The following is a 288,358-nucleotide window of genomic DNA, read 5'->3' as shown; positions in this document are numbered from 1 at the left end:
CCTCCGCCGCACGTCCGTGAGCAGGTACCGAACGGGCTCCAGACTCCCCACGCCCCCTCCACAGGTGCCGTGTCCTGCTCTTTGACGATGCACACGCCGTGTTTGCAGTGCTGTAGTGTGAGAGTGAAGGGGGGGACAGACAGACAGACAGACAGACAGACAGAGAGAGAGACAGACAGAGAGACAGACAGACATTAGAGAGAGAGAAAAAACGTATGAAATCTCATCCATAAAACTGGCAACACATCTATCTGCTCTCACAACGCTTTGATGCTAATCTGGGATACATTATGCAGTGGAAAGAAAAAGAAAAAAAAGCAGAGTAACTGAAAAAGACGTTTCATAGCTGCGTCTGGCTGGACACGAGACAGGAAAACGTCACCGACACGCTCAATAAATACATCTGGGCTCATAGCGGCGGATAATCTTACACTGTTCGACAAACAGACTCCAGATTAGGAGGCCTGAACATCAACATGTGTGTTTGCGTGGAATATGTGGCTGTTTTTAGCGGCAGGACGCGCGGGGGTTTGCGGGCGAGAACGTCGCAATTAAAGGCAGCTCCGAGACGGCGGCGCTTTCATTAAAGCTGACAACTGTCAGTGGGGATTTGATTGATGGGAAACTCTTCTTTTTTGTCACTGTGTCATTTTTGTGCCTTCCAATAAAAAAAAGGCCTGAGTCAAAAACAGAGCGAAGGACGACGGTCAGATCACACGACGAGAAACATTTGTGTATCGCACTGTGATTTTAATGCATAAAATGTGACGTGTGTCCTGTGAAGTGTTAAGAAGCCGACACAATTCTCTTTTATTAGTCCTAGAGCTAAAAAAACAGGATTTTTCAACCCTGTGAGTGAATGAATTCTTAACCCTCACAGGTGCACCCATGGTCATTTGCCGTGGCAATAATACACAACTCCTTATATGGACATCCTGGGGGTGTGTGTGTTTATAGGTCACATATCAGGCTTCTTACGTGTTGTTGAGTCAAAGTGATGATTCATTTTTAAAGTAGCAATAATTGTGCAGAAATAGATGCGTTTTTCTTTTCTCTTTTTGTTCATAAAAACGAAAAAACTGTGACGGATTTTAAACATTGATGTAGTTGAAAGGACATAATATAATTCTTCTAGCCTCTGTGTAAACTGTATGTTTTAACGTAGTAAACAAAAACATTCACTACAAAGTAATCAGTAATCTGGACCGTCTATATTCAATTATTCTATCCATAATCTGCTCATATGGAGTACTTTTGATTTGGTTTGTTTATCTTGTTATATTCGACACTTTATTCACGATGCCAATAATATCGCACTACATCGATTCTGTACAGCGATACGTCGCGATATCTGTCAAAGTGAAGAAAACTAAAAAACATCAACGTGAAAAGTGCGGGATTTTCTCTGTTTATTCACAACATAGAGGTCAAAGGTCATAAAGTGGATGGAGCGTCTCTTAAAGTAGCTTTTCTCCACCGTTATCCCTCTTCTTCAGGTCAGGTCACTAGTTTACCACAAGTTTAAACCTCATTCATTTGAGCAGCGCCACCATGAGGAGACATGAAGTAGTGACGCCCGGCGAGTGAAACTACTTTAGAGCGCGTTCATATGTCGTAAGAAAGGATGACGATATATCACCAAATCAATCATTTTAATATGTATACTTTGTTTTTATCACCATATTTTCCTAATCCTCATATTTAGAGAACAAAGACTTTTAGTGGAAATACGAACATCGTTAACGGCTCTGTCGCAATTTCCCGGCTGCCGGTCCAGACCGATGTGCTGGACCAACGTTTAAAGTTACAGTAAGTGCTATTCACTTACAAACATATCAACCCAGGGTGGAAAAATCCTTTAAAGTTCCCTTTAATGGGAGAATGAGGCACTAAAGTCTGTGATATCTTACCAATATTTTTTACCACTTTATCTCACCATTAAAGAGCTTTTTATGGCTGGAAAATTGAGGTCGTAAAATGCCTACTACTCTCCCAGAACCAAAGAAAAAAACAGAAAAATCTGCTTTTCCTGAAACACTTGTGTTTTAGCATCTTGAGCATTTCCACGCGACACTCACCCTTCCAGGAGCGCAGTCTGTGCCGTCTGCCCACGGCATGTGTTGGGTCCTGCATCCCTGCTGGGCGCCTTCTGGACTGGTGCACCACAGTCTGCGACACTGAGTCTACAACAAACACACACACACACACACACACACACACACACACACAGTGTTAACTCTGAAATTCCAGATAAAAAATAAAAAAAAATAAAAATCAGAATCATAGACTCAAATTGGCAGACAATCAATATATCACACCTTATCAAAATATGACGTGACGTGAAGTCCTACGTGACCAGGCTTATATAACAATATTTTAAGCAGATGTTCACAAATCTACGTGAAAGAAAATGGACATTTACTCGTGTTTCCAATTTCCATCCAATATTGTTAAGTGAGGGCTGTCATGGTAACTGCAAAAACACCACCACACATGTGTCACCTCCGGTTTTTTTCCTCCTTACCTTTGATTTTCATCGGCGTACGTTTGACCTTCTGTTAGTTTTTAGACACATCAAACTCAATTTTGTTGTTCCCATTCAAGTTTGGTAAGAATCTAACCCACTGATGATGTCACAAAAACTGTAAAAAAGCATCCGTTTATGTAGAGTCAGACACTTTCCCCCTGCAATTTAAATTTAACGTAATACGCAATATCGTAACACATCGGGATTCTTTTTTCATGCTTTTGTCAACGCCCCCTGAACAACCTCACAAATCCTGAGCTCAGGATTCCAAGATGGCTGCCACCAAACAAACACTGCTACTGTTACCGTTAATCCACACCCGACAAAATAATTGTAAAATTCTAACGTACATAATCTGATAATAACGGTCATAATCTGTACAATAATAATCTGTACATAATCTGTACAATTATTTTGTCGGATGTCGACGGGGAAAACTTGGGGAACGAATCGAGTGCAAAGAACAAATCAGGGAGCGCTAAGATCAAGTGTATTTTCAAACAATAAAATACAGTATTTTTGAATGATTAAATCCATATTTTATTTGCTTCTTAATATTAATATTAATATTAATATTAAAGGTTCTGCTAATAAATGTCAGACTGGACCTTTAAATGTAGCTGCAGGCACATAAGACCACAGACCCCGCCCCTCCCTCACAGACCCCGCCCCTCCCTCACAGACCCCGCCCCTCCCTCACAGACCCACACGAGCAACACGGCAGTTGATCTTAGCACGAAACGACTGCACTCACCATATAAGGGCACACCTGCGTCCCCGGCCCAAATATCAATTCACACTGTTTATTGACACTGTATATCCGTCCGGGCAGCTGCTGCGGGAGACTGTACGGCCTAGAGACGGGCTCGTCGAGCAAGCACTCGCCATATCCTGTGCTATTAAGAAATCAAAATCAAAACCACTTAAATAAAAAAAGGGGAGGGGAGAGGAGAAAACAGAAGAGACACAGACAGAAAAAAAACACACTCAGTTGAGCCGGAGAGGTGATTTGTCTCCACATATCTACTGTACGCACACTGCTCTCTGTGTTTCTCTGTGTTTCTCTGTGTCTGTTTATGGTCACAGTGATACAAGTGTTTTCTGTGTGTGTGTGTGTGTGTGTGTGTGCGTCGAAGACGAGGTTGCGTACGCTCGGGTGATAAAGGAATGAGACGTCGTTTCCTGCGTTTTCTTCATTGATAAATGAACTTCTGAGAGAAAACAGACTTAGGCTTCATCCACATAAACTCATTTTCCTGAGTACAAGCCATCAGGCTACATCCACACGACTCTGTTTTCATTTTAAAAAACAAAAGAAGAAACACTAATTCAGCTCAGGTTTCACCCGCAGTCCACATTACTAAGTTTAAAATAACTTCTGGTTCAGAGTTTGTCTGAAAACTCCACGGCTGTGTTTTAGTCTGGATTGAAAAAAATGATTCACATTGACTTCCTGACTGTTTCTTATCAGCTATAATTTCACTATGTGAAGGAAAAACTGCATTTAAACACTGACTAATAGTTTCAGCTTGTAGCCTGTGTCACAGAAAATACATCCACAACAACTGTAATGAAACATCGTTGTGTGGATGAAGCCCCGAGAAGGTTTATTTACATTTAAAGACAGATAGCATGACCTCCACTCTGTGTGTTTGTGTCTGTGTGATACCATGTCATGTTCACTGTGCTGATTAAGTAGGAGACTTAGGGCCTTAATGTGGAAAATATCTTTAAGATTAAAGTCTTATTTTCTCAAAAAAAAGGCACATTTAATCTCAGAATTGTGAGAAAAAGTGTTTTTTTTTGTTTTTTTGTTCTCACAATTCTGAGATTAAAGTCAAAATTCTGACTGAAAACAACGGATAATAATCCTCTACGTTATGTCTTCACCGTGCGTGTTTACAACAACAACAGTGGAAAGAAGAAGAGGAGGAGGAGGAGGACGAGGAGACTGTGACATACTCGAGGAACTCTGTGATGTACTTCCTGCTACACTTGGACCACATCCAAGGGTTTGTGTTGTAGTTGAGCGTGGGAGCCATCACGTGTTGCTGAATCTTAACTCCGTCCTCCCTACACTTGTTACTGTCGTCATGAGGCATGTTGAACCTAGCAGGGAAAGCAAACAAAAAGAAAACATGCTTCAGGTTTTAAGAGATACCAGAGACACCAGTGCACAGACTTTAGCCACTTTAAATCACTTTAAATCTATACCCACAATAGCATTAGAATATTGCGCCTTTATCTAAACATTATACAGCCCTTAACGTCTGAAAAAATGAAGTATATATCGATTTGTAAAGTGCAAACTCTCCCACACCAAAGCCCATAGAGAAAATCAGCGATTTTACACCACACCACAGCACACAGGATTTTTTGATCCACTCCTGCCTCCATTATTCACTTCTACTGTGTTATTTTGTCATCCTTTATTTTAAATGACCTCAATGACATTAACTGACCAAACAAGGCAACAGTAGACCAGCAGCTCCTGTGACGCAGTGAGCTAAAATCGCTGATTTTCTCAATGGACTTTGGTGCAGCAACTGAACACTTTACAAATGTAAGTTTCCAGACAGAAAAAAAGCAAACAAATGATGAAATAAAGAAGATTTTATTAAGTCGGCCTTTTGTTAAGCGTTTCAAGCTGGTTCCTGACAAGGTCAACGGTCAACAACAAGTGGTTTTAGATGTATTTTGGGAAGTCTCCAAAGGAATGATAGGAGAGACGTGTGGTCAAACGTGTGCTAACAATAATATGAAGTCTTTTTTCCTCCAAATATGAAAGATTCTTTGATCTTTACTGTAGTGAAAGTGTTGCCGAGTCCGTGGAAACACTTACACATGACCGAGTTCATGGGCGATGGTGAACGCGGTGCTGAGTCCGTTGTCCTCGCTGATGCTGCAGCTTCTGTACGGATCACACACTGTGCCCAACTCTGCAAGACCTGAAACCAAAAAAAACACTCCCTCAAGTTTTTTCCCTCAATAACATCAACGCTGTTTTCTACAGAATTATCACTTATTATCACTTTAATGAAAAATAAATCCACTTACCTAAGGTGTCACATTTGTCTCGCGCTCTGCAGATGTCCTGTCTGTGATGAAAACACAGATCATTAAAGATGAGCCAACCCAGTTCAAAAAACAAGAATTTCTACAAATAAAATAGTTTTAAATGAAGTACTGTACTGTACGGTACGTTCAATACGCGAGCCACGGTTCGGTTTTAGGGCGCAAACCGCAATATTTGGGTACATTAAATGTCTGCATGGATTGGATTGTGAGCGCAACTGTGTTTATACGGGTCAGGGTCCGTCTCTACCTCATCTCTCTCTTGTCCTTTCTGTCCCCCACCTCTCTGTCCCCCACTTTCCCTTTCACCCCAACCTGTCTAGGCAGATGGTCAAAAATGTTGTATTTTATCGTTTGAAAATACACTTGTTCTTTGTACTCCCTCACTTGTTCTTTGTTTGTTTGTGGGTGGGCCTTAAGAAGCTGCCTGCTGATTGGCTACTGAGTTTTGGAGCGACAGCTCAATGGAACGGAAATCGTCATGGGCTTGTAGTCGCTGTCCGTCTGGAATTCGTTCCCCGTATTCCACGTCGACATCCGACAAAATAATAATAATTGTAAAAAATAATAAATAATAAAAAAAAAATTAAAAAACAAAATTTGTAAATATCTAACGTTTATAATCTGACAAACCACGGAGCAAAGAACAAGCGTATTTTTAAACAATAAAATACAATATTTCTGAATGAATCTGGTACCTGGTGATGAGGATGGCCGTGTCGTGGTGGGAGTGGTGGTTGTCGTCCACAGTGTTCTGACTCTGCTGCCAAATGCAGAAGTTCTTTAAAGTGGTCTGTGCATTAAATGAAATGGCTGGACCGTCCTAAAACAAACAAATGAAAGATGAAAAGAGAAACACACACACTTGGGACACAAAGTCATAAGAGGAGTCATTGTGAGTGATAAGTTTCTCGTTCTCTTACCAGCTCGTCGTTTATTATGACTAACTTCACGATCACAATGTTAATCAGGTTTCCAATGCTGGGGTCCTTGTAGATGGAAGAGACCTGGATAAAAGAAACATGCAGTCAATGTCATTTATGGTCATTTTTGGTTATACGTCAATGTTTACGTTTGGACGTTTGAAGCTCTACAGTTTGATTTTGGATTTATTTGTTCTACATCTGTCAAGGTCGTTTTACTTTGTAGATTCTGTCCTTCGTTGTGTCTTGTCTGGTGTTTCTTCCTGTTTTATTTTGTACTTATATATATATTAGGGATGCACGATATATCGGCATTAATATTGGTATCGGCCGATGTTCGTCATTTTTTAACATATCGGCATCGGTGCAATGAGTAAAACTGCGCCGATTTTAACAACCGATGTTTATACCCGTCTAATTGCTGTTTGTGTATGTGTGTCGGGAAGGGGACAGCGTCAGTGGTGCAAGCGCAGCACAAGGTGTGTGTGTGTGTGTGTGTGTGTGTGGAGGAGAGAGAATGTCAGCGGTGTGGGCGATTTTTCAGGGTGTCAATAGAAGATACGCGAAAAGCATTATGCAACACTTGCAAAGTCGAGGTAATGCGAGGAGGGTTCCGCGTCAAGTCATTCAATACCACAAATTTGATCATGTCATTTGAAAAACCGCCACCCAGAAGTACACAAACAACGGCAGGAAGCTAACGCTAGTAACATTAGGCAGCAGACAAAAAGAAAGCAGCGCAGCTGGGACTCGACCAAAGGAAGACAGTGGCCAGGGCAATAACGATCAAGGTAATGGAAATGATTGCTCTTGACGACCAGCCGAGGGTTCCGACGGCTGATAGCGCATATTGAACCCCGCAACAACCTGCCAAGTCGGCGCTACTTTTCCGATGTTTTGCAATTGAATAAATATCTGGTTGCCATGAATACTGGCAAGTTTGATAAAGTATTTTAACATGTTTTTTTTAATTATGGCAGCTCTTAGTAGAGCTTGTCAGGTATTGTTTCTCATATCTGTTGTGTAGTTTTATTGTGAAGGGAAGTGGCGCGGTTGTTGTTGCCGGGAGGAAGGGTTGTTGACTTTATTTACGTACCCAGTATAGACGCCCTTATCTCGGTTACAGTAACTTTGGCAGGGTATTATTTTTATTTATGTTCATGTTTGTAATTTATGATCCAAACTTTCTCACAGGAGTTTAGTGAGTTGAGGGAGTTAAACTGTACTTTAATTTAGTTACACACTTGCTACAAGTGGTAAAGGTTTCTAAAAACCTTTACTTGTAGTTGGTTACTTGTGTCTTATGTGACCTTGTTATTTGGAGGTAAAACATGTTTTGAAAATAAAGAAAGACATTCAAAAATTCAGCTTGCATGATTTTCATTCTGTACAAACTTTTATCATCTCAGAAACTTTTTTTTAAAAACATATATCGATATCGGTAAATATCGGTTATCGGCCATAGCAGCAATATTAATATCGGATATCGGTATCGGTGGAAATAGTCATATCGGTGCATCCCTAATATATATATATATATATAATATCAACTTCGCTTCTTTCCTGCACAAGTCAAGCACTTTCGTTGACCCATGTCTATTTAGGGTGATTTTCAAAATGTTTCAAATCCACAAACTTTCAAGGATTTCAAGGACCCGTGGGAACCCCGTGCAGAGTCGGTGATCAAAGTTCAACATGAGTTTCCTTCACGTAAAAACTTGTTTTTCCCGAACCCTTGGGTGAGACTTGAACATAATGCTACTTTTATGATGTAACACACACACACACACACATAAGAAGAACTTAATCCAGATGAAATATGACACACAGGATGTGTGTGGTTTTTTTTTTTTCTAATCATGAATGACTTCCCTGCAGTTTTAAAGCGAGTGCTGGGAAAAATGTGCTTGATTGGAGAGAGTGAAGCTGATAACGGCCCCCAGGTCCCTGCGGAGAAGGCAGCCTCTGCCAGGAGCAGAATATAGGTCACCTCGGCCTCCCCTCTGAGGACTGTTTGCCCCAGAAGGCTGAGGAAAGCCTTTATTTGAAGTGGCGGCGAGTATGTGGTCTATGTGACATACCTGAGCTTATTTTTTTGTTTTAAACATTCATCATGCTGTCAGACAGGCTCTCCCTCCAGCTGCCCTCTCTTGTCTCTCCCCCTCCTCTGACCGTTTGAAAGTGGTGTTTACCTCTGCCCTAGGGTGACCCCTTTCCCCTCCGAGAGGCTGCATAGCTAAATTACAACGCGAGCCGCCGTGCAGAACAGGTACATACATTATGTATGTGCAGGGACACCGGCGCAGACAAAACACTCAGACGCCAACAACCTGGACTCTTACATGCGTCTCAATCTCTGAGCAATCAGGAAAAATCAATGATTCTTATTTATACAGGTCATTTCTTTTTTTTTTTTTTTAATCAGTCGCAGATGGACGTTTGTAACTGTGTTTACTGGAGCTGATGTCATGGAAACGTCTCAGATTTAATTACACGCTAATTAAGAGATACATGTTGATTAAAAGAGCGAGCAGAACCGCAAATATTGTTTCAATACTTTCAGCTGGAGGACTCGCAGGATCGCTCAGAAGACTCAAACTCAGGCTAAAGTCCTGTCATCGTGGGTGTTTCAGGCTGATGAGACTGTAGTGCTGGAGTTAACGGACGCATCAGAGTCTTCCTGATTTCAAATCATAGCATGTTTAATACCAAACCCGTACCGAGTTGACTGTACTTCAGTTTAGAATTGTAACTTGTACATGCCAAGTTGATTCTGTGTCCTCAGCCATGATTTCATCAAACATCGCACGCACAACTGACGATGCCGGCATTTCACCTCCATGTCTGTTTATATTCTTGAATCATGAGAGTTTCTGTGAGATCCCAAATCCCTGGAATCTCGTCCCTGAAATCGTAGTAAACGACAACATTATCACTCATTTTCTAAACCCATTCACACGCTGCCCAAGGTACGTAAACTAGCAGACCTGGGAATCAACCCCACAACCTTTAAGTTGAAAGATGACTCACTCAACCATCACCCCAAAAGGTCTACGCGTCCAGCGTGGGGCTCGAACCCACGACCCTGAGATAAAGAGTCCAATGCTCTACTAACCGAGATGAGCCAGGCTACATTTTCCAAAAAAATCAATAGAAAATTTCAAGAAACTCTCTCTCAAGTTCCCAACATTCAATTTGAAAAATTCCAGTTTTATTACAGTACATTATAATATTACCATTATTACATTTAGCATTACTTACAATAAGTGCATTTCAACGTTTGGGTACAAACAAGAGCTAGAAGTGCGTAAATGCTTCAAGTAAGCCAAGTGTTTAGCTAACAGGTGAGGTCAGTGTTGGCTGAATTTCTGTCTAATTTAGTACAACGTCAGACAACTGTGTACTACCTTACTGTTCTTTGTTATGCAGAATAACACTGCACTCCCCGTCGGGGAATCGAACCCCGGTCTTCCGCGTGACAGGCGGAGATACTGTCCACTATACTAACGAGGACTTTGTTTCCTGGATGCTTAAATATTCAGCGATTCACTCATACACTCACCCTGTCATAGACTAGCAGACATGGGAATCAGACCCAAAACTTTAAGTTGGAAGACTACTCCCTCTACCATCACCCCAAAAACTGTAGTCGCCCAGTGTGGGGCTCAACCCACGACAATCAAAAAGGGAAACTTTCCGCAAACTTTCCATGGGGATTAGGGGAATTAATGAGCATTTACTGGAAAAGTTGTCTTAGATTGTTGTTTTTTGTCATAGATATTTGCATCAACTCTAGAGGTTTTAGCCAAAGATTACGCTAGAACAGAACCTTCCAATTTTGAAAGATATGGTGCAGGTTCTCAGTCAGCCAGGTCATAATCTTCTTTAGTAGTTAGCCGAGGGACAACTGGACTAACACTACACTCATCCTGTCATACAGCGCATGTGCAACACATTCCTCCATCACTCATCCACTAAACCCATTCACACGCTGCCGGCACAGTCGTCAGGAGTAAGGACTTCAGTTTTTTGCCCAAGGTATGTAGACTAGCAGACCTGGGAAACAAACCCACAACCTTTATGTTGAAAGACTCTACAATTGAACTACCATCGCCCCAAAAACTGTACTCGCCCAACGTGGGCGTCTGCATTTTTTCCCGCTATTTTCCGATTTCTGATAGTTCCCAGATATTGGCAACCCTAGCGGGGGAGAGTTCCGGCGACACCTAGTGACGACAGCTGGCGACACCTGTTTTCTTCAGCTACTTTCCATTGAAAGTAATGGATAAAAGAGCAGAACTTACTATGGACATCAGTGTGAGGATGTAGTGCTGCAGGTTGCCTCCGTGATGCTCCACCATTTTGTTGTCGGCCACCAGCATGACCTCCACAAAGCGTGGGTAGGAGAGGAAGCGTTTTGATCTCCTGTGAGGTCCCGAGTCGCCACTGCTGCCGTTTGAAGGTCGAGCGCTGGCATCGCCGCCACTGCCGCCGCTGCCGCCGCCGCCGCCGCCGCCACCACTGCTCTGTGATCCCAGTAAATCACCGCTGGCCAGACGGGAACTCAGCGACTCCACGTCGCCGAACATACCGGCACTGACCACAGGGGCAGCAGTGGACCTGGTGGTCACGGCGGCTGCGGGCCTTCTCTTCAGCGTGTGCCTCTTCTGTCTGTGTTTGTGTCCTGCAGCAACAGAGAGACAGAGACACAGAGACACAGAGAGACAGAGACGTCAGAGGGACGGGAGTACGTGTAAATATACAACAATGCACGGCTGACGGGGAATACGTTCACAAACGCGATACGATCCTGTGATTGTCGCGAGGAAGTGTTTACAGGCAAACTAATCATGTGGTTTATGTCTTCAAAAAGACGGGAGGATGCATGAAGTGACTTGTCTTCCAGCCAGTTCTGTTAATATAACGCTGTTGCCTCCTTTTATCTTTTGTTTATTGTTGCTCAAAGAGAGGGTTGACAAATGAACACAGAGGCTTTTTATTTTCCCCCTCCCTCCCTTCTCTCTCTCTCTCTCTCTCTCTCTTTCTTTTTTTCCCCTCCTCATTGAGAAGAAAAGGGGGCAAAGAGTTCAGACTAGGTAAACCTGGCGCTTAGCCACAAAAATAAAACAAATGGAGCAAACATACCAAAAGAAGGCAGTGCAACAACTGGGCAGCAGAACTCCTCGACACTGAAGGAAATTAAGTCTGATTTTAATCCTAAAATGCTTAACGCCACTCTTTTTTCCCTTTTCTTTCTTTTTTTTTTAATTTCAAGAACTGTAGAAAGCATTGTGAGGACCACCAGCGATGCTCTAAAAACTATTTAACAGTTTCAAATTTACGCTGTCACGTTCACGGCTGTGGGTCTGCCTTAAACGTCCTTATCGCTGAAGGCAGAGGAAGAGTCAACAGGAAGTTCAGCCCGTAAACTCAGATGTGACGATACGAGGCCGAACAGCGTCCAGGATGAGGTTTTTTTGTTGTTTCTTTCCCTGCGCGAGAGTTCGGAAAACGACCGTCTAATCTAAGCTAATCTAAGACAGATTCAGTTTCTGTTGATATACCTGTTTTGCCTTTTCATATTCCAGTTATTTTTATTGTTTTTTGTTTTAGGCCAATAAAAACATTTAAAACCACAAATCGATTTGGTTTCTTTAACTTAATCGTTTGTCACTTTTCATGATCATTCCTTATATTTACATTACATACATTCATTATTCTTTTTGATCATTTTCTAACATTTTATGCAACAATCAACTCATAAACTTATCAAAAAAACTATATTATATATTTTTTTTCATGGTTAATGATATTTTACTATTCAATAAACATAATTGAGTTTTTTGTCCAAATGTTTCTATGATTTACGGTAAATAACTCCTTATTTTCCCCTCAGAATCCTCAGAACCCTGACCCGTGCAAAAGCACCAGATAAGCTACAAACTGTTCTGTACAGTAGCAGGACACAATTACTTTAATAGCTCAATAAGCCCAGCTGCTATTACATAATCTGTTCCTGTTCAAACTGATAGCGGAGACTCTGGAGTGATGCAACGATGACGTCTGCCTACGTCTGTGGGAACTCATTTAAAGGGTCACTTCAAGAGGCACAAGCACACAACAGACGCACAACTCAGCGCATGACAACACTCCACTGACACTCACAAATATGACGTCTTTACCCTGTAATATAAACTCTCAGTACAGTCTGTTTGTGTTCTAAAATCAGCAGCCACTTTATTAGGTACACCTGTGAAACTGCTCGCCAGCCAATCACGTTGCAGCAACTCAAACCATTTGGGATCCTCGGCATTTGGACGCAGGATGGTTGTTGGTGTAAGAGAAGCAGGTCTGGGGAATTCCAAATGTGCTGAAAGACTGGGATTATCACACAAACGCTGCCAATCATTTTGAAAACAGACTAATCTGTTTGAGGTTTTTTTATCAAACAAACACACGTTCTCCTAATTTCTTACTTCCTAAATGTGAATATTCTCTATGTTGCCCGTCAGTGGAGAATGACCAGACTGGTTTGAAATGGCAAAAGTAACTTAAATAGCCATCAAACACAGAAGCAGATGAGTTACAGCAGCAGAAGACCGAATCCGCCACTTTATTAGGTACATATCAGACGACGACCTTCTATTCTTTTAACCTAGTAATTGGTTCAAATTGAATAGCGGGGAGGATGGATGAATATTTTACAACCAGTCACTAACAACCATTGGCTTTGATGCCTGACTATAGCACGCGTTAGGGGTCATTGGCTATATTTGCTCATCAAAATGTGTGTAAACCAAAACAACAGTCTCAGGCAAATTCCTAATCCAAGAAAACGCACCAATGAGAGCTAGTGACAGCAATGCAGGGTCCACAGTGTGTTGAGCTTAAAGGAGCAGCTATGAGGTGCATTCAATGACCCTCAGAAACGTCATAACTTCCACAAACACACAAGCAGCCCACTAAACCAATTGTTGCCAATTAATGTAGCGACTTATTTACAGACATATCTATAACACTGGATATCATTTTGTAAGAAATGTTTGGTTAATTATTTAAAACGTATACACATATAAAACATAACTAAAGGTTTGGGGAAATTCTGCTTATTTCTTAAGGGACCCAATAAAACTCTCCCGTGACCCATGTGTGGTTCCTGACCCAGTCTTTGGGAATCACTGCACTGGAGAAATGCTTGCTACTGCTGCCACCTTGTGGAAAAAGATGCTTGTCTAACACTAACGACAATGTATTAGTGTTAGACAAGCATCCATTTTTTAATTTCTGATGTTTTTTGTCCTTTGGGAATGGGGGCATTAAGGAAATATCTGCTAAATAATCATTTCTGCCTTTCTAAATCCACTATAGATCGACCCGCTCTACACATAACACCAAATAATGTAAGCAGAGAGTGTATATACTGTACGTGTATACATGATGTTATAATAATCCATACCTGAAGTGTCACAAGCAGAGATCTCCTCCTCGGGGGTTTGTTTCTTGGGTGCACTCTTCTTGTAAACAACATGAGGTTTTGTGTGTTCCTCTTCATAGTGTTCTCCTTGATAAGTTTGCAGGGGCTCCACAAAAAACTCCCCCTCTGGAGACCTGAAAGTGCCAAGCTGCAGAGCAAGGGGGTGGAAAAAAAGAAAAAGAAGAAACCACAAAGCACTTATTATTAGTCTTCATTCATTCATCCATCCATTTTCTGTAAATACTTTTTAGGACTTAACATAAACAACCACATAGAGAACTACAGAGGCCGGGGCCCGGGGCCCGGGGGGAATGTATAATGTTCCCAATCCAAGAAAAATGTATGTTTTACATCAGAAAAAAAAAAAAAAACAAGAACAAGCCACGGTGGAATGTGGCTCATGTACAACTCATTAGAGAAAATAAGCAACGCCGACACCTTTACAAAAATAGAGGTGAAATGGGTGAATTTGTATGCATGTAAGAACCAGGACCTGTGATGTCTATCAGGTAAAACACCGAGCCTGTAAAAGCTTCATGGTTTGGATTTCACACAGCGTATTCAGTGAGAATAGTTAAAAAAAAAGGAAGGTCCCTGATGTTCAAGATTAAAATGTATAAGTCAAAATCGAGCATATGTGAGAACACACGTGTACAATCATCATGGCTGAGTTTGGCTCACTGTGTTATATCTGACACAAGTTACATTTAAAATCCCTCATATTAACATATAAGTCAGACTAACACTTTTTTATTTAAACACTGTTTAAACCTGGGAGGAAAAGTTCAAACTTCAACATGTTCAACATAAAACAGCACAAGAGTGGATTAAACCAGCTGATGTAGCTACCGCTAACTGAAGTAGAAGCTAACTGTGAGTGACAAACATATTTCAGGCAAAACCACTCGTTAACAATGTTCGATAGCAACGATAGCAACATGTTCATGGATATAACAATAATACGCGTAGTAGAAAAATAAGACAAGTGTTTTACTGTTGACGTGAGTCGCAGCAAGTGGTGGCCATTTTGTGAAGTCGCTCCAACATTCCGAGTTAGAAATCTGATCTCAAGTTGAAACTTTCGACTACGACAGGAACACACCATAAGTCACCTCATCTTCAGCTAAATCATTTCTAGCGCTTCCTGTCTGCGATACTTCCTGTTTCCTCACTTTGGTGGAGCTAACAGCTAAGCTAAGAGGTGAGTGAGTCAGCTGATTTGCTTGCTCTTCAGATGCTTTGTGTTTTATTGTCCACACAGGAAGACAGTCGGGCTAAGAGGGCATTCAAAGTGGATCTAAAGCCGAGCTCCACTAACAGCTCCCTCTGCTGGATGATGTGAGAATTAGTTCATCACAATCTGATGCATTTCTAGACTATTTATTTCTTAAAGGGCCTTAATAAGGTTTAATTTCAAATGTATTATTCTTTTTTTCCTCTAAATGTAATTTATGGAAGAGTATTTAGTACTTTGAAAGAAAAAATTAATAAAAAAGCATGATTTCTGATATTAAAGCCGTAATTCTGAGGGGGAAAAAAATCAAGATTCTGAGATTAAAATCGTAATTCTGAGATTAAAGTCAGAATTCTGAGATCTGATTTACATCTGACTTTTTTTCTCAGAATTCTGACTTTAATCTGATTTCTTGCTCAGGATTCTGACTTTTATCTCAGAATTCTGACTTTAATCTCTGATAATGCGTAATGTTTTAACTGTGCTGTATTTATTTTGTCCTTCTACATGACTACATGATTACCTGCTGAGTGATATTTGATGTTTTACCTGTGTTGTATTTATCTTTAGGTAGGGACTGCAGATGTAAATTAGCCCAAGGCTAACTCTGGTGTAATGCATCAAATGGTGACATTTATGTTTTTAATTGCACATGGTCCCTTTCAAATAAAATCAAATCAAATCAAATCAAATTTTAAATCTGACATTTTTCTCAGAATTCTGACTTTAATGTGATTTTTCATTACTTTCTTTCAAAACATTTTTTACATGTGGCCCTAATACTCTTCTGTAGTAATTAAACTTTCACTTTTACCTCTTTTAACACTTCACAATCTTTACAAGCACAATTATTAGATTCTGTTGCTTTAAAATGTTTCTGTAAAACATCATAAATCAAGTGCTTTTGTTTTGCCTTGAAAAAGAAACAGTTCTTATTACTGAGGCAAAGAGTTGGATGAACAACTCTAACTGAGGCATGAGCACTTTTACTGTGTGTGTGTGTGTGTGTGTGTGTGTGGTGATAAATGTGCACATAAACGTCAGCCTCAGCTCCCCGAAGCAAACGCTTTAAAGCATTTTCATTTGTTTTTGTCATTTTGGTAATGAACTGTCACATCAGTGTGATTTCCATGAGTAAACTCGGTGCACTCTGGTTCCACTGTGAAAACAGCAGAGCTTCACTCTGATCCACGATGACGTCAGTTCTGCCGCACGCGCTACGTAAAAGACGTAGACGAGAGTTCAGAGTGTTTAAGCAGCTCAACCGCTGCATGTGACAAATATAAAGGTAGTGAAGATTGAAGTTTCTACGTCATCAAATATTCTGAGATTGGACTTTTCAGGGTTTCAGCCTAGTCCTTATTTGGTCAGTGATTGTATTTTATGTTATATTTCGTGGAAGTAATGCATGTCAATACATATATGAGTATGTGTATACCGTATACCATATACATGTATATATACTGTATATATCAAACAATTTGTGGGTTGGTTAGTGGGAAATCAAAGTTATTTGAGGACAAAAAAAAGAGCTCACAATGTAAACAATAAACGCAAAAACGCACAAGTTAATGATTACCTCGTCCTTAACCAGTCATTAGTAAATGGTTATCTAATGATAAGTCAAGGTTAATTAACCATTATTTAATGATAAACTGGTGCTTAGTTACGCATTTATTAATAACTAACTGATCAATGGTTAAACATTACCTAATGAAAAACTAATGTTATTTACACATTTATTAATACTAATCAATAGTCATTCATTAACAAATGGTTAGTTAATTAGGTAATTAGAATCAGTCATTACTTAATGGTATACTAATTGTTAGTTAATCATTTATTAATAACTAATTCATTATGGCTGATCATTCCTTAGTGATAAGTTGATCAAGTTATTTATCGAATGATTAGTTAAAGTTATTATTATTCACTTGTCTAGTCATTACTTAATCATGAGTTAATAATAATTAACAGATGAGTTAATATTTCCTTAGTTTACCTTATTTTAAAGCGTTATTAGCAGAATTTCTCCTCTAGATTAAAACAATCAGCATCAGTGTTAAAGTTGGTAAAGTGGTCATGTGACCAGCTGATCATCATGTGACCAGCGAATCAAACTCTGCGTTTGAAACAAAACAAACAAACAAACAGACAAACACTCACCAGTCCCGAGCACAAACTGATGACAGCGGCATGTTCTTCCTGTGCATTTACGTGTCCTTTATAGAAGCAGTGTCTTAACTCTGTGTCCTCCTCCTCCTCCTCCTCGTCCTCGTTCATCCCAACATCCATAGAATAATCCGTTAGGTTGCCCCCTGGTGGTAGTCCGAGTATTGTCACAGTGTATGAAGGTGCGATAAATCCCGAGTCCAGCGTGAGGTTGAGGTGAAAGTTCTGTCCAAAAGCAGAAATCCTGTAGTGGATATTTGGAGACGTCCAGTGATCCGCGGCGTCGCTCTCGTCCAGACTCCGTCTTTTCCTTCGGAAGTGGACGCTGGGTGGAAACGTGTCCCCGGCTTCGTCCACTCGCACCGGCGTTACAATCTCATACGAGCCAACTTCCTCTTTTACTGGGGAAATAAAGGCACGGTGAGGAAAAATGAAGCTGTGCGGAGGTAGAATGATGAATTTGCCATCGGCCAATTATTCACTCAGCATCACACAATGTCACTCTAAAATTTAGTTTTTTATCCAATGGTTGATCTGACAAAGTACGAAGGAAACGAGATGAACTAGCATTGCAAAAAAAAAACTACAGCTGTGTTACCAAAAACATTACAAAATATTGTTACTTATATAACATGGTGTATGTGTTGCGCTGTTGTGCACTGTTATTAGAGTACTATAGAGTACAAAATATTTAATTATTTCTTTTTTTTTTTAATCTTATTTGTCTATTCCCACTGCCCGTAGAATTGACGTGCGTTACGCAGGAGATGCCATGTTGTGTTCAATGTACGCTGTTAATTCTACAGGCTGTCGTGGTTACTGTGGTGGTGCTACGAATAATAAACGTCTCGTCACCATTAACGATCGACTTCTCTGCCTCCCGTGATTCTTTCGGGAGACACACTTCCCCTCGCCGGCAACATTAACACCTAAACACAACGCAGAGTATCGGCGGGCGGAGTGGCTGCGGCAGAGTGTGGGTTACACTTACATCACAAAAAAACACAACATCTGTTCACAAAAAGTTTAGCATCAATACAAAAAACTTTACTTAAAAAATGTAGAGATACTGTAACATTATCATGATTACGATAAAAGAAATTCACCAAGATCAATTAATGGTGAGCCCCTTTGATTGCAATGGGCGACATAATTGTCCTTATGGTCCCATGTGTCGTAAAAAAACATGGTGTAAAATAAAAATGTAATTGTTACAAATGTGTTTGTAATGTTGTGAAAACTTGTGGTAAGACTAATAAGTAAAAAAAAGTTTCATAAAATTCAGTACATTTCTAAACTATGCTCCTCTTGTAACAAAATAACTTTTCTGAAATCTAACGGAACCCATAGGCTACCAAAAAAATAAAAAAATAGTTTGTAAAATTACAAACACATATCAATAACATAAGTTTATCAGAGCAATATGTAAAATAAGTGTCTAAACCATGTTATGAAAGTTACAAAAAAACTGTCATTGAGCACAAAACATTAAAACGTTTGTCTTCATGTCTAAACTCTTACTTGTGTAACAAAAAAAACACATATTTGCACAAAAATAAGTCAGAAAGCATGAATTTGTCTCACGATCATAAAAACTCATCAAGCGATGCACGATAATACCGTTAATACCGATATAACACCGTGGCTCGTGCCACCTCTGTGATCACGTGCACAGCTGAAGCGAAAACTCATTCATTCTGCGCTACAAAGAAAAAAAGACAGAGGCAGTCCATGCAGAAGGACAGAGACACAGAGACACAGGGACAGACTGCAGACTGTTACCTGTGCTGGAATTCAAAAGTAATCTCCCCGTAGATGCGGCGACATTCATGAAATAATCCGGGAGAAGCAGGAAGCCCAGAGCCCAGAGGAGCACATGCATGATTGTCCACGTTCAGCCTGCGGTTCCTCTTCTTAATAAACTGTGTTGCTCTCCGCTCACTGCGGGCTCTCCGCCTGCGCTGCCTCTGCCACATCCAACTCTACTCACACCAGTATTATTATTATTATTCCAATATTCTTATTAATTGTATTATTAGACGTATTATCCTCGGGTCTTGAGTGGACTGCGGTCTCCGGGCGGTGAAGTTCTCTGCTGGGACATGAGCGCTCCGTGGAGATCCGGACCAGCAACAGGCATAACTGCTGCTGCTGCGACTGTCCGACGGTCCGACTGAACTGTCTGCTGCTCCACTCACTGACTGAACACCAGCTCTCACACACACACTCACAGAGAGAGACAGAGGGGCGGGGTCAGGGAGTGAGTGAGTGAGACAGACAAAGGTAGACTGACGCTACAGTGAAGCCGCTCCTCTTATATACACTGCTGCTGCTGCTGCTGCTGAGACAAGGGTGGTCCATGTCCATGTCAGGATGATTTATGCTGTCATGCTGTCATGATGTAACTCACTCACTCACTCACCCACTCACCGAGCCCAAATCTGATCACAATCTGACACACAGGCAGGCAGGATCCCACAGGTCCTTGAAATCCTTGAATTTGAATTTGAATAACTTTCAAGTGGTAAAGTAAAGTGCTTTTATGACACAGTTGAGATAAAGTTATGTTATTGACACGTTTTTGTAACTTTACAAACCATTTGTAAAAAAAAGTAATTTGTCTATATCCACTAAACCCATGGTTCTCAAACTGTGGTACGTGTGCCACCAGTGGTAGGCGAGCTTCCTCAGGTGGTACTTAACTGTTCTACTGTTATATACCAGGATGATCAGTGGAGCTGAGGACTGTGGTCTGTGTCACTTTCTAAACGTTCTCACTCTCCCGCACCAGAGTCCATAGAGAAAATAATCTTTTTACATTACAGCATATGGGAGTCGTTGTTGTTCCTCTGCTGCCTCCATGACATGAGTTCAAATGAGTGTTATGTTGTGACTTCAGGGTGTGAAATGATTCCTTAGTGACACAAACTTGTGTGGTTAGGGTTAGAACGGGAGTTCAAGTCGTTGGAAGACAACAAACGTCACATTACAAGCAGAATTTATCGTATTATAATTGGAGTTACAGACGTACGTATAAGTTCTTTAGTCGCTGCTGTAAACTGCACCGTGTGGAGGATACTGGTAATGGTTTCATGAGCTGCAGTATATTAGCTGTTTATGTGGAAGATCAAAGAGTGGGCTAGTGCAGTGGTTCCCAAAGACTGGGTTGGGGGGCCACAGACGGGTCGCAGGATGCTTGGTTTGCCGCTGAAGGCACGCGGTGAAGAATTTTGGTGGAGATGTTTCTGCAACTGTAACCTGAGAAAAAGCTTCAGTTTTGGAATTATGGCACAAAACACAATTATACCACATTTTCAAGTTTAGGATTTCACAACATTAAGGGGCCGTCCACATGGAAATCGTTTTTTTTTTTTTTTGCAAGGCATTCCGTCCACACGGAGACAGTGTTTTAGCACTAAATGGTAAATGGTATTTTTTGAAAACATCTCAAAACGCTGGCCTCGCATCTCTGTAACAGAGAATACGTTACTTTAGGAAAACGATGACATCATATTCCCTGCTCTCTTTCTCTTACGCTGTCATTCATTGTCTTGTGTTTGGAGATTGTTTCCCAGTTTTATCAACTACTGTCAATGAAAAGTCACTAAAGTCAGTCTCAAAAGACTAGAACACTTCCTGTCTTTAGAGACTTCACACACAGGGGTGAAAAAAGTGTTTGTAAATCCTAAAATGAAGAGAAAACAAACCTATTTTGTATGTCTTGTATGTCTTTTCATAGGTTTATGACAGAAAGTCGCGAGATTTGTTGCTAGTCGCTGGCACACGAAACGTAAACAAACGTTGTTTCCCTTTCTTTGCTCTGGCTCGGTTCTTTTATTTCTGTTGTTGTATCTAATGTTTACAATGTGTTTTCTGGTGTAACATGACAGCGCCACTTACAGTGCTGGCATATGAACTACAGCATTTTGAGTCGTTTCGGAGGGTTCTGTTTCCTGAAACAATGCCGTCTTTACAGGGATATTTTCTTCCGTGCAGATGTGGCCTTACACTTAAATGTATCATGATTTGCTATTTGTGTCTATTGTAAGGTTATTAAAAAGGAAATTGAAGTGTTTTTCCTCCTCGTTCAATTGTCTACAAATCCTTGAAGGAAAACCCGTGTGAAGTAAGAGTATTAAATGTTGTTTTTTTTGTGCCTTTATGTCGCCGCACGGCTGAGAGCCAACTCACTGCAGGTGTCTGTGGATGTTTCCTGCCCTGCAAGACCTAACGTGGTGATACTGTAAATGCTAACAGCTGGAACACGATCATTTTAAAAGCTTATTTGTTGGGGGTTCAAACAGCATGCACCGTCATTACAGAGGCCAACGTGCATTCGCAGGTGCACACGCCCAACTCAAAGCTCTCGTATGAAAAGACTCTGGTGTCTAAGACTTACAAGGAGGGGGATTTATACTGTATTTATATTAATAACGTGTATTTAAAAGAGAAGTGTTAATGAACTCCAGTGTACAAATATGCTGGAGGTAATTTAAAACTGTTTTTAGATCTTGTGTTGCCCAGTCTCATCACCGCCCTGCACACAGGAAGTGATTCGTTTTATGTGAAATCAGATGGAAGCAACCGCAACATTGCGCTAGTAAAGTGAGACGACTGCAAACAGGACGTAGGTCCTGTAGAGCCTAACCCTGCACGAAGGACGCAGCAAACAAATCTTGTCCACGAGTCCTTGTCATAACGGTCATTACATTCACAGACAAACACAGTCATCATCATTTTTCCAAGAATTTTCTTTTGTCACAAAACTATATTTCATGGCCAAACGTCGCAGCGGTTAGCACTTATTCCCCCGTATGATGGAACTAATTAGGTATGCTCCTGGGGGTCAGTGAAATGTGAGCGTTTGAGATCAGTGCTTGTAATGAATTACATACACATGAGGGAGTCACAGTGGACTTCACATACTCACTGACACTAAACACTAAAAGAAAAAACATCCTAATCTTATGCACAGGAGCTGGTTTTCTTTATTTTTTCCTGTTTAAAGAAAATAAATCTGCCAATGCAGTCAATTTTCTTGGCAATAATTCCTAAAACTAGCTTGTAAATCTAGACTCCTTCAGACCGAAATGAAAAAAAATGTAAGATTGTGTTCATCACAAACACTTTCTTCAAAATGCAAACTCTAAATTTTGTAAATTTGTCATAAATTAGACACCACATGCTTCTTATTTCAGCATCTTGTTCCTCAGTTTGGATTCCATGTCCATGCTCGTCACTCGTAATTAAAGCTTAATGTTAGCTGTCATGTCGTATTAAGACACAGTTGGTAAGTAAGACACATTTCTTTTCCTGAAAAGGAGATTATTTTTCTTGCTTGCCAAGATAAAAAAAAAACACATTTTCCCCCCTATGTCATCTTTAACCTACAACATAAACAAACCCTCTCATTTTAAATAACAACCTTTCCCAGAACTCTCCATAAAACCTCTTTTTATGGCAAAAATAAGTCACATGTGAGTAAAAACAGGGGAAGGAGAACTTGCTCCCGGGCTGTGTTTTCATGTGCAACCACGTTGACCGTTGCCTCTTTACTGTGTTGTCTCAGTCGCTGCAGAGCTTTGACGGTCACCCCTCATTTCAGACGCAGAATAACTCCTGTCAGAATTTCTCAATGGATGACCGTCGTTTGACTCGGTGAAGTTAAACATGACCACGCACCCTTTTCCTGGTTTCTCAATGGTAGCAGTGAGTGCAGCCCGGCGGTGGGTGTGTGTCTGCGTGTTCCCCATTGGACATGGATTGAGGTCAATGGAGTCACCCTTCCTGAGCCGCGCACAGGCAGCGTCGCTCAGAGCGGCAGCCGTCAGCACAGTAAACTTCACTTCCTCTCCAGATCAGATCAGAGGCCGATGGGAAGCGGAAAGCTTGAATGAAGCCAGGCCGAGCCTGAGCCTGAGCCTGAGCCTGAGCCTGGGATTTCAAAGACACACACTTTGATTGTGGTGCTTCCAAAGTCCAACATGTCTTAAATGTAGATTAAAATCATCCGGCAAAAAGATTTCTTTATCAGCTGCAAAACACTCCCCCTGTATAATAACTGTAATAATAATAAAAAAATATAATTCCTGTGGCTACAAACTTGCTACGTCTCTCAACACTCAGACTTACACACCAGTAATTGGGTAAACACCCGGAGATGCTTTGGCTCAGACCTGCGGGCAAACTGGTAACACAAGACACCAGCACAGATGGGCACACATGTTCAAGTATCACGCATTGTCACATGCTGTTACTCTCTTAATTGGCGAAGTAGACAGCAGGCGCTGGGTTTGTGATCCAATAAATGGGCTTTTCAGGACGGCCGGGCAAGTTTATGTTGGGTGAGAGCAGAGGGAAAACAAACGCTCGACATCTGAAGCGCAATTAGGGTTAGGTTAGGGCTTTTGGGGGAGCTTTCACAGACCACAAGATAGGAGTCTGGACTCTGCCCAATGAGTGCAGCAGCTGTCAGCGGCTCCCTCCAAAATTACAATGCTTCCCAGATTCTCTGGCTCTCAGTGGAATGGCAACAATAGACTCCATGCCAGAGTCCAAATGTATCAGAGACTTGATTGAGGGAAGGGGAGACGAGAAAGTCAACAGAGGTGAAGTGTTGATGCCAAAAGGTCAAAGAAGTGGTTTAAGCAGATTTTTGGAAAATGTGTTGAACTGGCTTTCCATCTAACGCAGGTATTTAAGTGGCTTAATTGGCATCTATCTATAAATCCAAGTACCGTCTGTCTGTTAATCACAAAACTGTTCAACAGTTCACTTGACATGTGTCCTACTAAAGGCACCAATGTGTTGGATAAGAAATGCAAGAGATATCGTTTAAATTTGATTTAAAAAAAATCTTATTTCTCACCCACCAATCTTACTTTTTACAACTGAGAACAGTGTCAACATTTTTATTTAATTGAAAGATTGATTGACAAAATAGTTACCATTGCAACATTCAGTAAATGTTTTCCATGTCTTTTGACGTCTTTTTGGACTACACTGTCCTTGTCCTAGTGTACAAGCTAGCGGGGAATTGATTTACTGAATGAAATGTTTCAGACTCTACTACAAACATAGGTTGACATTAGCATGACAAGCAATATTCCGTGTCTTTCTACCATCCATTAATCCACAAGTTCACTCAAAAGAAAATACACCACTCTGGATTCTACCATGTTTTCCTTGCCATTGTCTTCTTCAAGTACCAGATTCTTCTATTACTTCAGGGTCCCAGCTTGACCCCCAGTTGAACAAACAGATGCAATAATAAATAAATCAGCTCCCAACTACATTATCTTAGCCCGGCTATATCCCAATACTGCATCTCAATCTCATTTGAGATACGAGTATGAGTCTGGAAACGGTGTTTGTCACCTTCCACTTCGAAATTAACCTCTGTACGCAATAGGACAGACCTACAACCAATCAAACAGAAAAACACATCAACAAATGTGCTTGTTGTACTTTTTTTAGGAGCGTTGGGTGTCTAGTAATGGCATCTAACAACTCTGTATACAAAAGACACTAGATGTCTACATGTTTGTGATTGGCTCCACCTGTTTCTGGAGATTCTATCGTTGGCCAAAGCGAAGCAAAATCGCTGTCAGATTTGTCAGTTTGTCAGAATTCACACAGGGGTGAAAAAACTGTGAGGCCATACCCTGAGAAATTGTAACGGTTAATGTTAATCATCTTGTTTTTAGCCATTAATTAACCATTAACCAAAGAAAGAGACTGCAGTGATGAGACTCAAGACATGAGAGACCCAAACACTGTGGCTCTCTAGATTCCAAAAAGCTCTTAGTGATTCCACGAACTCCTTTGTTTACAGAAGAGTAAGCTAAGTGAGTCATTCTCACTCCTTCACTAAGCCTTTGTCGAAAGGCAGGCATTATTTCATAACATGAGTGCACTTGGTGGGCTTTAAGGGTGGAGGGTGCTGTTGGGGGGGCAAAGACTCGTAAGCTGTGGTGTGAAGGTAATGGTTTGATGTTCCTCTGTCACACAAACTTCACTGCGATAATGATGCCGTGTAGTAGCGATCTGGTTTCTCGGGGTCTTGACGTCAGGGGTTTGTCGTCTTAATCCAGCCCCAGCACGTCCCCCCATCCCCCCCCACCGGCAGCTCACACGGCATCACAGTCTAAGCAGAACCACTCTCAGCTGCAGGAGAAATTAAAACAAAAGAGGAAAATATCACAACCTCTTTTTTAACCACCTGACGTTTCTGTGTGGACACGACACAGCTGGAGCGATAACAAAAGAAAAGAAAGAAAGAAAGAAAGAAAGAAAGAGGGGAAGATAAGCAAGATAATCAGGTTTCCATTGAAAACATGCGTTTACTTAAAATCCCTCATTACATTAGACGCGGTCCTCAAGTTCTCGTCTCTCCAGGTGTTTCATGCTGCACAGCACAGACAGGGTGAGTACGAGCTGCGGACACACATGTTGATCTGAAACACATGTGCTGAGGAAGCACATGTTCATGCTTCTCCATGTGAAATTCTTCATGCACGTGAAAGTGACAGATATATACATATATACTGTACATATATATAAAACCGAGAACTAATGCCTGTATGTGTCAATGTGTGTGTGATGTCACACTGTGTGTGCTTTCATCAAGCCTTTGTTTTGGTAGTTGGTCTGACAGTTGCATTTGAGGAGCGTGGGAAATGCTCGTCCCTGCATACAAGTGAGGCTGTTTACTGTCTCTTCAAGACCTGTTGACACTTGCGTTCCTTTGAATATTCAATGTCCTGCATTCAATATATGTGTCATGATTACAAGTTCCCCCTTGAATGCAGTATAAGTACTGTAACAAGCCATTTGCTGTCATGGCAGAAAGTAGCTTAATAAAACCTCCGCCTGAAGGTGACTCTCTGGATTTACTCTCAAAGAAAGCTCAGTCTTTGGTTAAAAAAGGTTCAGACAAGGACAAGCCATTGTGACACATGAACACCGGTAATCCTGGTAGATTTGGGTCCAGACCTTCTCTAAGGGTTTTCTTCTGGGACGTTATAACAAAAGATGGTGCCTCGCTTGAGGAATCAGGACATATTCATTGATTCATAGTGGATTTGCTGGAGTTCATCCAGCACATGAGCTGGAGATTGTAGTAGGGAGCTCTCGGCACAATCTCTGGAGAATCTACAGACTTTAGTGCATGTTGTAAGACCATGGTTAACACTGGTCTGAAGAAAGGACTCCGCAATGACTTGGAACAGTGGACCATTCAAGCAAAGAACCACTCAATCGTAGCAGAAAGGTGAAACACCTCAGCCTGAAGAAGACTCTGAGGATTTACCTTCAAAGAAAACTTCAGACAAGGAGAGCTCATTTTCAGACATGAACTCTCAAGAATATCGTAGATTTACATCACATGTAATTTTAGCAGACGCTTTTATCCAAAAGTGACTTACAATGGAATTGAGTACAATCAGGTCAGGGGTGGAGTCGAACTTGCGACCATGATGTCTTTCACACACAGGGTACCGATCTTAACCACTGAGCCACTCCACCTCCGGATTCAGGTCCAGACATTCTACAGGATTTTCTGCTCACATATAATAAACATAGTGGGACATACAAAGGGTGGCACATGGCTTGAGGAAACAGGAAGCAGGACACTCAGCTCTTCACTCACTGTAGAATGCCCCGAAGTTTCTTCCGCTACCTTCTCACACACACACACACACACACACACACACACACACACACAGCCTCTACAGCCACAATCTGTGGAAATTAGCGCATGTGTTAAAGCAGCTACAGAAATTAGACCAAGGTTAATCTGGCGAAAGGACTCCAAAATGATGTGGAATGAGGGGACCGTTCAAGTAAAGAATCACTGATCTGTATCAGAAAGTAGTTCAAAGTGCCCGCTTGAAGGTGACTCTACAGACTGACCTCCAAAAAGGAAGCTCGCTCTTCAGACAAGGAAAGAGTTAAGACTAGGTTTAATATAAGTCTAGAATGCTTACGAAGGAGAGTTCTACGACCTGTGAAATGTGTCAAAAATGACTAACTTGATGCGCATGTTACGCCTCTTTAAATTGGTGATGGGTCTAATAGGTAGGTTAGCTTCTTGACATTAGCCGTCACTATCACTTGTGTTTTGGTGTGATATGCTTGTTCAGCTGCAATGACTATTTGGCGCTCCACAATTGTATATTTGACATTTCAAAAAGTGAAGCTATTCTATTCCTCCATGACCTGTTGCAGACAGATATACTGTAACTACTGAGCAGATTCAGTTACACGGCCTCGATTTCTGCATCCTACACGTCACTGTTCCCTTAGACCTGCTTCTCATCGGTTCCGTCTATTGCTTTTGTCATGTGGGGTAGGGGTTTTGTGTTCTGGGTCAAGGACTCTATTTTGTGGCTGTCAGGGCTCGTAGAACAGGTTGGCCCAGGTCCTGCTGGCAGAGACACTGTGTAAATGGGTCGCTGTGGGCCAAGTGGAGCCGGCGAGCTCATTGTAGCTGACAGGCACACAGCAGTGTTTCATCCAGTGGTGCATGGAGTTCTGACAGACCACACATCACGTCAGAGTCCAAGGACCTCACCAGAAAACCACTTGGGTCTGAAATAAAGTCACTTATTAGAAAACTATTTGAGTCTTTCAGTAGCTAGTATTTTAGTACAAGACATATAGATGTTTTTTATTATTATTGAAAGTAAAGTTAATGTGAGAATTTTGAGGAGTATGAACGTTATTGACTTTTTTTGTGTTTTCCGTCGTACTTTACTAGCACCATGTTGTTGTAGTAGTTTTGTTGATACTTTTAAACGAACGTGGGACACTTATTTAGCCTTAATTTGACATCATGTGCTATTGAAGATGAGCTGAAAATAGCCTTTGAGACTATTTATCTATCATGAAAATGTGACGCAAATCAAGTGGTTGGAGAAGGCTCATGTTCCCATGGACTTTCATTAAAACAGAGTTCGTTTTCGCAACCGGTGGAGTCTGTGATTACTTCCTGGTTAGCTTTCAACAGCTAAGCCTGAATACTACGTCCACTTTCTATAAATGTTTCAGGGGCTCAATCCCTAACTCGGTTACTCATTTGGATTAAATGTTTCAATTGGCTTAGTAACATCATGTGACGATTGCATTTAGAATGTTGTGAAGGTTAGAAAAACTGCCAGTAAAAATACAGTATACGGCAGCGTGTGGGAGATCTGGACCACAGTCTCTTTCACTACCCAGTTCCAGCATGGCGTGACTCGGCATACGTTCTAGTAACTTGCACCAGGTGTTTTCTTTAGTTCCGGCTCTGACGAGGTTCCAAGCGAGCTGAGCCGATTCTAAAATGTCAGACTGCCGGACACTAATTGGTGGTGCGACATCAGGACGACACAAGAATCAAAGCCAACAATGTCGAACTGTAGATCAGTTAAAAAGACTTAAAAATCCCTGGTGGATTTAGCAAAAGCCGGCAATTGTGAGCCCAATCACAACCCGTTCAGTGGTATTTCAGCTCAGTGACTGCGTCAGAGTCTGTGAACAAATCTTTTAAATCAACTGATTCTAATGATTCAGTTTCACCAAAAAACAACTACTTTACAAATCACTAGTTTGTGTGTTTGTCACGGCAGAGGACTGCACCCACGTTGAGTAGGAACTATAGTAATAGAAGAGTAGAATAGAAAAGAGCCAAGGCCAAGCCGTGCTGGTACCATATAGTGGAAAAGCGTCATTAGTGACCTCAGTGCTAGAGGTTCCTTCCTGTTTTCATTTGACCAGAGCATCTTTACGACCACTTCTTTAGCCCAGAGAACCAGGAACAGATGAACCAGGGACTTTGTTCTAAATCTCCAAACAAAATACTGTATATGGCGTATGTTGTTCTGTCATCAAGAAAGCAAACAGGATGCTTAAGAAAATGCAGTGAACTGAACATTTTGGTCTAAACAACAGTCGAGTAATGCAGCTGGGAAATTGCTGACAGTTGTTTAGACCTGAAGGGAAATAAAAGCTCAGCAATTTGCAAGTTTAGCTTTGTCTCTAATCGTTTTACTGCCTCCATTAGCAGATCCTCTACTGAGTCACCTCATCAAGCATCTGACTCTTTTCTGAACAGCTCCGTGTCTTTGCGCAGATGTTTAAAAACCTCCTGCACATAAATCACATCATTGTCACCACGCGGTCTTTCAACAGGTCGCGTAACAACCTCTCAAACTGCTTTTCCTCTCAAACACAACAGCAGTGCAGCGAAGTCACGGACGTGTGGTGATTCAGAGAAGAACACGGAGGTTCTGATGACTTTTGCTGCTGTTGGAAAGTCTATATTTCAGTCTTCTGTGACTTCTGCTGCGGTCGCTGTGTTGTCATCGACTCCGTCAACTCGTGTCAACATTGGCAGCTGCGCTTGAGTGGATATGGGGTTTGAAGAGCCGAGCGACTGCAGTGACAGGCCGACGGAGGAAAAAAAAGTGTTTGATCTACAGCTCCGGAACTCAGATGGTTGCAAAAAGAAAAATCAACAGCAATCATGAATGAATGATTGCTGTTGATTCATTCATTCATCTCCTCCATTCGAAGCACGGTGTAAGCCATTAAGAGGCAGGACTCACTCACAGACCATGCCTCCCTGCACTGGTCCCTTCCTCTCCCTCTCAGCCCACCTTCTTGGCATTCTTCAACACAAAGCATTGGGCGGAGTCAGCGTCAAAAGAGATGGTTCAGTTTTTATTGTACGACTTGTTTATTAGCGCCTGGAACACTTCATGCTAAATGACATGTAACATATTGTTCCTGTTGAGATTATTTTGTTTCTCCGACATTGCGCTCATTTTTGAGGGGGTTATCGCAAATAAAAACTATTGAAATTTGGCATGGAGGTCAGGTAGGCGAAAAATCCCCAGGGCTCTATAGCGCCCCCACAAGTCGGGTCACGGTCGGACAAAAGTCATCGTATCAGGACGAAATTTGGTGAGTGTGTTGGGCTTACTCTAAAGTTTCTTGGGGATTTTTCATGTGAGCGAAAACTGTGTTAAATGCTAAATTTTAGATTGTTTTCTTTTGTGCCTTAGTTGCACAAATCAGTTGTTGCTCTCATGATAACAAAAACATTTTTAATGTACTTACATTAGCTCCACTAACCCAGAAGTCGGCCATTTTGGAAAAAACTAAAATGGCTGGTCTATGCATTTGAACAAAGTAGCTCAAACAGCTCCGACGATGTTGGCGTTGAAATGGCAGGAAAACCTTTTGAAAGGTTTAACGTAAACAGAACTACACGAAACTCCCTACGAGCCGTCCCAGTTTGTATTGTTTTTAAACTTTCTACAGTATTGTGGTTTATTGTTTGTTTTAGGTCAGTTTTATTTTCTTTATTGATACTCTTGTCTTTGCCACAAAGTCGTCGCGATGTCATTTCACTGCTGTTCTACTAGAAGTCCTGAAACATTCATTTGTTGTTGTTCAACCTCTTTATCCTCCACATGAGGGTCGAAAGAGGAGGAGCTGGAGCCAATCCCAGTGTGGACACAGGGCAACAGGCAGAAGACACCGTCTATATATATATATATATATATATATATATATATAGAGAGAGAGAGAAACAACTATTCACTCTCGCTAATATTCACACAAATTAACCTCTGCATTTTTTAGGATTGTGGGAGGAAACCAGAGACGAGAGAGAGACGAGAGAGAGACGAGAGAGAGACGAGAGAGAGACAGCTCTGCTCACACTTGCTCTCATGTTTTTCACATTTACTCCCACTTGGCTTCACCCCCGAGGTTGAGTTTCAGTCCAGTTTGAGCAACAGCGTCCCACAGCTGAGGTCACATCGACTCGCATTAGTCCAGGATTTATATTCTTCACCCGGGGACTTTAATTCTCCGTCGCACCTTTACTCAGATGTTTGCTTGGTAATTTAACCTGAGTCATTCGTTTAAAGACTAAAGTTTAATGAAAAGCTGATGATGACCTGTGATCACAGCTGACCTCTGACTACTTATCCAGCTTATGCCTGCACTGCCACACTAGAGGGTTTTCAAACCTGACTTGATTTTAAAAAGGTGGGAGACCACAGAGACCGTGAACTTTGTCACCCATTTGAAATGTTTTAATCCCGGGGAAAGCACAGACTATAGACCATCCAGTCAAGACCACACACGTCAACCATTTCAGGGAGGGAAACCTGCGTGATTTCACGTGACTTCAGACCTCAGAAGTCATTCATGACAAAGAAAACGGACTCAGCTTTGACTTATACAAGTTACCATTCTAAACAAAAGAACGTCCAGTTCTACCAGAGGTGGAAAGAAATATTCGACTTTAGTAAAAGTACTGCTCTGAAATTGTACTCAAGTTAAAGTAAAGAAGTTTAAAAAGTGTTTCAAAGTTACTCAGTTACTTTAATAACAAGGTTCTTTCTTGTGTTGCAAAAAGGACAAGGGGAGAAAAATCTCACATGAATTGTTTTTTAATTAAAGGCAAAATTTTACAAATGAAAGTGCTGACAACATAAAATATGTCATTTAGGAACCTTAATCAGTGCCAATTCACCTGTCCTAATCATCCTGTCCTCATCATTCACCTGTCCCTTATCATCCTGTCATCATTCACCTGTCCCTTATCATCCTGTCCTCATCATTCACCTGTCCCTTATCATCCTGTCCTCGTCATTCACCTGTCCTCATCATCCTGTCCTCGTCATTCACCTGTTCCTTATCGTCCTGTCCTCATCATCCTGTCCTCATCATTCACCTGTCCCTTATCATCCTGTCATCATTCACCTGTTCCTTATCGTCCTGTCCTCGTCATTCGTGGATAAGTGCAGATAAGTTTTAATCTTAAGGAAACACTTAACTGCTAAAGGGCCTTTGTGTCAAGTCTGGATTCACCATGGTCGTCTTTCAAGCTCAAAGTGCTGTTAAAATGTAAAAGAAAATCCTAAAATAAATGCTATGCTATCACTAAAAATAAACACAATAGTAATCTGTAAGTGTTTGGAGTTAAAACACAACCTCATTGTTTTATTACATCCTCTCAGGTCAGAGCTGGATATCAAAATGTACACACACACACACACACACACACACACACAACGCCAAGAGTTTAAAAAACTGCATGCGATTCTACTCAGCGGGTCAGAGAAGCAGGAGGAGGAGGAGGAGGAGGAAGAAGAACGCTGCATTGTTGCCTGTGTGGGAGCAGGAGCAGCAGCAGGAGGAGGAGCAGGAGCACGACTCTGTTTTTGACATTAGTCAGAAAAAGAGGAACAATATTCATAACATGCCACAAAATCTGAAAATATCCACACAAAATAATGATAATGATGATAATAATAACAGGGTTTTTTGAGGCACACACCACAATCACTTAATCTCGCTGTCTTGGTCAGAGGAGAGCAGGCTTTTAATCAGTGTGGAATGGCCGGGGTGAAGTTTCACAGCTGGCTTTAAACAATATCTCACTATAAAGAAAGAGACAGAAACAACTGGAGCAAAACAAGAGCAGCAGAGTCGAAAACCTGCCAAGTCCACGGATTCTGGTCCATAGCAGAGTAGAGTACTGACACGAGTAAGATTAAATAATCCTCTCGCTCACCAAACCCCATAGAGAAAATCAATGTTTTTATCTTGCACAGAGACACGAGCTGCTCGTCTACTATCTGTGAGTTTGTGCCATTCAGGTAAAACCCAACGAAGGACGTCAAACCCCGAAATGACAAGATTTCTGTGTCAACGAATCATGCCGACTGGTGCAGACTCGGCCCAGCTGTGAATTGTGGGTAAAACTGAGCAAAATATCTTGTAGCGTGTCCCCAGTTTTAGGGACTGTTCACAAATGTCTGATGCTTGTTTTTGGGAGTGCGTCTGCAAATATCTCAACATTTTCAGCACGTCTTCTGACACTTGTAAAGTAGGTCAACCTGGTCTTCGTCCACTCTGAAATAAGTTTTGAATGAACTGGTGATCATTGTTTTTGTTTTTGATTATTTTTGACACTGCAGCGACTTCAATCGTGTCAGCAGCTCCCAGGTTTTGGCTGTTTGGTAACGATTAACGTGACACTTTGATAAAAAAACAACTCTGGCTTCTTTCAAGTTTATTTCCCACTTTTTTTAGGCGCTATACAACAGGGAACCATTTTCTTTTCCATAAAACACGGCGTCGTTTAAGGAAAAAATTTCTTCATCCGCACGAAAACCCCCTGCAAAACAACTCTAAACCACCTGTACGTGACACTGTAGCACCAAATCGTTAAATCATTGGAGAATTATGTCATTGAAATGGCACAAATGTTTGAACAGTTTTTTTTAGTTTGAAAGGTCTTAAAATGACTGATATTATCTTGGTAGATACTCGTGTTTGTGATATCGGTATCAAACTTGTACCGTGCCATCCCCTAATAAGTACATCACAACATGTACAGAAACAGACGGAACGAAGAAAGCCAGGGGCGACCGAAGAATGGAAAATAGAAATGATCGTAAAGCAGCGAAACATGACAACAAAGAGCAAATTCAAGCACAAGATGGACGTGGGACCACATATTGGTTGTGGGGATTTTCCCAAAACGTTAAAAAACTATAAAACACTGGATTACCTACACTTTGTGTCAATATTATCTTACAACACCGGAATTCGTTCCATCGCCGACGTCCAACAAGAAATAATTGTAAGTATCTAAAGTTTGTCAGATTATCTTTGAGATACTGTATTACGAGCGAGTTCCAGACGCACAGCGACTCCAAGCCCGTTGTCTACTTCCGCTCCATTGAGCTGTCGCTCCAAAACCGCAATAGCCAATCAGCAGGCAGTTTCTTAAGCCCCGCCCTAGGTCAGAACTGCCAACAAAAAACGCAAAAGAGTCGGAACAAGCAAAAGTCCGATCACTGCAAACAAAAAGAGTCTTTTCAAACAAATAAAATACAATCATTTTGAATGATTCTAATGTAACGTAATGTATTTGCAATTTGTGTATTTTGTGGTTTCATCTTTGTCTGACGCACTAACGTCGTAAAAAAAACACATTTCCATTCCTCACAGCAGCCATTTATGGTCATTTTTTTTAAAATCTAAAACAGCTCCAGCACATCCATCATCTGTGACAGTCGAACAATGTTGAATTATAAGAATAATGTTTGCCAATAATAACACACACACACACACACACACACACATTAATATTGACTTTTTCTCTTGCACTCTTAATGGACGACAGCGATGACGCCGCGCCGCGTTCCTTTGTCCTTCGCGTCGCGCTCGCTCTCAGTCTGCTGGACATCCTGCTGACATTATTTTAGCCCCTTTCACAAGGGTGTGCTGACCGCAGGCTGCCTTTGTAGTTTGTGCACTAAATGCACAGCAGAGAGGGGACGATGCCTTCTGGGCCCTGTGTGGTTTCCTGAAACAAGCATCTGCAACTGCTCGGCTTTTTGGGGGCAGGCACGGGATAGAGTGGATTCATATACTGTACGCACTTCATTTTGTCGTCCTGCTGTGGACGGATTTACTTTGACCCATAAAATTATTTTTTTATGATTTCCACTCGTGGTAATTCAAGTCTATCAAGGTCTATTTTTTGGGGGGGTTAAAAGCAAATGGATGGTGACGATCAAGACTCGGGTTTCTCTGGTCCATGTTCGTGTTTCCTTCTTAATCTTTAAAAAGCTCTAGTGCAGTGGTTTTCAAACTTTTTATATCAAGTAGCGCCTGAGGAAACACTGACCTCTCTCAGTAAAACCATCATCGCCAACGTTAAAATACTCCTGGCTATTGTTATCCTTCAGATTATTATTATATCCGTGGCTTTGTGGTTATTTTTGAGGACGTTAACGTTCAGAAAAACTCTTAAAACTTTGGCATTTGGGCTCTATAGCTCCCCCTTAAGGTGAAAACAGAGGCAAAATTGAGTTTCACTGAATCTCTCTACAAAACTTGGTGGGAAGATGTTATAGACCAAGACGAACAAAAGAGTCGTCAACAACCATGGCTTCAACTCAACAGGAAGTCAGCTATTTTGAATTTTGGCGTCCATTTTGACGATTTGCACCCTACATAAATGAGCTAGACGTATCAAAAGTGAAACCTTGTCGAATAGGTTTTGCGGATTCAAAAGTGAGGTCAGGGAACTGCTGCACTTGTGTGAGGACGTGATCATGACTGCGTGCAGACTCGTCATTATTATTTTCCTTTTCTACACACTCCGGTCACAAACCCTGGTTTACACAGTAGAACAGTATTTTTCTATTTTTCCTCCCAGGTACCACTAGAGGAAGCTTGTGTACTACTGGTGGTACACGCACCACAGTTTGAGAGAGCCATGAGGTCTAGTTTGTAAGACTCGATGCCACCTAATGGCATGTCAGGGAACAACAACTGGCCTCCGCAAACCACAGAGAAGGTCGTTCTTCTTATAAGCTTCCAATTTGGAATCAAAACTAAACAAAGTATTGTAAAAAAAGATGGCAGCCTCCGAAAAGCCTAATGTGAGTTCAGAGAAGATTTCAGTCAGAGTTGAGTATTTCTGGAACGTGTGGTGTTGAATTCATCTTGTAAAAATGGCTTTAGTTAATGACTTTAGTGGAAAATGAAAAAACTAACTCTAAGTCCAGTTGCCGCTGCCTCAATGTGTTATGGATAGTGGTTATGAATATATGATGCCAGGTCAGTTCCACATCTGTGAGATATTAGGACGACATAAGGAAGTGGCCTCATATACTGTATGAGAACGTATGAGAATAATTTTGATTATTTTGAGCTGCCTGAATAAAAGTAGGAAAAAATGACCCAGTTTTAATTACACAATTATATGAATTGGTAACTCAGACACTTATTTTCATCTCCTAAATGGACCTTCACTGCTTCCCATACATTTAACCTAATGACTCATCTTCAGCGCCAGTGATGGGCGTTGGTGCCAAGAGAATACGATGAGTGTTTCATCTCCAGGAAGCTTCAGGAACAACCCGATCTCTTCAGGTTTACCATCATCAAATGTCTCAGTAGCTGCTGCAGGACAATGGCCGACAAGGCTGTTTCTAATCTTCCCCTCAGATGTGTTGAGTTTGCTCGGGGGGGGGGTTGTTCAATCTGTGATGAGAAGGAAACAGGAAGCGACGACATTGGAAGGAAACAAGAGAGTAAGAAGAAGGAGAAGGAGGAGGAGGAGGACAAAAGAGTGGAAATCCTCTCTGGCAGGACGAGCGCTCTTACTCAACTGAGATTTCTAATGTCATTTGGAAATGTTTTGAGTCACAGAGCAATGGAAATTTTTGATTTAGCTTAAGCGGGAAATGTGGGGAGCAGATTATTGTTCAACAATAAGCAGCAAATTCAAAAGGTTGACCTCTGCAAACATGGATTCATTCTGCGAAATAGGAAACGGCTGTTTCATGCAGCTGTGTGAGTGAATGGAGTCAAAGCCTCGGCCAAGAGCTCATCAACGAGCATGTTCACTCAGAGCTGGTTTTACCCTGACGAGTCTGATCTGCTCGTTACAGTTTAAAAAGTGAGATGGATTTAATGTTCAGTGTTTTAAACCAGGCCTATCTTTATCCTGCTTTCTAAAGAAATCTGTAAATGTGGGATTGAAGAAAAGCTTCTCTGTGTTCTCTTTCACTAATCCCCAAATCTGCATGTCTTTGGACTGTGGGAGGAAACTGGAGAACCCGGAGAAGTAAACCCACGCATGAGAAGAAGCCCAGAACATGCAAACCCTTGTTTTCTGACCGATATCATACATTGAAAAACGAAAATGCCTCTTATCGTCTTGTCCAACCAGTCTCGCTTTCTGATCTGAGCGCCTAAATGCGTCGCCTGGGGCAGACACCAAAGGACCAGTTTGTGGCCATTTGTCCAGGCTTCCCACAGGCCCTTGAAATCCTTGAAAATTCACAAATCGAAAAAATCTTCTACCGCTCTATCCTGGCACCGGTGCCAATCCCAGCCGACATACAGTGAAATTCAGGGCACACACCCGTGACAGGTCGGCAGTCCATCACAGGACATCCTTGAAAATTTGGTAAGAAATAGACATGGGTCATTGAAAGTGCTTGAATGTTGTACAATAAAAGAAGTGAAGTTGATATTTAGCTAAATGTCTCCCTTGTTTGTTACGACGCCACCTACTGTTTCATGCCCTACGTTGCTTGATGTACATAGACTAGGCCTACGCAGGACAAACATGGAGTCATTATTACTTGCGGTGTTGTGGACACTGTCCACTGTCTCTCTCTCTCTCTTGTCGCAGTTTCTGATGTGATATCTGGGAAATGAAATGTCCATGACAAATTTAGAAAGGCTGACTTTGTCCAAGATCCCAAGAGACAGTCACTTGTCCAGATGCAATAAAGTTGGACGCCATGGACTAAGAACAAGTGGTCCTCCCATCTTAAGCAGTGTCAGTGCATTCGGTCCTTCAATTTTGAGGGAATTGGTCCTGGAAAGTCCTTGAATTTCATGTCAACCAAGGTGTGGGAACCCTGGTTTGTCCCAAGAAGACGTGAAGCTCTGTATGAGAGTAGACTGCGAGCGTTTGCTTGATGTTTTTCTGTCGCACAATTACTTACTCTGGTACCTCGAGGGAAAGTTGCCAATGAATGGAACTGTTGGAGCTGGTTATTTTGGTACTATATTCTTAATGGAAGCGCCAAAAAATATGTACGGTACTGAGCCAAACTGAAACACTGCCGTATTTAAAAGTTCTTCGTCTCTTGTAAAAGATGGACGACAGATGCTGACGAACAACAACAACGTCCCTCTTGTCTCTTTTCATTCATGTTTGGGCAGAAACACAACCATTTAAATGACTCTTTGAATCCACAAAAAATCTCAACAACCAAAATAAGAACCCACAGTGGCTTCACAAATGTCAAAGCAGCTCATTTTCTGATTTCAACTTCAAAGTCGTGTCAAAAACCCTCATGAAGAATGAAAAAAACTGAAATCAGGGTGCGTGGCTTTCAGTAAAGCCAGAGTGTAATTGTATCGCATTAAAAAATGGCAGATGCATAAACATGTCATCTCGTCTTCCATAGGGAGGCAGGAAGGAAGGATTTTTAGGATTTACAGAAAGCTCCATTCATAAAAGCGGCATGAACGTGTGATTGTTTGTGACGAGCTCGCCAAGTCGTGGAGGGTTTTTTAAAAAAGAAAGAAAGAAAGAAAGAATATGGAGAAGCTGCTGTTGTTGTTTTCATCAGCGCCAAAAGTGACGCCAAGCGACTGCAAAACATCCCATGAAGACATGTTCACATTTTCTCATGCCAAAATGTTTTCATATGACCCTGTCGCTCATTCTGTCACGACAAGTTTTTACGATTACAGTCGCTTTTAGATCAACACTGGCTTCATTAGTATACAGTTCCTTCTCTATGTATACACACATATGTATATTTTATAGTAGTGTGTACTGTAGGTACAATACATTTTTGATTTAACAACAATTTATTGTACCCTTTTCTTTTGTCTTTCAACTTGTTTTTGTGTCTCACTTTTAGCTTTTTTCAGTAGCATCATTTTATTATTTCTGAACATTATCTACAATATTAGTTCTATTTGTTTAATCAAATTTTCATTTTCAGTGCTTTTTTCTTAATATTTGTCTCCTTTTTCTTGTTATTCGTATCTTCTATTGTTCTACTTCTACTTACTTCTATTGGAAATGACGTCTTTAACCATATTTTTCATGGGTTACTCACGTTAGAGTATTTTCAGTAGCATCATTATTTTATCATTTCTGAATATTATTTACAATGTTAGTTATATTTGTTTATTCACTTGTTTGATTTTCTTAATATTTGTCTCTTTTTTTTCTTTTTTCTTTAGTACCTTTTTTACTTCTATTGTAAAATTGTGTTTCACCAAATTTCCTGAAACTTGTTGGGAAGATGAAGATGAAGACCAAGATGAACAAAAACGTCGACCGTAACCTTGGCCTCAACTCAACAGGAAATGGGCCATTTTGGCGATTTGCACCCTGCGTAAATGAGCGAACTCGTCCGTATGGGTCTGTTTTATCGACATGAAAGACATGCCACGTTGTACTCGTTATAATTATTATTATTCTTGAGTTGGAGCAAAGAAACTAGAAAATACTCACTTTTAAGAAGCTAATTAAAATCAGAGAAGTTGTTTTGATTTCACAAAAGCACTCGATTATCAAAATAGTTGACGATTAATAGGTAACTTGATTCATTCTTGCAGCCCAAATAATGTTTTTAAGAAATTTCCATGTGAAGATTGGATTATTTTTAAAATTAGAGGAGAAAAAAACCCATTTCAAGAAGAGATGGGTTAGTGTTATCATCATCATTATCACCTGGTCTATAATGACACGCTCTGCTGTTTTAAAATCCAATAAAAAAGGACCTTGAAATGAACAAATCCACAAAATATGAGCTCATATGGTCGAGCGCCACAGTGGCTGCACAAGGACCGGAGCCGTCCAGTCCACAACACATGAAGCAAATGAACTCATTTCCATGTCATTGGTTTAAAGCACTTTAGCCTGATGAGTCCTTCTGTACTCGCTGTGATCTGATAACACGGCGGCTCACTGGCCTGCAGGGTAAAGGGCAGTTATGAGGCAGAGAATGTCCGACCCGCCATGTTTCCCCTCGCTGGTAAAGAAACCATCAGCTGTGATAGATTTATTCTTTCATTTCTCAGGGTTAATTGTTGCCTCATTTGTTCAGCAAAAGTTGGCTGGAGGTTTTTGACGGAGCAACACTTGTGTGTATCGTGACAATGGCATTGCCACAGATATTGGTCTAATTACAGTTTCCCAATGTTTTTTCACAGATTTGTTTTTCACATTTCTGATGAGGGGGAGGGGAGGTGGGGGGAATTCCAACCATGTGTTTTTAACTGTGTCCCTGCCTGAAGTATTTCACTGTGGCTGCCAATGTGGAAACACTGACATAGATTTATTTATTTTAATAAATCACATTAATGTACACTTTTCTTGCCTGTAACCATGTTTTATTTCCAGTGATCGAACGTCACAAAACATGAAAGTCGACGACGGTGTTCAAAAACAAGGAGAGAATGAGATTATCCAGATGAAACCACACGTTTAATACGTGCGCTGTCGTGACCTGAAATGCCACGAGAGAAGCAGGCGTATTTTCCATACTGTACACGCTGCAGATACTGACTGATCCGATCAGTGTCCTTTTGTTTTTTAACTGCCTGGTTGCAATGAAAGAGCTGAAATGAAGTCAGCAATGCCTTCTGAATCTGTTTCAGATGCAGAGACGAGCTCTGTGTGGCTCTGAGGACTCTAGGAAGACGGTATATCATTTATGTTACTGCAACACGCTACTTCACCAAGCTAAAGCTTACAAACTGTTCCTCTAATAGCAAATAAATCTAAATCAAAGTCTCCCTCAAAAACTCTGTCATAGCTGTTTTATTTGTCATATTGTCTTATTGACCTGTAAAGCTAGCATTAGGCAAACCATTCCTGATAACAACCTCTGACTTAGCTCTGGCTAACAAGTCGCTCTAGCGACATTAGCTAACTAATACAGCTAACTAGTAAAGCTAATCATGTTTGTAACATTAACGCAGCCCTGACTGAGCTATGTCAGCTAATACAGTTTGCTGTAACACAAGATAAAACTAGAGTTCCTGATAACCAGCTAACTCTTAGCTCATACAGCCTGTAGATTAAGCTAATAATGTGATGGTAAAATGACCTAGTTCCCTAAACTAGTGCTGAGCTGGCAATGTTAGCTAATAAGGCTTGACTAGCTCGGACATAGTGTTTAAAGTTGGTCACGTGTTTGACATAAACCTACTTTCTGTCATTGTTTTTACTATTTTAACTCTTTTGTGCATCATATGATTTCAAATTAGAGCTGCAACTAACAGCTGATTTTCAAAACAAGTTAAATGAGTCTTTGTTTGGTCCATAAAATGTCAGAAGATGTTGAAACTTGTGTTTCCTAAACCTCAAAATGATGTTCTCAAATGTTTTGTTTTGTCCATAAACCAAAATGTTTCACTTTTGATGATCAATTAATTATTTCCCCTATTTCAAATACTGTATATTGTTCTGTTATTGTACCTTTTTTTGGTTCCGTGTATGTTTTTAAGGTGGACTCCATGAAGACTTGCTGCTCTTAAGGGCAAAGCCAGTGGAGATTCATTTAGTTCCACTTCATGCTTGTCAGCAGTATCCCTCCTTCCTGCTGCATCTCGTCAGCATGAGTTTTTTTTCATTCAGCCATTTCCAGTGTTTAAACCAGTGTTTATAAGAGGGTCCGCCTGACCCTGATATGGGTTTGGATGTGGTCGCCCAGGGGAGCAGCGAGTGGCACCCTCCCATCCTGCCTGCTGAATGAAAATCAAATGGGAGATTACATCTTCAAACACACGTCCGAGTATCATACTACGATGTACTGCAATCTGAAAGCCGGGGGGGGAAACGCTGTATACTCACCATATCCTTTCACAGGAATCATCACCCATTACCCCACCGCTCCCGGCCCCACACCGTCCCCACCCCCCACCGCTCTGCCTCTGCCTCTTGGCAGGAGTGACGGCACTGCTGGTGAACAAATCGTTTCCAGCTCAGGTCACATTTGGGATGTTTAATCTGAGGGAAGTCCAGATGTGCTGCGCTAAAAACCCCCCACAAGCGTCTCTCTTTTTTTTTTTTATGAGCATCGTGGTGTTCTGGAGGGGAATCTCTGAAATGAAACTTTTCCCCAGTGAACGCAACTGAAGTCCATTGCTTTGCTTATTATGATCCACCTTTTTGCTTCAGTAACAGAGAAAATCTGTACGTACAGTGGCCTCTGCATACAAGAAAACATGTTCTATTCACTTGTTCATCCAAAAGGATGAAACAGAGCGATGTAAATTCATGCAGTGCACGGTAAATGAGGGTTTTCTTCTTGTCTTTGAAGTTTGTAGACACTGTGCATGCTTTACGCACAGATTCCCCGTCTTATTCTCCTTTTTCTGGTGTCTCTGTGGCTAAATTACAGCGCCACATGCAGGCCTGGCATATAAACAACAGTGTGTAGAGCCATTTTGGGAGGTTTCGTCAGCTTCATGCTGCGTTGACACCGGAAACTTGTAAAATTTGCATTGGATCTGGTGTGAACACAGTATAACAACCATGACAACCTAAAACTGGGTCATGAGGTGAAAAAACCTGCACCGTTTCACATGAAGACTCTACACAGGTATCCAGACTACAGAGGATAAATACCTGCACTTAAGAAGCCTCTTGGATAAAATCTTCCAGGCTTTAAATTTGTTCAAACCCTTACTTACTTTTGCAGTCAGAGATCAGATTGCAAATTAGTCCAAGTATAAGGCGCCAAAAACTTAAAAGCTTCCACTCTGTGCTCTGTCCGAACTTTGCGGAAAAAAACAAGTCGCAAGATGTCCAGAGAACAAAGATCATGTTTTCCATTACAAAATGGACGATTAATAAATGAAAGCTGCGGCTCTGTCTCAATCGATTTTGAACTTTGCACGTGGGTTTGACTGAGGACACAATGAAACTTCTCTGCAGCTTTGTGGAATCATCTGTTGTATTTTGGAGAACAAGGATCGATTGAGGGCACCTCGAAACCGTTTATGAGCGATTGCTTCCTTGTCTTCCACGGTTTTGGATCTTAGAAGAAAAAAAAGATATATTTTGCCCTAGAGCTAAGACGACAGTTCATATGAAAATACAGTAAGTAAGAGTAGGAAAAAAGAAGGGAGGAAAAGGGACAGATACAATTAAAAACAGGAGGTCAGAGACCAGGGAAAAGAACTCGGCAATGAAATAATGCTGGATATGATCGCCTCAATGTCTTTGCTGCTTTTTCTCATCGTTTCACGTCGTCACTCTGTGAACCACTCACTCTCCCACACCAAAGTGCATAGAGAAAATCAGCAATTTTAAGCACACTGCTGCTTCAGTGATGAAATCCTTCATTTGGTTGAACCCAGGTATGAATGAGAACCACCTGCAGTGACAGCTGCGGAGCTGAAGTTTCCCCCTCCATTATGAGGCCTTTGGCAAGAAGGTGACTTCTGATTGTCCATGGTGCCATCACGTCAGCGCCATTCTTTGGCTAAGAGCAGCGACAGACGCGTATCCATCTATCGTGTCACTCGGCCCGGTCGAAAATCACTCCCGTGCATTGACTTTGTCTGTAAACTTGTTGCTTCAGGTGTGAAATTTTAAAAAAGAGACAGGGCTAGGCTAGTAAGTTACACAAAATAACTTAAAAAAAAAAAAAAGTAGTGGATCGCGTGGAATAGTAATAATTGTGGGAGTTGAACCTGTGCCAACCAAGTAAAGTACAATGCTTTAAGCAATCTGCCAGCCAGTGTAAACCTCATTAAAGCTACTTGATCACAACACAACCAAGCTACCAGATTGCTGTTATTTATACTAATGCTAAAAATATTCCTATGGGTCATAATTCCTGCATATTCCTTGGAGGACGGTGTCAAACATACCTACAGTATGTATTTCAGGCTGGTTCTGAGCACAGGTGTTGCACAAATTGAGCTTTTACACTTGTGAGCACCAGCATATATATATATATATGTACTGACTATCACAAACATTACATTACGGTCACTCTCGTGGTCAAAAACTGTTTGGTTTCCAGGCTGAAAACCTGAATTCCTGTATTTGTAGTATTTTCTGTGTGAATGCGCCCGCCGGGTTCAAATTTCCAGAATCACATCCATGTCGGAGCCGTGGCCGTTAGAATGCATCATTACCTCATAAGACCACACTCGGAAAACAATAAACAGACTTAAGGGGGTCCGAATGCATTCCAGGACAGCGCACGCGTCACACCACCGTTACCAGTCTGGACTGTTGATGCGAGGCAGGTGGCGTTTCAGTTCTCACAACTGCCGGGTTGTTGTTTTTTAATTTAATTTAATTTTTATTCTATTATACTTGATGTTTTTTAGTTAAGTTAAACTCTGGAGACTGTTGTGTGGGATCAGCAGTTCCAGCAAATACCCAGACCGGTCCATGTGACAGTCCTGCCAACAAACACGCCATCCGAGTAATGATTTCAATGCCGTGATCAGACCACACAATATTTTCTGCCTCTCCAGATGCTGCCTGTGCTCCAGCAGGCTTTCACAAACACACAATATCATCATGTCGTGTGGGACATACATACTGTGCAGGAGGTGATCTTCATTATCGCCTTCACTTTGAAGAATCTCAGAGGTCAAATCTGCCCAAGACAAAAAAAACAACAACAGCATTTCAGCGAAAAAGCTCAGTTCAGAGCAGAAATGTCTTTTTAAAAAGTTTGGGATTTCATTCAGGGAGAAAATGCAGACACAGAGGTTTCAAAGCCAGGATTTGGTCTAACAAAAGTACAAGTATTAAGATCGATAGGAGGAAGACAAAGCAACACTCGTTAGGATTAATCTGGAGTAATTTAACTTACGCTGGGAATTGAGCTGGAAAACGCTGCTGCACACAGAGGAGACACAGAGAGAGAGACCATAATGAGACAAAGGTGAGAGCAATAACACACAGGTGTTGGTAATCAGAGGAAACACAAGGGCAGACAGTGAAACTGAGGAGACGACAGAGACACGGGGGGGGACGAGACGAGACATTTGTCCACAGACATGCTGAGGACAAAGTAAAACACCTGAACTCAACAAGCCATGTGAAAAAATTGAATAAATAAATAACAGGTTTCCAGCAGATCCTTAAAAAGACTTAAAAGGCTTTGAATTCAGCCACGTAATAAACAAGGCCTTCATAAGTATTAAAATGTCCTTTTATAAATCCCTCTTTCAAAAGTCCGGGAAGTAGATATTGTAACTTTTGCACTTGACCAAAACGTTGTCATGTTCTATGTTGAAATAAACTTTTGGGCAAAGTTTTGAGCAGCTATGTTGTGTTTTTTTACTGTAAAGTTGGTCTTAAATTTCTCTTAAAAAGTCTTTTACTTAACTTCACTTAGAGCTGTCGGAACCCTGAGTAAATACAAATGCAAAGAAGAGTCTTTACCTGACAGTTGATAGTTGCCGGATTACCAAACTATAATATTTCAACACTTTTTATTCAAGTAACAAATTACAGTACAGTATTTATTTAGCACCTTTCACAGATTAAGTGCTTCACAAGGCAATATAAGTCAAATACATCAAATACCGGCAGGGTACATGTAAAATATAGGTTTGTTTGAACAGAATAAAAAGAATAAAACAAGAAATAAAAACCTCCTTTAACTATAGCACCCTTTTCCACCTATGGCACGACATGGTTCAGGTTTGTTTCCACTACAATATATTACCTTTGCGACGTGGGCGGAGTCATCGCTGACCGCACGGCTGCGTGAAACTGCCGTGACTTTGTTTTTATTACACGAAAAAAACACAAACGAGTGACGATAGTGACTCGATAGTGATAGTGAGCAGCAGAAGTACTGAACTATTTTTTCAGTACTTCCTCCATGACTCGGACGCAGTCACTGGACTGAAACCCAGCGGCAGGGTTTGTGATGTCACTGACGATCAGCAGTGCTGTCTCTAAATACACCAGCCTCCTCTGTTAAATATTGAGATTTTTAGACATTTCCCCTGGTAGTTGTTGGAGGTTAACCCACGTTTTTCAAGATTGTGAAGTGTTTTTAACTAATCTACAGTTCGGCATTGTTCGGCTTTGATTCGTGTGTCGGACGTCACGATCACGACTCGTCCAGTGACGACACTCTCTGACCAATCAGTGGCCGGCAGTCTGACGACGTCACACATAATATCACCTCAGCTCGCTTGGAACCTCCTGGTACCAGTTACCATCGCTAGTGGAAATTCAGAATAACTACACCGAGGCAAGTCGAGTCATGCTCATGGAAACACGCCATAAAAGCCTGTTTAGGAAGGGCAGTCTTAAACTGCACACCCATATTATCCAGTCTAGGGAATGGCACTAGGAGGACATTGGACGTGGACGTGGCCCCTCATCAGTTGAGAGAGTTATTTGAACCCAATCCATGGGGTAACGAGGGTTTGACCCCTCTGGATTTGGTCATTCAGCAATTGTCCATTTGCAAGCCAAGGTTCCCTTTTCCTCCAAACGATAAAAAGAAATACTGACCCAAAAAAAAATGCAGCTTCACTTGATTTTGTCAACAATATTTCACAGCGTTCCAACAGTCGAGTCTTGAGTCCGTCTCACAGGTCTCCTGAGGTCCTGATGTGAGCATGCACGTGTGTCTGACGATCACGTCTCAACTATTCTGTGATGCAACGAAGACGCAAACGTCGAGTTTACACCCGCTGATCACAAACACTCCAACACGCACAAGCAAGTGTGGACAACATTAACTTTCCAGCCCGTTTGCCAGTAACGCTGTGGTCTTTGTGCAGAAAATGTTATGGGATAGACTAAATAACATGCAGCTCTGTTTGTGATACACGCTCCTGTCTCCTTTTTTTCCATTTGATGTGTCTATAGTGAACGGGCTCACGGCCAGGAGGTTCATCAAAGCGGCACGTCCTAATATCGCATCTGCATCTGCATCTGCGCTCGTTTATCGAGCCGTTGACATTGTCCTCGCTGATGTCCTCTGTGAAATCTCTGGAGACGATTCATTAAGAGATCCATATTTGAGGAGAAATTTAAGACGCAGGAAAAAAAACACACGGCTCTGCGTTCTGGAAGGAGCTCAGTTGAAATCGTCCCACTAATTATTACTCTGACATGAGGATGAAAGGCCCAGTGTTGGAAACATGGCAGTCCAGTTTTGTTATCACCTGGTATCAATCAAGCGCTCCATGTTTCACATCCGTTCCATTTAGTTTTTTTTGGGGAGTTTGTTTGAGATACGCAGAAGTTTCCATAGAAGTCCGTGTGTTTACAGCCTCAAAATAAATGTTGTGTCTCCAACATCCTTCACAATTACGTTTAAAAATCTGAAAAAATGTATGGACTTTTTTTTCTAACAAAGAAATCGTTTTTGTCTTTGTCTTTGTGATGTTTGTCATCGTGACGCCGTTATTCAGTTACAAGGAACATTAATCCCGTCAAAGCAAAGGTCTCAAACTTGCGGCTCCAACATCACCGGTGTTTATAAAAGGGGGGAGGAGTCTGGGACAATGAGCCTTGTGGTGAGTGGACCACAAGAGGGCGTGCACCAGTGACAAAAGAAGACGGTGACGGAGGAAGCCAATGGCAAAATTTGAATGCAGTAGCTGGTGTTCACCAGAGAGGCAGTAAACGTAACGTATGAAAGAGGTGACGCCACCCCAAGATCCACCAATGTTTTTGTTTGCTTATTAACAATGAGCGAGAAGAACAAAACAAAACAAGAACCTCATTGAAAAACAAAAAGAAAACATAGCTTCCGGGTATAAATTGACACAATGACCAATCCATGTTGAGATTCTGCAGATTTATGATGCACTGGAACTCGAACGAGAGAGAAACAGAGGACGTGGCAAATGTTCAGCGAAGAAATCGATGATGATGTTGGCAGTTGAAAAATGCTTGGATCCCGCGTTGGCGAATAACGCTTGGTGTGAACGCAGTGCAAGGCCTTTAATCCATCCAGCCATGAGACGTCTGCTGTGTCCACAGCTCTGTCTGTCTGAGAGAGTCAGCGGCAACATGTGGCACCAGAGCTCCATTTGGACAGTGCAGTGTTTCAGCTAAATCACGTCAACATGCAGTGCCGGAGCTAGAGGCTAGGGAGGCAGGGGAGTTGGCAGATGTCACTGCACCACACATCTTGTCAAAAGGAGCCAGTTGCATTTTGACTCCTCCTCCTGTACAGTAGTTGGCGCTATGTACCACAAAGAGTTGTAATCCACCTTACTAGGAGAAGAAGAAGAATGAACAGAGACATCTTCGTAAGTTTTAAGGTGGTTGCCTAATGACCCTAACTTTAACCCCCTGAAATAGCATTGGCCACCCCAAAAGATGAAAGTCTAGCTCCGCCACTGTCGACATGATTTGACTGTAGAACATTTGCATAACGTGATTGTAATTTGCTTGGAACTTCTTCAACTTCTGGCGCGAGCGACGGATCCACGACGCAGTTTGGCAACAATTAACACCGCCCCATTTAAAGGGAACGAGCTGAAATCTTCCCTTTTTATCTTTTTACGAGAGTCAACAGCACAGTTGTCCTCATGGGACGGGTGAAAGACTTTGTGCTGAATCCCATTATTTTCTTCTCCTCCTCCTTCTTCTTCTCTTCTATCCCTACTTTAGCACGCCAGGATCTAGTTTTGTAATTAGGACGTTTTAATTAGGGCGATACTTTCATGTTGGCTGGGTGCACGACCGCAGCTGTGGGAGCGCAGAGGAGACACGGGATTTAATCTGTGCCAGAGGAGCTGCGGTCGCCGACCACAAACCGACGATGCATTTTATCTGTCTGCAGCACTCTGCGAGAACATCCATAACGAGGTCAAAAGACCGACGCCAAGCGACGACGACGCGGCTTCAACAACCTGTTCTCTGCTAAATCACAGTCATGACTTCATTTATTCTCGTTGGATTAAAGTGAGTGAGTGTGGAAAAGCACATGTGACACATTAACCAGGCGGCTCCAGTTGAATACACGGATGTGTTATTATGTGGAACGACGCGAGAACCTGGAGCGGGGAGCGTTGAGTTGTGGAGGATGTGTTGCTAATTCTTCCTTCCTGGCTTCACTCGAGGGCGCAGCATTGTGTTAGAGCAGTTTCTCATCAGGACAATCTGGCTTTCACTGCTGTAGGTGGAGGTGTGACACACACAAACACGCCTGAGCTAACGCCCAAGGTCAGTCATGGTGGGACTGGCCTCCCTGTGTGTGTGTGTGGGGGGGGGGGGGGGACAAGAAGGAAAAACACAAGGTTTGACCTTCACACAAACTACAGGTCACTCCCTTAAAATGAATGCACTCTCAGGCAAAAGCGTAGAAAATATCTGCCTTTTAAACCCTTTAACACTGAGTGTATCGCAGACCAACAAATGTTATTCTAAATATGTTTCAAATATATTTAAAGGTTCACATTTCAAGTTTAAGACACAAGATCTACAGCTAACTTGCTAGCATTTATAATAGCAGACTTTATAGCTAATGCGTTAGCATTTAAGCTAGCTGACTTTATCGCTAGCATTTAAGCTAGCAGACTTCATCACTAACGCGCTAGTATTTAAGCTAGCGGACTTAATCGTCGCAAACTTTCTCCAGAGTTTATGAACTACAAACGGATGGATTATTTAGCAGTAATTAGAAGTATTTAGCAGTATTTAGAAGTAACAGTAGTTACTTCTACGATGACGACATGATAAACGTGGCAGCAATAAAGCAGCATCTTCTGTACTCGCCGCAAGCTAAAAACGCTGATTTTCTCAATAGACTTTGGTTTGGACAGAGTGAAATCTTACAAACTTCTGTTTTCCCACTGGAAAACCTTGTTTAACAATGAGATGAAGTGGAACACACATTCATAAGATATCGCAGACTTGAGCTGGCTCTGATTTTTATTCAGCGAGTCTGTCGTTAAGTGGCTAAAAATCTGTTTTTCATGGTGTTTCTGTTGGCAGCCGTGTTTAAACGTCTAAAAAAAAAACTGTCATTTTAATTCCTAATGTTGAGTGTTTTGTGTGTCAGGCTAAAGAGAGGAGACTTGATATCTTTGACCTTGGTGACACCACGCAATAAATATTAAATCACGCTGACTTTTGGCTGAAAACGCTGGCGTTGGCATCGTTAACTTCAGCTCATGAGAGAAAAAAAGGGGGAAAAAAGTCAATGAAACTGCCACGGTTTGTTTCAAAACACCATAAATATGGTGTCGACCACAGAAATCCAAAGAGAAAAGAAAACCAAGTCTCCACTTAAGTGTAACATGAATCAACAGAGTGTAGATTGCTCAGTGCTGGGGGGGGGGGGGAGGAAGAGGAGGAGGAGCAGCTTCAGTTACTCACAGTGGAGAAACATCCATGTCAGAGATACTGTTCTGTCAGAGCCCATTTGTTTTACAGTTACAGAAGAATTAACAGTAAAAATGGGAGATAAACTGAAAGATAGACTGTAGAATATATCAGTCTTATACAAACATATATAATAAAATCTCTATTTATTATTATTAATAATAATAATAATAATAATAATAATAACAATACATCAAATTTATATAGCGCTTTTCTAGACACTCAAAGACGCTGTACAAACACAAAACAAAACAAAGGACAGGACTGAAATAAAACAATGGGAAATAGACAGTTAGGTGTAAGTAGTTTTGAACAGGTGGGTTTTGAGTAATGATTTAAATGTCTGTAGTGAGTCTGAGTTCCTGATGGGTTGTGGGAGTGAGTTCCAGAGAGTTTCCAGAGAGTGTCATTTTATTACATTGAGGCCAAATCCACACAGAAACCAACCTTTCCCGATTACGATCGTTTTCTTTTGTGTTCTCCGGAGTTCCCACACCTTGGTTGACTTCGAATTCAAGTACCTTTCAAGGACACAGACTTGGGAGTCACTGTATGCCTGGAACTAAATAATTGTAACGTGAGAATGTAACGTTTAGAATCTGTCCAACGTTCGATAATTACAATTATTTTGTTGGATGTCGACGGAGAAAACCTGTGAGGGAGCGCAAAGAACAAATGAGGGAGTATAATGAACAAGTGAGGGAGTGGAAAGAACAAGTGTATTCTGAAACAATAAAATAGAATATTTGATTTGCTTCTTAAAAGTTGAATTCCATACTAACTTTTGCTGCTTCTCCTCAGCTCAGAACTCTCTGGTTCCTCTGCCTGAGATCAAATGTGCGACTTATTGAAGAGCTCGATGACAACTCTTTTGCAACTTCAAAGGGAGACTAATTTGAGACTTTGTGCATCTTGTTGTTCTGAGAAACAAGAGGAACAAGTCACAAGTCTTGCTTTTGGTTTTGGAGAAACACATGAAATCTCATTTCTTCTCTGTGTGTGTGTTAAAGTGTGTGAAAGCTTCATTTTCAGGAGACTCGGAAGATGTTTTCCTGGAGGAAGAGCTGGACTGATAATAGCAGGGAGAGGAGAGAGGGAGAGAGAGAGAGAGAGACAGATGCGAGTAGTAAGATTTATTTACAGCTCACAGTGGAGGAGGGACGATGACCTCACGGAGCAGCTGCATCTTGTAAGGAGCTTCACTGTAGCAGGGAGGGGAGAGAGGAGAGAGGAGAGAGGAGACGAGTCCGTCCTTTCATTCCTCAGACTCGGCTTCAAAGTCCTGCGAGCGCAGCAGGGGGTAAAGCCGCGAACATGGCCTCCAAAACTCAGCCACACACGACAGGGACTCTGTGTGCATCTGCAGGAAGACGGAGACAAACAAACATGGTAAACATGCAGACGTGGTTTAGGATCAGAGAGATCTCAGTGAAATCTTTATGGCAGTTTCACTGTTGTTCTCATACTTTTGTTTTCTCCCTTTCTCTTATTTTATTTTACTTTTTTGATTCTTTTATTGTCTTTTATTGCGTCTCTTGTCCCCCACCTCACCTCTGTCTCCTAGTTTTTGTCCATTTGGCATTTTTCTCTTTTGGTTTTATTGTACAAAGCTCATTCGACGTAATTGTCTATTGTTTTTCCGCTTTTTGTTGTTTAATTCCTCTGTGTTCTTTTGTCCTGGCCAGAAAATGTTAACTTGTTTTCTCCCTGTCTCGCTCGACACTCAGCACGTTTACGTGCACAGTTTAATAGAGCTAAGGTCATAGTCTGACTAAGACAGGCAATCAGACAACTTTCCGAGTCCAGGTATACATGCGGAGGAGAAAATTTGATATCTTGGCCGTGTACATCTGACTCTGCCTCCATAGGTGGCGCTGTATCTCTCTAGAGACGGACGGTGCGATGGACGGTGCTGTGGTTCTGTATGTTCCGTACCTGCTACATGACATGAAGAAAACCAAATGATTGTCTTAGTCAGACTATAATCTGACTCCCCCGCTTTTCCCCCCGACTTCCCCACTGTCCTCTATTATCCTTTCACCACAATCGGTCTAGGCACATGTGTGTGCTGTGTCCCAATAGTCAAGGCTGCATCCTCCAAGTGTGCATTCATCGTACGGATGTAGTCAAAATGTGTCACAGCATCTCGACTTGGCTGTCCCACCTGTGACAAAGATTGCCGGCTCCTTCAAATGTGGCCGACGTCCATGAAGGCCGACCATATCCCAGAGTTCTTTGTGATCCAGTGTGGAGGCAATGCACCTTTGAGCTGCTTAAAAACACCTGAAGAAGAAGAAGAAGAAGAAGAAGAAGAAGAAGAAGAAGAAGCATTCAATTTGATATTCAGTCTGACAGTCACTGGCCTGAAAAACCACTGAATGTTGGGTTACGATTCGTGTTGTCGCTAAATACACCAGACTCCGCTGTTAAATATTGAGATTTAAGACATCTCCTTTGCTAAATGTTGGAGATGAACGTATGTTTTCAATTTTAAGTCTTTTTAATTTTTTTAATTTACAGTTGGACATTGTTCGCTTTGATGCTCACGACGCTTCCAGTGACGACACTCTCTGACCAATCACTGGCGATCGCATTTTAGTATGTCTCAGCTTGGAGCCTTGTCAGAGCAGGTACTGAGAAACACCAGGTACCAGGTACTATCGCAGAAAAACCCGCCGTGCTGGAGTATGAGACGCTCAGGTCTGCATGCGCTGCTTTTCACTGACGTCCTGTGGGACAGAAAGTGCTGACTGTTGTGTGACAAGTGTTTGCCTCGTTCACAGCACAGACCAACAAGCTGTCGACTGTGGGTGTGAACAGGACGTCTTATCAGGAGGACGAACGTGGAAAACAAAACCGTGACACATGCTGCTTTGAATTTCAGCGCACACTCAGCTTGAGGAGCAGCGGATGCCACCAATCTCCATGGCTCCCCTTTCATCACTGAAGCAGAAAGTAATAAAACTTCACCTCAGGTTTTCGACACTGGCAGGAAGCATATTCTGCACATTTCTAATGAACAGTCCTCCTTCTTCCTCTGCCCCGCTGTAATATTCCCACAGTACATTGTTGTTATTTCACATTCCACAAAGGTATTGTCCCATTTTTGTACCGAGGTTTCCACCAGAGGTTTCCCAGTAAGTGGTGTAATGAGCAGGGGTTGACAGGGGTTGACAGAGGAGAATTAATGCCCACAGAGTCTCTCAGTTGGGGACAGATGAGGGCCAAAACCCAGACCTTTTGTCTCCAGCAGCAGGTCCCTGTCGCCAGGTCCAAGCCCAAAGGGGAACTTCTAAAACCCAAAGCATCGTCTTGTAAACTGTGGATTGTGGTGCCAGTAGGGCAGTCCCTGCTGTCATAACCTTTCTATATTTGAACCCTCCCCTATTTCAGTATATGTGGTCTGACGTGACGTAACACTCACAAGTTTTCTACCACTTTATCCTCCAAACCAGGGGTCTCCAACCCAAAATGACCCTGGGGCCACTGAGTGTTTAGTTTGGTCAATAGTTAACAATATATACTGCACATATTTATATTTTTGAGAAGTATTTAGTATCAGTGACCTCGTGTGTTTGTGACCTCTGCTTCAATGCCGGCTGACAGAAAGCATGCCAGGTTTACACAGGGCAAACACACAGAGACAACTAGGGTCAATACAGAGTGTCCAATTGACCACTTGAAGCTGGAGGTACAAACATGCTAACTAATATTAGCATTGTGACAGTAATAGGTTGCTTGGACGCTGTTAGCTGTGCATCGCCGCCCAAGATGGACGTTTCTATGTATGTAAATGTAAATAAAGTATATTTTGAGGGGGAACCTGTCCAAGATGGCTGACCCTCTCCGCACATGTCCAGCGCAAATTGGGCAGCAATGTTTTTGTTTTTGTGGCATTTGTCCAAGTGGAGTTGGCTGTAAGTAGGATCAGTGGTGGGCTGTCAGGGCCAGCAGCGCCTTCTCTGCTTCTCTGCTTTACATACATGTTTCTCAATATCTTGACGTGTGACACATGAAAAAAGCAACACAAACAGACCCACAATGCAGTTCAGTGACGCTTCAGTGACACTGCTCCGTTCAAAATGAATTTGAGGCGGCGGCTAAGACGTAAGTCCCAAAGCAGCATCTCATACACTCTGGATTGCAGTGGCAGTACAACAGTCCTGCTGTCCTAGAGGTTTTTTTTCCTCCCATGTCCACCACACAAAGCCTCAGCTCAAATCCCTAGATTACCCCCAAAAAATCTGGATCTCATCACGACACACTTCCCTCTGAAACCCAATGTGGAGTGGGAGCAAAAACAGTTGAGCTAACCTCAGTCCTTTGCACAAACACCAATATAATGGTTACGACCACAAATATGCGGAAAGTTTACTCAAGTTATTTTGAAATCTTCAAATTATATGAAATGAGGGGGGCAGTTGCAAAAGAAGCACTGAGAAGTAAATAAACCAAAAAACCCCAAAACCATTCACCCCAAATATTCTGAGTTAACACTCCATAGCAGCAAATAATTACTGACCCGTACGTCAAACCCTCCACTGTCAGACGACGACGCTTCCACACAGAAATGCAAACGTCCACCCACAAAGATGAAAGATCACTCCTCTAAACAGCTTCACTCCCCGGGTGGGAGGCTAAACGAGAACCTGGTGGTGTGGCAGAGGACCAGCGAGGCGGATGAAAAGCTCCGTAGGCTGATAAGGAAGCCGGGCAGACTGGATGATGAGAAACCAGAAACCTGGCCTGTAATGGAGAATTGGCGATTTACTGGGTCGTCACTGTGAACTTCTGCTGCTGCCGTATCTGACTCGAGTGACAAGGCCACCTATTGAGAGAGAAAATCAGAGGGACTGAATCAGGGGAAGCTGGGGAATATCGGATCGACAGAGAATGATCTGACTTCACTGCGGTGCGTTATTTTACACAACAGGAGATTCGGTTTCTTAAAATTTGTTTATAAAATAATAATCTTGTGTTTTTTAAGTAAAAACAAAGGGGCTGATTGAATAAAATGTATGCCTGCTTAAGTTGGAGAGAGATTTCTGGCTGAAAAATGTCTTTTTTTTTTAAAGCTACACTTTGTCGCACCAGAGTCCATAGAGAAAATCAGCGTTTTTAGCTCGTGTGGACTCAGGAACTACTTGTGTACAGTTGCTTCGTTTTGGCCAGTTTGTGTCACTGAGGTCAATCTGAATATTGAGTTTCAAACACTGAAGTGACAAAATAACATATTTGTCACCGACTGCTGTATCCTGTGATATAAAGTCGTGGTTTTCTCTATGGACTTTGGTGTGGTTTGCAAAGTGACACAAACACCTCTCATAGATGTTGTATTAGTTCAACATGTGTTTTTTCAGGCTGCAGGGAAATGAGATTTCACCGTTGTTTGACTGTCACACGCTGTCATCCTGTCATTTGCAGTCAACAGTCAACTAGAGTTCAACTTTGATGATGACACAGGAATATTAAACCACTGTTAAACCACAGGACGAGCAGGAGGGGAGCGTCAGAGGCGGCAGGGAGAGTGGAAAAATAAAGAGAGAAGAAAACAAAAGTGCTGCAGCATCTTCACAGCAAATCCACCTGGTTTTCATTCCGATCACGCCTCTCTGACTCTCCTGTCTCCTCACGCCTGTAATCTCTTTCTCTCACACTGAAACACTCTCTAACCATCGAATTAAAGAGAAAATAGAGAAGTGGTTGCTGAGTCCGTGTCTTTGTCCCTCTGCACACGTCTCTCACCATGTCTCACAGAGACATAACTGTTGTGTGTTGGTGTGTATATATAAGGCATTTCATATTCTTACATGAAATATAAATATTATAGTGTAGTTGAAAGTAAATCAATGGATCTTTGGGATCCTCTCACGTCTCCTGCACCAAAGCCAATTCAAAAAACTAGTGTTTTTAGCTCACAGCGACACAGGAGCTGCTGGTCCACTGCTGCCCCGTGTGGTGAGTCCGTGTCACTGAGGTAAATCCAAACAAAGGATTTAAAACCTCCAAAGTCGCAAAAAGTATAGTAGTAGTATCTGAAGTGACGGACGGAGACTGGAGTGGATCAACAACTCCCGTGAGCCGCGATGTAAAATCGTTGATTTTCTCTGTGGGCTTTGGTTTGAGGCAGTGATGTGAGAATCTCATATAACCACGCTTCAAAAAAACCCTGAACTCTCCCTTTAACTCGAGGTCTTTTAACCAAACTTGACAACGAACCCTTTTTTTTCTTCTGATGAGCGTGTGTGTGTGTGTGTGTGTGTGTGTGTGGAGGTGGAAGCTGAGTCAGCGTGGAGCGGCTTATTTGACCGCGGTCAGTCTGACGTTCAAACGCTCAAGGCTCCCAAAAAAAACTGCTCTGATGGCTGATCCTGATAATCCCTGATGACCCCTGTGTCTGACATCATCACTGTCAGACACAGGTCACGCAGAGGCACAGGGGTCGCTGACCCGAGTTTACAAAGACAAGATGAATGTCTGTGTGTGTGTGTGGGTCAGACGTGTTAGTGCATGCGTGTTTTTTTGGGCAGTTGTGGTCTTTCTTTTTTTATCTCTTTTGTAAAGCAACACTATGAGAGTTTTGTGGGATCACATTCACCTGTACCTGCACGGTCCTTAAAGGACACACTTCTCATCGTGTTTCCACCCACAAAACACAGTCAAATCCAAATTTGGCCTGCATTAGTAACCGATACAACACTTTTGGCTCAAATGACCACAAGTGACGCATGTTTTTTAATGATTTTTTGCAGTAAAATTGTAAACATGACAGCCAGGTGAACTGTCACTGACAAATGTAAGTAACTGGTTAAAGAAACTCATGTGTTACCAAAAAATGACTGCGTCACAGCAGCGACGTGACAGCAGCGACGTCTGCTCCGCGGAGCGTTCACAGGCCCGTGACATCAGCAGAGACAAGAGCGAGCGGGAAACAGACGCACGAGCGCTCTGTGTCATCGCCCTGCACATGCTTTTAAACACAACGTCTACAACATAAACAAGCTTTGAGATGAGAATTCTGTGTGAGACGAGACAAATGCAAGACTGGGACTTTTTTTCTTTTGCGTCCTCTGGGGACAGATCACAGTCAGACTGTGGAGAGACAGGTCAGCAGGGGTCACGGAGCATGCTCAGTGTCATTTTCCCACAGAACTGGCACGGTGTGCGTCCCTGGTTGTGCTGTGTGACCAGAACTTACTCGTGCTGCTCAGGGAGCCCTCACTGCAAAAAACAGGATTTAGAGTGTGTTTGAGGTATTATTTCATTTTGTAAAGCGTTCATTCTCCCACACCAAAGTCCATGGTTTTTAGCGTGTGGGGGACAAAGGAGCTGCTGCTCTACTCCTGCCTCGTTTGCTTACTTTGTGACACTTAGGTGAATCCAAGTTAAGAATTTTAAACACGGAATTCACAAAATAACATTTTAATAAGTTACGAATGGAGGCAGCAGTGGATTAACTATGCCTGTGTGCCAGGGTCACTAGATCGCTAAAAATGGCTAGTTTTCTCTATGGAGTTAGGTGAGCGGTTTACGACGTTTTTTAATCCAAAATGGCCGTCTAACGACATTAAAGAGTGACAAACATATTCATTTGATATTATAAACTTAAGCAGACATAGATGTGTCTCAAACCCATGTGATAGATATAGAAATAACAATATCTCGTCGTTTCAAAATAAAAGTCTTTGTTCTGATGTGGATCAATAAATAGTTCATAATAGAAACGTATTTATGATGCAAAATCAAAAACATACAGAAAATAACTCATTTTGACTTGATATGAAGTGGCGGGCAGGATGAAATTGATACGGAGTTTTTAAATAAGGGTAATATCCCTTTAAAAAGTGCTGTCAAAACACATCATTTATTGTATATTCTTACTGCTGTGCGTCTATTTTAGCCGACTGGGGCTAAAAATGACTCCCACCCCGATTACGTGGCTCCCTGCTCTGTCCAGGATGTCCGGCCTGTGCAGGTATGAGAGACGCGCCGCGGCCCTGTCCTGGTAATCACTCCACCACAGCCCCTGCATTGTCCAGAGCAGGGCGGGGTGAGTGAAGGTGCACACACACACACACACACACACACACACACACACACACCCTTTCACAATCTTCATTCATTCATCCTTAAAGTGCTCAGACGTCACATCCCACACACACACACACACACACACACACACACACCCTTTCACAATCTTCATTCATTCATCCTTAAAGTGCTCAGACGTCACATCCCACACACACACACACACACAAGCGCGCTTACTCTCAGAGGATGCAGAGCAGCAAAGAATTCATGGAAGGAACACACACACACACACACACACACACAAACTTGTTTTTATATCTTAGTGAGGACACATCTTTGGAGGACACTGCGTCGTCCTCCAACTATTTGGACGCCGTAAACAAAGCCTTAACCAGAACCAGTTCAAGTCTAACCTTGATCTTTAACCTCAGTCCTAAACTTAACCAGCTCCTCAGAAATGAGGTTCTGCCTCACAAGGACCAGGTTTTGGTTTCCACAAGGACTCACTGGTGTTTGTGCCAGAAGAGGTCCTAAAAAGGCAGCAAATACAAGTACAGCACACACACACACACACACAGAATCTGGCCGAACACTTGACACACATTCAACTCTAGGACGGCGTCCGCGTCATCACTTACTGGACTGCACAGTACTGTACGAAAGTGTCTGTCTTTACGTCTCATGACACACTTCCTGTACATGTACTGTAGTTTTTAATATTTCCCAACTGAAGCGGATCAGTCAGGATTTAGACCCCCGCCCTCCTCCCGTCCTCCCGTCCTCCCGTCCCTCTCTTCTTTTCCAGTTATCCTCCTCTCTTTTAACACCGCTCAGTCTTCCTGTGGACGTCTTAACGTTCCCGCTCTGAAATGGATCCAGACTTATGTCCACATGCAGGATTTACTTCAGTGACTCGTCATATTTTAGCCCCTTAAGAGGACGAAAAAATATTGAATTTATGGCTTTCTGGCATCTGCGCGCCGCTTGCTTTATTACCGCGCCTCCACAACAACACCTCCAGGATTTAAGATGTAATATTAGACGTGAGTGGACGGCTGAGACTATTCTGCCCGAGTCTGCGGTGATAAAAACGCGCTCCTAATAGTGATGAACGTGGTGGTGAGTGTGCAGCAATGTGGACTGAGGGGATTCTCCCTGTGGATAAAAAAAGAAAAAGAAATGTACTTAAAACACAACTCCAGGAGACGCGGAGAGACCAAGTGTCTCTTTGTCCTGCGCTAATGGAGTTCAATGAATCACACAGAAGGAGACGCGTGCTCGACCAGAACATGTGAGTTTTCAGAGGCCGCAGAAAAAAACTAAGATTAACTCGGACTGTGGCTCACAGCAGTTCCCTGGCCTCAACTTTTCAACGTGCCTAGCTCATTTATGTAGGGTGCAAATCGCCAAAATGGACGCCGAGATTCCAAATAGCCAACTTCCTGTTGAGTTGAGGCCATGGTTACGGTCGACTTTCTTGTTCGTCTTGGTCGATAACGTATTACCACTAAGTTTCGGGAGATTTGGTGGAACTCAATTTTGCCTCTGTCTTCACCTTAGGGAGGGGCGTTATAGAGCCCTTGAGCAACGCACGAAGTCCGGGAACTATGCCAATGCCTATTCCTTTTACTGCCATTGTGTAACATTTACTTACTGTGTATGTGTCATTTTTCACGAGCTCTGAAGTTTCACTGATTAGACCACACAGTATTGTTTGTATGAAGGTATATTTCTACGTTTATTGTTCTCCGCTCTGGGTCAGCGGCGGAGTCCAACTGCACACGTGTGGTTTATGTGATTTGTGTTTTTCTTGGCCGACCGGAGGCTCATTAGCATGCTGTGTGTGTGTGTACACATTAGGTAATGTCAAATCTCTGTTCTGTGTGCTGAGCTCGTACAGTTGGGACTGAATTAATTCAGCTTTTGTTTTTCTTGACTGTGACACGACCTCAGGGTGTGTGATGATCTCTAATAGAGAGTAAATCTGTGGCGTTAAAGGTCCAATACACAGCGGACAAGAGACAAATATCGAACTCACATGTCACAAAATGTTGATCAGTGTTCCACAAACTTAGAAATAATAAGCTTAATGTGCCACGTCTTGTCCTCAGTTTCTGTTGTATTTCTGTCACAGCGCCTCATACAGGCCTGGCATATTTATGACAATGTTTAGAGGACCATTTTGAGAAAGTGAGGACATTTTGTCTGGTCCTCACAACTTTAAAGGGCTTTTTAAGGCCTGGTTTAAGGGTTAGGATCAGGTCTAGGATTGGTTTAGGCATTTAGTTGTGATGGTTAAGGTTAGTGTAAGGGACTAAGGGAATGCATTATGTCTCTGATGTGTCTTCATGAAGGACACAAAAGCAGTGTGTGTGTGTGTGTTTTGTATGTGCATTTTTATGAGGACATTTTGTCTGTTCCTCACCACTTTTTTGGGGGGAGGGGAGTTAAGGCAGGGTTTAAGTGTTAGAATTGAGTCTAGGTTTGGTTAAGGTTACCACTTATACATACATACATATATATATATATATATATATATATATATATATATGTATGTATGTATATATATGTATATATATATATACATCTAAATATTAAAAAACCTGCATCTCGTCAGCTTTGATGCAGCGTGTGCATCAGTCAAGGTGGTCACTTATGGATCAGGAGGGCGACACAGTATCTCACCACAGGAAGTGGTTTTGTTGCATCTGTGACTGGTCTGTTCAGGTCCGTCATGAAAACTCAAAAAGAGGGCGAGAGTGCAATGACTTCAACTCACCACAAGATGGCACCGTGGGGCACAAATGATCTTCCCACCATCACAGTGCTGCTGACACATAATGAAATCCTGCACTTAATTATGATCACTACTTCTTATATCATTTAGGTTTTATTTATATTTTTTAATAATATATTATATCACATTATATTATTCAGAAATAATTAATTACACATGTTAGTCATGTTCTGTGATTTTATACTTCTATGTCCTACTGTTTCCCAGAGGAATTATATTTATATTTAATTTTAAAGAACATTGTTTGTTTGGAGACTGAATGTACATCTCAGAAAAAATGCTATTAACAAAATACTTCTAGAACATACTATATCAACATCAAATACACAGTGAAACTATCTATTTACTACCAACTAGTCAATTTCTTTCTTTCATTTAGCTAGCTGGCTAGCTAATGCAAAGAATAAGTTATCAAACATTAACATTTTCCTGTTTCTTTCTACCTTCCTACATTTAACAAAAAATATGGAATGACTTGCTAACATTTTCCATTATTTATTTAGCTATCTAACATTAAAAATAAGGTGTCAAACACTAACCTTTCAGTTTCTTTCTTTCTTTGTATCCGAGTATCTCACACATCATAACCTCATGCAACTTCAACAATCACTTAGCATTTAACTGTCACTTAAATGCAGTCTTTTCTATAATATATATGTATATACCTTACTTTTTTGGTCTGTGCAGTTTGCTCCTGTTCTCTCTCTGTGTCTCTGTGTCTCTGTGTGTCTGTGTCTGTGTCTCTGTGTGTCCTCTGTGTCTCTGTCTCTCTGTGTCTCTGTGTGTCACTGTGTGTCTGTCTCCCTGTGTCTCTGTGTGTCACTGTGTGTCTTTGTCTCTGTGTGTCTCTGTGTGTTTCTGTGTCTTTGAGATGCAGCAGAAGTTCGGTCCTCGTCACTGAGAAACAGCACAGATACTCAGGACGATGATGATGATGATGATGATGAAGCCTCTCCAGCAGAATCCTCTGCATCAAACTTCAAAACTGTTTCACTAACTCATTCTCTCTTCTCTTTCAGCCAATCACAGTCACTCATTCATTCAAGGGCCCAATTACAGGAGCGGTGGTGAACAGAGTGAGTGCCTCTTCACTGTGCGAGCACTAAATCAAGGAGGTGGCCTCTTTTAACACCGATATCACACCAACGAGACACACGGAGGCCGTTTCACCACACTCCAGCATGGACTGAAGGGTTTTGTTCCGTCTCTGAGCGTTTGAGGAACAATGAGGAACCATGAGGAACAATGAGGAACCATGAGGAACAATGAGGAACCATGAGGAATGAGGAGGACCCATGAGCAGCCATGAGGAACCAGGAGGAACCATGAGCAGCCATGAGGAACCATGAGGAGCCATGAGGAACCATGAGGAACCAAGTGAAGAGATAAAGACGAGCAGTTTAGAGACAGCCGCACAACAGGAAGTGAAGCCTCGTGAACAAAGGTGATGTGATGAAAGGAAACCTATTACAAACATGTGCTGGAAATGTATCAATCTATGTCATTATAATTTAAAAAAATACAGGAGAAAAAAAGATTATTTAAGCGGCACAAATGTGGGTAAATAAATAAGTACGTAATTAATGATTAGCTTTGGGATAATAATGATTAACAGTCATTCGTAATTATTAATGGTTATGTGTGTTATGTGTGGTTGTGGACTCACCTCTGAGGCAAAGCAGTTAAACACGTGTACCTAATAAAATGGCCGTGAAGCAAGAATACGAAAATCAATTAAACACAGACCAAAAAATAATTCAAGACAGAATGAATCAAAAAAATAACTGCAAATGAACCATTATATATAAATGTGTGTGAATCCATAGCAGAGAAGAAAACACTCATGTTTTGTGTCGGTATATAAATAAATATATGTATGTAACGTTTAAACAGACATGTCAGCAGAGTTTATACGTGAAGGTTAAGGACACGCGCACACACACACACACACACACACACACTGCGTATGAAATTATACAACTGTCTGAACTCATCATAAATCAAAGTTAAAACTATTACTTGGCCACAAACGTATTTGGCTTCAGTTGTGAGTGAATAATAACTCAGAACAGGACGTCATGTAGGACACGGATAATTGGTTACACTTTCACAACAAAAGGAGGTTCCTGTTTTCTTTGGCGTGACTTTTATTCTTGTTTGTCACTTCCTGTCTGCAGTTTATGACAAATCAATCGGACTTATCTCTCTTATATCTCTGTCAAGACTCGCTGTATTTGAACAGAATTTGGAAGTGAATGGAAATTTGAATCTCCCCATTGAATCTTAAAAATTGGCACCCTAATCTGAACTGCGGAAACATTTTATAAAATAATGAAAATGTGAAAAACCAATGCAAAATGGCTCAGTAGCGCCCCCTCAGGTCAAACATCTATGGAGCGGGTCGAAATTTAGTTTCCCGAAATTTTGGTGGGAACTTGGTTTGGCCCAAGACGAACAAAAAATCGAACTGAGACCATGACCTCGACTCAACAGGAAGTCAGCCATTTTGTATTTGGTGTCCATCTTGGCGTTTTGCAAGTTTCGTAACTGTTACCATTTATCGTAGCAACACGAAAAACACACAGGTCAATTTGTACTAGACCCATCCAAGTTCAGAAGTTATTGAAATGTTTCGCAGATTGAAAAGGGGCGTGGCCATGGCAGTCATCGGAATTTTGCCAAGATTTGGCGATTCGACACAAACTGGAAGAGCGCTATTACTTGGCCATACATTGACCAATCGACACAAAACTTCATACTTGAACATGTCTACGAACGCAAACTTGATCCAAAAACAATGTTTTAATTCCGACGCCGTTTCGCTGCCAAACAGGAAGTGCCCTGTAACTCGCCCGTACATTGACCGATCGGCTCGTGAGACCAAGGGCAAAATGGGACCAACCTGGTTAATAAAGTTAAATAAAATAAAAATAAATTGTTTATGCAAGATCTTTTAATTATTCCCAAAGTTAGAAGTAAGAACTATCTTTGAAACACCTTTATAATTTATTTCTACTCTTTTTTTGAATTCATTTCAGGATCTGACACTAATCATTACTTCTTTGTACACTTTAGTTCCCTTTTACCAAATGTTTTATTTCTATTTTACTGCACCATGTTATCTTATCCTTCGTTGATTATTGTACATCTTTTATTTATCTACTTCTGACACACACACACAGCACCAGTGTTTCTAGACACGTGCAATGAACCTAAATGAAAATATCACACATTTTTGGAAACGCAGCAACTGAAATAAATGAAGCAGGTGTACCTAATAAAGTGACCACTGACTGTATGTCATGTTATGTAAAAGTGCAGCCGCTTCATTCACCACAGCAGTGGAAAGAACAGCGACTTCTTCCTGAGCCAAAAATACCTACACACTTGTTTTTCTCCTCACAGCCTTGTTTACAACTCTCTCTCTCTCTCTGATGGAGCTCATTGCCTTAATGCTTCGGTGTTTCCATGGCAACGAGGGAGCAGAGGGTCTGCGAGGTCACAAACAGGGAGAAAACCCACGTAATGCAGCAGCCTCCGTATGCTCGGCTGCTGCTGCTGCTGCTGCTGCTGCTGCTGGACGTTTCATTAATGCGCCGACGCTGACATGATGAATCGTCAGCAGACGCGGGCTGTTAATCATCTGTGGTGGTCGCACCGGCAATAAAACAAGGAGAGAGAGCCGCTCCTGCGTTTGATGGAGGGAAAGCAGTGGAGTGAGTCCTGATGGAGAGAGGAGAGGCCGAGGGTTTTTTCAAGAGAGCAAAGTGGATTACATCCATTATTTAGGTGCTGCTTCCTCTTCAGTGTGAGGAGAAGAGAAGAGATAGAAACATCAACCCTCTCTGACAACAGCCTTTAACTTATTCAAACATTAAAGAATATGTGACATTTCTACGGAAGACGAGAGCGGCCATGGTCGCGACATGTTTTCAGTCCGTTATCTCGAGATCACGGCGTAATTCATTTGTTACCGCAGGATAACGTGATACATTAATGTGTTATCTCGCGATAACAAGGCTCGTTTTCTCGCAAAGAGACAACAGTAATGAATGCGTTATCTCAGGATAACGGGATAAATGAATGCGTTTTCTCGTGATAATTGGGTAAACTAATGCATTATCTCAAGATAACAAGGCTCGTTTTATAGTGATAATTAACTTACCTTACCTAGATAACGAGTTGAATGAATGCGTTATCTCAGGATAACAACACCTTAATGTGTTATCTCGGGATAACAAGGCTAAATTTCTTGTGATAACAAGGTAAATTAGCACATTATCTCAGGATTACAAGGCATTTTCTAGTGATAATGAGGTAAATTAATGCTTTATCTCGGGAAAACAAAGCTTGTTTTCTAGTGATAATCAATTTACCTCAATAACGAGTTGAATTAATGCATTATTTTGGAATAACCAGGCAAAGTTTCTCATGCTTTTGAGGTAAAGTGTCGCGTTATCTCTGGATAACAAGGTCTTGTTATCCAGAGTTAACGCATTAATTTATCTCATTATCATGAGAAAACCAACGGTTATCCAGTGATAACGAATCAATTATAGCAGCAACCGTGGCCGCTCTCAGCTTCCGTACATTTGTGCATTAAAATTCATTGGAATGACTACATTTATAAAGCACTTTAAAAAAAAACAGCAAAGTTCAACAAAATAAATACAATAGTATACTTATATATATATATATGTGTACTGTAGATATTGTCTCGACTAATGAATGTATTCACCTCTTCTTGTGTGGGCTGTTAAAGATTATTTATAGAAGTGAACTCTTTCTTTGTGACAGAGTGTTCCTCGCTCTAATTTATGTAAAAAAAAAAAAAAATTCAGATCATTGCATCAAAAGAAAGCAGTGTTGTGCAGCGAGGCTCTTTTAAAATGTGGAGAAATTGGGGCAAAAGAGGAAGAGAAAAAAGAAAACCTAACTCTTGATATGTTCCTGTTTGATGGTGAAGCTTCTCCTTCGCTTCTGATTTCCTCTCGTGAGCGGCACAGATTGTGTCCTCGGGGTAATCGTCGATGCACACGTTTGAACATATGGCTCCGAGTTCGTTTGCATGCGCTGCAGCGTCGGCACCAAACTCCAGCCCGTCAGACACGTACAGTATAGATCCAGTGTCAAAGAGAGGGCATGTCGGAAGAAATACTCGGTTTATATGCGATAATTCAGCGTAAACGTGGAGATATTTAAGTGTGATTACATTAAAAGTGGACGTCCTTCAGTGTTTGGTCAAATTTGACCCATTTTATAAACGTAAACATCATATTTTTCTGTCTTTGCAGAAAGATCCCACTCTATCACATAAAAATCAAATCAAAAATGAAAGCGTTGTGTGGGACCTCGACCTTTCATGTTGCTACAAAAAACGCCAAGATGGACGCCAATTTCAAAATGGGCGACTTCCTGTTGAATCAAGGTCATGGTCCCGATGAGATTTTTTGTTCCCACCAAATTTCGTGAAATTGGGGTGCAACTGAGTTTGGGTTTGCTCCATCCACGTTTCGCCTTAGGGGGGCACTACTGAGCCATTTTTGCATGGGTTTTTTTGTATTTCCATTATTTTATAAAATTTTAACGCCAGTTCTGATTTGCGTGCCAATTTTCAAGGAAGACACAACGAGGTTGCGGGGTTGCTCCGATTTGGAATTTCCGACTACAAATGGAACGCACCGTTATATCTTGATGTAATAAATGTCCTACATATGTCACATTTAAGGGGATTAAAAAGCCCTTTTGGTGCATCTTAAGGTGAATTCAGTAATTCCTCAAAGCTCTATACAAGTGTGATTATATTAAAAGTGGGTGAAGAGTTAATCTTCATCCAGTATATGGTCAGATTTGACCCAGTTTACAATCATAAATACCATGTTTTGTCAGTCTTATTGCCGAAAGATCCAACAATATCACTTAAAAGTCTAAGAAAAATAGAAGAAACTCTGGTTTTCTGAAGAAAAAGAACTTTCCCGATACGATCGTTCCCTTTTTTGTTCTTAAAAGCTTCCGCGTAAAATGTCTTCATCTGTCCAGCAGAAATACTTTTCCTCTGCCGCGGCCTCTCTCCTCTTTAAAGTCGTGGAAACGACGTCCGTTCTCTGATTTACTTTTTCCTTCAAAGGTTTGACGAGGACACGTGTGGAATTCTGGGAAGCGTTTAGATGACAACGCTGTCACAGCCTCCTCGTGTTTTTGGCTTTCGTTTAGGTCAAAAGATGAGAACTCAGTGTTTCCACCAGGTTTGCACTTTAAGAGCAAGAGAGTGGAGCGATGATGTCATAGGTTTTCAAAGTTTCCTGTCGTTGTTGCAAGGATGGCAGGCCTGGCAGTCAAAGAGAGCTTCCAAAACTGTGGTTCTGTTTGGATTAAAAAGCCGATATAAAACAAAGCTTTTGGTGGATTCTACTAAACTCATTCTCATGCGTCCGGCCTCCAAATTCTGTCTGAATTCACATCACTCGCTCATGCTTAGGTGTTGATTGTTCACTTTCCAGTTAAAACTGCCACCAAACGTCTTCACTGAGCCGGATTTATACTCAAGCGCGGGACACTTTTTAAGGCCTCATCTAGACGGAAACAGAACGTTCGGTCTACGAAATCCAGGATCATTTTGATCGCCTAAAACCGGTTCAGTGTGGATTCCCCTAAACTCACTGCGACATGTCCAGACACCATATTTGAGATGTATCACAATCTTCTCCGAGCAGATCCTGTCGTCTTCTCAGTGAGGTCAAATTCTAAAATCTCTTTCTCTTTAATTATTTCAACAATGCAAATTTCCAATCCACGACCAAAAATTTGAAAAGAAGCTCTGCAGTGGCAACTCCACGAGCCCCCTGGTGGTCTGTGGTGGTACTGGAATAAATGGAAATTGTTTTACGACGATTTTTGTTGAACTACAGGGAAGATTTTACACGTGATTGTCGAAGAATCGGAACCAAAACAAACTCACAATTTGTTCATTTGTTGAATATATTATTTTATTTTAACATCATCATAGTTTAACTTTTAATTTCCCCTTCATTCATTAAAATGGTCACCTCTGAATGTACACGTACTGCAAACTGTCAAAAATATACAAACAAATGCAGGCTTGTGCTATAGTCTGGTCGAATGTCTAAAAAACAGTGGCACTGGAGAGAGAGGGGGAGGGGGGGGGGGGGGGTTTAGAGAGAGACATTGAAACCGGTAAAGACATGCACAGCGTCATTGTGAGCTCCGGTTCCAGTGGTCCAGGTGTGCGGAACTTCCATGGGATCCTCGTGGAAAAAGTACGTATGACATTTCTCTCACTTTTCTGACAGTGCGTCACAAATCGCCTGCCACTTTATCAAATCCCAAAAAACCCAGCAAAAAATAAAGAAAAATTCACTCGTTAATGGAACTGTTAGGCACATCATTGTTTTTTTATGGTTTTACATTTTTCTGGAAAAGTCTCTTGAGTTACTGTAAATGTAGAATGTTTTAACAAAAAAAACAAGGAAGGAAAATAAACGTACAATTAAAAAAACTGCCTTCAAAAATCACCGTGGAATCACCGTCTTGTTCGTAACTCAACATTGGTACATAATGTGTGTGTGTGTGTGTGTGTATTTCTGTGGTCATGTGAGTGAGTTCTTGAGGTGCATTGTGGGTCTAGCTGTGAATGGCTCATGTCGTCCCATCAGATGCTCAGGTCTTTGGGGTTCCCCTTGTAGGTCCTCTTGGGTTCGGGGAACGTGGGCTTGGACACGTGGCTGTCGTTGCTCCTCAGCGTGCTGTAGTACTCCCTCACTTTCTCCGCTACAAAGTTGTCGTCGTCCTCTTCGTCCTCCGAGTCGTCTCTGCGGAGGCTCCTGACCGGGGAGATGTCTCGTCCCACGCTGTGCGCTCGGTACCGTGGCTCTGGCGTGCTGCCTCGGCTGGCGTAGCCGCCCTCCCTCTCCTTCCTCTCGGGCGAGCGCCCCCTCAGCAGCGAGCTGTACCTCTTGTAGGCCGAATCCGATTCTGGGGTGCGCACTCTGGGCGGGGTGCGCACTCTGGGCAGGGTGTTGTCTTTGTAGTTGTCTCTCAGGCCCCGGGACGCCACTTCTCTCAGCAGGGTTTCCCCCCTGTAGGGTCTCTCTATGGAGGACGCTCTCTTCAACAGGCTGTCCTCCCCATACAGGCGTGACGGCAGTGTGGCGCTGTCGTTCAGGCGGTCCAGAGCCGGTGGCTCACGCAGGACGCTGTCCTCAAACGGGAAGCTGAGGTCAGGAGACTTGGGTGGCTCCTTCAACACGGCCTCCACCCCGTTGGGCTTCTCGTTGCCGCGGCTCTGTCTCTCGGGGGAGACATACCGGCGGTACGGGTCTGAGGAGTGGGCGTGGCGTCTTGTGGGAGAGTGATGGCGAGTGCGGTGGGGGGATCTGTGGCGGTACGGAGAGCGGCGAGGTGAGCGGTGAGGCGAGCGATAGGGTGAGCGGTAAGGGGAGCGGCGGCGGTTGTGCCCTTGGTGTCTGTCTGGAGAGCGACCACTCCGGTGTCCCTGTCCTGCGGGGCGGCTGTTGAGGGTGTTTTCTGCGCTGCGAGAGCGGCCATGCTTCCTGTCAGGCGAGCGGTGGCGACCACGGTGGTGTCCGCTGGAATGGTGGTGGTGGCGGCCGTCACTTCCCTTGTCCTTCTTTCGAAATACCGCAAACGGGTCCTTCCCCTTGGACTTCCTCTCCTTGTGTCTTCCTGTGCTGGTTTTCTTGTGCGGGGAGCTGTGGCGGTGGTTGGAATGGTGATGCTTGCCGGCGCGTGTGTGGCTCGACTCCTTCTTTCTGTGGGATGGTTGTTGGGGTTCTGGTGGGTAGCTTAACTCCGATGGCTCGTCGATTGGGGGCACGGTGCTCACTTCCGCAGCGTTTTGTAGCCCTGCGGCTGGGTTGGCTGCGCTGCCGTCGTTAGGGCTGCCGTCTGCAACAGAGTACGACAGATACAGTCGAGGGCAAAGAGGATGAGACAAACACACAGAGACTTGGTGAAGCCCTTTTCTGCTTCCACGTGAGGTCATGCTCAAACCACTCGGATATGAAAGCTGAGGACATTGTCAATGGAAGCCATTCGGATGTCAATGCCAGCAAAGATGGCCGATTGTTAGACGGCGGAGCGAAAGCCAGTGATCAAACATTAGTGTAGCTCACACATGAGAGAAAGAGACAGTCAGTACGTTTATGAAAATAAATGCATTTGTGTTTGTTTGAATAAAAATGGACTGAAAGTAGACCTGTTAGCCTGACTTAAGGTGCTTTTCCATTATACACTTCTAGCACTACTCAGCTTGGCTTCTTTGCTTTTCCATTAGTGATAGTACCTGGTACTGAACAACGCCGAAATTTTCCTCTGTCTTTCTTTCCTTCTTTCTTTCTTTCAGCTAGTTAGTTTGTGTGTGAGTTTCACGTGGCCGTTGCTATGGCGACCCTGCCCCTGCTGAGGAGGTTCTTTGAACCCATGAAAAATGACGTGACTGATACCAAACCGAGTAGAGTTGGAACTGTAGCATGGAAAAGCGGTAAAGTTGTTTTTGACATAACAGGTGAACTAGAAAACGGCCCAAAAATCTAAAGTGAACAGGGCATATCGCCACCTAGTGGATAAAATAGTCATAAACTTCTTTCAATTAAATGCTGTGGTAACATAACTGTGCATGCGTGGAAAACGTACTGACTGACAGAGTTGTGAAGCAGCGACTGTGTGAAGGAAGAGACGAGTTACCCACGACAAACCTCTACCCCAGGTTTAACTTGAGGTCAACTCGAGGTCGAAGCAGAATGGGACGTGGCCGGTCGAGTCAGTCATGGTGGTGATGAGCAGCCATGCTCTTTCATGCACTGACATGATGCTTTAGACACTTTCAGAAAATAAAAACAAAAACCGCTGACACTGTTTGGTTTAGGGCGGCGTTTTCACTCAATGAGTTGTGTGTTTTTACTTAGTGAGTTTCTTAAGGGATTTTTACTTCTAAACACGCACTCAATCACGTGCACAAGCAGCCACTACAGTGCTCTGTTAATTATTGGACTCTTTAAAGGATAGTTTGGGTGTTTTGAACCAGTCTGGGACACGGATGCTCTGCTGGGACACAAGGAAAAACAAATAATAGCCCCTTAACAAAAAGATTCAGCTAATGAAATATCTTTTTGCTGCTTTTTCTTATCATTAGACAATGTTTTCTGTCTGGAAAACTGAACTTTCTTGTGGATTGGTGAGCAGCAGCAGACCTGCAGCTACCTGTCATCCCATGAGCTAAAAACCATGATTTTCTCAATGGAGTTTGGTGCAGGAGAGTTAGCGGGTTACAAACTTTAGTTTCCTGGCAGAAAACACAGTCCAACAGTGATATTAAGACATTTTAGACTTAAGTAGGTGCTGATTTTTGTTAATTGGATATAATCCACGTGTCTCATGCTCGTCGTTGACATTTTAAAAACAGACACTAAGACATGAGAAAAAAAAAACGAACGGTAACAAAGCAGATTTTCTCCAGTGCCGAGACACAGTTAATGCGTGAAGAATCCCATCACAGTGGCTTCGGCGGAGGACGACACACTGGCAGTGCATTTATAGGGTGAATGGATTTATGCACATGGAGTCGAGCACAGGGACACGCCACACACACACGTCAGGATGGAGAGAGTCAGAGAGACGAGGGAGAGACTGATGACAGGGAGGGACAGCTACAAACCGTGGTCTGGTTTTGGAGGACAGAGGCCTCCCCCATCTTGTCATTTCTCATACATGCAGTGAGATGGGGAGCGACCATCCCTGAAGGAAGACAAGAAGCCCAGCGCAAAACAGGACGAGGAGAGATTCACAAAAACAGAGGAAAGAAAAAAGAACAGAGAGAGAGAGAGAGCACACAAGTTTAGATCACCTGGAACCAACGTGTCAGGGAAGAAAAAAAACAAACAAAAACAGAAAGAGAGTGAAGTTATCGTGTTGATTTTTCAATGAAAAAAAATTGTGTTTATTTGATCACTGAGTCATCGAGATTAAGAGACAGTCCAGGAATTTGACCCCAAACCCTTCAGCAGTGGAAAACACCAGTTACAGAGAAAGGTCCTGCACACTCACCCTCACGCACACACACACGTGCACGCACGCACACACGCACGCACGCACACACACACACACACACACACCTAAAGATGTGGACACAGAAGCAGCAGAAAACAGAAAATAAGAAAACAGTGAGACTCACACATTCACGACGACAGTTATATGAAGCAGTTTTTGTTTTCACATCGCTGACAGAAATAAAAAAATTCAATAAAAAAAAGCTGTTCATAAACTAAAAAAAACGTACAAACAATGAATTTTACAAGACGCTGACGTTACAGTTCACGGCTGACCCGAACGCCACGGCAACAGACAAGAGGGCTATGAGCTTTTTTTAAATGTCAGATTTTAAACCAATTTTCTGTCAGTTTTTTCAACCTAGAGGAAGAGACGAGAATTCAGGATTTTCAAAAGCGTATTGACACTGTGGCAGCATTCAGACCTGTAGATGGCGCTAAGTGCATCACACCTGCTGTAAAAAAAGGAATTTAACAGTATACTAGCAATATACAACATAAAGTTGGCAGCTATTTTTTTCCTAAAACGCACAACTTTAATCCAGCGATTCCCAAAGTGTGGGCCCCCCAGGGGGCTGGGCTGGTACCGCAGGTGAGTCGTGATGTACGCCGGATTTCGAGAAATAATTTGAAGGCATAAAACAAAGCCATGGCGTTTAGATTATGTGTCATTTCTTTGCTTCCTGTCCGGACTGGAGTGAACACAAGGTCTGTTTGGCAAGTTTGGAAAAATCCCCTGCTATCAAGTACGTAGCTTCTTAAGCTAATTTTGGACATGATCCGTTTTCCACGAGGAGGTGAAGGTAAAGTCATTTTCACCAGATCTTCTCAGTGATTTTAGTCACGTCGGAATCTACCACGTCTGCAATCATTACCGGATGATGTCAGTCAAGATTACGGAAAATTTTAGCTGAGGTAAAAAGGTCCGGAACACAGATTTTCAAGAATGGATCGAGGCGTCTTCATTTAGTGCACACGTGACGACAGGAGGTAACAGTGGTGTGGGGGTGCCGGGTTGCCCTGGGTTACTGGGTAGGATAACGGAACATGGGTCGACAAGGGTCGCGGGAGCGCACGGAACTGCTTGTAGCAGTGGTGCCTCTGGGACTGAGCCCAGGAAAGCGATTTAACACGATTTTCCTCCCAGTTGTGGTTCTTTTATTTTGGGCACTTTTCCACTCCACAGTTCCAGCAAGACTCTACTACACTGAGATTTCTTATCCCGTGTGAATTAGCCATTAATATTCCAGATGTCCTGTGGTACAACGACTTATTATTACTCCACCTCGTTGTGTAAAACTAATCCTGTCCGTATCGGGCTTTAGTTGTTGTCGCTAACTTAAACTAACTCTCCAATACAGATATCACTACGATATAGAGGTTTTACATTGTTTAAGTTCACGAAACAACGTTCACATGCACAGTTTAACACAGCTAAGGCCTTAGTCCGACTAAGACGGGCAATCGGACAGCTTGCAGAGTTTGATTAGATTTATAGGTGGCGCAGAATCTCTCTGTAATCTACTGCGTGTTGAATCAGTTTCAGGGGAGGACATTTTGGTGCACGTGCAGAACGCCAAGTCCGACTCTAGTCCGACTAAACGTATACATGCAGGAGTAATCAGACTATGAATCACATTATCCAGGTATGTTAGTCTGACTAAGGCTAGTTCCTGTTTAGTCTTTTCGACTAACGTTTACATGTTTACATTACATTAAGAAAACCAAATGACTGTCTTAGTCTGACTAAAATCAGACTTTTAACGTATATAACATCTTGTACTTAGCGTTGAAGCGTGAACTGTGAGTGAAAGCGGGGGATTCGGGTCAGCCCGGGCACTGGTGCAGGTACAGGGGGGGAAACATTCTTCTCCCAAAGAAAACAACAGAACTGATGAACAACAACTGTTTCAAGACAAGTCAATGCATCTCCACTGAAATCCAGTAAAAAAAAATAAAAAAACAATACACGTTAATAATGACTTACGGTAAAAAAACTAAAGAAAAAAGTTCCATAAATATTATGGAAAATAGACACTAGAAGGAGAAAAAAAGAGGAAAATCTGATTTACACTTTTTTGACAAGTTCATGCAGCAATAAACTTTTTTTATCCATTAATATGTGGCTTCACTTCATCATGGCTCTGTGCACGGAACAAAAATACTTGTAAAAATGCCTCTATTCTTTTCTCTTTTTCATCACTGTACAAAAACGTGGATCCACTCTCTCGCTCTGAACGTTCTCTAGAGTCACAGCTTTTCAACGACAGAACAGTGGGTGCAAAAAAGAAAAATTGTCCACGTGAGTGACGCGTCGTGACGTTTGTCTCTGACAATGGAAAAATAATAAAGAAATTCTTCAGGACACAGATCTCACTTTTAAACCCCGACAGAGTTCAGTAGCTTACATTCACCTTCAATAAATACTATAAATACGTGGCCACGTCCCCGTTTTACCACAGGACGCACGCGGAGGATCAGGGGGTTTTCTCTTGTGTGTGTGTGTGTGTGTGTGTAAACGGACAGAAAGAGAAAGAAACATTGATTTATTTTCAAACTCTGTAAACAGTTTCTATGTTGTGCTGAAGTCAGACACACCACCACCACCAACACCACCACCACCACCTTTTATTTCCTGGAAAGTCCCAGCGGAATGATTTCACTCGGTGGTCAGAATGGTGAGAAACTGAGAGCGGCGGCGGCGACAAACTCAAACAGAATTATAATTCAAATCCCAAAAAGCCCAGGAGTGAGTGACCTTCACCAGACAGAGAGCGGGCACCACGTTACACACCCGTCCACCCTCCCTGGTGGGTTTGTCCCAGCGGTGAGTGAAGGGTCCTGGGAGTCTTTCCCCTCTGACCCGCCACTGTCCCACTGGGCGTCCCCCCCGCCTCAGGGCGTGAACATGGGTGTGAAGGGAACGTTTTCGTAGATTGACCCACCATATTCAGGCACAGAGCCGTCACCCCTCTTGAGCACCAGGTGGACGCGGCGGCCTCCGCTCTTGATGAGCTCGATGGCGCGCGCGTGCTTCATGCCCTTCGTGCTCTCGCCGTTGATCTCCAGGATTTCGTCGCCGACCTGAGGAGGACGCGGTGGAGGAGAACACGATGACACGTTACACATCAAAAATCTTGTGGACACGGAAACGGCAACACTGCAGCATTTTTCTCCCCCCTTTAAGTTAAAGCTATAGTACGTAGGTGTTGTTGTCGTAGTTTACGCCGCGTCCGTCTGAAAGCAGGGATGCCTCAATGTCACGTGTCCAATACCGATATCACTCGGTTGTTTTAAATCTTTTAAATTAACGAAACACAATGTTTACATGCACAGTTTAATTAATCTAGGGCCTTAGTCTGACTAAGACTGACAATCGGACAATCAGTCCAAAGTGGATCTTATTCTCTGCAGCTTTCGCCATCGCGTCGTTTGTTCTTTTCCTGCAACAGTAACTGCACGTTATACGTCGTCTCCTTCTACTTCCGGGTCAAAGACTGGGGAGGAAAGGGATAGTCCGACTCCAGTCTGACTAAGCGTACAGTACATACATGCAGGAGTAATCGGACTATGAATCACATTATCCAGGTATGTTAGTCCGACTCAGACTAGCTGCATTTTGTTTACATGACATTAAGAAAACCAAATTACTGCCTAAGTCCGACTAAAATCAGACTTTTAACGTGTATATATAACAGCATGCTAATATTGATTTTATTTATATTTTTGTACTTTTGTACTAGCACTTCTGTGATATTTTTCGTTGTTGGATCCAGTGATTTTTACCGAAATTGGACCAATATCATATCATATCATATCATATCATATCATATCATATCATACTTAACATTACTGTCAACACATTTTGTCCATAACCAGAAACTTCAAAAACACGAATAAAACCACTAAAGGTTAAATAAACAGCTGTTGTTGCTTTTTAGTTTATATTCTTGGACAGTCGTTGCTTCGTGAAGTTTTTGTAGATTATTATGGGATGATTTGTTCAAATCAGATTTTTAATTTTTATTATTATTTTTTATAGACAACCAATCAAGGGATTCTGACCAAAATTGAGGCGAGTGGGCGGGGACTCTAGTCAAAGGATGTTTTTCTGGAGCAGAAACTTCTTTTTGAGTTTTTGCCACCTTGTCGCCGTGGTCTTGATACAAAACTAATCACTTCCTGTGTGCAGCTGAGGCAAAGTGAGCTCTCTAATCACTGCTAAACTACTAATTTGACAACGTTTTCCACGTAGCAGACGTTTGTTTGTTAAAGGTTACACACGACAGCTTCAACAGTTTCCTGTTGAAAAGCAAGTGACTGTGACACAGCGAGAGAAACACATTCAGCTTTTTCTGATTCTTTGCCTCGAGTTTTCTGTCGAGCGCCGTGAGCGAGCGCCGAGGGAATTCCACAGAACGTCTCTCTCTGCCTCACAGACCTGCTTCTGCTGCTATTAATATCTCTGCTAACAAGCGTACGTGTTAACGTGTTCACACCCAAACACTTCCTGACTGTAGCACGTCAACGTATAGATTTAGGGGGAAAAACACCTTCCTATCTGAGGGGAGAGAATCAGTTCAACTGCACTAAATATATTTAATCAAGCCGCTCAGAGTTAGGCAGAGCGACAACTTACTGCAATTCATCAAAAATGAAGGTTAAATATTACACTCTCCCCCAACATGAACATCGCTTCAAACGCACGCGGGGTTCATTAAAAACTGCGGCGCGTGTTTGTGTGAGGCTGCGTGTTTTCACTGAAGCATGACTTGGCAGTAATTGGGGAAGAACACGCTGTTCCGTCCGTGGTATAATGTCAGGATCAGTCAAGCGTGGATCAAAAACACGGCCCGGCGCTCCATCGCAAAGTCGTCACATGATAGAACAGAACGTAAGAAAAAAAATAAATCTCGTACCAGCGGGGAAACAGCGCTCGTTGCTATGTGTACGACTGATATCAATGGTAAAAAGAAGAAGCGGAGCTAAGGCCTTAGTCCGACTAAGACGGGCAATCGGACAACTTGCAGAGTCCGAGTGTGCACGCGGAGGAGAAAACCGATCTATAGGTGGAGCTGTATCGCCCTGTAATCTACCACGTATTGAATCAGTTTCCTGTTGACCTTTACGTGACAGTAAATGGCTAAATGGATAATCTTGTCTCTTCGTCTGCAGTTTAATCAAACTAGGGCCATAGTCAGACTAAGACGGACAATCAGTCCAAAAGTGGGTCTTATTTTCTCCGCAGCTTTCACTGTCGCCGACGCCATCTTGTGTGTATGAAGTCATTTTTGTTTACGCGGAAACTTTTTAACAGCGAAAAAGACCAAAAAGATCTTAAATGGGAGAGTTCTGTTTCCGTGTGGTTTTTTTACGTACCCTCATCTTTCCGTTGCGTACGGCCGCTCCTTCCTCGGCCAACCTCAGCACGTACAGGTCCATGTTGTATTCTCTTCCTCCTCGCAGGCTGAAACCGAAGCCCTTGTTGTCTCGCTCCAGGTCCACGGAGTAGAACTCGGCATCCTGAGACACACGCGCACACACCGACCACACACACACACACATTTATACCAAGGTCACTTTTGTGATTCACATTTGAAGTTTGTGTGTGTGTGTGTGTGTGTGTGTGTGTGTGTGTGTACTCATACTCTCAGGTGCAGGGAATTATCAATGCCGCAGGCTTTAGGTGGATAAAGAGAGAGGACACAGACAGAAAAGGGACAGTGTGTGTGTGTGTGTGTGTGTGTATGGGGGGGGGGGGGGTTACAAGGACACTCAGACGGCTCCTGTCTCCTCCACCTCCCCTCCTAATCTCCTCTGCTGGAGAATCAATGCTATCTGCTGGAGTGGTCTCGGCGGCGGCAGATGAATTCAGCAGTGAACACAGTTACTGCTCTTAAAGAAATAATAAAAACATGCTTTTAGACTCCGGTGATACGTCAAAGAGACGCAGATGACACACCGTGTTTGTCCTTGGGGAAGGTGGGTGGTGGCAGGATGAATGGATGAATGGACCTGTGGAGGCTGGAAACAGCTGGATGTGTGTGTGTGTGTGTGTGTGACACGCAGTGACAGGTGGACGTTCTGTCATGTCGTCGTTTCTCACCTGGGTTGAGACTTGTGTCGGGGGCTGTGGTGGAGGTCCCTGCGGGGGTTTGTAGTCAAACGTCTCTTGTTTTGGTTTGGTGTTGTTCCTGCGACAGGAGGAGATACAACATTATACACAACACATACAGTATACTGTATATGACGTATAGACGACGGTTAATACACATACTGTGTGTAGTACATCACGTAAAAAAGGGTGACGTGTGTGCTAATGAAGTACTGTGTTCAGGTTTGATGTAGAAATGAAAAGAATTAAACATTCAACATTGAAATAAAACCAAAAATACGCACACAAAAAACCCACAAAAAATATATATGTACTCTTTCCAGCCGTAAAAAGCGACAGAGTTATAAACGTAGAACGCGCGACGTAGAATTGTGTCGAAAAATAATGCCAGAATTTGCATGTCTGCCAAAAGTGTAGCACAAGAAGAAGAAGAGACTGAATCTGAAGCCCCGCCCACCTGCGTTGCAGAGTGAAACGGGCAGTGAATGCTGATTAAACACAGGATAAGAAGGTTTTTTTTGTGTCATCGAGCAGTTTATTCACAGCTGACGGTCAGTGTTTATTTCTGCTCACACACAAATGTGCACAAATTAGAGGAAACTTCACAGTAAATGAAGTTGACGGATTAAAAGACTCTACAAATGACTGTGGAGTAAATCTGTACCACTGTTTACTTGAGAGAATTTTCACTTCTTATTTGAAGTGTTTTAGGAAGAACAAGCTGCGCCGGGCAGACGTCAGTTCATCACTGAACAACACAAACAACACGTGAACCCTGTTTCTGAGCGGAAGCGTAAAGGATGGAGTTGTGTGTGCCGCTCGCTCACCTGGCCTCAGGTGCCGCCTGCTGCTGAGGCGTGTGCGTGGTGGTGATGGTGGCGATCTTCTCCGCGTTGGTCAACAACGACGCGTTTGACGACTCTGAGCGGGAGAGAAGCAGAGACAGGGGTCGTGAGGTCAGGACGTCTCTGCTACAGGGAGAACATTTGTCGTCAGGCAAATCATTGCTTTTCATGGCATTTTAAACACTTTTTTCTGCCTCTAGCAAACAACAAAGCGCTCCCGTCTTCTGTCCCGTGTATTTGCGTCGCGCTCGTGTGCAAAGACCTTAATGCTGTGGGAGCAGCTACGAGATGCATTCAAGCAACCTGGTAAATTCACAGTTTCTGCCAGGACACAGTCTAGAGCAGTGGTTCCCAACCTCTGATCATTTGAAGCTAACAACGAGCCACTCGGCAACTTAAAAAAAACCCAGAAGGCATTATTACTCCCAACTCGTGGCAGCAGGAAAAAATCCTTTCTTCTTCTTCTTCTTAATAAGCTAATCTCTCTCTGTTATCAACGTGTATTTCTCCACTTTTATTTGATTACAAGTCTCCAGTGTGCGGCGATAAGTCCTCACTCCCGATTCCTCTCACGGTCGGTTCCTGTCTCTCTCATCTTTTCATCTGCTCAGCTTCTGTTGGATTAACCCTTTCACTGACAGTTCTTCCCCCACGAGGCACAAATCCCGACCAATCACGCCGCAGTGTGGGTGAAGCGAGTGTCAGTTTGGACTGCGGTGGGAGAGGAAAAACCTCTCCGTGTGAGCACGCAATGAATGTTTTAGATGTGGTCTCAGATGACCAGCTGCTCTCCCTCCTCTTTCTGCACATTTGCATCACGCGCTCCTTCCTCTCGCTCTTTATTTCTCTGTTCTTGCTGGGAAACGAATCAAAGACCTGGTATTAACATCCGTTTCTCTCACAGTCTGAGTCTGACGCCACAGTGACAGCGAGAGAACACCTGGGCGAGCCCTAGTTGCTCTGCTGTGACATGAACATTCGTAAAGATTTTAAGCAGCAAAAAATAGAAATATAGACATTGTTGACGTGTCTGGCAGAGGCTACAAATGAATTAACATACATATGAGCAGGTGAGGGGGGGCGGAGTCTCTAATGCATCCTGAGGATGAATTGCTATGAATGCATGCTGGGTAATGTGGTCACGTGAACTCAAACCACCTCTGAATGTGGGAGAGAGAGAGATGACCTTTTCTAATCTTCACTTTGATTTTAGCACCCTGAAATTAAATAGAAATATATTTTAAACCGTGGAAGCTGAATACTCACTTCCAAAAAAAAACTTTTCACTTTAAAAAACACATTTCGTTTATTTAACCCTGAGAACACAGAGCAATCAAACTCTCCTGTCTGTTTGAGAAATTTGGAAACACTTGGAAACACGTTTGTATGAACAAAAACAAAGGAGAAATTGTCTTTTTTGTGACCTCTGCACAATTATAGCTACTTGAGGGTTTAAAAAACAAAAAATACAAGATCTAAAATGAATCATAACTTTGACTCAACAACACAAGACAAAAAAAACCCATTTTGTTATGGTGGGTTATCATGGGTTATGCACCTAAGGGTTAATACCAGGTCTGATTGGAAGAAATTGGAGGAAAACAAAAACGTTGAGGTGAAGTTAAAAGTGCAGGATTTCTCTGTTTATTCAAACCACAGAGAACAAAGGTCAGAGGTCATCAAGTCTATGTATTGAACGTGGATGGAGCATCTCTTAACGTAGCTTTCTCCACCGTTATCCCGCTGTAAACTCCTCTTCTTCAGGTCAGGTGACTTCCCTGACCCAAGTTTCCCCCTCATTAGATTTGAGCAGCGCCGCCGTGAGGCGACCTGAAGTAGCGACGAGTGAAAGTGGCAGAGACTATTTACTTGCCTTAATTTATTAATTAAAATATTGATATTTGCTGATTATCATGTTCCACGAGGAAATCGTTATTTTGTATATTGGAGAAGCTCCTTCTACTCATTTGCATACCTCTCCCCTCCCCACCCCCTTTTCTTCCCTGCAACTGTATTCTCTCTGGAAATGAATCAAACATGCTTGGCTTCTCGCTGTCTCTCCGTTCCGCTCGCTTCCCTCTGCCTCTTTTCTCCTCGCTGGCTTAAAAACATTTAAGATGCACACAGAAAAGGCACTGAGCTGTTTCTGCTGTAATTTGTCTCTGGCCCTGGCACGGTGTCCTCTCGTCCTGAATAGACAGCGTTGTGGAGGGTGGTGGTGGAGGGGTGAGGTGAGAACAGGTCGATTCAAAATGAGAAAGAGAAAAAGGAGCAGTGGGGAGATAAGAGAAGCAGAAGGGCCGTACAACACAACACACCCCAGGTCGTCCTAAAACAAATGGCACATTATATCACCACAGGCGCACACTTCGCCCTCCTTTCTCACACAATAGGGAGGCAGCGAGCGAGTGAGCGAGCTGCTCTGCTCTGCTCTGCTCTGCTCTGCTCTGTCTGCACTCTGAGTCTCTGCTGCAGAGACGTGATCTTTAATGAAGGAAGGTGTCGCGGTGCAGCGGCCAGAGCAGAGCGTCACGCTCGTCTTCCTCGTCACTGAGCATCAGTCGGAAAACAAAACTCCGCCCGCTCGTCTCTCGCTCACACACAGAGGAGACGTGAGCCGCACCTGAGACTTCACCTCAGGAGAAGCCACCTCCAGGTTGATCCTGCTCAGCCACACAGGATCTATTCAAACTGCAGCTTCTGATGAATCCATGTGTCATTCCATTATTCGTTTCTTTTTTCCAATTTCCAATATTGTGCTCGTCGAATGAAAAATGGAAAAAAAAAACACGGATAACGAGCGTTTCCCGTTTCTCCCTCTAACGCAAGTTAGGTAACCTGAAGGTCGCGTAACACAGAGGTGACCTGTGACCACGATACAACAATCTGCAGCAACTCTTAAAGTTTAAATGATGCACAATAACAAGCAGCTGATTAAAGACAACATCCACATTATTGTTAGTTTAAAGCAGCAAACGTGAGTTTTTGTTTGTGACTGAAGACGTTTTAAGAAACTTTCTCTGATGGAGCCCAAATATTCCAGTTCCTTCCAAAAGAATTGGCCCTCGACCACATTTACTTGCTGAGCCCTGGTCTACGTCCAGTGCTGTTCAATTACAATGTTCATTTGTTCACTCCTGCGTGGCTTAGATTTGGCTACACTGCCATTTTAAAAATGATAATTGTGAATGAAAGTGAAATTCTTATAAAACAGGGAATCTTCGCCCTCGTTAAAAAACGTTTGGACATCCCTGACATTCTGTATCCGACTTGAATTGAAAAAAAGCTGAATTGGTTCAGTTGCACCCTAAAGTGGAGACACAACCATCTCCCGTCCCTGTGTCTGTCTCACTCTCTGACAGTCTGACACACGCACATAAACTTTCCCAAAGAACCATGTCCTGTTATTTCTCCCGCGACTGTTCGCCTTGTCTTTTATTTTCCCTTGTATCTTCTTGGCAGAGCAATTTTTGGCTCACTGTTCTCATCAAACTCTCCTCAGAAAATAAATAAAAACACTCTTCAGCCTTAAAGAAGTGAGCCGGAAAAAAGCAACGGGTGGCGGCAGACAAATAGCTACAATTTCTAGCCGTGTGCTTGTTGACAGGGAATAGCGCCTTCCTCACACACACACACGCACACTTAATTAAACAGTATTGGTGAAGAATGCCAGGCTGATCTGTCAGCATAAAGAAGACACACCAACGTAACCACAAACAAACACAACATCTACTATCTACACACTCTTCTACGTCTTAACTGAAGGTTCAGAGGCTGAGAAAGTCTCTTAATATCCTCACAAATGAAGACGCATCAACACTGCATACAGGAAGCTAATCTCAAGTCCTCAGATACACGCGTACCATGTAAGAGATTCTGTCTCAATTAGAAAGGGTGTTCCTCAGGGTTCAATTCTGGGCCCCTTGCACTTACAATTCTACATCAACAGTATCTGTTCTGTATCAGTCAAAGTGATGTTTTTTTATTGTCAAAAATATTGGTATTGTGATACCACGATGAAATCATTTTAAACTCAAATCGTTCAAATTCCACAAATCTTTGGACGTTTTTTTCCACTTGTCTTGTTTTTCCACCCCCTGATCCCGCGTACTGCGCCTTTAACCGTGCACTCTCCACTCACCGTCTCCGGGAATGATGCGTAGCGTGACGGTGTTCCCGGCCTCCTTGATGAGGTTGACGATATCGGAATGCGACTTGTTGGTGATGGAGCAGCTGTTCACCGCCAGGATCCGGTCGCCGACCTTTAGCTTCCCGCATCGGTCCGCCGGGCTCCCCTCGATGATGCGTCCTATTTTGTGGGGCATGGCCACACATGCATTTCCAGCTATTGTCACCATTCACATGTGATGCATGATGATTCAGTGTGTGTGGATGTTTGTGTTTGGTGTGTGTGTGCGTGTGTGTGTTTTTAGAGAGAAGGGGGGAAAAAAAGGAGCAGAGAAAAGAAGATGGAAAGAAGATTCCGGGTTAATTCACCGACAGACAGCAAAAGCCAAAGTCACTGTGAGAAGCTGATGAGGATTACAGCGGAATAAAGTGCAAGAAGTGCGCTTTTCAAAGTGCTCTGCAAAAGAAATAAGAGAATCGGTCATACTGTAATTCTCCGCGCGTTTCCCGTAAATTGGTTTTTCAAATTATCCACAAGGGAAAGCGAGGCTTGGCGCCATATCCTGTGTCAGTTCTCCACCTCCCGCCTTTTTTTTTTTGACTAAAAGCGGCTCCAGTATCAAACAAAACACGAGTATTTGCACGACAGTGTCACGAATAATAATAATGAAAATAGGCTGCGTCGTGATGTCAAACACCTGAGACGACACATCAGAGCTGACACTACCCCGAGGTCTCTGTGCCCCCCCCCCCCCCCCGCACACATATCCCTCCCCCTGCGTCTGCAGCCTGACAACCGCCACCGCAGAGAGGCAGAAAGTGCAATCACTGCTTTCTCTTTCTCTGTCTTACTTTTCATTATTAGTCTTTTCATCCCTTTCTCTGCTCTGCTCTGTTCTCACGCTTGGACTCTCCTGCAGATTCGTCCGACCCTGACCTCCAATCTGAGACTGTGCACAATTTTTTAACAGGAAAAGAAAAAGAAAAGAAGAAGAAAAGAAAAAAGAACTTCTTGAAATACGAACACTGTGGCTGCAGCAGTCACTGCTTTGAAGTACGGGCTGAACAATTCATCATTTTCTAATAGAAATCTGCACTTTAAAACTCATGATTTGACAGAACTGCAAAGGCTGTAATTAAAAAGTTATTTTTTTTTTAATTGTAAAAAAGATTTTTTTGTGTTTATTCTTTCTTTGGATTTAACTCTAACATTTTCTTATCCAAACAATGTCAAAGTCAAAGTCAACTGGCGCCTACAGTTTGCGCTCACTCAAACAATCCAATTCTTTGTTTCTCTGAATTTATGAGGTCATTTTTCCTCTCATAAACTTTTTGTAATATTTTGAAATTAATTTAAAGAAAGAAAAAGAAAAAACAAAGCCTAAAAAAGTTTCAGGGAAAAATAATATAGCCTATGGATTCCATTGCAATCACTTGAAAAATAAAAATCGTAGTTTTTCTGAATTTATGAGACAATGTGCTGAAAAAGGAAAAATCTCATTAATTCACAAAACTGGACTGAAAATAGGGAAAATAATCTTGTCACTGACTCTGAAAAAAAATCAAATTTATTCAGAATAAAAAGCCAAAAAATAAAAAATAATTTTTTTTTTTTTTTTTAAGTTTTCAAAATTTATGACATAATTTTTCCAGGAGAAAAAAACTGAACCCAAAAACTGGAACTGGATCGCATTCACTTGCAAAATAAAATAAAATAATATTTGTTTTTCTGAATTTATGAGATTTGCTGAAAAGAAAGACAAAAAAAAACCCCCACATTAATTCATAAAACTGAACTGGCCAAAAAAAATGTCAGGGAAAGATCTGATTTATTCAGAAATACAAAACAGAGCGAAAAACAAATTTTCATGAAAAACAGTTTCATTAAGTTGAAAAATAAAATTGTTCATTTTTTTTCCTGAATTTATAATATAACTTTTCCTGAAAAAATCATCCCATTAATTCTAAAGTCAAAAAAGACAGACATTTTCACACTTTGTCCCATTTTCAAATCATTACAGTTCAATATGGAGATTTGCTATTATTTCATCAAATTCACAATTTCTCTCTATATTCTCCTTAAATTGTTCAGCCGTTCTTTGAACCAGTGACCGACAAACCTTCACACGGCCACTGACCTTTCCTTTGGATTTAGACGAAAAGGTCGAAGGAAATCAGAGTTTAACTGCTTTCTACTCTGGCCGAGGTTTAGATAAGTGCACAGAGACAGTGAGTGGTTTGTGTGTGGGCAGAATGCCACGGCAGCGGGGCGAGAGAGCGTCGCACACAAAACATACACAACTACAGTACAAAAAAGCAGCGCAGAGAATCATCTGTGAGCATGTGTGAGGTTAAAATACGACAGATTTTCAGTCAGTGCGCGTCTTTGAGCCGAGGAAAGAAAGAAATCCATGACGTTCATCACATCGGTCGCTTCCCCCCCGTTAATGCTGTGGCTTTGTGTGCCATTTAAACCCTGAACGCTGAATAAAACACAAGTGCCTTATGTAAGACACACTTCACTTGTGATCAATTATGAAAAAGGCCCGTGTGTGTGTGCGTGTGTGTGTGTGTGTGTGTGGAGGAATGTGCCGGTTTGATCCTCGGCTGAGAGGGAAAATGAGACAGAAGAAGTGCTTCTTTGAAGAGAGGCCTGTATTGATGTGAACGCTTTGTAAATAGCCGCGGTCTCCGCCCGGTTCTCAGGCAGAAAAGTCCACCCACGTTAAAGACAGGAAGAGACAGTTTATCTGTGTGTGTTCACACCAAAAAACAGCGAGATTTGTTGTATGTTTTTGTCCGAATGTGGCACTTTTCCATGATAGTATCTGCTCTGACTTTCTATGTAATTTGGTCAGAAAACCAGTTTGAAATCTTGTTTGGTGTGAAGACACAAAGACTGACGAGAAGAAGTGTGTGTTTCATGTTCTGTTTTGTGGAAAAGGATTTTTCCGACATTTGTATTGACGATCAACTTCAGATAAACAGAAAATAAAAAGGCGTCTCTTACCAAAGGTGGTGCCGGCTTCAGGCCGCGACACGGACGAAACTATGACGAAGCCGAAGCCTTCGTTCTCACCGCGGCGGATCTCCACGTCGTAGGGCTGCAGGGTGGACGAGGAGGAGGCCGCAGTGGCGGATGTTGCGTTGGGCGTGGCGTTGAGGGGCTGCGAGGATGTGGTGGCAGCTGCGGCCGAGACGACGGCGTTACCGCTGGCGCCCACGCCTCCTCCTCCACCTCCCCCTCCGCCACCGCTGCCGATACCGGAGGTGGAGCCGCTGCCGGAGCTGACAGTGTTGAGGGAGTTCTGGCTGCCCTGCAGGGTTCGCTTCCCGATCTCCTCCGTCAGGCTGGGCGCCTGTGTGCTGCTGTGGTGGGAGGAGGCCGGCGATGGAGGCACGTCGCCCTCTGCTTTGACTGCAGATGACAGAAGGAGGACACGGTGAGAGAGAGGCAGATTTACTGTACAGACGTGGAGAGGTAGTGGTGTGGAAAACGACAGAGGAGGAGCAGGAGGAGGAGCAGCAGGAGGAGGTGCAGAAAAGAGGGGATTAAGAGGAACAAATTGTTGGCCGAGTAGGTGAGAGAGAACAGGAGGAACATACTGTATGAAAGCAGAAAGAAGAAAACAGGATTCAAATTTAAGTGAGTAGAAAATGCTGAGTTGATGCAACATTAAAATTATGTAAAATATTACATTAAAATAAAACTGTCGAGACATGACAACACAGCTCAACCTGACAATCTCTCTGCTATTTACAACCTTTATTTAACCAGGACAGTTCACTAAAACATAAAGTATCTTAATATTCATAAAATATTGTAAAAATAATATAGTCATCTAAATGAAGACTCATAAAATATCAAAGAAAACATCATAAATAATCCAGATGATTCAGAGTTGACTGAAAAAATTAAAATTCAGCTGCTTTTTAACTTTTTTAACACTAATCGATTACGAATCGAGTTTATCAGACGTTTCAGCTTCTTAAATGTGAATATTTCCTGGTTTCTTTGCTCCTGGGGGAGCGAAAGCCCATGACCACTGCGAATCACAAACCCCAGATTGAAAATTGTACCGTTAACGACGAGGCAACAGGAGCCGGGAGCCGGGAGCCTGTGTCTTTAAACGTTATATGTTAAAATTCGGGGGAAATGTACTTCAATTCACTTAAAAATGGTTAGTGGCTTAACACTGGCTAACTTTTTACCCTCATAGCCCACCTCAAACCAACTCAAATGAGGTGTTATTAGCAACCTGCAAATGTCAGCTAATGTTAGCATGCTAAGGAAGAAGAATATGTGCATTAGGGTTCTTCACACACATCTGTTTGTGCCGACTCAAACGCTAAGTGCATGCTATTGTGCTAAAAGCACCCACATGGCTAACAGCGTCTCTGTTAACACGTTTTTTCCCTCAATTCAAAGCTTATTCATGAACAGAAAAGAGATCCTGTGAGCTGAAGGTTGTGATTTAAGGATTATGTAAGGTCCTAAACATTGCAGTTATTAGAAAAAATACTGTGTTGATAAAAAAAAAGCTTTGATATGATGAAAACAACAACAACAACAACAACAACAGACATCTGCTGGGAGAGACGAGTGTCCTCCAATATCTCATCTCTGATCTGTTTTCAACCAAAGATGAAGCAAAGACGCGACGCGGCGCCTCTTGTATCTGGACATTTCATTCCACATTTCATTTCCTGTTCAGCTGCTGGAGGACGGCGCCTCATATCGCCGGCGCTATGAGTCAGACAGGGAGCAGCGAGGCACTAATGTCTGCCCACTGTCATCGTGCAGAAGGTTGACCTGCCTCTCCATCATATTTATGGGCCTTTCTTTATTGTCCGCTGTGGAGCGGAGCTGAGCTGAGCTGAGTTGTGCAGAACTCGTGATCGGGGGCGTTTTCTTGCAGCCGAGTGTTTCCTAACGCTACACACTCCAGCTATTACAGAGAGAAGGAGCGAGGGGAGAACCCTGCAACACAGTTAGCAGGGCCCGCGGGCTCCTGATGGAAATACAATAGTAACAAATGAGGCCCTTGGAGGAGTAAAAACACAGAATAGTGAGTGCATGTCGTTGTACTGTAGCTGCAGAGGAAGCAACAACGTATTGGAATCACATAAAAATAAATAAATGTGATTTAGTTCACGGAATAAAAGGTATAAAAGGAAGGAAAGGCGTGAGGAAATATCGAGCTCGTGAGGTAACACCACTATCACTGACGTTAAAAACAGTGGCGATACTAGGTCAACTAAAGTCAGGACGCAGATTTATTCTCTCATCATCCTCCTCTTCCTCACATAGACTTCACACTCTGGTGTAGTGAGATTAGATGAATAATTATTATTATTTATTTCATTTTCTATGTACTCCCCTAATGCCAAAATTCCTCAGCTCCACTCCCATCACATACCCGGGTTTATACAGTAAGACAGTATTTCTGATTTTCCTCCAAGTACCGCCAGAGGAAGCTGGCGTACCACTGGTTGTACACGTACCACAGTTTGAGAACCATGTTAGTACTTCTGTGAGAGAGTTGCGTTTGACTACAGTTGGAAATTCTAGAATCTGTATATCAATCCAGCGGTTTGTTGACCATGTTCACTCTCATGTCATATTTGTGTTTAACTGTTATTACAAAGTCTGTACAAAGAGTTTAGGACGTCCTGTAAACGGCGTGAATGTCGCGATTATGAGTTGCTTTTAAACGCAGCAATCTTTATCTTCAGCTAAAAAGGTTTCCACAATTATCGCCGTTACGAACATGAATTGTGATTATTTTGGCCCAAACAATCGTCCATATCTACTTGTACTTGTTCTTTTTCATAAATGCTGAGCTCGATGTTGGAGGTGCAGCTTTCAGGAGACTCTTCCTGAACAATCATTCACCAGTGTTACGAGCAGGTGCATGGATGTGAAAAACACACAGATATGAAACTGGTCCAGGAGGAAAGTTTGGAGTTCCTTTCCAGTTCAGTGAGCTCTTCATCGCAGGAATGCAAAATATTTGTTAGTAAATCCAGAGAAACACTTTCACCTGGATCATTTTAACGAGCTTCTCTTATGGCGCTTTTCCATTATACAGTTCTAGCACGTCTGGCTCCACTCATTTGTCTTTGCTTTTCCATCAGTGATGGTACCTGCTGCTTATTTTTTTTAGTACCTGCTCTGACGAGGGTTCCAAGCGAACGTGTTTTGATCTCCAACATTTAGCAAAGGAAAAGTCTGGTGTATTCAGCGACGCCGGCGATCATGAGCCCAATCACGACCCAACGTTCAGTGACTGATTCTGTGAACAAATCTTTTTAATCAACTGATTCTAATGATTCAGTTACAACCAAAACAACTGCCTCACAAGTTGCTAGTTTGTGTCGTGTAAAAAGGCAGTTTCGCGCCCACGTTGAGGAGGTACTACGAAGTAATGGAAAATAAACGCGACTGATGCTGAGTTGAGCTAGAACTGTATACTGGAAAAGTGTCATCACTGTGCACGTCTGAACTTGTAGCTTTAAGAAAAGTGAGAGTAAATATAACGGGTGAGTGTCTCATGAAAAGCACCAAATCTCCATTCATAAGCGGCACACTTCTTCTGCTGCTGCTGCTGCTGATATTCACCGTCCCTGAGCAACTGTTTTTGAACCCCAGCCAACAGAAATGTATTAAAAGTGACCGTGGGAGAAGTGTGAACACTGACAGTTCTGGAAGCCCCGGTCAGCAGAATTTTTTTTTTCTGTTTTTATCGAGCGAGGCCGCTCACCTGGTCTTGACCCTTACCGCTGTAGCTGGTCTTGCGCCGAACGGTGAGGTTGACGTGGCCCTGCTTGGCCGCCTGCTGCATCAGCTGCACCACCAGCTGGTGCGACTTGCCCACGACCGCCGTGCCGTCCACGCAGATCAGCTCGTCGCCGGAGCGCAGGCGGCCGTCCTCGTCGGCGGCGCCGTACTTCACGATGTGGCCGATGTAGATCTGGTTTTCACAGACATGCAACAAGAGTGACACGAACAGAGCGCCGTGAGAACGTGAGCACAGAGATAAAGGGAGTGCACTTTGCAGGAGAGAAGACGTAATTAACTTTGAGTAGAATTGCTTTAATTTACGCTTCACTATTATGTCTTTGCTCTTCTTTTTACGGCCTTCTAACATTTGTCATGTGAGCCAAGCTTTAAAGCACATCATATTTTCTCGCAGTGCAGGCCAGTGAACAAGAAACCAACGACTTGGCTTTTTTTTTTCTTTAAAAGAAGGAAAAAAGGAGAGTGATTTTTTTTGACTGATTGAGGCTACGTTGGCTGGATCAAAGAGTAAATGTGTTGCAGAAATCACTGATCTGAATTGGAATCCAGCACAGAAGCTCAGAAATTCACAGGAGACGGGGGGAAAAAAATGGAAAACAGATGCAGTGGACAAAAAAAATAAATCTACCAGAGCTTTGGAATATTGCCTCTCTTTCATCTTTCATCATTCAGGTTACTGAATCTCGTCAGGTTTGGTTAATAAGATTTCACTCGGCTTTAGATTGAAAACTGAAATAAACATTGTGGATTCGGCTGTGGGAGAATTCTAGCAGAAAGTTTTTGAGCGACTCACAGGTTCACCCGCCTCGTTCCCTCCGAGGATCCTGAAACCGAAACCTGTGTCCTTCCTCCACAGGAAGATGTCCTGCTCCTGGAAGTCTGGAACTGTGGAAAAAAATGACAATAAATCATCTCTGAATTAATAACAAAAACGGCAAAGACTTTAACCCACTAAAATTGTCACTACAGCGTTTCACTCTACTACCACAATAATCAGTGGAGCAGCAACCAGAAGCTAACACGTATCAACAGTGACTTCCACTCTTCATTTACCTCGTCAACCTTTGCGCCACCTACAGGTTATCTCTGTCAACTAACTCCCCAAAATTCACTGAACAGCAGTGGATTGGGAAACCTGAGCCTGGATACACGATACAGACAAAAATCAGGCTGTGTTTGGTCACATGATTTGGGACGATGTGGTAATTATAAGTAGTTCAAGTGCAGTGTTAAGTAAAATAGGGTGGATGTCAATTCTTTTGAATTGCTTTATATTGAAAACACGGCGTAGTCTAGGGCTGGAAATGATGCCATCTTGTCTAAAGTCAGCTGGTCCGGTGACGTCCATGAAACTTCTGCGATAAACATTTATATCAACACGTCTGGAAAAACCTCCATCTCATAAGAGCAAGAGAATATTAAAAACTTAATTGTGATATTTAGGTATTATGGGTAATGGTACAGAACAGAAAAAAGCCCCTCGAGCCACATTTTCATGGGAAACTGAAAATCTTGAAAACGTAGAAGTTTTTTTTTAATTCTGGAATATTTTTTTTTTTAATTTTTTTAAATCTTTTTGAAAAATTCATATCACTTTAGAATGGAAAGTAGGGCTGAAAGTTTACGAATTAAAATCTAATTGTGATTATTTTTGACAGGAATTGCGACATGATTCGTGATATCAGAGGGAATGGGTTAGTTTATGGGTTATTTTAAAATGGTTTAAAATGATTACCGTGTGCGAAACAAAGACGTTCTATTCAGTCTGTGGAATAAGACGTGTATTGATCAAAGACAATAATTGATCTAAAATGGTAACGTGACACACATTTTGGCTTTGGCTAAATATTGCGTCTCCTTGCGATTTGGATAAAATTTGGATGAACTGGATCAACAGAGCCTGTAACACAGGATCATATTCTCCACCTGCTTCAGTCAACATGCAAATAACCGTCCTCCCAACTGTTCTAAGCTTTGTCACTTTAAAAAAACAACAACAAACAACTGATCCATCAAAACTAGTTAAAAGGATCTATTCTGGGGTAAAAGAGTGTGGACATAAATAACATCACACATCACCGTCATTTATCTGTTCCATAATTAGATTTGTGTGGGACATTATCTGAAATAGCACAGTGTCACATTAATATTAGAATATTATAAGTGACATCAGTATTCAGTATAACACACGCACGATCACTGTTTCTTTTATGAAGCGACGCGACTCCACTCTCGCCTCCGCTTGATGGCTAATACATACTGAGGAGGGCCGTATTAGTATTGAGCAGAGGGTCTGGAGATAGGAACACACACGACACACGCGTGTGTCGTGTGTGTGTGTGTGTTTCTCTGTGTGTGTCTGTACAAAGGTGTTGCACTATGAAAGCAGCTCTGCACTGCAGCGACTGACAGCTCATGGTTCATGAAACAGTGCAGCCTCGCAGGAGTTACTCCGAGTTTGGGGAGAGAACGTGTGAGTGTGGTCTCATCCTGGTGCACGCACACACACACACGCGCACACGCACACACACACGCACACGCACACACACACACACACACAGGCGTGTCAGCTTTAAATGAGTGTATATTTATTCACATATGCATGTGTGTGCCTTCACTGTGGAGGAGTTGTACTGGCTGGAAAACATGCACCTTGGAGCAAACTCCCAGGGTGCGTTCCTATCTCTGCTGTTGCTGCTGCCGCTGCTGCCGCCGCTGCCGCCGCTGCTGCTGCTGCTGCTGCCGCCGAGCGTCTGCAGCGCGGCAGAAAGACATAAGCAGCCTGCGTCCAATCTGTTCCTTCATTCAACAATGTGGAAATCCCCGCGGAGTTCAACTATCGCCTCCAATCTATCACAGAGTAAGTGTGAGGAAGAGTCGGGGGCCAAATGACAATCTGGGAAGGTCAAGCTCACAGTTAAACCCCTGCTGATTAACACAGCCATAAATGATTTCTGCAGCATATCTGTGAAACCTTTCAAGGCCTTTCTGGATTATTTCAGGGGGCAAATGGATCAAATGTTGGGAAATACATTTAGAAATAACGGTTTTGGAAATTGAAATAACTGAAATCTGATTCACAAGGTCCAGATTCGGGTAAATTTGGGATTCTTCTAGAGATACATCTCAGTTTTCACACCAACGTAAAGTTTTACATATTTTAACGTATTTAACTAGCTGTCCAACAGAGGGTGCTGTGAGCAAACTAATCTTGCTCCTCCTGAGCAATGAACACGGCACTGAACCGTCTGGAAAAACAGCGTGTTGATGAATTTATGCTTCTACCCCAAAGAGCGAATCTGCAAAATAAGGCACTAACAGCTCGAGGTCAAATGTCATGTGATTGCAATAAACTTGTGAGATTTATGTATTTTTATGGATTCGACATTGGATCTTGGATCCCGAGTTAAAATGGAGGATTAGTATGGATTCTAAAACCGTAGAAAATTGATGGTTTACCAAGTTATGTAGCCTGACGAGCGATGAGTCTTTTAAGTCTGGATCTACGAAGTTATACTTGATTTTCAGGTGCAGTATTTTTGTACTCTTTGCACAATTGGAACCTGAGTATGTACTACAGATTCATTTTTGGCCATTTTTGATTCAGTATGAACTTTGAATCTTATTGGGGTGAATTAAAAGCCCCAGTCACACAAATTTCAAGGGCAATTTCAGATGCTTCATGCTGCCCCCGAGTGAATGAATCAATATTATAGAAAAATAGACGACCCTGTGTGCAGCTATAATTGTGGACAACAAATAATAAGCCCAGAGAGCGTGAAAAATCGAGTGTTACCGAGTTCCCCGACCTCTGTATCTTTGGATTTTTCCAGACGAGTTTAATGCCGAGTGAGTTTTTAAAAGCGTGTGACATTTGAAGAGCTTGAATCTTTTGCAGAAGTTTTCATTATTAGAGAAATGTCTCTGCCTTAGCCGAGGCTCCAGCACTATCAGGTGCACACTGCAGGATTTCAGAGAGCATGAGCTCAGTGCGGCGTGAGGATGTGAAGGATTTACACCTGCTGTGACAGGTCACCTGCCCACCGCCCCCCCGTCATTCTCTCTCTGTGTGTGTGTGTGTGTGTGTGTGTTTTCATTCTTTTCAATTCACACAGAATCTCTTCACGTCCCATTTCTTTACCTTTCCCGTCTCCAAAACATTTCATTTGTGAGTTTCCCGTTTCATTATTACTGCTTGTAATTTAGAAAAAAACCCTGAAACAGCTCCATCACCTTTGGACACGTTTGCAAACATAATCTCTCCCCTCGGTGTCGGCTTCTTCCACTCTACATTTCTATTCTATCCTTTATTTCCGTTTTAAATGATCATTATCAGCCGACACTGAGGCCTTTTCCCCACTTTCTTCTGCATGGGCATCTAAATAATGATGATCCTTGACAGGGGGAGCCTCAAAAGTGATTAGATGCTGAAGTTTATTGCAGACCAGTGTTGTTGTTTTTTATTTTAATCTTCCTCTGCTATTGTCTTTTTATTTTCTAACCTGACAGTAGATCTGAGGGTTATTCTTTTTAATTGGAGCGAGGCTGGACATGAACGATAGGGGGGGACGCGTAATTCGCTGACATCCACGATTGCTGCTGCTAATTAAACAACCCCGTATCTCTGTGGGAAGTCTGGTGTAAAAGTGTGTCAGTGGAGCCAGCTTTGACGTACGGACCAAAGTGGCATCTACTAGCGTTTGCGCTCAGCTTAGCCGCTTATGCCGGCCACAAATTAAAATGAAATCAATGCTAATTGCTGTTGTGCTGAATAACTGCTTTAGCGGGTCTTGGCACTTGGCGAAATGAGCTCGGTGAAACTTAGACGGTGTCTGTATGATAAATCTAAAGCGAGAGCCAGCAGGCGATTAGCTTGTCACAGAGACTGGAGAGAAGGGAAATGGCTAGCCTGGCCAAGTACAACAAATCTGCCAGCCTGGAAGCTATATTTGACTAATTAATATGTTGTATCTTGTTTGTTTTATCTGCACGAGAACAGTCATAAAACTTTTTGAATAAGTCTGATGTAGCTAGCAAGTACCAACTAGTTTGTTCCTAGCTGTACAGACACGGTCAAGAGATCATCTATGGAATGCTTAACCTTCACAAATTGAAATAAAATCAATGCTATTTGCTGTTGTGCCAAATAAATGATTCAATGGGATTTATTTAGACGACGTCTGTATGATAAATCTAAAGCCGGTGATTAGCTTGTCTCAGTGACTGGAGGAAAGGGAAACAGCTAGCCTGGCCAGGTTCAACAAATCTGCCAGCCTGAAAGCTGTATTTTACTGATTAATATGTTTATGATGTTTCTTTTCAACAAAGTCCAACTAGCTAGGTAGTACCAATAGGTTTGCTCCTGTTATTTCTGTGATTTAAGCTAGGCCATGCTAATCACCTGCTAATTGTAGTTTAACAGAAACTACCAGGAGATAATAAGCTTTTTTTTTTTAATTATTATTATTTTTACAGAATGATTATCCATCACAAATGAAAATAAAACCAGTGCTAATCACTGCAGTGCTGATTTAACAGGTTTTTGGCACTTGGTGAAATTTAGACGATGTCTGTATGATAAATCTAAAGCAGGCGATTAGCTTGTCACAGAAACTGGAGGGAAGTCTGGCCAAGTACAATAAATCTGCCAGCCTGAAGGATATATTTGTCTAATTAATATGTTGTATCTTGTTTGCTTTATCTACAAAACAACAGTCACAAAACTACTATAAACAAGTTTCAACCAGCTGGCTAACAAACTCGATTCTTCCTGCTATTTGTGTAATCAAAGCTAAGCTAATCACCTGCTTCACAGAAACTTTCAAGTGATAATATTGTGTTTCTTAGGCAGGATTTTCTTTATGGGCTTTACTGATTAATAAGTCCATAATAACCAACATCCATCAAGTGATTTGGGAGAGAACAACAGTTCTACCTCACGACTAAATATTTAGCGTCAGGAGAGACTCCTATTGGCTGTTTCACTACTCCTACTCTACATCTGTCGGTGCTGCTGAGTCGCTGTCTGTAAAAAAAAAAAAAAAAAGAAAGACTCTTAAAGAAAGTTGGACTACAAATGCAATAAATGCACATCAATATCAGCAGAGAGATCCGGAGACAGAGGAAAGTGCCTCAGGTCGTCGGATGCATAAGGAATGAGTGTGTCTGTCTGTGTGCATCCATTGAAAAGGAGATCAAGACCGAGAGCTGCGATCCTACAATGTGAGTATTTTTATAAACTGTGAATTAAAGTGAACAATCAAGCGTTTTAGCAGAAATCCTGCCTGAAGTTAGCTTTAGGTAAACCGAGCTAAAACTAATGCAGTGTGATGTGAGAGTCCTGCAGTAAATCCAACCCTCATTAAGGCTGCGATGTTCAGTTTTGTTTACACTGGCTGAGGAAGGCCCTGATTCAACGTTATGGCCAATTCAATTATTTTCCATTTCAATTTTTTGGTCCTCCCCATTTATATTAAAGGAGGTAAACGTGCAGGGACATCGCTCAGCGCTGGACTCGAAACCAAACAGTTTCCACAAACACTGAACATTTCAGTCTGCGCTTTAGTGCAGGACTCGTGTAACACCCCAGGCACCAAACTGAGAGCTCATCCTTCTCCAGAAACCCAAACAAGAGCAGGGTCACTGCTGCTTTTGTTACTTACATGCACAAGAGTTACAGCGTCTCCCATCCCATAATCTTTCTCCAAAACATGTTACACCAGCCGAGCCGGCAGCCCCATGCAGCCCTCATCCAACCGCCACCAAAAAATATATACTTACGCCTACTTTCATACATGCTCCTGGACTGGGCCCAGATCTTAAAAGGGTCCGGTTTTCTCTGGATGGTGCCGTCTGCCGGGGAGTCCTGGGGCGGCAGACCTGGCAGAGGCTGAGAGGGAGGCGGGGGAGCGGCGCTCTCGCTGAGAGGAGCCGCCAGCGACGTGTGTGCGGGCGAGTCTGTGTGGGCGCTCCGGTGGCTGGAAACACTGTGCTGCGAGCTGTTCTGACTGTCCTTCCGTGATAACTGCTGCGGGAGAAGAAGATGGATATCATTTTGACTCGTGAAAATCATCTGTGGAGCACGGAGGACGGATCCAGAGACAGATACAGAGGGTAGAAAAGGGGGGGGGGTGTTACTTCATGGGGAGGGAAAATAAAAGAGAATAAATCAAGGTTGTGGTTGTGTGAGAAGAGAAAACAGGCAATGAAGACACGGATTCCGGATCCAGAGTTGAAAAAGACTTAAGATTGCTGCTCCTTTGGGTGAAACTAAAAACAGATTGTACGAGAACGCAAAAGCTTTTCCGAGCGGTTTTTATTCTTTATGCAAACAAGGGGCGAGAGAAATATAAACCTCGCTGTTTATCATGATTAAGTCATTCAGCTGTGGGAGAAATACAATTGTGGCTGAACTTATGAGGGCACATCACCTATTCCTTTTGTTTTGACAGTGAGGAACGTACGAGCTGCAGCCTCTGCTGTATATTCAGGGGCGTTCACAGAGAGTAAAACAAACTTGTGGGGCTCCAAATGAAGGGAGGATTTTCTCTGGTGAGGCCAGAAATGTTAAACTCCTCATAAATTGCCACCGGCCTCTCAATAACATGGGCACTTAAGTGCCCACTCAAGGATTCACCGTGAGCTGCACACACAATGCCCATCCACGAGTGCGGTGGAAAAAAATCCTTCCCGTGACCGTTGTCACGCGTGTCTGAGGGACTGAGGCTGGAGAGGCTCACCTTTGTGTGTTTGGCCTTCAGAGTTTTTTGTCGTGATTTCAATGAATTCAGAGTCATCGCTTCCCTGAATCATCCTCCCACACCTCTGCAATTCATGTTTATATTCATGGTCCCTGTTAGACATAAAAGATAAGAGGCTCGACGGCGCTTTGGCAAATATTAAGTCAGCGCTGAGGCTCTCTCTCTCTCTCTCTCTCTCTCTCTCTCTCTCTGTCTCTGTCTCTCTCTGTCTCTCTGTCTCTCTCTCTCTCTCTCTCTCTCTCTGAGACTGAGTCACCTCACTGTGTTTGGAGGTGAAGCGAAAATCAATGGAGTCATAAAATTAGTGGGTCTTGTTTGGTGCTAAATTCAGACATGGAGACTGATGTTTCCCATTGACCACGGAATGATTGGTCAACCTCTCAGCTCTCATTCCATCAAACAAAATGGCACCACCATTAGCCAATGAGGCAGCATTATGTCCTGTTCCTCTCCTCTAGTTTGATGCACACAACGTCCAAATCCCCCCCCCCCCCCCCCCCCAAATGAATACAAATCTCTTGTTCTTGATGGATGTTATTAGATTTGACCTTCTGCAGTCACCGTGTTCCTCCGTCTGTGCTCCAGCACTGCTCTGATACATTGGTTTCTCCTGCTCTAATAACTTATTAAGGGACGGAAGATAAAGAGGGAGGGAAGGATGGATGGAAGGGAAAGAGGAGGAGGAGGAGGAGGAGGAGGGGCCAAGCCAATGAAAACAAATCCTCGCCACTTCCTCGAGACTCAGCTGTGTCCTGCTTTTCCCACAGAGAGACCCGACTCCACCAACCTCACTGAATCACAACCTGAGCTGGATTTATCTCACGTAGATAAATAAACCGCCACGCAGTAAAGGTGCAGTGTGTGACATTTAAGACACTTTATTGGGAGAAATTGGATATCCTGATTTGGTTTTTCTCACTTTAGGCCAGTGGTTCACAAACGTTTTTCACCTGAGGAAATATCGATCTCTCTCTCTCAGTCACACCATTATCACCAACGTTAAAACACAGTGGTGTAAATAGGTCGAGCAAAAGTCAGCTACAGCCTCTCACATATACTTCACACACTGGTATAGTGAAACTGGAGCGAGAGATAAGGTGACTCTAATTGTTATATTTATCGTTTATTGGCTCACGACAAAGACACGCAACAGCAAACCCAAGAGCAAGAGATAGGCGGGGCTATGACATCATCATTCTCCCCAAAATACTGGTTGTAAACACGGAAATGAAAGGGTGGGCTTGAGATTTTCTTCACTGTGAGACCAAGAAAAACGTCGTTTTAGGGCTCCCAAAATGCTGGTTTTGTGTGGATAAAAAGACGATTCTCTGCAAAAGTTGTGTATGTGTACGAACCCTTACAGCTGATTTAATCACATGTGAATATTTCAGACCCTCTAACCGGTCAGATCGAGGTGTGTTGATGATGATGATGATGATAATGAAGTGACATTAAACATATTCAGATAATCAAATATGCTCAGTTAGGACTGTCATATAACATGTTAAAGTGGCCTCTTCTACAGTGTTGGTTGAAATCACTAGATTCTGCCCCATGAAGCATTTTTTCCTCACACTTCTTTAAATGAATTTGCTTATTTGTGTGTTTTGCTTGTTGAGAGTAGTCAAGGTTTATCAAATTACTCTTCAAAACGATTCGCAATTTGCAGTCGTTAAGCATCACTGTTCTAAAGCCTTTAGAATTCACTTCCATTAAATGTTATTTGTTTGGCATCAATTCATAACATTACATTATCTGGAGGCACTTTACATAATAAGGTCAAGACCTTACGATTATGGAGAGACTCAACTGTTCACACAAGGAGCGAACGCTTGGCGACAGTGAGAGAAAAAGCTCAGACTCAAGGGCCCTCTTTAAACCTGGCATTGGAACGTGTTTTCTGTGATTAAATAACGCTTCACCATATGCATTTACACCTGGTAATAACACGTGTCTCCAGTGTCCACATCAAGATCTGATTGTTATTCAATTACGGTCACCTCCCCCTCTCTTCTTCTGCAAAGATTTCCAGCAGCAGACCACGACGCCACGTCAACAACAACAAGTTGCACTATTTTATGGACTTCGTCGCATTTCGAAGTCTTCGACAAGCAGAAAACCGACACTTTCACGTTAGCTGTGCTCAGAAAACCGACACTTTCACGTTAGCTGTGCTCAGAAAACCGACACTTTCACGTTAGCTGTGCTCAAAGCCAACAACATATTTCGCTGAGACGCATCAGTGACTCGTTGCATTTACACTTCTGTTCAACACAGTCACGATGAGTCTCCGCCCACCTCCCAAAGTGGATTGGCAAATCTGATAACAATCCGTCCTCTGGTTTATTTACACCTGTAATTACAAGCTGTCTAGGCCAATGTGCCTAGACAGGTTGGGGTAGAAGAGCCTCTTCTGTCTGCCGCTGCCATGTTTCTTCTACAGCAGCCTGGATGGACAAACCAGCCAGAGCCATGTGTTTTAAAGGGGAAGCTAACTATGCTAATGAGGAAGAATGGCTCCGCCCACATCAACCGTATGCATAAACCAGTGAAGGAGGAGGAAATGCCAGAAAGAATGTGGAGAGAGAGAGAGTTGTGAATATTTACATCCTGTCTGGTTTGTAAAGGCCACCAGAAGTGAGCCAATGAGTTGTAGTCTCCAGTCTCACCAATAGATGTCACTAATTCCTCCACACTGGACCATGAACATCACTATTATTCCAAGCTTATCCCATCACCTCACATCCCACCACCACCACCACTACCACCACCACCACCACCACCACCACCCTTATCACCAGCACCAATCACACCTCACTTAACCCCAATGTGAACGACATCACGTACCCTCCGAGTGTAATCTCTGTACGGAGGGGCCATCTGAAAATGATCCTGCAAAAACACACACACACACACACACGTTCTGTCAGTAAACTGTCGACAGCATGAATGCAGCAGCTCTCGCAGGAGGAGGTCGTCTCTCTCTGTCTGTGATCATACGTTCAAGCTCTGGCACCCAGTGCAATGCCATCATCGCCGTGTTAGCGACCCCAGCTCACGCTGTGCATCAAAGCCCCACACATCCCTGCCCCCGCCACAGAGGAGGAGCAGGAGGAGGAGGAGGAGGAGGAGGAGGATGTGAAGGCAACAGGGATCCATCCCAACAACATCAACACAAGTTACAACACCTTACAGGTGGGAGTTAGAGGAGGGGAAGCAGGAGGAGGAGGAGCGATGAATGTCATCTTTGCTACATGAGGAAGAAGAAGGATGAGATGAGAGGGGAGAGGAATCTCAAAAAACTCCACTTACCAGTTTGGGGCTCTTCTTCGCAGGTGCCACCCCTGTGAAGCCGAGGAAAAAGAAGGAGAAAAAAAAAAGGGTTAACCAGTGAAGTTAAAGTGTATAATCCACTTCAAGAACAAAAAACAAGACTCTGAAACAATGTCACAACTAGCCCAGCTCATCATCTAGCCCTCGCCTCCTTCTCCCTGCTTTGGTTTCCCTTTTGCTCGCACTTCCACGGCTGGTATAGAAGGAAGGAAGGAAGGGAGGGAAGGGAAGGAGGAGGGGGGGAAGTGAGGGGCAGGCAGGCAGGCAGGCAGGCAGCGCGATCTATCTGCATCACTGCCGCGGACAGCGCTTGGCTTGACTGGTGCAGCGGGGGAGTGGGTTCAGCCCCCGGAGGTCTCACCCAAGACGGACCACGGCTCGCGCATGGGTGTGTGTGTGTGAAGTGAGAGTTGAGAAGAAAGAAAGAAATAAAGAGCACAGAAAAAAAAACTAACGTGGGGAACACTAATATAAACACAAGGGAAGAGGAGCAGAGAGGAGGGAAAAAGCGAGCTGTGCTCTGGAGGAGTTCCCGGCCGTGGCATTACCCATGGAGAAGGAGTCCAAGATACTGAACATTAAATTATAGGCAACCGTCAGTTCCCCTCTTACTGAGACCATCTTCCTGTGTCCGCTGAGCGCCGCGCGCCGCTCTCGAAGGCTCCAGCATCTATAGGCAGTCGGCGCGTCCTCCCGTCTCTCCCTCTCCTGCTGTCTTTTCCTTTTTTTCCCTTCCTCCTCTCTCTCGCTGCACACTGCCCTCCCTCCCTCTTTCTACCCTCAGCATCATCATTCACTCTCCCTCCCTCCCTCCGCTCTCCTCCCTTATCTCCATCTCAATCTCCCGCCCACCCCCACATGATGCTGGTAAACACACACACACACACACACACACACACACACGCTGCTGACTATCACAATCACAGCCCGGGCAATAATTCATTTAATTCATTTATTTTTTCTTCATATGTCACTTTAACAAACGTTCAATAAATATCGACGTGTCTATGACGGAATGAGAGCGCGACGGCGACACTAACGAAACCTTAATAAATCTTCTTTCTTCTCTTTGTTTGTATAACGGAACAAAAGAAACCGGGAAATATTCACAAACCAGAGAAAGAAAGAAAACACTGATTTAGTAACCAAGAAATAATGAATTCCATTGAATGTGTCAGTCGCAGATTTGTTCACAGTTTCTCTCTCGAACAAGTATTAGAAATATAATTAGAACATTTCACTCGGAAGCAAAAATTGACATTTTATCAAAAATAATTATCAGTAATTTCTAATCCAAGACATTTTTCTTTTCAATTTAGTTTTTTTAATTGAAAATACTATTCTACTATAATTTAATGAATTTCTATTATTCGGATAATATTTTTGTTTTTACGTGACTGGCTTAAAAAATGCTTTATAGCTCACCAACATACACTCCCAGTGATTTATTTTTTAGACACCACAAGAGCTCCCCCATGTGGCCATCCCTCACAGGTTAATTATGACCAGAAATGTCCAACTTTGACAAAAATGTAACCAATCTCAGGTCAAAGTTTCAGGCAAAATGTCACGTTTTTCGCATCTTGAGCAACATTACAACATTTTCTCGTCACGTTAGTTACTTATTTACTTAGTTATTATCTGAACAATTATTACATTGCATCAATTACAAGTTAGGTGGCGTCGTAACAACATTGTTGTAACAATCAGCAGGTGAAGGGATAAAAAAGATAGTGTTACGTTGTCATGGAGATAAGAAGCTGCATGAGTTTATCTCTGTAACATGTCGTAATATTCACATATGACACACACACACACACGTGTGCGGCGGCAGCAGCTAGACGAGGCAGAGTCTGATCTGAGAAAATAGGCCATTTTTTATGTTTTAACCCTTGAAAATAAGTGAGTGAAGAAGATCTTACACTCTTTATCTCTCAGACATCTGGATTCATTCACAGCTGACAGCTCCAACTGTGGAGCGGCTGCAGCTTTTTTCTCTCTTCTCTCTCTCTCCTTCCTCATCTCCTCCCTTCTCCCCCCTCCTTTTCAATCAATAGGAATCATTCATTCAGCAGCGGTGGCGCGTACAGATGCACTAATCAGCCGTGTGTGCACGTTTGGAGGTAAACAGGCTGTCAGTCAAAGTGTCAGGCTGCCACTGGATTGTTATTCCTCCGTCAGCTGCAGCTGATCTCTGTCTGTCTGTCTGTCTGTCCGTCTGTCTGTCTGTCTGTTAAAGACCAGACACAAAATGGACACTCGAGCGACCGGTGAACAGATTTGGTCGCAGGTTGATTTTCAGGATTTCTGAAATCTTCTGAAGTCCTCACATTTGCAGGACTTGCTCTCGGGCTCTCTCTTTCAGCATTAGCCGATCCTTAAGTGCTAATGGTTGAATGCTAAACCCTGAAATCCTCATCTTAAAAACAAAATGTCAAACACTTTCTCTCAATAATGTTGAAATGCTAATGTTGATGTGGAATTGCTAACACCTGCAATGCCAATGTTAAAATGCTAACATTGAAATCCTCACGTTAAAATGCAAATGCTAACATGCTACTGGTTAACACTCTAACACTGAAAACAAGCTATTACTGCTGGGAAAACCGGGAAAAACGTTGCAAACCAAGATTAAGTAGGCTAATTATTTGAATTGTGGTCAGGTTAAAGTAAGGGTCATACCTTAACTGGTTAAAGTAAAGGTAAGGGAAAATGCTTTGTTTTTTAGGCTGTCCTTGGAGGAATAGCTGGGCAAACCTGTGTGTGTGTGTGTGTGTGTGTGTGTGTGTGTGTGTGTGTGTGTGTGTGTGTTCTTCTTTGTGAGGACATTTTTGTCTGGTCCTCACGACTTTAAACAGCGTTTTATGGGTTAAAACTTGGTTTTAGGGCTAGGGCATTTAGTTGTGATAGTTAAGGTTAAGGTAAGGGGCTAAGGAATACATCGTGTGTGTGTGTGTGTGTGTGTGTGAAGCTCCCAGATCAAAAGCTATAGTAGATGTTTGTGCCCTAATCACATACGAGAGAGAGAGAGAGAGAGAAAAAGAGCTGGACATGAAGATGATGATCTGACCTGAACACTGACAGAGACACGAAATCCTCTAACACTAAAACAGCTTCTTATTTTTCTGCTGACCAGCTCCGAACATTTGTGACAGGAGGTGAAAAGTGACGAGTCATCCAACCCACGGGCCACTCACATCTGTGTGTATGTGGACTTTTTTATGATTAATGTCAAGCCAACGGATGTTTTTGTTCTTATATAACACATTATATAAGACGTCCAACCAAAGGTAATAAAGTATCTGGGTGTTTAAGATTGAGTTTGAATGAACAAGTCATCATTCTTTCGTTTCATGAAGAAAGTGAAGTGGAACGCGGCGTTAAAATACGACAGACCTCACTTCTCCAAACACTAATGAACACAGACAGTTGTGTCACAGCTGAAACATGAAGCACAATACTTTGCTTTAAAGGGTTAATGTGCCAAAAATATAATTAATATTTGATATGTATATTTCAGGCGTAAGTAGCTTTAAAATATATTAATATATATAACATTATAGCAGTTTTTGGGAAGTTGATACGTTCTGCTGCTCGGATAAAATTAGACATTTTAAAAGAAATCTGCAAAAAAAAAAGAGCAATGCATCAAAACCAATATTTCTGCTAATCATTGACACATCTCAGGGTCTAATACTAATTATAATCAAATTCTCCTTGAAATGTATTTTATGGAAATTACTGAAGTTTTTTTGGGGGGGGGGTTTGATAAAAAACAGTTGTGAGTTGTGTAAAAATGTCCTTTAAAGGGTTGAAATTAAAAAATAATATTATTCATATTTGATATGTATATTTAGTAGTATAGTAGTTTTAAAAGACTGACTAATTTAATGTGGAAAAAAAAATATTAATATATGATTTTTTTACAGCAGTTTTTGGGAAGATTTCTGCTGCGAGGAACAAATTAGTACCTTTTTTAAAGGGAACTCTTAAAGGTTAATCTGCTGCAGCAGATTGACAAATTTATAAACTTAAACTAATATCAGTCCAGAGCTTCAACTAAACTTTTGTTATCACAGATGTGAGGATGTATCAAACACCAACATCATTACCAGCCATTTCAAAACACGTTGCTCCAACTGTGTCCAATTCTGCTCCGATTAGCGGGGAAATAAACAGCCCCTCGTCTTCACACCAACACACAACGTTCCCCACATCACATTTTTCTTTTACGTTCTTGAATAGTTAAGACACAAAGACTCTAAACACTGTAGTACATCTGCCAGGCCTGTAAGTAGCGCTGTAATTCTGCCGCAGAAGAAATCTCCCAAAAATAGCATTTCAGGGAAACAATGGTTCCACGTGGATTAAAAACCGATATGACGACAAAACCTTTGTGTGAACCTGGCACAGGTGGACGGTGAGCAGCTTCCCTCCATCCAAAGGAACTGTTGCACCAACCTGGCAGCACAGCAGCCGCTAAACGGAAGCTATTAGCAAACAGATTACGTCGTCTGTCCACAGTGTGTGTGTGTGTGTGTGTTTATGTTGCTACAGATCTCAGCTGGGAGTGATGGCTTCCAACAGGCAGGTCCATCTGTCTCCGTGGCGACAGTGCCTGGTGACTGTAGGGGGGACGTGACAGACGGTCTCCGAGCAACGGTTGTTGTGTTGGTGAGCGGCTAACGCTGTACGCTGACAGCTCACACATCAGTGACAGTCCTGCATGTGTGTATGTGTGTGTGTGTGTGTCAACAGTGGGATTAAACGTGTCACATGAGGACAAGAGACAGCAGAGAGCAGAGATGACCGGGAGAGCAAGCGTCCAGAAAAGAGGAAAAATATTCAATTAGAGTTCGGGGGTTCAGGTGAATACACATGCTTTTTTTATCAGAGAAGCTAAAAAAGAGAGTAGAGAGTGACAGAGAATACGATACTTTAACGTTACATTCCCCAGCCAGCTCTCTCTTCACGCTGTCCTTCATTATCTTGTGTTTGGAGACAAGTGTTACTTGTCTTGTGTTACTGTCAATGAAACAATGTAACAAGTCAGCGTGATTAGACGTTAGATATCACGAGAACACGTCCTGTTTTTAGAGATTTCACACACGGGGGTTTAAAAAAGTGTTTCTCTGTCACATGTACTACAGTGTTTTCAGATAGTTCCTGAAACGATGCCGTCTTGACGTACGTGGCCTTAGTTGGGTTAGAACACAAACGTCCAAACGTCCATAACGAACAGAATCCATTTTACATGTTGCGTTTTTCAATTCTCGCCATTCAAACAAAGGCGATCGGATGTTTACTCGTGTGTCGCTTACTCCGACAACCGTTTGTGTGTCTGTGTCCATCACAGGTCCACACATAGAGACAAACAACCATCCACTCTCACACCTATGGTCAATTTAGAGAGTCCAGTTTTAACTGATCACCAAATCTGCACGTTTCTGGACTGCGGGGGAAGCCGGAGAAAAAACATGCTCACTTCGTTCTGACCGGGTCACAAATCTGGGTCTTCTCAAAGGCAAGAGGACAAACCCACACCCATGAAAATGTAAGGGCCATTACCTATTTGTGCCACAAGGTGTCGCTGTTGCACTTTCAGCAAAACGCTCTCCCAGGACATCGTCATTTTACAGCCGTACGGGCGCCATTTTGGCTCAGAGTTCACGTTCCCTTGCCATGTCCTGTATTGTGTTGTTTCTACATGTTTATACCACACATTATTGTCCTTTCATGATCCTTTGGGTTAACCAGCATTCGCGGCTTTTATGACGTAGCATTTTTACTCTTTGACCGAGTGTTGGTGATGACTGTGGCTAGCTAGCTAGCATGTTGTTAGCAAGGCTTAGATTGTTGTTATGGGGTAGAAATGTTAGTTTTGATAGTGAATATACTTGAAGATGTTGGTTTTCTTTGTGTGGTTAAAAGATTCATTTAATAATGAAACAGTTTTCAAACTGCCCGAGCAGACTGTCTGATAAACGCTGGGCTGAGGACTTGTTCACAATCCTGAACCCTGCGCCTGGTGCCTCCTTTCAAAAATCATCAAAATAACCAGGGGAGGCGTAGAGGGACGTGCAGAGATGTGAGGGTAACATCCAACAAACATTGGAAAAAAAGCACAATTAAATCTGATTCATGAAGTGGTTTCTTCTTCTTCTTCTTCTTCTGCTATCTTGACTTTTCAGGGTAAAATCCCCTCCCCCTCCCCCTCCTCCTCCCCCTCCTCACAAACACAGGAGAGACCCCGGCACTGATTATCTGCAGAGCAATCGTCATGGAAACAAAAGACGGTGGAGATTTATGACTTGCCCGCGGGGGGAGAGACGGAGGTGCAAAGACACGGTGGATTCTAAGAGGGGGAGGGATGTGAGTGAGTGAGTGACAGACCGTCACTCACTCACCGTAACACTGAGAAAAGGCCGTCGCCCCAGATCCTGACATTTCGGGAGCACAAAGTCGCTCCATGGAAAATGTGCAGTCAGCAGAATTTCTAATGCAACGTGGGCAAAAAAAACAACCCCACAACACTTCCTGCCCCGAACACTGAATTGATTTTCCTCCTTTCTTTTTTCCTGTGCACCGTTTATCTCCTCCTAATGGCTGCGCACAGGACTGTCCATATTATATGGGCCTCATGAACGCGTATGCCGGTAACTCTCGGGTTTGTTCATTCTGGGTTATGCAAGTTCGCGTAATTGTGTTTGTGCTTCTCCTCAAAAAGGATCCGCGAGTGCTTTTTGACAGGAGAGCATTTACAAGCTGCCGGGGCGCTCTCTCGCCGACCATTACGCCAATGAGAGACGTCCATCCATCTATCTATCGTGGCATTGATCCACTTTTTTTTTTTTAAAGGTAAGGAAACACACACACATTCCCACCTCCCTGTCTGTCGTCAAGGAGACAATACATCTCCTTCAAACAGCACTTAAAGGCAATGAAGGGGAAGCAGACGAGTGTTAGCCGGAGGAAGTTTTAACGGCAGGGACGCAGAGAAGATGACGAGGTAAAGTGAGGTCCCCGACACGTCTCTGGGTTATTTAGCTTTCCATTCATTGAAGACGCGATAAAAAGAGGAGCATTGTTTCAAGTGAAGTGTGATTGTACGCGGTGCTCGAGCGGCCGATATAAGCTACTCAACAACAGTCAAATCTACACTTTGCTGAGTCCACAGCGTCGTAAGAGTGTGTTCGCCGCTTTATCTCACTTTTCTAACGGGAAAAATGCAATTTCATAAATGACTCAGTGTTTCGAGCTCACGGGGAAACAGGAGCCGCTGCTCTGCCGCTGCCTCGTTTGTTAAGCTTGTGTCGCTACAGCAAATGGAAACGGACATTTTTTGAACCCCGAAGTCTCCGAAGAACCCATTTAAAAGTAATTGATGGAGGCGGGACAGCATCAACAACTCCTGTGTAACGCCATGTAAAAACTGCTGATTTTCTCTGTGGACTTTGGTTGCAGCGAGTAAGCAGTTTTTTTTTTTTTACAAAAGTGACACAAACTTCAGACAAAGCAGCAAACGGGACATAATGTAGAATAAAGCCTAAAAATCTAAATAAAGAACTTAAAACGTGGGAGACAACAGCGAAAAACGGACTTTTGTAACCGATTTTCAACGCTTTAATCCCTTAGAAAGCACAGATTAGACGATCTAGTCAAGACGCACTTGACGTTTAAATCAAAAGATTTCAGGGAGGAGATTCCAGAGATTTGATCTCACGGAAACTCGCAGCGCCATTTAACGTGAGAATGTTTTTTTGCCAAAAATCGCAAAAAAATAAACTGTGGATTAAGTCATGGCTGTGATGACGTAATCAACTTTGGTTTCTACGAGTTACGGTTGCAAACTAAAGTTCGCAACATCCGTTTCCTGCTCTCATTGGTTATTTGCAAGGTTCTGCTCACGCCCCCCAATCGATGTTCAAGTCGTAAAATATCAAATACGTTTAATACTTAACATTTTACTTAACAGTCGGGAAGACTGATGTCGTTAAAATGGCGTCCGTTAATCCCTCTCACGACAGGATCATTTGGCCACATAATCTTTTGAAATCGGACTAAAATCGGAACGCATACACCCACGATTGTCGGAAAGGACAAGATCGTGACGGAAGTCTGGCCAGTTATCCTCTAGTGTGAGGGCGGGGCTTAAAGCAGATGTAATGCGTTTGTTAAATAACTTTATTGAGAAATTCAACAATACAGTCGAGTTTCTTGGAGGAAAAAAAAACAATACAAAAAAAACGTACAAATACGCCAAATTGAGTCCCCGATATTAAAGCGCTGAAATAATAACATTCTTTGCAAATTGAATTTCTCTTATTGATGACTTTCTTTTCCTGCGTGAGTCTATATTCATTCATTTTAGGCTCCTTTGTTTTCCGTGCTCACGCCGAGTTTGCTTCCTAAAATAATGATGCGACAGCCGTCACTTGATGGAAACAGTCACACTTTTATCGTTTTGTTAAGTTGCTGAAACCACTTTTTCCCTTTTTGTCCATATTTTCCGTGACATCGAGGATCCGTGACTCAAGATGGAGATGTGGACAACGACAGTGGGTCAGCGCCTCATACAAACACCCTGAAGTATCCCTCTAATGCCTCTTCACCAGTGTTAGTCACTCCACCTGACATGTGTGAGTCCACGGGCTGCTGGGGAGGACAGTAAAGAGTCCACGTCCCGTTCTGATTGACGAGCAGGGACTTAATGTGTCACCGCTGCCTGATTGAGTCGAGTGTGTGTATGTGTGTGTGTGTGTGTGGGGTGGAGGTAAAGAGAGAGCAAGGATCATGGGAGATTTGTGCACCGCTGTTTCATCACCTCAGTGTGATCCCTCCACCTCACCTCACAACCAGCTTAGAAATAAAGAAATGAGAGTCAACAGATGTTCATTTTCCTCCTCACTCGCTGTAGAGCTGCTGTGCATCTGTGACAACACAATCATGTACGTATGTTGTGGTGTTTAAAAATAGCCACAGTGTCACTTTCTGTCATAAAAAACAAGCTAAAGAGATAAGTGATCCTTTATTGTGACTGTGAGGCTACGGCTGCTACATCTGCGTTGTGTTGCTATTTAATAATAAAAAGAATCTCATAATATTCCGACCTTATTCTCTCCTTAGTTTGACCCAAATACACCTTCGTATGAATGCGTTCTTACAAACTTACTCAAATAAATAAATAACTCTAGAAATCTTCGTTTTTCTCTCTCTTGCAGACGTGAGCTGCTGAGACGCTGTGTTTGAGAAACTCTACAAACACACACACAGAACAATGTGACAATGGCTGATGAGCGGCTGCAGAGCAGGTGTATGCATGTTTCTCCATTTACTCTTATGTAGAGGAAGCACAGGAGAAGATAGAGTGTGTGTGTGTGTGTGTTACAGAGAATGATGTCACAGTATCAGTGGGGGCACAGAGAGAAGACGGGCAGAGGGGAAATTACCACATTAGCGTGGTGTAATTAGACAATTCAAAGAGCCGTGCATCATGAAATTACAGGCTTGTTTCAAGTCATAAATCACGCCCGGGTGTATTCGCGGTGCATCATCATCCTCATCATTGCAGCAGACTGTGGTGTTGTTATACGGCCAAACACCAGGTATCTATGGTAAAGATAATAACGTACGGCGAGGTGTCGCTTTCTGTCATAAAGAGATAAGAGTCTGTTATTGTCGTTTCTTCATACGAACAATGAAATTAACGCGCACTTCTTGACATGGTGCAGAAAAATATACTTTTTAAAAACCACAATATCTAATAATTAAACACGTATAAATATTTCTCTCTCATATTTGAATCATTTTCATTTTTATCCCATATTTTATTTGCATCGTGCATGTCTTCATGCACGATGCAAATGTCTTCATTCAGACCGAAATTCAGACATTCAGTGCCTGTAGTATGCATGCCAGGCCTGTATGTGGCACTGTAATGCTGCCACAAAGATACACCAAAAATGAAGAAGAAGACAACATGGAGAACAAACTCCAATCACGAGAAGAAGACTATGACGATGACAGTTTTGTGCTAAAGAACGCCAATTGAGTGATGATGTCATAGAGCCAATAATGGTGAAAGCAATGATGTCACCATTATTGGTGAAAATGGTGGCATTTGCAAAAGCAAGTGCAAATGGTAGCTCTATGACATCATCACTGTCCCAGAGGTGTTTATTGGTTGTAAAGACAAAAATGCAAGGGTGGCACTTTGAGATTTTTTCCACTCTGGGACACGTTTTCCAAAAACCAATAGCATTTGAACAGCTCTCAAAATGGCTGTTCCGTGTGGATAAGACAACTTTCTCATACGTAGAACAGGCCGTAAATCTTCTGTTAAGCTAAAAACACATTTCTTTTGACTCCACCTCCAGTAAGACGATGACAAAAAAAACAAAAAAAACACACTTGCTTATACATCGCACTTATGACTAGCACTTTATAGTTTGGCTTACTTGAAGCTCTTACTTACTTCTAGCTCTTGTTTGTACCCAAATGTTTAAATGCACTTATTGTAAGTCGCTTTGGATAAAAGCGTCTGCTAAATGACATGTAATGTAATGTAATGTAAGCTAGTAAGGCCCAAAAATTAACATTCATAGTATTCTGGTTCATACAGAAAACTAGTACCTATATATGAAAAAGGAAACGTGACACTCTTCAAGGAGGGGGGACCCTTTTCACTGCTGCACCACCCAAACTAAGCTAAGCAAGGGCTAAGCTGAGGTGGCAATCACAAGTAGGGCTTCAAGATTTTGAAGAAATATCTAATTAAGGTTATTTTGACGGGAATTGCAATATTTATTCTCATTTTCATTTGACAAAAACATATTTAAAATGATTTCTGTGATATTTGTGCAGATCTACGAGAAACAAAGATGTTTTCTTCACTCTTCAGTCAGACGTGTGCAGATCAAGACAATAATTCATTAATTTCGATAAAAATTCAGATTATTAATTGTTCACCTCTAATGAAGAGTGTGGCAAAAATTCGACACAGGTTGGATGTCGTCGAATGTCCATTTGTGTCAAAAGGAGGAGGAGCCACGTCTGTTGTTATTTTAAAAAGTCTCAATTGGATCAAATCACGATTGAGTGCAAACGTTGACGGGAACACAGTTTACGTCCCGCGTAGTGAGAATGTATACACTCGTACACTGTGAAACATTTTTTAGTCATAGCATCTGCTAATCCCTCATTCTTGTGATGAAAACCACATTTTCACACACGGTGACTTGTGCACACGCTGTCAGCGGCCTCGTCCTTCCTCAGGGATCGACTCCCGTACTCATGTGGTGCTGAAGCAGGTGTGAATCTACACACACCGACAGTGAGGGAATGTAAACAGAGAGCAGGACGAGAATCACCTCCAATTAGTACTGTGCCGCGATCTGTTCTGCTTCACATCTATAATTGGACGACTGCTCCTGCTCCTGCTCGTGTGTGTGTGTGTGTGTGTTGGTGAAGAGATTTTTGATGGATGGAAGGCGAGCGAGTAAAAACAGAGCACACGAGAGAGAAAGATGCATGTGTGTGATAAGCAAAGCTGACATCAGGACTCCAATTAGAGGCCAGCGTGCCCTCATTTCCACTGGTGGAGCGAGGGAGCGGAGGAAGAAGCACGAGAGAGTAATTAAAGACAAAAAAAGAAGAAAAAAAACCTTGGTTTGTGTTCAACGGCATGTGTGTTTTATTGTATGTTAAAACACACACACACATGTGGCGTGTGTGGACGATTGAGTGTGAGCAGGAACCTGACGGGGGAAAATTCAGTGTGTGGGAATTCAGTGGGAGGAGGAAAAAATGTGCTTTAACGACGCTCTCGTACGCTTCTTATTTCACTAATGCGGTATTTCCACCGGCTCTACTCGCCTCACCTCGCCACGGCACGGTATAAGTAGCGTTTCCACGAGCATAGTACCTGGTACCAGGCACTATTTTTAGTACCTGCTCAGGCGAGGTTCCAAACAGTAGGAACCTGACCATAGTAGGTCACTATGCGATGTTTGCCGTCACAGGAAGAGACGTCCTACACACAAATCAAGCCGAAACAGTGCCGAACTGTAGATCAGTTAAAACTTCTTGACACATAACAGCTGCTGAGCTGTGTGCGCCCCCTGCTGGCCACCTCCACACGGATGAAACACATTTCAGCCACACGATCAAAAGGAGGCTCACTTTACATAAAATCCACCCCATCTTGGAGTGAAACACTACCGTGGGATTGTATTTACAGGCTTTTTTCCGAGAGGAGATTTTGAAGTTAATTAACCACCGATTCTCCCACACCAAAGCCCATTAAGAAAATAAGCTTTTTTAATTGGCAGGGAACACAGTAACTGCTGGTGGACTGCCGCCTCCACCAGCTGCTGCCTCCATTGTGTCACTTGGGTAAATGTGAACAAAGTCTTCAAACACCGGAGACACAAAATAAAACATTTTAACTCAACGTCTCCCGTGTTCCGGGCTGTAAAATCACTGATTTTCTCTATGGGGTTTGGTGCAGGGAGTGAGTGGAGACTACTGAGCAACACAAGCTTCAATCTCCACGAGGGAAAAAGCTCAAATAAAGCAACAAATATGTTCTTATGAAATCAGACGAGTGAAGATTTTACAAGGATGGCCTTTTACTACACTTCAGAAAAAAACCTGAAATATCCTTTTTTTTTTTTTTATGATCCAATCCAATCATGAAAGACCCGTAAGGTTAAATACTTTGACATCATCATCCACACTGCATGTGTGTGTGTGTGTGTGTGTGTGTGTTTTTTCCGTTCAGTCACGATCATATTTGTCTGTAAGCAGCGATCAGAGACACTCAGTGACTGCACTTACACAAGCTCAACCGCCTCCTGTATTATTAACAGCCCATTAAGCTCCTGCCGGTGATGATGCTCTATCACTTTATGGGCTTGTGTACACTGGCATTACAGAGGAGGAGGAGACTTGTGTGTGTGTGTGTGTGTTTGTGTCAAGAAGTAAGACATAGTGGGACAGAAAAAAACTCCAGGAGCTCACGCTTATATCCAATAATGCCACACTCGCAACCAAAACACACACCATGTTGGCAGGAAGCAGCGCTTTTTCACATCCATGTATACATATATATATCGTTAGGGAAAATTTCCCACAAGTTTCCCTTTAACTGCAAACCAGGAAGCTGTGAATCTTCAGTGCCGTTTCAACATTAAATAACTTTAATATCTTGCTTATTTTACTTGTTTTTATGGCATTGTCTAAGCGTTCTCCGCAGTGTGAGTGAGAGAAAGTTTATCAGGTCTGTTCCCATACTGAGCACCAGGGGGCAGTAGAAGGATCAGATATAGTCAGATTGTCCAGTCCCTTGGATTTTAAGCGATCCGTGAACCCTTAAAAGTTAGAAACCGGCACTACATCTCTCAGAGGAGTTTCCTGCCAACATGGCGCTGCGATCAAACTGAGTCTTGTGACCACGTGACGATTCAACAGAGAAACGGACGACGGAGAGGAAAATTCAAGGCAAAGTCACACGCGGGACAATGTGACTTGGCTGCCATTCGTTAAACCAATTCCACCTCGACAGCTCATAATACTTAACCTACTGAGATTATGACTGCGCACACACACGCAGACAAAAGCCTTTTAGGTATCTGAATTATTAAGCCCCTAAGACAGCTATGGACAGTCTGACAGAAAAATGGTCCAATTATTTGTATCACACGGTGCGTTCAGAGCTCTGACGGTGTGTGTGTGTGTGTGTGTGTGTGTGGGGGGGGGGGATTTAGAAGCAAAAACCGAAATTCAATCACGTCAGTTTTATCCTTCTTTTCACTTTTGTTTCCTTTTGTTTGACGGTAATTTTCAATGACAAAAGGCCAGGAAGTGCGTGCTCAACAGCAGCAATCACATGCCTGTCTGCTGAGATATATACTGTATATGAATATATACATATATATATATATACATGCATATATATATATATATATATATATATATATATATACATACACACACACATGTTCTTTTTTGTGTCACAGGCTTCAGTGCACAGCACGTCGCGCCAGAGAAGCAGGCGGAAGGATACGAAGCGTGCCAGGCCAACTGGTGGCATCTTTACACAGAGAGAGAGAGTACACGAAAATCCCAAAATAAACGGGATGAGCTTGTGATAAACAAACGGCAAAACCGGAAAAATAGAATCTGAAGAGGAAGGAAAATTTGGAAACTCAAAATAACCTGAGTCTCTCTTGTGTTTACACACAAAACAACTACTGTTACGCAGCCTTTTCCCAACTGACCTTTTTTAAAGTGCGCCCACCTTAGTCCATAGAGAAATGCACCGTTTTAAACTCACCTGGACATGACAGCTGCAGCTCAACAGCTGACTTATAATGCAAGTTTGTCCCACTGAGATAAATTCAAGAGAATGGATTTCAAACACAGAGATAACAGAATGACACATTTGACAACTGACCGATGGAGGCGGCAGTGGATCAACAGCTCCTGTGTGCTGTGGTGTAAAATCGTTGATTTTCTCTATGGAGTTTGGGGTGTGGGGGGGGGACAAACTTCATTTTCAAATTAGAGCAGGTTGTCTAATGGTGAGTCTTGAGGCTTGAGGGTTGTCTCAGGCTGGTTCTCAGCAAAAGTGCTGACAACATCTCAGCTATCATTTAACAACACTTCCAAAAAAACTATCACTTTAAGGCCGTTATTTGTTGTTCACTCTCAGTGCAGACACGCTCTCTCACTTCCCACTTCACTTTCAGCCACATCCTGAGGTGTTATTTCAACTTTTCTCTCCCTTCTTTACTTCAATTATGCCTCCACCTCGCCTTCTTTTTCTTTGCACTTTCTGCTTCCAACTGCTATTTACATGAATAAATAAATATGTGTGTGTGTCAATAAAAGGAGCTCTCTGTGAGCTGGAACAGCCTGTAAGGCAGAGGCTCTATTAGTTCCAGTCAACAGCATCAGGCAGATTCATGGGGAAAAAGGTTTGTTTTCTTTTTTGCAGTACTTTCAGCATACGGGCACATAAATCACAAACTGCTATTTAACTCGACACCTGTTTCTTCCACCACTCTCCTCATCTCCATCTGCCTTCGTTATTTACAACTAGCGCAGGGCCCCGTTCAACGTGAGCCTGATTCTTGTACATTTTTGTGTTTGTGACGGTTGGTGGTGGTGGAGTGGAAGCACAGGTGCATTTGAGGAGTCACCTGCCAAGTTTGAAGCCCGTCAAGCCAACACGTTAGTGATGAACAGTCAGGTGAATAGAAGAGTATCTGTTGGCGCGGCTTTGTATATGTGATGCATTTCTACTGATATCTCTTTCTAACACTGCCAAAGTTAACACGGCACACACACACCTGCCAAATTTGAAGCCTGATGGACAAACAAACAGACGTTCCTTGCACTTTAGAATAGATGGACACTATATGGACAAAAGTATTCAGGGTTCTGGGTTCAAGGCCTCTTATCTCCAGTGAAGGACAATCTTCAGCATACCAAGACATTTTGGACAATGCTATGCTTCCAACTCTGTGGCAACAGTTTGAGGAAGGCATGGTTTGACTGTGAGTTTGGTGTGGAAGAACTTGACTGGTCCTCAACCCCATTGAGCACCTTTGGGGCGAGCTGGAACAGAGATTTTGAGCCAGACTTTCTTGTCCTGACCTCTCAAATGCTCTACAGAAAGAATGGACACAAAATTTGACCCATCCTAGAATTAGGAGCAGTGGGCTGCCACACTGAGTAGCGCCCGGGGAGCATTGGGAGTTGGGTACCTTGCTCAGGGGTACCCCAGCCCTTTTTTGGCCGGGTGGGGATTTGAACGAGCGACCTTCTGGTTACAAGTCAAGTTCCCTTTCCACTTGGCCACGGGCTCCCAACTAAGTATAGTTGGGTTTGGTACAGTACGGTACAGTTTGGAAAGGTAAAGCCCTCGGTCAGGCTCGCTTGTCGACTGAGAACAGAACCTTGACTTGGGTAGGCCGGGTGTGCGCTGAAGAAACACCGGTCACAAGGGAGTGACGTTTTTCCTGCCGCCCATTCAGTCTTGGGGTACTCTGGTTATTTTGGTACTATTCCTACCGTACTGTACTGAACCATTCCATGCAGTGGAAACACAGCATTAAAGTCCTGTATAAGCCCTGTTGGTGTAAGGGTCAGGCGTCCCAATACTTTTGTCCATATAGCGTATGTACTGACACAGCAAAGAGACACAAGACTCACCTCTCTGCACCAGCATGGTAACCTCGCTGCCTTTGGGACACTTGCTCAGCAGGTCGACGACCTGGTTGTGAGACATGCTCTGCACGTTCCTCTTGTTCACCTCCACGATGATGTCGCCCTCCCTGAGGCCGCGGCAGCGAGGGTAGTCCACGATCTGCTTCACTCTCTGCCCGCCACCGCCGGGACTGTCGGCGATGGTGAAGCCGAAGCCCTTGTCTCCTTTCTCCATGTGTACGGTGATGAGCTCTGGCTGTGTGGCGATGGACGAGGCCAGGGTGACCACGTCGCTGGGGTAGCCGTGTTGGGAGGAGGTATCGGACGCCACCTCGGCGGTGGGGCTGTGGGCCCGCGGGAGGCCATTCAGGGGCGCCATGCCGTTCGTCGAGCCGTTGTTGTTGTTCTGGCTGCCGTGGCTGGACGGTGAGTCGTAGCTGTTGGGCGCCTCCTGGCCGTTGACGATGATGGGCTCTTTGTTTTCAAGGATAGCCACTGAGGTAACCAAGCTGGTGTTGGGGTCGTCGGGGTCGAAGGGCAGCGGGTAGCCACGGCATAGCTCCAGGTTGACCATGGAGCCGATGGGGATCGACTGGAAGATCTTTACGACTTGGGCGTGGGTGTAGCCGAGCACACACGTGTCATTGACACTCACAATCACGTCACCTGAGAGAGTAATACATAGTAATGAGAGGTAATATAGTTAAACCACCTTAGCTGTCGGATACAATTAGTGGAATAACTTAAGATATTAGGGGCGTAAAAATTAACCAGTATAAATCGGTAATTGTCCAACAACTAAAAGATATGCATTCAACTCTATGTTAATGAGCTTTGAGCTGAATCCCATCTTTTAACATTGTGAATCAGTTTAATGAGGCTGCTTTGCCTTTACTTTTATATCCAGTCCCTTCAAACTCTTAAAAAAAGACTAGAAAACTATATATCATGTCACTACCTTCACTTGTCAAGGTTTGTCTGAAGCATTTAAGAAATCACCAAATGATAAAATATGGGACAAACTTTTTAAAAACATCAACATGTTTTAGGGGCTAAAAAAGACGCCGTGGTTTTGTGGACGGTTGGTTGAATTCCTCAGGTCACTAACCTGTCTCCATCTTGCCGTCGAGGGCCGCAGGTCCGTCCAGGACCAGGCTCTTTATCTGCAGGAACTCGTCGGGCTCGTCGCCCCCGACGACAGTGAAGCCGAACCCTCTGCGACTCTTTTTCAGCTTGGTATTGATGAACGTCCCCTTCAGCTCGGACCGGTTCCGGGTGAAGAAAGGCTTCCCCCCTGGACACACAAATCACATCTCAGACACTATGATGTAATGATGTTGGAGGACAAACTGAATTATGAAGCTTGACCCAGAATATCATTAATTACATCAATATATAGATTTGTCTTTTCACTTTGAAAAGGCTGCTGCACCTTGTTTAGTGCTGTGTTTCCCAAACAGAAGCTTTGGCAGTGAATGACGAGGACAGGTGAATGACGAGGACAGGTGAATGAATGATGAGGACAGGTGAATGATGTGGACTGACAGGTGAATGATGAGGACAGGTGAGTGATGAGGCCAGACAGGTGAATGATGAGGACAGGTGAGTGATGAGGACAGGTGAGTGATGAGGACAGGTGAATGATAAGGACAGGTAAATTGGTGTTAATAAAGGTCTATTTCAATGTTTTATTTTTTTAATGGTTAAATAAATAAAAAAAGTAAATAATCTGAAACACAAGGAAGGCTGTGTGTGTGTGTGTGTGTGTGTGTGTGTTGTAGAAGAGATCAGTAACTGTGTTTACTGACGTGTATCACATTAGTAGCTGCACCGCATCAGCGTCAGTGTCTCCTTGTTTCCACAGTGCTGCACACTGTATGCGTGTGTGTGTGTGTGTGTGTCATTGTGTGCGACGCCTTTGAAAAGAAACTCTCAGAAAAGGCGAGATGTAACAAAACGGTGGATTGAAAACGAAAGGCAGTGGTTTTATCCACGAGGGATCCAGAGATGTTAGTACAAGCACAGGAAGAGGGAGGAACATGAAAGCTAAGGCAGAGATTTCAAATGATGACTTTCTCCCAAGGACTGTCAAGGCCTGGGACACAGAGAGGTGGAGACGGACAGAGGGACAAAGACAAGAGGAGAGACGGACAGAACTAATAGTAGAAGCAATGTAGAGAGTTGTGGGGGACAAGACAAGACAAGAAAAAAGACTGGGAGAAAAGAAAGATGTTCGAGTGTGAGCAATAAAATAAAGAGATCGATGAGAGGGAGAAAAAGAGAAAGAAGGCTGATGGAGGAGTAAGAGAGAATAAGAGGGGGAGACAGGGTGAGGCAGTTAATTCTCTGTCCTGGCTGCACTAATTAGACAAGCTGCTGGTGGGAGAGGACAGAAACTCATTAAAGGCTGCTTTGTGCTGGTATATGACGAGTGAAATCAGGCCATTATTTGATCCAGAAAGAAAGAGGTTCTGTGAGAAAATCAACATACACAAAGTAATATTTTGTGGATATTTGAAGCGTTTTTTTCCGGTTTGGAACGGTAAAGGCCTGAGTCAGGCTTGAGTTTCGACTGAGAGCAGAACCTTGACTTGGTAGGTGGAGTACGGTGGCCATGAAGTTCAAATCACCATCACAAATGTCGTTTGAAGCTAATGTCGTTGTTAAGTTAATGTTGTTGTGTTTTACATCAATGTCGTATTTAGCTAATGTCGTGTGTTAAAAAGAAGTTATCGAGATAAGAAGTTTAAAATCAGTCAATTATTGTGATGAAGTCAGGAAAATGTAAGAATGAGTTTAAAAAAAACAGATAATTGTGTTCGCACATTGCAAAAACATTATATAGCTACAGTGTGTGTACATATATATATATATATATATATATATATATATATATACACTGCCCCGAGAGCCATCCCGGGAAGAAATAAAAATTAAATAAAAAAATCAACCTAAAAAAATGAGTTTTGTATTGAATTGAATTTGTAGTGCTTCTTCATAAATAATATGTGAAAGTTCAAGTTAAACAGCTGCTTTATTGTGTCAACTCGTAACTGTCCGTCCGTCATGAAAGCTCAAGCACGGCCTGAGGCAACGACGACGCGGGAAAACAAACGACAGTGAACAAATGTGGTTTAATAAATGCCTCTGGGTAACAGAATGAGAAAAGTTCTGACTTTTGTTTCAGACTCTATAAGGTGTCAACTCACGTTTTTGTCCCATGGCGTTGGGCACTGGGGGTCCGGTCGGAGGGTCCCTGTACGTCTCCTGGTGGTTGGCAGCGTAGCTGGCCAGAGGAGCGCCGGCCATCGTGGAGTCCTCGATCCATTCTGCAAAAACAAAAACCCACATGTTCTCTGGATGGGACACAGACAGGTGCCCTTTACATGTGGGACACAGAGGGACTAAAGGCTCCAGGACACAGAGTCAAGGTTTGACTTTGGAAGCAGGAGAAGATGGCGACGCAAGAATGTCACAGAGCATTTTCCAAACTGCATCAACCTCCACCTTTAAAACCAAGAACTGTGTGGTTAAGCTTGTATATTTGTAATTCTGTGCATTTAAATATGTAGTTTAATGCTACTCTTTAATGCTATTTTTCGTAATTGTTAAAAGTGCTATACAAATAAAATCATCACCTTATTTTTATTTTTATTTTTATTATAATATTAGAAAAACACATTTTCTTCTACTCAGTTTACTATGTGCAGTTAAATATACGCTAAAGTAGTTTATTGTAGAGTTTGACCTATTCATCGCGATTTTCCAGTCAGTCTCGGGAGTTGCACACTTCGCAGAAATGATGGGTCAGAGGTTATATTTACATCATTTAAAGGAGATTTCCACTTTTGCTGAAAATGTGTGCAATAACCAAAGAAAACTTTTGAAAAGGTGTTTGACTTCCACACATTCAGTATGTTTAGTCAAGCTAAGGTCGCAGTCCGACAAAGACAAACAAACAATGGGGCAACTCGCCCAGTCCGAGTAAACGTGTGTACGTCTGACTCCGCCTCCGTATGTGTGCGCACTACACACGTAATATGTGTGTAGTGCGTATTGAACCAGTATTCTGCGTATTCTGACCTTTACGTCACAGAAAAACAAACAAATGCGAACGGCAAGTTGGACGGTGAAGTAGATCGCGTTGTGGTTCTGTACGTTTTGTACCTGCTGTTCATGATAGTCGCAATACAAATTAGCGCTGTCCGAAGAAAGACGCCGTCGCACTTTTTACGTCGTCTCCTTCTACTTGTGGGTCAAAAACCGGGGTGGATGCCAAGTCCAACTCCAGTCCGACTAAACGTATACACACAGGATTAATCAGACTACGTATCGCATTATCCAGCTATGTTAGTCCGACTAAGACTAGCTTGATTTTAGTCGGACTAATGTGTTTACTGTCTTAGTCTGACTAAAATCGGGCTTTTAACCCTGATTGGCTCTTGAAGGTCCAGCAGTCGTTATTATTGCACACTTTCTTGGAATACTGTGACTTTGAGAATGGGGGGGCGAGAGGACTACCAGTAGATTTAGCTTTTTCATGCTTCACACTAATGTTTTTCTCTCTGCTTTGACCTCACTACCTTCACATCATCGAGATGAAGTGAAACCACCTTTTAATTTTCACAAGAAACAAAGTGTCTGACTATGAATGGGTCATATACATTTTCATGAAGCGTTTTACACTGTTTCACATCGATATGAATAAAACCAGGTGTGTATATAACTATAACATTTCCCCCCCCCCCTTGATTAATCGCCTTATTACGGCGTCACGGCAGCGATCGGAGCACAACCTTCATTAATATTCTCCACAGAGCAGCGGCGGAATCAATGCAGAGGTGAAATGAATGGTGTAAAAACGCCGCTTGAAGGTATTGAGTGTTTTTTTGTATTTTTTTTTTGAAGAGAGAGACTAAGCTTTCAGACGGGGAGTAAAGTCAGCAGGTAATCGAGGGGAATCAAATGATTTCTGCTGAATGAGCAGAAGGTGGAGCGCGATAAGACGAGTTCCCACGTGGGCTCGGCCGCCGCATTTACAATTAATCTCTCTGCGGGACGTCGTGTGAGTGTATGTGGTCTGAGACGCGGGGGAAGTGGCGGAGACTGAAAAGCCGACTTTTGTTTGGCGTGTTCGAGACGGGTGAACAAAGTTCAGTATGAAAGGGACGGGTGGGATTCTTGTTCATATATTATGCCAGCAAGGGGGTGCTAGAGTCCAAGAGCTGGATCAACATTGGGGTTGAGTACCAACTATTTTTTAATGGCGCCATGGGTGCTTTTCCATTATACAGTTCTGGCATGACTCAGTTTGGTATCACCTTGTTTTTCCATGACTTCACAGAACCTGTTGTGATGTGGTTTTTGTAGCACCGAGTCGTACCAGAACTGAGAGGTTGATTGAATTAAAAGAGATCAAGATGAAAAGTGAAAAACGAGGAGCAGATCTTCAGGTTCCATGAAGAATCCCGACATTTAGCTGAAACTGACTGAAGTTTGATTCTATTTTTTCACAACTTAAAGGAACATTATGTAAGACATATCCCTACATACTTTCTTACCATTTATTTTCCTGTAAAAGTAAGTAATTAAGCTTGGACCATTCCATTATTGTCACCTTTTTTTCTCATAATAATCTGGCAGTTTGTGCACTGAAAGGTGTAATCCTGCCCTCCACGGCCCTGTGGCTGAAACAAAGCGGCTTGACGTTTATTGTGCTTGTGGGCATACTCTTGTTTTGGAAACTTCCTGGCAACCGACGCTCTCTCCAACGTGGAACGGGATTACACTGCATTCCATTTTTCCTTCAGAAGTCAGAATTGGGAAGTCCGCTAAATTCCAGCCGAGAAGTCGGGAAAATCATGGATGCAGAACTTGAACTGTTGGCAATACCAGCCGATAACAACACTCGTCACGGTATTTCGCACGCACACAAACAGCGTAGCAACATGTGTATGGTTATAAATGAAAGATTTATACGTGTACTGTTACTCCGGCAGTTTGCCCCGCCCCCTCCTATCTGTCCCTCCTCCTGATTACACACACCTGCTGACAGTTAAGCCATGTGAACCTTAAAAACTCTGTGTTTCCTTGTTCCAGTGCCAGTGTGTTTTCGTCCATGCCTGATCACCAGAGCTCCTCGTCACAGCCACTGATTCCACAAGTTTTCGATCCTCTTGGTGAGCGACGCTTTCTTTTGTAAGTTTTCTTATCATAGCTTTTCAGCTGATACCTTAGTTAAGATTTATAGCCCTTTTTGTTTTCCTCCTTGGGAGAGATTTCTGTTTGTAAAATTTCACAGCCTTTTTAGGAACTCCAATCACTAGGATTGTGACTTACCTGTTATTAGTTAGATTGACTGGATCCAATCATTTAGATTGCGTTTTGTTTTTGACCTCGTTCTTGGTTAGTTAAAGATCGCCAATCAATAGGATTATGCTTTTGAGTTAGTTTTCGTTTTGAAGTGTTTAGAGCTTTGTTTTCCTCCGTTTGGAGAGTTTTCTGTTTTGAGTTTGAGGTGATAACCATAGTCTGAGTTTGTTTCCTCTTCGGAGTGATTTTTTGTTCCTCGTCCCTAGTTCCGCAACATTTCTTTTGAAGAGCGTTGCGTTCTCCATTTGTTATAGTTTTTCATAGCCTCGTTTTTGTTTTCCCTCAGTAAAGAGGATCTGTCTTGTGTTTTGTTAACGAGTGCCAATAAAGACCATTAAAAGGCCTCTGCGTCTGAGTCCTCTCTGAACCATCTTGTCATGTACGGCTGATTTAATGGTGGCAGCAGCCTCTTTAGAATCCCATGTCTTGGTTGGTGAGGATTACAGAACCCGTTTAGATTCGTAACATATGTTACATACTTTTAAACTAAGATTTTTATTATAAGAAAAGAGTAGAATTATAAATGACTGAATTCAAGTGTACAGGTATCACTACCTTGTCAAATATAAAATGTTACCGAAACCCTGTTCTGGTTGAGTTTTCACACATGAAGTGAAAAATGCTCTGTCATTAGTTTAACGACGGCTGTTTCAAGTGTCGCAAATTAGAAAAGCGATATCTCTCTCGCTCGCTCGGAGGGAAAGAAAGAAACTCACCTGTTTTCTCCTTGAGAGACTTTTAAATAAAAGCTCTCAAGTTATTACCACCAACAAGTGTCTGAATGTAACAGGAAAAAAACCCAGAAATTAACTTGAAAAAAGGGCTGTGGGCGCGTCACAGCCGCAAATAATAGTTATGCCTTTATGGAAGAGCACTTAGCAAATCATAAGGCAGCAGCAGCAGCAGCAGCAGCAGCACAAAAACTGGACTCGAGTCAGAGGCAATCAGACAGACACACACACACACACACTCAGACGTCTCAGTCGCACACATGAGCAGAAATAAAGGAAATGACGCCCTTGGCGGGGGCTGGTGAACAAACCTCGGATGTAGCGCTCACCTTCTGGTGGCTGCTGGCTCTGGGGCTGAGGCGGCTGCTGATCCAGCTGCCTGCGCTTCTTCGCCTCCAGCACTGGATGCTCATACTGGGTCTTCCTGTTGATATGACTGTGGGGGGATGATGATGAGGATGGTGATGATGAAAGGAGCAGTGAGAGGATGGAGGTAAGGGATGAATATAAAGAAATCAATGAGGAGGGAAGGGGAAGAAGAAGGTAAATAAGAAGAAAGTGGAGCATCGCAGGGAGGATAGGAGGGAGGGAGAGAGGGAGGGAAGGAGGACAGACCCAGAGGAGAGGAGAAGATAATAGAGAGATCAATACACAAACATTCATCCATGTAACTCCTGTCAGAGTCAAATAAATCACATTCTGTTTAACGGCTTCATTCACAGAAACCCGAGAATCCTGAAGAATCACCAAACTGTACAGCAAATAACTGAAATTGTGAATAATATCTATATATATATATATATATATATAAAGAAGGAGACAAAATATTCACAGAGACAAAAGAGGAAATGCTAAAGCTGTGAGGCAGTAAGTGCTGCTTTGGACAACATCTAAAATGCATGAACTGCATTCATAGGCAGGTTCCCCGCGTCATTTCACGCTACGTTGTTTTTCCACCATAATGGTGATGAGGATACAAACAAGGTGGCCTGCATTTGAAGGCTGTGCGTGTTTTTTTTTTGTCTCTGGTAATATTATTGTGTGAAATTTATTGAACTTCACACGAGCGACACTTACTCAACGTAGTAGACCCCGTACACTGGATCGTCTATTTTCTCCCATCCTGGTGGAAGCTCTGTAGGGAGAAAAAGAGAAGAAACAGAATTGAGTGTGAGGCAGCTTTAGAGTCCGGGTTTGACCAGGATCTGACAAAAAAATCCCCAAATCACTGTCGGTCCTGTCAACTGACACGGTCACTGACGTAGTTCAGCAATTTCAGAGTTCAAAAATAGGGTGAATTTTAATGGCGTCTTTGAAAATACACTATAAACATTTAATAAAAAGGTGGAGCTTAAAAAATAAAAAGGTGAGGATTTACCAGGGTCATTGAATGCATCTTGTATCTGTCACAGCTCATCAAACAGTGAACCCTACATTATTTTGCTCTGGGTTCTAAAGGTTCCCACACCTTGGTCAAATTTAAAGACTTTTCAAGGAGTTTCCAGGACCAATTCCCTCAAATAAATTCAAGGACTAAATGTGCCGACACAGATTAAGATGGGAGGACAACTTGTAAGAGCTTTTCTTCGTTGTTCGTGATTGTCCTTGGGATCTTGGTCAAAGTCAGTCTTTGTCATTTGTCTTTTGGTGAGACAGCGATCATGGAATTTTCATTTCTCAGACATCACGTCGTCATTTTCTCTCTCTTGTTCAAGGACCCATGAACAATCAATGGCAGGAGACATTTACCTAAATATCAACTTTACTTCTTTCTTGCACAAAATTCAAGCACTTTCAATGACCCGTGCCAATTTAAGGCAACTTTCAAAAAACTTTCAAGAGCCTTGATTTGTTTTTCTCCAAACGTTCAAGGACCCGTGGAAACCCGACGATCTATGACAGGAACGCAGTGGACGTTTATCATTTTCCTTCCACAACAACACATCAAAGTAACGGCTGGATTATGTAAATAGTTACCAGTGGTTACAGTTCGACAGGAGTCAATTAGAGAAGAACTGATTGTCTTTAATGGCGAGTCAGAAATGTTATTACACTCATAAGTGCTAATGATAACTCATAAGGTGTGTGTGTGTGTTCATCACAGGGCGAGGAGCTGCTTCCTCCTGGATGTAAATGACAACATTTGTCGTTTGCTGTCATGGTGGAACGACTCCTTCATTGACTGCGAGCAATGAATGAATGAATGAATGAGTCTCACACACAGGACACTTTACTCTCCTGTGACTATAAATAAAGCCTTGTCTCTCTCCGACTGTGTCTGACTCCAACAAGAAAAAATACAGAATGCACGTCAGGTCCATTGAACACGATCCAGCCTAAGGCAAAGCTGGAAAAGCTGATCAGTTTTATTAAAACTGTGACGTTTGAGCAGCTGAGTCGCGGGCTGATAAGAGCCAGTCAGGAAATAAAGTGTGAAACTGCATTTTTGACGTATATGTGGCATCAAGGCTGTGAAGTTGCTGGAGGCAGGGTGTCTGTCTGTCTGTCCGTCCGTCCGTCAGTCAGACAGACAGAGACTGACGCACTGACAGACAGACAGACAGACTGACCCAGCAGCTTCACAGACTGCTGCTCCCCTCACAACGCTGACATTTCCACACATCAGATAAGAAACAGAGTGAGGCTCAGATGAGCTGATGGAGCTGAGAGATGAAAGGAGGTCAGGGACAGGGGGAGGAAGGAACCAGGGAACGAGGGGGAGGACACATTTTTCAACCACTGTACGCAAACACAACAGGCTCTCAAACTGTGCTATGACGACTCATTTCTGTGGGTTTTGGGGAACTATTTTACAGTTTTATTTTGAAATCCTATGAAATATCACTGTAAATATCATCATTTTGATATATTTTTCTCATAAATTTGACTTCTTTTTTAATTAATTGATTAATTTGGCATCATAATATCATCGTTCCATGTCAAAACAAACTGTTTTATTTGGAAATCCTATGAAATATCACTGTAATTATTATTATTTTGATTTAGTTTGACTTTTTCCACTTTCCAGGTCCCAAACCTGGTGTTTTTGACTCTTTTACAGGAATTAAAAGTGAAATTAATTCAACTCAACGCAGACGTAGGAAACATAAATAAAACCATATCAGCAGAGAGATACCACTCCACCACTTTTTTTCCACCGTAGTTTTTTCACAAAAAAAACTTATTTGCCTTTACTTTCTGGACCAAATCCAACACAATCCCACAATAATCTCTGGATTTTTTCTCTCTTTAATTCTTTCTCCAAAAGAGTTCAGACTCTTTTAGAGAAAGAATTAAAAGTGAAAATCACTTGGACTCGATACATAAACCATGATGGCTCCACATCAGCAGAGAGTAACGGCCGCCCCGTTGTGCCGTCGTCTCGCTGCGTTCGCCGTCATTAGCTCCATAAAGAGACTGAAATCTGACTCACTGGTGTCGTGTGATTACAGCAGAAGTGATGACTGGACGTGGCGTCCCTCCACATTCAGCGCTTCTATAACACTCTCTCCTGTGATGTATGAAGCTTTACATAGTGTCTTACCCTCAGACCATTAGGTATTGGCAGTGAATAATCTCAATAATCTCATTACCACGATGCATTTTAGGGTCGTGTGGACAAAAGAGAACTGAGCGAGTGTGGACATTCTGGGAAAGTGAGGACATTTTGTCTGGTCCTCACAACTTTAAAGGGCTTTTTTTTGAAGGTTAAGACCTGGTTTAAGGGTTAGTGCAGGTGCCATATGAATAACTCATGTATTTCATAGTGGATTATGATTTGGATTAATATGAGTTTTGATGATTTAACCCTTTAACAGCGAGAATATCGCTGACGACACGTTTGCACGACAGCAATTATGTGATCGGTATCTTCAAACAGCTGAGAAGTTGCATGTCAAAGCCGACATGTTGTTATTACGGTGATTTCACTCGTGCTGTTGCAAGAAGCCGGTGAATCAGCGCCTTTGTCAAAAACAGACAAAAACTCTCAAATATTTTTTTTTACTGTTCAAATTTCAAGTTTAACACGCAAAATCTGGTGTTCATGTAGTACAACTGCAGTGTTTGTTTGTTTTTTTTGAATAAAACTTTTAAATTGTTAATACACTATTTTAACCCAAGTAAATTTACTTTTAGTGATTTTTATGGAATAAATCTAAAAACAGGACGCGCTTTTAGCGTCAGCCATAAACGCCAGTCTTAGATGGATTTTATTGGAAAATCTACATTTTAAATTACTGTAGGTCTAATTTAAGGGTTTAGGCATTTAGTCATGATGGTTAAAGGCCCTGGTATACAACGCGCACCGTGCGCAGGCTGCGCGTGCAGCCCAGATTTTTGGAACCGTGTGCAAAGAGCACTTTGGGTGCACATGGGCAGCGCCCACCAGCAGGTGGAGTATTAAGCCGCACTCACCAAGCAGAAAAAAAGTGTGTGTGTGTGTGTGTGAGTGAGTGAGTGACAAACGTAGGTGTGAGCGAGGCGTCTCAACAGAAGAGTTTACGTGTCAGTGTGTGTGTGTGAGAGAGAAAACTTGTTAAGCAGAGATCCCGCCTCCTCCTCCTCCTCCTCCTCCTCTCACCTTCCTCAACATATTGTAAATTCAAGGAGAAGTCAAGCATGATGAATCACATGTTTAACTGTGCGCATCTCATTCTCCTAAACCAGTGTTGATTTCTCTTGAGTAACTCGTCTGTGTGTGTGTGAGATGATTTGTGAGTCGGCTCCTCCTCCTTTTCTTCTTCCTCCTCCTCCTCCTCCTCCTCAGAGCTCTGAAGTTAATTACATTTCTTTGCCCACCTGTATTGGACTTTGCTGATCGATAATTATTGAACATACAGAGTAGAGCTGTTTTATGGACGAGGGACGGACTCGTGTGATGTGATCTGATAATGTGAACACGACAGATGCTGCGTAACCTTGTTTTTCTGGCTTCTGTCTTTTATTGCACTTCTTTTGTTTGCTGGATGCATCTGCCTGTCTGCCTGTCTGCCTGTCTGCCTGTCCAAATAACCCAAATTCGAGCACTTGTGAAGCTTTTCTCAGCGCCCTCACCTGTGTTTATGTTCCTTTTTACTCAAATAACATATAATTCGGACCTACAACCACTTAAAACCACATTGAAAGAGATGGTAAGACTTTTAGGGCAAAGAAATTAAACCCGCTGAAAAATCAGAGAAACGATTAATTCTTTATCAAAATATCGAATAACTGTTGTAGCCATATATATAAATTATATAAACATGAAAAAGTCACTTATAATTTGACCACATTTATAGTCAATCATCATTGTTTCTAACATGGAAATATCCTTTATTTCACATTAAGAAAGCCAAATAAATAAATAAACGAAACCAAGTGTATTTTAAGATCATGTAATACAGATCAGACCACAGGAATAACACACAGCTCCTTATATGGACATCCTGAGTAAAAGATAAGGTTCTTACCAAGGTCATTGTCCAGCTCCTCTGTGTGTACCCCCTCTGTTCAGAGAGAGGGAGGGAGGGAGGGAGGGAGAGAGAGAGAGAGAGGGAGAGAGAGAGAGAGAGAGAGAGAGGGAGGGAGAGAAAACAGCACGGGACTGACAGTCAGTAAGGTGCAATGACACCTTGAGGCCACTAGGTGGCAAGAGTTAACCAAGTCATAGATTCAACCTTGTGTCACAATCCATGTTTACATGATTGTTGTGTGTGTGTGTGTGTGTGTGTGTGTGTGTGTGTTGTATTTGTGGCTTTATGAGGACCAAAAATGACATAAATAATACAGAGTGCGGACAGTTTGGCAAAAACCTTTGACTTTTGGCTGCTCCTCACATCTAAAAAAGGCCTTTTGGATTTAAGACCTGTTTTTAGAGTTCTAATTTGATTTAGGTTAAGGTTAAGGTTAAGGGTATGGGTAAAATGTAGAGTTAGGATGGTTAAGGGTAAGGGGCTAATAATGCATTATGTCTGTAAAGGTTGCCTCTCTAGGACCTTTTTTTCCAGTCATAAACTCTGACCTTGTCAGGACTAGTAGTTCTCATGGAGACCAAAACCTGGTCCCTCATGAGGCAGAACCTCATTTCTGAGTTAAACTGGTTTTAAGTTTAAGACTAAGACTGAAATTGTTATGGTTAAGGTTAGTGATAATGCTTTTGTTTAGTCTGTCCTAAGTTCTAAGAGGATTAACTGCTCCAACCTGTGAGAGTGTGAAGAGATTTCACAGCTTTTTCTCGTTCTGAATGATGAAAACGGGACACACGGTGGCGTAGTGGTTAGCACTCTCGCCTTGCAGAGAAGACCCAGGTTCGAGCCCCGGTTGGAACAAGGGCCTTTCTGCATGGAGTTTGCATGTTCTCCCCGTGTGTGCGTGGGTTCTCTCCGGGTTCTCCGGCTTCCTCCCACAGTCCAAAAACATGCAATGTGGGGATAGGTAAATTTAACACTGTGGGAGTGAGTGTGAGAGTGAATGGTTGTTTGTCTCTATCTGTGTGTGGCCCTGCGATGGACTGGCGAACTGTCCAGGGTGTACCCCGCCTATCGCCCCATGTAGCTGAGATCGGCACAGCACCCCCCTCTGGCAGAGGATAAAGTGGTAGATGATGACTGACTGACTGACTGACTGATGAAGACATCAACAAGCTCTAAAACCATGAATCAGCTTTAACCACGTAGGTGTCTCCATGACTGACCAGATTAAATATTCTGCTTGAAAACACAATATATACATATATCATTTCAAATATCAGGCATACTGGAGTCTCATTTTAGAGAGATTAAATAATGTATTCACTGTCACTCACTGCAATTTAACACAAAAATCTCCATGTAATCATTTTAAAATGATGAGTCAGCATGGGGAAAACCACAGACAACAAATTAACAATCAAACTACATCACATTCACATGAGGTTTTTTAAGCATAAACAAACATAATCTGGTGGTAAAATCGTGCTCTGGAGAGGACCTACCATCATCTTCACATTCTTCCAGGGGTTTCTGAGGCTTGTCCAGGCACCGAGGGTCAATCCAGGAGGTGGTTTTTGTGTTGTGGCTGAAACGGATAATAATGATAACATTAACTGGGGTTATAGTGACAATACATAACTTTTCTGTAAAGTAGTTTGGTTTATTGTAACTTATTTGACATGAAAACACGGTTACATAATAAAAACACTGTTACATAATAATCTTCAGGAAATTAGTGACATGATTTTTCCTGGAGATGCAGAAGTTAGTGGGTTTTTTTTTGTTTGGTTTTTTTACAAAAAAGCCTGAAAACCAGTGTTTTTCTAAAATAAAACAAACCACTGTAAAACACAGGAAACAAATCTGTTCTTCATTATTAAACGTGGTTGTTTATTCATGAAGTTTTTAGTTTATCACCTTTAATAAAAAATATTTATCCAGAGTAACATGTTTTATTAATGCACGTCATTTTTTAATGATGTTTTCCCAACATTACAGCACTTTGTAACCATTTTTGGTAACAAGGAATAATTAACCATGAGGTTTTTGTCTCGTTGTTAATGTGTCAGATCATCAGCGACGTCTTTGTATAATTTCATTCACATTTGAACACATTTTGTGCAAAATTAGAAGGCTGCAGCAGCTAAAGTTAGCCTAACTATGGCTTATAAACTAAGCTAGCATAGATAACCCTAACCCTAACCTGTGAACTGACCACTCATTAAAATGTAAGAACAGGCTGCACTTGCTGTATGAGGTAAGCTAGCATGAGGACGGATGTGAATCATTTAAAAAACAGGCTCCAGCTAAAATTAGCCAAGCTAGCACTTGTGAGGTAAGCTAACGTAAGGATATATAGAGTATGTGAACGGACCACATTTACTGAAAAACAAAAGTTAACAAGCTACAGCTAAAGTTAGCCAAACTACCACCCATAATGGTGACATACAAGTGCAAAGTGGGATTTTCCTCTTCAGTCTTTTCTGTGAAGTGTTTAACGTGTATATATATTCACCCAAAAAAAAGAAAAACCTTTGTAGCTTGTTGTCTCTTGTCTTGTCTTGGAATTGGCAGATTTACATTATTTAAATAATTAGATTTAAAAAAGGCCGTAACTATAGAAACTAGGGATGCACCGAAATTAAAATTGTTGGCCGAAACTGAAAATCTGAAAATGAGGAAACACTTGGCTGAAAAACGAAACCAAACCAAGTTGTTATGGCTGGGACTGTGTACATTAAAGCTATATACAGAGAAAAAAAGCAGTAAAATGCCTTATTTGGGCCATTTTCGGTGCATGTGAAATAGTGATCTTTTGTCATACTTTAAAGTGCCGGTATGCAACATTTAGGAGGGTTTACTAGCTCATCAGTATGTTTTTAAGTGTAAAATCGCTTTACAATCAACATTATTTGCTTTACGTGGCCTTGGAACAAGTGGTACTTTAGTCAAGGGCCTCATTTGACCAAATAGTAGAATTTTAAAAGTGGATCTCCATATGAACAACTTAGAGGAAAGATAACGTAGAACATCTTGTTTAACGGCACGTAAATAAAGCTGTCCCTGTGTGTGATGTATACTTACTCTATAAAGTAGACCTCCCCGTTCTCGGTGTAGGCCATCTCCCAGTTGTCAGGCAGAGGTCCCAGCGGGTCCTCTGGGGGAGGATGGCTCAGGTGAGGGTGTGTCTGCTGTGTGCTCTCCGTGGTGGCCGTTGGCGAGGGGGTCGTCCCAGAGTAGGACGGTTCACTCTGGCGGGGGATGTAGGGACGCGCCGAGTGATGGATCTCGTCTAATTCACTAGAGTCTCCTGGTCGAGGGGAGGAGGAGGAGGAGGAGGTGGAGGAAGAGGGGGAAGAGAAACAAACACAGCTTGGTGTTAAGAACATCTGAGCAGGGTGTTGAAACTTTCAGGAACAAATAGAAGCTGTGACAACAATTTGGCGCCATAAGAGGTGACACGACAGACACAACTAGTGACATTGCAGAAATAACCCCGATAACATGATTTTCTTCTTACTCTGACAATAATCACCCACAAAAAGTACCAGGAACTATGATGTAATCATTGTAAAAAGATCAAAATGAGCACAAAAGACAGACAAGAAAGAAAAAATCTGCACACATGCAGTAAGAAAAAAATAAATGTTTTTGGTTTAGCAAAAGAAGTTTTCTCTGTAAATGAAACAGTCACCACAGTGACAGTTACACACAAGTTATAAGAAACTTGATGACATCAATCATTTAAAAGAGAACAGAAATAGAACAGGAGCAAACAGAGAAAGTGTAGAGAGAGAAAAAAAAAAGAAAGAAACACAAATGTACGACTGAGGTAAAAATATTTTAAAAAGTAGAGAGAGAGAGAGAGAAAGAGGCTAAGTATTTTTGAACGATAAGAAATGGGACAATATATGATATTATTTGTGGTGAATTTCTATTAATGGGACAATAATCAGTGCAGTAAATATTAACATTTCACACGAGTGACTGATAAATGCTATAAATGCTAATGCTAAAATCTAACACACCGACATACAGTCTAAGTGATTTGTTTTTAAGCATCACAAGGGGAACTTTATTTATTTAAGGCTCTATTTAAGATAGTTTTTACACTTTAAAACAAAACCTTGATTAAACATATTTATCCAGAGTAACATGTTTTTAGTCATTTTATAAAAAAGTCATTTTTTATTGTTAGCACAAATGTTTTCTTAACATTGTAGCATTTTGTAACAATTTTTGGTAATGAGTTATGTTTAATTTTAGTAGTTAGACATTTTCCTACTTATTGTACTTATTGGTAACAAATATTCATCAACAACATCTTTGTAACATTAGTGACATAAGTTCATTTGTTTCCTCTGTATCATTTCATTCATACATTCATACATTTCATTCAACGGACATAAGGTTTCCCCTGTGTACGTTTTAACATTTTAGCAGTTTTATCATGAATTGCAAGATAATCGTGAGCCAAAATTACCTCCACAAGATTTCAGAAACATCCAATTTCACCAAAAATAAGCTTTTCTTTTTTTTCACCTCAGTTTTAAAAAGCAGATCCATTTTGTCCTGAACTACTTTTCACAGAAACTCACAGACATGTGACTTCAGCTCAGGCCGTTCACACCTCAAACACTCACACACTGTGACCTCTGAGGTGTTACAGCATCACTTCACTTCCTGACGTCTCACTTTCTCGCTCACACTCGACGCACAGCATCACATGACTGTAAATAAACAACTTTTGGTTTCATCTGAAAAAAAAAAACACATGGTAGAAACGGCTTCTTCTAACATCCCACTGACCTACTAACACACGAGAGGATAAGTCCAGGAGAAATTATATTTAAATCATCACTAATGAAGCCCTGAAGTATAAACTTATATGCTCCTACACCATTCCTATGACACACAACTCAATCTATCGATGACTTCTGTTCTTAATGTTCTCAGTACAACAATATATGATATAAGAATATTGCTGTATTTAAACAACAATTTCCATCACCGTCCTGGATCAAACTGCTGTTCTTCATTCTTATATTGATTTAAAAGTTGTCTTTTGTAGATTCTTTTCAACAGAAATCTGTTTTTACTTCTCTTTAAGTCACACAAAGTTATCCTGGCACACTGCATTTTTTTAAACGATATGCCTGTCTGTCTCTCTGACAACAATGTCAATATTTTAATTGGACGTAAGCTCAATTTCTTGCTTTGAATATTGAATATAAATCCCCTTCAATATATTAACAATAATACTAATGAAATACTGATAGAATCATTAACTCCACACATGGAGGTGACTCCACTGCTCACAGCCAGATGGCACTGTTGCAAATATCTGTACACATGGATAAAGGCAGATCTAGTCAAACCCAGAAAACACTTACTCACCAATCAAAGACGCTCTTGTTCTCTGCAGCCTCTCTCCTCCCTGAAGTGCTCCTGCTCTCTCCACCTTCTTTGTGCTTGTTCTCCTACTTTCTCATTTTCCCTGAGCTTATCCTCCTTCACAGAACAAAAAACCCTCCTTCACCTCCTTCTCTTTCTCTCTCCAGTCATTTTCAGTCATTTGCCCACTTCACCCTCTCCAGGATGGCCACTCCCCCTTTTCCTCTTTAATGTCCTGCTTCCTCGTCTCCACTTCCATCTCCTCCCACTTCATCCATCTCCTCTCACGTTCTTCCTTTTCCTTTTTTTTTCACTCATCTAAACAGAGCGTGGATCAAATTATGGCTAAATAAAAACAGAGCGTCTTCTCAGGCTGATGTTGAAGACGGTTCTCCCTGCCTGTGCTGTGTGTGTGTGTGTACTCAGAGACTGTTTACTTTGAAGGTGTCAACAGCAGCTTAGGAAGCATGTGACTCTCTTTCACACCAGTGGTGGTTTCTGGTCTTTGAAACATTTCAGACCCAGAAATTCTGACTCAAATGAACGACTAGAACAAGAAAATGTGATAATTATGTCAAACTGAAATGCTATAATAGTGTTTTTATGTACAAAACTACTATGTTCTTTATATATCAGTGAGTAAATAAAACACAACGTACTGCACATTCTGGGTTATTTACTCGTTGTCTACAGACTTCATCACAAAATCCACACAGGGCTGAGGCAGAAAAGGCTCCTGTGTCGTGTTTTTGTTTCTGCAACACCGTCAATCAAAATCTGGTTCATTAAAAACTGGTTCTGCCTTTCAGACAGTTCCTCCAATTATCATGCAGGAGCCCAGTGCCTGCCCAGTGCTCCATTGACCCCTAAAAACTAATACTAAGACAACTACTAAAAGTATCACCAAAACTACCTAAATAACTAAATTACTAACAAAGCTACTACTAAAACTACTACTAAACCTACAACCAAAACATTAATAAAACTACTACTAAACCTACAAACAAAACTACTACTAACAAACTAAACCCAAGACATTGCTAAAACTACTACTAAACCTCCAACCAAAACAACTAACAAAACTACTACTAAAACTACAAACAAACTACTGCCAAAACTACAACAAAACCTACTACCAAAACCACTACTAAACTAACAAAACAACTACTAAACCTAGTACAAAACTATAAAAACTACTACTAAACTAACACAACTACTACTAAACCTACTACCAAAACTACAATTGAACCTACTATCAAAACTACTACTAAACTAACAAAACGATATTTGATAGTCGATATTCCAGCTATTTAGTTTTGCATCTGAGGACTTGCGTCCACACAAATGTTTTCTTTTGCCTCTTTACCTGAAAACACAGATCACATGACCATCCAGGTTCACTGGTTTGCTTAGTTTGTTTAACTAATGAGAAACAACAGATTCAAATTAAGAACACGGACATTTAGAGTCTGAAAATGAGGTAAAACTGACGGCTGATAATCCAGTTTTGGCCGCTAAGAACCAGTTAGGAAGCAAATGTTGGGTTTCCAAAACTTTCAAACTCAGTACAATACAGCTACTTAGCTGTGTTTAGACTGCAGCCTAACTCAGATTATTCAGCATATTCGGATTATATCTATCTTGATTGAAACCACATACAGAGGTGGTTCTGAATGTGGTTCTCATTGGATTTTTACGGATCTGTTTCAATCTGAACATCTCGGTCGCTCTGATAGGATTTCAAAAAATGTCTTCTGCGTCCTCTTGCGATAACAACAACAACAACAACAACGTAGATCTGGAGAGGCGGAAGTTAATTGGAGCTAAATGATCAATACAGTGGAAGACAATAGTTTAAAAATCAGAAGAAAATCATTTGGGACAGAAACTGACAGATGTCCATTTTGTTTATTTTCTTTAAACTACTTGGTTTTTAACTCTAGAAATCCATGTGGACGTTGTGACAAGACGATGTCAGTATGGACACACATTTGGTCAGATTCTGATCTGTTTTGCTTACAAATCTGATTCCGGCTACAGTCTGAACGAGGCCTAAGTTTTCACACAAAAACACAGCAGTGTGGACGTGACTTTAGGGTTCAGGGTTTATGTTTGACCACTTATTTAATCACTTTACAACATATAAACAAATATCTGTTATGTTCAAACTAGTGTCAAGTGAGTTCACGACTCTCCACAGTGAGCTAGTAAAGCTAGCAAGGTGAGACGACTGAAAACAGGTTGGACTTTGACAGAAAACACAAAGAAGTGAATTCTACTGCTCAGAAAAACACAGCCGTTCAGCAGTTTGACAAGATGAGCATTTCTCGTGTCTACACACCTGTGCTCTGCTGCAGTACACACACAAATGCTCCCTCAGTCAGAGTCTGATAGTTTTGCTCGACGGAGACGCAGCAGACAAACAACGCTTACATAATTCTGTTCTTGAAGACCAAACAGGCAGAATAATAACAACAACAACAACATCGCCAAACATTGCATACTGCAGCTTTAAAGTGAGGCGGTCACAGAGTGAGCAGCAGAGAAGCTGTCCCCGTCGTCCCCGTCGTCCCCGTCCTCACCTGTAAAGCTACTGTTCATGTCAGGGAGGTCCTCGTCGTCCTCCTGGTGGTGGTTTCCGGGTCCTATTCCAGCATTGTGCATGTCATTGTAGGACTTGGAGCGTCGGGGTGTGGAGTGCTGTGAGCCCGGCAGGCTTCCACTGAGCCCGTCTGGCAGTGGGGCATCACCGCCGCTACCGCTCCTGCTAATCACTTTCCCACCGGGGGGCTGCACCGGCGGCTTGGGCGTCCCATAATAGTTACCTAGGCAACAAAGAAGAAGAAGGCAAAGAGGAGGAGGGGGGATTAAAAAGAATAAATAAATAAAGGCAGATAAAGGAAGGGCATTTTAGGAGAAGGAGGACAAGAGGGGAGGGGTCAGAGGTTGGGAGGTGGGGGGGAGGTTTGGTCACAGCCTTTGTATGCAAATAGCCGAGCTGGATTTATCTGTGAAAATCTGTGAAGCTATTTATCTCCAGTTTGGTCAAAACACTGAGTTTATATGTTAGATATCGGGAAAGACATCGATTATGAAGACGACCCACGGTTCATACGTGGACGATTGTGAATCGATTCACAAACTTATCACATGTGAATTTGTGACTCGAGGTCAACGCTGTTGTAACAAATGATAACACTGTTGTTGTTAAAACAGTGGTGGCTAAGTGGTGAGTGAGATTTTCAAAAGACTGATTTAAAGTTGCATCGATAACGGTTTTATAATCGAATTGTGAGGCACCTAAAGATTCCCACCCCTAATATATACGTTCAGTGTGATCACAGCCACAAAGGTACTTCTTGTATTTGAATGGCAGACAGTATTCAAAGCAAAGGTTGAGAGATAAAACCAGTGTTAATACTGATCTGATGTTTATGCCAATATCGTCTTCAAGTTCTAAAAGCAGCTCAAAAGTGTTGCATATCAGCCCTTTAACTCTAACACACGACCTCCCGTCACTTCCTGTTTGGTCATGAAGAGGAAGAGGAGCAACACGTCACAAAGGCGTTTTGAATCATGCAGTTCCTTTTGAATTAATAGTAAAATCAATTCACTGCCAAAAATGTGTCAGCTGTAAATTAATATTTTGACTCATAGGTGAAAGACTGGGACCAAATAAAATGGATTATTTTCTTTTTCTCCACCCAAACTGAGACATTTTCATCCAAAGTAAAAACCTGAAGAGTCCACAACACATTAGAGAAGCAGAAGACAAAGCCAACATGTTAATGAGACGGAAAATGTTTTTACTGCACTTCAAAATTTAAATTGTAAATGAGTCGGTTTCACAATTATTCCAGAATAAAAAATGTCTGTGCCCAACATTCAGAAGCCAAAAATCTATTAAAATATTGAAATCCTGGAATAAACACAAAATAATTCTCTACATCACGGTATATAATTAAGCTGTTTCTAAACTTAAAGTTATTAAATCCACACCGGAACAGTGTCTTTGTTTCACCGCTGGAGTTTGTTCCACACACAGACGAGGTTTTCCGTCATGATATCACGGTCAAAGCCGGATTAATATTAATATGGAGTCGTGTCACAGATCACAGACTGAATTAAAACTGATTCAAAATGAAATATCGCTCTTTTTCCTTTTCTTTTGTTGGCGACAGAACACAATTATGAGCCAACACTGCCTTTGGACGCCGCACAGAAATATTTTAATTGTGCGCAAGCACAAACTCGACTGATTTAATAAAGTGGCAAAATACGACAGGGAGTTCCAATTTCTGCCTGATTTGTTACTTTGGTCGGCGCTTGTTTGTTATTTGTTGCCAGGGTTTGGCAGACGCTGAGATCTCGACGCTGTGGCTTCACTGCAACGTCTGATCTCCTGGATCAGCTCTTTATGGCCCCAAATTAACAGCCGTCCTGAGAGATTCCACCACAAGGGGCAGCGTTAGGCACTGAAGTGGCCATAAACAGACAGTACGGTACCATCCTGGATGAGTCTCGTGTGGCGATACATGTAATTACAGCTCACTCATCCCTCCTTGTAAGCGAATTATCACAGTTAAGGAAAAAACCAATCACCAAGTGATTTTTAACAAATTATATTATTATTATTGATTAATCAGCCAAATACGACAAATTACACACAAAAGTAATACAAAAGGGTTAGAAAATACAAAAAGCAAGAAAACAAGAAAAAATTACCTTGATTTTTTTGCCGTATGTTTATAAACGCACTGCAGTGCAGACGTAAAGTTATAGATTGGAGAGACGGCTCATAATGTTGATCAATAATTGGTTTCTGAAGCAATTGCTTTTATCATCAATTAACAAAAATATGGGCCCAAAAAAAGGAAAACAAATTGTCATACCACCGGCTGCCCTCTTGACTAAAAATCAGCCGTAGAAAAACCAACACTGGTCAACGTAGAATAAAAGTATGTTTTAACCAGAGTGACTGTGCATTGTTATTGTGTTGACGTGTATATCGACACCAGAGACAATAACAGAAACAGAAAGAAAAGATCTGGACGAGTAAATCAAAGAATTGTAGCGTGAAACGCTAGAAAACACAGTGTCATCCCCCCCCAATCATTTCTTTTCTCATATTCCGCCTAAGGCTGACACCGGCATGGGGTCATGGTGGGTTATTTGAGGTCACCTGTGATTTTATTCTGGTGCTGCCGATTGAAAAGGGGCAATTAGTTGTGTGACTTGTAACACACATGTAAACACCTCATAATTCACTATAATGGGTAATTTATCCGAGAGTACAATGCATGTAATACAAGACAGGGCTCATAATGTGAACTTTGCTCTAAAATACCTGTAAAAGAGCTCATATGTTGCATAAAAAGGTGCAACAAATGATTCCAACTCCTCCTTATTTTGACATATTTCAATATACATAGCCCAATAAAACAGAAATGTTTTAAATCTGTCTTTACCGTCATAGGTTCCGATTTCTAACAAGGTCCCGCTCTTCTCCAACTCCAGGAATTCCTCCACTGACAGGAAGTTGTAGTCCACGCCACTGACTTCTCCTTCACGTGGAGCGCGGGTTGTACCTGCACACGGAAGGACAGACAAGGTTTGAGCAAACGGTTCAGTTAATACATCACAAATATTTATTTTATCTTTCCGGCTGAGCACCAGTATGTCTAGTAAGGACTGTTTGGCGATAACCTATCGATGTTCATTGTTGATGCAATGCTAGTATTTGCAGCTGAGGACGTCTGGACGCCGATTGTCCTTCTGACCCAACTGTCCTCTCATGGTCACGTTCTCTAAAGTCTAGAAAAGCTTGTCGGCCATGATGACGGGAGAGAAAATAATGCAGCGTTACCTTCAAATGTTGAAGAATAAACATTAACGTTTTTCCAGACGCTTATCGATACTGCAGTACTGACCAATGAGGAACTGGTAGGTTGTAAATGATTCAGGAATTTTAGAAATATTGCAAATAAGAAACACTCTATTGGAATTATGGGATTTTTTTGCAACACTGGGAACCGGTTCAAATAAAGTACAAATCCCCTTTCTTAACATGATTTATCGCAGTGTTTTGTTGTTTTACTTTGTTGTATTGCCAGGGAACATTGTGAAAATTGCAAAAATCCCATGGTGCACCAGCAACCATAACAGATGTTACAAAACAAATCATCCCAATATTCTTGCACAAAACCTAAAGTTGCCACAGAAATATGCCAAAATTGGAGAAGACGACGTAGAGTATAAGCATAAAGGTGGTGAAGTTAAATGTGAGGTTTCCCAAAGTTGCTAACTGGTTGTTTACATGAATGCACGAGGGTAACATTTGGCGTTTTGAGATCTTTTCACTCTACTATGCCACTTCCATGCGGGAAAAAAACAATTACAATAACTACTGTCACCTACTGGCCAACCACAAGTACTGCAGCCACATGCTCACAAAGATCTGCATGAATAAAATCAATGGGTTTAGACAAATTAAAATTAATTTTGTGCACCTATTTTCCACGGGAAAAGGTGATGATTTCTAACATAATTTACTGTATTTCACTGATCAATTAAAAAATGTAAAGACTTGAGGTAAATAAGACAGGGAACGTACAATGCCTGAGATATAGTATTTCATATATTCATTGATTCATTCATTCTCCATGACTGCATGGGGAGCTGGAGTGGAGAAGAGTATTCACACAACTGAGAGATCATTTAATATTGATAGATAAAAAAATCCATGAATGGTAAGAGTGTCTCAGACGGTTCGTCACTGAAAACAGACTCTAACAGAAATGATGATGATGATGCTTTGTTTGTTTCCTCTCACACGGGGGTAAAGTGTGAAGTCTGGTCGTAGCACTTCAGTGGGATTCTAACATATGTTGTCACGGAGGTGGTGACGGCGGGCGTTTGTGTTGTCTAGCAGGACGATGGTGAGATTCTACCATTTGTCTTCAATGGTTGTTGACAGTTGGTCAGCGCGGCATCAACGGCAAAGACAATGGTGACATGACAACACTGAAAAGAGCGCGTAAAAGTCAGAGTATCTTTAGTTTAGGAGGATCCACAAAAGTTTGGAATAATATTATCTTTTAATCCACATGGAACTGGAGTTTTGGGAGCCTTAAAACACAATTTCATTTGGGAACAAGGTCCCAAAGTGAAAAGATCTCGAAATGCCCATTGCACCCGTTGTTTTTTTTTGTGTACACAACCAATACACAACTTTGGGAACCAAAAAACCTTAACCCCGCTAACTTAACACACATTTAAAATGGGTCCCAGAGTGAAAAGATTTCAAAATGCCAATCGCTACCCTTGTGTTTTTGTTTATACAACCAATAAGCAACTTTGGGAAAACCAAAACCTTAACCCCGCTAGCTTTACCCATATGGTCAAAACCTTCTTCTCAGTATTGGGTGGATTTCTGTGGCAGTGTTACAGTGCCACATACAGGCCTGGCACATACAGTATACAACAGCATTTAGAAGAATCCACAAACAGTTTTGTACCATATCAGCTTTTAATCCACATGGAACTGGAGTTTTGTGAGCCTTGAAATGCAATTTTTGAGGGAAACAGCTCCCAAAATGAAAAGATCTCAAAATGCTACTTGTTTTTTTTGTGTACAGTATACAATCAATCCGCAACTTTGGGAAACCAAAAGCTTCACCCTGCTAGCTTTACCCCCATGGTCCATGCCTTCTTTTCAGTATTGAGTGAATTTGAAGGAGTTCTTGTACAGGAAGACATTTCTTCCGTGTTTACGGAAAACTTATCAAGAACAAAAAAGAAAAATATATTATCCAGGGAAAGTTCTGTTGCTGTGTTTAAAAAGGCCTGAAGCTTCTTCCGAGCAGAATCTGTTCAGCGACAGCAGAGAACTTTCTTTATTCCTTGCTCTCTGCTTTCACCCTTTCTCTTCATCTACCTGTCTCATCTTCAGTAGGTTGGTAAGCAATTAGCTGGTAAAAATAGATGTGAGGGGACACAGGGAGAGGCTCCCACTGCAGCCACACTCAGTGACAATGGTGATAAATCACAGACGTGAGGACTTTACTAAAGCAAGCGTATATTTTACACACACATGAAAGAGGCTCGCTTTCTTACACCATTGCACTGAATTAAAACTTCTCAACAGGCATCAGTTTAATCATAGAAATTACAAATTCACAGAGTTACTCCCTTTATAAGTAAGTGACATTGCCGGCAGCGCTTAAGGCTCCCTGCACAACAAACACTAGATATTACAATCACTGCCAATTCTTCTATGCCATCTCTGTTATTAGCTACTCCACAGGGGCTCGCAGTCTCACAAAAGTCTAATAGAGGTCTGACAAAAATTCATTTATCATTGACTACAAACTTCCAAACACTTTCACATCAAGAGGAACCGGATTAAAGGTGAAATCTTTTCTGACGTCAATGGAACAAAGCAGGGATGGGAATATCGAGGAAAAAAATGCTGTTTCAAGTATCAGTATAGTATTTGAAATATTAATTAATTAATTAATTTGTTTTTTGCATTTCCATTTGGAATAGTACCAAAACAACCAGACCCTTCCCCTGGGGTACCAGAGTAAAATGGTGTGGTACGATCAAGGCGAAGGTAGACTCACTCCTACCTCGCTGACACGGCCAACGAGCACAGCCCACACAGTGGCTACCAAGTAAAGGTACTGTTCTCTGTCGAAACGCAAGCCGGACCCAGGACTTCACCATTCCAAACAAAGCTGGCGGCAAGTCACCGTAATTTAAACAGAAGTAACGGGCATTTGTTTTCAGTTCTCATCCGTACGATCCCGAGCTCCCGAAACTCGCCAAGTTGTTTCCGGCTGCGGGTGGTGTCCTGAAACCACACAGGACAGTGGCGGTTCGTCTGTGTATTGACTTTGTACGTAAACGTGTCGCACAACAAATTTGTGTCACATCTGGGCAGCATTAGAGGAGCAGCTTCAAGATGCATTCAAGGAATCTCTTAAACGTCATCACTTCTGCAACACATGACGTCCACTAACCAAATGCTGCCACCTTGTGATTAGGGATGGGACGATACCACTATTTTTGCATCATATACCAATATCACAACCTGGAGTATCTACCGATACCGATATTAGTCCAATACAGTAAATTTTAGATCATTTATGAACGTATGAAACCCAAAGAAAGCTCAAAAATGACTCGGCTAAATTGCTTTTGCTTTCCGACCCAGTGACTTTGACCAGTATCAAACCGATACCGATGCCAATTCCCATCCCTACTTGTGATAATAGATGCACCACAAATATATTACCTAAAGTCACAGTAACTGATCAACTTTTTACACTCAAGCGCCCATTCCTAGAACACACTGTATCAGCTCAGTCATTCTCAGGCAGGTAGTGAGTCTTTTACAGAATATCTTCAGCCAACTGTCAGTTCTCTCCCCACACAGATGCAACCATTGATTCAACTCCACTCGGACACTACTGCTCACAGGAAGTGGACTTGTGAGGTGTTTCAATTTGGACTCGAGTGCAGAGGCCTGGCACATAACCAGGAGTAAAACACTGTCATTGCTATGGGCCTAATTAATTCAATACACCCCCCGAAAAACAAAAGCTCCATTGACCAGCCTGTGAAATTGAGTGCGGGTGAAATAATAAGGCAGAAGATGTTAGTAAAAATTCAGCTCCTCGCACGTCTCGCGCTGACTGGGTTCTTGGTTTAACACAACCAACATCTTCACCAGCTGAGCTGGGTGGGCGTTGTTGGAATCATCATTAGCATTTCAAGGAGAGGATCAAGGAAGCGAGATATTGTGGAGATATTGCCAGGCGAACTGAGCTTCCACTGCTGCATCCAAACACAACTCATGTCCAGAAACAAGGCGACTGTAGCTGCCGTCTGTGCTGTAACACACCGTAAATAATGATCCGGCGATGTGTGTTCTTCACAAAACACACACACACACAGAAAAAGGAAACGGATGAAAAGAGTAATGGAAATAATTTCCAGTGCAAATAACGTCGATGATATCAGGCTTCAGCTGTTGCCATAGATACGACCCAACAAGGGTTGGAAATAGAGAGAGCGATGAGGTCCTATGGATTCAGAACTCTCTTTTGGGTTTTTTTCTAGAAAAAAGGTGACGGAGCAGAACAACCCAGTGAGGGGTCAGGTTTTGAAAAGTTGACGTGAAACGGGGATTTAAGACTTCCTATGAAGGGAAATTATTGTTTTTTTCTAGTATTTACCGTATAGGTGAGAAAGCTTAAAAAGTTTTAATAGCAAAGACCACATTTTAAGGTCTGTGCAACAACTGATGACCTTCCCTGATAAAAGTGTAGATCCATGAATGAATAAAAAAAAAAAAATGGATTCAGTTAATTAATTAATGACGTAACCTGGTTTTTCGTCTGAAGACTGCTGAAGACAGCAGTGAAGAAAAAAATAAATAAGTGTATATGTATATAAATATATATAAAAGTAGTGTGCAACATCAAGCAATGCAGGGCGTGAAACAGTAGGTGGCGACGTAACAAACAAGGGAGACATTTACCTAAATATCAACGTCAATTCTTTCTTCCAAGCACTATCAATGACCCATATCTATTTAGGGAGATTTCTAAAAACATTCAAGGGCCTTAAAAATTTCAAAGACACGTGGGAAACCTGAATACCTTTATATGACAGTGATAACCCTGATAAAACATTGCATTAAGATTCAGAACTATTAGTTTAAGAATTCCCATGATCCCAGGCTGCTTCAGAACATCATCAAACCAACTGGTTGTCGCCGGAAGTTGGTATTTCCTGAGTCGAGTCACATTCCCAACTCTGAAAATCAGAGCAACTTCACCAACCCTGATATGGGATTCCAAGATGGCTGCCACATTTACTGTTACTTGCACTTCTCTACGATGAAAGCAGGAAAAAAACGAGGGTGTGGGGAGAAAACAGAAGCAGGAGGAAATGTAAGAGAGAAAAACAAGACGAGGAGTGGAAACATTTTAAAGAAAAAACAACGATCGTGACACAGATTTATTGCAGAAAACAACTCAATGTGGTAATGTGATGGTCGTGTTTATGGTCATCGTTAAAGGGTGACCGTGAGGAATTTTTTAAAATACAGCGCTGCTGGGTTTCCTTTCTCTACAGATCCCATTCAAACAGCACCTCTAACCGACTTAATGCGAGTCCACAAACCTCAAATACTTATTATTCCCAGCCTAACTGAACTGTGTAATGGTGTGGTTTTTAAAAACCATCAAAAACAAAAAGCCTTTTTTATGTTTTTTTACGGTTATTATAATAATCAACCACAGTTAAATCTCGACTGGTCACGACCCTCATCGTGACCTCGATCTTCCCAGTTTGTCTCCACAGACACCTCAGTTTACACGGGATCAATTCCACATCGACTCGTTCCCTGACTCGTGTCTCTCTCTTCACCGCCTCGACTGAACTTGCAAAACATTCATTTTTAAAAAGCTAAAAAAGTTCCGCTCAGTTACTTAAGAAAAAAGACTATAAATTCACTACAAAAACCCTCTCTGAAAATGTTGTCCGTCTATAAAACCATAAACACACAAACAACAGCTGCTGAATCACAGAGAGTTTAAATGTGACTGAATTAGAAAAACATCACACGAGATTTAAACACAGACGAAGAAGAAGAAGAAAAAACAAAACCACTGTGACACTCAAATTCAAGCGCCTCATCTATATTTGATTGGTGGCAGACTATTTTAAGTGTCTGCCCTTCTATTAGTGGTGTCACTACTCTCCAGATCCTGGATTTGATTTTGTATTTTAACCCATCTGTTACCGCCATAGCATGCGTACTTCTCATTATCGTAACTCGTAGACCGCTTGTGATATCTAGAAAACTCAAAAACAAACCGGAAAGCAGAGAAAAAGAGCTTTACGGTAGCCCCTCTGGACTTCCGCGGAATGACCGATGTCCAATCACCGGTTCACGTCCTCACCAGGCCAAAAAAAGTGCTGGGGTACCCCTGAGCAAGGTACCCAATCCCCATTGCTCCCGGGTGCTACTCAGTGAGGCAGCCCACTGCTCCTAATTCTAGGATGGGTCAAATGCAGAGAAATAATAATAAAGTATATAAAGATACACTACATTTGTCTTTCAACTTGAATACTGCGACTATTTCGCATCACAAATCCAAATCGTAACAGGTGCCCAAAAATCAAGCAGTTACTTAACCGTTCAGTGCTATTCACATACAATCACTTCAGCAATGTTTGACCGTGTACGAGGACTGGAAAGTGAAGAGGAAAAAAAAAAGATAAGAAAAAATTAAAAAGCAACAAAAATTTGCTGAAAATTGGCATCAAACACTAAAAACATAAAAACTGTGGTTATAAAAGCTTGGATATGGCAACAACCACCGTTGAAGAGAGAAGATGGACAAAAAATGAACAAAAATATGCAGTTTTTTCGTGAAAATTGACATCAAACACACTAAAAGCTTGGATACAGCTACAACCACAGCTTCTAAAAACAACAGGTTCACGTCCCCTCAGAGCAAGGAAGAACCCTGGCCCCACATTTTCTCCCCCCTCCAGACCCGGCCTCGCCATTTCTGTTTTCTGACCTACATTGAATTCCCTGCACGACGTCGGGTCGGACTCTTCGGACAACGTCGAGCTCTGGGTCCACCACATCTTCATTAGATCTACTTTGATCCCGGAGTGAGGATTTTCTGGAAATCGGGGCGTCATTTTGGTCCAGAGACGCAAGTGACCCGGAGTGAAGTGTGTTTTTTCTCATATTTCTTTTCCTCTTGCGAACTCCGAAACAGCCACAAAGCTCCATAGAAAAGAAACTGAACATTTTACTGTCAACTCAAACAAGACCCGAGCGAATGCGTGTCCAAATATCCTTGAATGTCGCCGTTCAGACTCAAGGAAATCAAAGGAAATATGACCATGTGTTTCTTTCCTCTCAGAACGAAGAATTAAAAGGTTTCATGATTTAATCCAAACTGTGTTTCCACCTTCATTAGATTCTCTGTGACGCTGGAGAACTTTGTGGTGAAAAAGAAAAACTAATATATTCTCCCAACTGTGTTTGTTGGACAAATTTGGAGGAGGACCTTGTTCCTGACCCCGAGGTAACAGAATCACTAAAAACAAAGTTTTCTTCTATTCCTGCCTCTGCAGACAAACTAATGTGTGAGACAGTTTCTGCGTGAATGAGGCCCTGAGGGTTAGAGGCAGGAATTTAACTGACACACTGACTAACTGCAGTTAAAATAAGGAAGGAAGGAAAAAGGTGATAATGAGAAGAGAGTTTGTGGCTGGACTCACTTTTATTAATAGGGCTGGTTTTATAAAAACAGATCTGAGAAAGATTCATAAAATCTTTAAATCGCTCTTTTTTAACATGTGTCATTTTTGAGGCAACGGTGGCTCAGTGGTAGAGCGTGTCGTCTTTCAACTGGAAGGTTGAGCATTTGATTCCCAAACTGGTTTGGTACAGTACGGTTAAGTCCTTGGTACCCTCACTTGACTTGTTGTACCAGTGCGGTGACAAAGAACGACAACATTGAACGCAACACAACAGACAACAAAGGACAACAACGTCCCAGCAGTTTGTTTTTTCCAGCTCAGTTTGTGGCTGTTTGTCTCAACAAGAAACTTCAACTTTGTCAAACTTTGTACGAGAAAAATACACCGAGTGACACTTTTCTGTTGCCCAGTCAGCTGACTGTCGTAGGTCTAGCTCCAACAAATAAATATAAACCGTAAGCCATTTCCTGTTTCCGGTGCTCCTGAAGACTATCAAAATCCCACAATTTGTTAGCTCCAGTTAAGTTTGTCTTTTTTTTTTTCAACGCTGACGACAAAACAGCTTCAGTAAGAAAACAAGCCGCCCTCAAACTCAGTACAGGAAAAAGCCTGGTATTCTTGTAATTAATTGTAAAAAAAAAGATTGAATTTGTTGTTTATTTTTTAGGTTGTTTTAACATAAATGAGCTAAGCCATCAACCCAACATGAATGCTTTTTAATCACGATGGCCCTGTTTTCATGCTGTCACTGCACTGGAATTGAGTAACAAATGATCATAACTTTGATCCTCATATTTACATTTACTGTGTACAGTGTTCATATTCTCCACAGGTGTTCGACCAAACGTGTAAATCCGGCTCTAAAGAAAACACATCGACTACGAAAGCATTGTTTACAGAAGCTGAAAACTCAGAGAGACTCACATGACCTGATACTGCTTTGCCACAAGCACAAGGGGGCACGTATCCCGTTATCCATATTTTTCCGGTTATTTTCGTTCAACAAAACAAGAAATCTCTTGTAGGGTTGCAAAGGGATGGAACATTATCAGTAAATTTCCAGAAACTTTCTATGGGATTGGGTTAAGTTCAGGAATTTGGGAATTACTCAAAATAGCATTGCATGGGAATTTATGCAACCTACCAACTTTTGCAGAGCTAACAGTGACAGTTACGAACCAAATGGAGGTCGAGAACAGAAGTCTGTTTCCATCTATGAAACTTGGTGAAGAGATTTCATTTCCATTTTAAAGGAGATTGAAGTAAAATTTTAATTACCGCAAAAATTAATAAAAAATATTAAAATTATTGCCAATTGTGACACTTCAAAAATATAACCAATGTATTCCACTGTTCCCTGTTGTTCTTGTTCCGCCCTCAAAACACTAATGTGACATTAATAACATTATCATCTGTTTCCTCGTAAGCTATTCAACAATGTGCACAAACATGGATTTCAGACAGGAGGCGCTCTGGCTGTGTCCAATTAAAACTCTACAGACAAACCCCACAAAGGTTCTTAACAAAATGTAACGTGAAGAGATTTTACTGTGTTTTTGGTGCCATTTTTGGTCAGAATTATAGTGATATGAGATTTGGGCTTGTATGGGTATGTTAGGGATGAACAGTCAATCGTTATCAAGTCAAAACTGCAACTTCGAATAACACAATTAGCAAAATTTTGTTACCTGACAAAATAGTGCAAAGAAATCCAATACCATTTTGTAATGTGTTTCATTTTTACATTTATCGTAAAAAATTCCATCATACTGGTCAAAATTATGGGATTTACAGGATCGTATTGGGGGCCAAAAATGTCTCATCCTTATATTAGAATACAGTATATAATGATAATAATGACAATCCATGAAAAAATCAAAATTATAATCACATTATATAGATATTCTCTTTGGATCATTCTGCCCTGGATGATATAAAATGTCATTCTTATTATTATATGATTATAATTGTGATTCATGACATTATCGCACTAATTGGAGTTTGTTTTCCACCACAATCCATATTTCCTTCACAAGCAAGGCTTCATATTTATACCCACATATATAACAATAACAACAGATACACATCAGTGTGACCTAGTTACAAGTTCAGAGGAACGACAAACGCACTACGGTACAGAAACACGTATGATTCAGTCGGAGCTCTGTGGGTTCATCTCCTGGCCAACTCGAAAATACAGGGATAGAAAAAAAAAAAACATGAACAAACAAACAAACACATAAACAACACAATATACACGTACTGGTCCTGATCAGAGTCATGGTTGAAAAGTGGGGCATCGTAAATGTGTTTGCCAATGATTCATTATCATAATTGTTCTAAAAATAGACCCGGCTCTTCTTATTCAGCGCATGTTCAGGCATTCGGGTCATGCAGGACGCCGGTTACATCAAAGAGCTCAAAAGAATGACTTATTTTTTTAATATTAAATAAGGGGTTATAAAAAACAAAACCCACATCATCGCTGACAAAACATTACAGAAGGCGAAGTTATTTAAAGATGAGGACTTTAAATAAGACTCTGCTGCTCTCCCTTCAACTACTTCTTCAAATCTATAAAAAGAAAAACCTTCTCCTTTAATCCTTACATCATCTACTCTCCCTTTCATACGCAGAATATTAAAATCCTCCGATCTGTGTGGTCAAAAATAGTTTTCCTCGAGCCGCTGACCTGAGACCACTTAGATGTTTTATGAGAAAAGAGAGGATATCAAATAACTGCCGCCAAATTCTTCAACCGATTCAAATGATCAGTTAACCCACAAACTAAAGGCAATCCTGTGATTTCTTACATGGAGGGAATCAGGGAAAGTTTCTTATCTTGTACTGAATGTCCATCAGAATCCATTCATTTCACTTTAAAGTTAAAGCAATGACACAAATATGACCCACTACACTAAGGTTATTGCCAAAAATCAAGTTGGAATGAATAAGACGTGGCACGACCTGCTCATCTGCCACGTTACTCGGGTGGAGGTAACAGCTATGCTAGGCTTAGCTAACGGGTGAGTCAGCGGATTTTGTTGCGTACTTCCTCATTTGCGGCAAAGACACCCAAAGTTCTTCCTCACAAACTTTTCAAAAGGTCTGATGTTGTGATTTTTACCACTCAGATGTTTTATGAGAAAAGAAAGGATATCAAATAATTATTCAACTCGTTCAAATGATCAGTTACAAACTAAAGGCAATTATGTGATTTTAACATGGAGGGAATCAGGGAAAGTAAATACAGGAACAATACTGAGGATATGCTGCTGAAAAAAGGATTATCTAATCTTATCTTGTACTGAATGTCCATCAGAATCAGTCATTTCACTATAAAGTTAAAGTAATAACACAAAATGTGAGCTTCTACACTTAAGGTTTTTTTTTTTTTTTTTTAAATCGCCAAAGCTCTTCCACACACTTTTCAAACGCTTTGGTGTTGTGATTTTTTGTAACGCGGACAGTTTCATGCATCCCTGTGTCGTCCGTTTTCACAGACATTTAAAGGACACCACTGGGTCCAAAGACAGCTCAGCCCTGGGGAATTAACCAATTAAACAATAATATGTGAAATATTATTGTTTAATTAAGCAAGTTCAAGTTTCCTTTTTCGTAATATTTGTCGCCTTTCAAAGAGCTGCGTCTTTAAAATGTTATTGATTATTGATCTCCCATTGAACTGTTGATGATTTTTTTTTTTCCTTTTACCTGACGCAAGAATCTACATATTTTTACATGACCTAATTTGGCCTCTACTCCCTGTGGACGCCACATGTTACAAAGTCAAAAAGACATTCGCAGGCTAACTCAGGTTTCAAGGCTGTATATTTTGCACATATTGAAAAATTCTGAAGATATCTGAATTTACAGCCCAATACTTGACACAATATACAGTATTTTGTGAGTTAATCAAAAGTAAAAAAGCACTGAAACTGAACACAGTAGGCGACCAAGTATTTTTTTTCTTTTTCCAAATTGACCACATGTTGACTGTGCCAATTTTAATGTGACTAAACAAAATAAACGGTTGTAGAATACCAGGGTGGATGATCGCGGAGAAGCCGCCTGGCAGCAGTCACAGACCCGGCTGCTGTGCAGAAGCATTTCTCAAAAGATCTCGACAACAAACATGCTCTTCATGTCAAGCTGGTCCACATTTTTCAAGAAGACACTGAAGCAAGTCCTCATGGATCATTATCAACACACACACACACACACACAAGTGGAAGGCGAGCAGACTGGCGTCATATTCCAAAACCAAAACAGACCCGGCCACCATCTTGGCCAATGTTGGCCTGCAAATTTTTTATTTTCGTTCTCTCAGTGGAACACACACACACACACACACACACACACACACACACACACACACACACACACACACACACACACACACACACACACACACACACACACACACACACACACACACACACACACAAATGAAGGAGGTGTGAGAAGCTGACTGGGGCGTGTTGGGTCGGACCGTGGGATGGAGCCATCTGTCCCAGTAAGGGTTAATCCAGGCAGCAGATTCCAGTCCTTCACATTTCTGCCTGTGCTCTGACTGTGATTTGTTGATTTGTTTGTTGCGTTTTCATTTCCAAAACCCCCTTTACACGGGATTCGTGCAAAAAAAACAGAGAAAGACTATGCTTGCATTACCCGACAGAAGCAAACAAATTAATTTTAATGTTGTTGTTTCACGACACAGAAATCAAACATCAGACTATGTGTCTCTTCTCCAGATGGCTTTTTAGAACCGGTATTAAAATATTGGTGGTGAATTGGTCAAAAGTGAAGCAACAATAAGTACAAACCGTGTATACTGGCAGATATGCATAAATTCATAAAATCATAAATCATTAAAAAATGATCTTTTCTTTCATTGTGTAAGGTTACAATAAATCTGATACGAGAATCAAACAGTGCGGTCTAGAGCTGCTTTTTCACCACAGGAACCTTTTCACATTTACCCGGGACTTTGAACAAACCTTGGCCCATTTGACCGGAATTACCCGGCGAAAAACTTTCCCTCGACCCCAAACTTTCACCGAAAGAAGTACCTGCTCGCAACAGGGACTTTTCAGATTACTGGGGACTCTAAGAGGGGCGGGCTGTGTGCTAAAGAGTGCTGATTGGTGGAACGACCCACCTTTAAAAGAAGACATTTATCAGTCATTCCAAAAATGTGGAGGACGTATGACGTGTAGTGGAAATGCAAACCAGGAAAAAATAAGTTCCTGGAAACATTGGTGGAAAAGGGTCGTAGGAGTGTGGACAGACCGAGTCTTCCCCCTTGTGGCAGGAGCAGGGATTTGAATGTTCTGCTATGCTACCAAACACTGATGAGCAGCTTTACAAGTTATTATAACAGCATCTTTTCAGTGGGTAAACTTGTATTTGTTACCTTCTTAGGACCTTTTTTTTTCTGTCATAAACACTGACCTTGTCAGGGCCAGTAGTCCTCATGGAGACCAAGACCTGGTCCTGATGAGGCAGAACCTCATTTCTGAGGAACCGGTTAAGTTTAGGGCTGAGATCTTCTGAATAGTGATTAGGGTTAGTCATTAACTGGTTGTGGTTACAGGGATAAGGCTTTGTGTAGTCTGTCAGTGCAGTGTCCTGAGAGGAATAGTTGCACAAACATGTATGGGAACGTTTTTCTGGTCTGTCTGTTGGACGGACAGAACGCGGTCTGAACCATTCTTAGCCAGGAAAGTTAAAGTGATGATCAGGATATCCTGGGATGAAAAATACAGTATTTATGCTCTGGGAAAGTTGTAAAATTGGACAGATTTGACCAAAAACTGGAGAAAAATTAGCTGTTTCATTTTAAGGTGTGTGTGTGTGGATACGTCTCACACACACACACACGCACCACAAAACGTTCAAAACCGGCCTTTTTTTCCCCTCTGGACCTGGGACAGAATCCATTTTTGGTTCCTTTTTTCCCAGAAACAACTGCTTTCATTTCAGCTCTGAATCAGTCACTCTCACAAAAGTGCATTTGAGGAGTGGACAAGTGATGACACACACACACACACACACACACACACACACACACAGAAAGAGGGATATTAGAAAAAGAAACAGGAAAAACCTGAGGGGACAGTTGTGCAGCGTAAAAGCTAAATCAGCCAGAAATCTGGCTGAAAATGTTCCCCACACACACACACACACACACACTCAGCCTGCCTTTGTCTTATTATTCCACCCAGAAAACAGCAGCACCACAGGCTTTAGCTTCTACCTACAGCTACGTATAAATAAATGGAAAAGAGCGGCTCTGAAACAATCCATTTAAAGGGGCGGAGAGAGAGTAAGGGTGGAGGGGTGGAGATGGGGGGGGATGGACTGAGATAAAAAAAAAACTAAAATAATGATGATGATGATAAGGGTGGAAAAAAGGAAGATATAGAACAGCTAACCTTAGCATCGTGGACACTCCAGACAAACAGGCAGACGGCAGTTTGCAGCTGGAGGTAATGGCTCCCAATATGATCAAGCATGTCAACACATCACACAGGCTGCTAACACACGCTATTGTGCACGCACGCACGCACACACACACACACACACACACACACACACACACACACACAAACGGCATCACAGACAAAACACACACACACACGCACACACGGAGACAGATATGCCTTTTTTTGACCACAACACATCAGCCTCCATTACTGCCAGCGATGTGCCTCCATCCTCCAGATGCTCATCCATCCTCTCTCCATCTCCATCCGTCCGTCCATCCATCCGTCAGTCCGTCCATCCAAACCCCCAACCATTCATTCCCAGTGAACCCCTCAGCAAATGAACACACAAAAACATGTATACCTCTCAGTCAGATGAGGGTCTCCTCCTCCTCCTCCTATAGTCCACACAACACCACCACCTCCTCTACCTCCACCACGTCGACACGAGACAGAGGGAGGAGGAAAAAAAAATCCAAATCAGGTGTGAATGAGTGGAAGAAAAGCCAGTGCAGAGTCACGGCTCCTTCTTCTTCTCCTCCTCCTCCTCCTCTTCTTCACCACCCTCCCCTTCCTCCTCCCATGCGTCTGTCCTCTGTCCAGCTTTGGCTTTGTGATGCTAAGCTAACAGGGGCTAAGCTAAGCAGCATCCACATTGGCTTGTAATGCGCTCTCCGTCTCGTCCTCACACACACACAGAAGCAGCAGCGCTGGGTTTGTGTCTCTCTGCTTCTCTGTGGCTGACTGAGTCCCGCTGTCTCCGGTCTCACAGGCTTCCACACGCACCCGCCCACAACGGCCCCCCCCCCCATCTCTCGTCTCAACCCCCCCTTCATCCTTTATTCTCCTCACAGAGCCCTTTAGGTTTTTTTGTTCCGTCTCCCCCCACAGCTTCATCTCTCGTTCTTTTCTCTCCCCCCTCAGACACTGACGTCCTGACACACACAAATTTACACACATGCACGTTCAGACCAAAATGGAGAGTCCAAAAGTCAGCAGAAGAAGCTTGAAGGCAACACCAAACTCCGTAGACGTCAACTAAAGTGTCATCGGCGTGTAAAGAGAACTTTAACTTAAGAACTTAGAAGTAAAAGTATTAAAGAAGTGAGGAGTTATGTTTGAGCTCAGTGGTGGCTCAGTGGTAGAGCGAGTTGTCTTTCAACTGGAAGGTTTGTGTGTTCAATTCCTGGCTCTGTGAGTCTACATGTGTCCTTGAGCAAAGACACTTAACCCCATGTTGTGTAAAAGCAGCTCATCAAGACTAGACGTCTTTTGATTTTATTTGGTGGTAACGAATAACAAAGATAGTTAGAGGATACGCACTCTCCCTCCCTTAGCTCTCAGCCCACTTTCTTTACATTTTTCAAAATCGGGCACAGGGCAGAGCTGCAGAAGTTTAGTTACAATTTCAATATTTATTTTTTAAGTTTTCAGTCTTCATACACACACAACAACACAACAATTCCAAAAAAAGACTACACACTGTAGTAAACTGTACATGCCATACAGGCCTGTATGTGGCGCTGTAATTCTGCCATGGAGATACACCAAAGACAGAGAAGAAGACGTGGAAAGGTAAAACTCAAAGGTACAGAACAGGACCTTAACTTAGTAGGGTGTGACACTTTTCTGTCTCCCAATCAGCTGACCAATCATAAGTCGTGGAACTATCGCCACACGTACCATACCTTTACTCTGGTACCCCAAGCGAAGGGTACAGTTAAGGCCGGTTATTTGGTACTATTCCGAATGGAAACTAGTTTTTAAGGATACTAATTAAGATTTCCAAATAACCAAAATGTTACTAAAAGTGTGAGTCAGTAGGAAGGAGCAAGATCAAAAAGAGAATCAAACTGACCAGCAGGCACAGATTTAAGAAGTCACCCATGCAGGAGAGGGGGTTGGGAACAGCAGAGTGGTGGTGTTGGGGTGGGGAGGATGCCAAAGGTCGCGTGATGAGCCATTCAATCCCAAGATAACCCATAAATGCTTCCCAAAACCAACAGCAGGACTGAACTGGCCTTAAAACTGCTTTAAAAACAGCAAGGTCTTCACTTATAAGACGCTTTAGTTCCACAGCAGAAACAAAAGGAGCAGCTTCCAGCTGGAAAAACTTATGTAATTACCAACAGTGGTGAGACGAGTCAAAAAAAACATCCCCGCAAAATAAGACGACTGCGTGTGACATCAAAGACAATTATGTCAGACAGTCAGGAAATACAAAAAAACAAACGCTTTCTGTGATTTCAGCTTTTTAATTTGAAATACTTGGTTTGGTTTCTTTGGTCCTCTGTGACCGAAAACTGAATATCTTTGGTTTATGGACAAAACAAAACATTTTAGGACAATGACATTTTGAGGTGTGGGAGAATTAGTGGACATTCTCTATGAAAAAAATCATTGGTAATGCAAATATTTATTAGTTGCAGCCCACTACTGCACTAGAGACACAACAAACTGACCCAAATATAAATACCACATGTGTATTATGATCCCAGTAGCTGATATTTGGGGTTAAAACTTTCAGTTTTGATGTTTTTCCATTGATGATCTATGTTTTCTGGTTGGTAAAAACCATATAAATGAGATTATTGTGCCACTGTCAGACTGATAAATATTATCGGAAACACTTTTATATGACCTACGAATTAAAGTTTCTCACATGCCAAGAAACCTTTTCTGTACGATCTTTTTTGTTCTTAAAAAAAGTTTCGATAAACTCTGGAATTGTTTCAAGAAACCTCCTAAAACAACTCCAAAGGCTGTAGTACACATGCCAGGCCTGTATGTGGCGCTGCAATGCCGCGAGGGAAAAACAACTAGATGACGAAAATGAGTGGAAGAGCAAGAGAGGTGGAACTATAACATTATTTGGCGCTTTTCCATTACACAGTTCCAGCACGACTTGGCTTGGTTTTCCAACCACTGCCACTGACCAAACACTGCTTTTTTCTTTTTTTTTTTTTTTATACAGACAATAGCACATTTGTGGTATTTGTTTCATAGTAAATCAGTTGAACGTAGCGCACCATCTCATTTCCATCCATAGACATATTGCTACATGTTTGTGTGTGCAAAAAAACACGTATGGTACGTTTCCTTGGCTCGACTTGAATCTAGTCGATTGTTGTTGCTTTTCCATCAGTGATGTGTGGTTTTTTTTAGTACCTGCTCTGACGAGGTTCCAAGCGAGGGTTAGGGTACTAAAATATGACGTCAACAGACTGCCGGCCACTGATTGGTCAGAGAGTGTCTTCACTAGAAGTCGTCACGAGCGCGACATCCAACACAATGCAGGAAGTACTGAACGATTCTGTGAACAAATCCTTTTTAATCAACTGATTCTAATGATTCAGTTACACCCGAAACAACTGCTTTACATGTCGCGACTTTGTGTGTTTGTGTCACCTACGAAACAACGTAATGCAGCCACGATGACTCCACCAACGTTGGGAAGGCAGTATGAAGTCATGGAAACTGAGCAGAGTCGAGCTAGAACTGCATGATGGAAAAGCGCCAAATGTTACCTGTAAATAAGCATTGACCAAATACGCATTTTGTCATTTTTTCCACTTAAAAATAGCATTTTAATAGCTCCCTAAATTCCAGTTCCATGTGGAGGGAACGGAACTTGGGGGTGGCTCAATCTCCAACTTCACAAACAAACCCAAACAAACCCTCTGCCGCCATTTTGGTGCAGAGGCATAAATAGTTTGAACTCGTGTCTGTGCTTCTGCCCAGCAAGTGTCAGTGATGGAATGGGTGAATACAATACACACACACACACACACACACACACACACACACAAACAAGACTGAGTGGGTGGGGCAGTTGGGCGTGAGGAATATGGGCGTCTTCTCCCATCACTCATTCTCTGTTTGACAACATTCCTTTGAATGCGGCTAATGGTGTTAGCTCCACAGACAGTAAAAGAAAAAGCATCCATTCAGCTCCTATTGTTTCCCCTCACAGTTTGGTCTACCTGTAGCCTGCTGGGAGGAGTCACCACTTCATATGTAATCAAACTGATGATGTTGTACAGCTGTGACTGTATGGCAGAAAGATAGCACAAAAATATCATCTATTAAAACCTGGAGACATAGCAATGCAAAATAAAACATACTTTTAGGAACCACATGAATCAATTTCCTGCCAAACATTAATAACTCTTTATATAATAGTTTTAAACAAGATTGATACAAGTGAATCAATCCAAACCTTTTCTTGGTGTAGTTTGTAAACCGCACCAAAGCCCATTGAGAAAGTCAGTAATTTTACACTCCATTAACATTTACAGGTTGTTGATCCACTTCTGCCTGCAGAAGTCATTTCAAATAAGTTATTTAAATATAACTTATTTGAATAAAATAAGTTAATAATAGTTAATATCATGACTTCTGTGCTCGAAAATCTCAGCTCATGTTTTCTTCAGTGACACAAATGTACCAAAAGAGTCAGCAGTGGCCCAGCAGCTCCTGTGTCCCCACGAGCTAAAAACGCTAATTTTCTCTAACTACTTTGGTGCAGGACAACAAGCGGTTCACAAACTGACCCTAACCCCACCAGAAAAGACTGTCTGAGAATGAAATACCAAACATAAAATTAAACTATCATAGACTTGAGTTGATGTAGATTTTGATATATATATATATATTCAAAAAAGTAATATATATATACTGTACATATAGTTCTATATATATACTGTACATATAGTTATAAATGTACAGTATATATATAACTATTTTGAATCATAACACTTTCACAGTTTTCAGTGAGTCCAGGAAACACAGCTGTTGTGTAATTCAACAGGTTTAACAGGAAAGATTTGTCATTGTCATGTTCATATGAAACTTACATTTCCTTTGTTATTCATTGGCAGAACTGTGGATTTCCCACCTTTTTTATTTCTGCTTTTCAGGAACGACAGTCGCTCTCACAGTTAAGAACCTTTCTAGTAGATGTTATCTGTAAACAGAGAGCAACCAATGTCTGATAAATAAAGTAAGTGAAGTTCTCAAATGTCTCGTTTTGTCCACAATTTTGAATGATTTCTTTGTTTATATGGAGCAAAGAAACCAAGAACATATCAACACATTTAAGAGGTTTCAGCTCTACTTCAATATCATACTACCATGTTATACTAATGAAATGTTTTCTCCACTCTGGGACTCACACATCTGACGATAAACTTTTGAGTGAATCTGAGTGTGTCTTTGCATCATTTATCACGTTTCTGAGAAGAAAATTTAAACTCACACGAATAATAATCACCTTGATTTATTAAATCATACTGAAAAAAAAACTACAGTATAACTCCACTAAACCAATCCCACACTACAGCGAGTAAACCCACCTGTGAACATGTTTATGTTAGCATGACACAGCTCCAGCTCCAGCCAGTGTTGATTTGGATCTCTCTCTCTCTCTCTCTCTCCACCCATCCCCCCCTGCCCCCCACCACCCCACACCCAAACACCACCCCACCCCCAATCTCCAGCCCCACGGCTTCAGCCCCCACCTCCCTCTGAGCTGGCCTCTTAGCCTATATACCAGTCGTCCAATCGTCGGCACCACTGGCCCAGAGACTCTCACACACACACACACACACACACACACACACACACACACACACACACACACACACACACACACACACACACACACACACACACACACACACACACACACACACACACACACACACACGCACACACGCACACACACGACCCTCTCATTTGAGAAGCACCAACGTCGTCGTCGTCATCACAACAAACCACAGCTGTACTTGCCTCGATCCAGGAGAGAAGAGCTGGAGGCAGAGACGCCGAGCGTATGAAGCGAATAAAAAAAGCCAAACACATGAATTTACTCTCTCTCTCTCTCTCTGTGTGCGTGTGTTTCACTGGCAGGAAAACACAAATGTGAGAGGAGCAGAGATAGTGATGGAAAAACAGGGAGCAGCAGCAGAGAGAGGCAGTGGTGTCATGAGTTGGGGGGTCAGGAATGAGAGTGGGAAATGGGGGGGGGGGGGATAATGGAAGAGTGGGAATGCTGAACGTGCGGACGGGTTGACCACAAGGGAAGCTGACGGACGCCTCCACAGATGGAGGAGGAGGAGCAGGGAGGGGGAAGCTGGGGCTTCAAATTGAAATTTTAAGACAAGGGTTGATGGAAAATGGAGTGAAACTGCTTCATGTTTACAATTAACTTTACAAAAATGTCCAACTGTATATTATTATAAAATGTTGATCCAGATAAATGTGACTGTCCGTATTAAGTTTGTCTTTTTCATACAAGTACCTGGGTGTTCACCTAAACAACAAACTGGACTGGTCTGGTCTGACAACACTGACTCACTCTACAAGAGGGGTCAGTGCCGTCTGTATCTCCTGCGGAGACTGTGCTCCTTTGATGTGTGCAGGAAACTACTGAGGACATTCTATGACACTGTGGTCGCGTCAGTAGCCCTGTTTGCTGTGGTGTGTTGGGGAGGGGGGTGTTCTGTGCGGGACAAAAACAGACTGAACCGAATCATAAAGAAAGCCGGCTCGGTCTGTGGCTGTCCTTTGGACTCCATTCAGGTCATCCATGAGAGGAGGGCCCTGGCCAAACTATCGGTCATCATGGACAACACCTCACACCCTCTACACAAGACTGTTGGGGCCTTACGCAGCTCCTTCAGTCAGAGACTGATGCACCTTAAGTGCAGGACAGAGCGCCTCCGCAGGTCATTCATTCCAACTGCAGTACAACTCTACAACAACAGTGTATAAATATTATAACGATGTTTATGTCCCTGTTGTTATCACGTTTCATTTTTGGTCTGCCATAACGCCATGTTTACACTCATTGTACATTTTTACCACCGAGAGAAACTGCACCTTATTACATATATATATTTATACTTATATATATATATATATATATATATATGTAAATAATTTCCTTCCTACTTGTATTACTTACTTGTATATTGTTTGTTTGTTTATTATCTATTGTTAAGCTGCTGTCACGCCGTTTTCTCTCCACTGTGAGATAAATAAAGCTATCTTATCTTATCTTAATATGACAATTACAAGTTTGTGTCTTCCTGCCCACATGCTGTGTGTGAACTGTGATAGGGCCTGGTGACCCTGAGGATTATGACCTTTGGTGCCTATTGTTAGTTTGTTATGGTTTTAGGCTCCAATGTAAAGCAGGTTGGAGAGAATGTATAGCACACCACGTACCTCAATGTGTTTGAGAAGCTACTTGTTAAGAGGTGGAAAGCAAGCTAAATATATGAAATACAAAGTATTAGAGACAACACTAGAGGTCGAACCATATGGGTTTTTCTGTTGCCGATGCACATGCACATTTTCAGGGGTCAGGTCAGCTAATGGGCAAAGTTTAAATAATTTTGGGGTTTTTAGCCCACAAATGTAGCCAAATTGTTGTTTTTTTCCTCAAATGGGATAAAATAAAACTGTGCTAATGCTAACACTAATACTCTGTCTCTGCAATCTAGTTTAGTTTATGTCTGTACTTTAGTGCACCTATAAAAAGTATTTAAAAAAAAAAATTAAATCCATAAAACAGGTCATTTTGTGTGTCAAAATAACTCTACACATTGATCCATGCGAGCCTCTCAATGTGATCTGTCCCTAGCAACAGTCTAACACGTCACGTAGGGCTGCAACTTCAGAGATTATTTTCCATAATTGATTTATCGGATCATTATTTTCCTGATAAATCGATGCCTTTTTTCATACAAAAATCAAAAAAATGATATATTTATTATATAGAGCAAAGAAACCAGAAAATATTCACATTTAAGAAGGAAACTATTTAAAAAAACGAATAATCTATTTCAGTTCATGTTAAAAACATGACTAGTTTTTATTCTAAATGATCAGAAATAATAATGACTAGTTAGAGTCTGACGGGTTTCCCTACACATTTGCACTCTTGTATTACTCTACGAGAGTGACGGACATTTGGGTAAATCCATTCACAGACCGCACACAACATAACATTTACTGTCCATAACGCGAGGGAAGGAAAATTAAGCCGCTCTGGTGGAGGATTTTTAAATTTAATAAGCCAATGAGAGTCTCACACACTCCTCTACAAGTGCACGACAACCCAACTTTATTGTCCTATAAAACCCGACAGCCTGGGGAACACCTTCACGCTTTGTTTACTGCCAACAACACCAGCAATTTTTTATTTATTTTAACTGTGCGAGTGCCTTTGACCACTCAGTGATTAAAACCGGCCATTACGGCCACACAAAGCCCCCCACCCTCCACCAGTGTCTGGCTGACATATGGCGTCGGAGGTAATGCAGATAAAGTCCCTTAAACGAGCCTCGGTAATACGCTGAGTAATTTCCGGAGGGGGGGGGCATGAATGAACTAATTGAAAAAAGCAACGGATGAGGACCATTAAGGGGGAAAAGCACAGGTTAGGGGGAAATGAGAGATTATTTTCAAATTCACACACACACACACACACACACACACACACACACACGGATGGAAAATCCAATACGCCTAAGTCATGGAAAACATATTGTGATCGCAGAAGTGAAAATTACCATGAAAAAAAGAGAGTTGTTTGGCGTGTTGATGAGGTCTGAAAACTGCAAATTACATTACTTTGTCTTTACTGCAGAAAGCAGTGGGGGGAGTATGAAAGGATGTGCAATCATTTACTCAGTTGATCAAGGAATTATTAATTAATTATTGATTAGACGCAACTTTAATTTGAATGAACTTGCCGCAATTTCCTCGCCTCACATTAGCATAAATATCTTTGGGCATCTATGGGTCATGGGGCATAACTAACTGAACATTTTGATATGGGGACCAAACAAATTGAGAAACACCAGGTTTTTCAATATTTTATCGATTAATCAAAAAAATAATCGACAGATTCTAGGAATGCACAGAATTAGATTTTTTTGTCACTATCCAATATGCCAATCTACTGGGAGTTCCTTTTCCCCTACTGCAGATGTAGTACCGTCTCTTCTGGAGTGAAATTAAAATAATATTTTTCATACATTTCATGAAGCAGATGCAGATAAAATAAAATGTCTTCATTGTGCAATATAAATATGCATCAGCATAAAATAAATAGTTGTAGAGGGTGCTAGCATAAAATTCAAGTAAGTAGCAGCTTATTATTCAGTCTACCGTCTTAGCCATCAGTCATATCGGCAGATTTTAATGTGTTTGCCTATATCTGCCGATGCTGATGTTGTGCCGATAATATAATAGATTAATTCATAATATTACTTACTTGCAGCCCTAATACACATGAACACAATTTTATTTAGTTTTGTAGACTTTACGAAAATAATCTGCATAAAAACATTCACTTGTGGAGACAACTGATGTCAGAACGAAGGGAGTCTGAAGCCATTTCATTTCACAGCGATGAAAGAAAATCAAAGCAGAAAATAAACTTTTATACAGGCCAGGCTTTTCTCTGTATTTCTGTTTATGACTCATTTTGTTTCTCTATTTCCCCCTCTTTTCCAATTCCACCCTCTAAAGTGAAGCACGCTGTGTTCAGCGTCACTTCCAACATCATAACAACAACGAGCCTGATTGGTCCGTGTGGTTGATTTAACTCCGGGGGAAAAAAAATGGCATCATGCAGAAATGGCTCATGGATTTAACAAAGGTGCTTCATCAGTTCCCCAAACACAGGCAGTTGCACAGTTATCACATTAATCACTCTGTTATTATGGTGTTAATGCCGCAGTTCCATCTCTGCACAGCACCAGCGAGCTCTTCAAGGGCTGTTTTTCACAGCGGGGGAGAATAAAATGATTCAAATGTCTACTTAAGTGTGTGAGCAGCAGCTACAGAAGAGAAACCCAGCATCAGAAAACAATTGTGCCTGTAGATATTCACTGAATCAACAACCACGGAGTAGAAAAGGTCAAAGTTTCTAGCCCTATTGATCAGTGCACATGATAACCTGTGACTATTAAGGAGGGGTTGAAAGAACTGGTGATAAATTGGTACTAGTTAGTGTTTAAGTCTGAGCAAATGATGCTGCTATTTATATTTATGTCACGTTTATTCTTACTTAGCTTCAGAACATCTGGGAATCATCAAAAATTAGCAATACTAGCAAAGTTTGCTGTGAAATTGCACTGCGTTCCAGCCATCAAGCACTTGCTAAATTGAGCTAATACGCTAGGAATTGTATAATATGTAAAAAATGACTCACAGTTAAACACAGTAATGCTAGCAAACCCATGAAAACATGTAAGACAAATGCACAATGTGACACCATTTATGACGCTAATGTTTTGCTAATTAAACTCTGACACACACACACACACACACACACAAAAACTTGATTAAAGTGAATGCTTGTTATGGATATATGTCACTATTAGCCTCTCTTTTTACAACGTGTAAGTCATGTGATAATCCAAAAGATAAAGTCAACCAAGCAGCAGCCACAGAAGTCAGTGCTAACAAGCTAACACGACTCAGCTAACTTCACCGCTCACGCTTTCAGATTGACAGTCGTTCTCTATGGACTTTGGTGTGAGGGAAGGTTGTTTACAAAGCAACACAGACTTCTGTTTTCAGTTGAAAAAGGGGTGAAAGAAAGCAACAAAAATATTTTGAAGATATTGTAGACAGAGAGACAATTTTGTTCAGTGGCTAAAATCATTTTTTTCCTCGTCTTAGCTTTTTAATTAGTGACGAGTGTCCAAGTCTCAGGCCAGCGCCAAGGTGAGGTCAGTGTGTCCTTCCCTCACACAGCCACACACGGCAGAACAGACCAAGGGACGTGTGAGAAAACAGAAATGAAGACAAATATCAATAAAAATCTCCGCCATGGACTCACAAGGCACGGCGTGGCGGTAGAGGTTGTCTCGGATGGTTTGCTGGAGATCGTGGTCAGGCGACGACTTTTGGAAGCGCTGGCTCAGATAATGCTTCAGGTCCTTGTTGAGCTTACTTCCTGTCATTGAGAACACAAACAAGAAAAGGTTAGGCAAGTACATTTGACCAAAAAACAAAAAAACAAGACGTAGACATGGATTCAAGGACCTGTGAGAACCCTTTAGTGCACATCGGTGGAGGAAGACATTTACCTAAATATCAACTTATTCATTTCTTGCATGACTATTTATGGCAGGATTTCAAGGACCCGTGGGAACCCTGTTTTACACTTATAATCAGAGGGGGAACTGGCGGTGGCACAGTGTCTCTCACCACATCCAGCCTGGCCTCGCAAAAAGGTTCACAAATGCTAATGCTACAGCTAGCAACGCGAATCAGCCCCCCCCCCCCACAGCGCACCATCTGGATGTCAGACACAAAAACAGCATGGCTGGAAAGTGTCCGAATGTGTGAACGAGTGTTTGTGAACGTGCGTCCGTGTCACAAACACAATAACAAACAAACATGCGACGACATGAGTAACACATCTTGTCTGAGAGAGGGGGGGAGAAAAAAAAAAAATGGAGATAATTTACCTAATAAAAATGACAATGTCTTGATCAAGACTGAATAACAACGCTGCTTCAGGCAACGACAGACACTTGATCACTTCCTGTGTTTGTACACGTCCCCGTTATTTGCCGCACACATGATTTATCTCCATCCCGCCTTTGCTCGACTGCTGAGATCATTTTGGCCGTCTTGAACAAACAACCAGTCATAAAAAAGGGCCCTGGATCCTGTTGCCATGGAAACTGTGGATGTGTGTGTGTGTGCATCTGTATGTGCATGTGTGTGTGTTTAATAAGATGATTGAGATCGCTCGCGTCGTACAGAAGAGCGTTCTGAGCAGTTGGCAGAATAATTGTGGGTTCACGTGAGGAAAATACAATCGAGGCAAGACTGGAACGTCTCACATACACACACACGATATGACAGTGTTTTTATTTGAATGTGACATCACAAATTCAATAACACTAATTGAATTTCAAATATCCCTCCTGCTTCGTCCATATCCCACAGCTTGGGGGAACATTGTCATTCTGAACCGAGCGGGTCAAACTGACCCACACAAGGCAGCGGGAGGGTTAAATTATTTTTTTCCCCACAATTCTTGCCTTTTATTTACATTTTCTTTCCTTTAATTATGTCTGAATAAAAAAGAAAACATTAACTCATTCATTTGTTCTTGTTTGTAGAGGGCTGAACAATTTGGCCAAAAATATGGAACAGCTGTTTCTCTAACAAGTCAAGCAATACTTCAATGTTCATTACAGCTGTTTTGGTTTAAAACGAGTTACTCTCAAAACATTCCTACTATACAATAAATTAGGTAAATACTTTCTAAAAATGTACGTATTGCATTTTTTAAACTGACAGAACATGGAAAAGTAAAAACTAGAAAGACTACAGTTTTATTTAAAAATTATTAATTGTTCAGTCCTAGTAAATAACTTTTAAGGCTAACATTAAAATATAATATACATACATATATATATATATTTAATAAAAACCCAGATATAGATCCATAATAAAAGTAGAGTAGCACTGGCTTATATCTTAATTTGAGGTAAATTAATCATTACTTTTTATGCATGTTGGCCAAAAAATTTCTTTAAAACTAAATAAGGTTTCTTCTTAGGATTCTTAACAGTTTTCTAGGCTGTTTGCAGTGAAAAAAAAGAAAATGAAAAAAAAGGACTCAAGAAGATTTGGACCCATGTTGTCGTCGACAGCCTGAGAGGAAAGGTTAAACCTTCACCCCACTGTCTGAGCTCTCCCCGTGAGGAAAATCTGACAGATCGCTGTTTTGTAATCCTCCCACCAGGTTACAAGCACCAACACTCAGCCTCATATACACCCTGATGTGCTTGTGCACAACAATTACAGAACACATCGTCTTTCCGACAGCCCCCACGACTGATCATGAGACTATGTCAAAGTTTTTGGAACTTGGAAATTAAAAAAAAGAAAGAAAGAAATAAACCAAAAAAAAATGGTCTACTAAAATATTTTCTCTCATGTTTATCTGGAGAAAAACAATCTATTTGTGAACCAAAATCTTTGGTTTGTGGACAAAAACACATCGGATAAACCAGTAACTCTCGTCACCAAAGTCCATTGAGAAAATCAATTTTATACCACAGTACACAGGAGTTGTTGAGCCACTGCTGCCTCCATGAATAAGTTCAAATGTTTTATTTTGGGAATTCTGTGTATGGAATCCTTCATCCAGATTTACCTCAGTGCAAAAAACTTTCCCAAAGAGGCAACAGTAGACATGGAACTCCTGTGTCCCTGTGAATGGAATGAAATGGTTCAGTTTGCTGCTACAGGTTTTTAAAGGTTGTGGGTGAAAGAAAATGCAAATATTGTAACAAGCGTATTACTGGATGCTTCCTCAACTATCTGAAAGTACTTCCACCTACAACAGGGCTGTTTTTGGGGCCAAAAAGCAGTCCAATACTTCCATTTAATTCGTAGTTCCTATGGTGTAAACACACATAGTTCCTTCGAAAGTCCCTAATTCCTAGTACTAGTTCGTGTGGTGACAGGAAGACATGTTTTCAGTGAAGGTAAGCGTATGTATCCCAGGTTGGCGAGTGCAGAGCTCAGTCAGCACTCTGAAGGTGTCATTACCTCAGAAAACCACACTTGCACTGAAGTATTGACTGGAAGCAGAGTGCATGTGAACTCCAGAGGGTAGCTCACTTTGTGGCTGGCCAACATAATCTGTTGTTTCTAGTGTGAGTTCAAACGTTTCCTTTCTCTTCTCTGGTTTTTGTGCTCGACTGAAAACGCCAGCAGGATACTCTGAAATCTCTCTCTCCTCAAGTGCAGCCACAGTGTCAGGATTCCGGGCTTGTGTTTGGCTGCGGATCAAGTCCACATCAGCACAAACACAGTTGACACAGTGTTTATTTTAGATTCCAATACGTTTGACCATGAATCCGTCGGCCGTCTTATGAGCAAGAATGTCAAAAAAGATCACGTCTCACGTCCGTCTAAGCCTTTAATGCAGCTCGTCAGGTCATTCAATACAGAGTACGTTAACACCATAAGACCATTAAATGCTACCATGTTGCCTTGTGTTGTTCTAGTACTGTACTGTTCCGATATAAACAAAGGGGAATACTGATCCTGAAGACTTTGAGAGTGGAAGGAAGCCAAGTTTACACTACAAGACCAAAGATCTCTGCATCTTAGGCCGACAGCTTATCGGAAATGGTTGAGCTGACTTATTAAAAACCAGGAAGTGTTGGTTGTGTTGCCTGAGATGATATTGAATCAATGTGGCAGCACGTTCCTTGCATTTCAGTTGAGAAGCTGTAGCTGTATGTAACCATATCTTGGGCTATTAGACATTGTGAGCAATACTTGATGACACTGGCACTTTTCCATATACAGTACTAGGACTATTCAGCTCGACTCTTCTCGGTTTGGGTATCAAATGGCAGGTTTGATTCTTATGTCGGATGTCTCGCTCATGACTCTTCCAGTGACGACAATCTCTAGCCAATCAGTCTTGTTGACGTCACATTTAGTATCGGCTCAGCTCGCTTGGAACATCGTCAGAGCATGTACTAAAAAAGTAGCAGGTACTATCACTAATGGAAAAGCTAATAAAAACAAGTAGAGTCGAGTAGTGCTAGAAAACAGAAATTAGACAGTACAATAAGTTCGACTGATTTACAATGAAACAAAAACCCCAGAAGTGCTTTTATCTGTAATTGAAAAAAATAGTGTTTATAGCCATCTTGGGATCCTAACTTGGAGCAACCTCACGGTAAATCTGAGTTAACTTCGGGAATGCCGAGCTCCAACAATCAATGAAATGCCACCTAAGGTGCAGTACTAAATGAAGCCAGTGGGTGGCAGCAGCAGAAGTTGACCGATAAGATGCAGCACATATATCAAAAACACATCCCAGTGCCTTTTGCTGGGAAGGAAAGCAGCTCTTGTAATAAATTATTTTAAAAACAACTGTGTTTCGTGATATGTGTCGCATCGTTGCCTCTGTATTGGAATACATATCGTAGCACAAGTTTGTAAAATACTCAGCCCTACTTGTGATGCAATGTAGCGTAGTTTCGATGTATTTACTGTGGAACAAATACCACATAAGTGCTTTTATCTGGAAAAGAAGCAGTGTTTTTTCAGTGGCAGCGATCCTGGAATCCTAACTTGGGGTATGTGAGGTTGCGCCGCGTTGGAATTGACTTTGGGAATTCCAAATTCTGACAATCAATGAAACACTGCCTAAGCGCATTTTTTAAAAACACATTTCAGTTATTTTCATAAATTATTTCAAAATAATTGTGTATCGTGATATGTGTTGTATCGTTGCCTCTGCATTGCGATACATATCGTAGCATGAGGTTGTAGAAAATACCCAGCTCTACCTTGGAGGGTTGAAAATCATGTCATGTCATAAACTAGTTTCATTTTGTGCAATAGCTTGAACTATTTTCAATTTAACTATATTAAAATATATTAAATATCGCAGGCAAGCGGCAGGATTGGGTTGGGAGACCATTTGGCCCGGCAGCCTCTCGCCCAAATCCCTCAGCAAACAGATAATTAGAAACGACATATCCTTCAAACACGGCCCACCTGTTATAGATTTTCTATAAGCCCCCCCCCCCCCCCAAAAAAAACAAGCACGATTTTTGAGAAGGAGACACGCAATCCGTGACAGGAGGGAACTGGGGGTGAAAGGGCTTTAGAGAGGGAGGGAGAGAGAGAGAGAGAGAGAATGTCAGAGTCATCCAGACAAAACATCAAAAGAATTTCAGACACAGCTGAAATGTGAAAAAAAGCCACAATGCTTTCCAGGCGTCTCCCATTGAGCCCCCGCTGCATCCCCAAGCTCTGATCAGTCAGCCAAGGCCCCGCTCAGACATGCAGAGCCAGAGAAAGGCACCAGCCCAGACCCTAGGCTGGCAGATGACATCTGTATTCACGGCATGGAATAGAAACAAACAGAACACTGAAATTCTACCCTCGCGATCTCACCAAATGTCTGCTCGGACTTTGAACGGATTCCTCTAGACGGGCGATATCATTACATAGTGTAGTTATACTTGACATTTAAAAGCTACTGGGATGTTTATTCTTTGTACTAACTGTGGTTTTGGTTGAAAAGCCTCTTGACTGGCAACAACTCAAAACTGTCTGTTCATTGAGCTCCACCGGCTGCCCTTAGCCGCCCGCATAAAATTCAAATCACTGACGCTAGCCTAAAAAGTGCTCCATGACTCTGCACCACCTACCCCTTACCCATCGACTACTCCGTTCATCCAGGGATTGACGTCTGGCGGTGCTAACACGAGACGAGACAATCCAGACTCTTTTCATGTGTCATCCCAGCGCTACCAGAACAGGGGTGTCCCTGTTTATCTTCAAGAAGCTCTTGAAGACCCAGCTCTTCCAAGAGCATCTTCTGTCCTAGCGCTTACCATACACCCTCCCCTGCACGATCTCCTTCTGCACTTGGATCCACCTTGACACTCTCACCTTCTATCAGTTCAATGTTCCTATCTAGTGGCATTCTTTCCAAGACCTCTTCTATGTAGCTTAATCCTCTGTTGTAAGTCGCTTTGGATAAAAGCGTCGACTAAATGCTTAAATGTTAAATGTAAACGACAATCACTAAACGAGTTGTGATTCAGGTCACGACTGCCGGCTTTTGGCAGCGCTGTCGCTAAATAAACCAGACTCCTCTGTTAAATGTTGACATTTTAGACATTTCCTTTGCTAAATGTTGGAGATTAACCTTTCTGTGACCATTCCTGTCGCCGCCGAACGGGATCTGGCATGCGTACCTCTCGTTACCGGAACTCCTGGACCGTTCGTGATATCTAGAAAATTAAAAAACTATTGACTGGCGATCTGTCCAGTTTTGAGCCCGCCTTTCGCCCTATGTCAGCTGAGATTGGCACAGCAACGATAAAGCGGTAGAAGATGGATGGATGGATGGATGGATAGCGGAGAGTGGATAAATAGATATTTGCGCCCGTATACTTGTCATTATGGTAGCTCCTCAGGATGTCCTTGGAACAACCAACGTCTAATCACAGACAAAGATTCATAAGCGTGTCACATGTTTGTGACGTCAGCTTCTCAGTACCGTAGTTCCTAAACGGTTGAATAACTGCCAGATGTGGAAAGTGAAAGCTATCTTGGAAAAATTGGGGATTTTTAATCTACAGTTGGACATTGTTGGCTTTGATTCTTGTGTCGGACGTGCGCTCATGACTCTTCCAGTGACGACACGCTCACTCTCATTAGAGCAGGTACTAAAAACAAACAAACAAACAACAGGAACCAGGTATACTATCACTGATGGAAAAGCAATAAACCGATAGCCATGAGCCGTGCCATGCTATAACTGTAAAGTGATTCAGGAAACCCAGCCCCAGTAACACAGGGAAGCTTGTGTTTAGATCACAAGTCAGGTCACACTTGCAATTATGGCACTGTACAATCAAAAGAAATAACAGTATTTAAATAAATCTTTATGTTAGAGACTCCACACAATCGCCATGGCGGCGACGGCGGATACAATTACCCTTTTACCACAAAGCAACAGCCTTAAGTAGCAGAGCAGAAAACAGTCATATGCTACTGTGCCAGCCTGTTTCACGCCGAGCCAAGGCAGATTTGGCAGTGTCACCGTGTTTGGCTGGGCACGGAGTGTTTTATCAATGTAGAATACACAAACAGTCTGGCACAAGGTGACACATTATTTTTTTACACACACACACACACACACACACACACACACACACACACACACACACACACACACACACACACACACACACACACACACACACACACACACACACACACACACACACACACACACACACACACACACACACACACACACACACACACCTTCAGCGCTCTTTTGGACATGAAGAGACACATTTCCAGGCAGGAGCTATGATTAGATTTGCACCCGCCGCCTGCTACGGTGAGCTGTTTGTTGTTAAATTTAGTTCCTCTAAAGTGGGACATAGTAAAGGAATAGTAGGCTTGAAAGTCAAATAAATTGGTGCCATTAAAGAACCAAATAAAACCTAACCTACTTTAGGTTAAATTTAGCTGGAGTTTGTCCAAAAGTCACACCAACGTGAGCGGCTCATCCATGTTCATGCTCCGGTTAATCAGATAATAATAAGCTAATCAGCCTTTAATTGATTGAAGCAGCAGCAACAGTGAACATGTACACGATCAGAGATGAACCATATGTCACAGGGATTATGGGGAGGATGAGAGGAGACGAAGATCTGACTCTTCAATCTGAGATATTCTGAGAGAAAATAAACACTATTCTGTAATTTGTGTGTGTGAGACTGTTTGACTTCTCTGAGCTCAACACCACCCCCTATGTTCACCCATCAGACGTGGCTTGCATCACAGCAGTGGCCAGACTCTGTATCCATAGCAACAGCTGCCAGGAGAGAGAGAGACACACAGTGCTGTGTGTCGGGGCTGAGGCTGAAGCCAGGCGTCGTCCGCTGCCCTCGTCTGGAGTGACGGGGCATTACAAAAACAAATGAAGCCTCTTCTTAAAATCCTTAGTCAGACAAGAGCAAAGGAAGAATAACTCAAACATCACATATTTAAAAGGCTCTACAGAAAATATGTAATCTCTCCCTCACAATAAATACACCATCAATGCTGTGGTTCTCAAACAGGGGGACAGGTTCCCTTCACAGAGCCACTGCAGGAGCAGTTTTGGATGATTTGGTCAAACTTGGATCCTCATTTAGAAGACGATTCCCCAACAGGGTTTACTTTAAAACTTGAAAACAAATCAATTAGTTGTTTTAATTCACCTTTCAGGACACAGTACAAAATTTAAATGTCAGCTAAAATACAAGAAACATAGAAAATGTTGATCAGTGTTCCTCAAAAACTCAAAATGATGAGGTTCTGAAATGTAAATCAAGTGAAATCAGTTCAGTTTTAATGACTTCTTTGTTCTACGGCACAAAGAAACCAGAAACTATTCTAAAACTATTTAAAACTTCACCCATTATCGAAATCGACAGAAAGTCTTGTTCCTGCCTTCTCAAATGTTCCCTGTATGACGTTTTACATTTTTTTTTCCTTATAACGTTTCCGATAACCGTGGAATTGTTTTAAGAAATGTCAGCGGAGAGAGAGATGACACTTTTTCGTGTCTGATACCAATATCGCAAACTCCGAGTATCCAATACAGAGTGTCCCCCAAACAACTGGATTTATGATACGTACATCTGATTATAGTGCATTTAAATCACATTGGCTTTACCATAACGATGGGATGATCAAACTTTTTTTGCGCCCCATACGGATATCAAAAACTCGAGTATCTATCTACGAAGCTGTTAGCGACACGTCATCAAAGACGCCTCCAAAGTCACTTCCACATTCAAGAATGAAGGTCAATATTTTCCCATGACCTCAAACCACTGGTGTGTTTTTTATTGAAACACTGCAGTGATCAAACACTTTTCATTTTCACTGACATTAAATATTTTCTTGTCTCTTGAGGCAGCGAGAAGTGTCTTTTCCATTCAGCGCTTGTTGTTGATGGCAGAACGGACTCAGGCAGGGAAATGACTTTTAAAAAAATGTAACTTTCATGAGCCAAAAATCACCATCCTAGCACAGAGGTGTCAAACTTGTGGTCCGCGGGCCACATGTGGCCCTTCAATCAACTGGATGTGGCCATTCCACTTACACATAATGTCAAACTATAATTTAGTTATTTTTTGTCAGTTTTTTGAGTAACAAATACATTTTGAATCATGTGTACACTTATCATGTGATTTATATAATGATCCATGTGAACACAGAGACTTTTATTTCGAAATTCCGTGAAATATCTGTCATATTTTACTACGACTACTACTCAAGGTGGAAAATCATGATATCATTCAGATAATATTGCCCACCCCTACTGAATAGCTGCTTTTTTTCCCAAAAAGTTGCAACTTGACTGGCCCTCTACTAGTACTAGGTGTGGAGTGGCTCATGGTCGCAAGTTCAACTCCACCCCTGGCTGATTGTACCCAATTCCATTGTAAGTCGCTTTGATAAAAGCGTCTGCTAAATGACATGTAATGTAATGTAATGTAGTCAAATATATTATTGTTTCACCCTCATTTAACCTCAGGTAAAAACCCCATTGAAGATTAAAATCAAAGATCGAAGGGTGACCTGGCCATGATACGTCATAATAAATGTAAGATTAGATTTAAGAGACAGGTTACAAACAATAACTTTGACAAAAAAACAATAATGTAACAATGTATCATGTTGTAATGATTGTTCAGTGACGCTTACAGACGCGAGGCCTAGAACATGATCACAAATTATGTATTAAGTTGGAGCTTTTTCTGACTTCCTGTGACAAAAGTGGCTTCAGAAATGAACAACTACTTACTTTAAACTCCTGATGACGCATGAAAGTCTAGATATGAGTAAAACGTTTAGTAAAGTGCAGCCAGAGCAGAAAAAAATGATTCTTATCCTGTGAAAATATGATCCAAAGGCAATCGGGGGTCAAATCTCTGACGAGTTTTCTTTCTCGGCTGTGTGTCACCCAGAGCCGCTCGTCTGTTTACTATTTCCCCAGATTGTTTTCATTGATCTTTGTCGTCCACACGGGGAAAATAAATCCAGCGAGGATTCATTTCAGCACGGAGAAGAGGAGGAAGAAGAGAGAGAGGCTGCTGCAGCAGCAGCAGCAGCAGCGGTGTCCGTATCCCGCCAACAGTGAACTGAGACGAGAACATTCATGAGATGTTTTCATGGAATTCTCAGTGTGTGTGTGTGTGTGTGTGTGAGATTATTTACACAACATGAGAACCAGTCTAATTTGACAAACATCAGCACAGAGACTCACACACTGTAAACAATGATACAGGACCTGACTCTGAGTTATGTGGGCGATCAACACACACACACACACACACACAGTGTTATTAATATTCAAGCAAAGATATCTGTACATGAGAAACTCACACACACATTCTGTTTAGTGTTGTCATGCATAAAGAAAAGTGTTTTCCTCTGTGTTCCCTACAATTTTGTATTTCCTGTGTGTGTATGTGAAAGTGCGTGTCAGCAGATGTGTGTGCGTGTCTGTGTTTCTCGAGCGTGCCTTGACTCAGCAGCGTGACAGCGGTGGGAAAGTGGGTCAGTCATGCCCTCGCGCCACATGACGGAATACATGAAGACAAGTAGAGGTGGGTGTTGACCGGAGGGTGTGGCTGAGGGAAGGAAATAAGGAATTAAGGATGGAAAAGGGGGGCTAAACAAGGACACGGTGAAGAAGAGGAGCAAGCAAAAGAAAAAGTTTGAGAGAGAAAAAAAGAAGAGAGTGGAAGATGAAGCAGTGGTCGCCGTTAAAAGAACCTGTGTTTCAACTCAACATTTATCTGACACGTTTTATAAATGACATTATAAAGCTTCACAATATGTTCATGTTGCACTAATTTATTACTTGAAGAAGAAATGAGCTATTTTTGAATGAAAAGTCAAATTTTGCAAACCACACACTCTCCCACACCAAATCCCATAGAGAAAAACAGTGATTTTAACATCACAGCACACAGGAGTTGTTGATCCACTATCCACCCTTTATTAAGTCATTTTGTTACTTCGGGGTTTGAAAAACTTTCTTTGGATTTAAATAAGTGACACAAAGGGACCAAAAGATGCAGCGGGAGACCGGCAGCTCCTGTGTCTCCACGAGCTAAAAACGCAGATTTTCTCTATGGGGTTTGGTGCAGAGAGAGCGAACAGTTTACTTAACTTCAGTTTAACAGTGAAATTAAGTGGAAAACTTATGTTTTAACTTAATGAAACTTAATAGACCTTAATCATAACCAGTTAACGCCTTAACTTAACCACAATTCAAAGGTCAGTGTTTATGACAGAAAAGAGGCAACAAACACAAGAAGAAGACGACACTCACTCACACACATACGTCGTCCCTCACAGTAAATCATCAGGATCATTAACTGTGACATGTGCCCCCTGGTGGCGGAGTTAATGAGCTGGCCTCGGGGCCCCGAGCTGAGGCAAAAGACGACGGCAGACGCTGCTTAATCATCGAGAATAACTTTCTTTTTTCCCCCGTCTGACCAATTACAATTCAGCCAAAAAACGTGACGAGGACACCGGAGGATATGACCTTTGACCTTTCATCCCTTTTGTTTCACCTGAACCTCCCTGCTTTAAAGGGAAAGTTCACTCTCACCTTAAAAAAACATCACTTTCATGTTTCCTGGCTTTAATGTCTTGACTCTGCCTCGTGTTGTTTCTGTTGTACCTCCCCCTCTCCCCCCCTCTCCCCCCCTCCCTCTGACTGGTGGTTGGTGTGAGTCGTGTGTTCAGCCCGCTGTGGGTCCTGCAGTGACAGAACACGGTGCGTGTGATTACGGCGCAGCGGTCGCTCGTTTATCTTGCTGTGAAGTGGAATAGGAGGAGCAGAGTATTATGGTAATGCATCTCCGTGGCTGCAGAGGCCTTTTTTCAGCCTTTAGCTTTTATTTGCAGCCTTGGACGTCGTTTGCTGACGGTCTGATTATTTTCTCTTCTCGTGTGTAATCGAGGCTCCGGACTAGAAAGTGAGTTTTTGTTGTGTATTTTTACACTGTATGTACCTGGTTATTAGGCATTTATTTGACTTATTAATACATAAAACTTAACGTTGTGCGTTTAATACACATTGTGTTTAATGGCACTTTTACATAAATCTCATTCTCAGTCTATTTTCTAAGAATGAAAATGAGAAAGATTGTGAAGGGAAAATTCCGTTTGTGTGGACGCAGAAACATTCCGTTCCGTCAGTGATGAGGACGACAGCAGAGTGTGTGCGTTATTTATATTTTTATATTAAATATATTTTTAGATTTGCCTAACGCAAACGGACGTTTAAGGACGTCGCCTTAGTTCTTGTGTAAAAGTTCACGTCTGTTGTGACTGTTCTGTTGTTGTGTGTGTGTCTCAGTGTGTGCGTGTGTGTGTCAGTGTATGTTCATGTGTGTGTGTGTGAGTGTGGGCTCTTTTCTGGGTCAGCATCAGGCAGAGCTGCAAACAGCTGACTCCAGGCCCCACACACACACACAGATAAATATAGATAGAGGCGTCAGTCTCATTAATTCCTGTTTAATATTTAAATATATTTTAAAAATTAAAAAGTATTCCTTTTCTAATTTGTTGTTGTTGTTGTTGTTGTTACCATGTCGACACAGTCTGCTGTCATCATCATCATGTGTTGTTGTATGTTCTGTCCACTAGAGGGCAGACTAACATTAAGCTGCCAGAAAACATTTGTAAAACACAGTCTTTGTGTGTGTGTACCTGGTATTCCTTATGTTGTGGGGACCCGTTTACACACAAGTTAGGCTGAGGTCAGGGTCAGGTTGGGGTCAGGATGTTTATTATGGTTTAAATCATATTTTTTCATTTCATTTTCTTACCCTGCTCTGCCTCCATAGCCCTAACTCCAATTTTAACCAACCCTTAACCTCACAAAAGGCTTTTATTGTGAAATCATTCTACATTTCCTCAACCAAATGAGTAAAAAGAACATAAAAGAGCACATTAACAAAGAAAATGGGAGGTAAAATAAATTGAGTGTAGCTTGAAAAAGTTCTTCAACTATGTGTGTGTGTGTGTGTGTGCATGCGTGTGTGTGTGTGTGTGTGTGTGTGTGTGTGTGTGTGCATGCGTGTGCATGCGTGTGTGTGTGTGTGTGTGTGTGTGTGTGTGTGTGTGTGTGCTCAGCAGCCTGTGAAAACCATCTGTGCTCAAAGACAAAATAACAAATTGTTGCCAAACTCCATAGACAGAGACAGAGACACCTGGAGGGCGGGACACCGGCGATGATGGCATGAGAGCTTGACATAAAGATGAGAGGACGTGCAGCAGGACATTTAACCAAGTAAAATGAGCGGAACAGACAAAAAGGCGGGAGACAGAGATGCAGGGAGGGAGGGGTACAGAGGCCTGGCAGGAACCCCCGGGGGGGGCGGAATGAGTTGAGTGGGCGGGAACACCCACCTAACACACACACTCACCTACACACAGACAAGTTCACACAGCTGCCCTTTTAAGGACTCACACCGACTTCCAGTTATTTAAACAGAAAAGAAAAGAAAAAAACCTCACCTATGCCTTAACTTAACCTTTAGTGTGTTCTATTTGTAGTCAGAACATGGAATTTCCAACTATTATCACAAGATTTAAGTCACAATACGATATCACGATATTTAAGTCACAATACGATATTATTTATGTAGTAATTTGATATCACGAGATTTAAGTCACAATACGATATCACAATATTTAAGTCACAATAAGATATCACGATATTTAAGTCATGATACGATATTATCATGATATTTAAGTTACAACATATTATTTATGTTATAAAAGTCACAATACGTTATTATTTAAGTCACAATACGATATTATCACGATATTTAACTCACAACATGATTGTATCACGATATTTAAGTAACAATGGAATATTATTTAAGTCACAATATGATATACCACGATATTTAAGCCACAATACCATATTATCACAATATTATATTTAAGTCATGATATTTCAGAACAAAACAGGGTATTTGGAAATCATAAATTGCGATAAAGTCACACTACATTGTTGCATTTACAGATTTCTGAAACAGTAACTTTGACGAGTAAAATTAACATGGCAGATATCGGTCGCAAATATCCTGTCGAGCGAGTCATGTTAACACATACTCACTTCACTGAACACACACTTTACAGAAACCTGACATGTGACCTCTGCTGCCACCTGTTGATCCTGCACAGCAGTGCACAAACCTCTCAGTGGATCCACTTCAGCCTCGCGACACATGTGAGGTTCAAGAAACACACATCTGTTTATGTGCACCTGACAGGTGGCTCACTGGAGACTTTTATGCTAAAAAAACCACGTGTCAGAATAGGTGAAAATTGCAATGAAAAACTCTCTCTCTCTCCCCATGAGATTTATCCTGCTGCCAGTTCACGTTAAGACTTATCTATGCTTCTGTGCTAAGCTGTGAAATCTGGATCCTCGCCGTGTGGGAAAGATGGAAAATGTACTAAAACGCCAGGCAACGGCTGTGAAGAGAGCGTCCGAGGCTCAAGGGATTGTGGGCCGTTAAATTGGGTGAGGAGGGAAAAAGAGATGTCATTTCTTTTCTTACAAGGGAAAAATGCCATCTGGCTTCCGCCTCAGGAGTTTTTTTTTCCACACACGAGTATGAGAGTGAAGATTTCACACCTGTCCACAGTGGAGTCAAACCTCCACTGCCATTACCAGGTGTGTAAGATGGCCACTTTATTAGGTACACCTGTTTATCTGCTGCTTTTAGACAAGTGTGCCTAATAAAGTGGCCATTTTACACACCTGGTAATAGTAGGTGTGTAAGTCAGTCACTTTTTTTAGGTACATCTGTTTATCTGCTGCAGTTAGACAGGTGTGCCTAATAAAGTGGTCATCTTAAACACCTACCATTACCAGGAATACAATAAAAAAAAATGATCGGCAAACTAAATATGAAATACATGATGCAGAAAAAAATAATACTTTCATCAACTTTCAAAAAATAGCATAATTTGTATTTTGGTGTGTAGTTTTGATAACGTTAAAATAGAGTTAATCCCAACACATTTGAATTAAATTTCTTTACCTGATGAAGTGAGCGAGGGATGATCAACATCAAGCAGCAACAACCATGAAAGAGAGAGAAACAAATGTCAGCAATGAAACGTGAAGAATGAAGAAACCAGATTATTCAGAGAGCAAAGACGTCCAACGTGGATTAAACACTTTGTTGCTGCCCGCGTTTTACAAACCAGATCCTGACATTTTTACATTTTGAAGAAGAACTTTCTGGATAAAATCTGTATAAAACTTTACTTTACTTAAAGTTATTACCATCTTACACAAACATGACTTAATTCATCCCGATCTGCTAAGAGTTTTGACAAAGATATGTTGTTTTTTAAGCCACAGTTCAGTTTGGGGACTTAAACCAAAATGAGTGAGTATGTTTTCTCTAAAAATAGATGTTGTATAGATTCATTGGATTGTGTGTGCAACTGCATTTATACAAGGTCTCGTTTTTCCCCCCAATTCACTGTCTCTATATGAACGATGTGAGGGATGCAGCACGGATGAATGCGGCAGTTTGAAAAAGAACAATGGCGCTGTTATTTTCCGAAATAAAATGTGTACTTTTACTCCGATACATTTCCCTTACTCCCCGTGTGTGCGTAGGTTCTCTCCGGGTTCTCCGGCTACGTAGTACGTACATGTAAAGGGCGTGATTGATCAGCTGAACTAGGCTTGTAGGCTCAGAGATATATTAAAATATGTAATATACCGGTATGGCGATATTGTCTCAACTACATATCTCTTTCAAAAATATACCCCTATAACTCTTAATACTGGTATATCGCCCAGCCCTACTTGCTCATTGTGTTTTTCTTTATCCTTAATGTGCGGAAAAACCAAAAACAAGACTGGGATGACAGAACAGGAAGTTACAAAAGTACAAATAATTACAGATAAACCCACACTGATGAAAACAGAACCTCCTTTTATAACATTTATAACAATGATAACAGCGTGTGACTGATACGAGACACTGACGGTGGGATTAGTTGATCAGCTGCAGGATCAATAAGCGACACATTATTCAAACACTTTATCCAAAAACACACGACTGACGATGTCTTTGACGTCCAATCATGGATTCAACAGACATCAGACATCGACTCAGTCTGATCCAGACGACGAGGAAGCTTTTAGTAAAACTGCTCAAATAAACAAAGGATACACAGAAAAGTCTGAAGTGAGACGAACACATCCTGTTTGTTTGTGTTTTTTTGTGTGTGTGTGTTCATCACAAGCACACACCACATGTCCTGGCACGCCCCCAATGAAAATGTGGGTCACGGTGGATACTGCTGGCGTGGTTTTCATTTAAACAGCAGGGTTTTAATGGCGTCTCCGAGTCGTCTTTGAGCTCACATTAAATCCCGAGAACTGTAGACTGAAGACTCGGTGTTCAGAACCCTAACGCTAACGCTGCACAGAGACGAGGCTGCGGACACTGCCGGGGCGTACAGGAGTGTTTACCTCCGAGACCTGGAGACGTGAGACTCAGCAATATCCTGCTCTCATAAAAGCTTAAAGACAGACACGGACATTCAGCAGCAGCACTCATAAAACACAGAAATAAAAAATGTATAAAAACATGATTCTCTTCATTATCAGTACAACAAAAACTCAGTATCTGTCGATATGTGTAAACACATACTTTTCTAGTCTTGTTTGTGACTCAAAGATGCTTTACACGACAGTTTTGACATTCACCCATTTACCCATTCACTGACAGATACGATACAAGGTCCACGATACCAATAATATCACAATACAATGATACTGTGATAATCAATATATTGCGAGACAATCATATCGCAATACAAAATCTCTCATTGTAGATTCTCAGCGTTCTTTTTCTGGTTTTTAAGCCTCTTAAACGTGAATATTTTCTGGTCCCTTTGCTTTATATAACAAAGAAATCATTCACATTTGGTTTAAGACATTGAAGAGCATTTGCAATTTTTTTGGTAACACCGACCAACAATACCTCAAAAAAAATAACAGATGAATTCATATTTTTACACTGCCGTGAGGACTCAAAGTCTAGACCTTCCACATTTGGGAAGTGTTTCTCTCTTTAACAAATGAGAGAAACACTCACTGAACAGGAAATAACTGACAACAGGAGGAAACTCTAAGAGCTTAAAAAGTTGTGAAAGTCAAAGCAAACGGTCCAACTTCATTCATGATATTATTATTTGCCTGAAAGTCTGTTTAGTTAAAGGGGACATATTATGCAAAATCAACTTTTTAACCATTTTAATACTTATATTTGGGACTCTGGAGGCCCTACCAGTCACCAAAGTGTGGAAAAAGAATACTCCATCATGTTTTCGTGGTCCCCCTTAGTGTAAGTATAGGCGATAAAACACGCGATGTTGAATTCCCTGCGCTTATGACGGCAGCATGCGCATTTCACCGCGAATGTTACCGCCCCACCAGTAAGTTTACTTCGAGAGCTCCACCTTAGCTCCACCCTGCGAGAGTGCAGGCGAGGGAGGAAGAGTGGTATTATGTCAACGCGGAGGGACAAGTGTGCTGTTCGTGGCTGCACAGTAGAGCACAGTGTTTTACACAAACTTCCAGCCTCAGAGGATTTTATATATGAAGCTAATGTGCCGAATAAAGTCAGCAATCGTGTGTTCGTGTGTTCGCACCACTTCGCATCAGACTGCGGCCAGCGGTCGCCGTATTTAGTCAGCGAACGTATTTCACCGACGTACAAACACACACAAGGTCAAATGGAGCTCATAACTGACCATTCTGACACGTCCTAATTAAAAATATTTGTTCAGTACGTCCTCCATGACCGGAGCACAGACTCAGTCTGATACAGTCACATACAGCGGCCGTTTATGCCGCTCGCCACTGGCGATCAGCGGTGCTGCACTCTGTGAAAATCAGCTGATCGCCAGCTCCGGAGCATACAGTCACCGGTCTGATACAGCCACATACAGCGCCAGTTTATTCAGCTTTTAACTGATTTACAGTTGGGCACTGTTCGGCTCGATCCTTATGTAGGACGTCTCTTCCTGTGGCGGCACTCTCGCTGTTTTCTGCGCATGCTGCCATGTTGATATTGTCAGAGATCTAGTGGAGGGAGGGGGAGACGAGAAGCAGCTGAGCGAGTGAGCGCTGTAAAGAGGACAAATCAGAAACCCCCTGGAAGAAGTGGGTGTGTGTTTGCCTGTGTCTCATTTGCATATAAAGGGACCATGCACGAAAACCGAGCGTTCTGAAAGGGGCGGGTTTAGCAGGGTTATTGAACTGCTATTGTGTCACTGACATGTTCATTAGGACACCAGGGAACTATTTTAATGGGGGAAATAAGGTATAATATGTCCCCTTTAATATAATCTGGATCAAGTGCAAATCTTTTCTTCCTCTATTTTATTTATATTTTCAGGTCAGAAAGTTTGGTAGTATTTTGTAGCCAAACTCTGGATTTGGACTTGGATACTTGTACCCTCGACCTTCCATATTTCTCTCTTCAACAAATGTTTCTTGTTTGCTGTCCGTCTTGCTTTAAAACCACAACCAACTCATTCGGTTCAATTTTCACCTTTTTTGTCAAGCAAAACCTCGTCTTTAATCAGGTGACATGTTTACCAAGATGATTTGAAGTCCACTGTGTGAGATTGAGGTGAATTTTTTTACTATTTCCACTGGCAGAATAAAATAAGTAAATAATTAATTACCACAGATTGAGCCCTTTACATTTATTTTACTCGGTTTTCTGCCAATTCCCTAAACTATACCACAAACATCACAGGTTTCATGACTTTACTAACAATTTGAATGATTGCTACATTAGCACTAACAATGTTGCTGGAATTAAAGTATTCATAACATACAGTATCAGTCGAGTAGAATGACAGTGAAACACTCACTGAAAAGGAAATAACTGACAACAGGAGGGAACTCTAACAGCTCAAAAACAGGATTTTCAGTTGTGAAAGTCCCAACTGATTATTATTTGCCAGAAACTCAAGCCTGTCAACTTAATCTGGATCAAGTGTGATTCTGTTTAGCTTTTGTTTCATTTATATTTTACGCAGTAAACCTACCAGCGCCCTCTGCTGGTTTCTAAGGGGTTACTACTTAAATAGACCCTTGTGAGATTAGCTATTTTGGTAATCGAGTAAAATAAGCTTTCTGATTTTCCAGCTTCTTAAATGAGGGTTAGGGTTAGAATATTTTTTATTCTAACCCTAATAAAAATATTATTGAATATTTTCTGGTTTCTTTGCTCCGTTTGACATAAACATTTGAGAACATCATCATTTCCAACGTTTTCTTGACATTTTCTGGACCAAACAAATACCGGAGCCCACATTTTGAGCACATAACTACAATTCAAACGTGAACTATGAACACGCCACATTCCAAAATGATGTAAAATTCCCGAATAAAAAGTGATGGCCCCATTACATATATTGATTACGGCGATGACAAATTCACTCTAAATTGTGCAGAGTGAGCGCTCCGCTCTCGTGGGTACGATCATTCCACACAACGTCCAAATCACCGCGACAGGATTTCCGTGAGCGTGAGGGACGGCGGGCGGGTAACTGCCGCGTCCGATTACAGCATCTTCTGCTCAGAAAAAGGGAGCTTTGCAGCTGATGATGATGATGATGATGATGCTGCCCATCCATATTTATAACAAACTGGAGGAGGAGGAGGAGGTGGAGGGCAAGCATCTGTTAGGGGAGAAAGCTGGCAGCCTTGTTCTGTGAGAAGAGGTAATGAGTGTTTGTGAGTGAACAACTGTCGGCGCAATTAATATTGCTCAAAAACTGGGGCGTGCGTTTCTGCCCAGACTCTGAAACAGGCGTCATTTATCACCGGAGGAGGAGAAAGCAAAGCTTTGAGTTGTGAGTTTTAAAAGGACAGTTTGGTGAAAAAGTTTCTCCTCTCTCACTAAATTGGTCAATGAGTGCATTAAAGTGATAAAATTCAGGCGCACAAAACAGCCTGAAGACAAAAGGACAAGCTGATTTCAGCCACTTAACCATATCTATGATGTTTGCTGCTTTATCTCACTGTGATACGGCCGTTTTCTGGCTGGAAACTCGAGTTTGAAAACTGATATCTCTCCTGCACCAGAGTCCATTTAGAAAAACAGCGTTTTTATCTCACTGGGACACAGGTGCTGCTGGTCTACGGTCCGCTTTATTATTATGAGTGAAGGATTTCAAACACAGAATATAGCAGAACATCACAAAACAACCCCTGTGAGTTAAGTGACGGTGGCAGCAGTGGCGCAACAGCTCCTGTGTGCTGTGATGTAAAAATGACTGATTTTCTCTATGGACTTTGGTGTGGCAGGAGCGAGTTTGGGGTTAATGGCTAAAATGGCTAAAATTAGCCATTAACCCCAAACTATCCCTTTAAGATCAATTTAAGTGATTGCTTTACACAAACCACATCACTTTATAGCCTCAGTTTCTGCGTCAGTAGCGAGCGCTCGCTCAGCCTTTGTGCTGCTGCTCTGTCATCCATCACCGTCACGTTTGAATAAAAACATTAGACGTTAGATAACGACGAGAATCATCTGCTGCAGCGACGCAGGCCACGCCTTTAAATAATACATGAGGTCAAAACACAAAAACTTAAATGTTTGGAGCATGTGTTTAAAACGCATGCATGAAGTAGGAGACGGGGAGCAAAACATGGGAGGAGAGGAGAAGGAGATGAGATGAAATGAGAAGAAGAAGGAGAAAGAGGAGGAGGAGAGGAGAGTCCTATTCCTGGACTCCAGTAAGCACTTGTTGTCGTCGTCCTCCTCCTCCTCCTCCTAAAGCACAGATCACAGATAACAACTAAAGTGGAAAGTGTCGAGAAAGAGACACAGAGACATCCATCTGTCCTTAAATAAGACCTTTGTTGTTCACTCTGAAGGAAAGACACAGAAAGAGAGAAAAAGCAGAGATAGCGTCTCCTCCTCCTCCTCTTCTTCCTCCATTACAGTAAATACATTATGTGTTTTATCAGATGTGGATGTAAACATTTTACACAGCACTTAAAAACGTGGAGCTGTAACTAAAAACTTTATCTTCTTTCTTCTTCTTCTGTGTTTAAACTCAGTCGAGAAACTCAAACTCAATAAGAGAAGAGAAGAGAAAATTAGCTGTCGATTTATATGCAAATGAGCTGAAATCAACAGTATTTTGGATTTTCCTCCTCGTACCAGCAGAGGAAGCTAAGGTACCACAGTTTGATAACCATGGCTGTAGTGTATATGCCAGGCCTGTATGTGGCACTGTAACACAGTCATGGAATCACAACAAGTGAAGAAGAAGAAGATGCAACAGCCAATGCAAGCGCGAAAGGGGTGGAGCTATGACATCATCAGCGCGGGGAAATCTCTTATTTACTCGGCATTTTGAAAAACCCAGGGAAAAACTTTACCTTGACCCCAAACATTCCCCCTGAATTAAGTACCTACTTTTCAGATTACAGGAACTTTAAAGGGGGCGGGGCTGGCTGTGTGCTGAAGAACGCACGGTTTGCAGCTGTTTTAGTGGCGACAATGAAGCGACTTTTCCACCATATTTAGCGAGGATTCAGAACCCCCCTTTACGACTCTTTTTTAAAAATGTGACGAGCGACAAATCTAGTGATTTTTTTCTGGTCTTATTAGAGGCTTTTGGAGACCCAGACACAAAACCACTTATCCACCTAAAGGACGGGACGAATTATTGCAAATTATGACGTGTATGTCCATAACATACATTACAATGAAACATTGTAAAGCATTACTTCACTATAATTAAGCACCTATTTAACCATTATTACACTTTATCAATGTTAATTATGACCAATATTCCACAAATGTTTAGTGTCTGTGTGGTGGATTCAGGGTCACATGGAGCATAAATAACAGTTAACAGTTAATAAATGCGCAGTTTATTTATTTATGGGTTATTTTTTATCTAACACTATACAATAACAAAGAGATTGCTGCTAACAGGTGCCCAATGAAAGCACCACAGTGTTTCTAGCAGATGATAATTTAACGCTTGTCCCTCGAAGGTCTTTTATGATGAGAACAGACAGAGATCGATGGCGATAATATAAAAGTAAACAAAGTAAAAAGCAGCACAATATAAAAAACAAATTTAAAAACATTACATTCATGAAGGTTTTTTGCTGAATCATCGAGGATTTGGTGACTGTGAAGTTATCAACTGATTCCAAATGATCAGGTACTAAGTTCTGAGATTTTACTAATTATAGTTTAATAAGTCAACTTATGTTACCAATATAACCCTTGCATATTGTATGAATTAATACCTTAAATGACCTCAATTACATGATTAAATGTTAAGTTTACACATGATTACAGCATGTACCTTTCTATTAGTCTATTCTTTAATATACTTTATTTTATATACAGTAATTCAATTCACATTTTTCTGTCTGCTTTATTTTCAACATCGAGCACAAACACTGCTATAAATGTAAAGGATGATTAAACCTTCTCATATTTTTCTCTCTCTTTACTGAGGAGGATTTTCTGTGGAAACGCCCGTTCTAAACGAACGTGGACACTGTCGCACTGAAAAGCTTCCCATAGCGAAACAATAGAGTGACTCTGTGCAGCAGCACTTTAATCAATCACCGTGCTCCTCACCTTCCTCTGGGACCCAAACATTTGCATAAGAGAGAACACGACGTTTGAGCTCTGATTTTACTGATGACCCACAGCAACAAACACACATCATTATTGATTATTGATCGTTAATAATCAAATATATTAAAAACATTCATCTTCATTAGTTACAGTAGTACAACAGACCATACTGTATGTATACATATATACATATATGTACACATATACATACACACACACACATATATATATATACATACACACACATATATATATATACATACACACACATATATACACATATACACGATATATATATATACATATACACACATACATGTATATATGTATGTATGTATGTGTATATATGTGTGTATATATATACACATACGATATTAAAACATGATACAATATTATTCAATATTTGTGTTACAATACGATGAATTTAAGTCACGATACATGCAACATATACATATATACATATACATATATACACACACATATACATACATATACATATACACATATATACATATATACACATATACATATATACACACACACATATATATACATATACATACATATACATATATACACATACAAACACATATGCATATATGTATATGTTGCGTGTATCGTGACTTAAATCCATCGTATTGTAACATAAATATTGAATAATATTGTATCATGTTTTAATATTGTGATATCATCATATCGTGACTTAAAATATAGTTTGTGCTGATTTGCAAACCGCTCGCTCACTCCCTGCACCAAACCCCATTCATAAAATGTGGGATTTTACATCACAGCACACAGGAGTTGTTGATCCACTGCTGCCTCCATCAGTACAACCTCAAGTGTGATTTTATGACTTCAGTGTTTGAAATCCGTACTTCGGTTCAACCTAAGTGACACAAACCAACCAAAAAACTCAGCAGTAAAGAGCTCCTGTTTCCCTTGTGAGCTAAAAATGCTGATATTTTCTATGGAATTAGGTGCGGGAGAGAGAAACTTCAATTTCCAGTGAGAGAAGTTTGTCTAACAGCAAGATAAAGTGGCAAACACTTGAAATAATGCAGAGTGTACTGGGTGGGACTTTTGTTTTCGTATTTGTCAAATATTCATGTATATACAAAACAGCAAGCTCAGCACAAACCCACAAAATAAAACTCATCTATTTTTTAAGGATGAGTCTCAGGAGAGACACAAGCTCCCGTAAACCATTACAAAAGGTTCCCTCCACTTCATTTTACAAGACTCAGAGAGGTTTCACAACATCTCTGCCTAAACCGCTACATCTGACCAGAGCTGGCGTCAACGGCAGCACTTTACTGTGGGGGGAAACTCTGAGGGGGGTGGACAGCGTGCCTGATGACATAAATGAAGGAAAAACAAACACTGTGACGCAGTGGATAAACTCGACGACGTCCCCGCCCCCTCCGGGATGAGAGTGTGTGCATTCCAGACGACTGAGGAAAGAAGCAGTCTGAGGACAGTCTGGTGCAGGATGGCAGAAACGGAGCAAGTTTGTGCCAACAAAAGAAAATGTTACACTCGTGGAAGAGATGGTTAGAGAATAATGGGCTGTCAAGGAAACAAGAACCTGGTCTAAAACTCTGTCCCCGACCTCAGCCCATATGTCATGGACTGATTTTGTGAAGTCGCAACTCACAATTATTTCGATAATTATTATTATTATTATTATTTTCTAGTCGTTTGGGCCATCAAATGTTGCAAATCGATCAGTGTTTCCGAGTCAATTATCAAATATCCATAGGAGGTCAGACTTTGAGATGTTTCTCTTCTTCATAGTCAGAGTGTCTTCTTCCTGTTTCTTGTCTTATCTGCCGTCTCTTGCCCTTGTTCCCACCAGCACATCCATTACTCCCCTCTCTCTCTCTCTCTCTCTCTCTCTCTCTCTCTCTCTCCTCCTCTGTCTTCAGCGTCTTCAGCTCAGCAGCTCTTCACAGGAATGTGGAGGTTCAGTCAGGAGGCAGGGTGTGAGATGGCGAGGCCACCACGCCGATGTCTTCACTACAGCTGCCCCGATAAATCACTGGCCTGTGATTCCTGCACTCTCCCACACACGCTGCGTCTGCCGTGACATGTTGATTCATTTATCAGTCTGTCTTTGTCCCACTGAGCCACCGCGGTTGCCGCCGCCGCCGCTCTTCCTCCTCCTCCTCCTCCGGGCTATCAAACACTTCCACTTCAAGTGGCTGCCAATTCAAAAACTCATTAACGTCATTAGTGACGACTGAGCAAGGTTATATAGCCACGACCTGCTCTGTGAATAATGCCATAAAGGATTTATAATGACTGAGTAAATAATTTCCCCTCAAATGTCGTTCTATCAAACACACAAAGAAGAGCCAAAGGCCCTCTTCAGAAACAGAGACTACATCCAGAAGGAAAAAAAAATCCCTGAAATACACAAAATCGTTTCAGAAAATATCTTCAAAATGACTCAAAACACTGCAGTACATATGCCAGGACTGTAGGAGGCGCTGTGACATACACACACCAAAAACAGCAGACGGATATAAAGGGAAATAAGGTCTGTTTTAAGTTGAGTGCCATCACTGTGTAAGCATTTAGCGACTTTTAGCGTTTCAGGTCTCCTAAAAACGCCGTTTCCATGGGAAAGCAGCATAAAAGTATGTGTATTCACCTAAACCTGTTCCCGTGTGGACGGCACACAAACGCGCCTCATATAATGAGAACCTGAAACAACACATCCACATAATCGCAGATTTGTCCCGTGTTTATGAATTTATAACAATTCCTACAAAACAAAAGACATTTGTTTTGGCATCTTATCATTTCTTCTTGTGTAATTTAACCTTTTACATCATAATTACAACTATTTATTGATTTTCTTTTTAATCGCATATTTTTTTTTACTATATCATGATTTGTACTCGTGTTGTATTTCTTATGGCACAAGTTTGGCTTTTAATCAAGGTCATAAGATTTTTTTTTTATCTTGTAACTGAATTTCCTCGCACAGATGAAGTGTTTTACTCACTTACAGCATTTATTGAAGTTTGAATGTGTATTTCCTCTGCGGGGAAAAAAAAACGGCTTAACAGAAAAGTCTGTTTGGATCGACCCGAGCGCCGACGCTGAAAGCAATAGTGGAATATATCAGACACCATAACAGTGATGGGGTTGAGGATATACAGCGTATTGTGTGTGTGTGTGTTTTCATACTTGGTCCAAAAGGTTAATTTACAAAGGAATTGGTGCTGGAGTTCAGGCCATAATTCAACAACTGCACACAACTGCTTCTAATCACCGTCGAGGGCACATGTGTAAAAATCATGTAACATATACAAAAGGCCGGTCAGAACATGTGCTGGTGATTTGTTTGTGTACCGTACGTGAACATAGTCGCATACCAACGGAGCTACGTTACGCCGTCTCTCTCCAACCTTCAACCAATGACGTCAACCAATGCAACGGCTCCAAATTACGTAAATGTGGGACTTTAAAGAGCGGATTTATGATTAAGATCTTTCTATATGCCAACTGTGAGCCTCATCCATGAGGAGACGGAACCTTCCCCGTCTGTCTTTTTCTATTTGTCTTCATATAGTTATTACGTTAACATGGCATCATTTGAAGCTTATATATATATATATATATATATATAACCCTTCTTCTTCTTCAACAGCCGACCAGAAAGCAGGTTGGTAATACCAAGCAAACAAAGTACAATATTTGTACGAGTAATTAAGCCAAGCATGGAATAACCCTGGTGTGGTTCTTTAAACTGCAGCAGCGTTTCAATCCAAAGAGAAAGAGGGAGAGAGAGGGAGAGAAGTAAAAAAGGGTCTAATGTTAGTCATCACTCAGCTCTGACCACATTAGACCCTCAGCCTCATACTGAGACAGCAGATCCATGCTAACAATGTAGCTGTGGGGGCTGCACTGAGGTAAAAAGGTCATCAGAAAACATAAATTAAACTAGAACCAACAGATGTGCAGTGGGGAAGAAAATCAATGACTAATTGAGATGTAAAAAATGGAGAAAGGCTGAGTTAGAAGGAGGTGGAAGGAGGTGGTAAAGGTGGAGGAGGAAGTGGAGGTTTATCTTTAGAAATCAGTGAAGCCAATGGCCGATATATGGTGCCAATATTTTAGGCCAATTTTCATAATTCATAATATAAAACATACAATTGCTTGAATGAAACTGACATTTATTGAGCAGTGGATTTTGTGTCTGCACAGGTCATCAAAAAAAAACTAAACTTTGTCAAATAAACTTTTCTTTGGCAGCAAATTGTGTCCAATTATATTCATACTAAAGAATTGATGGCCAAACTTGATTTAAACAAACGACAAATAGCAACCTAATAAGATGAATCGGTCTACCTCTATTATTAAAATCTCTTGTTGTAGACCAGGAAAGTGACTCAAGAGGAACTTGAAACAAAACAAAACAAAAGTCAACCTTCACATTGCAGTGCACGTAATTTAAAATAAGTAGAATATTGTCTTACATTGGGTCCAAAAAATGCAACAAAGTCACAGCAAGTGGGATCTTAATATTAAGTAAAAACTGAAGGAGATGACAAAGAAATGAGAGAGCTACAGGGCTTGAAAAGGGGAGAAACCTCACAAACCACGAACAGTAAATCAATTGTCCATAATAGTACTGCTCAATTTGTATCTGTGGAAATTTTGCTACACTGCGTACAGCGTCGTTATCAACTGGTATTGTTTACAACAACTTGCCCGAGATTGCGTTTGCAAATCGGCTTTTTTCCCCCCAACTTCTAAACTAGAACGAGGTAAACCTGGTCCTTTAAGGAAAATGCATGGATTTGCTACTAAATCTCAAATAAAACTTTTCAGTAAAGTGGTGAAACTTGTGTTTCTTTGTTACCTGGAAACCAAACAAACTCAACGCTGTTACACCTCTACACTTCTACACTTCTCAGATTGAGGCATTTGCGCTTCCTTAAGAATGATGTAAACACACGTGTACATCGTCTATGATCACATGACTCTTCTTAACCTGTGCAACAGAGGACAACGAACCAGTAACCAGGACTCAGGCCTTTTAAACCTTTGGGGCATACATTTTTATAATAACACCACTTTCACTACCATTTTAGCCAACGAAACACTTTCAGGTCACTTTCAAAGTTCACCCTGTGGTGTGTTTTACCCAGCTATTAACCAGTGTGAATGCAGGTATGGGTCACTTTTGAAAGAGAATCTAAGCCAAGTCCAACAATCAGATATCAGTGTAAATGCAGCCTTAATTACTGAACCTTAGAGTCAGTGATCGCAGGCTGCTTGGTAACAGTCCTTCAATGGCGATCAGTTCTCCCACAGCCTATTATTTGGGAAGCTGGAAGAGGTCAAACCAGGTGAGTGCCGGCATTCTCTGCAATTAAGGGAACAATAATGACAAAGACGGAGATAACGTTCCGCATCACAGTCGGTGACGGAGGAATCTGTCTCCCGATAACCTCGTTTTGATTGGACGCTTTAATCAAAAGGACCAAACATCCATCTTCCAATCTCATTATTTGCCAGAGCAGAGGACAACACGCTAATGAATGAGGTTTAAAGTCAAACTGGAGCCAAGACTCAGCCCCGGCCGTCTTACAAGGACACTCGCTTCACAGCAAGGACTCTGAGGAAGAAAAGGAAACTGGAAAGACACGGAACAAGTGAACAAAGAACAGACATTGTTGTTTCTTTTGTCTGCATTTGCATGTATGAGTCACTTCAAGGACTGACAGTGAGTGAGACTGACGCTTGGTGCTGGATGTGGCGATGGTAGGTTTTGCAGAAGTCAGAACCGGGAGTGACCACATTCCAGTTGAGAAGTCGGAAATGCAAACTATTCTCTCCTTTGTTAACAAGAGCAATTGATAACGACGCTATTTTACAAACTACTATGTGTACAACTGATTTAGCATTAGCAGAACAGTGACAGTCATAGCTGACCACATAGCCAGAGCTGCTAGTGGTGCTAAAGTGTCTGAAAACCAAACATCAGCAACAATGATATCAATGCTGCTTTTCTTTGTGTTTTGATTGGTTGGTGTTCATGCCAACGCTTGGGCAGTTACAGATTTCTCAGTGAAGTCAGACCAAAACTTTCACCACGAAACTGCTAAACTTGATCAGTCCGGTCATAAAAACATGAGCCTAGGGCTGTATTTTAAACAATGAATCCGTCAACTATGGCAGCACATGGCTGAGTGGAGGGGGAATCGTACTGTAACCAGAGGGTTGCTGGTAGCTTCTTAGCACAGCAACTCTTACGACAGTTGAGTATTCTTCTGGACCTTTTTTTTACTCTCCCTCTCTCTGTTGGGGCAACCATTCACATGTTCTTCTTCATTAGTGAGCACAGTCATGGCAGACAGTGGAATACTGCCCCCAGCATATTTGGTAGTGAACTGCAGCTTCAAATTAATATTTATTAAAAAATAAAAAATAAACTACAGGTGCCTGGGAGGGAAAACCCACAATAGTGATTCATAAATGAGGGAGGGAAAAAAAAAGCTGTTACGACAGAATGTCAGAGTCAGAGCGCGAGGCTGTGATTAAAGCTATATTTGATTGCAGTCCACTGTGCCGCTGCACTGCTACAAGACAGATATGTGTGCTAAAATGTAGCGAAATCAATGCAGTGTGAGGAGCTGACTCCTAACACCTCACCGTGGATGCATTCAACACCTCGAGAGGACAGAGTGACTGAATGAATGACACGTTGATGAAGACTGTTTTTTTCCAGTCGTTAACATCGTTAATTCCAAATTCCAAACACTGACGTCACAAACAAACACATTTTAAGTTATGAAGAGGAGGCAGCAGTGGTTTAACAACCCCGTGTGCTGTGGGGTAAAATCAATGGTTTTCTCAATGCACTTTGGTGCAGGAGAGGCAGCAATTTAAAATGTGACAAAAAAACCTTCAGTTTCCTGTTGATAAAAGCAGTTAAACACATTCTTTAGATATCACTGACTGAAGCAGGTGTGAAGTGAGTCTGCTCTTCGGGGGCTAACATCTGGTTTTCCTTATCAAAATACATCTAAAAACTCGTCTTTGACCAGCTACGCAGACCACAGAGCCCCACCGTGGGCCGGGTGAGTGGATGTGGAGCATTTCTGCCCTGCAGACAGTTGACCGCTGACCTCATAATGAGGCTCTTTAATTAGTCAATAAAAAACAGAGACTGGCCGGGCTGTTTTCTTTTTTTGCCCCTCACACCCTCTCCTCTGATCAATAGCCATGACATTTCTGTCCTCCAGATCTCTAATAACATTTTTTAGCAGACGCTTTTATTCAAAGCGACTTACAAGGGAATTGAGTACAACCTGCCAGGGGTGGAGTTGAACTTGCGACCATGATGTCTTTTACACACAGGGTACCGGTCTTAACCACTGAGCTACCCCACCCCCTAAGGGGGAGGAGAAGTTGACTGCTGCTGTTTCCACTTTAACTGCAGTGTAAATATCACGTGTAACAACAGAGTCACTGAGCAGTGAAATGGAACATGGAAACTATGAAACCTGCTTTGGTAAAGCTCGACCACACTTCTTTGTGATAATGATTCTATCATATTTAAATGTGATTTAAATGTTAATATCTGTTATTTGTATCCCTATTTACACACTTGTGTACGGAAGAGTATTAGTGCCACGTAAAAAAAAAAAAAAAGAATTGCAGCATGAATTTTGAAAATAGTCAGAATTCTGACTTTAATCTCTGAATTCTGACTTTAATCTCTAAATTTTCTGACTAATCTCATATTAGATTAGTCAGAAAATTAGAGTTTTATCTCATAATCCTGGCTTTAATCTCATAATGCCGATTTAATCTTCTGAGATTTCTGACTTGAATCTCAGAATTGTGGCTTTTTCTCATAATTCTGACTTTAATCTCAGAATTCTGACTTCAATCTCATAATTCATGCTTTGGCATTAATATTCTTCCATACTTAGTTAATGTAACATTTAAACAACAACAAAAAAAGAAAAAGAAACACAACATTAAACTTTTCCCGTCCTGTTTTTTTTGTTTTGTTTTTTCTTTCGAGGCACATTGTAAATATGTGGTTTTAAAAGTGCGACATGAATAAAAGTGTATTATTCAAAAGATTCACCAAAGCTTTATTGTCATTCTGACTCTGTAAAAAACCTCCAGTCTCTGACTGAGCTCTCAATCTGTTTTACATTAATATAAAAATCAAGGACTATAAAGGAAAAGTAGAAAACCATCAAAAAAGCATTTCACTGCGATAAATAAACAAACGACGGTAGTGGCAGACGTTTCATGAAACGATTGTGATCATTATTTCACGCCTCACGCAAACATAAACGTTGTGTCCTCGCTGCTTCTGTCACCGTTTCAATTCACGGCCATACAAACACACAGAGAATCATCTCTTCTAATTACATCACTCCCTTCACAAGCCTCTGAGGCAATCACACACACACACACACACACAGAGGCCTGTGCAGCTGCACTCCTGAGGACTCTGCATCCACTTCCCTTCATTTGCTCAGTCTAAACAAAGCCTGATCCCTAACTTTAATCATACACAGGGTTCCCACACCTTGATTGACATCAAATGCAAGGACTTCCACTTTGCATCACGCTCTGCATCTGGACAAGTGATTGTCCTTAAGATCATGACCAGTCAGTCTTTGTCATTTGTCCTTGGTAAGAACGAGATCTTTGAATTTTCATTGTTACAGTCATCATTAGTCGTCATTTGCTCTCTCTCTTTTTAACTTTACTCGCTCGTTATTCTGCACGGAATCTCACGTCAACGTGACTCCACGTTTGTCCTAGGCGTAGGCCTGGTCTATGTACATCAAACAACGCAGGGCATGAACAGTAGGTGGCGTCATAACAAACAAATGGAGACATTTACCTAAATATCAACTTATGGCGACTTTTCCACTATACAGTTCCAGCACGACTTGACTCTACTCGGTTTGGTATCAGTCACGTCGTTTTCCCTGACTTCATAGCTTCTCCTCAACATGGGCGGAATCGCCATAGCAACGGCTATGTGAGACTGCCGTGACATTGGTTTTATTCGCACAAACAGACACAAACACACAAACTATTAGTGACTTGTAAAGCAGTTGTTTTGGGTGCAAGTGAATCATTAGAATCAGTCCATTTAAAAAGATGTGTTCACAGAATCGTTCAGTACTTCCTACATAAACAGAAATACCACTGAATGTTGGGTTGTGATTCGATTCCTATTGTTAAATATTGACATTTTAAATCTAAAATGTTGGAGATTAACAATGTTTTCAGGGATTCTTAAATCTATTTAACTGATCTACAGTTCGGCATTGTTCGGTTTTGATTCTTCCAGTGACCAATCAGTGGCCTGCAGTCTGTTGATGTCACATTTTAGTATCGGCTCAGCTCGCTTGGAACCTCGTCAGAGCAGGAACAAAAAAAAAAAAAAAACCACCAGGTTCACTGATGGAAAAGCAAAAAAATAAGCTAGGCCGAACTGTGCTAGAACCATAATGTACTTCTAGGCTGTATGGAAAAGCGTAATTTTCTTTCTTGGACAAAATTCAAGCACTTTCAATGATGAGCAAATACACAGTCGTCAGAAACACTGTGGCGAATAAAAATGTCAAAAAATCATGTGCACAGGCTGGAGCGGAGAGAAATGTTACACACAGACCTTACACTGACTCTCAGTCCTCATCACCTGCACTGAGCGAAGCTGAGGCTCAGTACAGCTGCTGCTGCATCGATTTAAATCTACTATTAACTCAGAGATATCAGACAGATTAAAATACAGGAGCTAGAGCACCAGCAAGAAGCTCTGCAGATGATTACACACCTCAGAATTGATGTCGCAACTCCTCCACACAGGTACAAATACACATTTGTTCGTCAATATCTTTGCAAATGTATCAAAAAAAAGTGAATTAGTCAAAAATGAGACGTCATAACAGGCTGACGACCCAAAAAACAGCTGAATCAGGATTAACAGGAACAAAAACACACGAAAAAACAGATTTTATCCACTTCATACAAATTTGATTTATAAAAATCTACACCTGCCTAAGGTTAAAATATCCTACTGGATGGGTTTGCTCATTATATTTGCTGCTTTTTCTCGAGTGGAAACTGAAGTTTGTGTTGCTTTGCAAACCGCACACTCCCTCGCAACCAAAGCCCATAGAGAAAATCATTGATTTTACGTCACAGCACACAGGAACCGTTGACCCACTTCTGCCTCCATCAGTGCATTTAAACGTGTTGTTCTGTGACTTCTGTGTTTGAAAACTCTTTGTTTTGATTCACCTCAGTGACACAAACTGACCACACAAGGCATCAGTGGAGCAGCAGCTCCTGCGTCCCTGTGAGCTAAAAACGACCGTTTTCTGCAAGGACTTTGGTGTAGGAGAGTGAGCGGTTCACAAACTTCAGTTTCCCGCTAAAAAGAGTTGTTTAAAGGTGAGATCAAATGGCAGGTGTTGATTCTATTAGATGAGGCCTGTTATTTAGTGGCTACAGTTGTGTGTGAATGAGTCATACGACAACACATAACAAAGTATAAACTTGAACTTCTGCCTTTGGCTTTAGGTGGAATGTGATTTAAATGTTTTTACGAGCACAGCAAACTATGACTGCTAAAACAAAGAGACTAGCAATTATGACATCAATGATTTTACATCTGTTTACTGTTGTTTTTTTACCCTCAGTTTCGCTCTAAAAAGACGTTTATTTCACTATTATTAAGATTTTTCTGTCCTGTATTCAGGTATTTATTCACTCATTCAGTTCCAGTCGGACCTTTTTCAAATTTGCATTTATTCGTGAAGAAATAGGGAAAATATCTAAATATTTCAGGCTGCGTCCGAACAAAATCTGTTACTTTTAAGCATTAATTTGTCGTTTGTGTTTATTTACAAAGATATTTTTTTGCTCCTTCTTTAAACAAAATTGCTTTTATTTGCTTATAGTTCTGTCCTTATTGCATAATATCTTACAATATCTCTATTTTTCTGTTATTTTTGTTGCTTATTCTCTGAAAAAAAACATTATAAAGTCATACAAGCCTGAACCACAAAGATGATGAGCAAAGTTTTAGTTAAAAAAAACTTTACATTTTTATGTTATAAAAAGATGCGCCTCACATTAAACAAAAGGCTGCAACATTTCATAAACTGAGACTAAACTATTGTGTGTTTTTTTTTAAATAATAAAAACAAGTTATCGGACTTTTTATGTTTTTTTTTTGTCCATATGACAAAAAATAAATAAAACTGAACTGATTTTGATTTAAGGACAAAAAATAAGACATTTGAAAACTGTCATTATGAGTTTCGGGAAACACCGATCGACGAAGAAGAATCAATTTTTCAAGAAAAGAAATCGACAGATGAATCGATGAAGGGAATTAATTGTTAGTTGCAGCACAAATTTCACAGCTTCTGTCAACAACAACAACAACAACATCAAATTCAACCGCAGTTGCACAAGCGATAAAGCACTTAGTAAAAAACTACGACAGGTTTCTGTAACACTTCCCTAAACAATCATTAAAAAACTGAGCAATTTTATTCTACCTTTACTCAATCTCTCCTTGAATAAAAAAAAAGGCTGGTTGTTTTGGATGGTTGTGGGAATTTAGGCGGAGACGAGGAGAATTTCCTGTCCTTTCAGCAACTCTACTGTGACCAGACCTGTACTTACTGCGCACACACACACACACACACACACACACACACACACACACACACACACACACGCACACACACACACACACAGAGAGAGAAAATGCATGCATGTGCGCTCACAATGGGAAGGGCAGGAGTGTCGTAGGTGCGATCCTATCACTGCCTCTCGTTAAAGATTGAATCACTGAGATGTAAAGGAAGGAGCGATTTGGGAAGGGAAGTGTCCGTCAGCACAGCGTCACATGTGAAGGATTTTTTTCACCGCCAAACAACCGCCATTGTTCTGACAGGAAACTGTGCTTTGTTTTGGGGGGTTGGGGGTTGAGAACATACCATTCTTTGAACATGGAGGTGGTAGAGGGGTCTGGGGACCAGAGAGCAACATCTGCTCTTTGAACAGAAAAAGATCCCAAATACAGGAAAGTTAAATAAAAGGTCGGTGCAGCTCTGATCTCTCTCTGATGATGAGATGTGAGATTACAGAACAAACGAATAGCATGTGCATGTGCAGTGAAACTGAAGCTGCAGCAGTAGCACACAAGACAGAAACTGGCAGCATGTGTGAGTGATGACATCAGACCACCCACAATGCAACGGAGCAGGTCCGACCACATACTGTATACGGCGTGGACAGCGTGGTGCGTCTCTCATTCCTGTTTTTCTCTTCTTCATTCCTTCTGTTTCACTCGGACCAAAACTGGAGCCAACGGGTCCCTCATTCCGACTACAGGAGGTCTGTCTTTACTCAGGGGTCACGATTCTCTCTCTGTTGGCACAGATTACAATGTACCACACTAACAACTATAAATTCACTTATTAACAACATGAATGTGACAATGACCAAGTCAATTGTAAACTACAGTAAGTGTAAAAGAGAAGTCATGCAGCTCTGTGTTGCTCTGAAGCTCCAGCAATCACAGAATCTGACCTCTGACCTCCAATAACATCATCATACATGGAAGGAAACACTTTTGTAGTGAGTTGTGACCTGCTTGGCGTTCTGTAGCCTGGTTCCAGAACGTTAATTAAATGTTTAAATCCAGGAGTTTTTACACCACTGACTAAAGTCACTGATGAATAAGGTCACATGACTGATGCTACAAACACATCTATAGCTCTAGTTATCGCTTTAGAGGCTTTGAGCGGCGTTTCCCAAACCACGAAATTGATGCCGTTCCCAAATGACGGAGCCATACCACTTTTTTTGTGTCCAATACAGATATCACAAACTCCGATATCAGTCTGATAAAGTCATTTTTAGACCGTTTATGAACTTATTATTGTTCTTCCAAAAAAGAGAGAAGAAATGAACAGTCCAAACATGACTCAGCTAAAATGCTTTTGCGGGACATACAGGATTTCGACCAGTATTGGACCAATACCGATTCCCATCCCTAGTTTTGTCCAATAAAACACCCCAAATTATTACATTTGTATCATTTATTTATTTATCCATGGATTATTTTCTCAAATAAAATCTGTACAGTGTGATATAATCTTTGATCTACAGGCTGTAGGCTATTATTACAGTGACATGTTTGTCCAGAGCAAAACAAAGTCCAGGCCAATGATGGAGAGAAGAAGAAAAATCCCTTTTGTCAGACGATTCAGCGGGAGTGATAAATGCAAAGCTATTAGCTCAGTAAAAGTGATCCATCACAGCCTCCAGGAGACGGAGCAGGAGGAGGGGAAAGTTCGAAACGTCAGACAGACATGAGCGATTGAGTGAGAGCGAGTGGACGACGGGAGAGAAGCAACTGGGAAAACCGGGGAAGATAAAATGAGAGTCGATGGCTGCGATGTGAGGGAGGAGAAAGAGTGTCCTCAAATAACCGAACCTGAACTCTGTCTGACCAATGAAACAGAGCCTCCATTTTTACAGTTTATTGGTATAAAAAGAAGATGAAGCTGCCCCCTGGTGGTGGGGGTAAGTAAAGTGAGATAATCCATTCCAGAAACTCCAACACAAATCCACACCGCAATAAACCTATATAGATTTTACATAAAATAATGCATATACTTAATATTAAATATGTGAAAAAATTTGGAAAAAAAAAAAGGTACAAATTACGAGGCAAAAAAATTAAAATCATCGTATTAATGAAGAAATAATAATTATTTAACACAGGCAAAAATCTTTGCTAACAATCATTCCACTACTACTACTAATCTTTTCAAATGTATACATTTTAACTTATTTGCTAATATTGTGTTTTCCAAATCTTATAATCTTAATTTCTATGACAGTGTGATGTCACAAACATCAGATTTCTCCCCAGAAATTAATACATTATGCTGATTGGAGCCAGAAACTGCAACAACTTAATTATTTAATTTACCTGAAAACATATAGCTACTTTAGGTCTGAAACAACTGTTTAAAATGAATCAAATACTATTTTGATAATAGATTAATCGCTGTGTTTTTTTTTCAAGATTCTCTGATTTTTCAGCTTCTTAAATGTGAATATTTTCTGAAATAACAAAACAAGACATTTGAGAAAATCATTATTTCCAGGTTTGACAAACACTGATCAACATTTTCTGACATCTGTTCATAAGAATCTGTCCATTCATCTAAAGAGTGAAGAGTCTTATTCATCTTTTTTATTTTTCAGATTTAAAGTCTGATAAGGGAACTTGCTTTTAGATCTAAAATCATCAGGTGTGATGTGACCTCCACTGTCTGAAATATCATATTTTGAAAGGCAGTTTTGCCGATATGAGGCCGTTTCGTCATGTAGATTGTGCGTCTTGTGCGTGGTGGTACAACCGACTGACTGTCATCCAGGTTCTGAGGGCGAGGAATGTAAGGCATATGGTTGAGATTAAAACAGAGGGACAACAGAGCGCAACATTTACATTAGCGAGCTGCCTCAAGGGCCCATGCAGCTTTATGAAGGAGCTGGAACACTCACTTCATTGATGTACAACGGAGAGTCAAGACACAGTTGAAATTTGTGCCAATATTTGCCATTTTTTAATAGTTAGCACTGGCCAATTATTATATATGATGCATTTTTGGACTCAGAAACTGCATTAATGTCACTAAAAATTACATTTGTAAGTACATTTGTAAAGGTTGTTTTGTTTTTTGATTACATGTTTTATGTATCCAATACTTCATTTATACTGCAGGGCAGATATTGAATGTATATTGGAGTTGTCCAGAACTGGTTATTAACTGGTTACCTGGTAACTGGTCATTACCTCCACCAAGGAGGTTATAATCAGTGTGAGTTTATCTGTAATTTTGACAATTTTTTTTGTGATAGGTAGGTCACCTTTAATTAAATTATCATTATATTTTGGTAAGAGTGTTCCCACTGATGATGTCACAAAAACAATCACATTTTTCTTACAATTGGCAAAACTGTAAAAATACCTTCATCATATCTCTGTCAAAACTCATCCGATTTGAACAAATTTTAGTATGCGTGTGTAGAATCTGACTTTCTACCATCACACTAAATGTCATCTGGATGTGATCCAGATTTGGCAGCAGTTTGAATTTAACATCAGAAGTCCCGATGAACAAGTTCAGTATATAAGGTCACAGCTCTATACAGATCGAGAAAAGTGATCTTGTTCTTCGTCAGATGGAGAAACAACATCCAGAGAAAAAGTTTTTAAAGTCAAAGCAAAAGAAAGTTTTTCACGTCACAGTAACTGGCTTAAAGGAGTGAGGATTCACTCCATACCTCACGCTATGTGCTATGATAACACAGCCTGTGGAACGGTTCTATATTAAAATCAGCGCAGCGCGGTCCAATTTAAACGTTGGACAGCTGAACAGCTCAGGAGAAAGACGCACAGATGTCCTTCCAGGGGACACGACTGTCAAAGCACTTGGTTTGTCTTTTGTGTCTTTATCCTGAGCGTCAACGACATCTCTAGAGCGGGTTTAAACCAATAATTTGCACTTTTATTGGTGTTTTTCCTGAAGCTGCTGACTTATGTTTACCTGCAGGCGCCATTTCACACATAATCTGCTGAATTCGCTCGAGAAAGTTGCCGTTTTGTGACCATTACACCAACAGAGACTGTAATGAAGTACTCAAATACATATACAATACTTGAATATAGAGTTTGTCCCTCAATAACAGCTTCCACTCTTCTAGGAAGACTTTTATCTTTTGGTAATTGTCTTACTATTGTATTGTATTGTATTGTATTGTATGGTATTTTTATTTTTATTCTATATTTTTATTCTTATTTTTACTTTTATTCTATTCTTACCTTTCTTAACTGAGCTGTTGTGAATGTGTGTTTCCCCCCTGGGGGAGGAATAAAGTCATTCAATTCAATTCAATTCCTCAAGATTTTGAAATGTTTCTATTACAGTTGTTCCGATTCCGATACCAATATCGGAAATGCCTCCGATACTGCCGAAAATGATGGTATCGGCGAGTACTGGAGTCCATGCACCTTTCCGATACCACGTAATTTGCTAGTTAGCTCTGACACGGTTCTTCTTCGCCGCAATTGAAACAGTTGCACTGTGCTGTTTTAGAGGTGTGAAGAAGAACTGATCACCCGACACCTGTAGACAAGGAGCTAACATTAGCTCATCATGTCGGCAGTTTGGCAGTATTTACCAGTTAGCTCCGTTAGCGCTGTTAGCTGCGCTAGCTCCGTTAGCGCACCTACAGTCAAACTGGAGCAGCCTGTTTATTAAATGAAAAGAGCAGCGCTACAACTAACCAGCATACCTGTGTCCTGCGTATGTATGCCTATGTTTTTAAAGTTTAGTGTTACTTCAGAGACTCAATTTAACAATCTGGAGTCCTGTAAAAATGATGTCACGCGCGTCCTTTCCCGGTCAGTCGTCATTGAAACATGAAACTCTGCCAGTGCTGCGGTGTTTGGACCAGAGTGAAAACAAACGTACAAGCTGAAAAACGAAATCACATATCACTGGTAAAAATAAATGCTGTCCATTTGCTGTATTCGTTCATGTTTTACAGAGGGTTTAACCTGAGCCAAACATTATCACCAATGATAATCATATCAAAGTCATGCAGGCGTAGTATGATATATTTTTTTTAATAACACACTGGTATCGGTACTCTGTATCGGCTGATACCCACAGCACAAGAATCGGAATCGGGAGGGGAAAAAATGGTATCGGAAGATCTCTAGTTTCTATGGTGAATTTGTGTCCATTCATGCTGTAGATGAGGTCAGGCACTGATGTTGGACTGGACGAGAAGACCTTGCTCACAATCGGTGTTTCAATTCATCCCAAAGGGCTCGATGGGGGTTAAAAGTCAGGGCTCTGTCAAGTTCTTCCACACCAAACTCAAACCAAGTCTGTATATTCCTTGCTTTGAGTCACTGGGGACACAGTGGAAGCACTGCATTGTCCAAAATGTCTTAGTATTAAGATTGACCTTCATTGGAGAGAAGGAGCCTTGAACCCAAAGCCTGACTGAAACTCCTGAATTCAGGTATGGACAAATATATATAAAAAAAGGGTTTAGTTACTGAACTTCCAGGTCATTTTATCGCCAGAAAATTGTAAATAAACCAAGAGTAAATAACGAGACAGAAAACGTTTCTTAGTTTTTGACTTTTCATGTCATAATTTTGACTTTTTATCTCATAATTTTGACTTTTTTATCTTATAATTTCAACTTTTCATTGATATGTCACCAAATTGATAATTCATTACTTTCACTTTTAGCTGGTTTTGTAGCCATAAATGTCCCTGTTGTGAGTCTCATAACCATCTTATCTCACATGAATAAGAGTAGAATACATATACAGTATATGAACATCTGTGCAGGGCATGAATACATGTATATAAGTGCAAAGCAGATGTCGTGTGCATTAACGTGTGACGTATTGTCTGCTATCGTCTCTGCTCTGTTGTTTACTTCATGTTGGTTGGAAAAGAAGTCTCCTGTTTTAATTAAAAAGTTCCACGTGACCCGGCAGAACTTTCTCTTCTCCCTTTTTTCCACCTTTGTGTGTTTCTTTTACTTTCCTCCTGCCTTCCAAGGCTGCTGTACGTGCCATTCTCTATTTTTCCACCTATATAATGTACGTACACACACACACACACACACACACAGACACACAGAAACTCGAGAATAAAATCTGTCTCTGTCAGCAAAAAGAATCCAGAGTTGTGTCAGTTCAACTCTTCTGTATTGTCACTCCTCACTGACGCAGCCAACACACAGAAGACTGCAGATTAAAAAAAAAAAAACATCACTGTATGAATAACAACTCACTCACAACAACAAACAGGAAATGAACGATGATTATTGGTACGGTCCAGAGTCTGGGCTGACATGAAATATGGAGGTAATATCTTTTTCTTTCTGTCGGAGCAGGATTCTGTGATGCTTTAATATGAATTAATGGCAAAAAAAACCACAAACAAGCAGCGTAAATTTTGGAAAAAAAAACAATCAAAAACGACAAAATAGGTAACGATTAATGCAGTAATCAAATTAATCAGTATTTTCTGCTTTCTGTGCTTTGAATAACAAGAAAATCATTAGTCCAAGCTTTAAAAATCAATAAAAACACTGTGACTCCGCCCCCTCAGTACCATTAACTACACAGCGACAGTGATATCCTCACATCCACGGCCTCGCTCTGGCCATGTTTTCATGTTTTCGTTCACGGTTCACCTGCCGTGTGTCAACAACAACCTGTGTTTAGTGTGGGAATGCAAAGACGGCTGAGCACCCAGGGACTGAAGGGGGAGGAGCCACGAGGGGACACTGACCCGGGACACCATGACATTGTGTGTGTGCGCGCGTGTGTGTGTGTGTGTGTGAGGACCAAAAAAAAGTGAATATTTGGACAAATTAAGGACATTATGGCTGGTACTTTTAAGGGTTAACAACTGGTTTTAGGGTTAGAGTTAGACTTTGTCAAGACCAGTGATCCTCATGGAGACCAAACCCTGATCCTACAGAGGCAACACCTAATTCCTGAGGAACTGGTTAAAGTTCAGGGCTAATATTTGAACTGTGGTTAAGGTTAAGCGTTAATTAGTTCTAGTTAAGGTTAATGGTTTGGGTCCTGAGAAGAATGGCTGTGTCAAACTGTGTGTGTGTTCAGAAGAAGAAGAAGTAGTGAGCAAGTGTAGGCCTTTGCATTTGTCATTAGTGAACCGTTATATTTTATCAGTAGGAGGAGAAAATAAGACTCTGTATCAGTATCAGTATCATACATTGGCATCAGTCATAAAAACCCATATTGGTTGACCTTTGACCTCAGTGAAGAATTAGTTTAGTGGGATGTAACTGGATTCCTGCTGAACTGTTGCTTGAGGAAAAGGATGAAGGAAGAGTTCTGAGCCTCAGACCAGAGGATTGATTTCACTTCACACACTGGTTTGAATCTCATGAGCGGAGAGAGAGAGACGTTTAGTTTTGGGTTCAGGTCCCCGGGGGTCCTGCGGCCAAGAAACTGGCCCCACCCAGATTTTATGACCCACACAACATTATTCTCCTCTAACCTCCCGAGAGAGAGAGAGAGAGAGAAAGAGAGAGAGAGAGAGAGAGAGAGAGAGAGAGAGAGAGAGAGCAAAGGAGATTGAAATTAAGTTAAGAGTGGGTGTTAGCCAAAATGTTAATGAGAGCAAAATTAGTTCATCTCTGCTCGTTCTTCTGGTTCCCACGACTCGAGGCTCAGACCTGCCTCACGTCAGATGTTTATTTTATTCCACAGAGAGCGAGAGCGAGAGAGAGAAGACTGTATGCAGACAATGTCAACAATTCAAATGTGACGCACACCATTAGCATCAGAAGCTACAGCCTGTGATGATTCTCCGTGTGGTGGAGCTCAATCTACACATGCTTAAATCTACAATATTATCTGAAGCGAGTTTTCTGCTTTTCCTCGCTGTTAGACACACGTTTCCAATGAGAGACTGTAGCTGAACTGCTCTCTCTTTCCCCCGTGCACCAAAGTCCAATCAAGAAAATTGGCGATTTTACACCACAGCACACAGGAGCTGTTGATCCACTGCTGCCACCTAAAGTAAGTTCAGGTGTGTTTTTCTGCGAGTTCTGTGTTTGAAATGATTCATTCATATTTACCCGAGTGACATAAACTGACCAAACAAGGCAGAAGCAGACCAGCAGCTTCCGTGTCCATGGGAGCTAAAAACGTTGATTTTCTCTATGACTTTGGCACAGGAAGGTGAGAGGTTGACAAATTTCAGTTTTTTGTCAAAAAACGATGTTAAGATGAAGTTGTGAAGATATTCTTAAAATACCGTAGACTTTAAGTAGGTATTATGTGGGCCTTTAGGAGTCACTTTGTACAATAACACTTAAAAAGAAAAACACTTAAAGCTTTGGGAGGGATACATTTCTAAATCTCTCTCACTTTAAATTGAAAGTTTCCTGAGAGTCACAGATAAATGTGAAACAGATTACACATCCGTCAGACCTTCACTGTCCTCTGACCATCATTCAGTCCCCTAAAAATAGAACTAAAAAAGGATTCTCTGTGGATGACCCGGACTAAAACACGTCCATGTACAGCTGGCGCTTAGCAGGACAGAGACACGTCAGAGAACTGGACCAGATGAGCAGCTACATGGACACACACACACACACTCCAGTGAGTAAGCATTAGGGACATCTACTGGTTAGACCATTTGTTTTCCTGAGCGTGTCAGGCAACTACAGTGGCCTTCACACACCAGAAAGGATGTAAACTTTCTCTTCACTTTTTCTTTTTCTAATCCTTCAACTCAAAACACAAAATGCACATACTTCCATTCAGACTGGTGGCCTCCCGACCGAAGTACATAAAACTCATTCTAAAAGCTACGAAATCAAACAAAAGCAAATGTAAACTTTTATAGACATAATCATGGGGGAGTTTATTCAATTGTTGCCAATAAAACCCTCTTAAATGGTACACACTGGACCTTTAAAGATGCAACATTTTCTACACAAATATCTAAAAACGATGAATTTATTTGAGTGGAGTACTTTTACATAACGGACCGTCTGATTTGTCACCGCTTTGCCCAGCTGTTCATTTTCAAAAAATGCTCTACATCCTTGTCTGTGCGCAGTAAAAATTGTTGTTCCATCAAACGTCAGAAAACGTTAAAAAATGTTGAACAGTGTTTGTCAAACCTGCAAACGATGATGTTCTCAAATTGTTTTTGTCCATAAACCAAAATTATTCAGTTTTAATTATTAATTTGTTATATAGGGCAAATAAATGAAGAAAATATTCAAATTTAAGAAGCTGAAACAATCAGAAATCTTGTTTTAAAAAATATTCAAACCGATAAATCGATTATCAAAATAGTTGACGGTTAATTTAGTAATCGAGTACTTGTTTCAGCTCTAGTGACCTCCTAGATCAACTACTTTGTACTTTGAAAAATTATAACAGTAGTTTGTGGTTGGTTCTATTCTCAATTTGTCCCATTTTCATATAGTTTTTATTAGTCAGTAGTTTTTGCAACATTAATGTTATTCTTATTTACTTAACGTCTCATTTTCATTGGTGAAAAGAGGTTTTTCTCTCACTGAAAAAGACCGCTAAGCAAAACAGAGAGGAGCAGTCACTTTGTCAGGAAGTGAGCCGCAGCTCATAATCCCAAGCTTCCCTCCAACATAATGAAACTTGGCACTTTTTGTTATTGTTTTGACTGTGATAGAAAACCCTAGTGGCAGAGAAGGCATCCTGTATCTGTAAAGTCGATCAGGAAACCGGCAACAATAACTCCTCACTAAAAATAAAAATAAAAATCCACTTGGAATTGTCTTGCCAGTGACAAAGCACGTTGCCATTTGTTGACATTTCATGAGCCAACAGTAGCTGAATGTAGATCAGTTGCCAACTCCAAAAAAGTGGTATGAAACACAGTGAGTCTATGTTTAGAGCTGCACAACAAAGTCACTTTTATGACCTTGTTTGTGCCTTTTGGCATACAATGATTTGGGTAAGAGAAAAGTGCTGTATTTAGACCACACACACAAGCACGTATGCCCGGGCACAGCTGCCATACACACACACACACACACACACACACTAACAGGGCCCTGTGGTCAAGAGTCTGCATACTGAGAGAACAAAGCAACATATTTTTGCTCTCCTCTCCTTTACAATGGAGAGCAGAGCTAGCAGAGGTGACATCATTTGTTTAAAGCTGCGTTCAGATATAACTGCATCCATACACTGCAACAGTTTTCCTGTGGAAACATTAATGCTGCATCTCCCATACATTGTTTCCATATCGCTGCTTTAGAATACGGCTGATTTTGTCGGCCACTTCGGTCTTTGCTGAATTCAATTTATGATAATTACACCCGTGTCAAATTTCAGCTGCTTCACATAACGCTCACTTAATAACATCTATATTTGCAACATCTTGACACTACGTATGTCACATGACACAAGGTTTGGCATGCGTACCTATCGTTACCGTGACTCCTAGACCGTTTGCGATATCTAGAAAATTCAAAAACGATGGACTGGAAAGCAGAGAAATTGAGCTTTGCACCCATATACTCGTCATTACGGTAGCTCTCAAGACTTCCGTCAAACGACCGTTCAATCACAGACGAGATTCACCAGCATGTCTGTGGCTTCTCAGTACCGTGATTCCTACACAGTCTAATAAATAATGGCCATATGGAAAGTGAAAGTTATCTTGGAAAAAAGTGGCAGAAGAACTCACATAATGAACATATTTTGATAATGCTATAGCAATAAAAACGAAATAAATGAATATCATGACTGAAGAGGATTAATATCCTTTTCTAACTGGAAAATACATTTTATGTCGTGGAACTGTTTCACTCCCCCGCCCCAAAGCCCATAGAGAAAATCAGAACGCTGAAACGCTAAAAACTGATTTTCTCTATGGACTTTGGTGTGGGAGGAGTGAAGTACTTTGCAAACTTCAGTTTCTAGGTGGCAAAAAGCACCATCTAACAGTGAGATAAAGCTGTAAACACATTCTTAGGATATTATTAGACGAGCCCTTTCTCAACTATCTCTTTAATCCCTTGGCCTTCTCTCTGCTGTGTGCTCTAGATTAGCTGAGGCTGAGACTAAAGAACAGCCAGCGTACAGCTTATCTAAGAAGGCACAAAAGGTGCTGGGGAGGGAGCCCTAACAGATCCAGCTTCAGGGATTTTTCTGGGAAAATGACATACTTTAATTCTTCAGGACAGTGAGGAAGAGCAGCAGAATCTTAAGAATGAAAATGACTGAATGAAAACCACCACTGTTGTAATAAAACAAGTCCCGAACCCTAACGATCAAACACTCACTGTGAAGATTATCTTAGACAAAGACAATTACAGTAAAAAACAAAACAAAATGATTGAATAACTTGTCCAGATTTGCCCCTACAGGAAATAAACAATCAACCACATCACTGATTTATCCCGATTCATCATTATTTCCACTTGACCTGAAATGTCTGTAATAATTCCCCAAATCCTGTTTAGATTCAGGCAATCGTCTTGTTTGTTGTGTCAAACAGCAGCAAATCCCTACATTAGAGAAGCTGGATTCGAAAGTGGTTATCAAACTATACGCAGACGAATCCCACTATTGTCATGAAGTCGCCAAATGATGTGTTTTAATATCCTGCTTTTTGTGAAATGACACTACAAAATATAGACATGAGACATAACTCCAACCAGATGTGTGTTTGTGTGTGTGTGTGTGCACAAATGGCAGGAATGTGGTCAGTCTCAGACGACTTAAAGTTATCTTCCTGCAGCATCATGAGACTGAAAGTTTCTCCTCTCCCCACCAATGTTTATCTACTGGTTTCACAATCAGTGTGTGTGTGTGTGTGTGTTAGTGTGTGTGTGTGTGTGTCCATGAAGAGTTTATTTAACAAATCAGTCCCAGTCCCTGGAGATGAGCGTCTCCTCTGGATTTAGGACCCTGTTGCCACAGCAACTCAAAGGTCACCCGACATCAATCGCGTCAAACGCCGTGTTAACTAACCCTAGAGAGGAGGATAAAAGCAGGACAGAGGGACAGACAGAGGGACAGCGAGACAGAGAGAGTGTCTGGTATTTAACCATGTCTGGGGTTCGATCAGTGTCTCTCTGAAGAGAAAATACACAAACCTGACACTTTAACGACATGATCTGTTAGATTAAATGTGATACATGTGTTATATGTCCATAGAAATCTGTTGTTTTATTCAGGATAATGGGTCAATTCTGGTTGATTTAATACATAATATCTGCTTTTACTAGATTCATGGGTGAGGAAGGAAATGTTTGGTCGTACTTGTTAAGCTAGTGTTTTCTATATTTGTTTTCTGTATTTTTAATCATTAATATGTCACTTATGAAATTGTTGCCACTTGCTGCACGTTCTGCTGCAAAATGGGGGGACCCTTTACGTCAGAAGTCGCGTTCCAACGTCGAGGCGATACGTGATACATGGTCCACAATACCAATAATATCATGAAACAACAAATTTGTGATAATCAATATATTGCAAGACAATCACGTAGCGATACATTGCGATATCTGTCAAACTGAAGACAAAAACTTGAAAAATGTATTTATTAAAATATCGATATTTAAACTAATGTATCGATTACAATATTGCACAAGGAAGGACGGTGATATATCTCCAAATCGATATTTTGACCACTGCTAGCAATGACAGTCAACAACAACGCTCTACATGGTGTTCTGTACAAGAAACATTAAAAGTCCTGGAATACTATGTTTCCAAGTTGGAAAGCCAACTTAACTCAGAGGTTCCAACTTCCAAATACAACTGAAATTTCCTCATGTGGGACGAATAAAGGATTATCTTATCTGATCAAAAAAACATTTATTTTTTTGATAAAGCTAGTGAGAAGTAGAAGCTCATTTTCCACTTTTACACTTCCATTTAAAAGTTATTCCTTTTTGGCGCCAACCAAAGTCGCCCCCTGGTGGCTGTTTACTATATTCTTACTTCTGCATTTGTGTCCTCAGGAAGACAACGTCTGCGTCTTCTTTGATAACTGGTCCATGGTTTATACTCAAAGCCATTCAAATTCAAATTCTGGAGATTTGCATTCGTCGGTGACGACTCAAGGAAGCACTAAAAAAAAACCCCTCTGATCTTATCCTGCCCTCACACTGAGCTCCGCCCTCTGCACCTGACAGGTGGTGCACAGGTATGCTGCAGTTTCACTCGTACCTGTCGGACAGGTTCACTTCTGAGAACGAGGTAACACACACACACACACACACGGTGATTTTACTGTATTTGAATGTGAAAAACGTGAAAGGAAGGAGGAGGGGACACGCCCTTTTTTGTCAATTACATTCGACACACTTTAAATTAAAAATAAGACACTTTGTCCATGTTTTGTTGAAACCTTCGGATGATTTACTTTGTTGTAAGTCTTTTAACTTTAAGATTTTAATCTTTATATTAAAAAGCTGCAATTAATGATCATTTCCAGAATCAATTCATCTCCCGAATAGTTTGTCAATTGATCGATTACTTGTTTGGTCCAGAAAATGTCAGAAAAGGTTTCCCAAACCTGGAAATTATGACGTTCTCAAACATCTCGTGATTTCTTTATTATATGGAGCAAAAAACCCAGAAAACATTCATCTTTAAAGGAGCTGTGTTGTTGATGAGGTACACTAAAAACATTTAACATGGTGGCATATGCTTGACTGCGTCCTCATAATTTATCTGTTTCTTCACACCGCGGTTGATGTGCACAATTGACCAACTTCTGAATTATTCACACTTTTGTCCCGTCTGGTGTTTGATACGTGCTTTCACATCAGAGGCTCCCAAAAGTCTCTAATAACCTCAGGAAACATCACGAGACGGCTCTGAATACTCGGCTAAATAGAGCGGGAAAAATTCGCTCAGTTGGCAACACTGTTTGCCGGATGAGGAGCCAATAAAAGTCCCTGATTATTTTGTTTTTGTAATCGTTTGTTAGCTCTGAAGACAGCGTCACAGAGCGACAACTTCGGGGTAAAGTTACAGTCCTCTGTAGAATCTGTCTGTACACTTGCAAAGTTACGAGTTATCGTTTTGAATTTCCTCTTTCTCTCCAGCGTCTGCCTCTTTGACCGCTCGTGTTACCACAACACACTTTTGCTTCCATTCTGTTTCCTCCACCTTTTTATACTAACTGTCAAGGTGGAATAAAGCAGCAGCGGCAGCATCAGCAGCAGCAGCAGCAGCAGCTCAAACACACTCGCTCTGCACTGGTCGCCATTAAAAGTTTCCAACATTTCACATGCCGTTGTCTTTCAAAGCATGAAAGAGAAATGATAAACTGTAAAGACTGGAGTGAGCCGGTGTGTGTGTGTGTGCGTGTGTGTGTGCGTCTCGCTTCATTGTCCTTCTGGCAGGAATGGCTGGAATCTTATACAGCCTGTCGATCCTGTTTCTGCTGTTTATTGTCACAGTGACTCTGGTTTTTCTGTCAGTTAGTGACTCAGGGACTCACTGTTTGTTTACAACATGACAGGAGCAGGAACCTTGTCTTATACTGTCTTCACCTCTACGTCATCCAGTATTCCTCTCGTTTACTCTTTCACACGTAAATGTCCTCATACGTTTGTACATCTGATGATGTTATTAATAAATATGTTTCTGCCTCTTTAAAAATGTATACGCAGTAAAATAAGCATTTTAGCAGCAGCTACTTTAACATTTTGGACTCTTAAACACTTATTTCCTGATTTATGTTGCTGCGTCACACATTTTAAATTGTTATAACCTGTCTCTGTTCACTGGAGAACAGCCTTTCTTATTATTAGGGCCCGAGCCACGGCTGCTGAGCTGATGTAGCAGTCGTCACTTTCCATGAGTCCAAAACAGTTCATTCTTCAGCTTTCAAATAAATCCCTTCATCAGGTGTTCCTGGCCCACCCTGCATTTTTTTTCGCAAATATTACATTGAGAGCTGTCTGCGTCTAAATGTGTGAAATGCAGCCACACTTTCGACCGATTTTGTCGCACCATTATTGCTGTCGCGCTCTCGTAGTCTCAAGCTCTCTCCGAGACATTTCAAATACGATTCATTTAAAGTGAACCAATACCCAACCCTACTCGGGCCCTTATAACCTCAAAACTTACAAAGCTTTGCCCCCCCCAGGTTGGAACCATGGCATTAGACTTGTTATTCATTAGTATCGTCATCAGTTTTGGTACCGATTAAAATCCTAACCACATCCAATGTTTCACACACACACCTTTGAACATCGGGCCAAACAAAGAGGACAGAGGGTGAATCAATGCCACACAGGAAATGGAGTCGGAGCGCCCGGAGAGCACGAGACAAAAAAGGACATCCCCTGAACAAGCAGAGCTTCTCGTAACGTACGACGGACGCTGAAAACGACTCTGCTGATCTGTCGTTTCAGCTGTTTTCTGTGATAACATTGTCCCGCCCTGTGTTTGTGTGTGTGTGTGTGTTTTCTTTGACCCTGCAGAGTCCACGGGGAACCAAACGCTACTCAACACTAACGCTCGTACTCAACTCGCTCTCGGAAAAACAGGCCGGTCATGTGCGTTGCTAATAAAGAAAAAGAAAGCCCCAGAGGAGTCGCTGTGGCAGGAGGAGGAGGAGGAGGAGGAGAGTACTACTCGTCCTTGTGGTGACTCAGCACGCAACTAGGCCACGATACAGTTCCCCGACACTCTGCGATTATCAGTCCCTTTATATCAGGAAGAATAGAAATTAAGCACTCCCTGAAAAGAAACAGTGAGGGCTGCGAGTACTCGGAGCTTAAGAGCCCCACAGGGAAATTACATTTTCTTGTCTAATTTATGAGCTCTGAAGACTCGCACTGCTCGAGGACAGGGGGGGGGGGGACATTGGGGGGGTGTTTATGAGATGGTGATCTTATGCCTATTTTGCACCAATGACTTCTTAGGAAAATTGAGGAATTGCAATACATCATTGGAACTGACAATTTAAGAAGCAGTGTATTGAGGGATCGGGATTGTCTTGATAAAATCAACTTTCGCTTCCAGGACTTCTGTTCTCTTCTTAAACTACAATCGGCCTTGTAAGAAATGTGGTCATTTTTTGCTATCTATTTAATTTAAATTATCTGGTTGCAAAGTCTGCACTGGCCTTACATTATGGTATGCACACAATTTGAAAGAGGGACTGACATGGAAGGATGTGCAAAAAAAGCTAAATATCGTAATAAAGTTTGAAGTCCATCAATCCATCTACCGCTTATCTGAGGTTGGGTCGCGGGGGTTGAGCAGCTTGACGTCCCTCTCTGTGGGGGTTTGGTGCAGGGACAGGGAATGCTTTTCAAATGTTTTCAGTTGAAACAATAACAACTAAAGAAATGAATTAAAGTGGGAAACATATACTTAGGATATAGTTGACATAGATTTGTGATTATGAGCTCATTCTCTGTTTTTCTTTGTGTCCTTGCTGGCAAAGAATATGAATATTTCCTGGTTTCTTTGCTCCAAATAAAGAAATCGTTAAAAATTAATCACTCTGGTTTGTGGACAAAACAAGACATTTGAGAAACATCATCATTTCCAGGTTTGACAAACACCAAACAACATTTTTCAACATTTCACGGACCAAACAAGTCATCGATTAATCGAGAAAATAGACCGAGACCAGACGTGTTTGTTTATATCCCACATAATGTTTAGTGTAAAAATAAAATGCCATTAGTGGTGAGGAGCATTTCAGTGACTGTGCACAACCCCCACCCCCTGAGTCTCTGAGCCACTGCGTCGTCCAGTAAATCCAGCAGAGCGTCAGCGGCATACCAGCAGAATAACTGTCAGTGACACACAACAGACACCTGAGAGCCTGAAACACTGATGTGAGCCAGTCCCAGCTATGTAAACAGAGCATTCCTCAAGCACACAGGCTGCAGGGAGAGGGAGAGCATGAGAGAGTGAGTGACTGAGTGAGGAGGAGATGCAAAGAGTAAGAGGGTGAGGCAGACAGGCACACTTTGGGAGAGGTATCGACAACATTTAAGCTGCATATGATGTGTAATTCTTTAATTCATGGGATTGGTAAGAATTTTTTGCATTACCATGTAATACCATCAAAACATTGGCTATTCTACTTTAAAAGGGGACATATTATACCCTATTTCCCCCATTAAAATAGTTCCCTGGTGTCCTAATGAACATGTCATTGACATGCTTTGGTCAAAATACCATAAGGATGAAGCATCATAGCAGTTCAATAACCCTGCTAAACCCGCCCCTTTCAGAACGTTTTGTGCATGGTCCCTTTACATGCAAATGAGAAACAGGCAAACACACACCCACTTCTTCCAGGGGGTTTCTGATTTGTCCTCTTTACAGCGCTCACTCGCTCAGATCATGTTCCCTCTGCTCCATTCGTCTCCCCCTCCCTCCACTAGTTCTCTGACAATATCAACATGGCAGCGTGCGCGGAAAACAGCGAGAGTGCCGTCACAGGAAGAGACGTCCTACATAAGGATCGAGCAGAACAGTGCCGATCAGCGGTGCTGCACTCTCTGTGAAAATCAGTTAAAAAGACATAGGGACAGCGGCGAGCTGCCTAAACTGGCGCTGTATGTGTGAGTGCCGTCACAGGAAGAGATCTCCGACACATGGATATTTAGGGACCGCACCGCTGATCGCCAGCGGCGAGCTGCATAAACTGCCGCTTTATGTGACTGTATCAGACTGAACAAATATTTAGGACGTGTCAGAATGGTCAGTTATGAGCTCTATGTGACCTTTTCTTAACAATGTGTGTGTTTGTACGTCGGTGAAATACGTTTGCTGACTAAATACGGCAACCGCTGGCCGCAGTCTGATACGAGGTGGTGCGAACACACAAACACACGTTTGCTGACTTTATCCGGCACATTAGCTTCATATATAAAATCCTCTGATGCTGGAAGTTTGTGTAAAACACTGTGCTCCACTGTGCAGCCACCAACAGCCCATTTGTCCCTCCGCGTTGACATAAAACCGCTCTTCCTCCCTCGCCTGCACTCTCGCAGGGACAAGGTGGAGCTAAGGTGGAGCTAAGGTGGAGCTCTCGAAGTAAACTTACTTAACATTCGCGGTGAAATGCGCATGCTGCCGTCATAAGCGGAGGGAATTCAACATTTATCGCCTATACTTACACTAAGGGGGACCACGAAAACATGACTGAGTATTCTTTTTCCACACTTTGGCGACTGGTAGGGCCTCCAGAGTCCCAAGTATAAGTATTGAAATGGTTAAAAAGTTGATTTTGCATAATATGTCCCCTTTAAGGCAAGTACTACTACAAGATATGAACTGTTTCTAACGTGTAATTGCATCTTTTTAAATAAATATATATATATATATATATATATATAAATATATATATATATATATATATATAAGTAATAAACTTTAATGTTTCAAATAGTAATTTATGATTTGAAAACGATGAATTAGTTCAGCCTTAGTTAGGTATAATTTAGGTTTTTTGGTGGGGGGGGGTGTTCAAAATGGTTACAGTCACCCAACAGTCCCCCAATTTCTGCTCCCCTGTGGATGTCTGAGTAACTACCAAACCACCATATTGTATATCTTTCTTTCAATGTAACGTTACAGGTCTAAACTGCATGTGGAATACTTGGGAGCTGCATGGTGCAGGAACAGCAGGAGTTTACTGCCGTTTTAAGTGGGTTCACCCGTGTTTGCAAACCCCTGCTTTACCCACTAATTTAAGGGTTAAAAGAGACACGAGAGACTATGCCCACACCTTCCTTCCTGCTCCAAAAAAAGAAAAAAAAAACTACAATGCCCACATAAAAGCTTTGTAAATAGTATCAACAGTCTGTTCTGTGTGGTAAACCTCAGCGTTACAACGACTGGAGCCAGTCAGTGTGAGAATACAGGCGTGATGACAGTGAGACTCTGTGTCAAGTCATAATCCCACTGTACAGCTCTGTTTCCATATGGGTGCTAGATTAAGTGACACGGCAGCCACTTAAAGCTGCAGTGCAGGGACCTAGTCTGGCCTAGAAGGGTATACTCTGGCCTAGTGGGGTATAGTTTGGGGTATAGTCTGGCCTAGAGAGATATAGTCTGGCCTCTGAGTACACCCCCAGGTATTGTTGTGGCCTAGGACAGTTTATTCTCCGGGGTTTATCCTGGGCAGAGGTATATTTGTTGCGTGAAAAAACCTTGTTATCCAAAACAATAACATTAAAGAAATTAACAGTCGGAGCCAATTTTAGGAATAAAAAAAAGCACAACTGCCCCAGTTTGATAGTAAAATATTTCTGTATTAGCGAGAGGCTTTATTCTTTCATATACATTTAATTAAATTAACAAGGCCTTAATTGCAACAAAAAAAACTCAAGAGTGGCCGGGCCTTGAAATGTGTTTACAGCTTTTTTTATGTGAGAAATGGGAGTTCCCACTTTTAATATTAAAACCTTGAGCGGAGACCAAGTTTCCTCCGCCTCGTAAACATCTGTTCACTGTAATTGTGGCGTTGCGTCCATGTAAACATCAGAGAGGGGTGGACACTTAAGGGGGAACCTAGTGTGTGAACAGGAATGTTTCAGAGTCCCAAAGACAAAAACTTGTTAAGTTTGGAGAACAGGACGACGACTGTGCTGCTGACGATTAGAAGGTGGCAGAGCTGTCACACAAGCAGACGTCACCCGACTTCACGGTTGACACTTTGCATCTGTGACTCATAAGAGAGAGAGAGAGAGAGAGAAAAGACAGAGGCCGGAGACCTCTTATAATTAAGACTGAGTCCTTTCCCCCTGTCTTTGCTGATTAGTCACTACTCTTCTAATTAAGATTCTGTCAGAAAAGCTGTCACATGTTACTCACTGTCCCGGCTTAAATGGACCCGGTGAAGCAAGCGATGATGTACGGGTGATTATGTCGAGAGGAAAATGAGGACAAAGTCTCTATTTTAGGTTTCATAAAGAGTTCAGTGTTAAGTTTCATATGTACACAGTTTGACCACTAAAGGCTTCATTGATGCTGCTTTTGTTTACTGGTGAAAAGTCAGTGATACTGCACTCTCTTTGTCTGGCTGCACTTTCTTTGTCTGGCTGGAGTCAATTTAGAAGTTCCAATTAACAATGAGCCACAGGGATTGGGTACCCCAGCCTTTGACCACCAGGTCACAAGTCAAGTCCCCTTTCCACTTGACCATGGGCTGCCCATCAATCTGACTGTACTTTTCTTTGTTCTCGGCACAGCAGATGATCTGCACCCTTGAAATTCACAGACAAAGTCAATGCACTGGAGTTAAATAAAGCAGGAAGCGCAGAGAACAAGTGATGGAGTGCAAAAAATAACTGAGGGAGCGCAAAGAACAACTGAGGGAACGCAAAGAACAAGTGATGAGCACAAAGAATAAGTGATGGAGTGCAAAGAACAAGTGATGGAGTGCAAAGAATAAGTGAGGGTGTGCAAAGAATAAGTGAGAAGGTGCAAAGAACAAGTGATAGAGCGCAAAGAACAAGTGATGGAGTGCAAAGAACAACTGAGGGAACGCAAAGAACAAGTGAGGGAGCACAAAGAATAAGTGAAGGAGCACAAAGAATAAGTGAGGGTGTGCAAAGAACAAATCAGGGAGTGCAAAGAACAAGTGATGGGGCACAAAGAACAACTGAGGGGGCACAAAGAACTGAGGGAACGCAAAGAACAAGTGATGAGCACAAAGAACAAGTGATGGAGTGCAAAGAATAAGTGAGGGTGTGCAAAGAACAAATAAGGGAGTGCAAAAAACAAGTGATGGAGTGCAAAGAATAAGTGATGGGGCACAAAGAACAACTGAGGGAACGCAAAGAACAACTGATGAGCACAAAGAATAAGTGATGGAGTGCAAAGAATAAGTGATGGAGTGCAAAGAATAAGTGAGGGAGTGCAAAGAATAAGTGAAGGAGTGCAAAGAACAAAGTGTATTTTAAAACAATAAAATACAATATTTTTTAATGATTAAATCAATATTTCATTTGCTTAAAGTGTTCGAAATTATTGACACAATATATCATAATGGATGGGGAAACATGTAATGGGCAATGTTTGGGCGTGCGGAGCTCACGACACAAGTTGCCGTACTGCTCATGCTCTTGTGGAAACGTCTGCCACAGAAGAAACTGCTGTTCTATGTTGTGTTTTTCACAACATCAACAGAGTCGGACAAGATAAGTGGTGTCACAATTCCACTCATATTCATGCAACGGCGAGTGTGAGGAGAAAAGATGAAGACTCAAGAAGCTTGAGGGGGAAAAAAAGAGAGAGAGAGTAGACAAGATGAATAGGGAGAGGAAAGATGAGGAGGCTCAGTGAGGCATTGTTGTGAGCTATGTAATTGCCACTGCAGGAAGAGAGCGGGAGTTTGGGACTTGTGTGCCGTGTGTCTAAGTCCTCCTAATCAGGGTTAGACTCCTCTACAAACCGAGGAGATCCTCCTGCTTCTGAAGGCCTCGACCACAGCGTAATTAAAAAGGTAAAGAAAGAAAGGGAAGGGAACCAGACTGGAGAAGAAAGGGCTTTGTATCACGAGGAGCCAGAGAGATTAAGTACAGAGTCTCCAGGTGTAAACACAATCACGACACAAAACACAACAAGCCAACAATTACTTTCATAACAACAATCTGACTTCATGTAAGGTTTTTAAGTTACAGTCTTGTAGCACAAGAAGATAAATGTGCAGCACAGTTATTTTACACAAACATTGTTATTGGGTTACTTTGAGTTTGGTGGTTTTTTTTTGCTCTTCCACCAGTGATAGTAGAGAGCTGAGCCGATACTAAAATGTGACGTCGACAGACTTTTCTTCCGTTCTTGTCGAAACTGAAGTCCATCGTAATGTGAGTTGCGTTCACCTCACGCACATCATTTCACTGATTCTCCACAGTCCACATACAATATTGCCTTAAAATTTGAGGTTTTAAAACAATTAACTGCTTTCTTCAACTGTCTTTCAGGAGCAAAACTCAATCTTTACTTTCCTGATATTATACTGCAGTCATTTTTTGTATATAAAAAAAAGTTTTCTACTGAGGTTACAGCTCAGAATGTCACTGCTGATTCAAATGTTCCACAACCTTTTTGTGATATGACCAAACTCCATCTTTTCTTTCCTGATATTTTACTGGAGTCATTCTAAATATCAAATGATGTGCAACTTATTTTATCGTGAGTTTGTCTTGGCTGTAATCGACCAGCCCTACACTTTATAAAAGACAACAAAAACCTACAGAAAAGTATTTTCTATGGAGGTTACAGCCCCAGGTATGTTAGTGGATTACGAGGCTGATCGTTGCTATGATCTGCCGTTCAATGTACCGTGAATTAGTGATTCATAACTTGGTAAAAGTTTGAAGTTTGGAACGTGCCAGCCTACGTTATGTTTCTTTTGTGCTGAAGCTCAGTCCCTGCTGATTTAAATGTTAACCCTAACCCTCCATCGCAAAATACGACCGGCAATCGACTCGCTCACAAGTTACTTCATAAATAAAGCCCACGGCAACTAACAACCCTGTCAGAAATAACCACGTCTCATTTCTTTATAACAACAGCAGCAGCAGAGCTGACAGAGGGACTTGGCCACATCAGCCTGTCCGGCACACTTATGGACGACTATCCGCAGGCATGCATATGATCCCATTCCTGACCTCACACACTACAGAGCTGCCTATGCTCAAACACTGTCACGACTAACACAGACAGATGTGTGAGTGCAGGTTGGGAGGTCTTGATATACAATATTACTACTAATTAACTTGGTTTTTATGTAAGCTTAGAGAGCGAGCACATGCACACACACCCCTTTTACAAATTTAAAAAATGCATTCAAACCAAGCCTTGCATCCTCCGCACCCCCTCTCCTACTGCCTTGCAGATCAGTCACACCACTGCTGCTGGTGCTGCTGCTTCAGAGTTCTCCTTTCTACTACACTAACATGTTTCAGCTGTCAATCAGAACTCAAAGAACTTTATTTATACAAGCTACTCTCTCTCGTTTAACACCCAAACCCCAACCAGTTAATTCAGTCACAGCAGGATGCTGACTTGAGTTTTTTTAGTGACTCAGCAATATCCAGTTTTATTACTTCACTGTGTTAGGTGTACAGATTTTGAGGGAACACACGCATCAGCTCATCAATATCAGCAGAAGCGGTGAGTTTGAGTACAGAGAGAAAGTTGGGATTCATCCACACACACACACACAGAGAAACAGAACTTTCCCAAACATTCCTCCGCATAGAAAGTTTGCTGCTCTAGAGTTTGCTGTTGACATGTGATGACAAACGCACACAGAAACAGATCTTTCTCGATAGCAATTCCCATAGAATGCAACCGATTTGGTACGGTATGTATATTATTGTCAGGGTTCTCCCCAGCGCAGTCGAGTGTCGAGGGACCCCTACGCTATGATTTTGATCCCCCAACGCTGTGATTCAACCAGAATGGTGGGTCTTTTCTGTTGTTCTACTTCCCACTACACTGATTGTGTTTCCATTAGGAATAGAACTGAAATATCAGGCCCCAGCCGTTCCATTCTTTGGAACCAGAGTAAAATTGTACGGTACGATTTGACTGGCTCCAACACGAAAAACGTTGCTTGCTGCTGGATGTCACCACTGTTTTCCATTGTGTGTTTGTTTGATGTCTTTATCCGTCCGTACACAACATTGCGACGTCACGAAACACGCACATCGGGCACAGCCCACACCCGCCTACCAAATAAAGGTACTGTTCTGAATTAAAACTTACTGGTTGATTTTGTCCACAAACCAAAATGATTCAATTTCAATGATGTCTTTGTTTTACGGAGCAAAGAAATGAAGAAAATAATCACATTTAAGAAACTGAAACAAGCTTTGATGTTGCCATAGAAATGCACCAAAAACAGAGAAGACATGGACCAAACCCTTACACGATGTCGGTACAACCTCCAAATAAGAGGAAGATGACAACGACAAGATTGTTTTCCTAAATTGCGTATTGGTTGTATAAACCAAAAAAAAAAAAAGGTCGCATTTCAGAGCACCATTTCCAAAAAAGAGTTTGCAACCTCAAAAGGAATTACATTGCAGCTGAGAGTTAACAGGGATATTTTAAAAAAAGATTGATTAAGACGTTCATCTGCTCCGAGGTTGAAGGCTAATTTCTTCACCAGCTGGGAATTATGTAAACCATTTAGTCGCACTTTGCACATTTCAAAGGGACTCGCCGGCTCGAGATTGTGACGGGGTTGAGAAGAGTTACTTTTGGGTGCTAAAGGTATTGAAGTGACACAGCCTGATATTAAGCTCACAGGGCGCTTCAGTGTTGTCAGGCTTTAAATCCAATCAGTATTCTTTCTGACTTAAGGGACTCATCATTTTGCGGTGTGACAGGCAGTTTGGAAGCAGAGAAAACAAACTTGACCACTGGGAGAAGTGGAGCGTTGACAGGTTCTTTTAAGAGCGAGTTCTCAAATGCACTGAAAGGGGTCCCCGGGGATTTCTCCGTATCCTTCGTACGTATGTGTTGACGCAAGCAAATGTTGCTCTTGTGATTCGCTGTTAGATTCTACTACCGACTTAATCTTCAGTTTTTGTTCCAGCAGGAGAAACACCGAAGGATCCATAGCGAGTGAACAGGAAGTGTCCTGCTTCCTGCCTCTGAAAGATCTCCTGCTGTTGAGAACCCATCTCACATACAGTTTTGGTGAATCCATAAATGTTCTGTATAGTTTCAGATTTTTATCAACACAGAACCGGCACCAACGATTTTTGGAGCCGTTAAATGCCACCCTTGACTTTATGGGTTTACAATTAACATGCTATTCTGATAAAACAATGATATCTTTGTTGTCGTTTGGAGTTTCTTGGTGTATTCACTGAATGACAAACTTTTTTTTATTATTTTTTCCTCAGTCGCCCCTGGATTGATTCATTCTGCCTCCATTTCTTCTAATAAAGTTATTTTTTTTCCAATGTTTGTACACATATATACTACAGCGTTTAGAGTCATTTTTTTGGTGAAAAAATAGATTTCTTTATACGTTGCGCTGTTTAAGATCGTAAGGGTGTGGAGTGGCTCAGTGGACCAGTAGCCTGTGTGCGAAAGACATCATGGTCGCAGTGGTCCCAAGTTCAACTCCACCCCTGGCTGACTGTACTCAATTCCATTGTAAGTCACTTTGGATAAAAGTGTCTGCTAAATGACATGTAACTAAAAGGTACAAATTCTGTTTCCGTGTGGACGAGGCCTCAGCTGCTACATTTGTGATCTGTCAACAACAAAAACTCTACAGCAGTGTTTCCTAAACTTTCTTCTGCTGAAAAATGGCAAATTGTCAAGAAAATGTCCATATTTGTCATATGGAGCAAAGAAACCTGAAAATATTCACATTTAAGAAACTGAAAAATCACAAGCCTTAGCTCTAGGACAAGTTTGTCCGAGTGAAATCGCCAAAAAGTGACCGTTCAACTCAAGATGGCGGCCTTCCTGTAGGACTTACAGCAAAGTCCTCATTGACTTTTTGGACCGTCCTGACATGATCAACACGTGTACCAACTTTCACTCACGTACATGAAACATTGCAAAAATTCACCTGATTAAAAAGCATTATTTTTAGCCCCTTTTAGTTAGCCCCTCCCACTTCCAATTTTAAACTCTCACACATACATTTTCACCAGGATTGATGCGGTCGTAGACATCTGTGAGTTTTTGGGGGTCTAGGAAAGCCTTGAAAAAGGCAAGAAGACGAAGAATTCCTTCAGTTTCAATTGTTTTGATTTTGGGTTGTATACCAGCATACCACGTAGTCATTTACACGAAATTTCCCACCCAGATGTCAATTTAGATTTAAAAACCCTTCGTAACCACAAGGGGAAATCAGTCCACGATAAGGGAAAAGCAAAAGGGGAAACGTCCCGACTTCCTCCTCCAGCCTTAACTGCACTCTCTTATCGTAAATTAGTTGGCCTTTGTCTTCCACTGACAGCGTGTGTAAGTGCGAGTGCCAAGCGTGACCAACTCTCATTCACACTCAATACGACAGCTAAAACGGGAGCTAATTGAAGGGAAGGGGGGTGAAAAAAAGAAAAAAGAGGATTCATCAGCAAACAAGAGGACGGTCGGCGCAAGTGAAGCACTCAAGTGGGATTAGAGCGACTGCTGCATTAGTGACACAGCATTTCATGGTCTATTTAGCTGCTAACTGGGTTTCCCCCCTACAGTGTGTTTAAGCCCGAACGCCAACAAACACAAATCTTTACATCCTCCATGACCACAAACAATCTCCCCCTGCTCCCTCAACACGAGCAGAGATATTTACACACACACACACACACACATACACACACACACACACACACACACACACACACACACACACACACAGGAAATTGAAGCCAGATATCCTTCCCTAAAAATCCACGCTTCGTGGGAGGAAGTCAAGAACACAAAGGTGGAAGAACTTCCTGCTGTGAGAGACAGGGAGGAAATAAATACTTCCACATGCACTCCCTTGCCAGAAACAATCAGTGAGCGTGGAGTTAATGCAGCGACCGTGTTGTAAATTTGGGGGTGCCCCCCGCCGTGTGAAAGAAGGAAGATTTTCTGCTTCTGGGGAATTTCACAGCCGGCAGAACCTTGTTCATCACCTCAGCTCCTTTAATATAACGCAGAGAGGAAGGAAGTGGACTCCACAGACGCTGAAGCGCTCAGGTACATGATTGGTTTCGGAGAGAGGGCGACACTTGTTTTCAAATTAAATTAAAATTTATAGTGTTTGTTTACGTGTGATATAGGGAGAGAGATGCACTCCTCACACCCCGACAACCAATATGGATTTTTCTATGTCGACACTTATATTAGGCGGATTACTTTGGGCTGTTTTTTTTGTCCAGTTCTCATCTCATAAAACATAACTGCAGTAATAATAATCAAAAATGCAGTGTGTGGTTCCCTCTAACAAGAGCTTTCAGGAACTGGTTTAGTGGAATTAAATAAAGCCCACCCTGAAAATGAACACAGTAGAAACATTAATTTGCAAATACTCTGTTGTGACACTTTCCCTTACATCACGATATGTGATACATGGTCCGCGATATATGGTACACGATACCAATAATATCATGATACGATAAGCGATTCATGGTCTACAAAACCAATAACATCACGATATGATAACCGGCCCACAATGCGATATGTGATACATGGTCCACAATACCAATAACATCATGATACATGGTCCACAAAACTAATACTATCACAATACGATACATGGTCCACGATACCAATAACATCACGATACGTGATACATGTAGAGCTGCAACTAACGATTCTTTTCATAATCGAATAATCTGTTGATTATTTTCTCGATTAATCGTTTGGTCCATAAAATATCAGAAAACCTGTTGATCGGTGTTCGTCAAACCTGGAAATGACGACGTTCTCAAATGTCTTGTTTTGTCCACAAACCAAAATGATTCACTTTTGATGATTTCTTTGTTCTCCAGAGCAAAGAGATGAAGAAAATATTCACATTTAAGAAACTTAAACAATCAGAAATCTTGTTTTAATCATGAAAAAAACTTCAAACCGATTATCAAAATAGTTGTCGATTAATTTAGTAATCGATTAATAATCGATTCATCGATTCATCGTTTCAACTCTAGATACATGGTCCACCATACCAATAATATCACAATACCATACATGATACATGGTCCATGATACCAATAATATCACAATGCGATACACGGCCCACAAAATAAGTAACATCACAATATACGATACCAGTAATATCACGATACGTGATACATGGTCCACAATACCAATAATATCACAATACGATACATGGTCCACGATACCAATAATATCGCATTTCATGGTCCACAATACCAATACCACAATACACGGTCCATGATATCAATAACATCATGATACATGGTCAATTTCATAAAGTCCATGTATTGGACGTTGATGGAACATCTGTTAACATAGCTTTTCTCCACCATTATCCCACTGTAAACTCCCTCTTCTTCAGCTACGCACTTCCACCCAGTTAAACTCCAGTGCATGAGCTGATGAAACGAATGACAGGGTTAAGTTAAGATAAGAAAAGAAGTATTACTTTATTGATCCCCTTTATTGGGTTGGAAATTCACATTGATACGGCAGCATAAGAGTAAGAAGCAAAATGCAAAACAAGAAAAATAAGAATGGAAATTTAGTGATGAAAAATAGAATAAAAAAATAAAGAAAATTTGTAGAAATATCATGTAGAACAACAAGCATGTTCACACTCACGTTCGGCCCTGGTTTTTTATGTAATAGTACATAATAATACAGTCATGTTCCCAGAGCATCTGAACAATAAATCCACAGTGGCCCGAGTGGCTTGGACGAAGTGTGTGTGTGCTTGTTTCACTGATACCGAAAGCAAACACTAGAATCTCTGCAGTAGCAATGTTTCCAGCCTCTTATCAGCTCCGTCTACAAGTGTTGCTCTGCTAAAACACAACCAAAGGTCTCGACCCCGAAACTTTTCAATATGTCTCCTAAAAAAGGTCCCAGCCGCGGCGGCAGCACTTCCTATCCTCACATCACATGATTACAGTGGGAAAATGGCACAAGGAAAAAAAAAAATAGGTCACAAGCATACTTTCCCAATTAAGGCTGATCAGGGAAGGAAATTCCCAGACAGTATGAATTATTAAAAGCCTGAAATGGAATCTGATCATGTGACGGTGCGCAGCGCTGACAACCGACATCCCCACAGATGGCCCGCCAAAAAAAAAAAAAGAGCCGACTCTGGGGAACACGGGAGGTCTGATTGGCTGAAAGTGGGAGTTTCCTGCTATTGTTTAAAATCATTAAAAAAAACTACAAGTCAAACTGCTTGTGCTAAATAAGATGACAAGCAATTTCCTGTTTATACGAGACACAATAAACTCCAGGAAGGTCTTCGGAATCAAACAGTGAATCTCAAGCAAAATAAAGATGTACATCACTTGACACAGGGATTTGTTTACCGTCTACTTGTTTTGTCCTGTAGCAAGAAACCAGAAAATAGAACACCCACTGCTATCGTGGCCACACTGGGACACAAGAACATCACGAGAAACAACAATAAACTACATGTCATTACCTGAATAAAAGCTATTTTGGGGGGAATTTTTTTTAAAATAATCAGTAATAATTTCATTTAAAAATCCTTTTAAAGACCCTAAACCAGACTAATTTTCTTTGTTATTTCAATGATTACAAAACACATTGTGTATAACATTTTAGGAATATGTTCACTGCATTATCGCACTGTTACTGTCAGACTTTTATGACTTTAAACTGAAATTTGTAAACTGCTTACTCTCCCACACCAAAGTCCTTAAAGAAAATCAGTGATTTTAAGCCTCAGGGTCACAGGAGCTGCTGGTCTACTGCTGCCTGGTTTCGTCATTTTTTTGCCTCTTAAATATAACTTAAAAGGATTTTATAAACTGAAGTCACAAAACAACACATCTGAACTAAGTAAAGAAAGGTAGAAGTGGATCGACAACTCCTGTGTGCTATAAAGTAGTGATGGGAATTCCGGCTCACTAAAAAGAGCCGGCTCTTTCGGCTCCCAAGTGGCTCCTCAGATTTTTTGTTACTTAAATTAATTTATTACCAAATTATGTGTAAAATGAATAACTAATTTAAAAAAACATAAAATATAACATATGTATAGTATTTATAGGGCTTTATTAATAACCTTAACATAACTTAACATATACATAAATACATTTTAAATAAAAAAAGACCAACTTTAGTTCGCATATGCCCGTTTGTGGAGCCTGCTCGATATGAAATATTTATTTTACACTCTGCCTTTCCGGAGTCTTACACTTTAAAATGTGTCCAAATTTTACTCCTGCTGTCACTCATCTTCTGTAAAATGGTAAAATCCTCTTGTGCTCCTCTCGTTCTCGTCTCTCTCCCTCCTGTTCGTGTGCGCTGCATGCGAGTGTCTGTAACCCCTCCCCCCTCCTGCTCAGTGTAGTCACACAGACGCTGCAACAGCCACACATGTTGACCAATGCGGTATTAAAAGACAATACATTTTTTTTTATTTTTTTTTTTTTTTTTTAAATCGCTCTTTATCGCGAGCCGGCTCCCGTCGTTCACTTCAAAGAGCCGGCTCTAATCCGGCTCTCGTTCACGACCGACCCATCACTACTGTAAAGTAAAATCACTGATTTACGCTATGGACTTTGGTACAGGAGAGTAAGAGTTTCACAGAGACACAAACATCTACACCAGCTTTAGTCTACAATATCACTGGAAAATGTTCACTGCTTTATCTCACTGTTAGACAGACTTTTCCAACTAGAAACTGAACTTTGCAAAGCGCTTACTCTCTCACACCAAAGTCCTTAGAGAAAATCAGATTCAGATTTTAGCAACAGGAGCGACTAGTCTATCACTACCTAGTTTGGTAAATTTTTCGTCACTTAGGTAAACTGAATAAAAGGGATTTAAACACTCACATCACAAAATAACATCTAAACTTAGTGATAGTAGATAGAAGTGTGCCATACGACCCCTGCAACTCATCCAGAATGCAGCAGCTCGACTGGTCTTCAACTTACCAAAATTCTCCCACACTACACCTCTCCTCCGCTCCCTTCACTGGCTTCCTGTAGCTGCTCGCATCCGCTTCAAGACTCTAGTGCTTGCGTTCCATGCTACAAACGGATCCGGTCCAGCCTACATCCAGGACATGATCAAAACCTACACCCCAGCCCGCCCACTTCGCTCTGCATCGGCAAACCGGCTCGCTGCCCCCTCACTGAGAGGATCGCAGAGGCATTTACAGAACTCGAGACTGTTCACTGTCCTCGCTCCCAAATGGTGGAACGAGCTCCCCATCGACATCCGGACAGCGGAAAGCCTCCACATCTTCCGCCGCCGACTAAAAACACATTTCTTCCGACTCTACCTCGACTAAGACGATAACGACGACAAAAAAAAAAAAATATATATATATATATATCGCACTTATGACTAGCACTTCATAGTTTGATTTACTTGAAGCTCTTACTTACTTCTAGCTCTTATTTGTACCCAAATGTTTAAATGCACTTATTGTAAGTCGCTTTGGATAAAAGCGTCTGCTAAATGACATGTAATGTAATGTAATGTAATGTAAAAGTGGATCAACAGCTCCTATGTGCTGGAAAGTAAAATCGCTGATTTTCTCTATGGACTTTGGTGCAGGAGAGTGAGAGCTTTTACAGAGTGACACAAACATCAGTTTCCAGGCAAGAAACCGCTGCCCAACAGTGAGATAAAGAGGTGAACACATAATGTACACTTAAGCAGGTGTGGATTTTATCAGGTGAGCCTCGTGTTACGTGGCTTAATATCTGTTTGTCCTTGTGTGTCCCAGCTGGCAACAAATGTTCCCGGTGAGAACAACTGCCAGGTCTCATACAGGTTCCTGGCACAGACGGGAAACCCCTTTAACGTCTGTGTGCCAAATAAAACGCTGCTGCACAAACGTTTCACATGCAGATTAAGACTGAACCAAGTGTTCTGATGCAACCGAGAATAAATAAATAAATAAATAAATAAATAAAGGCCGTAGACGTTTCACAGGTTCTAAATATGTGAAACTGTCCTTGAAGAGAAGAGCGAGGCTGCTGCTCTTTTGTCTGCCTCCACAGGAAGTCAGCGGCGGCCCAGGCCGAGCTTCCCCACAGCACTCGGCTTTATTGTGCCGGGAAACTGTCAGAGTGGCTCAGTGTCAAACCGCCGAAGCCCCCTGCCGCCAAGTCGGGGACGACTGTGAACGAGCACGAGCAGCCGCACTGACCTGATGTTTGAGTTTCTGTTGTCAGGCATCTGTCGTTTCTGCTCCTGTAAGAGTCCAGACCCAAATCCACAGCCATATGTTTGGTGAAAAACCTTTGTTTGTCTGACTATAAGCTGAATAAACGTCAAAAACTCTGAGTCTGGATCTGGATACCTTTTTTAAGCAACTTTCAACCTTGTGATACGTGGACCGTGAGACACTGTGGTAAATTGCACTTCCAGTAAACTTTGTCAAAGCTTTTTTTTTGTTTTGTTTTTTTTCAAATGTTGTGTATTTTGGGAAAGGCAAGAGGAACAAAAAAAAGAAAAGCTGAATAAACAATGAGCGTGAGCGAGTCTGTATTGTTTCCATCTCCCTGGACCCAAATGGTGGATTTTTTTCTCAAGGAGGAAATGTACAAGCCAAATCCCATTCAAAAAACTGCCAATTTAACATAGCTGTGCACACACACACACACACACACTCAGTAAATGCACCTGTATTTAGTCTGGCAAGATTCCCTTCCTGGAAGAAACGAGATTATAAAAAGTATGTATTTCTGATAAACAGTTTAGATTAATTGCACAATTTATGTATATTTCACCCCCTTTCCCAGCCTTTGAATTCGTCAGTAGGCTTCCCACAACTCATGGCATTTTCATGAGGGAGAAAGGCACAAGCCAAATCCCATTCAAAAAATCTCTCTCTACAACTTCCCTGAACTCGAGTGACCACACTCCAGTCAATAAACCCTGTTTTTTCATCAGGTAAAACTAGTCTGAATCAACCTTTAACCAGCAGAACTCTCACTGGAAGGAAAAAGGATTGTAATTTTGATAAACAATTAAAAAATAATAACAATTATAAAAGTGAGTTTTCCTGTGATACAATTACAAGGTCTGCACAAAGTCCTCCCACCTTTGTAACTTTACACAAAGCTTCTCTCTATGGGGGAAAAAGAGAAGCCAAATCCCATTCAAAAAACTGTCACTTTAACATGGAAATGCACATAAGCACATGTAATCCACGAGATAACATCCTGAAGTTTTGGTGAGCACTCTCCACTAAGCAAACCTGTAATTCATATTTTTCTATCATGTGGCATTTTGTCGAGGAAGAAAACATAAAAACTTGCCAACTCCCATTCAAAATATTTTGATTGGATTGCACAAGGCTATATAGTAGCTCACTCGTTTGTATTTTATGGAAACAATTTAGGTTAATTGCACAATTTGTATGTGCCTAATTGAGAAGTCAATGTTTGTCCTCAGTTGAGGTTGAAAGCTCGATGGAACTTTAAAGTAAAAAGGAGAAAGTACAAGCCAAATTCCATTCAAAAATCTGTTATTTTAACACCAACATCTGCAAAGTTTATATTTTTTGCTACACAGTTCAGGTTAATTGTGCAATTTATGTGAACAAGTGTCAACCTCTAATGTGATTAAGGACACATATTATGGTTCCCACATGTGGCATTTTATCTCGGGAGAAACCTACAAGCCAAATCCCATTCAAAAATCTGTCAATTAAACGTGGCTGTACACACCTAAAGAAGTTAAATAAAAAAAATGTGTTTATCACTGTACAATTAAGGTTAATTATACATTTGATGTTGAATGCGTAGCACAAATTCCAACAATTTATGGAATTTTTAATGTAAAATGGCTCCAACCTGAGTCATTTTCTGGAGGGAGATTGTACAAACCAAACCCCATTCAACACTCTGCCAATTTAAAAAGGTTAATTGCACAATGTACTCCCTGTAGTGTGAATAAAGACTCTGAATACAGTCTTTTAAATAAAATACCCCCAACGTGTGGCATTTTATCTCGGTAGAAACGTACAAGCCAAATCCCATTAAGAAATCTTTCAATTAAAAGTGGCAGCGCACACCTGCTTTAAAAAGTTCGTTTTTCGCTGTATAGTTAAGGTTAATTGTAGAATCCGTGTGCGCCGAATTGAAAAGCGTCTACCTCTGTTCAGATAAAAGTCCTTTCACGAGGTCTTACACTTTCTTAAACTTTGCTGTAAGCTCGGGAACACAAAAAGGGCGAAAGAGTAAAGGGAGTTCTGCGCGTCGACTCACCTGGCCTGACCGTTTTCAACCTGACGGGACCTTTGCAGTTGTTGATGACCGTGTGGACGTCGTACAGCGGTAATCCAGACATGGGGAGGTTCTCCACCTCCAGCAGCAGCTCGCCGTCACTTAACCCCCCGCTGCCGTACACCACCGACGCCTCGCTCAAAGCGCCGATGTAGGCGAACTCCCCATTCTCCGCGCCGCCGCTCAGCGGCACGTTCGCGTCCCCGCGGGTGTCTTTGACCACGGAGGTCTCGCTCACTCTGGAGGTCCAGTGGTTTTTCCTCAGTGCGGGTTTGGACATGGTGACCAGCTCCAACGGAGGGAGAACCGTCACGAGATTAAGCCGAGTTGTATCCAAATGAAGCGAAACAAACTTTCTTCCTCCTCCACAGAAACATGAGCGCCGCTTCTTTCTGTGTGTGTGTGTGTGTTTCACTGTATCCGTCCCGCCGCGCTCCCCGGGGCGACAAATCAAGCCATTCCTGTTCGCGCGGAACTCACTTTCAATGATATTTTCTCAATTAATCCTGGTTCGCCGGTGTCACCTCACATCTGCCCACGGGCACACTCCACTCCACGTCCTGTCCACGCGCGTTTTAAATCCTCTCTTTAGACCCTAAAAAAAAACCCCGGAAAAAAACTCAGACTTTTTTTTAGAAAAGGCGGTGTTGGTTTCTTTGTAACCACTCACTTTGGCGACGTTGTCTCCGGTGTCTTCTTCTACGCCCAGGTGCGACGACGACGCTCCTCCTGTTAGTGTGTGTGTGTGTGGTGGAGGGGGGAGTGGGGGGGGGGGGGGGGGGGGTGCGCGACTCTGTCGTGGCCGCTGCAACTGTGTTGCCATCCATGCTGCGTTCAAGAACTATCAGGAATATCGAGTTTCAGATATATGACCCGTCATGTACTTTCTTCCTACCTCTAACTATCTTTGTTATTCGTTACTATCAAATAAAATCAGAAGAAGAAGAAGAGTTAATATTATGGTCTGTATTTACATAGAGCTTTTCTAGTCTTGATGAGCTGCTTTCACACAGTTTTCACCTATTCACACGCAGCAACATGGGGTTAAGTGTCTTTGCTCAAGGACCTTTACTTTTAAATGACTTTAGATACTTAAGTACAGTAAATGTCATTAACCTTAAGACTTTTATTTAAGTAAGATTATGAAAAAAGTGACTTTAACTTCTACCAAAGTAATTTTCTGGTAACACACTTCTACTATAATTTATAATCATAATCAATAAATATGAATATGCTTTGCCATTGTTTCTGGGGTTTTGTAAAACAATAATAATTATATTATATTTATCATTAAAAATATCATGAAATATATCAATATAATATATATTAAACCTTTTCCTATTTTATTTTCCTGCTATGGAATTTATAAAGTTTAAAGTAGAAGTCTGCTCTCATTTAGAGAGTCAATAACTTAAAAAGTAATTAAAATAAATACAAGAAGAAGAGGAATGTAACTTTATTCATCATGTGTTAAAACAGAGTTATGAATTCATTTACAATAAAATATTCAATTAAATTGTTGTTCTTCTCTGGAGTTTAACAGCAGCTCAAATTCATGATGTTACATATCAATTAAATTCAATTTAATCTAAAAATAAAAGCCATTCACAGAGTTTAGGGGTTATTAGAAGGTATAAAATGTCTGTATATGTCCATGTACTGTTAAATAATGTACAATAAAGGCCTAAAATGTAGCAAAATATAATCTAAAACTGGCCACTAGATTTAAATGTAGTTCATAGAATATGCACAGTGTATTTGTGTAGTTTTCACTCCTGATATTCCACGTTTCAGAGAAAACTTTTAAGTTTGGAGCTGGAAAGCCAGAGCTCAGTAACAAGCATGTGAAGGCAACACTGTTTGCACATGCGCAATAATCCTGAGAGCAGAAAAACGCTGAAATCATTCACACAAATAGTTGTAGTTGTTCCACCTTTTGAAATGTGTGCTTTTAATGATCATTTTTAATCAATTTAAAAATCACAACAATTTTGGTGTCATATTTAATTAAGTTTTTAATTTTAAGTTTGTCATTTGTTCCTGTTTTGTTTTGGGTTGTTTTGCTTTCTTAAATTTCAAATTCCAAAAGTCAGTATTTCCGAGTTCCTTGTCGGAAGTCGCAACTGGAACGCCAACCTCAATATCGGATTTCCAACTCAGAAAGTCGGACATATGATTCCAAAATGAACCCCCTACTTAAAAACATGGCTTCTATCGCAACACCTTCTTAATTCTACAACCTCAAAATCAAATATTTATGACTTTGTCTCGTGTTAAAAGTCTTTAATGACTGGAAACGTGAGTTCACACCACTCTTCACACCAAAGTCCATACAGAAAATGTGCGTTTTTAGCATGTGGTGACACAGAAGCTGCTGCTCAACTTCTGCCTGGTTCTTCTGCCACACAATTCATAAAAATAACACATTTGAACCTTGTGAAGGAGGCAACGGTGGATTAACGGCTCCTGTGTGCCGTGATGTCAAATCGCTGATTTTCTCAGTGGACTTTGGTGTGGGAATGACATAAACCTTTGGTTTCCTGGCAGAAATAAGCTTTTTAAGAGCTGAAAAAAATCGGCAAACATATTTTTAAAGTATAATAGAATAAAGGAGGTGAAGAATTTATGAAGTGAGACTTTTGTTAAGTGGTTAAAATCTGTTTATCTTTGATTTTGGGCCGACTGGAGTTGATTTTCCCTTGAAATCACGTCCGTCATTCTTTAATCTCTCTTGTTTTCAACAAAAATATTGCAAAAATACACAATAAAAGCATTTTGAGTCACAATCCACTATTTCAGAGAACGAGTGTCATGAAAAAGCGTCTTTAAAGTCAAACAACTGGTGACAGATACACACGTAACATAACGTACGACATACGATAACATGGACGACACAAGCGGCTCGTTGAGGAAAGCCAGACTTTACACCTGGAGAAGAGCAGATGAGCTTTTCCCAAACTAAAAATAACAGTGGATGTGCACTCGCTCTCATGGGAAATAAAAGAAAAAAACACTGGCCTGGATGAAACTAGAAATAGTTTCTTGAGTTTTTACAGTGACAACCTCACAAACCTTCCCTCTGTTTTCAGCCGCTCATACATGAAAGACTTATTGTTATTAATATTGATTCAACTCAGTGAACTGAACTCCTTCTTCTTCTCCTTCTTTCAGTCATGAACAGTAAACGCTGATGTAGAAAAAAGACAAAGATGTCATAAATCATGAATACTGTACTGCATGCATGCATTCATGCATTCATGCATTCATTCATTCATTCATCTGCTGTCTGTTCTATAAAATATACATTATTAAGCAGAGCAAACGGCTGTTAAACAGAACAAGATGAGAAAAACTATGAGACAGTCTCCCAGGTGTGCAAGCTATGGCTCCAGGCCTACATGTTGCTCTTTAGTGCCTCCGCAGTGGCTCCCATTGAGAAAACAAACCCCTCACTATTTTTTATTTCTTTCAAAGTCAACACTTATTTTTCTAGGCAATTTGTGTTCATTTCATGCGACAGGATGAAATAAAGTCGTCGACATCCTATAATTTCCATGACTTTTCAAGACGAGATGATGGCGAGACCGCACCAGTGTCCTAAAACACTGACAAAGACATTATGAACGTGTAACGATGTATTCTTCTAACCCTATCCATCAAAATAGGTTTTTTTTCGCCGTTATTTTTAAAATATTTTTAATTGCAACATCATGATGAATTATCATTATATAATTTTAATTTCTAATAACTAAACAGTTCATTTTGACCAAACTACTGGCCTTTTTTTACTTGACCGGACTCTTGTCCCCTCCGAACCAGAAAATAACATAAATAACAACAAGATATAACTGAACATTGAAGAACTAAAGACTTTTAGTGGTACGACGATTATTTTCGCCATACCATAATCCAATTGTGGTACCACTTTTTTGTCGACTCAAAGTCTTTAGTTCTTCAATGTTCTTCAATGTTCACTTTCACTTTTTTTAGTGAAAGTAGCGTACTGTGGGGTTTCAGTCAGGGCCTTCAGTAAAAAAAACAAAAAAAACAAGCACTAACACAACCACATACAAAACACACTATTATGCACTATGTTCACGAGACAGTTGATCTGCAGCAACCATAGCGCACACGCACACCCCTACGCGTCTATAGGCTACTGCATCATTACCACCACATCTTCCGTTATGTCACTCAGCAACCACAATTTCATAAGCCACTATATGACACAAAAACAAGCTTCCACATAAGCATAGGCGTTAGTTACGCGGGGAACACGTCCCCGGCCCTATTTATGATCAACAGTTTTGTCCTCACCACTTCTAAAAAATGTTAAACATTTATCATTAACACTCCAACTACCGTAAATGATGTACCTCTTCGGTGTAGGTCTTCCTCTTGAAATAATTTCCTTCTTTTCTCCAAACGATCGGCGTGAAAAGTGCACACGAATGAGATCAGGAACATGATGGATCAGTGGTGTTAATGCAGTGGCCATAGCTTACTTCAAAACCCGCCAAAGGTTCAAAGTCGTTGATGACATCACTGGGCCTGGGGCGTTCTGTCACTATGCATCAAATTTTGCTTGGCTGACGACACACGTCAGTCAAAGTTATAACCAAATAGGAAATGGCAGCTTCAACGAAAGGCCAGCAATACTACTAGAGCAGGTCCACGGAGCTATGATGCGTTTAATGACATATGGATAATCCAGCTCAGCTTCACAAAAAATAGCCATATTCTTTCTGGAAATATAATCATAACATACTGAAAAAGTAATTGAATTCAGACACGTTCAGACACACATTAATTTGATTATTAAAAAATAATAATAATAATAATAATCGATTAATCTGTCGTTTTAATCAGTTTTTTTTATTATTCAAGTAATCGTTTAGTCCATAAAATGTAGATCTCAAACCAAAAATTACTCAGTTTGAATGATTTCTTTGTTGAAATATTCACATTTAAGAAGCTGAAAAAATCAGAGAAACTGGTTTAAATCCTTTAAAAATAACTTCAAACGATGAATCGTTTGTCTAAATAGTCGACAGTTAACCTAGTAATCGATTAATTATCGATTATTGATCAAGTAATTGTTTACACATGATGTAATAATGTATACGTCTCTGCAGGATATCAAAGTCAGCTCCTTCCTTCATAACATGGAACAGATGTGTGTGCGTGTGTGTGTAGCTCACACACGTGTGTGCACAGATGACTGATTTGTTTATCACAAACTATTTTAGATTCACTCAGCCTGATGTTCGTGACGAGACATGACAGAGTGACTCTCACGGCCGACAGAAATAATGTAGCCGTCAAATGCTCGACTGCCGAGGCCGGGTGGTCTGTAGTTGCCGGGCAACCGCTCAACGCTTCTCATTTTAGTTTAGTGACGATGTTTTGATGGTCCGATGTCTTACGTCAGAACTATTACCTCCAACCAGCAGCCATTTTGTTAGGTACACCTGTTCAACTGCATGATCATGCAAATAAATTCATTCAGCCAATTAAATTTAGTCATGATGAACTGCTGACGTTCAAACTGAGCAACAGAATCAGGAGGAACAGTTGATTTAAGTGACTTTACTGCTTTGCACAGAGGGAAGGGACATTTTTAGAGCAGCTTTTTGTTTCCTCATGACAACTTTTGCGTTCTTTTACAAAGACTTTGTGTTCCTTCGCAAATTGTTTGCGTTCCCCACAAAGACCGTTCTCTTTCTTTGTAAATAACTTCTGCGTTCCTTTGCAATAACTTTTGCTTTACCTCGAAAAATATCTTTTTTTTCTCTCGCAACAACTTTTTGTTCCCTCACGACAACTTTCAAAAAGAAAGTAAGAAAGAAAGAAAGAATCGATGGCTGTTCCACTTTAAATGAAGCACACATTGGAAACACTGAGGACAGTATAATGTGACGTGGTGCGACATGTGACCTTTAGCACGTCCGTCTTCTGTCTTCCGTCTCAGAGGAAACATTTTTCTTCTGCAGACAAATTCAAAGCTTCTCTGTGTTTAAAAACTTTCCCTCTGACGTTTCACATCTCCATCTTTGCAGACAGTGAATATAAATATTTCACTGAGCTCCATTTTTCCTCTTGATTATCAGGAACTCTTAATGGGTTGAGATAAATGGGACAAGAAACAAAAAAGGTTTTAGGGTAAACCTATCATGTTAGATTTTATTAGGATAAACCACATGAAGTGAATCCAGGACACTTCAATTACAAAATAAAAGAGTGGCAAAGAGAGGAAATATAAAACACTTTAGCAGGTAAACAAAGTAATCAGCACAAACACAACTTACAACTTCAGACCTGATAAAGTAAAGAAGCAAAGTAATAAAGACAAATAGTCATAAAAAAGGAAGAGAAGAGAAGGAAGATAGTGACAACATAAACACAACATAAACTACACAATGTACGTTTCTCCAGAAAATGTGAGCTCTTTATTAACTTCCTCAGAGTTAAATATGTCAAAAGAATTCAAACTAAATCTGAAGATTTTAAAAATACTAGCAATAACGTCAACAGTTTTGACGTATGAGTTGTTAAAACTGACAGAAATATGGACGAGATATACAGAGGAATACGACAGTTGGAAATGCCAACTCAGCATTCCCAAAGAGAGTGACATCGTAACAGTATTTATAATAATCAAAACAAGAAAACGACTGTTAAAAATGCTGACTCAGCAATCCCAACTATTAAAAAATAATAAAACAAGAAAACAACAGTTGGACATGCTGACTCAGCAATAACAACTAAAAATAACAACAGCCATAAGCAGAACAAGAAAGCAATAGTTAGAAAGAATGACACATTCCCAAAGACAGTGTTGTCATAGCAGTATTAACAATAATCAAAACAAGAAAACGACTGTTAAAAATACTGACTCAGCATTTCCAACTAAAGCACCCACAGACAGTGACATCATAACAAGAAACAAATCAAGAAAGCGACTGTTGAACATGCTGAGTCACCAATCCCAACTAAAACACCTACAGATATTGATATTAATACAGTATTAATAATACTAATAATAATAATAATAACCATAATCAAAACAAGAAAACCACTGTTAAAAATGCTGACTCAGCATTCACCACTGAAGCACCCATGTATCGTGATGTCATGACAGTATTAACAATTATACATTGAACAAGAAAACAATAGTTGGAAATGCTGAGTCAGCATTAACAAGTAATAACAAATAGCAATAATCATAAGCAAAACAAGAACACAACGGTTGAAAATGCTGACTCAGCAGTCCAAACTGAAGCACCCATATATGGTGATATCATAAGAGTTACACCAGTGACGCTGATGCTTGTAACATGTAAGCGTGTGATTCTATAACCTGTTTTCTGTTTCCTATGACATCGCATTGGGAAAAAGCAGCACCTGCGTCATCATTCATTCATTCAAAACACATGAAGCTTTCATTTCACTGTGCCGTAACTCCCTGCCGAGTCATGTTCGCTGACCCCCGCGATTTATCCGTGCTCATTGCTCAGCGTATCGCTGTGTAAACAAGGAGGGTGATTTTTCTGCTTTAGCTGTCACTTTAATCTACTTTACCTCTGCGCCCTGATAACACCTCGTTCATCAGAATCCAGAGTGAAGGAGAGAGAGAAGAGAAAAAGCTGCAGCACAGCGCCCGTGTTGCTCTGCTACATTGACAAAAAAGGCTATAACATTATACGACTGAGCTGCAGAGAGAGACACAGTTTCATAATTAATGAGGGACACGGTGTAGTTAGCTCTCTTTATCATGAGGAAAAAAAATGTCCCCCTAAGCGAACGTTACTCAGTGTTTAAATCAGATTCAGGAGTGTGTGTGTGTGTGTGTGTGTGCGTCCAGAAGCCGGGGACAGGAACGAGACATTGAGTGAATTGTACACATTATTCAGCACATTTTGCTCTCAAACTGCCTAAATTCACATCAGCACAAATTCCCCGGGAGCTGGCTATGATCCAAGATGATAAATCATCAGCTGGACGTGGACGCTGCACAGGTTCAGCACCAACGCGACTTTGATATAAACACGGCAGAGAGCACGAGCAGGATTTTCTCTGGGAGGTTTAACGCCGCATGTTCGGAAGTGATGTCGCCTCAGAGTTTATCGTGTTCCGGAGAGAAGTCGGGGGGGGGGGGACATAGAGGAACAGTTGAAAATGCTGACTCAGCAATCCCAACTAATCCCAATAATGATGAGTAAAAGAAGTAAACAATGCTGACTCAGCGTTCCCACCTAAATAACCTACACATAGTGATATCGTAACAATATTAATTATAATAAAAACAAGAAAATTACAGTCTGCACCTCAACTACCTTGTCCTTGTCTTGTCTGATTACCTTGAGTATTTGCACCTGGTGTCATTCCGATTGTCAGCACCTGGTCCCTTTTCCCTTTCCCCTTCTTAAGCTACTCATTTCCCTTTGTCCTTTGTCAGTGCATTATTTTGTTTCCATGTTAATCGTCGCCTTGTTCATGCTTAGAGTTTAGGATCTAGTTGATCTAGTTTATGTTAGTGATGGTGAGATGAAGCGTCATGAGGCATTGAACCACTTGAGCCAATTGTTTTGAGAAAGGGTTCATTTTTTGAAGCTTCACGTGCACAAGAAACCACCTACTTGCCAAGTTTATAATCACAGGCAGCTGTATCTGAACCACATAATGTGTGATGCATTGAATTTTTGTGTCTGTTATGTCTGTTGGGAATGACTATGAATTACAAAATATGTATGACCAAATAATTTCTGTACATAAATTATCACATATGTGTATAATAATTTTTTTGAATGTACTCTGTGTGTGTAAATTTTCCCAAAATGGTAATATCATAATATGGCAGGTTGTGCAACAAAATCTGAACCCCTTCCCGAAGCAATCACGTGGTACAGCTGGGCAGCGAGGCTTCGGACATCATCATTTTTGGCTCCACCCCTAAATGAAGCAAGCCTCGAGACGGGCTTCGCGGAAACGCCCCTTTATTACTCGACACACGCTTTGAAGCCTCAGCACATCTCGTAACATCACTAGTTTATGTTTTCATGTTTAGAGTTACGATCCAAGTTGATCTAGTTTTCATTTTCTAGTTATAGGTTTGTTTTCTCGCCTTTTCTCTTGCCTGTGCTATTCTTTTTTGTTCATGTTTTTGAGAGAGCAATAAAGCCTTTAATTTTGATTTCACGTATCTGACTCCGTCTTGTGCATTTTGGATCCAAGTTCTGTGGTACGAACCCTGACACCCAACTAATCACAATCTTGAGTAAAAGAAGAAAAAAATGCTGACTCACCTAAAATCACACCTGTTCCCACCTAAAATAACTTACACATATTATATCATATCATACATACATACAACTTTTACTTTTCCTCCACTACAAATCCTCTAACTATCTTTGTTTCTCGTTACTACCAAATAAAATCAGAAGAAGAGAAGATATTATGGTCTGTATTTATACAGAGCTTTTCTAGTGTTGATGAGCTGAGGTTAGGGGCAACATGGGGTGAAGTGTCTTTGCTCAAGGACACATACAGACTAGCAGAGCCAGGAATTGAACCCACAACCTTCCAATTGAAAGACAACTCTCCCTACCACTGAGACACCATGCTCAATCCTAACTCCTCACTTTTTGTCATCAGAAAATGACCTTTGATACTTAAGTACAGTGTCATAAATGTCAAGAACTTTAAGATTTTTACTTAAGTAATATTGTAAAAAGTGACTTTAACTTCTGTTGAAGTCATGTTCTGGTATCCCTTTTAGTTACTTCATACGAGACTGCATGTATCGTTTGAGTATACACAAGATACACTGATAAAAAAAATGAATAATTAAATAAATAACTAAATACAATCTCCTGAAAAGAGCCTTAACGGTGGCTCGAGGAGACTATAAATACACCCAAAACATTGTCACTTTTTTGTACAGAAATGATTTATTTATTCAAGAGCCGAGTGCAAAGTCGTGTCTTTTAATGACTGTGTAAATTCCCACATCTTGAACACATTTGTTTTACACGTACAAAACCATGTCATTGCAGGTTCGCAGGCATTTACATCATCTAACCCAACAGGTGAATGTGTTTCAGCTTTGTTGCCACAACAAAACACCTGAGCTCACAGCTTCTGATGATGCGGGCGACATGAGGGTCATGGTGTCAGGAGATGTTCTCCTCCAACCAAAGCTCCTCCCATCAGCCGCAGGAACCTGGAGGAGATCAGCCGAACTGAGCAGAGCAGAGCGTTGTTTTGTTTTGTTTATTTGTTTGTTTGTAAATCTGCACTCTCTGAGCCTGAGGCAGAGGATGGACTCTGATGAAGACGTGTGTCCTTTTACATAACAAATGAGAAGTTTTGCCTGCGCTGCCATGGTTTTTCCTTTTCTCTCCAGATAGACGCAAAAAGCCATGGTAGATTTAAAATGTTCTGCTCACAATGAAATCTGATTAGGATTCTGTGCTACATACACTCACATTAAATATTGATGAGCACTGATGCAGATACATTGAAACATAGTAGTTTATACTTTGTATGCAGTCAAGTATTAATGTTTAGAAAAATTATGGTGAGGAACTTTATCTTCAGGGCCACACGGTGGTGTAGTGGTTAGCACTCTCGCCTTGCAGCAAGAAGACCCGGGTTCGAGCCCCGGTTGGAACAAGGGCCTTTCTGCATGGAGTTTGCATGTTCTCCCCGTGTGTGCGTGGGTTCTCTCCGGGGAACCCTAACCCATAGGAGTGAGTGTGAGAGTGAATGGTTGTTTGTCTCTATCTGTGTGTGGCCCTGCGATGGACTGGCGAACTGTCCAGGGTGTACCCCGCCTATCGCCCGATGTAGCTGAGATTGGCACAGCACCCCCCGCGACCCTCTGGCAGAGGATAAAGTGGTAGATGATGACTGACTTTATCTTCACAAAATGGTGGCTTCTAAAATTCACACATGGCCTGTTAAGAAATGTTAAGTTAAATAAATAAGTTCATTCATGATCAGTTAAAAGGGGAAAGTATTTACAGTTAGGAATATTGCTATTTATAATATTAACAGGTCACAAGAAACGAGAAATGGTTATTGTTGTGTTTAACCAGAGATTTAATTTCTAGTGAAATGTTTGAGTTTACTACTTTAAAGGCTTTTATTTTGATAGCAATAACCCGGTACTATAGAAGATGTCGGAAAAATGTCTACTGTTTTATCCTCCTCTTTGTAAAAAGCAGCAAATCGGCAAATAAATGCTGATGTTTACAGTTTATACACTTTCCTCATTGAAAGAAGCTCCAACTACATAACATGGCCTTCATAGTGTCAGATCTGGATCCTACAGCAACAGAGTGTAGTACTACGACTACTATTACTATTACTACTACTGCTACTACTATTACTACTTCTACTGCTACTATTACTATTACTTCTTCTATTACCACTTATCATAAAAAATAACATCAGATCTGGATCCTGCAGCAACAGAGTCACACTGCAGAATTAGGACAGAGAGTACGACTACGGTGACGACTACTACCACTACTATTACTGCTAGTATTTTACAATTGGTGCTATTACTAGTACTATTACAACTACTACTACTCTGACTAATATTTCTACTACAAAAACTACTATAACTACTACTATAACTACAATTATTGCTACTATTTTACACTAGCTGCTATTACAAATATTAATACTATTACTACTATTACTGCTACTACTCTGACTAATATTCCTACTACTACTACTACTACTCCTATTAATACTACTATTACAAATATTACTACTCCTACTTCTACTACTAATTTTAACAAAAAAAAAGGATCTGGATCCTGCAGAATTAGAAAGGAGAGTATACTGCTACTGCTACTACTATGACTACTATTCTTCCTACTATTACCACTACTAATAATAACAAAAGGTCTGGATCTTGCTGGATTAGGATAAAGAAGAAAAACAGATGTGGAGAGAGCGAGTACAAAGTTAATAAAATATTAAAATATGAATTTCAGTCTGGACTATGATGCATAAACAGCGCAACGTCTACTTTATTAAAATACTACATTATTGTGAACTATAGTCTCCTCCTTTCATATTCTGTTATGAATGTAAACATCTCAGGCAAGAGGAGCATCATGGGAAAGAATGAAGTGGTGAGAAAGGAGGACAATGATGATGATGATGATGATGATACATGATGATTAACTGTGTGACTCGGGTCAGATCACATGTTCAAGCACAACTGAATAATTCAGAGCAACACAACACAGAGTCTGCAACACACACAGAGCGCAAGGTCAACACGCAAGTACACAACATTTCAGACTGAGCATGGGCATTTATATGGGCACGGGCACAGTAACAGCAGAAAAAACTGCTGTTATTGTTTTTACTTTCCTTTTGACATTTTCTCATCTGTACGTATTTATAAATACAATAAAACACACACAAAGAAGCATGGATTTAATAAATATATATATATATATATATATATATATATATATATATATATATATATGTCTATACATATATATTAACATTGAGAAGTCTACAGACAGGACATTACTCTACATTAAACCTGGGATTAAAATGGTTTTGCTGTTCTCCAGTTAAGTTTACATTCCCACCTTTCTGCAGTGAGGTGAAGTTTACTCTCTCAGCCTGTTCTCAATTAAAACGCTGATGTCACTGCTTGGTGCGGTCACCAGTCACACCTTCGACAACATCTCTGCTGGGTGTGGTTCACAGCCAGAACCAGATCTGACGGAAAATGCTTTTCCATTACCTGACAGCTGATACTGCCAGTGGTTCTACAGTAAAAGCCACTGAGAATTAATATGTCTGAGTGACAGAACATGGATAAGACAGAGTATTTACATTCCTCACATGGTCTGTGCACTGACAGATAGCTGAAATTGAGCAGTAGTGCTGCGCTCCGCTCTCAGACTCGGCCCTGAAATACCTGTCATGCTGTCACACGGCGGCTAACAAGGCGTCTTTTGTGTTCAGGTGCCTCCTTTGTTTGGGGTGAGTGAGCCGGGTGGCTCTGCGTGACAAAACCACAGAGGAGGGATACTGAAAAGGGGAAGGGTTGGTGCTGGTTATTTGGGTACTATGATTAATGGAAACGCAACAAACTATTTACCGTACCTTTCAACTTGGTCGAAACACATCATAGGAACCTTGGTGTTTTATTTGATGGTAATTTGAATTTAAAAAAAGCAAATACACAATGTTGTAACGATAGGTTTCTGTCAGGTATACGTCTGCCAGGCCAAAGTGAAGCCCTTTTTTAACTCGTCACAACTTCGAGGTGGCCATACACGCCTTTATTAAACTTAAGGATTGACTGTTGCAGTGCACTTTATGTTGGCGTCCCCTAATGGCCTCGCTCCAGTCTATTTAACTGACAATTTAACTGTTTGTGAGCACGGCAAGGCTTTGCAGTCGTCCTACTTGCATGATATAAACACTGGGGTGACCCAGGCCACGCAGGCCCTGGAATAACCTCTCACACCCATGTTATCACTGACCTGGGGCCTCTTCAAATATAAACTCAAAACCTATTTATTCAGAATGGCTTTTAATACCCCACCGTGTGGTGACACTTTTTTATTCTTTTGTATTTTTATGCTCTGGTCTTTGTTTCTGTACTGTGTGTCTGTATTGTTGATATTTTGTGTAGCACTTCGGTCACCTGTGGGTTGTTCTAAAGTAAATTACATAACATATTTATATACTACAGCATTTATGGTCGTTTTGGGGGGATTTCATGTGTCTCTTGACACAAAACCATGTTTACAGAGAAGTTTTAAAGACGTAGGGATAGCTCTGTTTCTGCATGAAACCTGTTTTTCCTCACGTCCTCACCGGCAGCCGTGTTTTCACTCAGCACTGGGGGGCGCGCTCAGTGGACTTTGTCAGTACCCTGTACAGCTGCCCTTGAACTATCACTTTAAACTTTATCTTCTCTGCGGGGATTTGCATCAGTACATGTTTGTCTTTAAACTTTGCCATCGCTTCCATCCACACAGAGGTAGTGTGTTTCTCATCTGGACCGTCCACAACAGTAAAAGGTTTGGCTTCATGCGGTGAATGAAGTCCCTGGCAGACGTCCAGTAGATGTAGGGGGAGATTGAGTAAATTGTTGTCCCCCTGAGGAAGCATTGCGGGGCGAGGGCCACGGGACCCAAGAGTGCCCGGTCATTACTCTGCTCCAGTTATGTATGTCAAGACTGTATAAGGTTTCACACGAACACGCAGGGAACAAGCCTGGGAGAACATTCGACGGCGGGGAGTCAGGAAGTGGACAATAATTCAAAACAGAGCCGCAACAAAAGAGGCCCTTTGAATGTATTGACTTTTAAACTGTATCTTTTATCCACACAGTTGTGCCGAAGCCAAGGAAAAACATTTAAAAAATGGAAAACAGTGCATCAAACTGCATTGTGATGGGAAAGAATGATCATTTTTGGAATATGCTGAACATCTGACCAGAGAGCTTAGATGTGGACTGCGCTGTCGTGATGGTTTTGACAAGTTTTTATGGATGTTTTAATACTTTTTGTCTCCACTACTTAAATCTATCGTAAGTGACGTGTTTACAGGCTGACCACAACTGTGTTCAATACTGAACAATACAAGTACAAATGTTTTTAAAAGGCTCTTCTCAAGGCCACAGAGGGTGAGAAATTGAAACCCACCAGACAGAGCTTGGTTGGAGTGACACTGAAAGTGATGGTTCAGGATTTTGAAATACTGCTGCATTGTTCTACTGCATCATCGGTGCAGATTAAGCCAAAAACAAGGGACTCAGTAAAATCAATGCCCATGTACGTTGACAGAGCCTAAAACATGCATTATCTGCTTTATCTTGCTATTAAACAGCATTTTCTGGCAGGAAACTGGTGTTAGTTAACCTTTCTCTCTCTCTCACACTCAAGTCACAAAATTATACATTTGAACTTACTGACGGGGGCAGCAGTGGGTCAACGATGTCTGTGTGCCGTGATGTAAAATCGCTGATTTTCTCCATGGGGTTTGTGTGTGAGATAAAGTGGAAAACATATCGTTAACTTTTGATGACATAGATTTTAATAAGGTCAACCTTTTTGTTCATCTGTTTTTCATGTGTCTCTGCTGGACGCCATGAGCAAACATTGACGTCTCAAGCTGGTTCTCAGCACGGTGGGTCGGGGGGTGGGGGGCAACCACAGTGTTGTCAGCATTATGTGTCAATATCTTATGCAACCACACTTCAAAAAACCTGAATTAGCCCTTTGAGGGGTATTATTCCACTGTCAACAGCCATGCTGTTCCCAGAGCTGAGTCTTGTCCAACAAAAGTGCTTTCAACTGTTCTTACACCAACTCTTTCACGCCATTTACATCCACTTTAATGCGGTGATTTGTGAATATTTGATGCCTCGCTCTCAATATCTTGAATTGCATTCCAACCCGAGACACATTTACACTTAGGCTAACCATTCATATACACATGAAAACCTGATTGCCGGGCTTGTTGCAGGTTGCATAACTGTGGAAGCAGTTGGATCCACTTCAGTGAGCAGTCAGTAAAGCATGAGCAGCTCGACAGCAGCAGCATCATGTGCTCTGTTACACTGATCTGTGCTGTGCTGCGTTCACTGTCCTCAGCAGGAAGCTTTCTCTCCGCTCAGAGGCCGATTTTTCTGCCACAGTCTGCAGACACACCACAGGTCTTCACTGACTTTTCACTGTGATCCAATTTGGCACCGCTGCTCAAACGACTCATGCATGTGCAGGCTTCATTAACAGAGAGGGAGACAAAAATGATTTTAGCCACCTCACAAAAGGTATTAAATATAGGTTTATCACTCGTTCCTGCTGTTAGACAGTAATTGCCTGCCTGGAAACTGAAGTCTGTGTCGCTTTGTAAACCACTTACTCTTTTGTATCAAACTCCATAGAGAAAATCAACGATTTTACATCATAGCACACGGGAGCTGTTGATCCACTGCTGCCTAAGTGATGTTTAAATGTGTTATTTTGTGACTTCTGTTTTTGAAATCCATTGTTCAGAGACACCTTAGTGACACAAACTAACCAGACTTGGCAGCAGTAGACCAGAACTTTCTGTGTCCCCATAAGCTAAAAACGCTGATTATGAGACTATGGACTTTGGTGTGGGAGATTGAGCGGTTTACAAACTTGTTAGCAATTATGTGTGTATAGTTTAAAGTGATAGTTCTGAAGTATAATTGTATGATGTTCTGATAGATAGTTAGTTTACACCCCTAACTAACCAGTGACAGAGATGTTTACTCTTATTGTAAACCAGCTGGGACACAAGGAATCACCAACAAAAAGCCACAAATATCTTTATAATATGTTTTTGTCAATTTATCTTGTCACTAGACAGCTTTTTCCAGGGTTAGGGTTAGGGTTCGGAAACCGAAATATGTATGTCCTACACCAAAGTCCGTTGAGAAAATCAGTGATTTTAGCCCATAGGGACACAGGAGCTTCTGCTGCCTCATTTTTCAAGTTAGTGTCACCGATGTAAGCGCGAATGAAGGATTTCAGACACTGAAGTCATAAAAATAACACATTTGAATTCACTCATGGATACATTAGTGGATTAACAACTGCTGCCTGCTGTGCTGTAAAATCGCTGATTTTCTCAATGGAATTTGGTGTGGGGAGATAGACAACACAAACGTCAGTTTCCCCGTCAAAGAAGGCTGTCATACAAAGATATCAGAGATATCATGTGTGCCTTCTGCTACCCTTCCCTTCAAAAAACTCTTTAAAAGAGACATGTATTAACAAGATGTGTGTGAATCTGCATTATCACTGTCATTTGTAATGACTGGATTTTCTTGTAGGGACAGAGATTCTCATTATCAGGTTTGTAAACCTCTGAGAAAAACAACCCCCCGTGTAGACTGGAGCACGTGTCGTCAGTCTCAGTGGCTCACTAACCCAGATACATGTATCGCCCCGTGGTGTGAAGCTTAATTTGAAAGGGAAAATCTACACCATAATGCCATTTATTTTTTTCAGGAAATGAAAAACATGAGAACAAACGCCGCATGTGCCACATCCTGTTTTCCCTGTCGGACTCGTTTCATGTCATTTCAGTCATGAATTTGTTGCTTTCACCAAAATTACTATCGTATTTCAGCGAATTTGTCGAATTTCTCTTGTTATCAGTCAGTGAGAAAACCTTGTGTTGTTGAAATAATCTGCGACTGTAGCTGGAAATATTGTTGACCTGAGGTGCAGGCCATGTCCTGTAGGAATGAGCCTGAACCTTGACCTCTCTTGTATTTCTAGTGTTTTCATTTTTTAGAGGGGAATTTAACTGAAAAAAAGAAAAAAAGAATCACAGGGTCACATATTAATAACACGTTTTTGCTCTGAATTTTTGTCAGTTTTTAATTACAAAACTAGTTCATAACATATAATACAGAGCATATCTCCAAAGTCTCCAGTAGATTATACTACATCATCTATTTGAAAAAAACAACAACATACTTTTTGTACCTTTTGGCAATTAATATTCATTAATAATTCAGAATATTGGTATTTATGGTCATCAGAATACAAGGTAGAAATCACTGCACACTTCACTGGTGTCCTGTAGATTATACTCTTTTTAGGAACAGAAAACCACACTTTTTCATAATTTCTTATCCTTATACATGCTTTCTATTAAGAATATGAGTTAAAATCATCACTATAATACAGTGCAGTGTCTATGAAATGACTATAGACTTCATTAAACTCCTGTAGATTATACTACAACCATTTTTTAAGACAAAAAACACACTTTTTCATCATTTCTGGGACTGTTTTCATTTAGAATATGAGTTAAAAAAAACCACCTTTTCTGTGCCTTTTAATTTGGATTCGAGTGTTGTCTCCATGAGCTAAAATGTTGATTTTCTTATTATGGATTTTGGTTTTGAGAAGAATGAGTGGTCTTAAAACTTATGGTGGGGGTTTATATGTAGTTTATGTTTTTATGTTTTGTTTGTTTTACTTTGTTTTCTGGATAAGGCTTTAAAAATCTGAGGATATATTTTGAGTTTTTTTATCATATTTTTCTGAACTATTTACGTACCTGCCAGCATACATAATCTAATAATCTAATGACTCTTTTCTTTAGACATTAGTATTTATACCTAAATTTGTCCTTTACTTGCTCCAGATTAAAGACATTAAGGGCAAACTTTTAGGTGACATATCCGTGTCTCAGTCATGGTGTTGGATTTTCTTTGGACACTGACCTCATACCCAGCTTTGTCCTTGATTTATTACAGACAGATTACAGACATTTCCAGTAAACATGTGCATCATTTCTTTATTTTCCCCATGTGCTAAAGACTTGACAGGACTAACATGCTTAGTTACTGTTGTGTCAGCTTTAATTAATCCATAAAAACATCATGTCGTATAATATCAGTGATCATATAAATACTGATTGTAGCACATTACCGTCATATTTCTGTAGGTTATTCACTCATATTCTAAAATTGTCCTACCTTTACAGGTTTGGAAAAATATGCAGCTCCTGCCTTAACTTTAAAAATGTTTTGTATAAAAGTTAATAACAGTTCATTCCAGGCAGAACATGGAGTATAACCTTTACTGTGAGGCCGTTGCTGCCTCCAGACAAAACAACACTCTTACTGATGCAGGTGTGTGTGTGTGTGTGTGTGTGTGTGTTTGCTCGCTCTCCTGCCACCCACCGTGTAGCTTACACTCGTATTGATCCCCATAAACATGCTCATGAACTATATACTACCGCTGGGACCAGGACTGGAGATTATGTGATGTGGTTTTACCACCGTAAGCTCCTCCTCCTCTACCTTCAAACCCCCCCATCACATAAAATGGCTGCACCTGCTCTTATATGTGTTATCTTGTGTGTAAGAGTGCTTCCTTTAAAAAACAATGTATTCATCTCTGACCTGGAGGGACTCTGCATCGAGCTGTGGACTGAAATTTTGTATTTTAAGAATATATTTGCTGCTTTATTTCACTTGAAAAGTGAAGTTTATAAACCGCTCCCTCGCCTGCACCAAAGTCCATAGAAAAATATTCAACATTCTTAGCTCACAGGGAAACAGGAGCTGCTGCTCTACTGCTGCCACCTTTGGTTAGTTTGTATCACTTAGGTGAACCTGAACTGTGGATTTCAAATACCAAACTACACTTTGGGTTAGGGTTAATAATTGGTTAACCCAAATTACACTTTGAAATCTTACTCATGGAGGCAACAGTGGATCAACAACTCCTGTGTGCTGTGATGTAAAATCTCTCATTTTCTCTATGGACTTTGGTATGTGGGATAATAAGCAGTTTGCAAAGTGACACAAACTTCAGTTTCCAGTCATAAAATGTCGTCAAATGGTGAAACAAAGCAGGAAAACTATTGATAAAAAGAATGGTTTAAGGTTTTAAGGAAGGACGAGCATCCACAGCATCTCAGGCTGGTTGATAGCGCCACATAAGGCTCGTACACTGCAGAACCTCTGTGTCAAGGAAAGTGAAAAATGTTTTACTTGCTTTATAAAAGAAAAACTAATTTGGAAAAATACAGCATCAAAAATGTTTTGAAAACAAAAATAGTTTTCCATTTCCCTCCTTAAAATATTTAAAAAATGTCGTAAAAGAGTATTTTTCCCCCTTTTTTTTCCCCTAAAAATGTCATTCTTTTTTGCCCAAAAAGAAAATAAATAATTTTTTTTAAAAAGTAAAAAAAAAAACAATCTCAAACCTTTTTTTTTTTTTTATGTTTTTCTAATTTCTTTTTTCTTTTCTCGACGTTATGACATTCACTTCTATGTTTTATTCTCTCTTTTTAGGGAAAAGGTTGTAAAAATGTTTTTTTTGGAGGGGGATGTCCCAAAAAAAGTGAAAAAATATTTTTAGTATGATATTAATTCAAGAAAAAAAGAAAAAAAAATCCTAAAAATTACAAACAACTCACTTTTGTATGCAATAAAATAAATAACATTTAAAAAAAAAAAATTTTTCAATTTTTTTTAATTTTTCAATTTCTTTCCCCAAAAGGAGAAATAAGAAATGAACGCTCCTAAATCCCAAATATCCTTCGCCCTTTCCGGGATTCCGTACTTCCGTCACACTTGAAGTGCTGTAGCTGCTGTGACACAATGCAAATGTTAATCGCACGACTGCCTGGCTCTTCAACTACTGTTCTGCTCTTTATTGATCCCCGAAAACTCCCACAAACACTCAAGTGGAAACTACATAAGTGAAAGTGTCTGGAACAATTAAGCAAAGAAAGAACCACATTCTCCTCTTTTTTGATGGGATTACATTGTGAAGAACCAGTTGAGGAAACCCACTGCATATTATTTACTATAGAAGTCGTTTAATGGGATTAGCTTTATTGTGGTCAGATGTGGAGAATTTTCCGGCTCCGCTATTTGGGCGATCCGAGGAGTTTGAATATTAACAAATGTGTGTCTTCTGCTTTTAGGCTGATTTGAACAGATTATTGGACCAAATTATCCTGTAGTGTGAGGGATTAACAGATGTGATTTTTAAGTCTTTTTAACTGATCTACAGTTCGGCATTGTTCGCTTTGATTCTTGTGTCGGACGTCACGCTCACGACTCGTCCAGTGATGACACTCTCTGACCAATCATTCGTAACCTTAAATCCATGGTAGTTGGAGCTTTTGGTGATGTTCTAGCTGTAGTCCTTGTAGTTCCTTCAACTGGAATGGTCTCTAAAGTCTGATTTTAGTAATAAGTATACACACTTCATGTGTGGCTTAATGTAAAATTTTAGTCTTATATCTGTGTTTCCTTGCGTCTCTAAGCCAAAATGACCTGGAATCTACAGTATCTGATTAAACATTTAATTCAGTTCATCCTTTTGACACATCCTTATAACTTTACTTTATTGAACATACATTAACAGTTCTACACTATAGAGTCCTAAATATTGCCAGAAAAATTGGCAGGAAAAAAACCCTACTTAAAATAAGTGAAAGTATCATGTGCTTTTAGGCTTGACTTGAACACTTTAAACTGCCTCTAATCCTTGTGAAAAGAACAAGTCATGCCATGAAAGCATTCTCTCTCTCTGTCTCCCACCTCTCTTTTACTCTGAGCAGGTGAAACAAATAATCCTCATATCCAGGCTATTAGTCACAGAGGATTAGACCCTGGCAGAGATGAGCTGAGGCAGATTAACAGTTTACAATGTTATAATGGAATCGTCAAGGAAAAATAAGAGTCCTCTATGAAACTACTGTACATACATGACAATGATAAAGTGTCTGATCATGTCTTTGTTGTGTTTTATTGTTGTGTTTTTAGTCCTTCACAGCTTTGAGCCAACTCTCTCACAGTTCCTGCTCCTGCAGCAGCTGTTAGAAAATGTGATTTTTTTTTTTAATATCTCCTTTTATTGCTTTGTACTGTTGGCACTCTTCCCTTAATGTTCTGCTTCTCTCCATTTCCTCTCTCCAGCACTTTTGATTGAGTTATCGCGACTGACGGAAATCTGTGACTGGTTTTGATGGAAGTTGATAACATCAGGGTCTAATGCTGCGCTACTACAATTCTTCTGATATTTCAGGAAACCCTTTTGTTATTTCATGACGGAAAACTGGTTTATTTGAAATGTGACACGCACATGATTTCCTGGATTTGTCTCCAGCACAGTTTGAAAGAGCTTTGGAATCACATTTTCTCACAAAAGCAACTCAATTTTGAAAAGTAAATTTAGTGAAATCAGTGTTTCTCTTTCATAAAATCGGTTATGTTCACTTTTTTCCTGTTTATTTGCTTGTTTACAGCTTAGTTCTAGAATAGGCTTATGGTTGTTAGTGTAATTGTCACGAAGCGGCGGTTATGTTTGGTGTGGGTAGTTAGGTTTTTTGTTTTTGTTATGTCACTTCCTGTTTTATTTTGGTGATGGGTTTCCACTGTCTGTGTTCACTGTCTCTGTCTTCACCATGCCCTGTTGATTAGTAACCACTTGCACCTGGTGATAATTACCCCTGCACCTTTAAAAGCTTCACTCTCCCCTTGTCAGTGCATCACAGATGAGTATTCAGAGAAGACCAAGCTATAGATTCAAGTGTTTGTATCTCGTAGGGTTCCCGTTCATTGTAATGTCGCAGCAAGGGTTTTTTGCTGCAAGTCTGTAGTTTTATTTTCTAGTTTTCGCAGTTTGGCTGTAGATTTATTTTCTGTGTTTTTGAGGAGTTTTTTGAGCCTGCTTGCTCCCTCCCCGAGTTAAGGCTGTAGGTTTATTTTCTAGTCTTTGCAGCTTGGCTGCTGTAGATTTCTTTTCTGTGTTTTTGAGCCTGTTTACTCCCTCCCTGAGTTTTGTTTTGACCTCTGGTCAAATTTTAATTTTTGCTTATCCAAGCAAATAAAGATCTTGACTCCTGCGTTGACAGTAACGTTTCCTTTTTTTTTTTTGAAGAGAAGACATTTTTGTGTGAAATGTCTTTGAAATGCCCATTTCCATACAAAATGAGCCTTGATAATAAATAGATCCTAAAAGTAAGTCATACTCATTGGAAAAAAAAGGTAATATTATGAGATAAAAAAGTCTAAATTATGAGATTAAAAAAAATCATAATTATGAGATAAAAATGATTATGAAATAGAAAGTTGAAATTTAAGTTGAAAAACTTTAAGTTTTATTGATTTTTTTGGATTTACTGATGTATGTATTTAGTTAGTTTATCAGTTCTTCCTGTGGTCAAACTTCACCTGTTTCCTGTCACCTGACGTTTTCACATCAGAAAAGTATAACAACTGCTCACTCTGCTGGTGAAATTAGGTATTACTGTGTGAGGGAAGTGTACCTATCATGAAAATTACAGACCTCTGTCATCATTTTAAGTGGGAGAACTTGCACAATCAGGGGCTAACTAAATACTGTCTTGCCCCACTCTATCTATCTATCTATCTATCTAATGTGCTAGTTAACATGCTAATTTCTAATCAGTTTGAACGATTTAGCAGCTTTGAATCAAATCTTCCTCTATTTAAAGGAACTCTTAAGGGTTAAGATACAACAGCAGGACCATGTGCACCTTGAACCAGTGGGAGGGCCAAGCTGAACTGGACCAGGACCTGCTTCTGCTGGGAAATGGACCTCTTCTACTTCACAAAGCAGACAGTGAGGAACATTGTGGGTTGTATACCTGCGTCTTCTCAGGTCTGCAGAGTCTACACATGGTTCCGTCAATAAGTGAGTATTGCATTGTTTTAGAATAGAATAGAATATAATAGAATAGAATAGAAATCAACTTTATTGTCATTGCACATGTCACAAGTACAGAGCAACAAAATGCAGTTTGCATCCATCCAGAAGTGCTTTTAGCAATATATTGAATGAATATGAATATGCTATAAGTTTAAGTATATACAGGCTAAAAAACTATAGTAATGTACAGGCTATGAACAGGTTATGCACATGGTTATAAATATGAGGGGATATAAACAATTATTGTATACAGCATGATTATCTATACAGTATTTTACAGTAGTGCAATGAGAGTTGACAGGTTTTAAATTAGTTTACAGATATAAGGTGCAGGTAGTTGTAAGTGTTTGTAGTTGTAAGTGGTGGTTCAGGGTTAGGGTTATTGTTGTGTGTATGAGGATACAGTCCGTTTGTTGTTTTTGACCAGTGCGTGTGTGTTTGTTGTTTTTGACCAGTGTGTGTGTGTGTGTGTGTGTGTGTTCAGTCCAAGAGTGGTAATGTGGTTCAGATGTCAGGAGGCAGAGTTCAGGAGTGTGACAGCTGTGGGGAAGAAGCTGTTCCGGTACCTGGTGGTCTTAGTCCGGAGGCTCCTGTAGCGCCCTCAGAGGGCAGGAGGGTGAAGAGTCCGTGTGCTGGGAGACTGGAGTCTTTGATGATTGTCTCCGCCCCTTGGTTCACTCCCGATCTTCATTTGATGAAACGAAAAAGTCGACAACTTGAACGTCTCTACAAAAAAAATGGTCTCACTATTCACAAGGAAATGTACAATAACCACATCAGGCTCTATAAGGACTCCATTGCCACCACCAAAACCCACTACTACTCCAGTATAATCACTGCCAATAGAGGAAACTCCAAGTCACTGTTCTCCCTATTTAACAATATCACCCAACCCCAGGACTCTCTCCCCCCTCACTCACTCTGCAACTCCATCATGTCCTTCTTTACTGAAAAGAACATCCACCAGCACCTCGGATTAATCCCCCGAATCAGCTGACTTTTACCCACCTACACATTTATTCTCCTCCTTCCAGCTCCCCACTCTCTCAGAAATCACTGAACTCATCCATAAATCCAAGCCATCCACTTATCAACTGGACCCCCTCCCCACCCAATTTGTTAAAACCTGCCTTCCCTCCCTGGTCCCCCTAATTTCTGCCATCATCCACTCTTCTCTCACCACTGGAACTGTCCCTACAGCCTTCAAATTTGCTGCCATTACCCCAATTCTGAAAAAACCTGGTGCCGACCCCTTCAACTTGAGCAACCTCCGTCTTATCTCTAATTTACTCTTCATCTCCAAAATCCTGGAAAAGACAGTTGCCTACCAACTCCAGTCTCACCTATCCCACAATAACCTGTATGAACAGTTCCAGTCCGGTTTCCGCCCAACAGCACTTATCAAAATCACCAACAACCTTCTATCGGCAGCTGATTCTGGACTCCTCACCAACCTCATCCTCCTGACCTGAGTGCAGCCTTTGATACCATCTGCCGCACCACCCTCCTCAACAGACTATCTTCCATTGGCATCACCCACACTCCGTTGAACTGGTTTACATCCTACCTCTCTTGCCCCACTCAGTTCATCCAGCTCAAGTCCATTAAATCCATCCCCTCCCCCATCACCTCAGGTGTGAGGTGACTCTTCATCATTTTCCTCCTTCCCCTCAGCAATATCTTCCGGAAATTTAACATTCACTTTCACTGTTTTGCTGATGACACCCAGCTCTATATCACCACCAAACCCTTGTCTTCTCTCCCGCCCACCTCCCTTACTGAATGAATTACCAAAATAAAAACTTCATCATCATCATCATCATCATCATCATCATCATCATCATCCTCCGCTTATCCGGGGCCGGGTCGCGGGGGCAGCAGTTTCAGCAAGGGACCCCAAACTTCCTTTTCCTGAGCCGCATTGACCAGCTCCGACTGAGGGATCCCGAGGCGTTCCCAGGCCAGAGTGGAGATGTAATCTCTCCACCTTGTCCTAGGTCTACCCCGAGGCCTCCTCCCAGCTGGACGTGCCTGATATACCTCCCTCCCCCGAACCACCTCAACTGGCTCCTTTCAACGTGAAGGAGCAGCGGTTCTACTCCGAGCTCCCCCCGGATGACTGAGCTTCTCACCCTATCTCTAAGGGAAAAGCCAGCCACTCTCCTGAGGAATCCCATTTCGGCCGCTTGTACCCGCGATCTCGTTCTTTCGGTCATGACCCAACCTTCATGACCATAGGTGAGGATAGGAACGAAGACTGACCGGTAGATCGAGGGCTTTGCCTTCCGGCTCAGCTCCCTTTTCGTCACAACCGTGCGGTAAAGCGAATGCAGTACCGCACCAGCCGCTCCGATTCTCCGGCCCATCTCCGGCTCCCTCGTCCCCTCACTCGTGAACAAGACCCCGAGATACTTGAACTCCTTCACCTGGGGCAAGGAGTCATTCCCTACCCGGAGAAGGCAATCCACCGGTTTCCTGCTAAGAGCCATGGCCTCAGACTTAGAGGTGCTGATCCTCATCCCGACCGCTTCACACTCGGCCACGAACCGATCCAGTGAGCGCTGAAGGTCGCAGGCCGACGAAGCCATGAGGACCACATCATCTGCAAAAAGCAGCTACGTGATCTCAAGCCCGCCAAACCACAACCCCTCTCCCCCACGATTACGCCTCGATATCCTGTCCATGAAAATCACAAACAGGATTGGTGATAAAGCGCAGCCCTGGCGAAGGCCAATACCCACAGGAAACAGGCCTGATTTAGTGCCGAGAACCCTGACACAGCTCATACTTTGGGCGTATAGGGATTGGATGGCCCTAATTAGTGCCCCCCTCACCCCATACTCCCGCAGCACCTCCCACAGTATCTCCCTGGGAACCCGATCATACGCCTTCTCCAGGTCCACAAAACACATGTAGACCGGATGGGCGTACTCCCAGGCCCCCTCCAGGATCCCTGCAAGAGTAAAGAGCTGGTCCGTTGTTCCACGACCAGGACGGAATCCGCATTGTTCCTCTTGAATCCGAGGTTTGACTACCAGTCGAACCCTCCTTTCCAGTACCTTGGAGTAAACCTTACCAGGGAGGCTGAGAAGTGTGATGCCCCGGTAATTGGCACACACTCTCAGGTCCCCCTTTTTGAAAAGGGGGGCCACCACCCCAGTTTGCCACTCCTTCGGCACTGACCCCGACCTCCACGCAATGTTGAAGAGACGTGTCATCCAAGACAGCCCCTCCACACCCAGAGCCTTCAGCATTTCTGGGCGGATCTCATCAACCCCTGGGGCCTTGCCACTGCGGAGTTGTTTAACCACCTCAGTGACCTCCCTCAGGGAGATTGACGATGATCCCCCATCAGCCTCCCTCTCTGCCTCCACCACAGAGGGTGCAGATGTCGGATTCAGGAGTTCCTCAAAGTGTTCCTTCCACTGTCCGGTTACCTCCTCAGTCTAGGTCAACAGTGTCCCATCCTTACTGTACACAGCTTGGATGGTCCCCCGCTTTCCCCTCCTGAGGCCCCGAATGGTTTTCCAGAAACGCCTTGGTGCCGACCGATAGTCCTTCTCCATGTCCTCTCCGAACTTCTCCCATACCCGCTGCTTTGCGTCTGCCACAGCAGAGGCTGCCGCCCTTCGGGCCTGTCGATACCTTGCAACTGCCTCAGGAGTCCTCCGGGATAACATATCCCGGAAACACTCCTTCTTCAGTCGGACAGCTTCCCTGACCACCGGTGTCCACCACGATGTTCGAGGGTTACCGCCCCTTGAGGCACCTAAAGCCCTGGAGCCACAGCTCTCCACTACAGCTTTCATAATAGAGTATTTGAACACTGCCCATTCAGGTTCAATGTCCCCAGCCTCCACAGGGATACAGGAAAAGCTCCGCCGGAGGTGAGAGTTGAAGGCCTCTCGGACAGGGGCATTCTCCAGACCTTCCCAGTTCATCCGCACTACACGTTTGGGTTTACCAGGTCTATCCAGAGTCCTCCCCCATCCTATGACCCTAACTCACCACCAGATGGTGATCAGTTGACAGCTCTGCCCCTCTCTTCACCCGAGTGTCCAGAACATGCGGCCTTAGATCAGATGAAACGATCACAAAATCGATCATCGACCTTAGGGTCAGGGTTAGGGTAAGGGGAAGGGGAAAAGAATTTCATCACTGCGAAGCAGTGATGAAATTCGTGCACACTCCATCCAGTCCTATGCAGCATCACAACCAAGCCTCATTAAGACCATGTGGAACTAAAGTGCCTAATTTGTATATCCAGACCCTCTCGGCTCTCCGTCTCTGGGTCGTGTTCCAATTTGGGTTAGATTCAAGGACGGAGACCTGAACTGCATCCCAGCCGTGCTGCAGAAAGTGTTTAACCAGGTGAGTATGGATGTCTTTCTTTCTTAAGATATTATGTCTATGTCGTGAGAATCTGGTGCGAATTGTGCTTCCAGTCTCACCGACATATTTAAGGCCACATTGTTTGCAAATTATTATATAGACACAGTTACTGGAATTAATATTTCCCTTCTTATCAATTTGGTATATTAATTTGGTTCTATTATTAGACACCCACACTTGCTGTTTAAAGAATTTATCCAGTGGCTTTGGTTTGGGATCAGTTAATTTAGGAATTTTGGCTTTTACCAGGTAATCCTTCAGATTTTTGTTTTTTCTGAATGCAGCAATGATCCTGTGGTTATATAAAATTCCCCTTTCTTTAAAGGAATTTTCAAAGTTTTTCTTAATTTCTCTGACCAGCTTCACCGTGGAGTCCGAATAAGTGGTGATGAAAGGCACCACAGAGGACACAATTTGGGGTTTAATTTGGAGGAACCTCTTGTAACAATTTCTAAGAAAGGACCTAGAGTACCCCCTGCTGGCCAAGGCAGTGAAGAGCACTTTAGTCGCTTTCTGAAAATCCTCTTTCTGTGTGCAGATCCTATGGAAACGTAACAATTGCGATTTAATTAGACCTGCAAAAGTGTGTTTCGGGTGAAAGCTGGTCTTATGCAATAGTGCATGTGTATCCGTCTCTTTGAAGAAAACTTTAACATCCAATCGATTAGTTTGATTAAAAGTGGGCCCCTTAAATGTGGTTGTGTCCAAAAAATCTACTGAATTTCGATCCATGGTGGATTTAACCTTAATAGACGGATTGTAATTATTAAGAGTGTTTAAGAAAATCTTAAAGTCATCCTCTGAATGTGTCCATACGCCCCAAATATCGTCCAAATAGCGATAGTAATGAATGGGTCTCTTTTCACACTGTCGGAGGGCTCCTGCCTCCCAATCTGCCATAAAAATGTTGGCATATGCGGGCGCAAATTTCTTGCCCATTGCTGTGCCCTTAATTTGTAAAAAATATTCATTATTAAATTCAAAATCATTTCGCATTAAATTAATCTCTAATAATTGTAATAATTCTTTATCCGGTCTTTTTTTATCATAGTTTTTGGAAAAAATGTTCTTCACAGATTGAATTCCCTCCTTTATGTCTATATTAGTGTAGAGACTATCAATATCGATAGTAAACAAGATCGAATCTGCCGGAATATCTACATTTTTAATTTTATCTATAAAATCATACGTGTCTTTAATGTAACTAGGGTGCGTAGTGGACAGTGGATTCAGGAAAAAGTCCAGGTACTCTGCGGTTCTGTAGGTCTCACTGCTGCAGTCAGAAACAATGGGGCGACCTGGAGGCATAATGTGCGGCTTGCTCCACTTAACAGGGTCCTTGTGTATCTTTGGCAACATGTAAAAACGTCTAGGTCTGGGCTCTGGATCACCGAGTAAATATTGTTTTTGTTTCGAATTAATAAACTTCTTCTCATGAAGTTTATTGATGATTTTAGTCACTAATGGGATGGTGTCCAGATATATTGGTTTTTGTAATTTAACGTAATAGTTTTTATCATTTAGTTGTCTATATCCTTCCCACAAATATTGCACTCGGTCCATAACTACCACTACACTGCCTTTATCTGCAGGTTTAATAATGATATTTTTGTTATTCATTAACTCTTTTAGTGCTAATTGTTCTTCCCCTGTCAAATTTGGAGTCACATGCTGGATCCTGAAATGACGGTCCAGATATTTTGAGTCCTTTTTAATTAACTTAACAACCTGGGGGGGTAGTTGTGCATCGGGAGGGGCCCAATCAGATGTGGGAGTGAAAGGGGGGGGCCTGGAATCACCCTCATCACCATAGAAAGCTGCCAACTTTAATCTTCTATGGTATTTTTGTAAGTCGAATCTAGACTGTTGCCTGATATTACTGTTAATATTAATAGTGGGGATGAAAGTAAGGCCTCTGTTAAGAAGAGCAAGCTGTGGGGTGGACAAGTGAACAGAATCACATAACATCAACACATTCTTAAACCCCACTTGAGAGGAGAGGTTTGTGGGGACCCTCAGTTTAAATGCTCACACCAGTGGTTGAACATGGCAGCCGCCGTCTCCTTCGACCAGTGGACCTGGTCAGCCTCAGTGCTGAACTTCTCCCTCGGCAGAGGTGGAATAAAGTCACAGTGCTCCTGGATGTGGCGATTAAGAGCCAGGAGACTGAACTTCTCATGCTGTGGCAGAGCAGGGGAGAAGTTGATGGCCGGGATAAGAACTCTGGCGAGGGGAAATCTCAGCTTTGTAGCTCTCAAAGCTGCCTGCAGCTGCTTCACAGAGGCCAGGTGAGCTCTCTGTGACCTGTGGTTTAAACCAAAGGCCAGGACAACCAGCTCTGGTGGTGTGATGGCGATGGCTCTGGACAACAGGGCCGCAGCGTGGCGAAAGTTAGCCCCCGGGTAGCTGTCCACCTGCAGGTGCTGATCCAGGAAGGGCGGGAACCTGCACACGTTGGAGTCCCCCACAATTAGGATCTTCTCCCTCACTGTGACATGCCAGTCCTTCATCTTACGCAGAGTGCTGATGTGGCGAGTAACTCTGCGTCTGCCCGAAGAGAGGGGCTCCATGAGCCCGGCCAGGGTCCTCTGTCAGGTGGTCGGTGTCAGCCGTGGGAAACTGGTAGGAAGACTGGCTGGGCGTGGGAGGGCTGGGGGGGCCCGGAGGGGCTGTATCGGTGTAGTGGTGGGACTGTTAGAGTCTTCACCCTCCGTGGCCAGAGAAAAGATGCTGTCCACATCATATAACACACATCTGTTGCTGGAATGAGCAGCAGGTGGGCGTGGCCGTTGTTCGGGTTCTGGTGTGAACACGGTTGTTTGTGTTTCAGCAGCTGGTCTCAGGCTGGAAGCCTCCCTCATACGCCTCTGGGTCCTCGGTGCTGGTGTAGGGGCTACAGATGCAGCAGGAGGAGGAGCAGACGAGGATGTCGTCGCTGTGGAAACAGGAGGCACTACAACAGGTGAGTGGAAGGGAGCTGGGGTGGGGGTGTGGGTTTCGGTCTGCCTTTCAGACTGCTGTGGACTCCACTCGTGGCTGGGGTCTGTCATTGTGGCTGTGGACATCATGGTGGTCACATGGGGAGCTGCAGCAGCACGTGGAAGGGCGAGATTGTCCACTGCCTGGTGAACCTGCGCCCTGATAGTTAGGGCTGAGGCTCCTGTAACTACAGGGGCTGAGTCTGCAGTTACAGGAGTTACTTGAGCCGCTGTAGCTGCAGGGGCTGAGGCTGCAGCTGCAGAGCCGGAGACCGGGGCCTGAGTTGCAGCCGTGGGGGCTGAGACCACGACTGCAGAGGTGGACGCTGGACCTTGAACTGCGGCTGTGGGGGCTGAGTCCACAACCGCAGGTGCTGTGGGCAGTTCGCTCAAGCGTGCCAGAATTACTGCCTCCGTCTGCTGCAGAGTTTCTGGTAGCAATCGCCTCCCCAGGTTCCTCTGTGCCCAGGACCAGGCGATCTGGAGGGGCCCTCTCCATTCACCAACAGAAAACGCTGCCAGATTCTTGATCTCGTCCTCTATTAAGGTTTCATAATGCCCCTTTAATATGTCAATTGAGGTGGTTTGCCAATTTTTTGCATTTCCCTCAATACGCCCCATAGTGTCATCACTTGGGAATGCAGGTTTGATGAATGTAGCTAGAGTGAGAGTCATGCTACTGATAGTTGGGGGTGGGTCCGCCCCCGAAACATTTTTTAAGTGGTGAGCAGACTTAATAATACGGTGGAGGACCCGCACCTTTTCAACAAAATCAGGATCCTGACTGGGTACCTGATGTGGCCGTGTGTGTTGGGGGCGCTGCTGAGCCGATTGCTGCCCCCTTTGATTGGGCCGTTGAGGTTGGGGGCGTTGAGATTGGGGGCGTTGCCATGGACGCTGCTGTTGGGGGCGTTGCCATGGACGCTGCTGTTGGGGGCGTTGCCATGGACGCTGCCGTTGGGGGCGTTGCCATGGTAACCCCTGTTGTTGTTGTGGCGGACGCTGCTGTTGCGGACGCTGCTGTTGCTGATGACCCCGCGGCTGCTGCTGCCACTGCTGACCCTGTCGCCGCTGATGTTGGAAGTAGCGCTGTTGTGGAGGGCGGTCGTGGTAGCGCTGCTGTGGAGGAGGGTCGTAGTAACGCCGCTGCGGCGCACGCTGTCTGCTCCAGCTCCGCTGTGTAACCCGGTGATCCTGCCAGTGTGTGACGTCATCATCGGCACGTCGTGCCCGGTCGAAATAAACCTGGCGATCCTGCCGCTGTGACTCACCGGCCCACCGTGGTCGGCTCTGGTGCTGCTGCCGAGTCGCTGAAGCCGCTGCATCACGCCGTGGGTAGCGTGGTCCGGCGGAAAACTGCCTCGGTGGTCCGCCCCTGGTCACGGAGGCATAACTCCGCTGTTGCACCGGCTCACGGCCCGGGTAAAAGACGCTGGATCTCCGTGGTGGATTACCGCCTCTGGAACGCTGTCTGCCGCGTCTCCGTCTCACCACGATAAACTCGCTGTCGTCATCGTCGTCATCTTCTCTCTCGTTCCCGTACATGTGTGCGGTGAAAAGGAAGCTAATGTTTTTAGCCGCGATAGCGGCTAGCTGTCAATCAAACTTAGCGTCAAGAACGAAGTCGAAGGCTTCCTCTTCAAAACAAAAGCTTTTTTATTATTAAAAACAAAAAAGCTGATAACACTCGTACACAGTACGCAACGTTTCGGTCGAAACTGGACCTTCTTCAGGCTATAAAGCTGTTGAAATAAGCACTGGCAAAAACTCAATGTGAACACTCTCTCTGTCAGTGTCCGTGTGATGATTTTTTCGCGGGGCGGAAGAAGCGTCATATGACGCCTCCCCCGCCCCGCGTCACAGGAGAAAAGGGAGAGAAGCGCCACCAGGTGGCCTAGTGCCCAAATGAGAGAGACACACATAAGTATATGTGTGTGAAAAAATGACGACAACATAAATCAACTCAAAAATATATACATATATACATACATTATGAGGATCCACGTAAGGGCAAATGTGAATAACTACAAAAACAAGAAGGATACAAAATTCAAATTAAGTTATATAATAATATGTAAAAGAAAATGTCCATAAAATAATCAGACAGGCAAAATACCCCCGTGGATCACACATCATTCATCTCCCGGGGCCAACTGGCTCCCTCTGGAGGAGAACTTCGTGACTGCAGGTCTCAATAGTGCACAGAAACACATGAACATATATGAAATAATTAACAACATGTGCATTCTAGTGCACAGACCCCGTCTCTTAATACATAAAAATAAATATAGAAAATACATATATACACATATGTACATATATAAAAACATGTGTTCACAAGTGTCCACCCCTGGACATAGATTAAATTCAATTAATTCTTTGAGAACTATTAAATAGAACTCTTTGTCAGGTAAGTATTTCACATTTTTAAGGTAAGTATTCACAATAATAATAATATTATTATTTTTATTCAAAAAGTATTTATGGTTTTTAACCAGGTAAGTATTTATACATTATTAGAATAATAATTTGTAGCTATGTTTAGGGTTAGGGTGTAGGTATAGGGATGAAAACCACCATTTTGCGGTCATTCCGCGAATAACTTTTGAACGAAGGGTGGGATCGACTCCAAACCAACGTCCGCCCCCCCATTTAGGCACCCTCCGGAGCCCCTGGTGAAACCCCCGTGATTGTGGGACAAAAGGAAGCCGAGATATGGAAAAATGACCGAAAATTCTTCGGTCATTCTGAACTTATCTCGAGTTAGGAAGGTGCTAGAAAGCCGAGCTAGGTGTCTAACGATGCGTCTCGAGGAGCCGCACCTAGCCAGCCTAAAACACCCCATGACCAAACGTGTAGTTTTTGAGTTATTTCCCAAAAACCGTCAAAATCTGACTTTTTCGGATTGACTTGAATTTTTGGGTTAGGGTAAGGGTTAGGGTTAGGGTAAGGGGTAAGGGTTAGGGTTAGGGTTAGGGTAAGGGTTAGGGTAAGGGGAAGGGGAAAAGAATTTCGTCACTGCGAAGCAGTGACGAAATTCGTGCACACTCCATCCAGTCCTATGTAGCATCACAACCAAGCCTCATTAAGACCATGTGGAACTAAAGTGCCTAATTTGTATATCCAGACCCTCTCGGCTCTCCGTCTCTGGGTCGTGTTCCAATTTGGGTTAGATTCAAGGACGGAGGCCTGAACTGCATCCCAGCCGTGCTGCAGAAAGTGTTTAACCAGGTGAGTATGGATGTCTTTTTTTCTTAAAATATTATGTCTATGTCGTGAGAATCTGGTACGAATTGTGTTCCCAGTCTCACCGACATATTTAAGGCCACATTGTTTGCAAATGATTATATAAACACAGTTTTTGGAATTAATATTTCCCTTATTATCAATTTGGTATATTAGTTTGGTTCTATTATTAGACACCCATACTTGTTGTTTAAAGAATTTATCCAGTGGCTTTGGTTTGGGATCAGTTAATTTAGGAATTTTGGCTTTTACCAGGTAATCCTTCAGATTTTTGTTTTTTCTGAATGCAGCAATGATCCTGTGATTATATAAGATTCCCCTTTCTTTAAAGGAATCTTCAAAGTTTTTCTTAATTTCTCTGACCAGCTTCACCGTGGAGTCCGAATAAGTGGTGATGAAAGGCACCACAGAGGACACAATTTGGGGTTTAATTTGGAGGAACCTCTTGTAACAATTTCTAAGAAAGGACCTAGAGTACCCCCTGCTGGCCAAAGCAGTGAAGAGCACTTTAGTCGCTTTCTGAAAATCTTCTTTTTGTGTGCAGATCCTATGGAAACGTAACAATTGCGATTTAATTAGACCTGCAAAAGTGTGTTTCGGGTGAAAGCTGGTCTTATGCAATAGTGCATGTGTATCCGTCTCTTTGAAAAAAACTTTAACGTCCAATCGATTAGTTTGATTAAAGGTGGGCCCCTTAAATGTGGTTGTGTCCAAAAAATCTACTGAATTTCGATCCATGGTGGATTTAACCTTAATAGACGGATTGTAATTATTAAGAGTGTTTAAGAAAATCTTAAAGTCATCCTCTGAATGTGTCCATACGCCCCAAATATCGTCTAAATAGCGATAATAATAAATGGGTTAGGGTTAGGGTAAGGGTTAGGGTTAGGGTTAGGGTTAGGGTTAGGGTAAGGGTAAGGGTAGGGTAGGGTTAGGGTTAGGGTAAGGGTTAGGGTAAGGGTTAGGGTAAGGGTTAGGGTAAGGGTTAGGGTAAGGGTAAGGGTAAGGGTTAGGGTTAGGGTAAGGGTTAGGGTTAGGGTAAGGGTTAGGGTTAGGGGTTAGGGTTAGGGTTAGGGTAAGGGTTAGGGTAAGGGTTAGGGTAAGGGTAAGGGTTAGGGTTAGGGTAAGGGTTAGGGTAAGGGTTAGGGTAAGGTATAGGGATGAAAACCACCATTTTGCGGTCATTCCGCGAATAACTTTTGAACGAAGGGTGGGATCGACTCCAAACCAACGTCCGCCCCCCCATTTAGGCACCCTCCGGAGCCCCTGGTGAAACCCCCGTGATTGTGGGACAAAAGGAAGCCGAGATATGGAAAAATGACCGAAAATTCTTCGGTCATTCTGAACTTATCTCGAGTTAGGAAGGTGCTAGAAAGCCGAGGTAGGTGTCTAACGATGCGTCTCGAGGAGCCGCACCTAGCCAGCCTAAAACACCCCATGACCAAACGTGTAGTTTTTGAGTTATTTCCCAAAAACCGTAAAAATCTGACTTATTCGGATTGACTTGAATTTTTGTCCCCCCCCTAATGTGGCCACGGGCTTTCCAATGGACTAGTTTTCGAGTCTCCCAAACGTTCCTGGGCGGAGTTATGGCCGATTGAAAATCGCCATTCAATGCGAAAATTTCACCAAGTGCCAGGTTAGGGTTAGGGTTAGGGTTAGGGTAAGGGTTAGGGTTAGGGTTAGGGTTAGGGTAAGGGTAAGGGTAAGGGTTAGGGTAAGGGTTAGGGTTAGGGTTAGGGTTAGGGTAAGGGTAGGGTTAGGGGTAAGGGTAAGGGTTAGGGTAAGGGTTAGGGTAAGGGTAAGGGTTAGGGTTGGGGTTCGGGTTGGGGTTAGAGGTTATGGAGGGTCCATTTTCTGTGCACAGGCCTACTGATCCGGTATGTGGCGATGGTGATCCAGTCCAGGTCTGCCAGCCGGGAGACCAGGGTTCGATCCCCAGGCAGAGCCCCGGGCAGGAAGAGGGCGCCCACTGTATTCATTTTATTTTATAATTTTTTGGAATAAACCTAATCATTAATTTGAGGAGTACTGGAGTCGAATCTAGGTCGCCGTCAGGTGGGTGGAAGGTAAGTGCTGTGGGGAAGGTAAGTATAAACAGTATAAAATTTATATTTAAAATTAAAAGAGGGGAAAAGGATCTGTGGAGTGGTGGTGACGTGGCAATAACGCCGGCCTTCATGTGGGCGACCCGGGTTCAATTCCAGTCTCGGCCGCATGGGGCCCCGGGGAGGACGGCATCTCAAGTACAGGGGTGAGTAAACATTGAATAATAAAAGGTATGAGTAAAATAAAAAGCTTAAAATCAGTCTAAGTTAAAATAAAAAAATGATTAAGAATGTTTAATATAAAATAAATGAGTGGATAAAATGAGTAAGAATTTTAAATACGCTGTAAAATAATTCTTTTAACCTAAAATACGTATAAAATAATTTGGACTTACCAAAAGGGGGGGGGGCTATTGTTTTGGGTTCGATGCCGTCCTGCCTGAGGGAGTCAAAGTTCTGTTAAAACAAGTATGTGTTTAAAACTATGGGGATTCCAGAGCCCCAAACGGCTGTAAAAAGTGGGTCAAGAGGGGACGACCACGTCAGGGGGAGGCAGTGAGATGTGGTCTAATCTGCATTAAGACCCCCTGGCGTGGTGGTCCCCAGCCTGTGGATCCAAATCCTTTCCGCCCTCTTTCTCTGCCCGATGGTCCAGTGGTCGTTATTCTCCAGGCCGGAGATGATGAGATGAGTGGGGGAGTGGTGTTGAAAATGGCTGACCAGTGGAGTCTGAAGTCTGCCTTCCCCAATATTGTACAGGTGCTGCTTTAAACGGGTGAGTATGGAATGTTGTGTTTCGCCTATGTAGTGTTTATTGCAGGTTTTGCAGGTGATGATGTAGATGACGTTTGTGGTGTTGAGAGAGAAATTGCCCAGTGTTGGATGTGCTGTACTGCTGTGTGGATTGTAAATGAATTTTCTGTGTTTGTAGTGGGTGGAGTGTTCTGAATGAAGTTGGGGTATGTGATCGGAGAATTTGGATTGTGTGAGTATGTTTTGTAAGTTCCGGTTTCTCCTGTAAGCTGAGATGGGTCTGTGATTATGAAAAGCTGGTTGCTGCTGTATAATTGAAAAGTTGCTCTTGATGGTCCGGTGGAGTCCTGTGATTCTGTGGGAGAAGGTGGAAATAAAAGGTACCAGTCGTGTCGGGTCAGTCAGGGTGTGGTCGGGTTGTGGTGTGTGGTCAGGGGGGTTCTGTCTGGGGTCCGGGCCGCCTCCAACTCCAACCGGGTTAGGGTTAGGGTTAGGGAGGGGCTTGGGAGCCCCTAGGTTAGGGTTAGGGCTGGGGTAGGGGGAGCCCGCACTGGCCCCGAATCGAACAGAATTCGGTTGGGGGTCAGTGACGGGAGGAGGGGTAGAGAGGTTAGGGTTAGGGGCTGGGTGGGGGAGGGGGTCGGGATACAAACCCCCCTCCCCCGCTTCAGCCCAAGGGTCAGGGTTAGGGTTAGGGTGGGGGAGGGGGTTGGGATAAAGACCCCCCTCCCCCATCCCCGTCCCTGGGTTAAGGTTAGGATTAGGGTGAGGGATGGGGGTGGGATAAGGAGGGGGAAGGGGGTTAGGTTTAGGCGGAGGAGGTGGAGGCAGTCCGGAGCCAGTGACCTGGGGTGGGTGGGTGGAGCGAGCTGGAGCGAGAGAGGCCAAGGTTGTGGATTTGATGGTTCTTAGGAAGCGTTTGGAGTACCCTCTTTTGCGGAGACTGTGGAAGAGGGTACTGGTGGCCTGGTGGAAGTCTGGTGACATGGAGCAGATGCGGTGAAAACGGATGATTTGGGATTTGACAATGCCTTTAAATGTGTGTTTGGGGTGATAGCTGGATTTGTGTAATAGTGCGTGTGTGTCTGTGGGTTTGAAGTATACTTTTGTTTCTATTGTTTTGTAAGTGGTGTTTATAGTCCGGAAGAATATTGTTGTGTCTAAAAAGTTAACTGTGTGTGGGTCTAGGGTATGTGTGATTTTTATGGAGGAGTGGTGGTTATTCAGGATGTTTATGAATTCCGGGAAGTGGGTGATGTCGTGAGGCCAGATGCCGAAAATGTCGTCCAGGAAGCGGAGGTATATGGTGGGTTGCAGGGGACACTTGGCCAGTGCTTCTCGCTCCCACTCGCTCATGTAAATGTTGGCATATGACGGTGCAAATCGTTGACCCATGGCTGTCCCGTGGACCTGAAGGTAAAATTGGTTATTGAAGAGAAAGTCGTTGTTATTGAGGCAGAGTTCCAGTAGTTGTAATAATTCAGAGTCCGGTCGGTCTTTGTCAGGGTGTTTTTGGAAGATGGAGGAGATGACTTGTAGGCCCAGGGTGGTGTTGATATTGGTGTAGAGGTTGCTGATATCTATTGTGAAGAGGTGTGCCTGATGGGGGACAGCCATGGATCTGACTATGTCCAGGAAGTGGTAAGTGTCCTTGATGTAACTGGGGTGTGTGGTGGAGAGGGGTCCAAGAAAGTGGTCAATGTATTCTGTGATTTTGTAAGTGGTGCTGTTGCAATCTGAGACTATGGGTCTGCCGGGAGGAACTTCAAAGGGAATAGTCCAGGTCTGGGGTTCCTTATGTATTTTTGGCAGTAGGTAGAAATAGCGGGGTCGAGGGTGTTCTGGTCCGAAGAGGTAAAATCTTTGTTTAGATGAGATGAATTTTTTGTTGTAGAGGGTCTGAATAATGGTCCGGAGTTTGGTCTGAGTCTGGGGCTGAATGCTACTGTCAAGAGGTTTATAGTATAGTGTATTGTGTAGTTGTCTGTAAGCTTCTGTCCGGTATTGTTGTCTGTCCATGATTACGATTTTGGAGCCCTTGTCCGCTGGTTTTATTATAATGTTTGGGTTATTTTTAAGTATTGTGAGTGCTTTGCGTTCGGCCTCCGACAGATTGTCTGGGACGTCTGTCGGGGGCCGAAAGCGCTGTAATGATTTCCTGTCTGTATGTATGAGTGTGTGTGTTTTATTGTCGAGGGTGGTCCAGTCTGGTTCCCAGTGTGAGGGGTGGGAGAACTGTGAGGGTGTGAAGTCAGAATGTGGGTGGAAGTAGTCGAGTAATTTGATGCGTCTGTGATATTTGTGTAGGTCCCTTTGAAGTTCCTCCCAGTCGTAGGTTGTTGGGCGTGGGATGAATGATAAACCCCTCTCCAAGAGCTGTAGCTGTATCTGTGAGGGGGTGAATAATGTGGAGAGGTTGCAGATATTGTTGGATGAGTTCCACCCCAGGTCTGGGCTACTGGCAGGTGTCTGTAGTAGTCGGGGGATGGTGAGGTCTGGTCGTGAGTCGGGGGCCAGTTTGGTTTTGGGTGAGACTATAAATTTAATTGTGCACACCAGTTGTTAAAGATGAGTTTGGCCGTTTTGGGGGTCCAGTGAATATTGTCCTTTTCTGTAAAAAAAGTGTCGTGAGGTATTTCGGTTAGGAATGGGAAGTGAGTGACCATGTTGTTATTGATTGTAGTGATGTTATTCTGTTGGGTGGGGGTGAGGTTGGGGGAGAAGTTGATGACTGGGAAATAGATGTCTGCCGTGGGGAAGACAGACTTCAGCAGCCTAAACAGTGCCTTGAACTGTTTGATGGAGGTCTGCCTGGGGTCCTGGTCTTTATTATTGATACCAATTGCAATGATGACGATCTTGGTGTCCGGGTTTGGTATCGTTTTTTCACAGATTTTGAGGAAGTGGTAAGTATTGGCCCCGGGGTAACTGTCCAATTGAATGAGCGGGTTGGTGTGGGCGGGGATGCGGTTGATGTTGGAGTCTCCGAGGATCAGGATTGGCCTCCTGGGTTTGAAGGACCAATCCTGGATTTTTCTGTTGGGGCGGGCGATGTGGTAGTTGGGACGATGGAGGGATGATGCAGCAGCTGGAGGGGTGAGGGGGAAGGTGGGGTGATCTAAAAGGGGGCTAGAGGCCATGGGTGGACAGGGAGCTGGGGGCGGTGTTATTACTGGGTTGGGGTGGGGGGAGGGGGGAGGCGATGATGGGGGAACACTGTCGTGGGGGACCGGGGGTGCTGATGAGCCAGCGTCCCGGACTTCCTCGGCGGGCAGTGTCGTCCCCCTGGGTAGATGAGTGGAGGGCTCAGTAGGGGCGTTTTGGTCTGAATAGACTTCAACGGACCCGGTTGTCATCGTTGCCTGTTCCACATGTGTGTTTTTTAGGGGAGGTGGGGACAACTGCACCGCCGACTGGTCCGGGACGTCAGCATCATCTATCTGGGAGGAAAATGGAGAGATGTTATCTGAAATGATAGTAGAAACATTAGTGGTGCTATTGAGTGAAATGGATAACAGTTCTGGGGCCTGTGTGGGTTTCCGGGCAGGTGGCTTGGGGGTGTGGATCTGGACCTTGACTTCTAACTGGGTGTTTTTTATGTTGGCAGGGGTGAAGGGGGGTTGTGTGATCCGCGACTTGGGCTGGGAGGTTGTTGGTGGGGTTAGGGGGAATATGGGGGATATGGGTGAGGCAGGGGCTGTGGTCGTGATGTCGGTCCTGGTGGATACGGGGCCCCAGGTGACCTTCTTCGTCCTCTGGGGCAGCGGGGTAGAGGTGGCAGGTGCTGGGTTGGGTTCTATTGCCGGGTTAATGATGTGGGTGGTAGGTTCGGGGGTGGGTTGCCGGGTGATTAGGTGGTTCTGCCGGTGTGGAGGTATGATGGGGCCTGTGCGTCTGGCTGGCTTCTGGACTGGTTTATGGCTTGGTGGGAAAAAGTCTGTCATGGGGGGAGTCCTGGATGGCTGTCGGCTGGCGTAGGTGGGAGTGGAGGGTGAATTTCCAGTGGTTGAGTTGGTGCCTTGATAGATTGTGAGTCTCTGGGGAGCCTGGGATGGTGGAAGATTGGGGAAGTGACTGTCTTCTTCAGGGATTGTAAAGAGGGTGAGGTCCAGGTTATTTCTGCTTCGGTGCTGGGGTGGGGGGGCAGTATGGAGGGTGGTTCTGGTTTGTTGTGGTAGAGACTGTAGTTGTTGGTGGACTGAATGCAGTGTTTGCTGCATCAGCCTGGGGCCATAGCGTTTCCTGGCCCAACCAGTGGCAATTTGAAGGGCCAGGGGATTAAGGGGTGTGGAGAGAAGAGAGGTTATTGTTGTATGATAATGGTCCTGTAAGATAAGCATTGTGTTCTGCATCCAGCGGGTTGTGTTGTTGTGTATTTTGTTGTAAGTGGCTGTAGTGGGTGTGGATGGTTTGATAAAGTCTGTAAGGCGTTGTACTTGTCTGTTCATCCCTGGTGGGAAGGTGCCGGTTGAAACTGCAGTGTCCATAATGTGTTTGTGGTGTGTGGCCTGAATGAGTTTAAACAGTTGTTTGGCAGTGTGTCTTGTTTCTGCATCGGGTGGGTGAGTGAGTGGAGTGTTGTGTGTGTGTGTGTGTGTGTCTATGTGTTGTCCTGTAAGTGTATGTATTCTTAAGGACATCAGTGGTTGTGGTTGTGGTGTGGAATGTCTGTCACTCTCAGGTGTACTCCTATGTGTAGGCCCGTCTCTGTGGAAGTGTGGCATGGTGGTGGAAGGCTCTTACCTTAGTTGCCGTAGATGTAGATTTGGTCGTCCCAGAGTAGAGTCTCAGCCGCAGATGGTCCAGGAGGTGCTGTTAAAAACTCAGACTTTGTTGTTGTTAGTCTTATCCGGGTCAGGCTGGCAGAGCCCTCCACCTCCAGTTTAAAAACCAAACTTTATTAGGTTTAAAAATTTAGTTAAAAAGAGTAAAATACTCTATAAAAGCCAAATAAAAAGGTTAAAAAGAGTAAAATCACTCGCTCAATAAAAAAGAGGACGGGCCTAGAGTATAGGAGTAGTCCAGGTTCCCTGACGTTTCGCAGAAGTACTGCTTCCTCAGAGGGATACCAGAGAGTGACAAACATTTGGTATTTGACAGTTGAGGGGGGGAGACAAAGTCCCTCCCCCAAGTGTCAGTTTGAATGATGTGGTGTAATGGGATTGGTCGGGGTGTGGTGTTAATTAAATATTCGGAGGGAAAGGACTAGTGTGTGCCTAAGATGGGTTGTTATAGGGGCATTCTGGAGGGAAAGTCGGTGATTGGATGTATTCAAAGGGTGTGGTGGTGAGTATTTATACTGAGATGGGAAAGGTGTGATGCTGTACCTGTTTGCTTGTGGTCCACTGGTTGGGCCACAGACTTGCACCCAGGAGGCCCGGGTTCAAGCCCCATGGACCCCAGGCTGAGAGCCATCCAAGATGCTTTGATTTTGTGGAAGAAGATGGTGCACAGTTCAGGTAGGTGTTTATGATATTACTCTTTTTCGTTCTTTTTGTCCAGGTTGCAGATAGGGTGGGTGACCAGATCAGTGGCACGGGCTGGGTAAGGGTTGGGGTTCGGGTTGGGGTTAGAGGTTATGGAGGGTCCATTTTCTGTGCACAGGCCTACTGATCCGGTATGTGGCGATGGTGATCCAGTCCAGGTCTGCCAGCCGGGAGACCAGGGTTCGATCCCCAGGCAGAGCCCCGGGCAGGAAGAGGGCGCCCACTGTATTCATTTTATTTTATAATTTTTTGGAATAAACCTAATCATTAATTTGAGGAGTACTGGAGTCGAATCTAGGTCGCCGTCAGGTGGGTGGAAGGTAAGTGCTGTGGGGAAGGTAAGTATAAACAGTATAAAATTTATATTTAAAATTAAAAGAGGGGAAAAGGATCTGTGGAGTGGTGGTGACGTGGCAATAACGCCGGCCTTCATGTGGGCGACCCGGGTTCAATTCCAGTCTCGGCCGCATGGGGCCCCGGGGAGGACGGCATCTCAAGTACAGGGGTGAGTAAACATTGAATAATAAAAGGTATGAGTAAAATAAAAAGCTTAAAATCAGTCTAAGTTAAAATAAAAAAATGATTAAGAATGTTTAATATAAAATAAATGAGTGGATAAAATGAGTAAGAATTTTAAATACGCTGTAAAATAATTCTTTTAACCTAAAATACGTATAAAATAATTTGGACTTACCAAAAGGGGGGGGGGCTATTGTTTTGGGTTCGATGCCGTCCTGCCTGAGGGAGTCAAAGTTCTGTTAAAACAAGTATGTGTTTAAAACTATGGGGATTCCAGAGCCCCAAACGGCTGTAAAAAGTGGGTCAAGAGGGGACGACCACGTCAGGGGGAGGCAGTGAGATGTGGTCTAATCTGCATTAAGACCCCCTGGCGTGGTGGTCCCCAGCCTGTGGATCCAAATCCTTTCCGCCCTCTTTCTCTGCCCGATGGTCCAGTGGTCGTTATTCTCCAGGCCGGAGATGATGAGATGAGTGGGGGAGTGGTGTTGAAAATGGCTGACCAGTGGAGTCTGAAGTCTGCCTTCCCCAATATTGTACAGGTGCTGCTTTAAACGGGTGAGTATGGAATGTTGTGTTTCGCCTATGTAGTGTTTATTGCAGGTTTTGCAGGTGATGATGTAGATGACGTTTGTGGTGTTGAGAGAGAAATTGCCCAGTGTTGGATGTGCTGTACTGCTGTGTGGATTGTAAATGAATTTTCTGTGTTTGTAGTGGGTGGAGTGTTCTGAATGAAGTTGGGGTATGTGATCGGAGAATTTGGATTGTGTGAGTATGTTTTGTAAGTTCCGGTTTCTCCTGTAAGCTGAGATGGGTCTGTGATTATGAAAAGCTGGTTGCTGCTGTATAATTGAAAAGTTGCTCTTGATGGTCCGGTGGAGTCCTGTGATTCTGTGGGAGAAGGTGGAAATAAAAGGTACCAGTCGTGTCGGGTCAGTCAGGGTGTGGTCGGGTTGTGGTGTGTGGTCAGGGGGGTTCTGTCTGGGGTCCGGGCCGCCTCCAACTCCAACCGGGTTAGGGTTAGGGTTAGGGAGGGGCTTGGGAGCCCCTAGGTTAGGGTTAGGGCTGGGGTAGGGGGAGCCCGCACTGGCCCCGAATCGAACAGAATTCGGTTGGGGGTCAGTGACGGGAGGAGGGGTAGAGAGGTTAGGGTTAGGGGCTGGGTGGGGGAGGGGGTCGGGATACAAACCCCCCTCCCCCGCTTCAGCCCAAGGGTCAGGGTTAGGGTTAGGGTGGGGGAGGGGGTTGGGATAAAGACCCCCCTCCCCCATCCCCGTCCCTGGGTTAAGGTTAGGATTAGGGTGAGGGATGGGGGTGGGATAAGGAGGGGGAAGGGGGTTAGGTTTAGGCGGAGGAGGTGGAGGCAGTCCGGAGCCAGTGACCTGGGGTGGGTGGGTGGAGCGAGCTGGAGCGAGAGAGGCCAAGGTTGTGGATTTGATGGTTCTTAGGAAGCGTTTGGAGTACCCTCTTTTGCGGAGACTGTGGAAGAGGGTACTGGTGGCCTGGTGGAAGTCTGGTGACATGGAGCAGATGCGGTGAAAACGGATGATTTGGGATTTGACAATGCCTTTAAATGTGTGTTTGGGGTGATAGCTGGATTTGTGTAATAGTGCGTGTGTGTCTGTGGGTTTGAAGTATACTTTTGTTTCTATTGTTTTGTAAGTGGTGTTTATAGTCCGGAAGAATATTGTTGTGTCTAAAAAGTTAACTGTGTGTGGGTCTAGGGTATGTGTGATTTTTATGGAGGAGTGGTGGTTATTCAGGATGTTTATGAATTCCGGGAAGTGGGTGATGTCGTGAGGCCAGATGCCGAAAATGTCGTCCAGGAAGCGGAGGTATATGGTGGGTTGCAGGGGACACTTGGCCAGTGCTTCTCGCTCCCACTCGCTCATGTAAATGTTGGCATATGACGGTGCAAATCGTTGACCCATGGCTGTCCCGTGGACCTGAAGGTAAAATTGGTTATTGAAGAGAAAGTCGTTGTTATTGAGGCAGAGTTCCAGTAGTTGTAATAATTCAGAGTCCGGTCGGTCTTTGTCAGGGTGTTTTTGGAAGATGGAGGAGATGACTTGTAGGCCCAGGGTGGTGTTGATATTGGTGTAGAGGTTGCTGATATCTATTGTGAAGAGGTGTGCCTGATGGGGGACAGCCATGGATCTGACTATGTCCAGGAAGTGGTAAGTGTCCTTGATGTAACTGGGGTGTGTGGTGGAGAGGGGTCCAAGAAAGTGGTCAATGTATTCTGTGATTTTGTAAGTGGTGCTGTTGCAATCTGAGACTATGGGTCTGCCGGGAGGAACTTCAAAGGGAATAGTCCAGGTCTGGGGTTCCTTATGTATTTTTGGCAGTAGGTAGAAATAGCGGGGTCGAGGGTGTTCTGGTCCGAAGAGGTAAAATCTTTGTTTAGATGAGATGAATTTTTTGTTGTAGAGGGTCTGAATAATGGTCCGGAGTTTGGTCTGAGTCTGGGGCTGAATGCTACTGTCAAGAGGTTTATAGTATAGTGTATTGTGTAGTTGTCTGTAAGCTTCTGTCCGGTATTGTTGTCTGTCCATGATTACGATTTTGGAGCCCTTGTCCGCTGGTTTTATTATAATGTTTGGGTTATTTTTAAGTATTGTGAGTGCTTTGCGTTCGGCCTCCGACAGATTGTCTGGGACGTCTGTCGGGGGCCGAAAGCGCTGTAATGATTTCCTGTCTGTATGTATGAGTGTGTGTGTTTTATTGTCGAGGGTGGTCCAGTCTGGTTCCCAGTGTGAGGGGTGGGAGAACTGTGAGGGTGTGAAGTCAGAATGTGGGTGGAAGTAGTCGAGTAATTTGATGCGTCTGTGATATTTGTGTAGGTCCCTTTGAAGTTCCTCCCAGTCGTAGGTTGTTGGGCGTGGGATGAATGATAAACCCCTCTCCAAGAGCTGTAGCTGTATCTGTGAGGGGGTGAATAATGTGGAGAGGTTGCAGATATTGTTGGATGAGTTCCACCCCAGGTCTGGGCTACTGGCAGGTGTCTGTAGTAGTCGGGGGATGGTGAGGTCTGGTCGTGAGTCGGGGGCCAGTTTGGTTTTGGGTGAGACTATAAATTTAATTGTGCACACCAGTTGTTAAAGATGAGTTTGGCCGTTTTGGGGGTCCAGTGAATATTGTCCTTTTCTGTAAAAAAAGTGTCGTGAGGTATTTCGGTTAGGAATGGGAAGTGAGTGACCATGTTGTTATTGATTGTAGTGATGTTATTCTGTTGGGTGGGGGTGAGGTTGGGGGAGAAGTTGATGACTGGGAAATAGATGTCTGCCGTGGGGAAGACAGACTTCAGCAGCCTAAACAGTGCCTTGAACTGTTTGATGGAGGTCTGCCTGGGGTCCTGGTCTTTATTATTGATACCAATTGCAATGATGACGATCTTGGTGTCCGGGTTTGGTATCGTTTTTTCACAGATTTTGAGGAAGTGGTAAGTATTGGCCCCGGGGTAACTGTCCAATTGAATGAGCGGGTTGGTGTGGGCGGGGATGCGGTTGATGTTGGAGTCTCCGAGGATCAGGATTGGCCTCCTGGGTTTGAAGGACCAATCCTGGATTTTTCTGTTGGGGCGGGCGATGTGGTAGTTGGGACGATGGAGGGATGATGCAGCAGCTGGAGGGGTGAGGGGGAAGGTGGGGTGATCTAAAAGGGGGCTAGAGGCCATGGGTGGACAGGGAGCTGGGGGCGGTGTTATTACTGGGTTGGGGTGGGGGGAGGGGGGAGGCGATGATGGGGGAACACTGTCGTGGGGGACCGGGGGTGCTGATGAGCCAGCGTCCCGGACTTCCTCGGCGGGCAGTGTCGTCCCCCTGGGTAGATGAGTGGAGGGCTCAGTAGGGGCGTTTTGGTCTGAATAGACTTCAACGGACCCGGTTGTCATCGTTGCCTGTTCCACATGTGTGTTTTTTAGGGGAGGTGGGGACAACTGCACCGCCGACTGGTCCGGGACGTCAGCATCATCTATCTGGGAGGAAAATGGAGAGATGTTATCTGAAATGATAGTAGAAACATTAGTGGTGCTATTGAGTGAAATGGATAACAGTTCTGGGGCCTGTGTGGGTTTCCGGGCAGGTGGCTTGGGGGTGTGGATCTGGACCTTGACTTCTAACTGGGTGTTTTTTATGTTGGCAGGGGTGAAGGGGGGTTGTGTGATCCGCGACTTGGGCTGGGAGGTTGTTGGTGGGGTTAGGGGGAATATGGGGGATATGGGTGAGGCAGGGGCTGTGGTCGTGATGTCGGTCCTGGTGGATACGGGGCCCCAGGTGACCTTCTTCGTCCTCTGGGGCAGCGGGGTAGAGGTGGCAGGTGCTGGGTTGGGTTCTATTGCCGGGTTAATGATGTGGGTGGTAGGTTCGGGGGTGGGTTGCCGGGTGATTAGGTGGTTCTGCCGGTGTGGAGGTATGATGGGGCCTGTGCGTCTGGCTGGCTTCTGGACTGGTTTATGGCTTGGTGGGAAAAAGTCTGTCATGGGGGGAGTCCTGGATGGCTGTCGGCTGGCGTAGGTGGGAGTGGAGGGTGAATTTCCAGTGGTTGAGTTGGTGCCTTGATAGATTGTGAGTCTCTGGGGAGCCTGGGATGGTGGAAGATTGGGGAAGTGACTGTCTTCTTCAGGGATTGTAAAGAGGGTGAGGTCCAGGTTATTTCTGCTTCGGTGCTGGGGTGGGGGGGCAGTATGGAGGGTGGTTCTGGTTTGTTGTGGTAGAGACTGTAGTTGTTGGTGGACTGAATGCAGTGTTTGCTGCATCAGCCTGGGGCCATAGCGTTTCCTGGCCCAACCAGTGGCAATTTGAAGGGCCAGGGGATTAAGGGGTGTGGAGAGAAGAGAGGTTATTGTTGTATGATAATGGTCCTGTAAGATAAGCATTGTGTTCTGCATCCAGCGGGTTGTGTTGTTGTGTATTTTGTTGTAAGTGGCTGTAGTGGGTGTGGATGGTTTGATAAAGTCTGTAAGGCGTTGTACTTGTCTGTTCATCCCTGGTGGGAAGGTGCCGGTTGAAACTGCAGTGTCCATAATGTGTTTGTGGTGTGTGGCCTGAATGAGTTTAAACAGTTGTTTGGCAGTGTGTCTTGTTTCTGCATCGGGTGGGTGAGTGAGTGGAGTGTTGTGTGTGTGTGTGTGTGTGTCTATGTGTTGTCCTGTAAGTGTATGTATTCTTAAGGACATCAGTGGTTGTGGTTGTGGTGTGGAATGTCTGTCACTCTCAGGTGTACTCCTATGTGTAGGCCCGTCTCTGTGGAAGTGTGGCATGGTGGTGGAAGGCTCTTACCTTAGTTGCCGTAGATGTAGATTTGGTCGTCCCAGAGTAGAGTCTCAGCCGCAGATGGTCCAGGAGGTGCTGTTAAAAACTCAGACTTTGTTGTTGTTAGTCTTATCCGGGTCAGGCTGGCAGAGCCCTCCACCTCCAGTTTAAAAACCAAACTTTATTAGGTTTAAAAATTTAGTTAAAAAGAGTAAAATACTCTATAAAAGCCAAATAAAAAGGTTAAAAAGAGTAAAATCACTCGCTCAATAAAAAAGAGGACGGGCCTAGAGTATAGGAGTAGTCCAGGTTCCCTGACGTTTCGCAGAAGTACTGCTTCCTCAGAGGGATACCAGAGAGTGACAAACATTTGGTATTTGACAGTTGAGGGGGGGAGACAAAGTCCCTCCCCCAAGTGTCAGTTTGAATGATGTGGTGTAATGGGATTGGTCGGGGTGTGGTGTTAATTAAATATTCGGAGGGAAAGGACTAGTGTGTGCCTAAGATGGGTTGTTATAGGGGCATTCTGGAGGGAAAGTCGGTGATTGGATGTATTCAAAGGGTGTGGTGGTGAGTATTTATACTGAGATGGGAAAGGTGTGATGCTGTACCTGTTTGCTTGTGGTCCACTGGTTGGGCCACAGACTTGCACCCAGGAGGCCCGGGTTCAAGCCCCATGGACCCCAGGCTGAGAGCCATCCAAGATGCTTTGATTTTGTGGAAGAAGATGGTGCACAGTTCAGGTAGGTGTTTATGATATTACTCTTTTTCGTTCTTTTTGTCCAGGTTGCAGATAGGGTGGGTGACCAGATCAGTGGCACGGGCTGGGTAAGGGTTGGGGTTCGGGTTGGGGTTAGAGGTTATGGAGGGTCCATTTTCTGTGCACAGGCCTACTGATCCGGTATGTGGCGATGGTGATCCAGTCCAGGTCTGCCAGCCGGGAGACCAGGGTTCGATCCCCAGGCAGAGCCCCGGGCAGGAAGAGGGCGCCCACTGTATTCATTTTATTTTATAATTTTTTGGAATAAACCTAATCATTAATTTGAGGAGTACTGGAGTCGAATCTAGGTCGCCGTCAGGTGGGTGGAAGGTAAGTGCTGTGGGGAAGGTAAGTATAAACAGTATAAAATTTATATTTAAAATTAAAAGAGGGGAAAAGGATCTGTGGAGTGGTGGTGACGTGGCAATAACGCCGGCCTTCATGTGGGCGACCCGGGTTCAATTCCAGTCTCGGCCGCATGGGGCCCCGGGGAGGACGGCATCTCAAGTACAGGGGTGAGTAAACATTGAATAATAAAAGGTATGAGTAAAATAAAAAGCTTAAAATCAGTCTAAGTTAAAATAAAAAAATGATTAAGAATGTTTAATATAAAATAAATGAGTGGATAAAATGAGTAAGAATTTTAAATACGCTGTAAAATAATTCTTTTAACCTAAAATACGTATAAAATAATTTGGACTTACCAAAAGGGGGGGGGGCTATTGTTTTGGGTTCGATGCCGTCCTGCCTGAGGGAGTCAAAGTTCTGTTAAAACAAGTATGTGTTTAAAACTATGGGGATTCCAGAGCCCCAAACGGCTGTAAAAAGTGGGTCAAGAGGGGACGACCACGTCAGGGGGAGGCAGTGAGATGTGGTCTAATCTGCATTAAGACCCCCTGGCGTGGTGGTCCCCAGCCTGTGGATCCAAATCCTTTCCGCCCTCTTTCTCTGCCCGATGGTCCAGTGGTCGTTATTCTCCAGGCCGGAGATGATGAGATGAGTGGGGGAGTGGTGTTGAAAATGGCTGACCAGTGGAGTCTGAAGTCTGCCTTCCCCAATATTGTACAGGTGCTGCTTTAAACGGGTGAGTATGGAATGTTGTGTTTCGCCTATGTAGTGTTTATTGCAGGTTTTGCAGGTGATGATGTAGATGACGTTTGTGGTGTTGAGAGAGAAATTGCCCAGTGTTGGATGTGCTGTACTGCTGTGTGGATTGTAAATGAATTTTCTGTGTTTGTAGTGGGTGGAGTGTTCTGAATGAAGTTGGGGTATGTGATCGGAGAATTTGGATTGTGTGAGTATGTTTTGTAAGTTCCGGTTTCTCCTGTAAGCTGAGATGGGTCTGTGATTATGAAAAGCTGGTTGCTGCTGTATAATTGAAAAGTTGCTCTTGATGGTCCGGTGGAGTCCTGTGATTCTGTGGGAGAAGGTGGAAATAAAAGGTACCAGTCGTGTCGGGTCAGTCAGGGTGTGGTCGGGTTGTGGTGTGTGGTCAGGGGGGTTCTGTCTGGGGTCCGGGCCGCCTCCAACTCCAACCGGGTTAGGGTTAGGGTTAGGGAGGGGCTTGGGAGCCCCTAGGTTAGGGTTAGGGCTGGGGTAGGGGGAGCCCGCACTGGCCCCGAATCGAACAGAATTCGGTTGGGGGTCAGTGACGGGAGGAGGGGTAGAGAGGTTAGGGTTAGGGGCTGGGTGGGGGAGGGGGTCGGGATACAAACCCCCCTCCCCCGCTTCAGCCCAAGGGTCAGGGTTAGGGTTAGGGTGGGGGAGGGGGTTGGGATAAAGACCCCCCTCCCCCATCCCCGTCCCTGGGTTAAGGTTAGGATTAGGGTGAGGGATGGGGGTGGGATAAGGAGGGGGAAGGGGGTTAGGTTTAGGCGGAGGTATAGGGATGAAAACCACCATTTTGCGGTCATTCCGCGAATAACTTTTGAACGAAGGGTGGGATCGACTCCAAACCAACGTCCGCCCCCCCATTTAGGCACCCTCCGGAGCCCCTGGTGAAACCCCCGTGATTGTGGGACAAAAGGAAGCCGAGATATGGAAAAATGACCGAAAATTCTTCGGTCATTCTGAACTTATCTCGAGTTAGGAAGGTGCTAGAAAGCCGAGGTAGGTGTCTAACGATGCGTCTCGAGGAGCCGCACCTAGCCAGCCTAAAACACCCCATGACCAAACGTGTAGTTTTTGAGTTATTTCCCAAAAACCGTAAAAATCTGACTTATTCGGATTGACTTGAATTTTTGTCCCCCCCCTAATGTGGCCACGGGCTTTCCAATGGACTAGTTTTCGAGTCTCCCAAACGTTCCTGGGCGGAGTTATGGCCGATTGAAAATCGCCATTCAATGCGAAAATTTCACCAAGTGCCAGGTTAGGGTTAGGGTTAGGGTTAGGGTAAGGGTTAGGGTTAGGGTTAGGGTTAGGGTAAGGGTAAGGGTAAGGGTTAGGGTAAGGGTTAGGGTTAGGGTTAGGGTTAGGGTAAGGGTAGGGTTAGGGGTAAGGGTAAGGGTTAGGGTAAGGGTTAGGGTAAGGGTAAGGGTTAGGGTTGGGGTTCGGGTTGGGGTTAGAGGTTATGGAGGGTCCATTTTCTGTGCACAGGCCTACTGATCCGGTATGTGGCGATGGTGATCCAGTCCAGGTCTGCCAGCCGGGAGACCAGGGTTCGATCCCCAGGCAGAGCCCCGGGCAGGAAGAGGGCGCCCACTGTATTCATTTTATTTTATAATTTTTTGGAATAAACCTAATCATTAATTTGAGGAGTACTGGAGTCGAATCTAGGTCGCCGTCAGGTGGGTGGAAGGTAAGTGCTGTGGGGAAGGTAAGTATAAACAGTATAAAATTTATATTTAAAATTAAAAGAGGGGAAAAGGATCTGTGGAGTGGTGGTGACGTGGCAATAACGCCGGCCTTCATGTGGGCGACCCGGGTTCAATTCCAGTCTCGGCCGCATGGGGCCCCGGGGAGGACGGCATCTCAAGTACAGGGGTGAGTAAACATTGAATAATAAAAGGTATGAGTAAAATAAAAAGCTTAAAATCAGTCTAAGTTAAAATAAAAAAATGATTAAGAATGTTTAATATAAAATAAATGAGTGGATAAAATGAGTAAGAATTTTAAATACGCTGTAAAATAATTCTTTTAACCTAAAATACGTATAAAATAATTTGGACTTACCAAAAGGGGGGGGGGCTATTGTTTTGGGTTCGATGCCGTCCTGCCTGAGGGAGTCAAAGTTCTGTTAAAACAAGTATGTGTTTAAAACTATGGGGATTCCAGAGCCCCAAACGGCTGTAAAAAGTGGGTCAAGAGGGGACGACCACGTCAGGGGGAGGCAGTGAGATGTGGTCTAATCTGCATTAAGACCCCCTGGCGTGGTGGTCCCCAGCCTGTGGATCCAAATCCTTTCCGCCCTCTTTCTCTGCCCGATGGTCCAGTGGTCGTTATTCTCCAGGCCGGAGATGATGAGATGAGTGGGGGAGTGGTGTTGAAAATGGCTGACCAGTGGAGTCTGAAGTCTGCCTTCCCCAATATTGTACAGGTGCTGCTTTAAACGGGTGAGTATGGAATGTTGTGTTTCGCCTATGTAGTGTTTATTGCAGGTTTTGCAGGTGATGATGTAGATGACGTTTGTGGTGTTGAGAGAGAAATTGCCCAGTGTTGGATGTGCTGTACTGCTGTGTGGATTGTAAATGAATTTTCTGTGTTTGTAGTGGGTGGAGTGTTCTGAATGAAGTTGGGGTATGTGATCGGAGAATTTGGATTGTGTGAGTATGTTTTGTAAGTTCCGGTTTCTCCTGTAAGCTGAGATGGGTCTGTGATTATGAAAAGCTGGTTGCTGCTGTATAATTGAAAAGTTGCTCTTGATGGTCCGGTGGAGTCCTGTGATTCTGTGGGAGAAGGTGGAAATAAAAGGTACCAGTCGTGTCGGGTCAGTCAGGGTGTGGTCGGGTTGTGGTGTGTGGTCAGGGGGGTTCTGTCTGGGGTCCGGGCCGCCTCCAACTCCAACCGGGTTAGGGTTAGGGTTAGGGAGGGGCTTGGGAGCCCCTAGGTTAGGGTTAGGGCTGGGGTAGGGGGAGCCCGCACTGGCCCCGAATCGAACAGAATTCGGTTGGGGGTCAGTGACGGGAGGAGGGGTAGAGAGGTTAGGGTTAGGGGCTGGGTGGGGGAGGGGGTCGGGATACAAACCCCCCTCCCCCGCTTCAGCCCAAGGGTCAGGGTTAGGGTTAGGGTGGGGGAGGGGGTTGGGATAAAGACCCCCCTCCCCCATCCCCGTCCCTGGGTTAAGGTTAGGATTAGGGTGAGGGATGGGGGTGGGATAAGGAGGGGGAAGGGGGTTAGGTTTAGGCGGAGGAGGTGGAGGCAGTCCGGAGCCAGTGACCTGGGGTGGGTGGGTGGAGCGAGCTGGAGCGAGAGAGGCCAAGGTTGTGGATTTGATGGTTCTTAGGAAGCGTTTGGAGTACCCTCTTTTGCGGAGACTGTGGAAGAGGGTACTGGTGGCCTGGTGGAAGTCTGGTGACATGGAGCAGATGCGGTGAAAACGGATGATTTGGGATTTGACAATGCCTTTAAATGTGTGTTTGGGGTGATAGCTGGATTTGTGTAATAGTGCGTGTGTGTCTGTGGGTTTGAAGTATACTTTTGTTTCTATTGTTTTGTAAGTGGTGTTTATAGTCCGGAAGAATATTGTTGTGTCTAAAAAGTTAACTGTGTGTGGGTCTAGGGTATGTGTGATTTTTATGGAGGAGTGGTGGTTATTCAGGATGTTTATGAATTCCGGGAAGTGGGTGATGTCGTGAGGCCAGATGCCGAAAATGTCGTCCAGGAAGCGGAGGTATATGGTGGGTTGCAGGGGACACTTGGCCAGTGCTTCTCGCTCCCACTCGCTCATGTAAATGTTGGCATATGACGGTGCAAATCGTTGACCCATGGCTGTCCCGTGGACCTGAAGGTAAAATTGGTTATTGAAGAGAAAGTCGTTGTTATTGAGGCAGAGTTCCAGTAGTTGTAATAATTCAGAGTCCGGTCGGTCTTTGTCAGGGTGTTTTTGGAAGATGGAGGAGATGACTTGTAGGCCCAGGGTGGTGTTGATATTGGTGTAGAGGTTGCTGATATCTATTGTGAAGAGGTGTGCCTGATGGGGGACAGCCATGGATCTGACTATGTCCAGGAAGTGGTAAGTGTCCTTGATGTAACTGGGGTGTGTGGTGGAGAGGGGTCCAAGAAAGTGGTCAATGTATTCTGTGATTTTGTAAGTGGTGCTGTTGCAATCTGAGACTATGGGTCTGCCGGGAGGAACTTCAAAGGGAATAGTCCAGGTCTGGGGTTCCTTATGTATTTTTGGCAGTAGGTAGAAATAGCGGGGTCGAGGGTGTTCTGGTCCGAAGAGGTAAAATCTTTGTTTAGATGAGATGAATTTTTTGTTGTAGAGGGTCTGAATAATGGTCCGGAGTTTGGTCTGAGTCTGGGGCTGAATGCTACTGTCAAGAGGTTTATAGTATAGTGTATTGTGTAGTTGTCTGTAAGCTTCTGTCCGGTATTGTTGTCTGTCCATGATTACGATTTTGGAGCCCTTGTCCGCTGGTTTTATTATAATGTTTGGGTTATTTTTAAGTATTGTGAGTGCTTTGCGTTCGGCCTCCGACAGATTGTCTGGGACGTCTGTCGGGGGCCGAAAGCGCTGTAATG

General features: G+C 42.1%; 4 protein-coding genes and 1 non-coding gene across 15 annotated transcripts in view; all 5 read right to left on the bottom strand.

The window, feature by feature from the left end:
* LOC131460623 (A disintegrin and metalloproteinase with thrombospondin motifs 9-like) overlaps positions 1 to 19,617 on the bottom strand; it is a 61,953-nt gene extending 42,336 nt beyond the window's left edge. Inside the window, exons 1-12 of the mRNA XM_058631259.1 lie at positions 19,188 to 19,617; positions 17,400 to 17,806; positions 13,982 to 14,147; positions 10,830 to 11,209; positions 6,526 to 6,609; positions 6,301 to 6,425; positions 5,585 to 5,625; positions 5,370 to 5,475; positions 4,490 to 4,636; positions 3,282 to 3,423; positions 2,079 to 2,183; positions 1 to 110 (exon numbers count right to left, since the gene is read on the bottom strand). The exon at positions 1 to 110 is cut by the window's left edge and continues 36 nt beyond it. Coding sequence (XP_058487242.1) covers positions 1 to 110; positions 2,079 to 2,183; positions 3,282 to 3,423; positions 4,490 to 4,636; positions 5,370 to 5,475; positions 5,585 to 5,625; positions 6,301 to 6,425; positions 6,526 to 6,609; positions 10,830 to 11,209; positions 13,982 to 14,147; positions 17,400 to 17,806; positions 19,188 to 19,287 — 1,913 coding nt within the window. The 5' untranslated portion in view covers positions 19,288 to 19,617. The remainder of the gene's footprint in view (positions 111 to 2,078; positions 2,184 to 3,281; positions 3,424 to 4,489; positions 4,637 to 5,369; positions 5,476 to 5,584; positions 5,626 to 6,300; positions 6,426 to 6,525; positions 6,610 to 10,829; positions 11,210 to 13,981; positions 14,148 to 17,399; positions 17,807 to 19,187) is intronic.
* Positions 9,967 to 10,038, bottom strand: trnad-guc (transfer RNA aspartic acid (anticodon GUC)). The gene has a single exon. It is a non-coding gene; the product is annotated as a tRNA-Asp (tRNA).
* A 48,492-nt stretch (positions 19,618 to 68,109) lies between the features above and the next one.
* Positions 68,110 to 234,737, bottom strand: magi1b (membrane associated guanylate kinase, WW and PDZ domain containing 1b). Of its 11 annotated transcripts, none has more exons than XM_058632173.1 (25): positions 234,673 to 234,737; positions 233,985 to 234,597; positions 166,016 to 166,132; positions 140,836 to 140,955; positions 137,950 to 138,192; positions 133,058 to 133,283; positions 131,476 to 131,558; positions 129,974 to 130,009; positions 125,601 to 125,658; positions 124,835 to 124,959; positions 120,630 to 120,749; positions 118,529 to 118,714; positions 117,427 to 118,086; positions 101,188 to 101,219; positions 100,723 to 100,767; positions 96,896 to 97,142; positions 90,909 to 91,000; positions 90,095 to 90,287; positions 86,324 to 86,731; positions 83,327 to 83,530; positions 79,168 to 79,261; positions 78,332 to 78,419; positions 77,605 to 77,748; positions 75,171 to 75,309; positions 68,110 to 70,066 (listed from the first exon to the last, which is right to left on the bottom strand). In XM_058632173.1, exons 2-25 carry the CDS (start codon positions 234,280 to 234,282, stop codon positions 68,811 to 68,813), a joined length of 5,214 nt encoding a protein of 1,737 aa, XP_058488156.1. In that variant the 5' UTR covers positions 234,283 to 234,597; positions 234,673 to 234,737; the 3' UTR covers positions 68,110 to 68,810. The 11 variants fall into 11 exon arrangements, with proteins under 11 accessions (XP_058488156.1, XP_058488155.1, XP_058488161.1 ...); XM_058632183.1 differs by adding an exon at positions 71,835 to 71,914 and having other exon boundaries at positions 69,904 to 70,066; positions 233,985 to 234,711; XM_058632172.1 differs by having other exon boundaries at positions 233,985 to 234,710.
* A 38,453-nt stretch (positions 234,738 to 273,190) lies between these two features.
* On the bottom strand, positions 273,191 to 275,503 carry LOC131461095 (uncharacterized). The gene is made up of 2 exons (XM_058632096.1): positions 275,406 to 275,503; positions 273,191 to 274,102 (listed from the first exon to the last, which is right to left on the bottom strand). The coding sequence occupies exon 2, from the start codon at positions 274,016 to 274,018 to the stop codon at positions 273,197 to 273,199; it is 822 nt and encodes a 273-aa protein (XP_058488079.1). The 5' UTR covers positions 274,019 to 274,102; positions 275,406 to 275,503; the 3' UTR covers positions 273,191 to 273,196.
* A 4,225-nt stretch (positions 275,504 to 279,728) lies between these two features.
* On the bottom strand, positions 279,729 to 282,041 carry LOC131461096 (uncharacterized). The gene is made up of 2 exons (XM_058632097.1): positions 281,944 to 282,041; positions 279,729 to 280,640 (listed from the first exon to the last, which is right to left on the bottom strand). The coding sequence occupies exon 2, from the start codon at positions 280,554 to 280,556 to the stop codon at positions 279,735 to 279,737; it is 822 nt and encodes a 273-aa protein (XP_058488080.1). The 5' UTR covers positions 280,557 to 280,640; positions 281,944 to 282,041; the 3' UTR covers positions 279,729 to 279,734.
* Positions 282,042 to 288,358: the final 6,317 nt, after the last annotated feature.

Source organism: Solea solea, chromosome 6 (assembly GCF_958295425.1).
Source record: "Solea solea chromosome 6, fSolSol10.1, whole genome shotgun sequence".
Classification (NCBI taxonomy): Eukaryota; Metazoa; Chordata; class Actinopteri; order Pleuronectiformes; family Soleidae; genus Solea; species Solea solea.
Note: the sequence above shows the minus strand (reverse complement) of the source record. Positions and strands in the feature narration are given on the sequence as shown.

Excerpts from the sequence above, each read along its gene's own strand:
- magi1b (XM_058632173.1), bottom strand. The coding sequence starts at position 234,282 with ATGTCCAAACCCGCACTGAGGAAAAACCACTGGACCTCCAGAGTGAGC. Across the intron at positions 124,960-125,600 it reads TACGGGGTCTACTACGTTGA|TCATATCAACAGGAAGACCC; the intron begins GTAAGTGTCGCT and ends ATCCCCCCACAG. Across the intron at positions 118,087-118,528 it reads CGACGGCAAGATGGAGACAG|GTGACGTGATTGTGAGTGTC; the intron begins GTTAGTGACCTG and ends TTACTCTCTCAG.
- LOC131461095 (XM_058632096.1), bottom strand. The coding sequence starts at position 274,018 with ATGACAACCGGGTCCGTTGAAGTCTATTCAGACCAAAACGCCCCTACT.
- LOC131461096 (XM_058632097.1), bottom strand. The coding sequence starts at position 280,556 with ATGACAACCGGGTCCGTTGAAGTCTATTCAGACCAAAACGCCCCTACT.